The sequence below is a fragment of the Magnolia sinica genome, chromosome 1, assembly GCF_029962835.1.
Source record: "Magnolia sinica isolate HGM2019 chromosome 1, MsV1, whole genome shotgun sequence".
NCBI lineage: Eukaryota > Viridiplantae > Streptophyta > Magnoliopsida > Magnoliales > Magnoliaceae > Magnolia > Magnolia sinica.
In genome coordinates, this window is record NC_080573.1 from 46,499,016 (window position 1) to 46,787,373 (window position 288,358).

The following is a 288,358-nucleotide window of genomic DNA, read 5'->3' on the forward strand; positions in this document are numbered from 1 at the left end:
TTGTAAGAGTCTATTTACAATCATTCCTTGTTAATGATTGAGTGTAAGTGTTTGAATTGCCAAATTCAACTAGGTTCTTCTATAGGACCTAAACTAAAGTCCTTGTGTAGGCCACTGGACACGGGTGTGTACATGTTAGTTTCTGTAAGAGCCTTCGATGAGAGTAAATGTAAGTCATTGGTCTAGGACCGTGGTTATTGGTTAGCCTATAGAAAATTAACTAAAGTTTCTTGCGGGAGCATCCGGAGGGAGTGTACGTCAATAGGTTCTTATGTAGGACCGTGGTTTATGGTGAACCTATAGAAAATCATACAAAGTCTCTTGCAGGGGCCGTTTCTTGTGTAGAATTGTAAAGGTTAGAGGTGAAGCTGATTTAAAACCCCTGATAGTGAAATCTAATACATTATTGGGTTGAGTGCATCTATTGGGAGTAGAGTAGGGAGACCGAACCACTATACATGCTTGTATTTGGGATTGTCTTTAAGCACTTGTTTAATTATACTTATGTGATTCAATGTTTAATTATATATATGCATAATAAGATGAATGATAAGATTAGATAGGTAGCACATGACACACACACATGTACAATATCATTTATAGACCAATTGCTTGAATGACATATCATTTGTAGTATATGTGATTAGACTCACTATTGGCTTGGAAGCCTTAGTGTTATATTGCCTTACTTAGTTTAATTGTATATTAGTTTAAGTAAGCAATTGTGTGTTTGAAAGACATAAATTTTATGTAGTCCTAATCACCTCGTCTAGGACATGACCATCATTCCTTAGCTCCACCAAGCTTCCACACGCATAGCTCGTGGGCCCACCATGCACAATTTCAATTGGTGTTAGAAAGGGCAACTCTTGAAGGGCTTTACCACCTTGAGTTAATCTAAGGGGCTCAAGAATGATGTCAACCCAAGAGGGGTGTGCTGTTACATGATTGTCATATTTTGATGGGTCTAACTACATTTATTGGAAGGCTAGAATGATGGTCTTTGCAAGATCACTTGACCTTATGGTTTGGGCAATTGTCAGATAAAGATGGATGATGCCCATAGAACAAGTCGTGGTAGATGGTATAACTATTAGCGGTCTCCAACATAAATCCAAATGCAGTGCCAATGAGAGAGCGTGGTATACCTATGTTGTTAAAGTTCTTAACACTATTTACTGTGCAGTTTCCCCCGTTGAATTTAAATGTATATGCACATGTGAAACAGAGCAGTAAACATGAGACATATTAGAAGTCTCTCATGAGGAAACTAGCGTAATAAAGAGATTAAAGCTTTAACTCTTAATGACCAATTTTAAAAACATTAAAATGGAAGAGTCTGAAAATTTTATGAAATTCTACTCTAAATCGAATGATATTTGCAATTCCATGTGAGGTTTATGAGAGAGCATTACGGAAGGGTGCATATATAGGAAGATACGTAGATCCCACTCGATAGGTTCATTCATAAGATAACCTCAATAGAAAAGTATATGAATGCATGAAATTAAAGTAGAATAACTCTTATGTTCTATACATACATTCTAACTATACTTTAAGGCCTCCATTTAGCAGAAAGAAATTAGCCATCCTTAAAACATCTCATAGGTATTCATACATCATAAAGTTATTCAATCTAAAAGTGATAGTTATGATGAGGATGAGGATGAGGATAAAGAATTATCTAGAAAATTTAAGAAATTTCTTAAGTTTAGTAGATGAAAGAGTTGTAACAAAAATGACAAGACGGTTGAGAAACATAAAGGTAAATCTATTAAACCACCAAAGCTAGTTCAATGTTACAACTGTGAGGGTTATGGACATCTTGCCCCTGATTTCCCTTCTAAAGTGAGATTTAAAGACAAGGTTATGATAACAATATGAGATTATACGGAGGAGTTCGAATTTGCTTTAGAAGACTCCTCTAGTGTTGAATACCTTAATCACTTACGTATCTTAATGGCCTACAACATAATATTCCTTCCTAGAGACTTGAGAGACTATAACACCTCAAAAGGTGAACTTAGAAAATTTCTTTTGGTTAAATTGTTAAATCAAAGGATTAATCATCATCTTTGAGCTCAATAGATAAATATGAGGATTTCAGCCTCAATTATGAGCCCAATTGAAAATTTGAAGATTCTAGTCTCGTATTGTGCCTAATTGGTAAATCCGAGGATTAAGTTTCATTCATTTAGATAGTTTAAGCTTTAAATTTGCTAATTTTTAGTATCATATGTTTTTAGCTTAGACTATCATTGATCATTCCTAATTTAATTAGTATATTCATTCAATGACCATAATAAACATGCTCCATGTTTTAATGATTTTATGCATCCTTTAATCCCTTTTAGTATGAGCCTTGTAATTAGTAAATATACGACTTATATAGTTACTCCATTCTATGTTTTCATTAGTATATTTATTGGAACTAACTTTTTGTCAAATACTAACAAAATAGGGAGAAAGATCAAGTTTAACTAAAATAATGAATTTTTTTTTGTAGGTTTTGTTTGTTGTTACAAGAATTGATGAGATATGAGGAGCAAGTATGGGAGAGCATTGCTAATGTTACATGTCTCGAGTCCTGTATTTAAATTTGTAAATCATTATAATTTTAGACATGTAATATTTTATACTGTTTTGGTATGGATCATAATAATATCTAGGTTAGATTTTTGTCATGTAATTGACAAAGGGGGAGATTGTTACTGCACTGATTTGTGCATCTTGCTTGTCAATCACGTGAGTTCATGTGTCATATAGTCGGTTGAGCCATTGGAAGCTAAAGATTGAAGACACAAGTGGACATGAGCATCAAGGAACAAAGAATAGGCAAATGAGATGCCTTAGTGATCTTAACCCTAGACCCTATTGGGGTATAAAATTTGGTTAAGGAGAGAAGCTTCAAGGAGAAAAATTGGTGAAAGAAATGAAGGATAGAAGTGAAAGGCAGATGAGTTGCGCGGGAACCACGTTGCATGAGAGTTGAGTTGCATGGGTCTACGCAACTCGTCCATAGTCATGTTAAGCTGTGCAACTCTCACCAGAGAAGAACGGATTGGGAATTTGAAGTAGGGTCCATGGCACAGGATTTGAGGGCTCACATGTGTGAAAGCCTATAAATACCCCCTAACCCCCTCATTTGGGGCATCGGATGTTTAGAAGACCAGTGCCTTTGATAGGAATTAGAGATAGAGAGAAGGAGAGGGAGTGAGGAGTGTTAAAGGCCTAAGCCGCACTACTCTTAGCGAGTTACGCGGGTCCGCGTAACTCCTCGGCCTGCGTAACTTCCATGAGTTGCACGCTTGCTCTTTGAGGCAGTTCTTATGTTGAAAATTTTCAGATCCTCAGGCTATTCCAGATGTGTCAAAGGGATCCAAGCACTCCTTTATCATGCTAATAAAGGACAAAATGCATAAGAAGCCCACATAACTCATCTCCCTTGGAGATATGATCAATATGAGCTGGAATGCTGCCGAAATTCATATTTCAAATTTACTTAGCTTTTGTATTTTTGGCATTTCTAAGAGATTCTATCATAGAATTAAAGGACTAAAAGGATGTAAAAGAACTCAGAATAAATGAAATTGATGATTGTTTTCTTCGTTTTATCTTTCGTTAATATTAAGTGAGATATTTCCCAAATCAAATGCTTTTTGTTTCTGGTCGAAAAAATGACGACTCCACTGGAGAACTTTTATCTTACTAAGTATTAACTTAAGAATGACTTGGAGAATTTCATCATTGTTTGGCATCATATAAGGCGCAAAAATGGTGACTCTTAGTGGGAACATCCTTCCTTTTATCTCCGGGATAGAATATGTTTATGAATAAATACTAACCAATATCGCATATGTTCTCTGACAGAAAAAATTATAAGGGGCGTGCACATTCGAACTCTAGATTTCAGGAGATATGGTGATCTAGCAAAAGAGACGATTTTCTACTTCATACCGATAGGATTTGTAGTCGAATATGCCTCTGACCAGCCTCAGACCGAGCAAGAGCAGCCTGTATTAAGCAGGAAAAGCAGATTCCCAGTTATCGTTGGGGTTGTAACAGTCTCCCCAATAGTGCACGAAAACAAGAACGATTGGATAGTGGTGGCGTGTTGAAAATTGAGAATGGCAGTTAGGATGAGCCTGTCAGTGCCAAGAACTAGGGGACCCGTTATACGAAATGTGGCAAAGAAAAATCTTGAACTCGCTCCCCTAACAATATATCCGGGAAAATCTTCATCTTCGCCCTCCCGCTAATAACTTTTAGCTCTACCTACTACAAATGCTCGATGGACTAGAAAACAAAAAGGTAAGTCACATATGGAGAGTTCACAAATTTATATGTCACCTCGAAGTCTTTCGCCTCACATTATGACACAATTAGTTGAATATTACAAAACCATGGAAGGGTCAAACAAACCTCCTTTTCCAATAAGCCCCACCACGCCAACCTATTCTTGCTCCACCCCGATGACAGCCTTGTTAGGGAATAAAGAAGCTGCAGTATGTATGGCTGGAATGAGTAAAGACCAGGCCTACCACCAAAGATAGACTAGCTGAAATAGCTCAAGCGCAAAAGACGTTAATTGATGAGTGTAAGAATCTTCGGGAAGTTTTGGCTACTCTCACACACAATGTAGTCCAAATGATATCACCCCCAATAGTGGCTACTATGAATGAACGAGAATAACAACCCAAAGGTTCTCAGCCGCCTAGAGTGGGATCTCATGGATCCATTCCTGTGACAAGAATTATAACTCAGGAAGAAGTGCGTCAAGTCATTGCAAAAGCTGTTAGAATAGAAAGGGAACGTGACAGTATAGGAAGGTTCCAGTATCGAACTCTGTATCCAAGGGAAGTAGAATATGTACCTTTCCCTGCTAATTTCAAACACCTTGAGTTTCATAAATTTAGTGGAGACGGATCTCCCGATGAACATCTGATGCATTTCATCACGTCCATGGGGAATTTCTTTACTATTTTCCAATATTGCCTACGACTATTTGGGTCTTCCTTAATGGGCAAAGCGTTCCAGTGGTATTCAAGCCTGGCTCCGAAATTAATAAGACTTGGGGACAGATGTAAGATGCGTATATGTCGAATTTCTTTTCGTCAGACCGTGATGTTAGTATTATGCAATTAGCATCCGTGAGACAGAGGGAAAACGAGTTTATGGAGAAATTCATTAGCAGGTGGAAAACCTTAGGGGCATCATGCTAGCAATTACCTGAAGAGAGGGAGTAAGTAAAAATGTGTCTAAGCTCCATGGACATAGGAATTGCATTTGGACTCACCAGTGCCAACATAAGGACTTTTTGAGATCTGGCGACCAAAGCGCATGTGTTGGAGCTGATGACTAAAAAGATACCAGCCTTTCAAGCTAGAACCGAAAGAAGAGGACCGAACAGGGCAGTAGTAAATGCTGTTGATTAGGAAAAAAGGAAAAAACACCTTCTACGACAAGAGGGAAATGAAAGGAAAAATACCTTCCGTGACCACAACCATATGACTCACACAGAGAGTATGCATTCAAGATAGAGGACGTGTTGCCAATGATGGAGCAATTATTGGCTACCGGAACCATTAGGTTGCCCTCACCAAGATATCCAGAAGAAGCTGCAATGACGAAAGAAAGGAATTACTGTCATTATCATCGCTATTTGAGGCATCAAACGGAAGATTGTTTCACACTGAAAAATATACTGCAAAAAATGATAAGACAAGGAGAAATAGTTCTGAAAAAGGAAGATGAACAATAATGGAAGGCAACAACAAATCTGATGTCCGTAACATTGGCTAGGGAAATTGATTCAGGAGATCTATCTTCTGTTGACCGCTAGAACAATGAACTGGTGGGACAGTTCATCGGTCGAAAGAAAACTCTGGGGGCATTTATGTGAGGCCCATATCCTAGACCATACCATTCTGTAGGTTTCTGCGGTCCTCTTGGTGGAATTTCGATGACTCGCAACGCGTAGATAACATTTACGCGCATCCCTAAGTCGTACCCTGTTAATCTGAGTCAGCTCAACCTGAGACTTGCACCCTTGCGACCGCGCTGTCACCGCAGTTCTGACGCCGCGTCTCCCACACCGATGCGATACCCAAGCCAGGAGATGTGGGCCCGCGTTCAATTCGAGAAAAACACCGCACATTTACAAACCCAAGATAACATGTCCCATCAATCACATCAATCATGCCAAGTACATATCCCATCCCCAAGTACAACACCCATCCCCTAAGTCAACTCTCTCTCTTATACAACCCATACATGTCAAGTACACCCATCACTCACTCACCCATCACTCACCATCCCTCTCCCTCTCTTACATTATCTCTCTTTCTCTCTTTCTCAAACCCATCTCCCAAGCAACACCCATGAGAGAGGTGGACATCCAAGCTTCCATGGAAAAAAGAAGCTTTATGTGGCCCACCTTCCTACCACCCAATTCCACCCTCCAAGCTTCATCTCAACCGTTGAAATTCATCCCTTGGAGCTCTAGAACGCATCGGTGGAAGGAAGAGTCCAAGATCTAATGGAGGGTGATTTTATGATTTTTCAACCGTTGATTATTGTGATTTGAGGGCCCACATATGATGGGACCCATTTTGTTGTATGTGTTGTGATCAAGAGGGGCCCATAGTGGCGGGACCCCTCCCATATCTGTTCCCCGTCTCACGTTTCTCTCTCTATCTCTCTCCCTCTCTCTCTCTCTCTTTGATGTGTGGCCCACCATGTGGTGTGTGAGATCCACACCATCTAGATAAGGTATATGTTATATCCCAGCTATCCATTCATTGGACATGGACCTCACCATAGCAGCGTGTGGGGCCCACCATGATGTAATTTCCAGGCCGTTTAAGGCTTGGACGTTGCTGTCCCTTAAAAATAAAAATAAAAATAATAAAATAAATAAATTATTATTATATAATATGTATATATATTATACATTATGGTGGGCCTTATGTGGGACCCACCCATCGAGGAGTGGAAGTGGATTGGCTGGTGTATCTCACACCATTTATACAACTAGTGTGATTGACGTCAGCAAGTTCTGAGTACCCCATCGTGATGTAAAGGTCTCATCCACACCGTCCAGCACTCTGGATGGGTGGGACTCGCTTTGATGTAAGTGTTTTATATCCACTCCGTCCGCCATCCAGGGTTGGGACGTGGACCCCACTTGCTGCATGTGTGCAGCATCCACACTATCCATGTGTATGGGACGGTGGGCCCTAATGTATGTGGGAACACCTTGATGTATGTTTTCTATACTCACACCATCCGTCCATGGACGGTGCTGATGGACGCACTGCAATGTATGTGCTTTACACACACCCACGCCCATCCATATGGTAGCTCGTGTGGGGCCCACCCAGACGTGCTGCACGTATGGGATGGGACCCACCTTGATGCATATATTCTTTATTCTCATCGTCCATCACTGGACGGTGGGGCCCTATGGGATGATGGGTTTTATTAGACTATCCATCTGTTAGGACGTAAGCAAGTTTTGTGGGTCCACCAGTTGTCTGATGTCAGCAGCTCTGTGGCTCCTGTATGATGTATGTGTTACATCCAAACCGTCCACATGTTTGGGCGTCAACAACTCGTGGGTCTAATCATGAGGTGTGTGTTATCTACACCGTCCAACCATTTGAGAGATCGTTTATGGCATTAGAATGAGGCAGATCTATCAGGTGGACCACACTGCAGAAAATAGTGGAGAGATGAATGCCTACCATTGAAATCCTTTTAGGACCACAGCGGTTTTAGGTCAAAACGATATTTATTTTTCCTCTCAACCAGGTCTTTGTGACCTTATGAACAGATTAGATGTAAATAAATGTTATAGAGGGCCCGGTGAATTGTTTAACAGTGAAAATCATTATCTCCATTGCTATTTATGGTATGGTCCAGATGATTTTCCAATCATCACCTCCGCCGCTACTTAGGGTGTGGTTCAGATGATCTTTCGATATGATTCATTTTTTTTTGGAATATATGAGGCTCATTGGTGTGGCCCATTGATACGACCCACTTGATGTATATGAGGCCTATTGGTTCGGCTCATTGATACAGCCCACTTGATGTATATGAGGCCCATTGGTGCAGCCCATTGATATGGCCTACTTGATGTATATGAGGCCCATTGGTGTGGCCTGTGGATGCGGCCCACTTGATGTGTAAGGCCTAGGTGGTGTGGCCCATTGTGATATATATTTAGCCCATGAGACGGAGCCTATTGCGATGTGTAAGGCCCATGTGTTACGGCCTGTTGTGATGTTTTTCTAGCCCATTTAGTGAGGCCCATTATGATGTGAATTAGGCCCATGGGTTGTGGCCCATGTGATGTATTTGAGGTCCATGTGCAGTGCCCACTTGTTATGTATTTGTGGCCCATTTGGTAAAGCCCATTGTTGTGTGTTTATGGCCCATATGGCAAGGCCTGATGTGATGTATTTGAGGCACATGTGCAGTGCCCACCTGATGTGTATTTGAAGCCCATGTGCAGTACCCACCTGATGTGTATTTGAAGCCCATGTGATGAGGCCTATCATGATGTATTTGAGGCCCATGGGTTGTGGCCTATTGTGATGTATTGAGGCCCATGGGTTATGGCTTATTGTGATTCATTCGAGGCCCAGGTGGTGCGGCCCATTGTGATGTATTCAAGGCCCATGGGACGTGGCCCATTGTGATATATTTCTGACCCATATGATGGGGCCCGACTTGATGTATATTAGGCCCTTGTGTGAGGCCATGGGCCCACGATACGTTTGGCTCTATGTGGGCCACTCCTTGGGAGTAATGATGGTTAAATATCCACATTAATGGGCGATGATGGTTAAATGTCCACATTGTGACCTTCCCTTAGGTCCTTTGTTAGGCCGATTGTCGAGGTCGAATATTGAGGCCGATTATCGTGGTCGCTTGTTGAGGCCCTTTGTTAGGTCAATTATCGATACCGATTATGAGTACGTGATAGTATAGCATCATGACACATGCCCATATGCATCATCTACATGCTTAATATGAGATGTGGTTGACCATTGCATATGCTATTAGGCAGGTTATTTATGGGACTCCCTGATAGGCAGAGTTGCCCCACATGAGCGCGCGGTACGTGTAGGTTTAATGCGTGACTGGATGATATGACTCATGTATTTCGCATTTGTGTGATATGTCTACTATACGCCCTAGTGATATCAGGGTCCTCCATAGGCATATTGTGGATGACAGATGGGACACCGAAAATGTTTGGTTTTAGCATATGGGCAACATAGATGTCCCTGGGTGAAAATCCCTAAACCTCCTTAACCAAGAGATGCCCCAACGTGGTGACCGAGTAGATATATATGAGCGCATGAGGGTCGCATACTAGTAGGCCACGTCTTCCACTGTATCATGGTCGGTTGGGAGGGGGTGTGACCTTACCCGCCTGAGTGAGAGGGCAATATTTAGGTTAAGTTTGACCATCTTGAGGAATGGGTCTACTATCGATGAGCCAGGCCCGATATTGGCAGGTGGATAGTGAGGTCTCTTCCACTTACGCAGTTGTGCTCTCGGATAGGGGCGGCAAGCTAGTGTAGAGTGTAATAGACCGCGATGATGATCCCAAAGATGTACGGTACTGATATGTGGACTTATTGAGCAGGAGTTGTATATTCAACATTTTACTCATTCATTCATTTTTCACTATCTACTTGGGTTGGTGGTGCGTAACTAATTATTGTGTACCTTCACAATGGCTAGGATTTCAGTTGGGGCGTGCGACTAACCTGAGATCAGGAGTTTACCACATTAAGTCTGACTATCCAAATTTAGGTTTGAGATTGGTTTGGATAGAAGTCCCTTGTGGTGGACCTCGTAGCCTACGATACTACGTACTATCATCCCAACTTTACACTCCAGTTTGGTCATTTCATTCGCATCACATATGTTATTGCATCCTCAGCACATAACATTTGGTTTACTGTGCTTCTGTATTACATAACCTAATTAAGGTTGACGGTATTCGTGGACTCGGTATGTGATATTTGGCTTACTATGTTTCTGCATTGCATAGCTGATCTATATTCATTCCTCAGTATATGATATTGGCCTAATATGTTTTTGTATCGCATAGCCTGGATAACGTTGATGGTATTTATGAACTTACCAGCATGTTTCCACATTACTCTGATATTGTACGATTTATGCATTGCCAGTATTTCTGCTTACTCTGATATCTATATGCTTGGCACTTACCTTATACACACACTTTCACCACCCTCTAAGCTTTCTATATGCTTATGCACGATAAATGCGTGCAGGTGGCGTTATGTCGCAACAACGTTGAGCTTGGAGCATGCAGCAGACTCCTGCAACTTTGGTTTTCGATATATGTATTTTCCTTTTAGCACTGTATTTAAATATTTATATTAGTAGATATGTGATGATGATGTTGCCTTTGTGATGGGTAAACCTATGGTTATACTTCTTACTAGATAAATGTACAATGAAAAATCCTCCATTTAGGATCTTAGGATCGGAATATGGCGTATAGGTGTTGGGAGCCGAGAATGGGGTACTACAGAGACTGTTGGCACCGGATTCGGTGATCGAAAATTTTGTAAGCTCGGTTTCCGAGTTTGGGGCATGACAATCTGCATTTGAAGATGCCCGATAATAGAAAAAATTGGGGTATCGCAGCTTAAATACCTTGATAAAAGAGACGAACGAGGTGAAAGATATGGAATTGGAACATGAAGCATTTTTCGCCAACACGTCTATATTTGGTTTATCAACAATAAACCAATCTAAGGAGCGATAATAATTTTGGTTTCAAAAGGTATCGGCACTATACCTTCAAAACCAAAGGGGACAAGATAGGTAATAAGAATAAGAAAAATCATTATAGAATGTATTTCCCTTTCTATATAAATGAAATGCTATAAATAAAATACAGGTTTTTAGACACTCGCCAATGATACTTGCCAATGATTATCGATAGTGATTATCGCCAGAGTTGTAGCAAAAGTTGTCATTACTATTATCATGATATTGATACGAGGCCATTTTATTATTTAAATTTATCGAAATTAATAACATCGCCAAGCTGATATACCATTTTAACCATAAGATTTTATTGATTATTATCAGTAAGAGTGATATATTAATTTTGATTCATTATCCTAGCGAGACCAGCTCATCATTTGCTGCAGCAGAATGAGCTTATAAAGCCAAATGCAAGGGTTGTGATAGTAATGATGATCTATCATGTATAACAGTGAGAAAGACGTCGCTATGAAGCCGAACACATATAAGGCTTATCATTATTGGCGATGGCGACATGACAGAATTATACAGGTAGCAATGTTGCTTATGGCCTTAAAAAGCCCGGAAAGAGCATCACGCGCACTCATGCGGGTAATGACCTATACTATCTATACAGCTTTAGGCAGCATCACATGGGCGGCCAAAGAGCGCCTTCTCATGAATGGGTATGACCTTGCAGATGAAGAAAAAGTGAGTCTCTGAAGCAAGATGACTCCCCAGATCCCTGGTTTAATTTCAGTAGTAACGCATGAGAGAAAGTCTCTAAAGCAAGATGACAAATCTCTGAAGCAAGAGATCCCTCATTAATGGACTGAAGGCCTTGGATTTGGTATCCGATGGTAGCCTTGTGTGCCCCATGAACTGTAGAGAGTTACAGCAGCCATTCGTGTAAGACTAACTCCCACTACTTATGAGTCTAAACTGTGATTGCTCCAACTACTTATGAGCCTAAACTGTGTGTACTACTGACTAAAATCGGAACTTAGCACCGCCCATACGAGATAACACCATATAGGCAACACTATATGTTAATAAGAAAAATGTCAATATGAAAAGTAATGCTAACACAAAAATATAGTTGGAAGAAATGACTGGTCAGGCGTGATATTCATTCATGAGGTTCATTCATTCATAGCATTCATCATTCATGATATTCATTCATTCATAGCATTCATGATTTATTAAAGTTCGTTTATGATATCAAAAGAAAAAGTAACAAGCACGAAAACAAGCCATGATAAATATCAAAAGAAAATTCATGTCCTCTGAAATTCCTAGAGCAAGCATATATCGGAGCAGGTCATCTCTTAGTTGAACCTCAGCGGTCGCATTCTCAACTTCAGCGTCAATAATAAGCCTCGCCTGGTTCAGAGCGTCAATCAGCTCTTGCTCTAAGGAAATTATTGCTTCCTCCCCCTTTGAGACCTCCAGCTGTTCCAGATTGACTATCCACCTATTGACCTCAATATCAGCCACGAGTTAGTTAGTTCTCGAACCAACTTTACGCTGTTGAGCATCTAAGTTCAAAATTTTATGCTTGAGGTGTGCAATCTTCTCTGTTATAGTCACCAAGGAATGCTTAGTAGCCTTTACTTGCTCCTCCAAGGAATGAGATTCCTTATCATAATTAGAAACGGTCATTATTACATTAGAAACTTTCTCTTTAAGCTACAATAATTCTTGTTGTCGAGCAAGAATTTTCAGTATGACGACTATGTTTCAGGCATCTCCTAGTTTGCAGAAAGTCCCATGGAAATCGGATAAAGACTCGCGCAAGGGGAGATATTAATCTTAGCAATTCGAGCTGTATTCTCTAGAGAAGACAACATTATCTCCAAATCGGACCATTGGGATGGGTCTTTAAAGATGTAGATGGCTGCTGATGCTGAACTCTGTAACAGGGATAACACAGGAGGAGAGATCTTTTCCAGGGATATGATATTCGACACTAGCAATAGAATTTGAACTTGTAGAGCCATTAGAGACAACGTAGAGTGTGAAATGCAAATAAAATACATAGGTTAAGGTATGGATTGCAGGTAAATTAGTATGAAGCAAAGAAATAAAGTAAAGTGTACCCGCAACTACCGAAGGTGCCGGAGTAAGAATTGTTGCTTCTGTAGATTGCCTCTCTTCTAAGGGAGTGGATGGTTCGGGTCAATTTGGAACCATATTGGCAAAAGATGGCACTCCAGTCTTAGTGCTTGATGCCACGGTAGTTGGAGTCGCGACATCAGCAGACTCTATTTGGAAAGTTATTCCACGAGTTACTCTGCTAGTCTTGAGAAGAAATCTAAGGGGCTCCCTCACTTTCTTAGCAGAACGCTTACCAGAAGCAGAGGCTGGAAGGGCAGCCTGAATCACATTTGCAGGAGCCGGAAGAGTCTTTGGAGATGTTACAATGTTGGTCGGGGAATTTGGAGGTGCCGCGCACGGGAGAGGAGAATAGTTGGTGCTAAATGATAAAGTCAAGCTGGCCCTAGCTATATCATCATACTCACCATAGTCTAAAGGTTCTTCTTCTTCTTCGTCAGTGTCCATAGCAGTGCCTATGAGGATGTTTTCTTGTAGAATTTCTTCATTGATTTCAGCAGTTACACCAACTCCATCATCTTCGCCTATGTCCACTTCTCCTTCTTTCGTTGTTTCCTTTTCTTCGGCCTCCCCTATGTCTGCATTCGGTTCACCCTCTTCTTGTAAGTCGCTAGAGGATGACTCCTGATTAGTGGAAGAAGAGTCACCAAAAGCGGATTCTCCGTCTTCCCCCTCTGCGGATGATGAAGACGATGATGATTCCAAAGAAGATTTTTCAATAACCACTTGTTTTCCTTTTTGTATTGATTACTGCTTTCCAGTAGAAACGGGGTCTACTGCGGTAGTGGTCATCGGGGATATAGAAGATCTCATCCGCGTCTGTGATCTGGTCACAGGCTATGAAGAATCTCTGCAAGGAGGAGGTGGTGGAACAGATGAAGGCACTTCTTAAGGTTCTGAAGGCCCGATGACCTCTAGAGTGGGGGCAGAGTCTGTAGAAGCAGGAATATGGGGTGTTTCGGTGGTGTCCATGAGAGCAGTTTCTCTGATTGAGGGCTTCCTCTGGGACTTAAAGTGTGTTAATGGAAACTTGTAGGTGATCCAACCTTCAGGAGTGTTGGCGGGTTTGACTTCGTGAATGTGCTCCTCCATAGAAATTCTTATGCAAGCTTTGTTGGGGCAGGAGCGCGGTCGTGTTCGACAGTGTAGCCTATCCATTCTATCATATCGCATTTTCTGATTCGAGGGGCGGGAATCCATATTGGTGAATCTACTGGCAGACATTAGCAGATAAGAAATGCTTGGTGCGCCCACCATCACATCCATGGGTATGTCGTGCGGATAAAACAGTCAAAGCTTGGAATAATGAATTTTAAATTGATTCGGGCCGTAAGTAATTGCCTCCAGATCAAGCCCTAGTTGTAGGGCCCAACACCGTAACTTCACACGCTACGAGTCACTTCTTCAGAATGCTCGGGAATAGTCTGGTCATATCCAAACTATCGCGCAAATCGATTGGGGTAGTATGACTCCCTTCAAAATTCACTACCTTCTCGCAGAGGCAGGCTGTTGGACCATGTTGATTTGAAGAAGGCTCACTCGGCTAGAGGGAGGTTGTGATCATCAATAGCTTCATGATCTATGATGTATTGGGCAAACGAGAACTGGTAGAAGTCAATAGCATTTGTTAACTCAATAGTATCAATCACCCATTCGTACATTCGTTTTGGCATTATCCTTCGCTGGTAGTGACATAAGGGGAGTCGTGAGAGATATAAGTAGGCTTTTTTTGGATCATCATATGTCCATGGGAAGTATACGCCCAGCCATCCCGAAAAGTAATGCCATGGGGTGAATGCTGAACTGGCTTCGACAGATGGATTTTGACAGTGCGTAGCAGCATCTCTAAAGGGCTGATATAATGAACAAAGTACGGGAGGTGCTAGTGAATATTTTCTCCCTTCTGCTAATCCTCCTATAACGACGAATACGGATGGCTTGATAGCATTAGCCCACTAAGAATTGGGTAACATAACTACACTCAGCCAATATGCCAGGTAGGCTGCTAACTCACCTTTGGATGAGAATTCTGATGGGTTCCTTACCCTGCGACAGGCATTTTCCAATTCATCTGAATTGCTATTCTTAAACCTATCATAAGAAGAAGGGTATGAATGAGAACAATGCTAGTAAATGTGCAAAATTATGATGTAAGGAACAAGGATGTACCGTAGCTCTTGAGAGAAATGAGCCAGCCAAAGGAGATGTGGAATCTTTCCGGTATCCGAAAATTTGGACATTTCCGTGAAGAGTTCAACGGAAGCGTCCGACACCAATGCTTTTCTTTTGGAAGAGGAAAAGTGTGAGAATTCCTCGTTGGTGGGAACGTACTCGTCGTAGAAGCGACCTGTTATGGGAAGGCCTTCCATCCTATGAAGGTCCCATAGGGTGATGCTGATTTCACCAAGAGGTAGATGAAAAGAGTTTGTGGTAGGGCATCAGTAACTAAGGAACCCCTTATAGACCATATGATCTTTATAGAAGTATTCAGAAGTAGCTTCAATTGCCCCATAAAGGCCAACCTCCATTAGCGTTGCAGAATGTTTGGTGAGAATGGCCTTGACCCAATTCGTATATTACTTGCGAGGTGTTAAAAAGCCGCGTGTGCGGAATTCTTCAGTCCCCCATAATGACCTTCTCTCTCTGAAGCGTTGACGTATTATCTCGTGGAAAACTGTAGAAAACAGTGCATGAGGACTGCAGCAAGGAATCAAAAATCGTATTCGGTGCACTTCGCTAATTTGCTGCTTTGATCCTCTCTCTGAAAGAATACCCTCCAACATTTTAGGTTCTCGTATTGACCAATTGGGAGTATAAATCATACAGCTTTGTGTTGTTCCATCTGTTGGCTCACTTTGAAGAATAGACTGATGTCGCCGAATGTTCAGTGGGATCGTTATTAATTCATTCCTGAGAGGGCTATTGAATTTTATGTAGCCATCTTGAGCCTTTACAATGTCCCAAGTATTCGGGAGTTTCTCTTCTTATGCTCTTGGATCTTCTCTTGGAGTTCTTGCTTTTTCAATTTCTTCTGCTTCTTTTGCGAAAGTGTTGGTAGCGGTGTATCTTCTCTTGCTGAGTATCAAATGATATCAATACACATATTGGCTGTTAACTTCAGCCAGGCTTCCCAGTCAACCTCCCGACCTTGCTTTGGAGGTCCTATTATTTCGCCAGAAATGATCGCTTGACAAATTGGCCAAGATAATGTTTTGATTCTACTAAAGAAGTCAAGAATAGGTAAGATTGGTTCCTTTATATACGCAGGCTGTTTTTTGGTTGCTTGACTCGTTTTTGTTGAGGCTCTTCATGTCATGGAGGGGGAGAAGTGGCTACTTGGGTTGTAGATGGGTATAGGGGCTGCATGAGCTGGCGAGGGTTCAAGGGCTTGAGAAGAGTCAGGGAGATTTGCATGGGAAGGTTGATCTGTTGACGCTTATATAAGGAGAAAGGTCCTCTTGGTTCAGGGGTTGAAGAATTTAGAGAAATTGTCTAAATCCGAAAAAAGTTAGAAATTTCAACAGGGTTTCAGAACGAGAGTTTTTAGCACTAAGTGCTGAAGACTTGCGCAGGCGAGTTGCTCGGGAAAGGGGTTTCGTTAGGAGAGAAGAAATTTTTTAAGTGTTGAATGATTGGGTGATTTGATATTTATCTATCAGTGGTACCAGCAGTGAGTTGCGTGGGTAGGTGTTGTGCGGACTTGCGCAACTCAAGTTCTACAAGAAGATGTTGATCCTTCAAGTTGACTTAAAAAGAAGTCAAGTTTCAGATCAAGGGGGCATCTGTTGGGGTATAAAATATGGTTAAGGAGAGAAGCTTCAAGGAGGAAAATTGGTGAAAGAAATGAAGGATAGAAGTGAAAGGCAGATGAGTTATGTGGGACCCGAGTTGCGCAGGAAGCATGTTGTGCGAGAGTTGAGTTGCGTGGGTCCACGCAACTCGTCCATAGTCATGTTAGGCCACGCAAATCTCACCAGAGAAGAATTGATTGAGAATGAGAAGTGGGGTCCATGGCACAGGATTCGAGGGCTCACACATGCGAAAGCCTATAAATATCCCCTATCCCCCTCATTTGGGGTATCGAATGTTCAGAAGACCAGTGCCTTTGATAGGTATTGGAGATAGAGAGAAGGAGAGGGAGTGCAGGTATTGAAGGCTCGGACCGCAGTACTCCTAGAGAGTGGCGCAGGTCCGCGCAACTCCTCGACCCACGCAACTTCCATGAGTTGCGTGGGTGCTCTTTGAGGCAGCTACTATGTTGAAATTTTTCAGATCCTTAGGCTATTCCAGATGTGCGAAAGGGATCCAAGCACTCTTTTATTATGCCAATAAGGGACGAAATGCATAAGAAACCCGCACAACTCATCTCCCCTGGAGATATGATCAATATGAGTCGGAATGCTGCCGAAATTCATATTTCGAATTTACTTAGCTTTTGTATTTCTGACATTTCTAAGAGATTCTATCCTAGCATCAAAGGACTAAAAGGATGTAAAAGAACTCAGAATACATGAAATTGATGATTGTTCTCTTCGTTCTATCTTTTGTTAATATTAAGTGAGATATTCCCCAAATCAAATGCTTTTCATTTCTGGTTGAAACAGACCCAAAACAAACCTTGTTATCATCACTTAGCCTTAAAAACCTAATTGGAATATGATAAGTAAGGATAGAAGAGGTGCAAAGCTTTTTTGAAATCGTATACTCAAAATAGACTTTCGAGTGGTGCTCGATCTCATCGAGTAGACTGTGAGGGGTCTTTGATGACATCGAAGACCACTCGATATAATCCTGTAGGTAACTCATATATGTCTAGTGAGTTTTGATACTTTAATATGAGTTTCTCAATAGAATTGAGGAACCTTCGATGTCATTGAAGGATCCCCTTGATCTCATTGAAGACCACTCAATGACATCGAGTAGCAGTGTGTAAATTGTCTAATATTAATTCAACTGAAAACTCGATTTTCTCGATGCCATCCAAGCCACGCTTTGTCCATTTTTTTTTTTTTAAATTTACCATTGGAGCTCGAACTCCATATATAAGGCATTTGGTTCTTGGTCAATTTATGAGTTTTTTGTGCAATAGAAGCTTAGGTGATTCCATGATCTTATCCTTTATCCCAAGCCTCTAAATCAATAATTTCTAAGTCATATTTATAGAGATTAACACTCTAATGAGGATTCTAACCTCCACTTTGAAGATGTGCTTGAACTCCATCATTTTCTAGAGATTAGACTTGAACGTATAGTCAAATCTTTGTCTAAATCCTCTATAAGACCCATATATGTGAATTTCCTAAGATTATAACGTTTTATTAGTTATAAGAGATTCACCCAACATTCTATCACATTCATCACCTTAACGGAGCATCACATACAAGGTGGTTAATCTTGAAGGTTAAGCATTGACAACGCATTAAGATGATGACCGGGGGAGCAATGAGGATTTGATTGAGGCATGAGAGAGCATTGATCAAGTAACCCAAGACAACTCTATAAAAGGGGCTCAATCCGACAAGTTATTATTTGTAAGTCCATATACACTCATTCCTTGTGTAGGATTGAGTGTGAGAGTTTGAGTTTTTAAACTCGACTAGGTTCTTGTGTAAGACCTAAATTAAAGTCCTTATGTAGGCAGACACAGGTGTGTACGTGTTAGTCGCCGTGGGAGGCTCTGGAGGGTATAAACGTAGGTTGTTAGATTGGGATCGAGGTTGTTGGTTAGCCTACAGAAAACTAACTCAAGTCTCTTGTGGGAGCCTTCTGGCGGGAGCGTACGTTAGTAGATTCTTATATAGGACCGAGGTTCATGACAAGCCTGTAGAAAATCACGTAGAGTCTCTTGCGGGAGTCGGTCCTCATATAACCTCCGATAATGAAATCCGGTATACTCATAAGATGAGTGTGTTCACAAAGAGTGGAGTAGGGAAACCAAAACACTATACATGCTTGTGTTTAGTATTGTCTTTGAGCACTTGTTTAATTATGCTTCTGTGATTCAATATTTAATTATATATTTAAATGATTAGATGAATGCTAGTATTAAATAGGTAGCTCATCCCACACACATGCACACTATCATTTATAGACTAGTTGCTTGAATGACATATCATTTATAATCTTTGTAATTGGACCCACTATTGGGTTGGAAGTCTCAATGTTACATTACCTTACTTTAATTGCATATTGGTTTAAGTAAGCAATTGTGTATTTAAAAGGCATACATTTTAATTGTTCGTAATCACTCCCTTTAGGATATAGCCATCATTCCTTAGTTCCGCTAAGCTTTAGCACGCATAGCCCATGTGCCCACCATACACAATTTCAGAAGGGACCCACACTTTAGGATGGCTAAGATGGGTGGGCGTCTCTAGAATGAGCTTCACACACACACACACACACATGCGCACGCGTGCGCGTGCGCACACACACACACACACACTCTCTCTCTCTCTCTATCTGTGGGACCTAGGAGTTTCAGGCACTATTCTGGTATGTTATTGATGATCCGACGCATTACATGTGCTCATTTGAACCCCTTACATATGATCAACAAGTCCTCGCATACGTATCCAATGGTACATGTGCCGATAGCCAAAGAGGAGCACCTTAGCACCGTACACCTTAATGTAGTGTACCATGGTCAAGCATTGACCAAAGACCAAGAGAAGAACTTTGACTTCACCTTTCCACATCACCATGCACTTTTACATGTCATGTGCACATTTACACATCACCATGTCACTCTCCACATCACCCATTTTTCCTATCAAATCTAGGGCTGTACACGAACCAAGTTAACTCGGTTAGCTCGCTTGACTCGACTCGACTTAAAAAAGCTCAATTTGACTTGGTTTGAAACTGAGTTCGAGTTGATTTTTTGAGCTCGAAAAAATTTCGAGCTCAACTCGAATCAGATTGAATCCTAGCTCGAATTGAACTCGTATCGAACTAGTTCGGTGACTCAGTCACTTTGATATTGATGTTGCTCACCAAGTGTTCGATGAAATGACTTAACAAAGTGTCGACTGGTGGCAAGGAAGGTATGTATATGAAACAAATACCTTTTTATTTTATTTTATTTTGATGTTGCCTACAAGGTGTTTGAAGAAATACCTGTAAAACTGCTGCTGCTGTTTTACATACAGTGAGAATATGAAGGTGCAGTTTATGTGTTTGTGAAAATGCTGCATAGGCAAACTCGGCTCGAACTGGCCTGAGCTGCTGACCAAACCGAGCCAAGCTGGCTAGTCAGGCTCGAGGACCGAGCCGAGCCAAGTTCGAGGTTGGGGTCAACTAGTGGACGAGCCGAGTTGAGCTATGCCAAGCTCGACTCGGTTTGACTCATGTACACCTCTAATCACATATACTAATTCTCTCTCCTCACTCTCTTCCATAAAAAATAATTTCATACTCAACTCCTCTTACAAAACATTATTGTATATCCTACTCTTCTTACAACAAATCATGGTCCATCCCACTCCTCTTATACCTCTCTCATCTAGGCCAATGCATGTATAGGATTTAACCACATCACCCATCCACACCATCATCCTTACTCCAATCAAACCTCATCAAAGTGCCACCTAGATATTTCACTTACAAACTCTCTCCCACTCTTACAAGACATCTCAGGTAAGCCAATGCATGTTAGCCCTTTTGTCATGTCACCAATTCACTTACCAATTGTATTCAACCAAAGTTCACCAAGATGTTAACTAAGAATTCCAACCAAATCATCTATATAAGGAGAAATCCAAGCATGAGTTTAGAACTTTTTAAAAATTCTAAGTACTAGAGTGGAGAGAGGGAGTGGAAGGAGTGGAGCTAGGAGAGGAGCAAGGAGAGTGGAAGTCTTGAGGTGGGTGTACCCTCCCCCTTCCTTCCTCTTCTTTTCATTTTCGTTTATTTTATATTGTTTTAGGAGCCCAATCTAAGGGCTTATATTCCATGTGTGGGGTCCACCTTGCTGATCAAAGGAGGGCCCACCATGATGTCAAGCCATGTCCCAAAAATTGGTCTCTCAACTGTCCTTTTAATCCAATTCTAGGACAGTTTTGGGCCTTATTTGGGGACATATTGCTGTCCCATTAATATGATTAAAAGTGTCTTGAAATGTGGTATAAAGTGGGTCCCACGTTGTCTAGAAATGAGACTCACATGGACCATTGATGGTAGTCCAAACATTTACTAAGTACCAGTTTAGAAATTTCTGCATTTCAGGCCAAATCCCATCTTTGAGCCATCGTGGCGTGCCACACAAATGTTTTCTGAGGGATCCACCACTGCGGTTTTGTAGCTCCGATATAGGATAGTGGAAATGACATCTTACATCAACCAAAGTGGGTCCCACGTGGTTGTCACACAACGCCCAAAATGAGGCTGGCAATAGTTGTTCGGAAACTGTATGCAGGAATTTCAAGTACTTTGTATTGGGCCTTGCACAGTTAATTCCACACACGCTTTGGGTGGGGCCCACTTTAAGGGTTTTTAATTCCATATGTAGGACCACCAAGTAGTCACATTCTGCAGCCAAATGTGTGTCCCACTCGACGGAACAACATACTAGAAAATGGGGCTGAGTCGTTCCTGCACACAGAAGAAGGTGCACAGTTTTTGCAAACACCCATATTGGGCATTGCACCAATAATTCTACACACACTTCCAGCAGGACATACCTTAGGGATTTTGAAGCCCACATATAGGGCTATCAGGAGGTACAATCCTCTCGCAAAATGCAGTCCCCATGTGGCTACAATTCAGGGAAAAAAACGAGCCTGACATAATTCTGCACAACTAAAACATGACAAAGATGTTAGAATGGAACTTGTGTGGGCCTATCCCTGTGGGGTCCACCGTCTGTGTATGGGTCCCACCTGACCATCCAGGCCACGTATCTGACCTACTGATTGTCGTGGACATGGAGATCAAGGTGTGACCAGCCATATGGACCACCCAAAACTATGTAGACCATCCAAAAGGGCCACGTTACTGTTTATTTTCCATCTAACCCTTTCTTTTCAAATATATAGATATCATATGTAAAAAAAAAAAAAAAAGAATAATAATAATAACAAAAAAAAACTATATACGTAAACGTCAGGCAACTGCACGCTGATTGCAAGCAGAGTGCGTTGTACGCTGCATGCATCAGCGTGCAGCTGCTGCTGCTGTTGCTTTAGGCCAACGAGTGGGGCCACGTTGTGGGCCCCGCTTGATGTATCTATCTTACACCCACATCGTCCATCATGTTCTCTGGGCCACCCCGGGGTGTGGGCCCAAAAATGAAACAGATCTAAAACTCAGATGGGCTGGACCGGGCATTGGTGCCCACCATTGAAAACTTGGGCCCACCATGATTTTTCCTGTTCATTTTGAAGAATGAGCATATAAAAAAATTGCAATAGATCCAAATCTTAAAGTGGGCCATGTCACGGAACTTGGTGGGATTGGAGCCCACTCTAAACACCTAGACCGGCCGTTAAGGCCCTATATGTGTGTGGGATCTTCATGTTGAACGTATTGCATATTTCAGTAGTCCATTTAGAGCAGTGGCTGGGGCCCCTTGTTGGACGTATTGGATGCCGACAAGAGGGGCTACTTGCCGTGGGATCCACTGTGATGTATGTGTTTCATATACCCTCCGACCATCGATTTTAGGCAGTCCATATGGACACTCTGATGAGTAGAATTTGGCCCATGCTGTAAATTTCCTTGGCAGCGTTATGGGCCAAAATGGTGAGACCTGACCAAGCCCAGAAAGGAGTCGTTTCCAAGGACTAAATCAACCGAAATTGCAGGCTAATAAGTGGGCTATGTGTGGAACCCAAATCGAGGCATGTTTCAAACCGAAATGAGGCCTGATACCTCTAAACTGTCAGCCCATTTGATCATTGTGTGTTGCCAAATAGTTGGGGCCCTTCAGTATGCATGTATTGAGTTGTTTGTATTATGTGGATGTGGTTACATGATGAAATGCGCAGCATAATCTTATGATTCTATTTGTACCATTGGCAATGTATGCTATAATATTATTTCTTTGACGGTCCAAGGGGCTCGTCATTTGTGTATTTGGATGACCATGGTTTGACTCATTATCTTGGACTACACCGATTGTGTGGACTGTTTGGGTGAAGGTTTGGTATGTTATAAATGTTGATGATGATAATGCAACATGATATTATTGTTAGATAAAATGGGGCATGCTTCATGATCCAAAATTCATTGGCCTTGGGCACTTGATGGAGTAGGCCCACATATAGGCTTGGGCCTTAAGTGAGCCCACTAGTGGCAAATGGAGAAATGATGTAGAAAGCAAGCCCAATGGGCAAATAACCAAGCCAAATCATTTGCCTTATAGGCCACCTATGTTAAAAGCCAATTTAGTATATGTCCATCCCTTTAACTGATCTTGTCTATCAGGTTTGACCTCTAGTCTGACGGAAGTGTAGATAGGTTTATTGCTTTTATAGGAATAGGATTAGGATAGCTTGTCTTTAGTTTTGTTTAGTCTTCGTGATAACACATTTACATATTGAAAACTTTGAAAAAGCTTCAATTCTTATTCTTCAGGTACTACCTAACCATCACATCCTATTTCTTTTTGTTGTCTCATATGCATTGCATGCTTATATCTTTTATATTAGGGACAATGTAGATTTTAGATAGGGGGATGTGAATTAGGTAAACAAATCAGTGTTCTCTTAGTCTTTGAGCAAAAATTTCGATTTTTATTTATTTATTTATTTTTTTAATTTTTCAAGCAAAAGAATTATTTGGAAAACAAAAGTTTGTGTAATTAAGAATGTTTTGAGTATGATAATAAAATAAAAGAATTAAACTTTGAATTGTTGGAGTTGATCAAATAAGTAAGCTACTAGTAAATTCTTCCAAAAGGATGGTTGAATATCACTTTTCTGATTCACAATTCACTCTTGACATGTCTTCTACGGAGGATGATAAAACTTCTAATCTCAGCATGCAAATCACTAATAGGTATTGAGGATCAAGTTGGAGAATTTTATTTATCTAAAAAGATAAAAGAACCAGTTCAAAAACAATAATTGGACAAAAAAGGCCACGTACTGTAAAGAAACTCTCATTGGAAAAGGTGTTTAAAAAGAAGATTGAAAGAATGTCAAAAAGGCTGTCGAGATAAAATAAAAAATTGAAAAAGAAGAAAAATAGGATAAATTCGGAATCAATGCTTGAGTAATCTATTTTGCCTTGCCGTGGGATCCACTGTGATGTATGTGTTTCTTGTACCCTCCGATCATCAATTTTAGGCAGTCCATATGGTCACTCTGATGAGTAAAATTTGGCCCATGCTGTAAATTTCCTGGGCAACATTATGGGCCAAAATGGTGATACCTGACCAAGCCCAGAAAGGAGTCGTTTCCAAGGCCTAAATCAACTGAAATTGCGGGCTAATAAGTGGGCTATGTGTGGAACCCAAATTGAGGCATGTTTCCAACCAAAATGAGGCCTAATACCTCTAGAGTGTCAGCCCATTTAATCATTGTGTGTTGCTAAATACTTGGGGCCCTTCAGTATGCATGTATTGTGTTGTTTGTATTATGTGTGGATGTGGTTACATGATGAAGTGCGTAGCATAATCTTATGATTCTATTCGTACCATTGGCAATGTATGCTGTAATATTATTTCTTTGACGGTCCAAGGGGCTCATCACTTGTGTATTTGGATGACCATGGTTTCACTCATTATCTTGGACTACACCGGTTGTGTGGATTGTTTGGGTGAAGGTTTGGTATGTTATAGATGTTGATGATTATAATGCAACATGATATTATTGTTAGATAAAATGGGGCATGCTTCATGATCCAAAATTCATTGGCCTTGGGCACTTGATAGAGTAGGCCCACATATAGGCTTGGGCCTTAAGTGAGCCCACTAGTGGCAAATGGAGAAATGATGTAGAAAGCAAGCCCAATGGGCAAATAACCAAGCCAAATCATTTGCCTTATAGGCCACATATGTTAAAAGCCAATTTAGGATATGTCCATCCCTCTTACTTATCCTGTCTATCAGGTTTGACCTCCTAATCGGACGGAGGTGTAGTTAGGTTTATCGCTTTCATAGGAATATGATTAGGACAACTTGTCTTTAGTTTTGTTTAGTCTTCGTGCTAATGCATTTACATGTTGAGAACTTTGAAAAAGTTCAATTCTCTTTCTTTAGGTACTACCTAACTATTACTTCCTATTTCTTTTCGTTGTCTCCTATACATTACATGCTTATATCTTTTACATTTGGGACAATGTGGATTTTAGGTTGGGGGGTATGGATTAGGTAACCTAATCAGTGTTCTCTTAGTCTTTGAGAAAAAATTTTGAAATTATTTTATTTTTCAAACAAAAGAGCTATTTGTAAAACAAAAGTTTGTATAATTAAGAATGTTTTGAGTATGATGATAAGATGAGAGAATTAAGCTTTGAATTGCTGGAGTTGATCAAATAAGTAAGCTATTAGTAAATTCTTCCAAAAGTATGGTTGAATATCACATTTCTGATTCACAATTCACTCTTGACTTGTCTTCTAAGGAGGATGCTAAAACTTCTAATCTCAGCATGCAAATCACTAATAGGTATTGAGGATCAAGTTAGAGAATTTTATTTACCTAAAAAGATAAAAGAAACCAGTTAAAAAACAATAATTCGACAAAAAGGCCATGTATTGTAAAGAAACTCTCACTGGAAAAGATTGTTTAAAAAGAAGATTGAAAAAATATCAAAAAGGTTGTCGAGATAAAATAAAAAATTGAAAAAGAAGAAAAATGGAATAAATTCGGAATCAATGCTTGAGTAATCTATTTTGCCTTAAAGTGATGAGCATGGCTAACATTATGAAATAATAATTGTTTTTTTTATATGGAAGATAGGTTGAGATTCACTGAGCACACTAGAAATTAGATATGCAAACTTATTCTCTTGGTCATTGATGTTGGAAGACTTAACTCGATCGTTTATCCATGAGATTCAATTCTAGCTTTTCAAATCTTCACTTTCTCATCTTGATTATATTCATTTATACTTGATTTCACAAAAAATTATTTTCTGAAAGTAGTTTGAATATTGAGAATTGAGGATTTATTCAAACATGTTTTGCTTGGGACTAGCAAAATGCTGGTTGGGGTGTGTGTTGAGTGTTAAATATTGCATATTTTCCCCTTTTTATATCTTAGTTTTATAAACATGATAATGCTTAATTGGTAAATTTTAGACATGTTTTATTGCGAGGTGAGTCTGAGAGCTTGGATTAAAAAGAATGCTAAAAACATGAAAATTGATGCTTAAAGATCACCAAGGCAAGGGTTGGATCTTATGAGACCAAGGTTGAAGATTTCAAGGGCCCAAGATTCAAAGAAACCAAGTGGAAGAGGAAGGAAGTTGAAAGTGCGAATTGTATAAATTTTGAAAAGATGAATTTTATTGACGATGCCATCGAATGCCATTCGATGACATCGAAGTAAGTACTTGATGACATCGAAGGCAATTCGATTACATTGAGAATTTGAAGGATTTATGGAGTAACATCAACAACCGGTTCGATTGATTGAAGATCTGTTCGATAACATCGAGATTTTTGGAAATTTTTGAAGAAACTTGGTGGAACATTTTAGACAATTTTTCGATTCATCGAATAGCTTTCGATGACATCAAATACCTGTTCGATGACATCGAAGGTATGTTCGATGACAGCGAAGATTACGCAATGCGAAATTGCATGATTTCTGAATTCGATTCAAACCGAGATTCGACCTTCGATCTCATCAAAAGCTGTCTGATGACATCGAAGGTGTTATGCAAAGTGCATAAATTTGAGGCGGTTTTTAAAGTCAGTCTGGGAAAGCTTATAAATATGGGTTCTTCAAGAAGTTCTAAGGACGAATTAGGGTTCAATGAGCAAAGCAAAAGGGTGGAGCAACCTCCCAAAGATTTTTTCTTCTCCTAAGAGTGGATAAAATGCACGCTTCATAATAGGGCCCATAAAGCTTTTTCAGTGGCACACTAAGCTGGGCTAGGATTAAAATCCCTAATCTTATTTGAAGGTTCACAGTCATCCTCAAAATCTGTTGAAATTCCACTTATCCGGATAGAGGGACTGCTATTTCAGAATCAATTTTTTGAGATGAAGGGCAGAATCCTGAAAGTAGGAAAGGAGCCAGGAGCAGGTGCAGTAAATTTAGGAGATGGAGTGATGGATTGGCTCTGAGAATAAAGATGATCGAGAAGGAGCAAGATAAGGTTTCTCATTTCAAATTGTTGATTCATTGCCAGAGATGACTTAGAACTTAGATTCATTATCTAACGGATCTTTCCTTTCGAATACTCCCAGTGATCTCCCTGAAAATTTTTCCTATCTAACAGAATGCTATTGGATCAAATGACAAAGACTTTGTTGTTTCCTGCCGGCTGGGAGGAATTAGGGTGATGTTGTATTTTAATCCATAAATCATCAATTTAACAGCTTGGGTTCATCGACTAAAATCGAATATAAAAATGTGCTAAAGTCAACGTCATCAACGTTGGGGGCCTTGCACAAAACCTTAGGATCTACCTCTACGAGTATGACCTCCCTTCCACAAGCTTCCTCTCTCTCTTTCTCTCTCTCTCTCTCTCTCTCACACACACACTTTTGATAGCCCTAAATCCTTTAGCAAACCCTTGTAATGCTTTAGGAAACCCTCTTGCATTACCTAAAAAGCCCTAGGTACTTCGTATTTATAGTTTAGGAAACTCCCTTTCACATGGGTGCGAAAACCGCCTCGAAATTCCAAATCCTGCACAAAATCGGACTAGAATCTGTGTAACTTTGACTAGTCGAGCAGTGTCCTCAACCGATCAAGCACCTCCCTCGACTGGTCGAGAACCATGGGAAAAATAAACCCAAAGTTGTTGGACTTTGAGTCGAGTCAAGGCTTTGGTCAAGCACCACCCTCGACCGGTCGAGTGAGGCTTACGACCGGTCGAGCCTGGGAGGAAATCCCATCAAAACTCTCCCTTTCCGACCCAGGAGGGATTCATCTTTTTCAAGCCAGCAAGGTTTTTACAAACCTCAAACTTGCCCTTAAGCAGAGCCTTGGTCATCATGTGTGACCCATTATCGTCCGTGTCGATCTTCTCAAGTTGTAACACCTTCTGTTCTAAAGTATCATTGATCCAGCGATACCAAATCTCTATGTGCTTCAACTTATAGTGCTGACTTGGATTCTTGCTCAAGTGTATAGCACTTTGACTATCGCATTAGACCACGTGCTGCTCCTGCTTCAGGCTAAGTTCTTGTAGGAACCTCTTCATCTAAAGCATCTCTTTACATGCCTCTGTGACTGCAATGTACTCGGCCTCTGTCGTCGACAATGTTACGACCTTCTGTGGCTTGCTCTTCAAAGCCTCCTACAAACGTGAACATGAACCCCAATGTAGACTTCCTGGAGTCTATGTCACCTGTCATATTTGCATCTGTGTAGCCCTCTAACACAGGTTTTTCGTCACCATAACATAGACTCAACCTAGATGAGTCTCTTAGATACCGTAGTATCCATTTCACCATTGCCCAATGCTCTTTGCCAGGATTGGTAAGATACCGGCTAACAACACCAACCGCATATGCTATGTCTGGGCGTGTACACATCATAGTATACATCGCACTTCCTACTGCTGAAGCGTAGGGTATCTTCTGCATCTCATCCACCTCTGCTTTCATCTTGGGACACTGCCTATCGCTCAATCTAAAGTGACTATCCAATGGAGTACTGACCGGCTTCGTTGCATTCATATTGAACCAATCTAGGACTTTCTCAATATACCGCTCTTGTGACAGCCAAAACTTCCTGTTGCTTCTGTCACGAGTTATCTCCATTCCTAGGATCTGTTTAGTTAGAACCAAGTCTTTCATCGTAAATGACTTGCCCAACTCTTGTTTCAGCCTGTTGATCTTTTTGATGTCTTTTTCCATGATGAGCATGTCATCAACGTATAACAGCAGAGTTAAGAAATCATTATCTGAAAACTTGCACGTGAACACACAATGATTTTGACTCCGTTCTGTCATACCTATGCTTCAACATAAACAAGTCAAACTTCTTGTACCATTGCCGTGGAGCTTATATCAGCCCATACAAGCTCTTCCTCAGCTTACACACTATATGCTCTTTGCCCTTGACTTCTAACTCCTCTGGTTAGTGCATCTAGATCTCTTCCTTCAGGTCACCATGGAGGAAGACAGTTTTAACATCTAATTGCTCTATCTCCAGATCCATGCTAGCCGCCAACCCAAGTAACACCCGTATGGATGTCATCTTCACCACTGGTGAGAATATCTCCTCGAAGTCTATGCCTTTCCTCTGACCAAACCCTTTCACCACAAGTCTAGCCTTGAACCTCATATGTGAATTCTTCTACTCAGCCTTTTTAACGAACACTCACTTGTTGCTCAAAGATTTCTTGCCCTTAGACAATTTCACCATATCATAGGTGTGGTTCCTATGTAAGGATTCCATCTCTTCTTGCATAGCTTTCAACCACCCCCCTCTTATGTTTGTCGGCTAGGGCCTCGGAATAATCTTTTGGCTCTCCTTCATCAAACATAATGTACTCATGCGGCGAGTACCTCTTGGACGGCTTTCTGTCCCTAGATGACCTCCTCACCTGTGGCTCAACAGGTGGATCAAGTGGGGGCTGCTCCCCTGGTCCATCTTCTGAAGGAACTCCCTCATCCTCTGTACCTTGCTGTACTCCCCCGTCATCAGGCACCACGGGAGGGATAATCGGATCCATGTCCTCTAGCTCACTTGAACTAGGCTGGTTCTTCTCTGGCTTACCAATGTCTTCTATACACTGATCTTCAAAGAAAACCACATCTCTGCTCCTGACGATCTTCTTATCAGTCAGATCCCACAATCTGTAATCGAACTTTTCATCACCGTACTCCAAGAACACACACTGCCTGATCTTCATATCGAGCTCAGACCTTTCGTCATTTGGTATGTGAATAGATTCCCTGCATCCAAACACCCTGAGATGACTGTATGATGGATCCTGTCTAGTCCACACCTTCTCAGGTACTTCTCCATTCAACGGGGCTGATGGAGACCTGTTTATCAAATACACTGCCGTGTGCATTGCTTCTCCCCAGAACATCTTGGGTAATTTCGTATGGGATAAGATGTATCTGATTCTCTCTACAATGGTGCGATTCATTCACTCAGCCACACCATTATGTTGGGGGGTCTTGGGAATAGTTTGTTCATGTCATATACCCAGAGATGTACAATACTCATGAAAGTCACCGATGTATTTACCACCATTGTCAGTGCGGATGCACTTCAATGATCTACCTGTCTCTCTCTCGACCATAGCATGAAACAATTTAAACACTCCAAAGACCTCGTCCTTAGATTTCAAAGCATAAACCCAAACCCTCCTAGATGCATCATCTATAAAAGTGACAAAATACAATGCCTCACCCAAGGTTTTTGTCCTCATAGGACCACAAACATCAGAATAAACCAAATCTAATGCATGCACTTTATTAACATGAGAAGCAGATTTAACAAATGAAACTCTATGCTGTTTCCCTTATAAACAATTAATACAGGTTTTGAGAGGTATACCTATTGCTTTTATAGCCATCATCATCCAGCTTTCTCGTCGACATCAAGTTGAGGTGAAGATCTGGGATATGTCTCATATCCCTAAGAACCAATGTGCAGCCCACATCGGTCTTCACACAAATATCACCGACTCCTACAATCTTCGATATGCCTGAATTTCCCATCTTCACGGTCCCATAGTCACCTGACTTGTAGCTTATGAAGAAGTCCCTGCGTGGAGTCACATGAAAAGAGGCTCCCGAGTCAATCACCCAGTCGGTGTCCTAACTTGTAGCCATAAGACAAACATCATGATCTGCTGAAAGAATAACTACAACGTTGCCATCTGAAGCTACCGCAGTGGAATCTGATTCATCTTCCTTCTCCTTTCCTTTTCTTTTCTTGTCGTTCTTCTTATTATGACATTCATGCTTGTAGTGACCCTTCTTGCCACAATTCTAGCATTCAACATCCTTCCTGGTACTCGACTTGCCTCATGATTTATCTCGGGCCTTCCCGCCCTTCCTGTTCTTTCCTGTCCCCAATTCTTGTGTCACAAGGGTCTCTTACTGAGTAGACCCCTGAGACTTCCTCCTTGTCTCCTCATTGAAGAGACAACTAGTTACCTGTTCCATGGATACCTTTCTGTCTGACGCGGAGTTACTTAGAGACACCACCAATATCTCCCAACTATCAGGTAATGAGCTAAGTAATAGCAAAGACTGTAAGTCATCATTCAGGACCATCTTTATAGTGGAGAGTTGGTTCACTATATTGCTGACCTCATTCATGTGCTCGGCCACAGAACCACCATCTTTAAACTTGAGATTCACAAGTCGTCATATCTAGAAAATCTTATTGCTGGCTATCTTCCTCTCATACAGCCCTTGTAATTTCAGACATAGGCTAGCGGCTGAGGTCTTCGTAGACACATAGTGGAACACAAAATCATCCAGCCATTGTCTAATAAACCTTACCGCCTTTCGGTCCAATTTTTTCCAATCACCATCTGTCATATCCTTTGTTTTTGCTGATTTGCCTAAGATTGGAGCATACAAGTCCTTGTAATAAAGCAAGTCCTCCATCTTAGCCTTCCATATGGTCCAGTTAGAACCATTGAGGCTGATCATCCTTGATGAGCCACCTTCCATAATTCAAAACCGATCTCACTCCATTCAATGAACTGAGCTTTGATACCACTTTGTTGGGGGCCTTGCACAAAACTTTAGGATCTAGCCTTCCAAATCAAACCAGAATTATGAGATAATAAAGCAATGAAATAAATCAAGGCACAAACCACACCACACGAGATTTTTATGCGAAAACCCTCAAAGAGGTAAAAACTACGGGACCTCATTCAGATCAACAATCCACTATGAAGTAGAACGTTACAACCTTCTTCACTCACGCAGGAGTGGATAAACAGTAAGAGTAAAAGAAAAATAGAGAGATCTCACCGATCACGAGGACGTAGAAGCGCTGAGATGTCGAGTGCACAGTAGATCACCACTAGAGCATAACCTCCCTTCCACAAGCTTCCTCTCTCTCTTTCTCTCTCTCTCACACACCTTTGATAAACCCTTTAGCAAACCCTTGCAAAGCTTTAGGAAATCCTCTTGCATTACCTAGAAAGCCCTAGATACATCCTATTTATAGTTTAGGAAACTCCCTTTCGCATGGGTGCGAAAACCGCCTCAAAATTTCGAATCCCGCACAAAATCCGACTAGAATCTGCGTAACCTCGACTAGTTGAGCAGTGTCCTCGACCGGTCGAGCGGCCCACTCGACCGGTCGAGCACCACGGGAAAAATAAACCTAAAGTCGCTGGACTTTGAGTCGAGTCAGGGCTCGACTGGTCGAGCACCACTCTCGACCAGTCGAGGGAGGCTCATGACCGGTTGAGCCTGGGAGGAAATCCCATCAATCAGGCCATTGAATTAATTCGATGGTTATAGATAATCAAATTTAGTAATTTTCTTTTTTATTTTTTTTGTCAAATTTCGGGTATTTTCACATAGAGGAGGTGGGCCTTACAATCCACGTACTAGCCATGTTCCGGGTGGTAGCCAAGTGGCGTCCGCTGCCATAAGCCTACGGTTTATGCAGTACCACCCGAGCCCGCTCTTCATGCAGCGTGTAAAAGATCCAAGCTCTGTGGCGCCACACTATGGAAAATATGTAAAACTGCTCCTTAAACCTCCAACTTCACATAGTTTTCCCCATAGAGTTCTGGATTAGGTTGAATTTTAAATCTCCCCTTCATTTTGGTGGGTTACACCTGATGAACGGTTTTGATGAAAGATACGCACAATGGTGGCTACACAGACAAAGCTATGATTGGCATCCCATCCCCTTTGTTCATTGGGGTATGGCCCACCTTTAGCTGTGGATCTGGCTGATTTTGGCCCCATCGCCTAGCACTGAGGGGATTGCTGAATGGCAGAGTGCATTTTACATATAAAACATGGTGGGTCTCTTGGAGATTTTGTGTTTTGGGCGCTGGACGAAACATGGGTTACAGAGGACTCCAGTCTCATGTAAAGTCATAACCCCATAGGACTCATGTGCAGGGATGAGTGGAGATTTGAAACCTCATCCTTGGGGCTTTATCACCGCAGATGGGCTGCAGCTAGTAACCCATAACTCTAAGATAACAAATGGATAATTTTGGGAATAGAAATTCACAGGCAATTGTGAATCATTTAAACAGAACGTGTTTAATGGTTCACATTATAACACGCAAAAATAAAATAAAATCAAGAGGCAATTGTGAATCATTTAAACAGAACGTGTTTAATGTCCCACTTGGATGAGGGGTCAAACCAAGTTTCAGGTGGGATCCACCAATTGCTTTTATATATTTTAAGCATGTCTTCACATGATTTTAGATGGTATGTCCTACCTGAGTCCCGTATATAGCTGATTTTTGGGATATCCCATAATTTAAAGGGGACCCATTAAATGCACGGTGTTAAAGTTCAATACATATCATGGTGGGGTCCACACAGCTCGACCTCATGGGAAGTCGCATAAAACCATTTCCCATATATACACACACACCATATCTAATGAATGGCTCATATATCTATATGCCCTGCCCAATGGTGTGAACCGGGTACTGCATGGTAGCTGTTATGCACCCTGCATTCTACAAAATTGGCATTCATTGTTTGCAAGTCACTTGCCGAAGGACAGAGAGATGTACGGATAATTATAGGGGTATTTTTATGCACCCTGCATTCTACAAAATTGGCATTCATTGTTTGCAAGTCACTTGCCGAAGGACAGAGAGATGTACGGATAATTATAGGGGTATTTTAAGTCCTTTAAATAATAATTTTGGTTGATTAAATGAATAGGTAGATAGAAGTAAGCTAAAATATTTGAACTATACCTTTAGTTAGAAGAAAAAGTTTGTATTACTGTATAAATGTGATACTGACATTTTCATTATTATTTTTTTATTATATATGTTTACCAAACATGTTGATTAGGAATCACTTCTACATAAGTAATTGAGAATCAATGCCAATGCCAAACAAGCCCTTAAATATAGCAGCATCCAGTTTTCATGTTCGTTTTGGAGGAGCCCGATTTTTGCGTCCTTGAGATGAACGTACTTTTAACATTGATGAACCTCCCTCTTCATCTCCTTCAGATGACCCAATATTCGGTGTTATGGGGAAAATACGCCGACCTACTATCGACAGGACAGGGAACTCTAAAAACAAGAGGTACGACCCAACGGTCCAACACTCACCTCTTGACTGACCAGAAAGGGAGCTCATCTCTTGGCTTCATGCCAAGTCCGTCCTCAGTGGGACAGGGCCCAATTGAGAAGCTCGATCTCTGCATCAGTCCGAACTTGATTTAGGAGCTCGATCCCCTACTTCGGGCAGAACTCGACCTTAACGAATAAGTTGCGCTCGACCCCAACGTTTGGCCGAGCTCGACCTCAATGAGTAAGTCGCGCTCGACTCCAACGTTTGGCCGAGCTTGACCTCAACAGATAAGCCATGCTCGACCCCAATGTCAGCCTAAGCTTGAACTAAGCGACACACAGTTGGCCCGCGATCCGCGCCAGAGATCACAGAAACTATTTCCAACACGGTTCTCCTTGCCGAAGATCAAGAAGGATCCCTGTTGCGCATAAACTCAAAATCCTACTAGGATTCCGTCCCTGCCAAAACAGGGATGATCGCACCCTATGCCACCACCTCTTCTCACTTATAAATAATATGATCCCCAGAAGGGAGACGTACACACAATCTCTAGCCCTATACGCTCGACACTCAACTAGACCCGTATTCCTGACTTTGGCATTTGAGGGTCGTCCCTGGCACCAGCCAGGGTCCTCTTTGTTCGTTTTTTGTGCAGGTTTACGGGCCCAAGGAGGGCTAATCAAATTTCTGCGTCAACAGCTGTTATTGATGAATTGCCATCTTAATCTCCATCAGATGATCCTACGGCCATAGTTGATGCGCCTCCCTCTCTCTCTCTCTTTCTTTATAATTATATTCATCACAAAGCCGGCAAGGTTAGAGAGGAAAGTGAGTGTTTGTTTGTCTCCGCCATCCAAACTTGTGGAATTATCCTCACGTAATTTTCATGACCATGCCAAGCACCCTGCCATGCATTTTGACGAGTGCCACTGCCTATGTATTAATAAGGAGGCTAACGACCACCTTTGCCATTCTCCTTCGGCAATAAGAATAGAAATCATTAGCGACACGATCTCTATTCCACGTGTGACACATGTATACAACGATTGGAACCGTTGATCTAGTTGACCACGTCGGCTGCCATAGGTGAAAATTACACCAATAGGACAACAATTCAACGGCTATGATTGGGCAATGACAACACTTTGGATTTTGAATGGAAAGCTTGACTCTGTACTCCAAAGATATGCAGTAATAAAGATACCAAATTAAATCGATAGTTTCAACAGTTAAGGTACTAGTCAACGTATGAGGCCAACCTTGCCTTACGTAACAGGGGTTTTTCAGCTGCAATGTAGCTGCCCGTTTTAACTAATATAACGCTTTTCTTGAATTTGCATACATTATTTAGAAATTAAGGATCGTAAAAACCTATAGCAGCTACTGCATGTATACATCTTCTTTTAGGTCTTCACGTAGAAAAGCGTTCTTCCCATCTAGTTGTTCTAAGGGCCATTTTTTACAACATGCGTTTCGGCCAAAAGAGTTCTAATAGTGTGCCTTTACAACTGGACTAAAACAATTATGTCCTTAGCTCCCAAAACTTTGGTGGGCCATGCCATATAAAAAATCATGCCAAAACATCTAAAATCAAGTGTTGTGGTTCCTTGTAATTTTTGAATGGCCTGATTTGTTGGGACTGTTGGAGATCTGCCCTGCAGAAATACCTTAATTGGGATTCAAACAAACAAGAGAATGAAAATCTAAGCAAATCCACGGAGTCACCTTTCTTTCTTCTTCTTCTTCTTCTTCTTCTTTTTTTTTTTTTGTTGTGATTTCTGAGATCTTCTAAGAGAGAAAGGTAGAGTTTTGGCTCATTCATGTAATCTTCTCCGCATAGTAGAATGATCGTCACTTTGTGCCGTGGTTTTTTCCTGCAAGAATTTTCTACCTAAAAATCATGTGTTCTCAGTGTGTTTATTTGGATTTTCATTTTCTCTTATTTGTTTCAATGTAGATTAAGGTGCTTTGGTGGGATTAGATCTCCAACGATGACTCTATGGATCCTTTTCAAATGCATCTTCTCAATTGATTAGATGGAATATAAAATGCACACTTGGCCTCACATATATATAGTCTAGAGTATTTTAATGGCAGACATCTCTGTCCCAACTATTACTGGTGGTGTGCCCACTTGAGTCTTGGATCAGCCTGATTTTTGGGCTCCGAGGATAATATAGGGGGTTGCAAATGATGGAAATATTGGATGTCCTTGAAATATCATGGTGGACCACACATTGATTTGTATATCAAGTAAATATTTGTATTGGATTAGGCCGCAATTGGTTTACACCACTAGCAATAACACAAATTAATGCAATCATGTGCATTTTCTATGCCTATCATAGGAAAATCACTATCGTAGTGCATGCCATCAACAACACTAGTCATGTGATCAATGGCGCAGGAATGAACAAATCAATAGATTAGGCAAGTAGAACTACTTAACTGCAGCGATTTACATGCAGTTGGTCATTGACGAAAGCCTTCCCACTTGTTAACACTTGCACGTCATCTACCAATAAACTTCATTTCTAGTGGTATTTTAAAAGCTTGGATGTTAATCTACTCCTTAACTAAGAAAGAAGAAACAAGCTTATAAAAGTTTAACGAGGTAAAATCTTGGATGAAAAAGCTTAAAATTACCTTAAGGAATATAATTGAGAAAGCAAACGGTAAAATTCAAATGAAGAAGACATTGTTGTACTATATTTCTGATTGTTCCTAAAATAACTAACTAAAAATGGACACGTGTCATTGCATGGGAAAGAAATAATGTGCAAAAAAAATCTTTAGAGATATTTGGAGTGCTTTTCATGAAAGTACAGCTGGCGCTAAGTTGGATGATATATGCCATCTGATGACGATGCATGATTGAGAATTCTAAGAAATGGAAAGTAGTTGAGCGGAAAAGAACGGTTAGAATGACATGAAGAGACAAAATGATCTGGAATACTGACGTGACAACTATTCAATTGCCATAATCATTGAAATAAAGATGAGAAGTGCTTGAAACGAAGCTACAACAGAGATCTATAAATAGCAACAAGTTCGGTGAAGTAAATAATCTCATACCAATTCAAAAAACCAAATCAAATTTATTTTATCAACTTTATCTTTCCTTATTACAGTTTAGCTTTATACTAGGAATAACTGTAATATTTAACTATAATCTAAGTCTATGCTTTTGCATTAGACTGTTTCCGATATCAAAATAATCATTTCAACTTTTAGAAAGGCATTTTATAGTTACTTCCAATGAGTGACCGTAAGTGTGTGCGTGTGTTTATATCAATATATATATTATTGTTTTCACTTATAAAAGCCTTTTTGTGCAAAGGACAAAATGCAACCCATTTCAAAAGAAATACCCTACCCTCCGAACTTTTTAATAACTATTTTGTGAGCGGCTAAATAAGCGAATGATCTTTTCAGGTCTCAGTTATATATGATATCACTCGACGTATCTACCTATCTTGGTGCTTGAAAAAGTTGTTTGGTTTGAATTGAGTGACATAATCGATTTTAACACACCCACACACACCACACGTGACCAACAAACAAACGCAGAGTAAACAGACATGACTCAAAATTTCTAGTCGGAGAGATGCTTGAAATATCATTCCTTACATGACATATCACAAACATCAACTTGCTAAATATTATATGAATATAATATGATACATAGAAGCTGTACTCTTGCATGAGTCCTAGTCAACTGTATTTATTTTTTACCGTGGCAAGTTGGCTCGCGGCTCACAAGGTACGACTTCAAACCTATTTCACACGTGTCAATGGCCGTTCTTCTTAGTAGAATTTACATTTATGCCATTTTGATAAGTATATTTTCTTTTTTAAATATTGGTTTTCACCAAACTCAATACTCTACCGGGTAGTACTTCAAAGAACCAAAAATTCCATCGTTATGCTTTTTAAGGAGAGAATTTCTGTAATTGCCCTTGTTTAAGTCTTCATTAAAAGGTAGAGAATCTAGAGTTATATGTCCATGATACATATGCAAAGGTGCACACTAGGTCTCACTCAAAAACTTGCGAGGGATCATATTATATTTTATATATATATATATATATATATATATATATATATATATATATATATATATATATGGAAATGGTACTAGAGGTCGACCTCATGGGAACTTCCCTTGAGGTCGAGCTGTGTGGCCCCACAATTATGTATGTTGAACATCTACCCCATCGGTCAGATGTAACATTCCATGGTAGGCGACAAGCTTAAAAATCAAGTTAATCCATGACTTGGGTGGGCCACACCATATACAATAGCTGAGTGGGGTTAGCCTCTCATTAAAACATTTGTAATCATTTATTGGGCCCATCGAGATGTGGTTCATAGATCTAGCCCATTCATTATGTGTGTCCCACTTGGATGAGGAGTCAGACCAAGTTTCAACTGCATCCATAACTCAGGTGGCCCCACCAAGTGCTTTTATATGTTTTAAGAATGTCTTCACATAGTTTTAGATGGTATGTGTAAGGCCTGTATCCTAGTTTGCACCGTTCTGCTGATTCCCGCAATCCTCTCATCGAATTTCGGCAACCCATGACCTTTAATCTGTATTTGTGCACGACTCTAAGTCGCATCCTATTAATCTGAGTCGAATCAACTCGAGACTTATACCATTACGACCGCGTTGTCGCTGCGGTTCCAACATCACGTTTTGCACATCGATGCGATACCCAAGCCAAGAGTTATGGGCCTACATATTTTCTAAAGAAACGCCACGCGTTGTGAATTTCGAGAGAATCTCTATAACCCATCACATTAATCAATCAAATCAATTAAGTACTCAACCCATCACTCAACCTATCACACCCATACCTCATATGTCACCTCTCTTACACAACCCATACCCCTCTTACACAAGCTACCCCAAAGTCAACCCTTACATTACTCCATCCATCACTCCACCTATCACCTCTCTCTCTCTCTCTCTCTCTCTCTCTCTCTCTCTCTTTCTCAACCCATTTTCCAAGCAACCCATAGGTGTGGACTTCTAAGGAGAGGAGAATCCCAAGTGTGGCCCACTTCCCCTCCCCCCTCATCTCTCATCCTAACCTTTCAATCCTCACCTTCCATTATTAAAGTTGAAGCCAAGGAGCTATGGAAGCCAAGGGACTAAGAAGATTGAACGGTGGGTGTTCTATAGGCTTAGATTTTAATTTTGATAATGGGTCAAGTGTGGGGCCCACCGATTGATGGTATGGATCTAACCTTGGACCCTAAGTGTGGCCAATGGCCCACCATGATTCATATGATCATCCCATGATGGGGCCATTCTCCATGAACCCCATCATGATGTTTATTTTTCATTTTGAATGGTCATCTAGACCTTGGATTTCTTTAGTGGAAAGGGATCTCCACCATTGAACTTTTATTGTTAGGCCCGCATGTAGTGGGGCCCATTGATGTATGTGTTGTATGATTAAGGGGGAACTCATAGTAGTAGAGCTCCTCCCCGTGTCTCTCTCTCTCTCTCTCTCTCTCTCTCTCCTTTATGATGGAGTGGGCCCCACCAATGTATGTGTTATATCTACTCTGTCCATCCGACGATGTGGCCCACCATACTGCATGTGATGATCCACACCGTTCACTGTTGGGATGGTGGGAATAAAATAAAATAAATAAATAGATAAGTATATATATATATATATATATATATATATATATATATATATATATATATATATATATATATGCACACGCGCACACACACATGTATGTAATATATGTATTGTGGTGGGCTCCACGTGGGACCCACCCAATGTGAGCAGATTGGCTGGCTATCGCACACCAGCTATGTAGCTGCTGTAAGGTGGGATGAATCCACACCGCCCGTCCATCTATGTGGCCCTAGCAGCATATGGCTGTTGGGATAACGTCAGCAAGTTATGTGGTACCCACAGATGAATGCGTCTTATCCACACCGTCCAGGAGGGACGGTGGGACCTACCTTAAATGTATGTATTTTACATCTGCACCGTCCATCTTTAGACGGTGCCACGTGGAGCCTACCATTTGTCATGCCCCGAACTCGGAAACCGGACTCACAAAATTCTCGATTGCCGAATCTGGCTCCGACAGCCTCTGTAGTACCTCATTCTCAGCTCCCGGGACCTATACACTAGGTTTCGATCCTGGGATTCTATAAGGAGGATTTCTAACATGATTTTGATTCGTAATGACATAACCATAAGCATAACCCACGAACAATAATCACAAGAACACCATTACAAAATCCACTCTAATAAAAAACTTTAAAGTACAATGCGTATAAAGGGAAATACAAGATAATAATAACGGAGACTCTTGAAGCTCGACTGCACGCTCCTGCTGCGACTAAGCTACGGCTGCGTCTTGGTGTCACCTGCACGCATCAATCGTGCATAAGCTTATAGAAAGCTTAGAGGGTGGTGTAAGTGTGTGCGCAATATGAGTGTGCTCAGAATGCAATGCCAGAGTAATGTGGAATCATACTGATGAGTACATGAATGCAATCAGTCGTACCAAGGCTATGCAGTGCAAGACATGAATGCAGTCGGCCATATCAAGGCCATGCGATGCGAAATGCAACTCACGCATGCCAATCCTCATCCACATGTCAATGCAACTCCTCACTAGAGCATCAAATATCAATACAGTTCTCACTTTAGATAATTATCGGGGTTTAGTACACTCTAAATGGCACTGCCCCTTTCCCAGGCGCACAGCCTAAGTGAGCATAAGAAACCTCACTATCCGCCTAACCAATAGTCTGCCAATACCTCTTCAGCACGTCGATAGCGGACCCATTCACGAGCTAGTCAAACTCAGCCTAGCAATGCCCCCCACCCTCGGGCGAGTAAGGCTACACCCCTTTCCAACCGACTACAACACAGTGGGAGACGCGGCCTCCTAGTATTCGGCCCTCCTGCGCTCATGTATCCACTCGGTCTCAACGTTAGAGTCATCCTCTGGTACTATCGGGTTTAGAGATTTTCACCCAGAGACATCTATAGCGCCCCGATGCTAGCAATAATATTTTCGGTATCCGATCTTACCATCCATGATGTGCTAGTAGAGGCCATAACCATGATGTCGTGAGGGCGTATAATAATCATGTCATACAAATGCGAAGTGCATGAATCTCACTCGCAATGGGCCTCATATACATTACAGTCGGCGCACACAAAGGCCTCACATATGTCTCATTGGGCCTCATACATTAAGTGGGCCGCATCATGTGAGTCGCTCCAATGGGTCAATCATGCATCAAATGGGCTAAATTAAATGGGTCGAATCAAAGGGGCCGATTCAAATGGGCCGATCGAATGGGCCAAATCAAAGGGGCCGAATCAAATGGGCCGATTCAAATGGGCCGATCAATTGGGCCGAATTAAAGGGGCCGAATCAAATGGGCCGATTCATATTGGCCGATCAAATGGGCCGATTCAAATGGGCCAATCAATTAGGTTGAATCAAATAGGCCGAGTCGAATGGACGAGTCGAATAGATTGTGTCGAATGGGCCGAGTCAAATGACCGAGTCGAATAGACCGAGTCGAATGGGCCGAGTCAAATGGCCGAGTCGAATAGACTATTCATCCATTGTTAGAGATCATTATAGAGCATTAAAAAATGAATCATATCCAAAGGATCATTTGGACCATACCACAAATGACAATGGTGATAATGATTTCCACAGTTAAAAATTTAGAGGGCCCACCATAGCACTTATTTCCTATCCATACTATTCATAAGGTTGTAAATACCTAGATATAGAGGGGAAATAAATATCACATTGGTCCAGGACCAGGACCCTGCATCCTTAAAGGGGTTTTCAATGGTGGACGTTCCCACTATTTTCTGCAATGTGGTCCACTTGATATTAGATCTGCCTTTTTTTTTCCTCAAGCCTGGAGACAAGCTCGCTAAATGGTTAGATGGTAGGGATACAACACATGCATCATGGTGGGGCCGTACCTGGCGTGGCATGCCAGTTGATGGATGGTAGAGGTACAACACATACATCATAGTGGGGCCGTGTGCACATCAAATGGATGGACAACATGGCTAGAACAATACATCCAGTTGGGGCGCATGATGCATGGCAGATGGATGGACAGTTGGGATTTAAGATGGATGGACGGCTTGGATGTGATACACCCATCGGTGGTGGGCCCCATCTGCCACCGTCCAGATGGATGATGGATAAAGCATATACATTTATGGTCGATCCCAATTGTCCAGCGTGCTGGACGGTGGATGAGACCTCACAAAAACGGTGGGTCCCACCACTTGCTGATGTCAAGGGCCCCAGCCACTCCATCCAGGAGGGTGGGTCACACGTGGGGCCCTCCTCTCACACACACACACACACACATATATACATATATATACACAAACATATATATATATATATATATATATATATATGTATATATATATTATATACATTCTTTTTTTTTTTTTTGAAACCGGATAGAGAAATCCCACCATCCCTAATGGATGGTGGGGATAAAACGCATACCTCAAATATGGTGGGGCCCATGTGACAACGGCCACTAGCTCAATTATCAGATGGGTCCCGCATGTGGAACCCACCAGCTCAAGAAGAGCAGATATTTGTATTTTTGTGTCCAACGATCAATTAGGTGGGTCCCACAAGGTAGATGGCATGGATAAAATATATACTTTGTGGTGGGCCACACACACAAACACACCATCATCCATACAAGAGAGAGAGAGAGAAAGAGAGAAATGGTGCAATAAAGGGACCCCGCCACTGTGGGCCCCTCTCTACATTGCATACATCAATGTGGGTCCCATAACAAGTGGGCCCTAGAATTGAAATCAATGGTGGATCACCCACCTATCGGCCTTCTTCTTTAGCTCCTTGGACTCTTATGCTCATTGCCTTCAATTTTGATAGAGGTAGATGATGAATGAATGGTTGAGATGAGAGATGAGTGAGTGAGAAAGTGGGCCACACTTGAATTTTAAAGAGAGCTTGGACGTTTGCAATTTTGTTGCTTGGGAGATTGTTTTGAGAAATGAGGGAGAGAGAGAAGTGATGAGATAATAAGGGATGGAGTGATGGGTGATGGGTGATGGGTGTAGTGATGGAGTTGTAAGAAAGGGATGGGTTGCTTGTACTTGTGGTATGGTGTGTACTTGATTGATTGATTGATTGATGAGACATGTTGTAGGGATTCTCTTGGAATTCGCAATGCGCGGCATTTTTCCTCGAGGTGAATGTGGGCCCACATCTCCTTGCCAGGGTATCGGATCGGTACGTGAGTTGCGGCGTTGGAACCGTGGCGATGGCGCGGTCACAAGGGTACAAGTTTTGAGTCGAGTCGACTCCGATATGCAGGAATCGGCTTAAGATCGCGTGCAAACATCAGATATAGGTCGAGGGTTACCGAAATTCGATAGGGAGGATCGCGGGAGCCTATGAAACGATACGGTCTAGGGTACGGGTCTTACAACTCTCCCCTCTAAATAAAAATTTTGTCCTCAAAATTTACACAATTATCGCACTTAGACATAACTCATAAGGAAGAGGAATATAACATCATCATATAAAATTGAAGACAACATACAAGATACAGCATATAATCAATTATCAAAGAGATGAGGATAGCGCTCTTGAATCTCGACCTCGCGCTCCCAAGTCGCCTCGTCAACAAAATGGTGACCCCACTAAAACTTCACTAAGGGAATGACCTTGGTCAGGAGGACCTGCTCCTTCCGATTGAGGATATGAACTGACTGCTCAATGTAAGAAGCGTCCTCATGAACCTCCAACGGTTACCAATCAATAACAAGAACGATGTCTGACCCACACTTCCTCAGTATAGAGACATGGAAAATGTTGTGGACGCCAGACAACTGAGATGGCAAGGCAAGCCGATAGGCCACTACGCGAATGCCCCTAATGATTTCGAAAGGTCATATAAATCTCGGTGCAAGCTTGTCCTTCGCTCCAAATCGAACCACGCCCTTCATGGGCGAGACCTTGAGATACACTCTATCCCCTACTGCAAACTCTAAGAGATGATGCCGACAGTTAGTAAAACTCTTCTACCGGCTCTGAGCTGTGCGCATCCTCTGCCTGATGATATCGATAGCCTCTGACATCTGCTGCACAAACTTGGGACCCAGAAGATACCGCTCTCCGAACTTGGTCCAACTACTCGGAGATCTATATGATTTGCCATATAATGCCTTAAAAGGAGCCATGCCAATGGTCGCCTGATAGTTGTTGTTGTATGCGAACTTACCCAATCATAGATGCTCATCCCAGCAACCCCCAAAATCAATCGCGTAGGCCCGAAGCATATCCTTAAGGATCTGGTTGACCCTCTCGGTCTAGCCATCGGTCTGTGGATGATACGCGGTGCTGAGCTGTAAATCAGTGCCCATCGCTCTCTGAAAGCTTCTCCAAAACTAAGACGTGAACTTTGGGTCTCGGTCTGAGACGATCGAGACAGGAACACCGTGCAGTCTCATGATCTCATTAACAAACAACTTAGTGAGCTGGTCCGCATGCCAAGTCTCACGAATTGCAAGAAAATGTGCCGACTTCGTCAGACGGTCCATGACAACCCAGATGACGTCATGACTGCGCTGAGTCCTCGGTAAGCTCATAATGAAATCTGTTGATACGTGCTCCCACTTCCACATCGGAAAGCTCAACGACTGTAATGGACCAGGGGGTCTTTGATGATCGGCCTTGACACGCTGTTATGTGTCACACTTGGCCACAAAACTAGCGATCTGACGCTTCATCCCTGCCCAAAAATACTGTCTCCTCATATCACGATACATCTTCATCGAGCCAGGGTGGATAAAAAACTAGAATCGATATGCTTTGGTCATAAGATTTCTGCGCAATTCAGGAATATTCGGGACACACAATCGGCCTCTGAAGCGAAGTTCACCATCAGAACCAATCTGCCAATCTGTTTGACTCTCAGATGCTGCCTCTACTCGGTAATCTTGTAATGACTCGTCTGTCTACTGAGCCTCGATCACCCTTGAGATAAGAGAGGGTTGAATCAACAGGCTCGATAGCTGAACGATAGAAGACTGTAGACCAAAATCGAAGTCAAACTCTTCTATATCCTCCAACATCCTCCACTCCTGAATCATTATCTGTGTCACCAGGCCTCGTGGTTGAAGGCTGAGGGCATCAGCCACCACATTCACCTTACCTGGGTGGTACTGGAGATTAAAATCATAGTCCTTCAGGAGCTTCATTCAACTCCTCTGCCTCATGTTCAACTCAGACTGAGAGAATAGGTACTTCAAGCTCTTGTAGTCGGAGAAGAGCTCGAACTTATCCCCATAGAGATAGTGTCTCCACACCTTCAGTGCGAAGATGACTGCTACTAGATCCAAATCATGTGTGGGGTAGTTCAGCTCATGGACCTTGAGCTGGCGAGACGCATAAGCCACTAGTCTCCAATGCTGCATCAAGATAGCACCCAAGCTAATACGTGAAGCATCGATAAATACAACAAAACCATCACTCCCAAAGGGAAGAGTGATGACAAGAGCGAATGTGAGGCGGTCCTTTAGCTCCATAAATGCTCGCTCACAGGCGTCACTCTAAACAAACTCTATGCCCTTCCGAGTCAACCTGGTTAACGGGGCTGCGATATAGGAGAAGCCCTCAATGAAATGCCGGTAGTAGCCTGCTAAACCAAGAAAATTATGAATTTCGGACGCAGTCGTGGGCTGGTCCCACTGACGCACTGCCTCAACCTTTGAGGGATCTACTGCAATACATTCCCTCTTCACCACGTGACCGAGGAACTTCACCTCCTCCTGCTAGAACTCGCACTTTTCCAGCTTTGCATATAGCTGGTGGGCACAGAGGGTCTGTAGTGCAATCTCCAAATACTGCACATGCTCCTCACGAGTCCTCGAATAGATCAGAATGTTATTGATGAATACCACAACAAACTAATCGAGATACAGACGAAAGACCTCGTTCATCAACTGCATGAATATTGCGGGCGCATTGGTCAGTACGAAAGACATGACCTGAAACTCAAAATGACCATAATGCATCCTAAAAGCCGTCTTCGGGATGTCCTCCTCTTGGACCCGAATCTGATGATAACCGAAACGCATGTCAATCTTTTGAAAAGAACTGTGTACCTTGCAGCTGATCAAATAATTCATCTATCCTCGAGAGCAGGTACTTGTTTTTTATTGTGACTCGGTTGAGCTCGTGATAATCACATAGAGCCTCAACGAGCCATCTTTCTTCCCGACGAAGAGTACCGGCACTCCCCAAGGCGAACTGCTCAAACGAATGAATCCCAACTCACGTAACTCGTCCAACTGACGTTATAGCTTCCTCAACTCCATCGGTGCCATGCGATACGGGGCCTTCGAAATAGGCGCGGTTCCGGGCACGAGATCAATCCGGAACTTAATGTGCCGGTGCGGTGGCAATCCTGAAATCTCCTGAAATATATCGAAAAAATTACAGACCACTGGCAACTGGTCGATACACAAAGCAACGGGCTCCTCAACTGCGCAGGATATGAGATAAGACAATGATTTTCATTTGAGCTCAGTAATGAACTGAAACTGTGGCAAGCCTGGTATGCAGAATATGACTGTCTTCGCGGAACAGTCCAACACAGCGTGATACTCGGCAAGCCAATCCATGCCCAGGATGACGTCGAAATCTGACATTGGCAGTACAAATAAATTGGCGGGCAAAAAGATATCACCGACCAGAATTGGACATGACCAACAGAAATGACCTAACACTATGGTCTTCCCCAAGGGCATCGATACGATTAACCTCTCGCGAGCATAGTCTGTCGGCAATCCAGTTGAATGGTAAAAATTCTCGAACATGAACGAATGTGATACACCAGGCGATGCATGCAGAGACTGAGAGTATACCCTTGATGACTCCTCCAGATGATTGTGGGTCCTGCTGAGCCACGTAGAACCTAGCCTGAGCTGGGTGGGGAGGTGCATGTCCTCTCTGAGATCCCTGCTACTGTTGCTGCCTCTACGGTGGCATGTACTGTTGTCTCTACTACTGTTGGGGCCTCGGTGGCCTCGGTGGCTGCGGTCGCTACGGTCACTGTTGATGGGGTCACCGCTGCGCTGGAGGCTGATGTGGCCCTCTCGGCTGCTACAGATGAGGGCGGGGGCACTCATACACGTGGTGCCCTATCCCACCACATCCAAAACAAGTCCCTATAAACAGTTGCTGGGGTGACACTAGAGGTGCCACTGGTGCTCTGACAGATTGGTGGCTATTGTACCTTTGTAGCCGTCGATGCTGTTGGGAGCTATTGGAGGGGGCCTGCCTCTTTCGACCTCTCCTTTGATCTTGATTGCTGTGTATGTCGGCCTACTTAGTCACATAAATCTGAGCCCTTCGCACTACCGCCTGAAAAGTTGGGAGCTCATGCCCAATAACATGGCCTCGAAGACTGTAACGCAAGCCGTTCTCGAAACAGAGGGCCTTCCACCCCTCATCATCAACCAAATATGGCATGAACTTCGATAGCGTCATGAAATGAGCCACGTATTATGCCACAGACATGTCTCCCTGCACCAAGGTCTCGAACTCTAATGCTTGTTGCCGACGAATGTGGTCAGGGAAGTACCGTTGCTCGAATTGGTCTACAAAATTTTCCCATGTCCAGACGAAATTCGGTCCTACAACAGGAGTAACGGAGGTCCACCAGTGCTCGGCCTCACCTTGGAGAAGAAATACTGCCAACTAGACCTGCTGATGCGTTGTACATGCCATAGTGTCAAAAATCTTCTCCACATCGGAGCGCCATCTCTCGGCTACTGTCGGATCTGGCTCACCCTGGAAATGCAAAGGATCGAGCCATCAGAACTCTTAAAGAAGGGCGCTCGCGCGGTCCTACTCTGCCTGTGCTGGCGAAACAACTGGGCGCCTGCCCTGTCCCTAAAGCATAGCCATCACAGCCTACAACATCTGCTGTAACTGGGAGGCACTCACAGGTACGGTCGGATCCGCACCGGTCTCAGGTTGAGGAACGACATCCTCAGGTTAGGGAGCAGGGATCTCTGGGGGTGGAATGAGAGTCGTAGGTGGTAAAGCGGGAGCCTCAGGTGGTGGAGTAAGAGTCACTCGGGTCGCTCTCCTGGGTGACATGTCCTATAGGAAGGAATAAGGACGCCAACTAACCTTGAGAATCTCTCGAATACATGCATGTTAAGGAACTAAATCGGAAGGCTATGCACTCGGAACCTAATTGTCCTAAACTCATAGCAAACATGTGATATTGTTCTCAGTTATTCCCAAGTTATGCTCTGATACCAACTTCTGTCATGCTCCAAACTCGAAAACCGGGCTCACAAAATTTTCTATTGCCAAATTTGGCTCCGACAACCTCCGTAGTACCCTATTCTCGGCTCCCGGCACTCATACACCAGGTTCCGATCCTGGGATTCTACAAAGAGGATTTCTAATATGATTTTGATTCGTAATGAGCATAACCATAAGCATAACCCACGAATAATAACCATAAGAACACCATCACAAAATTCACTATGATAAAAAACTTTAAAGTATAATGCGTATAAAGGAAAATACAAGATAATAATAACGAAGACTCCTGAAGCTCGACTGCATGCTCCTATTGCGACTAAGCTATGGCTACATCCTAGCGTCACTTGCATGCATCAATCGTGTATAAGATTATAGAAAGCTTAGAGGGTAGTGTAAGTGTGTGCGCAATATGAGCATGCTCAGAATGCAATGCCAGAGTAATGTGGAATCATGCTGATGAGTACATGAATGCAATCAGCCGTACCAAGGCTATGTGGTGCAAGCCATGAATGCTGTCGGCCATATCAAGGCCATCCGATACAAAATGCAACTCATGCATGCCAATCCTCATCCACATGTCAATGCAACTCCTCTTTTGATAATCACCGGGGTTTAGTACATTCCAAATGGAACTGCCCTTTTTCAAGTCCAATTGAGCGTAAGAAACCTCACTATCTGCCTGGCCAATAATTTGCCAATACCTATTCGGCACGTCGATAGCGGATCCATTCATGAGTTGGTCAAACTCAGCCTAGCAATGCCCCCTATCCTCAGGCGAGTAAGGCCACACCCCTTTCCAACTGACCACGACATAATAGGAGACGCGGCCTCCTGGTATTTAGCCCTTGTGCGCTCATATATCCACTCGGTCTCGACGTTGGAGTCATTCTCTGGTATCATCGGGTTTAGGAATTTTCACCCAGGGACATTTATGGCGCCCCGATGCTAGTAACAATATTTTCGGTATCCGATCCTGCCATCCACGATGTGCCTGTGGAGGTTATAGCCCTGATGTCGCTTAGGCGTATAGTAATCATGTCATACAAATATGAAGTGCATGAATCACACTACCAGTCATACAACAATCCTGCGCATACCACGCGCTCATGAAAGGCAACTCCACTTATCAGGGAGTCCATAAATAATTTACCCGAAAGCATATGCTAGGATCAGTCACTTCTCATATCAAGCATAGATATGATGTGTATGAGCATGAATCATTGAACTATACTAAACATGTTATATGGTGATGGATTCTATTCATAACGAAGAGGGGCCTAGACGGCCTACACACTACAAGTATGGGCCTATCAATGGGCCCTAGGGAGAGTTACAATGCGGACATTTAACCATCATTGCTCTTACAATGTGGACGTCAAACCATCATTGCTCCCAAGGCATGGCTGCCAAAACATCATTACATACATCGTGGTGGAATCTCACATCGCAATGGGCCTCATATACATCACAGTTGGCCCACATAAAGGCCTCACATACATCTCATTGGGCCTCATATACCTCAAGTGGGCCGCATCATGTGGGACGCTCCAATGGGTCAATCATGCATCAAATGGGCTGAATCAAAGCGGCCAATTCAAATGGGCCGATCGAATGGGCTGAATCAAAGGGGTCGATTCAAATGGGCCGATCAATTGGGCCAAATTAAAGAGGTCGAATCAAATGAGCCAATTCATATGAGCCGATCAAATGGGCTGATTCAAATGGGCCGATCAATTGGGCTGAATCAAATAGGCTGAGCCGAATGACCAAGTCGAATAGACCGAGTCGAATGGGTCAAGTCAAATGGCCGAGTCGAATAGACTGAGTTGAATGGGCCGAGTCAAATGGCCAAGTCGAATAGACCATTTATCCATTGTTAGAGATCATTATAGAGCATTAAAAAAATGAATCATATCCAAAGGATCATCTGGACCATACCACAAATGACAATGGTGATAATGATTTGCACAGTTAAAAATTTAGAGGGCCCACCATAGCACTTATTTCCCATCCATACTGTTCATAAGGTCGTAAAGACCTGGATATAGAGGGGAAACAAATATCACATTGGTCTAGGACCAAGACCCCGTCACCGAAAAGGGGTTTTCAATGGTGGACGTTCATCTCACTGTTTTCTGCAGTGTCGTCCACTTGATATTAGATCTGCCTTATTTTTTTTATCTCAAGCCTAGAGACAAGCTCGCCAAATGGTTAGATGGTAGGGATACAACACATGCATCATGGTAGGGTCGTACCTGGCGTGGCACGCCAGTTGATGGACGGTCAGGATGGATGGACGGTAGAGGTACAACACATACATCATGGTGGGGCCGTGTGCACATCAAATGGATGGACAACATGGCTAGAACAATACATCAAGGTGGGGCACATTATGCACGACAGATGGATGGACGGTTGGGATTTAAGATGGATGGACGACTTGGATGTGATACACACATCGGTGGTGGGCCCCATCTGCCACCGTCCAGATGGACGATGGATAAAACATATACATTTATGGGGGATCCCAATTGTCCAGCGTGCTAGACGGTGGATGACAGCTCACAAAAAACGGTGGGGTCCACCACTTGCTGATGTCAAGGGCCCCAGCCACTCCATCCAGGAGTGTGGGTCACATGTGGGGCCCTCCTCTCACATATATATATTACACACACACACAAAAACATATATATATATATATATATATATATATATATATTATATTTTATATAAGAGTATATATATATATATATATATATATATATATTATACATTTTTTTTGAAACCAGATAGTCTAGCGTGCTGGACGAATTTCCACCGAGAAATCCCACCATCCCTAATGGATGGTGGGGATAAAACTCATACCTCAAGTGGGCCGCATCATGTGGGCCGCTCCAATGGGTCAATCATACATCAAATGGGCTACATCAAATGGGTCGAATCAAAGGGCCCGATTTAAATGGGGCGATCGAATGGGCCGAATCAAAGGGGCCGATCAATTGGGCCGAATTAAAGGGGCCGAATGAAATGGGCCAACTCATATGGGTCGATCAAATGGGCCGATTTAAATGGGCCGATCAATTGGGCTGAATTAAATAGGCCGAGTCGAATCGGCCGAGTCTAATGACCGAGTCGAATAAACCGAGTCGAATGGGCCGAGTCAAATGGCCGAGTCGAATAAACCATTCATCCATTATTAGAGATCATTATAGAGCATTAAAAAAATGAATCATATCCAAAGGATCATCTGGACTATACCACAAATGACAATGGTGATAATGTTTTCCATAGGTAAAAATTTAGAGGGCCCACCATAGCACTTATTTCCCATCCATACTGTTCATAAGGTTGTAAAGACCTGGATATATAGGGGAAATAAATATCACATTAGTCCAAGACCAGGACCCTGTAATCCAAAAGGGGTTTTCAATGGTGGACTTCATCCCACTATTTTCTGCAGTGTGGTCCACTTGATATTAGATCTGCCTTATTTTTTTGTCTCAAGCCTAGAGACAAGCTTGCCAAATGGTTAGACAGTAGGGATACAACACATGCATCATGGTGGGGCTGTACCTGGCGTGGCATGCCAGTTGATGGACGGTCAAGATGGATGGACGGTAGAGGTATAACACATACATCATGGTGGCGCCGTGTGCACGTCAAATGGATGGATGGCATGGCTAGAACAATACATCAAGGTGGGGAACATGATGCACGATAGATGGATGGATGGCTTGGATGTGATACACCCATCGGTTTTGGGCCCCATCTGCCACCGTCTAGATGGACGATGGATAAAACATATACATTTATGGTGGATCCCACTTGTCCAACGTGCTGGACAGTGGATGACACCTCACAAAAATGGTGGGGTCCACCACTTGCTGATGTCAAGGGCCCCATCCACTCCATCCCGGAGGGTGGGTCACACGTGGGGCCCTCCTCTCAAATATATATATATATTATATATATATATATATATTATATTTTATATAAGTGTGTGTATATATATATATTATACATTCTTTTTTTTTTTTTGAAACCAGATAGTCCAGCGTGTTGGACGAATTTCCACTGAGAAATCACACCATTGATGTATGAGATGTACATCCCAATCATCGTCCAGCAGTATGTCACGCCCCAAACTCGGAAACCGGGATCACAAAATTCTCGATCTCCGAATTCGGTGTCGACAGCCCCCGTAGTACCCCATTCTCGGCTCCCAGCGCGCATATGCCAGATTTCGATCCTGGGATCCTACAAGGATGATTTTTCAACATACATTTATCTTATAAAAAGCATAACCACAAGTTTACCTAGATCACAAAAGCAACATCATCAACACATATCCACTAATATAAACAGTTGATTACAATGATGAAAGGGAAATACATATATCAATAATCAAAGCTTCAGAAGACAGCTGCACGCTCGAATCTCAACGCTGCTGTGACCTAGCGTCACTTGCACTCATTTATCGTGCATAAGCTTATAGAAAGCTTAGAGGGTGGTGAAAGTGTGTGCGATGCACGTGCCAAGCATATAAATATCAGAGTAAGCGGAAATACTACCAATCCATAAATCGTACAATAACAGAGTAATGCAGAAACATGCTGGTAAGTTTATAAATACTATCAGCCTTATCCAGGCTATGTGATGCAGAAATGTATCAACCCAGATTACCATATGCCGCAGATGTAATGCAATATGCGGTGCGAATGAAATGAAAAAGCTGGAGTGTGAAGTTGGGATGATATTACATAATATCGCATGGTACGAGGTCCACCACAAGGGACCTCTATCTAAACTAGTCCCATACCTAAATTTAGATAATCAGACTCAATGTCGTGAACTCCTGATCTCAGGTTGTCGTGCGCCCTAACTGAAGTCCTAACCATTGCGAAGGTATACATATCAATTAGTTGCGAACCACTAGCCCAAGTGGATAGTGAATGAATGAATGAATGAGTTTGCAACTCCTGCTTAATAAGTCCACATATCAGTGCCGTACATCTCTGAGATCATCACCGGGGTCTAGTACACCCTACATGCAATCGCCGCCCATTGGATGTGCAATATCTACCCGACATGTTGATAGCGAACCCAATTACGAGCTAGTCAAACTCAGCCTAGATATGCCCACTACCCTTGGGCGAGTAAGGCCACAACCCCTTCTCAACCGACCGCGACATAATGGGAGATGCAGCCTACTAGTATTTGGCAATCGGGCGCTTATGTATCCACTCGGTCTAAATGTTGGGGCGTCTCCTAGCCACGGATGTTTAGAAATTTTCACCTAAGGGACATCTATGGTGCCCCGATGCTAGTAACAGATTTTTGGTGTCCCATCTCGCCATCTACGACATGCTTGTGGAGGCTACGGCCTTGATGTCGCTAGGACGTACAATAATCACAACACACAATGCAAGATGCATGAGTCATACAATCTAGTCATGCATCAATCCTGTGCATACCGTGCGCTCATGTGAGATAATCTCCACCTATCAGGGAGTCTCATAACAACCTGCCCAATGACATATGCAATGGTCAACCGCATCTCATATCAAACATGCAGATGATGTGTATGGGCATGTATCATAATGCTATGCTATCACATACTAATAATCGGCATCGATAATCAGATTCAACAATTGGCTTCGATAATCGGCCTCGACAATTGGCCTCGACAATCGGAATCGACCTCGATAATCGGCCCCAACAATCGAAATCGACCTCGACAATCGGAATCAGCCTCTATAATTGGAATCGGCCTCAACAATCGAAATTGGCCTCGATGATCGACCTCGACAATCAGAATCGACCTCGATAATCGGAATCAGAGAGAATGAGCCTAACAAGGCTTAAGGGAAGGTCACAATGTGGACATTCAACCATCATTGCCCATCAATGTGGACATTTAACCAACATTGCTCCCAAGGAGTGGCCCATATACGGCCAAACATATAGTGGGCCCATGGCCTTGCATAAGGGCCTAATATAAATCCCATTGGCCACACACAAAGGCCTCATGCACAATATAATGGGCCTCACACAAGAGCTTAATATACATCACATTGGGTCTCACTCATGGGCCACAAATACATTACATTGGGCCTTATCACATGGGCCATATATACATCGCAATGGGCCTCATAACGGGCTCCAATTACATCACAATGGGCCCTATACACGGGTCGCAAATACATCACAATGGGCCACATCCATGGGCCACAAGTACATCACAATATGGTGGGCCCTGCACATTCTAAATGGGCCTCAAATACATCGCAATGGGCCACTTCCATGGGCCTTAAATATATCACAATGGGCCGCACAAGCGGATGGCATAGATGAAACACATACAACATGGTGGGCCCTGCGTTCACACAACAGGTGAGGTGGGCCCTGCACCTAACAGATGGGTCCCTCCAGATGGTCAGCATAGATGTAGAATACGTACATCAAGTGGGTCACACGTCCTACGGACAATGTGGATAAAACATACATCATGGTGGGTCACACGTCCCACGAACGGTGCGAATAAAACATACATCAAGTGGGCCCCATCGATGGACGGACGGTGAAGATATAACAAATACCTCATTGTGGTTGGGAATAAAATACACATATCATGGTGGGTCACACCGTCTCACGTCCAGCAGGACCCTGTTGGACGGTTTAAATACAACACATACCTCATGATCTGTCCATAGAACTTGTTGACGTCATACAGTGGGACCCACTGCTGGACGGTTTGATGTAACACATACATCATGGTGGGTCCCATCCAAATGGACGGACAACATAGGATGAAATGCACGCCTCAAGTGGGACCCACAGAACCTACTGACGTCAATACATCAACTATATGGCTAATGTAAAGTACATTAACTAATAAGCTTTCCATCAGGTGTGTCCCACGTGGGGCTGACCAGATATACAAATATATATATATATATATATATTCTATTTCTCTTTTATATGATTTATTTATTTTATTTTAAAAGGGGGGGGGGGTCCACCATCCAGATATGGACGTTGGCCAGATGGCTAGATTAGAATACATTCATCAAGGTGGGCCCACCCCACGTGTGTGGCACATGTGGGTGGGTCCCACGAATGCCATAAAATGGTCTCTTCAATTGGCTGGAGGAATGGATTTAACACATACCATGAGTGCGTCCCACAGGACCGTCTAGGTATGGACATCCTGGATATACATTACATGATAGGTGGGCCCCACCCCCACACGTATTGCATGTGTGGGATGGACCCCACACGAGCTAAGTGGACGGATGGTGTAACACACCTCTTGCTGGCATTAATCCAGTAGCTCAATAGCTGTTGGACGGTGTGGATCTTCATGGATGGGGTGGGTCCACACATGTGGGACCCATCATAATATCAAGTTGATATCTGTGTTTTCCTTCATGTAGGTCTGTCCATGAGTGGGTGGACAGGAGTCTGCTGGACAGTGAGTGCAGCAACAGGGTGGGCTCGGCTCGCTGGACGGACGGCGTGGATCAAGTGAGCCATGCAATCATCATCATTAAGATAAAAGAGAGAGAGAGAGAGAGAGAGAGAGAGAGAGAGAGAGAGAGAGAGAGAGGAAGAAACGTGTGAAGGGGAGGGACCCCGCCACTATGGGCCCTCCCTATATAATGCATACATTAAGATGGGTCCCACCATATGTGGGCCTTTAAATCATCAAAATCGAGATAATGAACACCCACCGTTAGATCTTCTCTTCCTTCTTCCGCCAATGCATTCTAGAGCTTCAATGGAACATGATTCAATGGTTGAGATTGATCATGGAGGGTGGGATTGAGTGGTAGGAAGGTGGGCCACATTAGCTTCTTTGGGGAGCTTGGATGATTGCTCTCATGGTGGCTTGGAAGATGGGTAGAGAAATGAGAGAGAGAGAGAGAGAGAGGGTTGTAAGGAGAGAGGGATGGGTGATGGAGTGATGGGTGAGTGAGTGATGTGTACTTGACATCTAAGGGATGGGTTGCTTTGACTTTGGGGTTGCTTTGGTAAGGGAGTGATGGGATATGTACTTGACTAGTGATGTGTACTTGATTAATATGATTGATTGAATGATTTGACATGTTCTCTTAGGTTTTGTAAAGCGTGGTATTTTCCTCGAACTGAATGCAGGCCCAAATCTCGTGGCCTTGGTATCCCCTCGGTGCATAGGATGTGGCGTCGGAACCGCAACGATGGCATGGTCTCTGGGGTAAAGTATCAGGTTGAGTGACTTTGGAATATGGGATACGAATCAGGGTCACGTGCAATACATTACATGATAGGTGGGCCCCACCCCCACACGTATTGCATGTGTGGGATGGACCCCACACGAGCTAAGTGGACGGATGGTGTAACACACCTCTTGCTGGCATTAATCCAGTAGCTAAATAGCTGTTGGACGGTGTGGATCTTCATGGATGGGGTGGGTCCACACATGTGGGACCCATCATAATATTGTAACGCCCTGAAATTCGGGGGTCGAGCATAACTCAGCTCCCGAGTTCCAAAACATCACTTATGCAACATATTTAATGATGGATGTATGTTGACTGTATTAGCGCATAAAACATGGAATAGATTAAGCCAAAAACACAGATATGATTCAGGGATAAGTGAATAAAGCAAGCGGAAGACTTATAGTAAAATATGTGCAAGTGTAAACCCCTGAATTACATATACAAGCCAGATCGTGTGAAAGTGTTAATTAACAAAATTATAAGTATCAAGTTACATCATTTAAATTCCCAAAAAATAATCCCAGAGATCCCGCACATCAGACCGAGGCTCGCTAGAACCCGTCTGAAAACTGCATATAGGAGAAGGCAGCCTCGTCATCATCCAGCTCCCGCTCTGCCTCAGAAGTCGCATCCACATCTGCAACATCAGAGCCTAAGACAGAGTCTGGTGGGTGTTTAACACCGCCCCAGAAACGTGGGAGTGAGTGATCAACTCAGTGGAACAATAAGGCATTGGTTAACATGTTATCAGTTCAATCAAACAGTAATGATAAAGCAGAACAATTAAATAAATCCTAAGTACTCTTGTTAATGCAAGGATGAATGCAATATGATGCGTGCCCTCACGCGTACACCCTCAGCGTCTTCATCTTACGTTACGCATGACATCGCCTCAAAGTGCGCCACATCTACAAACCACATGCAAATGCGGTGCATGGATATGATTACCAAGTTGTTATTAGTCTATTTCACACAGCAGGATTGGGAAGCTAAGATACCTTCCTCATGTCACCATCCAAACGGTAATCCATACTAGGGTCGTCAATCCTAGACATCTCATACGATCATACATTTGAGGTCGTAGCAAAGGGCTCGTCACCAATCAATGCACGCCTTTCATGCCCTTACTACCACAGTTCGGCTCGTCACCTCATTGCGGTATCCAGGTATGCTCGAGGTCACTACAAAGGGCTCGTCACCAATCAATGTAGGCCGACAGCACGAATATAGTGTCCCATACCGCCATAATCGGCTCACGAGTTTAGTTGCTCACTGGTCACTACGGGGAGGTTCGTCACCCCAACGTAGGCCGACAGCTCGACCACGGTGTCCCATACCACCATGTCCGGCTCATGAGTCTTGGCGGATCAAGTACCATAGTTAATAGGATTTCACTGGTAAGTTCGGTACCCTAGATTCAGACAGTAGCGTCCAATACAAGGTGAACATATATCGGACAATCGGGTTACTTGACAACTCGACTTACACGAGCGCACTTTGAATTGAACGACATAGAGTGCGCAAACACTCCGCGTGGCCAAACTACTGCCGCCAACTCTAATACGGCTCGGGTTCGTCTAATACGTCCTACGTGGCGAAAGCAATCTCAACCACGAATATAGAGTCGATTACCGATTTCCTGGACTAAGGCATAGTCCCAAACACTTTACACTACTACAGATATTCATATGGATTGTAAAACAGTAATGGAACAACAACTTAAACCATGGTACATAAGCATCTGAAGAAACTCAACTTAACATAAATGTAAGCATAGGAGATGCTTGAATTTAAATAACTTGGAATGTAACTGCATAAAGGAAATCATACGCATCAATAGGAGTGTTGAGAATCACTTCTCAACGCCCACTACTAGTGTAATCAGTTACACTTAGGTCATTCATGCATTTCTACAAACACTTAGCATACATGGAACAACATACATGACGTATGTTGGAATACATGCACTTAGACAATTCCTGTTACCAAGGAGTCGTCATACATGCATCTAGCATACATACATGACAAATAATCATGGCAAACACAAGTGCGTATTTTATACGTATACGGTACTTTATAAATACACTTAGAATACACAAATCTCAATATAGCACATGCATATCAGGAAAGTAATGTAAACACAACATTTGGCATGTGAAATCTCATCCATAACAAGAATAAATCACTAACTGGGATTGAAAGCCTTGAAAACCATAACCTATACACTTAAAGTCCGCACCTTAAGCAAGGAATGAACACTGAACTGATTTAGACGAGTTGTCTTCGTCAACGGCGATAGAATACCCTAAAATAAGGATAGAAATGAGATACAACAACACCAAGTCTAATCTAAGCTCTAACACAGGTTAGGGTTAGGTTAACTTACCCCAAAAGAACTCAGAATCGTCGGAAGAACGATTCAAAGTGAAGGTTCGAAGATGAAGAAGAACAAGGAAGAATCCAAGATGATTCACCAACTTATCTCTCTCACTTCCTCTCTCTTTTCCACTCTCTTTCCAAGCTAGGGTTAGAGAAAATCGTATGGAAAAGAGGGCTAGGGTTTAAGGACTATAAATAGGCCTATTCTTGATGAAAATAACCCTAGGGACAAGGTATACTTAGGTTATAACCAAAGTAAGCCTTACTCGATCCAACGAAGCACTTCTGGTGGGCCTATAACCACGAAAGGTCGGACTTAAGCTCTTTGACCATGGATCTAGGTCAAGCTGAGTTTTCATACCGACCGGCTCTTCAGATCAGCCGTGGCGGACCACACTCAATTCAACGGTCACGGAATCTCGATCAGGTCCACAAGCACTAGGATATGCCTGGGCCAACTATCCTGATCAGAGGGTGAAATTGGGTCAGAATCCAACGGTCAGATAGCTTAAAATCGTCGCGCAAGCGACACGACTCAGATTTCATAAAAAGCTTAATAAATTCCAACCGTTCTCACACTCTTCACTCCAAGCTCAAGCAAATCGACCTAGAACATCACATGGACTTGATTTTTGAGGAGATGGTCAAGCCCAACTCGGTGACCGCAATAGCCTAAGATCATCGCCATCGGACTTTCGACGCGCGGTCCAGGTCCGATCCAGATCTTCCAAAAATTCTCCAGAACAACTGGATTTAGCGATGGATCCCAGATTTCAGAGTAACGTAGCGCTCACTAATCTACACGATTAGAGCCATGCAGATATAATTTAAAGTGATTGATGCGGATTTCACAAGCAATCGAGTAAAGCGCTAATTACCCCAAAACAACTACTTAAGGAAAGATTAGCACAGAAAATTCCAAGGTCGTTAAAAATATCAAGTTGATATCTGTGTTTTCCTTCATGTAGGTCTGTCCATGAGTGGGCGGACAGGGAGTCTGCTGGACAGTGAGTGCAGCAACAGGGTGGGCTCGGCTCGCTGGACGGACGACGTGGATCAAGTGAGAGAGAGAGAGAGAGAGAGAGAGAGAGGAAGAGAGAGGAAGAAACGTGTGAAGGGGAGGGACCCCGCCACTATGGGCCCTCCCTATATAATGCATACATCAAGATGGGTCCCACCATATGTGGGCCTTTAAATCATCAAAATCGAGATAATGAACACCCACCGTTAGATCTTCTCTTCTTTCTTCCGCCAATGCATCCTAGAGCTTCAATGGAACATGATTCAATGGCTGAGATTGATCATGGAGGGTGGGATTGGGTGGTAGGAAGGTTGGCCACACTAGCTTCTTTGGGGAGCTTGGACGATTGCTCTCATGGTGGCTTGGAAGATGGGTAGAGAAATGAGAGAGAGAGAGAGAGAGGGTTGTAAGGAGAGAGAGGGATGGGTGATGGAGTAATGGGTGAGTAAGTGATGTGTACTTGACATGGGTTGCTTTGACTTTGAGGTTGCTTTGGTAAGGGAGTGATGGGATATGTACTTGACTAGTGATGTGTACTCCATTAATATGATTGATTGATTGATTTGACATGTTCTCTTAGGTTTTGTAAAGCGTGGTATTTTCCTCGAACTGAATGCGGGCCCAAATCTCGTGGCCTTGGTATCCCCTCGGCGCATAGGATGTGGCGTCGGAACCGCAGCGATGGCATGGTCTCTGGGGTAAAGTATCAGGTTGAGCCGACTTTGGAATATGGGATACGAATCAGGGTCACGTGCAACTGCTATCTACGCGTTGCATGTCACTGAAATTCGACCGGAAGGACCACGGAAGTCTATGGAATAGTACGGTCTAAGATACGGGCCTGACATAGTGGGTCCCACTGCATGACCTCAGCAAGTTCTGTGGGTCCCACCTGAAAGTTGTATCTATCTCATTCTCCTTATATTGTGTATGTGGGACCCCACAGTGATGTGTGTATTATATCTCCACGCCATCCATCTGCCGGGCCCACCTTGATAAATACATGTCATCCACATCATGCATTTGTTTGGGCAGCAGCAACTGCAGGTCTGATAATGTGGTACTGTGCTAATCCAGACCGTCTGTCCAATTTTTTTAAGTGGGTCACATGTGTGGACCCCACACCAGCAATTACAGTTGCTGTTGCGTCAACAAGTTCTTTGGGTCCCATACAGTGTATGCGTTTCATCTATACCATCCAACCATTTAACATGGACCACCATGACATATGTGTTTTATATCCAGGCTGTCCGTCCAGGGACCTAGACAGTAGCCTGATCATGAGGCATGTGTTAAATCCACACCATTCATCCAATTGGAGAGCTCGTCTCAAGGCCCGAGACTACAAATGAGGCAGATCTATCAGGTGGACCACACTGCAGGAAATAGTGGAGAGTTGAACGCCCACCATTGAAATTCTTTTGGGACCACCGAAGTTCTGGATCAATACGATATTTGTTTTTCCTCTTAATTCAAGTCTTTGTGACCTTATGAAAAGACTAGATGGAAAATAAACGTGATGGTGGGCCTTGTGGAGTTTCAATAGTGGAAATCATTATCACCACTGCTATTTGTGATATGATCCAGATGATCTTCCGATATGATTCATTTTTTGGGTAATGTTCTAAAATGAACTCTAAAAATAGATGTATGGTGTAGATAGTTCACCTAGAATGGTGCGTCTGACTTGATGTATATAATTAAGGCCCATTGGTGCGGCCCATTGATGCGGCCAACTTGATGTATATGAGGCCCATTGGTGCGGTCCATTGATGCGCCCGACTTGATGTATGTGAGGCCTATTGATGCGGCCGATTTGATGTATTTGAGGCCCATTGGTGCGGCCCATTGATGTAGCCGATTTGATGTATATGAGGCCCGTTGGTGCGGCCCATTGATGCAGCCCACTTGATGTATATGAGTCCCATTGTGATGTATATAGGCCCATTGGTGCGGCCCATTGATGCGTCCCACTTGATGTATATGAGGCTCATTGTGACGTATATTGGGCCGGTGTGATGGCCCATTGTGATGTATTTGAGGCCTATGGATATAAGCCATTGTGATGTGTTTGAAGCCCATGGGGTGAGGCCCATTGCGATGTATTTCAGGCCCATGGGATGTGGCCATTATGATGTATTCCAGGCCCATAGGAGAGGCCCAATTGTGATGTATGAGGCCCACCTTGGTGTGTGTATTGTATGCGCACTATCCATCCATCCCTCAAGAGATTTTAAGGGCTGAGGGCCCCATTGTCATTTTAATCCCAATCCTAAATGGACTGCACCTTGGGAGCATGGTGGTTAAATGCCCACGTTGTAAATGGTGGTTAAGTGTCCATGTTGTACATCTTCCTAGGGCCTGTTATTAAGCCCATGACGATTCATCTCACCTTTTTGGGCTACTCCAAACTATTGGGTCCCCATTGATGTTAATAGAAGTACCCAAACCTTGAAGCCTACCTTGTGTTTATGTTTTTCCCACGCATAGTGATCATACCTAAGGCCCATTTAGGGGTTGAACGTGCTACCCAATCTGCTTGGAAGGACACGTAGTCCTAGATGTAGAAATTCCACCAAGCCCACCTTGTGTATGTACCGAGCCCCATAAGGAAGCCCAGTTTGTTCATGATTAGAAAGCCCAATGGTTCACCCTGTTAGCTCACCTTATGAACTCGTCTTGCTGTATACCCATTTGAACCACCATGAGAGGTGTATCCTACCCTTGTACCCCATTTGCTAGGACCTCGTGACATGTACATATCATTTGCATTGTCCGTTTCTTTGTTGGGACAAGTGCAAGGTCCATCTTGGAAATTAGTGTATCATCTAGGCCATTTGTTGCTTCGTACACCATCACCTCTTGCTGTAAATGGAAGAATATGTGGAACCAGATTTAGTGTATCCACTGTGTAGAGCCTATCTCGATGTATGTGTTAGATCCACCATCCCTCTGTGGACCCTGCCTTAGGATATATGATATGTTAGTACCTTGAATAGGTTAGGATAGTTTATCGTGGACCTTTCCATATAGACTTCTACATGTCTAATAGGGCATATCATTCAGCCCCTACTCTCGTAAGTGGCATACCGGTAAAGACCGGTCATCTTCTATTATATCTAATAATCATGCTAGTATACTTAATCTAGTAGGACACACTGAGATTGTGCTTATTATTACATCATAATACATGTCATACACATCATTTCCATGCCTGTTGTGAGGAATGGTTGATCATAGCATTGTCATTGGGCTAAGTTATGTAGGGGATTCCTTAAGAGACACAGTTGTCGCACATGATCGTGCGGTACGCGTAGGTTTGACGCACGAGTGGATGGTATGACTCATGCATCTCACATTTGTGTGACATGATCACTTAGCGCCCTAGCGATATCAGGGTTGTGGCCTCCACAGGTTCGTCGTGAATGGCCAGATGGGATACTAGAAATATTTGGTTCTAGCATTGTGGGCACATAGGATGTCCTTGGGTGAGAGTCCCAAAATTCTCTTAGTACCGGAGGATACTCCAACGTCTAGACCGAGTGGATATATGAGCGCTCGAGTGCCGAATACCAATAGGCGGCGTATCCCACTGTTTCGTGGTCGGTTGGGAGGGGGTGTGGCCTAATTCGTCCGAGTGAGGGGGCCGTAATTTAGGCTGAGTATGACCAGCTTGTAAATGGGTCTGCTATCGATGAGCTGGGTAGGTATTGACAAACTATTGGCTAGGCATATAGTGAGGTCTTTTCCACTCACTGGTTGTGCGGCTAAAGAGGCAGTAATCATTGTGGAGTGTACTAGACCCCGATGATATCCCTAAGATGAGATATACTAATATGTGGACTTGCTGAGTAGGGATTGTGTACTCAGTATTTGACTCATTCATTCGTTCATTCACTTTCCACTCGAGCTGGTGGTGCGTAACTAGATCATTACGTGTACTTTCACAATGGCCATGATTTCGGTTGGGTACGCGACCAACCTGAGATCAGGAGTTTATCACGTTGAGTCTAGCTATCTAAATATAGGTATATGACTGGTTTGGATAAAAGTCCCATGTGATGGACCCCACAACTTGCGATACTACGTACTATTATCCAGACTACACACTCCGGCATCATCATTTCTTTTGCATTTGTATATTACATTGCACCCTTAGCTTATGACATTGGGTTTACTATGATTTTGCACTGTGTGGCCTAGATAGGACATTTGGTTTACTATATCTCCACATTACGTAGTCAATTTATATTGCTTTCTTAGTATATGATAATTCCTTACTATGCTTCTGTATTGCATGGCCTAGATGAGGATGATGGTATTCTTGGTTCGTCAGGTATTGCACATCGTATCGCATACTCATCATTTGATATTTGGTTCACTATGACTTTGCATTGCATAGTCGATTTGCATCGCATACTCTGATATTGAATGGCTTATAGAATTGTCAGTATTCCACTTACTATGATATTATATGTTTGGCACACACGATGCACACACATTCGCCACCCTCTAAGCTTCTTGTAAGCTTATGCATGATTGTTGCGTGCAGGTATCGATAGGCTGCAGAAGTATTGAGGCAGGAGTATGGAGGCCAAGCTTTGTGGAGATTTTATTATATTCATGTATTTCCTTTCAGCATTGTAATCAATTGTTTATATTAGTGGATATATGATGATGATGTAGCTCTTCTGATTTAGGTACACTTGTAGTTATGTTCCTTTAAAAAAAATTCACACTGAAAATCCTCCTTGTAGGATCCTAGGATCGGAATTTGGCGTATGGACACTGGGAGCCGAGAATGGGGTACTACGGAGGCTGTCGGCATCAGATTTGGCGATCGAGAATTTTGTGAGCCCGATTTTTGAGTTTGGGGCGTGACAGTATGGCCCACCTTAGTTTCATATATGGCTAGTTTTTGGGATATACTATAACCTAAAGGGGACCCATCAAATGCACAGTGATGATGTTCGACACACATCATGGTGGGGCCCACACGACTCAACCTTATAGTATCATTTCCCACACACACACAAATATATATATATATATATAGAAATGATCACTCGCGCACTGGTTCGCTCGGCCTTAGGTGCGAACCTTCACGTTAGACACGGATTGCATGTTGATAGTGTTGTTAGCAAGGTGGTTTTGACAGTGCTTTGTGGGCCCCATTATGATGTATGTATCCCATCCACGCCTTCTATCCATTTTCCAGAGTAATTTATGGAATGAGCCCCAAAAATGAGTAAGATCTAAATCTCATATGGACCACACCACAGGAACGGGTGGTGATTGAACACTTACCATTAAAAACTTTATAGGGTTCACAAAAGTTTTAGATTAAGTTGATATTTTCATTTTCTCTTCATCCAGGTATGAGTGACTTAATCAACAACTTGGATGACAAATAAACATTACAGTGAGCCTTAGGAAGTTTTTAATGGTGGACATTTAATCGATACTATTTTCTTGTGGTGTGGTCCACTCGAGATCTGGATCTTCCTCATTTTCGGGCTAGCAATATATAATAATCTTTTTTTTTAAAATGATGGACGACTTTAATAAAAGACATATATATCATGCCGGACCAACACAACACTCTTAGTAGTCTCCTCGCAATAGACGTTGTCAGTGACCAATTCGCCTTGGAAATGGATTGCCACTGGCCAATGGGTAATGGTGGGTGCTCCGTGGGCCCCACCATGATGTATGTGTTTCATCCATGCCGTCCACCCAATATTTCAGATCATTTTATGGTATGAGCCCAAAATAAGTTTGTAACGACTCGGGAAAAATCCGTACAAAGACCCGAGTACTACCTTAGGCAGAAATCACTAAGGGTCGAATTCTATAGAAATTAGACAAAAATTAATTAAGTACTAAACTAAATTAATGGGTAAATTAGCTTGAATTACTTTCTATACGAATTGCAAGACCCAAAACTATTAGAATCACTAACTTAACATTTCCTAAAAAACCTAAGATCAGTCTCAAAATCCAGTTGTTCCCAGGAATACATTGAAACTCCATATCGGACCTGGACCATCCGTCGAAAGTCTGATGACTACGAAACTATAAGGTTATGACCACCTTACTGGGCTTGACAAGCATCGCGAGAATCGAATCCAAATAGTATCCATAAACGCACAACTTGAGCCTGGAGCGAAGTGTGTGAGAAACGCGAATATCTTTAGAAAATGATCTTAAACTTACATAAATTGGGCTGTTCTCTTGTAGGCCAAATTTAAGGTTTCAGATCTTTAGATTTTGACCTAACATACCCTTGGATCAGAGAAATTTCCCTATACATACCGGTACACTTGTGGCCCTGATCGAGTGGTGATGACCGTTGAACTGAAACAGGTCCTCCACGGTCGATCCACAAATTTGATCGGACCAAAATCTTAACTTGGCGTAGATCCATTGTCAAGGAGCTGTCTCCAGACCGTATGCGAGCAATGGACCTCCAGATGAGCTCCGTTGGCTTGAAACAACCACCCTTTGGCTATACCCTAAGTATACCATGGCTCTAGGGCCATTGACATCAGTTCTGGGCCTATATAATGCCCTTAACCCACCCTTCTCTCATTCCATACGAATTTTTCTAACCCTAGGAGAGAGGAGAGAAAAGAGGAGAAGAGAGAGAGTTTAGGAGATCTTTACTGGGATTCATTCTCACTGCTCATCGTATTGAATCACCACCCCACCGTGGCTACATCGTCGATTCTAGCTTCAATTTAGGTAAGGAATCCTAACCCTAATCTCATTTTAGGAATCCAAATAGAGAAACCAGTAGAATAGTTAACCTTCAATGTTTAGGTAGCTGTTGTGCCTTAGACAAAGACGTGGTGTACGAACCGAGTTCGTAACGAGCGTACCGACGAAAGGTGCAGACTATAAATGTTTAGGTTATGGTTTTCAAGGCTTTCAATGTCAACAATGATTTATGTCTGACTTGATTGTTATCATATGATCTTAGTTACGACGTTTTCGATATATCATATATGTGTAAGTATACGAAAATGCATTCTACGTGTTTGTTGAAATGTACGAATGAAAGTGAAATTATGATTTATGCTAGCCATGCCTATTAACCTAGAATACATGTTCGTTGTATGTGTGACAACTCCTTTATGAAAGGATTTGTCATAATATATGCTATAACTAGATTAGTACATGTATGTAGTATTATGTAGTATAAGTGTTTGTTAAAATGTGTGAATGATATTTTTTTGATGGATCGTACTTATTAAATGTATTGAGACAGGATTCTTAGTTTCCTTAGTCATATGATTCGTTTTGCTTCATATATTGCAAAGTGTCACTATATGATTTGTGGATGAAATACATGTATATGTTAACTTGCCAAATGTGTTTGATAAAATGCATCAAATGAGATTCATGTTTGTATTATTTGCTAAATGTAGATATGAGTAACATAGTGATTCCCCATTGCATTTAAGTATGTTTGGGACTACCACTTAGTCAAGGCAATCGGTAATGGCTCCTATTTAAGTGGCCGAACTAGTTTCAACACGTTAGATACGTTCGAGGAATCCAAGTCGTAGGTGATTGTCGACAGTGGTTAGGCCACGCAGAGTGCTTACATGCTTCATGTCGATCAATTTAATGTACGCTCGTACAAACCGAACTTTTCAAATAACTTAATTGACATATTGTGTGTTTACCATGTATGGACGCTACTGTTTGAATTTAAGGTACCACTTACCAATATAAAGCCTGTTTCAACCTTGGTACCACGATCCGTTAAGACTCATGAGTCGGGCATGGTGGTATGGGATATCATGGTCGAGCTGTCGACTTATGTTAAGGTGACGAGCCTCCCCGTAATGACCAATGAGCAACCCAAACTCATGAGCCGAATACGGTGGTATGAGACACTGTATTCGAGCTATCGGCCTACGCTAAGGTGATAAGCCTTCCCGTAGTGACCTCGAGTATAAATTAAGCCTTCGTTGAGGTGATGAGCCTCTCGTAGCGACCTGAACTTGCCTATCCATTGCTTTTCAAATCAAGGGTGATGTTGCCCTATAACTTGCCTATCGTATGTGATTAACTAGGATTGACGACCCTAGATGGCTCATTGTTTGGGTAAATGATATAAAGGGAGGTACCTTAGCTTCCTGAATCTACTGTATGAATAAGCCTAATTAAGAACTTGGCTAATGCGACCATGCACCACATTGCATGTGCCTGTGGTGAGGAAGAGCACAGTGAGAGTTTAGCATGCACGACTGTGAGATGATGTCGCTGAGGGAGTGCAGGTGAGGGCATGCATCATTATAGTATATCATTCCTGCCTTAACAAGAGTACTTAGGATATGATTGTTGTATTGCTTTATTATTACTGCTTAACTGAATTGATAACATGTTAACTTTTACCTTATAGTACCACTGAGTTAATCACCCACTCCCACTCTAGGACGGTTTTTTAAATACCAATTAGACTCTGTTTTAGTTGCAGATGATGACGAGACTTACAAAGCGGAGCCTAACTTCTACGATGATGAGGAGGAATTTCCTATATGCAGCTATCAGGTGGGTCTATATAGATCATGTATTAATCGATGAGATTATAGGGATACGAATTAGTTAGACATTACACTTTGTAATTTTGTATATTTTGGAACAAACATGTATATATTCAACCTGGTGACATAATCATACTCTGGGGGTTTATAATCACTTGCATACTTTATATATCTATCACAGTCTTTTGCTTACTAAATTTAATCATCTCTGGAGTATGATATGTTGTTTTAGTGTAATCCCACTCATGTTTTATACACTAATATGGACAACATTTAAACATCATTATCTATGTTGCATAAGTGATGCGTTGGAACTTGGGAGTTGAGCTTTGCTCGACCCTCGATTTTCAAGGTGTTACAAGTTGGTATCAAAGCATGATTTGAATTAAATTGGACCTGGGTTATGGTAAAATGTTGCACACTGATGTACTTTGACTTAGGAGGGAGTGATAAAGCACAGAAATAATCATAGGATTTCACGTTTCGCTGACGGGCAAACTGACCGTTGAAATATGACTCGTATGCAACTATGATCATGTGAGATGATCTCAGTTCCTTTCTAGACCGTCAATCGATGGGTTTAGACGGTAATTTGGTGCATTCCACACTCAAATAACTTGAAAAGCATGAATATGCGTGAGATGGAACCCGAAACCACCTCAAATGGACTCGGGGGCCCAAACGACACAAAACAGTGGGTCCCAGGGGGTTCCCCATACATTTTTGGCACCCCGAGAGGTGGATGCCATCGCCCCTAAGGCGATGCCATCACCCTAGGTCTAGTGGATCGCGATGGCATCATGCCTACCACGAGGCCTCATGGTCCGGTCCAGCAGGCCGAGTCGGGCTCGTGGGTCCGGCGGTCCGCTGACCCTCCAACACATGTGGGGCCTTACGAATTCATGTGGGACCCTCTATTTTGGCCCCTATGCATCATTTCTCTCCATTTCATCCCTTTCAAGCTCTCCCTTCCCTCAAAACTCTCATTTTTCTTCTCAAAGTCCCCCCTCCATTCTCAAATCTTCTTCTTCTTCATCACTACATACCCACCTCCTACCATTCCTTTCAAACCCATCTCCTATCTCCCTAATTTCCTCCCATTTGAGCACACAAACCCTCCTTTGTGTCTCATAAATTTCAAAATCCACTAACTCATCCTATCCTTCAACCTTACTTCACTCTCATGGCTCTTTTTTGAGCTAGTGGCCACTATCTTTTCCCTTTCCACACTTCTTTCTCTCATGGAAAAGAAGAGGGCACCCGCAAATGAAGCTGGGCCTAGCCGCCTTACTCGTCCAAGGAGGCAGAGAGGCACCGAGGCTATTACTAGCATTGAGTGTGAGTGAAGGACGAAGCGGGACCTCGATCCCCAAATTCCTATCAAGAGAGCTTTACCGATGGGCATCACACATGGTAGGTTTTAAGGCTATAGAGTTATCTTTGAAGCGCATGTGGACGAAAGACTTTTGGGTTTATCTGGTGATGGACTTTCTGTTGGACACCGGGTGGGGTCCCATATTTGAGGGCAAGTCACGTGGGGGTGTGACCACTGTTCGAGGCTTCTACGCCCACATAAGAGATCCACTGTTGGAGCCTCTGTAGTTCACTATCCCCGTGGGAAGGCGGGAAGCCATTGTCGATGTTGGTGTGATATCCTGAATCATAGGGATTCCACGTGGAGAAGTGCATGCTAGCGAGAAGAATCTTAAGAGTATACGAGAAAGAGATCGCCGCACACGGTTTCTTTGTGGCCGACTGGTCCAATGGAAGCAAGGCAATTGCCTCCTAGCGTCTGAGATGACTCCTGACTTTCGCCTACTCTACTACATATTCACCAACAATGTGTATCCTAGGTAGAGCAATCGTAGCGAATGCACGCATTTGATGGTGGAGTTTCTATACAAAACTGGGCAGGGAGACAAGCTGCGTCTGCCTACGTACATACTACTGGAGATAGTCTAGACTGCATGCTCCGTTAGGATTGATATTTCACTCCTATTTGGCCGACTTATATGCAAGATTGCTCATGAGTTCAGCTACAGACTTAACGCGGATGAGCTTGCGCCGATTCATTTCAACAATGACATCACACTCAACAACATGGGCATTGGGTCACGACAATGTCAAGCCTGACTTGATGAGTATGGTGATGAGATAGAGGAAGGGGAAGAAAGTGAAGAGGATGAGGGGAGTAAAGATGAAGAAGGCAAGGAAGGAAGTGACGAGGAGAGAAGTGATGAGGAAGAGCAGGAGGAAGAAGAAGAGGAGACCCAAGACTCTGATGGGGGCTCTCCTCCTACTAAACAAGAGCACCACCGTGATTAAGTTACTTTAGAAGCCTACTTGGTCAGCTTGAGGAGAGCCAAGTCGCCTTGAGACAAGAGGTCAGAGAGACCTGGGCCGAAGTAAAGCAAAATCTTGATGAGAGTCAGGCTTACTTGAAATAAAGGTTTAAGAAGGTGTCTAGCACCTTGAAGGCTCTCATGTGCTGTATGCAGGACAAGGATGCTCCTCCACCTTCTCTAGATTCGGACGACTAGTCAAATGTTGTAGTCGTCTTTGGGTTTTTCTTATTTTTCTTGCTTTCTATGTTACAGCCTTGATAGGCTTAGTAGTAGGGTAGAGTTGTTGGTGTGTTTTAGCATTTAAAGCTTAGTTAAATTAGCTCACATGCATCTTCTGTCATGATCCATGTAAAACCACATCTCATGTATTGTGACAAATTTAGTTAAATGGAATGCATATAGCTACCTTTGTTATGAAATGTGTAGGATGCTTGAGAAATTGAGTGTTGTTATGCTAAATCTTATACATGTTGCACCCTATGTTGTATATAGGGAATGCCACCTAAGGCCACTCGGAGTACGACACATCTTACACTTGGCGAATCGAGTGATGGGGCACCTCCCCTAAGTGATAGCCACATGGACCCTAGTTTAGGGCCAAATCACGAGATTATGCTAGATTCTCTACCGGCCACTGGCCCCACAAATGGGCCAACACCTAGGGCACCACTGGTTTCGGAACAGAACCGTGCGTCTACCTCAACGCCCCACATGCCTCAGACGGCTTCTCCTCCTGATAGGTTGGAGCAGATGATGCTCCTTATGCAGCAACAACAGCAGATTTGGACCACCATTGCGGGGGCCCTTGCCCAGAACATGAACGTGGCCCCACCTGCACCACCTGTGTACCCTGTTGGAAACATAAATGCCAGCGGCTTATTTGAGCGATTCCAACACTTCCGACCTCCCACCTTTATGGGTACTCACAGACCTGAGGAGGCCGAGTACTGGCTTCACCTCATCTCTAAGATGCTGAAGTTGCTGCACTACACTGAGGCAGAGCAGGTCGAGCTAGTTACGTACATGTTCGAGAAGGAGGCTAGTCTATGGTGGGACAACATCCTCTGGACAATGGCTGCTGGGTATGTATGGACATGAAAGCTTTTGAGACCCGCTTCCATGAGAAGTACTTTCCTCTCACGTACCGTAATGAGGAGGGAGAGTTTCTTCGCCTCCAACAGGGAGGGATGACCGTAGCAGAGTATGAGAACCACTTTATGGAGTGGCCAGATACGCTCCTTTGATACTAGTAGACGAGCCGATATGAATGCGACGTTTCTCAGATGGTCTGCGGCTCGACATTCGCACGAAGATGTGTTGCGCTAGCATTTCCAACTATACTGAGCTAGTGAACATGTCTCTGCGAGTTAAGTAGGATAAGGACAGACTATCCTGTACACGTATGCCCATGGGCCCTAGGCCTCGACCTAATTTGCCGAGCAGACCGTTCCTCGGCAAGAGGCCACGTCTAGATTCGCCTCCTAGGCTCTTGGCTCCACCGACACAGCCTAGGCGATCGGATGTGTGGTACACCTACTGTAAGAGGTTGGGCCATACTAACACTTACTGCTTTACCAGGATGAGGGACAATGGCTTCGACCCTCCTCAGAAAATCAACCATCAGATGCCACAGGCTATCTTAGCTCCACCTCTACGATCAGTGCATCCGGCACAGCCATCTTACTAGCCACCTGCACCTCGATTTAGGCTGCCTCAATGACCTATGACACCGCAACTAAACTGTTCTCAGCAGGCGTGAGTGCATGCGCTTGCAGCTGAAGCGTCTGAGTTAGCAGCTACAATGCCTTTATCCTTCAAAGTCACTGCCCACATCCAAGGTACACCCATATTTCTGTTGGTGGACACTTGGTCCACTATTTCGATGATATCATGTTCTACGGTCAAGCGGTTAGGGCTGAATATGACCCTTATGGTTGGGGTGAGAGTTATCGTAGCAGCATAAACTTTTATAGATGCCACTAAGTTGTGTGAGGGTTGCTTGATACATTTGGGGAGCAGAATGATATGCATTGACTTGATTGTCACCACGATATACCATTACGACGTCATCCTTGGTATGGATTGGCTTACTGAAATGAAGGTCAAGATCGACTGTGAGACGAGACTGGTGACGGCACACAGGCCCGAAAACACAACTTTCACTTTCCCCGTTCAGGTCAGTTGCCCCTTTCGGGTTCTTTGTTATGCTTTCCTAATGAAAGATCATAATGGTCCCACACTTAAAAACATGCCTGTGGTCCAGGACTTCTGGGAAGTGTTTAAGACGATCCTTGGATTACCTCCTCGGCGCGAGATCGACTTTACTATCGACCTTGTGCTTGGTGCCACACCCATTTCGCTACCGACGTATCGCATACCTCCATACGAAATGAAGGAATTGAGGAGACAGATCGATGGTCTATTAAAATCAAGTTTCATACGACCGAGTGTATCCCCTTAGGGAGCACCTGTGTTGTTTGTGAAGAAAAAGGATGGATCACTGCGATTGTGTATTGATTATCGTAGGTTGAACTAAGTGACAGTCAAGAACAAGTATCCTTTGCCCAGGATAGATGATCTGTTTGACCAGTGGAAAGGGGCACAATATTTTTTTAAGATCGACTTACAGTCAGGGTATCACCAGTTGTGTGTCAGGGATGAGGACGTATAGAATACAATGTTCAGAACCAGCTTTGGGCATTACGAATTCCTTGTGATGTCGTTTGGACTCATAAATGCACCAGCTGTGTTCATGGATCTTATGAATCGGTTGTTTCGGCCGTATCTATACCGATTCATCATCGTATTTATAGATGACATCCTTATATACTCCAAGAGTTGGAAAGATCATAAGGAGCACCTGCAAGTAGTCTTTGATACCCTCAGGAAGAACCAGTTGTTTGCTCAGTACAAGAAATGCGACTTCTGGAAAGAAGAAGTCAAGTTCCTGGGACATGTTGTGTCCAAGGAAGGTATCGCTATGGACCTTGCCAAGGTGGCCACAATTCAGGATTGGGAGCAGCCTAGTTCGGTTACTGAAGTGAGGAGTTTCCTCAGTCTGGCAGGTTACTATCATCGATTCATTAGAAACTTTTCCAAGATAGCCAGACCATTGTCTCAGCTCACTCGGAAAGATCTTAAGTTTGCCTGGAATGAGAAGGCAGAAGCAGCCTTTCAGGAACTGAAGGACAAGTTAACATCCGCACCTATGCTAGTATTGCTAGAGCAGGGGGTTAGATATACCATTTACACCGATGCCTCTCGTGTTGGTTTGGGTTGTATTCTAATGCAGAAGGACAGGGTGATTGCCTATGCATCGCGACAGTTGAGGAAACACGAAGATAACTACCCTACACACGACCTAGAATTGGTGGCTGTTATCTTTACATTAAAGCTTGGAGACATTATCTCTACGGAGAGGATTTCGAGCTCTTTTGCGACCATAAGAGCCTCAGGTACATATTCACGTAGAGAGACCTGAATATGAGGCAACGACGATGGATGAAAACCTTGAAAGACTTCAAGTTTGAGGTCTCCTACCATACTGGCAAGGCCAACCTTGTGGCAGATGCATTGAGCCGCAAGAAGACGATATCATTTGTAGCTCCGCTGATGATAGAAGAGTGGAACATAGCGGAATTCGTGTGAGACTTTGACTAAAAACTTACAGTAGAGGAGCCGTTCGAGAGCGTCACACACATCCACTTATAGCCACTCATTGATGACCGGATTATTGTGGCTCAGAGAGAAGATGAATGGTTAATGAAGATGAGAGAGCAAGAAATTGACAGTGAAGAGTCCGAATGGAGAGTTGGTTCAGATGGGGGCTTACATTACCGGGGCTGCCTATGCATCCCGAATCTTCATGACTTGAGAAAGGAAGTTCTAGAAGCCGCTCACAATTCGAGGATGACAATGCATCCTGGCAGTACGAAGATGTACCGAGACATGAATCGTTCGTACTGGTGGGACAACATGAAGGCCCACATAGCAGAGTATGTGTCCTGTTGTCTCACGTGCCAGCAGGTAAAGGTCGAGTATCGCCGATCCCCTGGTTTACTTCAGCCCATGCCTATAGCTGAATGGAAATGAGATTTCATCTTTATGGATTTCATTTCAGGGTTGCCAAAGATGAGGAAGGGACATAACTCCATTTGGGTGATTGTGGACCGATTGATGAAAGCGGCTCGTTTCCTCCCGATTAGAGTTTCAAACTCAACAGATGATTCGGTCAAGCTGTACATTAAGGAGATAGTACGTTTGCATGGAGTTCCTATGGAGATTGTGTCGGATCGAGACGCGCGATTCACATCTATCTTTTGGACTCATATCCAGGAAGCAATGGGTGTGAAACTGAAGTTCAGTACCGCATTCCACCCACAGACTAACGGGCAGACGGAACGGGTCAATCAGGTGCTGGAGGATATGTTACAGGCATGTATGCTTGATTTCAAAGATAGTTGGAATGACTGTCTTCCTTATGCTAAGTTCGCTTATAACAACAACTTTCAAGCGAGCATTGGCATGGCTCCTTACGAAGCACTATATGGGTGTCTATGTCGAGCATCGCATTGCTGGGCAAAAGTTGGTGAGAAGAGTTTGATTGGCCTAGAGTTGGTGCAGGCGACCTCAGAGAAGATCGACATTATCAGGCTCGAATCCTTACGACCCAGAGCAGATAGAAGAGTTACGTTGATACAAGACGACGACACCTAGAATTTAAGGTTGGGGACCACATGTCCTTGAAAGTTTTTCCAATGAAGGGAGACCTTCGTTTTGGTAAGAAGGGGAAGCTTACGCCGAGATTCATTAGCCCATTCCAAATACTAGACCAAGTGGGTATGGTGACATACCGTCTCGCCCTGCCCACACCACTCGCAGGCGTGCACAGTGTATTTCATGTATCGATGTTGAAGCAATACATTTCTGATCCTTCCCACATTATCAAATGAGAGCAGGTACAGTTGAGTGAAGATGCGACTTATGTACTGCGATTGACGCGTATCCTAAACAGGAAGAACAGGTGTTGCGCAGTAAAGTAATTCCGGTTGTGAAGGTATTGTGGACTCACCACACTGAGGAGGAGGCCACTTGGGAAACAGAAGCCGAGGTCTTTAAGAACTACCCTCAGATTCTCGAGGAGTACGAAAAGGTACTAATTTTAAGGATGAAATTTTTCTTTAAGGGTCAAATTCTGTAGAAATTAGACGAAAATTAATTAAGTACTAAACTGAATTAATTGGTAAATTAGCTTGAACTACTTTCTGTACGAACTGCAACACCCAAAACTATTAGAATCACTAACTTGAGATTTTCTAAAAAATGTAGGATCAGTCTCAAAACCCAGTTGTTCCTAGGAACACATTGAAACTCCATATCGGACCTGGACTGTGCGTCGAAAGTCCGATTACTATGAAACTATAAGGTTATGACCACCTTACTGGGCTTGACAAACATCACGGGAATCGAATCCAAATAGTATCCAGAAACGCACAACTTGAGCCTGGAGTGGAGTGTGTGAGAAACGCAAATATCTATAGAAAATGAATTTAAGCTTAAGTAAATTGGGCCGTTCGCTTGCAGGCCAAATTTAAGGTTTCAGACTGTCAGATTTTGACCCAACTACACTCTTAGATCAAGAAAATTTCCTTGTACATATCGGTTGTGGCCCTGATCGAGTGACGATGACTGTTGAACTGAAATAGGTCCTCCACGGTCGATCCACAAATCCGATCAGACCGAAATCTTAACCTAGTGTAGATCCATTGTCAAGGAACTTTCTCTAGACCGTATGCGAGCAATGTACCTCTAGATGAGCTTCGTTGGCCCGAAACAGCCACCCTTTGGCTATAGCCTAAGTATACCATGGCCCTAGGGCCATTGACATCAGTTCTGAGCCTATATAATGCCCTTAACCTACCCCTCTCATTCCATACGAATTTTCCTAACCCTAAGAGAGATAAGAGAGAAAAGAGGAGAAAAGTGTGAGGAGAAGAGAGAGAGTTCAAGAGATCGTTACTAGGATTCATTCCGACTGCTCATCGTATTGAATAACCACCCCATCGTCGCTACACCATCGATTTTAGCTTCAATTTGGGTAAGAAATTCTAACCCTAATCTTGTTTTAAGAATCCAAATAGAGAAACCAATAAAATAGCTAACCTATTTCAATGTTTAGCTAGCCGCTGTGCTGTAGACAAAGACGTGGTGTACGAACCGAGTTCGTAACGAGCGTACCGACGAAAGGTGTGGACTATAAATGTTTAGGTTATGCTTTTCAAGGCTTTCAATATCAGCAATGATTTATGTCTGACTTGATTGCTGCCATATGATCCTAGTTACAATGTTTTCGATATATCATGTATGTGTAAACTAGGTTGTATACTAAAATGCATTCTATGTGTTTGTTGAAATGTACGAATGAAAGTGAAATTATGATTTATGCTAGCCATGCCTATTAACCTATAATACATGTTCGTTGTATGTGTGACAACTCCTTTATGAAAGGATTTGTCATAATATATGCTATAACTAGATTAGTACATGTATATAGTATTATTTAGTCTAAGTGTTTGTTAAAATGTCTGAATGATATTTTGTCGATGGATTGTACTTATTAAATGTATTGAGATATGATTTTTAGTTTCCTTAGTCATATGATTTGTTTTGCTTCATGTATTGCAAATTGTCACTATATGATTTGTGGATGAAATGCATGTGTATGTTAACTTGCCAAATGTATTTGATAAAATGCATCAAATGAGATTCATGTTTGTATTATTTGTTAAATGCAGATATGAGTAACATATGTGATTCCTCATTGCATTTAAGTATGTTTGGGACTACCACTTAGTCCAGGCAATCGGTAATGACTCCTATTCGAGTGGCCGAACTAGTTTCATCACGTTAGACACGTTCGAGGAATCCAAGTCGTATTGTGATTGTCGATAGTGGTTAGGCCATGTGGAGTGCATACGTACTTTATGTCGATCAATTTAACGTACACTTGTACAAACCGAACTTGTCAAATAACCCGATTGGCCTATTGTGTGTTTACCATGTATGGACGCTACTGCTTAAATCTAAGGTACCACTTACCAATGTAAAGCCTGTTTCAACCTTGGTACCACAATCCACTAAGACTCATGAGCCAGAGATGGTGGTATGGGGCATCGTGGTCGAGCTGTCGACCTACACTAGGGTGACGAGCCTCCCCGTAGTGACTAGTGAGCAACCCAAAGTCGTGAGCCGAATACAGTGGTATGGGACACTGTATTCGAGCTATCGGTCTATGCTAAGGTGACGAGCCTTCCCGTAGTGACCTTGAGTATAAACTAGGCCTACGCTGAGGTGATGATCCTCTCGTAGCAACCTTAACTTGCCTATCCACTGCTTTTCAAATCAGGGGTGATGTTGCCCTACAACTTACCTATCATATGTGATTAACTAGGATTGACGACCCCAGATGGATCATTGTTTGGGTAAATGATATAAAGAGAGGTACTTTATCTTCTCGAATATGTGTATGAATAAGCCTGATTAAGAACTTGGTTAACACGATCATGCACTGCATTGCCTGTGCCTCTGGCGAGGAAGAGCACGGTGGGAGTTTACCATGCGCGACCGTGAGATGATGTCGTTGAGGGAGTGCAGGCGAGGGCATGCATCATTATAGCATATCATTCCTGCATTAACAAGAGTACTTAGGACATGATTGTTGTACTGCTTTATTATTACTGCTTGACTGAATTGATAACATGTTAACCTTTGCCTTATAGTACCATTGAGTTGATCACTCACTCCCACTCTAGGACGGTGTTTTAAAACACTAACCTGACTCTGTTTTAGCTACAGATGATGATGAGGCTTACGAAGCGGAGCCTGACTTTTACGATGATGAGGAGGAATTCTCCTATATGCAGCTCTCAGGCGGGTTTATGTAGACCATGTACTAATCGACGGGATTACAGGGATACGAATTAGTTGGACATTACACTTTGCCATTTTGTATATTTTGGAACAAACATGTATATATTCAGCCTGGTGACATGATCATACTTTGGGGGTTTATAACCACTTACATACTTTATATATCTATCACAGTCTTTTGTTTGCTAAATTTAATCATCTATGGAGTATGGTATGTTGTTTTAGTGTAATCCCACTCATGTTTAATGCACTAATATGGACAACATTTAAATATCATTATCTAGATTGCATAAGTGATGCGTTGGAACTCGGGAGTTGAGCTTTGCTCGACCCTTAATTTTCAGGGCGTTACAGAGTTGATCCAAAGCTCAAGTGTACCGCATAATCACTACAAGAAATTAGCCTTTTACTGACGAACTTATTTCTGACGAAATCAATTTCGTCGGTAAACATGACGTTCCTTGACGAAATATGGTTTCGTCGGCAAAAGATTCTCGCCACAACCGAATAAGTTCCTGCCACCATTTACAATGACGGCCTGGAAACTTTTCCCGACGAAATTATTTATCGTCGGTGAAAACTCTTTTCCCGACGATCATTTCGTCGACTAATGTAATTTTTCCCGACGAACCAAATAGTTTGTCGGCATAAGATCAGAGAGGCTATTTTTCTGACATTATACAATATCGTCGGTAAATGAACTTTTAACCGATGAAAAAAATCATCGGTAAAGGAGTTTTTACCAACGAAATACATATCTCGTCTGCAAAAATCGGCATTTTGAATTTTTTGATAAAAATAAAATAAAATTTGATAAAATTTTTAAGATTTTGACAATAAAAATTTAGAATTTGTATTTTATTTTTTTTTGAAATATTTGATAATTAATATAATATTTTGTTAAAAGTTTTGAAAGAAAAATTAAGAGTAAAAAAAATATACATTTTATAAAAAAACGTGATTTTTACCCTTAACATACTGAGTAAAATTTGTGGGATCCACCGTTATTTATTTATTTTATCCACTCTGTTCATCCTTGTTAACAGATAATTTGAGGTCTAAAGAACAAAAAGGAAGCATATCCAAAGCTCAAGTGGACCACACCACAGGAAATAGTGTGATTGAACCTCTACCATTGAAAATTTCTTGGAGGCCATAGAAGTTTTGGATCAAGCTGATGTTTGTGTTTTCTCTTCATTCATATCTTTTTGATAATATGAACAACCTTTAACCGTTTTTGCACAATCTGATCAGTCCAGATTGAAGAGTAAATAACTTCATATGTTTACATTAAAATTCACTCAAATTGTTAATCAATCTTGTATGCCCAATATCTTTCTCATATGTAGCATGATCGGGGTGAGTAACTAGTCAAATTGAGGGGGAATGGACCAGACATGTAAAATGGGCCAAATATTTTGGTCAAAATTGTGACCCAACTTATTGACCTCCTGAGAACGTAAGAATTAATGTTAGTAAGTTTTGTGGGGCCCATCATGATGTGTGTCGAACATCAACACCATGCATTTGATGTGTCCCCTATAGGTAATGAGATATCTCAAAAATCATCCATATACGAAACTCAGCTGGGCCATACCATCTAAAACTATATGAAGACACACTAAAATATATAAAAGCACTTGGTGGGGCCCACATAAATTTTGGATGTGGTTGAAAGTTGATCTGACCCCTCATCCAAGTGGGACACACATAATGAATGGGTTGGATATGTGAATCACATCTAGGTGGGCCCAATATATGATTATGAATGAGACAAGTCCAAGGCTTAAGTACTGGAGCACAAAGTGGGGATTAAACGTCCACCATAAAAAACTTCTTGGAGAAGTTTTAGATCAAGCTGATATTTGTGTTTTCACTTCATCCACGTCTACATGACATTATGAATAGGTTGGATGGTAAGAAAACATCACGGTGTCCCTTAGAAAGGTTTCAATGGTGGGTGTCATTATTACTACAGCTTCCTTTGGCGTGGCCCACAGGAGTTGTGAACCTGCTTCATTTTTAGGAGCATACCTTAAAATGATCTGAGAAAAGTGACGAACGGAGTGGATAAAACAGTTACATCACGGTGGGCCCCATAGAGCCCTGCCCGGACAAACGACGAACTTATTTCCGACGATATTGATTTCGTCGGTAAATATTGCTTTTCCCAACGAAATCATATTTCGTCGGCAAAAGATTCCCGCCCATATTAAACATATTCCCATCGAGATGCTATTTTTACCAACGTTATATAATATCGTCGGTAAAGGGGATTTTTATTTCGTTGGTAAAGGCGGACAAAATGAACGGTGGACATATTATTTCACTTTGTGTGGTTGATCATAGATGTTGATTTGTAATTTTTATTTTTGGTGTAGCTAATAAGTATATTTAAAAACATATGTACGGAGTGGATGGGGCTGATAGAGTACGGGTGGGCCCAAATAATTTTACAGCCTTTTGTTGACGAATGGTAACAAGTATTACCGACGAAAATTTTCGTTGGCAATAAGGTTATGTTTTAAGCCGAAATGACTCCAGCACCCATCCATCTCCCTCAATCTCTCTCTCTCTCTCTCTCTCTCTCTCTCTCTCTCTCTCTCTCATTCTTGCTGTCGCTCTTTCTATCTCTCCCCTTTCCCTCTCTGCTCTCTCTCACTCTCGCGTCGCTCTCTCACTCTAGCCCTGTTGCACATCAGGTATCTCTCTCTCTCTCTCTCTCTCTCTCTCTCTCTCTCTCCTTATCTATCCATTTCATTAATTTGGGCATTTTTTTAATCCTCAAGTAGTATTATGTAATGATTTATGTATTGAGATTTTTTGAGTTTTCGAATCCCTAATTAGGGATTTGTAGTGTTGATTCCTTAATTGTGGATTATAGATTAAAAACTGAAAATCCCTAATTAGGGATTCGAAATTCAAAACCTTTAACTACGATTTTTTTTTTTTTTTAACGAATAAACCAAAGAAATATTGGTTAAAATGAAAGTGGATTAACGGCTTATTGGGTGAGACCCTGACTGTGGGGCCCACCATGATTTACGTGGGTATATCCATGCCATCCATCCAATTGTCACCTCATTTTTGGGCACAGTCCGGAAAATGAGGCAGATCCAAACTCGGGTGTACCATATAGAAGGGATTAAATTCCCACCATTAAAAACTTTCTCAGGGGCCATGAAAATTTTGAACCAAAGCTTCTATTTTTGTTTTCCCTTCATCTAGGTTTGTGCAACCTTATCAACAAGTTAGATGGCACTAAATATTATAGTGGGCCTTAGGAAGTTTTTAACGGTAGTCGATCCACCTGAGATTAAATTTGTCTTATTTTTAGACCATGTCCTAAAATGAAATAGAAAAATGGATGGACGGCATCAATATACAACATACATATATCAGGCCTGGCCTGAAGCGGCCAGGCCTGCTAAACAGCTTATGAGGGCTAATCCAACATAATGGTGCCATGTAGTGTGTGTACGACATCCAACCTGGCCACAAGATCAGGCTAAATCCAACATTCTCGTGTCATGTACTGTATGTATGACATCCAACTTGACTACCATGGAATACAACACACCTACAAGCCTCCAAATTTGAGTGCAGCCCAGCTGATAATTGGAACTGCTTGATTTTTTTAGACAATGATCATCATGGGGGGTCCATCCAAACCCAGCTGATAATTGGAACTGCTTGATTTTTTTAGACAATGATCATCATGGGGGGTCCACCTATTGGATGGGTTGGATGTCATTTACCACACCATGTCAGCCCAATATTGCTAGACACCAACACTTAGAAAAAAAAACAAAATTAGATGAAGGCATTTTACCCCCATTGTCTAATTGCAGAATTTTAAAAACTGAATTGTTAACGCCTTTTCTCATTAAACCATGTTTTTGAAAGAAAATCTTTTTCTCATTAAACTATTTCTCATCAAGTAGTTTTTTTTGAACTGCCTGAGGACCTTCCCGTGTTTTTGCATTTCATGTCGACCTTGGAAAATGTATTGCACATCTAAGAAAAGACCTTGAAAAATGTATGGCACAATCAAGAAAACTGAGCCATTTAGAACAAATTCATTTCCCACCATTTCATGTGCAGTGCTTTGGCTCGTGCATATGGATGGTTATTCTCTTTCAGAGCAGCTGCTTTTTATCTGAGAGAAACTTTGAAAGAGCATGAGAGTTGATCTGCATGCACTTGGAAATTACTTGAAATTGCATACATGGCATATAATCACGTCGAACTAAGCTGTCCTAATTATATTTGCTAGTATGGATGTACCACAACAAAAAAAAAAAAAATACATTCCTCAAGAGTAGCCAATTATTGGATTTGCTGACATCCATGGAATGAGTAGATGTGAAAAATAATCCACGCTCTTGTTGCCGAAGCCCTACCCATGCATGCCTTCATGTCTACGCATTATGATTTATTTATTTATTTATTTTTTATTATATATATATTTTTTACAATACTCTGTAGTTCTGTCCCACCGTTGAAACCTTGCTAGAGCCCACCGTAATGGTTATTTTCCATCCTACTTGTTGATACGACGGGAAAACACATATCGGCTTGATCCAAAGCATTTTTGGCCTCCAAGAAGTTTTAATGGTGGCCCTTTAATCACCACTGTTTCCTGTGGTGTGGTCCACTTGAGCTTTTGATCTCCTTCATTATTGGGCACATGCAATAAAATGAGCCAGAAGAATGGATGGACGGTGTGGATAAAACACATACATCACGGTGGGCCCCACAGCGGTGATGGGGTCACCCCACCCAATCTGCTTCCCTCTCAATATGTTTGGAGGTGACGCATCTTACGTATGAGTTCGACTATGTGAACAGATAAGTGGGCCGCACATTTGCCCAGTTTTGCCATAAATCTACAATTTCAACAGTACTGCCATAAGATCCAAGCTCTGTTGGACCTTATCATCAGAATCCTTATGTTCACCAGATCGAAAGGATCAGTCCAATAGAAAAAACTCACATGGACCACTCCAATGAAAACTGTGTAAAACCAATCCTTACACCTCTAACTTCACAGTGTTGACCATCTGAGGATCAGGTTGATTTTTATCTCCCCATCGTCTTGTTGAGTTACACCTGATGAAAAGGTTCGATTGAAAAACGAGCACCATGGTGGCTACAAGAACGAAACTATGGTTGGCATCCCATCCCCATTTTTCCTTATGGTCTGGCCCACTTCAGTTGTGAATCTGGCTGATTTTGGCCCCACTGCCTAGTACCAAGGAGAATTGCTGAATGGCAGAGTGTATTTTACATATAAAACATGGTGGGTCCCACAAAGCTTTGGTGTTTTAGGTGCGGGATGAAACACGGGTTGCAGATGACTCTAGTCTCATGTAAATCACCCCATGGGACTCATGTACAGGTTTGAGTGGACATTTAAAATCATGTCTTTGCTGCTTGGTCGTGGATGGGCCATAGCCGGTATAATCACTAAGTAGACGGTTTGCCATATAATGCCGGACCCTTGAGTCAGTTCCGTTAGGTATAGGATTGGATACCAAACGTGTCAGAGATCCACTCCATTCATTTTTTATTTTATTTTTCTAACGACATTTTGAACATGCAAGTTAGCCACACGTGTACATTAAAAACTAATAATTACTGATTTACCAGAGATTTACATGTATCAAACAGGCCTTAACGACCTTTTTTCTCATATAAGTTTGACCTTCTTAATCAGAGTGCAAACGAAATTTTATTGCAGATCGTGCTCCACTCTACCATATATACGTAATGAATGGACCTGATCTCTCACACATGCCCGGTCCATTAGTGTGTACCAGGTACTGCATGGTAGAACAGTCATGCACCTTGCATTCTATAAAATTCATGTTCATGATTCTGCGCAGATAATTAGAAGAGTATCTTAGTCCTTCAAATAATAATTTTGGTTGACTAATTGAATAGGTCCATAAAAGTAACCTAAAAATTTGGGTTATATGTTCAATTAGAAGATAAAATAGTGTATTAGTGCATGAATTAATGTAAGTGTGAAACTGACAATTTTTCATTATTTTCCTATATATGTTTACAAAACACGTTTACTGGAAATCAATTTTACATAAGCAATCTGAGAAAGTAACTTTGCATTGCTACAATCAATGCCACACGTGCCCTTAAGTATAGAATCCGGCCGGTTTCATGTTCGTTACGGACGAACTGGCTTTTTATTTCCTTGCGACGGCCCCACAGCCATCACTAATGGACCTCCATCTACAACTCCTTCAGATGACCCTACCACCTGTATTGATGAATCTCCATTTACAACTCCTTCAGATGACCCTACAGCCAGTATTGATGAATCTCCATCTCCTTCGGATGACCCTACCGCCGGTATTGATGAATTGACTTTTTTATTTCCTTCAGATGATCTCTGTATCTTTCTAACGATATTCGTCAGTGTTTGTTTGCCTCCACCATCTAAACTTGTGTAATTCTCCTCTCTCCTAATTTTTATGACCATGCCATGCACCCTGTGATGCACTTTCGTGAGTGCCACAGCCCATGTCTGCTTGAGAAGGCTTACAACCACATTCACCATTCTCCTGTGACAATAAGAATGGAAATTGTTAGTAACCCATCACAATCTCTATTTTACATGTGACCCATATACAATGATCAGAACCATTGATCTGACTGACCACACCGCTAGCATTAATGCAAATTCACATGATTACTTGTTTTTTGGCTATTCCTATCAGAGAAAATCGCTATCATAGTGCATGCCATTGATAACATTAGCCATGTGATCAATGACATACGAATGATGATTAGAGCAAATCAACGGTCTACTTTCAATGGACTGGACAATTAGAACTATTTAACCAGGGCCATTTACATGCAGTGGTTCATCAACGAAAACCTTCCCACTTGTTAACAGTTGCATGCATCTCATCTATGAATAAGTTCATTTCTACTAGTATCTCTGAAGGTTCGATGTTAATATATTCTTAACTAAGAAAAAAGAAACAAGCTTTGAAAAGATTAATGAGGTAAAATCAAGGAAGGAAAAGCTTAGAATTACCTTAAGGATTGGGATTGAGAAAGCAAATAATGAGATCTGAATGAAGAAGACGCGACTCAAAATGCTTGGTTTGGAGAGATGCTTGAAATATCATCTCCTTATATAACATAGTCCACATATCAACTTGATATTTGTTATATAGTATCTTCTTATATGACATAGTCCAAACATCAACTTGGTAAATGTTATATAAATGTAATATAATAGATAGAAGGAAGAGTCTTACATGAGTCCTATTCAACGTACGAGCCTTTGTTTAGTGGGGCAAGTACGTACGCGGCTCACAACTCTGACTTGAAACCTGCGCTCACAGCTGTGATAGTAACCCTCTTGTCACCAGAAACTACAATTATGCCATTTTTATATTTAATTTTCCTTTTCAAATGTTGATAAATGCTCTAGTTTATTTATTTATTATTTTATTAAAAAGTGGATAATCGAGAATTGTGTGCCCACATAAGGCGTGTCTAACATCCAACCCATCCAAGAGAGGCACCTGACCAGTACTATCTGATGAGCTGCAAATATTAATGTACGTACAAATATCATAAGGTTGGCCAAGCAATAAAAAAATAACGTACGCTTGGAAACATCCAAATTCAAGTGTGACACATCTGATTACTTGATATGCCATTTTTTTTTTTGTTCATGTGATCGTCATTATGGGCTGCATATGTATGTTAGACACTACTATTGAAAAATCCATTAAAATTTTTGCCATCAAATTCTTCAGAATTCGACGGTCAGAATACGTCAATTAATATTCCGTCATCACCAAGTAGTTGTTGAATGTGGGGGTCAATTTTTTATTATTATTATTTATTTTTCATGAAAATTTCGACAACCGTGGACTGCCATTCAAATATATATTCGATGGTCCACAACTATTGTTCTAGGTATAAATTTTGATAGATATGAGCCATCATTTAAAATTCAACGGCTTTAAGTCATCGTTCTATATATTCATAAAAAACACATCAAATTTATACTTCTACATTGACAAAACAACATCCAATCCACACTTCTATATCTACAAAATATCCATCCAATAGAAGCACCCATCCAACATAAATGCCAATCTAAACCTGTAAGTACTCATTAAATACAAACATTCATTCAAATCACTTATATAATCGTTGTCATAGACTTAGGCCATCTAATCAACATTCATATATCTACATCTACAAACATCACCCCCCTCAAGAAAATCCATGTCCTGCATCTCCTTAGTGACATCGAAGATCTCCTCAATACAAACCTCGTAGTACTCTGAATTCGGGTCCTTTGTCTGAGCTAACAATGCACTCGCATGTCTTATTCAGCCAGTAATTCTTTAAGTAGCAGAGTACAATAACTGGGATTTCTACCGGCGCTCAAAAGCGCGGCTAAAAACCCATAAAAGCGCCGGCTATGCCATTACCAGCGCTACTCAAGCGCCACTCAATGGGTATGTCGGCAAAAGAATTGCTGGCCCTAGGTAACTTTTCCCGGCACTTGTTTGAGCGCCGGTAATTGTACTTTTTATGCAAATACGCGCCGGTAAAAGTCACTCTGAGCACCAGTAAAAGTGGTTTCTGGACACTTTTTCTCACAGAAAAGCTCCGTAAGATTTCTACACAAGCGCCAGTAAAATCCTTTGTATGGATTTGAGAGGCCCTAGCATGCTAGTAATTTTTTATTATTATATATAATTCAATCGAAGCCTGTATTTTTAAAATATTTGAAACATAAAAATGATGCAATACAAATAAAACTAAATATTAAACAAAATTTATATTACTACACAATAAAAAAATATATAATATTTATTACAATAAATTGAAAATGGTCTTGAATATAAATAAATAAATAAAAACAAATCCTCTATATGGTCTACTCCTAGCACGAGTGGCATCAAAAGGCTGAAGTGCTTGTAGGCCTAAATTTAGGCACAATTGATTAAAAATCCTGCACACAAGGGAAAAAAAAAGTCACTGAATGGCCCAGATGTCAAAAAAAAAAAAAAACATACCGTAGCTCAGTTACCCAGCCATATAATTACTATATCAGGAAACATGCAAGCAATTATATATATATATATATATATATATATATATAAACAAGTCATCACAATTTGAAACATGCAAGCAATTATATTTCAAAACTTTAGAATAAAAGAAATCACCTAGACCATTCCAAATCCTGTAGCTCAATAACCCAGCCATTGTATCTAAGTTGAACAGTGATGACTGGCACGCCAACTAGTTTATAGATAAACATTAAACAGATATCAACTACACTAGAGAAGGAAAAAGAATATCCATGATATAATGCATACATTTCAGTGACGTAAAATTTCAAAAGTTGAAAGGATCAGGCAACCTTGAAATATAGCAGGTTTCTTTAATGGTGTTCCTATTGCTGACTGTGTCTAGTATCAAAATCTTGGAGCTGAGACAAAACATATGGCAGATGCGTCTTAGAGAAAATTAAATCGAGCTCAAAGGCAAAAAGAACAAAAGCAAGAGCTCCTAGTCTACCTCCACCAATAGCTGCTTCAGGCAAGCACTCGATCGAATACTTATGTTGAGTGATATACATAATAGGCACACCCGGGATCTGTTCGCAATCAAGCAATTTCATGAGTTGGATGCATTCAGTGAAATCAGATAAAATGTACTACATTACCACATCTCTTATACCTTGCGAATCCTTTGCTTCAAGTCTCTATCACATGTAGCGACTAGATAACACTTATGCTGTCCACAAAATGAGTTGGTTAAATTTCTCAGAAAATCACAAATGAATAGTTCATCAATCCTTTATGATGATGTGAGTGAATCCTTTATGATGATGTGAGTGAGGGAGTCCAATTTTCTAAAGGGGTGCTGTAATATCTCGAAAAAATTCGTACAAAGGCCCGAGTACCACCTTAGACAGAAATACCTAAGGACCATATTCTGTAGAAATTAGACAAAAATTAATTAAGTACTAAACTGAATTAATCGGTGGATTAGCTTGAACCACTATCTATACAAATGGCAAGACCCAAACCCGTCAAAATCACTAACTCAATGCTACTTAAAAATCTACGAGAAATCTCAAAAGCCAGTTGCTCTCGAGATTGTGTTGAAATTCCGTTTCAGACCTGGACCGCATGTCGAAAGTTCGATGACCACAAAACTATAAGGTTATGACCGTCTTATTAGGCTTGACAACCATCACAGGAATCGACCCCAGATAGCATCCAGAAATGCACAACTTGAGCCCTGAGCAAAGTGTGTGAGAAACACGAATACCTTTGAAAAATGCATTGAAACTTAAGTAAATTGGGCCATTGGCTTGCAGGCAAAATTGAAGATTTTAGACCATCAGTTTCTAACCGAACTTCACCCATGAATCAAGGAAATTTTTCTGCACATATCTGTATGCTTATGGCCTTAATCGAGCGACAATGACTGTTGATCTGACACGGGTCCTCCACGGTCGATCCGCTAATCCAATTATACCAAAATCATAACCTGGCTTAGATCCATGGTCAGAGAACTTGCTCCATATCGTAGTTGAGTAATGGACCTTTAGATGAGTCCCGTTTGCCCGAAACAGGTACCCTTTGGCTGTAACCTAAGTATACCATGGCCCTGGGGCCATTTACACCAGTTCTGGGCTTATATAATGCCCCTAAACCACCCCATTCCCATTTCATACGAATTTCTCTAACCCGAGGAGAGAGAAGATAGAAAAGAGGAGAAAAGAGTAAGGAGAAGAGAGTGAGATAGGGAGATCATTGCTGGGATTCACTCCCACCACTCCACAGGCTGAATCACCTCTCCCGTTTCGCTACACCATCATTTTCAACTACGATTTCGGTAAGAAATCCTAACCCTAATCTTGATTTAGGAATCCAAATAGAGTACTCGATGAAATAGCTAACCTATTTCAATGTTTAAGTAACCGTTGTTCTGTATTCGGGAACGTAGGATTCGAATCGAGTTCGAAGCGAGTACTCCGACGAAAGGTGCAGACTATAAACATTTAGGTTATGGTTTTCAAGGCTTTCAATGTCAACAATGATTTATGTCTAACTTGATTGCTGCCATACGATCTTAGTTACAACGTTTTTGATAAATTATACATGTGTGAACTATGTTGAATATAAGATGCATTCCATATGTTTGTTGAAATGTTTGAATGAGTGTGAAATCTTGATTTGTGCTTGTCATGATTTCTAATATAAGATCCATGTAAGTTATATGCTTTATAACCGATGTTGTATAATGAATTGCTATAGTGCATGTTGTAACTAATTTAGTCTATGTATTTAGTAAGGTGTAGTTTAAGTGTTTGATAAAATGTCTGAATGAGAAGTTATTGATGAATTGTATTTAATAAGGGTATTGAGATAGAATTCTCAATTTACCTTATCCATATGTGTAGTTTTCTTCACGTACTCTTAATCTTGCTACGCAATTTATGAATAAAATGCAAGTGCTTGGTGATATGTTCAATGTGTTGATAAAATGCTCAAATGAATGTTGTATTTGGATTGTTCCTTAAATGCTTATATGATTATCACATGTATTCATGTGCTACATCTGAGTAAGATTAGGACTACAACGTGGTCCAGGCAATCGATAATGATTCCTGTTTGAGTGGCCGAACTAGCTTCGTCACAGTAGATACGTTCGATGAATCCGGGTCGTATGATGATTATCGACAGTGGTTAGGCCACGTGGAGTGCTTGTGCGCTCCATGTCGATTAAGTCGATGTGCACCCGTACCAGTTGAACTTGTCAAATAGCCCGATTGTCATATTGTGTGTTTACCATGTATGGACATCACTTCTTGAATCTATGGTACCACTTACCAATGTAAAGACCCATTTCAATTATGGTACCATGATTCGATAAGACTCATGAGCCGAGCATGGTGCTATGGGACACCGTGGTCGAGCTGTCAGCCTACGCTGGGGTGACGAGCCTCCCCGTACTGACCAATGAGCAACCCAGACTCGTGAGCCAAATATGGTGGTATGGGACACTGTATTCGAGCTGTCGGCCTACGCTAAGGTGACGAGCCTTCCTGTAGTGACCTCGAGTATAAACTCTCGAATTTACCTATCCACTGCTTTCATTAAGGGTGATTCCCTACAACTTGCCTATCGTATGTGATTAACTAAGATTGAGGACCCTAGATGGATCCCCGTTTGGGTCAATGATGTAAAGGGACGTACCTTAGCTTCCCGAATCTACTGTATGAATAAACCTAATTAAGTACTTGGCTAACATGACTATACACCGCATTGCATGTGCTTTGGCGTAGAAGGGAACGTTTAGGTAGTTTGTCATGTGCGAATGGTTGACGGAGTCGCTTGTGAGGGAGCTTCATGCAAGGGCATGCAACATTACAGCATACCATCCTTACATTAACAAGAGTACTTAAGATGATTGTTGTTCTACTTTATCATTACTGCTTAAGTAAATTGATAACATGTTAACCTTTGCCTTATAGTACCACTGAGTTGATCACTCACTCCCACTCTGGGATGGTGTTTTAAAACACCAACCAGACTCTGTTGTAGATGCAGGTGACGACAAAGTCTATGCTACTGATTTGGATTTCATAGACGAGGAGGAATTCTCCTACGTTCAGCTGTCATGCGGGTCTAAGTAGACCTCGTGCTGATTTGAAGGGATCACAAGGTTATATGGATTAGTCGGACACTTATATTTTGGCAGTGTGTATATTTTGAAACAACCTTTGTATATATTAAACTTTGTTACATTATCATACTCTGGAGGTTGTATAACATTTACCGTTCTGAGATACCTATATTTTAGTTTTCCACTGCTTAATTTAATTACATCTGGAGTATGATATGTTGTTTTAGTATAATCTCACTCATGTTTAAGACGTTAATGTGGACAACATTTAAATATCATTATCCATGTTACATAAGTGATGCATTAGATCCTGGGAGTTGAGCTTTGTTCGGCCCTCGAAATCTGGAGCGTTATAAGTTGGTACCAGAGCATGATTTGGATTAAACTGGACCTGGGTTATAGGTAACATGATACACTCTGACGCACTTTGACTTAGGTGGGGGCGATTAAATGTAGAAATGATCGTAAGATCCAAAGGTTTTGCCGACGGGCGAAATTGACCGTTGTAATGTAGCCCATACCTGTCCGAGATCTTGTGATCAGTCCCTTTTAGGCTGTCAATTGACGTGTTTAAGCTATAAGTTGGTGTATCCCAAAATCGAAACACACCAAAAGGCGCGAATATGTGTGTGTTGAACCGAAAAAGTGCATCTCACAGGCATAGGAGCCTAAACCATAAAATACGATAGGACCCATGGGGTCCCCCACACATGTATGACACCCCGGCAGGGGGTGGCCACCGCCCTAAGGCGGAGCCACATCTAGCCTCCCCAGTAGGCTACAGTGGCCCCACGGCAGCGGCGGTGCACCGCCCACCACCCGGCCATGTGGGCCATGGTTCACATGTGGGACCACCCCACCACCCCTCTAAATCCCCTTTTAGGTTGTTTAAACCCATTTCGCACCCCTCCAACTCTATTTTCACTCCCAAACCCTCCAAAACTTTCTTTCTCTCAAATCCTTTCTTCCATACATTCAAAACCTTCAAATCTTCTATTTATTCATCCTGACCTCACTATTCCTCATTTTCATCTCTCTACCTTCTCTATTTCCATCTATTTGAGCACAAAAGCCCTCTTTTGTGTCTTATAACCTTCCAAACCCACAAGCCCATCTCACCCTTCAAGCTTTTTCAACCCAATGGCTCCTTTTAAGCTAGTCACCGGTATCTTCTCCCTCTCCACACTCCCTTCCCTTATGGGAAAGAAGAGGGTGGCCTCGGATGAAGCCAGGCCTAGCTGCCCAACCCGTTCAAGGAAGAAGACGAGCGCCGAGGTCAGCGTAAGTATCGAGCAAGAGAGAAGATCAAAAAGGGATCTCGACCCTCGGATCCCCATCGAAAGATCCCTACCGCCGAGCGCCGTACTTGGTAAGTTCTGTGACCATAAATTTGTATTTGAGGCTCATGTTGATGAAAAGCTCTTCGGGTTGTATCCAGTAATTGACATGCTCCTGGAAAATGGATGGGGTCCTATGTTTAAGGAAATACTCATGCTAGTGAAGGCACCGTACGGGCTTTCTATGCCCCTATATGGAACCCACTATTGGAGCCTCTTCAGTTTACTATCCCTTTGGGTAGGCAGGAAGCCATAGTCAATGTGGATCTATAGCTGGTATCATGGGAGTTGAACATGGACTTATACACGCCAGCGAGAAAAACCTTACTAGTGAACGAGAAAGAAATCGCCGCACACATTTCCTTTACAGCCAGCTTGAGTGGTGGAGGCGAGAAAATAGCCTTGCATCGACTAAAATGACAAATGATTTCCATCTACTCCAGCACATATGTACGTATAACATATATCCTAGGTGGAGTAACCGCACGAAATGTACTCGATTCATGGTGAATTTCTTGTATAGAGCTGGTCAAGGAGACAAGTTGTGCCTGCCTACTCTTGTCTTGTCTTAGATGATCGGTACTGCACAATCAATGCGGGGAGATGCCTCACTTTTGTTCGGTTGACTTATTTGTAAGATCGCATGAAATTTTAACTTCCGACTCCATATGGATAACCATGCCTCGATCCATATCATTAGCGACACGACACTCAACAACATGGGCATAGGCCCTAGGCAATGACAAGCAAGGCTGGATGAGTTCGGGGATGAAATAGAAGAAGAGAGTGAAGAGGAAGAAGGTAGTGAGGGTGAGGAAGGTAATGATAAGGAAGGCAATGGAGAGGAAAGTTGTGAGGAAGAAGAACAGGAAGAAGAGGAGTACCAAGATATAGATGAGGGACCGCTTGCTATGTATGAAGACCGCCATGATCGGGCCGCCTTAGAAACTCGTATGGCCAAGATAGAAGAAAACTAAGCTGAATTGAAGCAAAAGCTTGAAGAGAATTAGGCTTATCTGAAACAGAAATTCAAGAAGATGTCTCGCACCTTGAAGGCCCTCCTATGTTGTATGTAGGATAAGGGGGCGCCTCCGCCTTCACCAGAGTCAGCGGATAGGGATATGTAGTAGTCATCTATTATTTTGCTTTGTTTCTTACTTTTTATTTAATAGCCCTTGTCGGCTTAGTGGGATGCTAGAATAGTCGGTGTTAAAACTTTTACTAGATTAGCTCACATGCATCTTATGTCATGATTCATGTAATACTACACCTCATGTATTGTGACAAATTTTAGTTCAATGAAATGCAAGAAGCTTCTTTTGACTTGAGATGTGTGGAATGTTTGGAAAGGTAGATGATATTATCCTAATCTCACACATGTTGCACCCTATGTTGTATATAAGGAATGCCTCCTAAAAACACTCAGAACATAGCACATCTCACACTTGGCGGATTGACTGACGGGGCACCTCCCCTGAGCGATATCCATACAGACCCCAGTTTGGGCCCGGATATTAAGACTATGCCAGATTCACAGCTGGCCACTGGCCCCACCAATGGGCCAACACCTTATGCACCACCGGTTCCAGAACAGAACCGTGCATTTTCGTCGACGCCACACATGCCTCAGGCAGCTCCTCCCCCTGATAGGTTGGAGCAAATGATGCTCCTAATGCAGCAACAGAAGCAAGTTTGGGCCACTATTGTGGGGGTCATTGCCCAAAACATGAACGTAGTCCCTCCTGCACCACCAGTGCAGCCCACTGGAACCATGAATACGAGCGGTTTATTTGAATGCTTTCAACGCTTCCGTCCTCCTACTTTCCTAGGAACTCACCGACCCGAGGAGGCTGAGTATTGGTTAGACCGCATTTCCAAGATGTTGAAGCCGTTGCACTGTACTGAGGTAGAGCAAGTTGAGCTGGTTACTTATATGTTAGAGAAGGAGGCTAGTCTTTGGTGAGACAGCATCCTACGGACCATCCTCGCAGGATACGTGTGGACATGGGACACATTTGAAACTCGCTTCCACGGAAAGTACTTTCCCCTCACTTACCGTAATGAAAAGGAGGGTGAATTTCTCTACCTCTGTCAGGGAGGAATGACAGTGGATGAATACGAGAACTGATTCACGAAGTTGGCCAGATATGCTCCACTGATCCTAGTAGATGAGTCGATGAGAATGCAGTGATTTTCTGAGGATTTGCGGCCCGATATCCGTATGAAGATGTATTGCGCTAGTATTTCGAACTATGCTTAGCTAGTGAACATGTCCCTGCGAGCTGAGCAGGATGGAGACAGATTGTCTCGCACACGTTTACCAATGGGCCCAAGGCCTCGACCTGAATTGCTGAACCGACCATTTCTCGGCAAGAGGCCACTTGTGAATTCGTCTCCTAGGCTTATGGCTCCACCGACTCAGTAGAGGCGATCAGATCTTTAGTGTACTGTAAGAAGATGGGCCATAACGAGCCCTTTTGCTTTACTAAGATGAGGGACAACGGCTTTATGCCGCCTCAGAAGATCAATCGTCAGTTGCCACAAGTTATTTCGGCTCCACCTCTACAATCTGCACCACCAGCACAGCCGTACAACCGACCTCCCTTATCCCGAAATAGGCCGACTCAACGACTTATGGTAGGGCAACCCAATCATTCTCAATAAGTGCTTATAGCTGAAGCATCCGAGTCAGTAATTGCAGTGCCTTTAGCCTTTGAAGTCACAGCCCACATTCAAGGTACACCTGTATTTTTGTTGGTGGATACTGGGTCCACTATTTCGATGATATCATACTCTACGGTCAAGCATTTGGGGTTGAATACCACCCCTGTGGTTGGGGTGAGAGTTATCACAGCAGCAGGAACATTTATTGATGCCACTAAGCTGTGTAGGAATTTCTTAGTAGACTTAGGAAGCAGGGTGGTGTACATTGACCTGATTGTCACCACGATATACCATTACGACATCATCCTCGGCATGGATTAGCTCACTGAAATGAAGGCAGAGATCGATTGTGAAACCAGATTAGTGACAACACATGTGCCTGAGGGCATAGCCTTCACTTTCCCTGTTCAAGTCAGTTGCCTTTTCCTCGTCCGTTGTTACGTTTCCTTATTGAAAAATCTTGGGGGTCCAACACTTGGGAACACGCCAGTAGTCCAAGACTTCATGGACGTGTTTAGAAAGATCCCTGGGCTACCTCCTCAGTGCGAGATCGATTTTACCATCGACCTAGTGTCGGGTGCGACACCTATCTCTTTACCGACGTATCACATGCCTCCATGTGAAATGGAGGAGTTGAGGACATAAATTGATGATCTGTTGAATTCAGGTTTAATACAACCGAGCGTATCTCTTTGGGGAGCCCCTGTGTTGTTTATAAAGAAGAAGGATGAATTGCTGCAGTTGTGCATTGATTATAGCAGATTGAATCACATCACGGTCAAGAACAAGTATCCTTTGCCCAAGATAGATGACCTATTTGTCCAGTTGAAGGGAGCACAGTATTTCTCTAAAATTGACCTACAGTCTGGGTACCATCAGTTGCGCGTTAGAAATAAAGACGTGTAGAAAACAGCATTTAGAACCAGTTTTAGGCACTACAAGTTCCTTATGATGCCGTTCAGACTTACAAATGCACCGGCCGTGTTCATAGACCTCATGAACCGGGTGTTTCGGCCATATCTGTACCGATTTGTCATCGTATTTATAGCTGATGTCACGCCCCAAACTCGGAGAACGGGCTCATAGAATTCTCAATCGTTGAATCCAGTACCGACAGCTTCCGTAGTGCCCCATTCTCGGATCCCGGCACTCACATGTCAGATTCCGATCCTAGGATCCTATAAGGAGGATTTTCAGTATGATTTTTTTTATAATGGAGCATAACCACAAGCATAATCAAGTCACAAAACAACATCACCACATATCCACTATATCAAAAACTTTAAGTACAATGCGGAAAGGGAAATACAAGATGATCAAAAGGCTTCAAAATAAAATGATGCACGCTCCTGCCTTAGCGCTGCTGCGATCCAACGACACCTATACACAACAGTCGTGCATAAGCTTACAAAAGCTTCGAGGGTGGTGTAAGTGTGTGCACATGGCAAGTGTCAATTATATAATATCAGAGTAATGTGGAAATATGCGGGTAAGTCCATTAATGCTACCAATTGTACCAAAGCTATGTGATGCAAGGCATGAATGCTATCGACTAATTGTACCAAATGTCATATGCGAAATGCAAAGCAAGCATGCCAGTCCTCATCAAGTACACATATCAATATAGTTCCTCTCTGGGATATCACCGGGGTCTAGTACACTCCATACTGACTATCGCCTCCTTAGTCGCACAGCCCAACGAGTGGAAGAGACCTCACTATCTACCTGACCAGTAGTCTGTCAATACCTACCCGGCTCATCGATAGCGGACTCATTTGCAAGTTGGTCAAACTCATCCTATCTTATAGCCCCCTCACTCGGGCGGATAAGGCCACACCCCCTTCCAACCGACCATAACACAGTGGGAGACGTGGCCTACTGGTATTCGGCACTCGGGCGCTCGTGTATCCACTCGGTCTTGATGTTGGAGCATCTCCTGCTACCAAAAAGGTTCTGAGACTCTCACCCAAGGACATCCTAAGTGCCCACAGTGTTAAAACCAATTATTTTCGGTATCCGATACGGCCATCCACGATGTGCCTGTGGAGCCACGACCCTGATGTCGCTAGGGCATACAATGAGCAAGTCATACAAATACAAGATGCATGAAACACACTGTCCATTCATGCAACAATCTTGTGCATACCACGTGCTCATGTAGGGCACTCCGTCTCATAAGGAGTCCCGTAAATGTCTCAGCCCAACGGCCTATGCTATGATCAAACATTCCTCATATCAAGCATACATATGATGCGTATGGACATGAATCATGGAGTTATACTAAGCATGTTATATGGTGATGAACTATCCTTCCAATGAGGATGGGCCTAGATGGCCTACATACAACAAGTATGGGCCTATCAACAGTCTTTAGGGAGAATTACAATGTGAAGATTTAACCAACATTAATCTTACAATGTGGACGTCAAACCATCATTGCTCCTAAGGCACGGTTTGTTATAAACATCATTATATACACCACGATGAAATTACACATTGCAATGGACCTATATACATCCCATTGGGCCTTAAATACATCAAATGGGCCGTATCACATGGGCCTTATATTCATCAAGTGGGCTGCACCAATGGGCCTTATGTACATTGCAGTGGGCCATAACCCAAGGGCCTTGAATACATCACAATGGGCCCTCATATAGTAAATAGGCCACACCACCTTGGCCATATGTACATTAAATGGGCCACACCAATGGGCCCCATATGTACATCAAATGGGCCACACCCAAATATAAGTGGTGATAATGATTTCCACCATTAAAATTCCTAAGGCCCACCATAACATATATTTCCCATCCAACCTGTTCATAAATTAACATAATGATAGATGAAGTGGAAACAAATATCAGCTTAATAGGAAACTACTATGGCCCCTTAGAAATTTTGAACGGTGGACGTCATTGTCCACTACTTTAAATGGTGGGGTCCACTTGAACTTTAGATCTGACTTATTTTTGTACTCAAGCCTTAAAATGAGCTTTCCAAAATGGTTGGACGGTTTGGATGCAACACATGCATCATGGTGGGTCCCATAAGGATGGACGGTGTGGAGAGAACACATACATCATTGGGGGTCCCACCGTCCAGTGGTGTGGACAGTGTGGAAAGAACACGTACACCATTGGGGTCCCACCGTCCAGTGGGGTGGACAGTGTGGGAAGAACACATACATCATTGGGTCCCACGTGGGGCCCACCACAATGTTTATCTGCCATCCAAACTGTTGATACGGTCACACGTACCTGGATGAAAAGAAAAAAACAAATATCATAATGCTCCAAAACTTCTGTGATACCCAAAAGGGTTTCAATGGCAGACGTTCAATCAACGTTGTTCCCTGTGTTGTGGGCCACCTAGGCACCACATGGGGCTGATTTTTAGGGGGGGCCACTGTCTAAATGGGGCCCACCAAATACACAGTGTTGATGTTCCCACACATCACGATGGGGCCCATGGCTGGGACCCATGGTTGGGACCCATGGTCCCTACCTTTTTCATGTCCAGCGCAGTAGGACACTACTGCGCATCCTCTGGACATTGCACCAGCACCTGCTGCTTATATATATATATATATATATATATATATATATATATATATATATATATATATATATATATATATATATTTATATATTTAAAACCATTTTCTCGTGGTTTTTTGCATGTGGGGCCCGCATCGGTAAAATTCAACCCAACCATTGGTGTCTATGGCCCAAGACAGACCCATCAAGCCTAATATTCGATATATTTTGGGGTACAGAAATATCAGGGTGGATTTCAACTGTAGAAAATATTGTTTTCTAAACTATAGCCCGCCAGAAAGTCGTATTGACTTCATTTTTCGGCTCAACACCTAAAATGATCTAAGAAATAGGATGGACGGCGTGGATCAGATCAATACATCAAGGTGGGGCCTACATGAGCGTCTCACATAACCCAAGCTAATATTTATATTTTTTGTCTTTCTGTTGTCGTCAATACACCCCTGCTCAGTCTTCACTGGACCACGTCTAGCGTCCCTGGACGCTGGATGGTTTGAATATAACACATTTAAGGTGGGCCCCACCCACAGTCGTGCTACCAGGGTGGGCCACCAAATGGTTGGATGGTGTGGATAAGGTACACATTAAGGTGGGGTTGATCCGGGTGGGCCACATGGCCACATCATCACATATAATAAAAAAATGAAAGGGAGAGGGAGAGTGAGAGAGAGAGAGAGACACGTGTGATGGAGGGACCCCGACACTATGGGCCCTCTTTTTTCATGCATTCAATCATACATCAAGTGGGTCCCAAGACATGTGGGCCCACCAAATCAGAAATCAACGGTGGAGATTCCTTCGCCACCAAAATGAAAGGTCTAGATGACCCTATTCATGCAAGGAAATAAACATCATGATGGGATCCATGGAAAATGGCCCTATCATGGAATGATCATGAGGATCAAGGTGGGCCATCTGCCACATCTAGGGTCTAAAGCGAGATCCATACCATCAATAGTAGGCCTTACTTGGCCCATCATCAAAACATGAAAATCTAGCCTATAGAAGCACCCATCGTTCGATCTTCTTGGTCCGATGGAACGCCGATCTCCTTGTGTCTCACTTTGATGGAAGATGATGAGAGATGCAGGGCTAGGATGAAAGATTTTGGAAGAGGAGGTGGGCTACACACAACACTTTTCTCTCTTGGGAAAGCTTGGACGTCCACCACTTTTCCTTGCTTGAAAAATGTATTTGATAAATGAGAGAGAGAGGGTTGTAAGGAGAGAGAGTGATGGGTGATGGATGTGAGTTGAGTGATGGATGTGAGGTGATGGTGTACTTGACAAGTATGGGTGTGTAAGAGAGAGGGTGAGAAAGAGTTGACTTTGGAATTACTTGAATTGAGGAGAAAGAAAGCATTGATTGATTGATTGATAGGACATGATGTAGAGATTCTCTTGGGATTGCAAATGCGTGGTGTTTTTTCTTGAACTGACGCGGGCCCACATCTTCTGACCTGGGTATCCGATCGGTATGCAAGACGTGGTGTTGGAACCGCGGTGATGGTGGGGTCACAATAGTACGAGTCTCAGATTAAGCTGACTCAAATCTACAGGATATAACTTAGGGTCATGCGCAAACGTCGATTATAGGTCGCGGGTTGCGGAATTCGATAGGAAAGATCGCGGGAGTTGACAAAACGGTATGGACTAGGATACGGGTCTTACAGATGATATCTTAATATACTCTGTAAGTCAGAAGGATCACAAAGAACACCTGCGAGTAGTCTTCGATACTTTTAAGAATAATTAATTGTTCGTACAATACCAAAAATGCGACTTCTGAAAAGAAGAAGTCAAGTTTCTAAGGCACGTGGTTTCCAAGGAAGGAATAACCATGGACCTTGCCAAGGTGGCCGCGGTTCAGGACTGGAAGCAGCCCAGTTCAGTTACAGAAGTAAGAAATTTCCTTGGACTTGCAGGTTACTATCGTTGATTCGTTAAAGACTTTTCCAAGATAGCCAGGCTATTGTCTCAACTCACTCGGAAGGATCTTAAGTTTGTTTGGAATGAGAAAGCAAAAGCAACCATTCAGGAATTAAAGGACAAGCTGACGTCCGCACCCGTGCTAGTATTGACAGAGTAAGGGGTCAGATATACTATATACACCAACGCATCTCGTGTTGGTTTGAGTTGTGTACTTATGCAAAAGGATAGAGTGATTGCCTATACATCGCGACAGTTGAGGAAACACGAAGAAAACTACCCTATGCACGACCTGGAATTAGCGGCGGTCATTTTTGCATTAAAGCTCTGGAGACATTACCTCTAAGGGGAGGAGTTTGAGCTCTTTTACGATCACAAAAGCCTCAAGTATATCTTTACTCAGAGAGACCTGAACATGAGGCAACAACGATGGATGGAGACTTTGAAAGACTTCAAGTTTGAGGTCTCCTACCATCCTGGTAAGGAAAACCTTGTGGCCGATGCATTGAGCCGCAAGAAGACAATAGAATTTGTAACTCCGCTGATGATAGAGGAGTGGAATATGGTAGAGTTTGTGCGAGACTTCGAACAGAACCTTATAGTAGAGGATCCATTCGAGAGTGTCACACATATCCATGTATAGCCACTTATTGATGATCGAATCATTGTGGCTCAGAAAGAAAATGAACGGTTGGTAAAGATAAGAGAACTAGCAAGTGACAGTGAGGAATCTGAATGGCAGATTGACTTATATGGAGGTTTGAGATATCGTGACCGTCTATGCGTCCGGAATCTCCATGACTTGAGAGGGGAAGTCCTAGAAGCCACTCACAATTCAAAGATGGCAATGCATCTTGGCAGTACGAAGATGTATCGAGACATGAAGTGTTTGTACTGGTGGGAAAACATGAAGGCCCACATAGCAAATTATGTATCCCATTGTCTCACGTGCCAGTAGGTTAAGGCCGAACATTGCCGACCTCCTGGTTTACTTCAACCCATGCCTATAGCTGAATGAAAATGGGATTTCATATCTATGGATTTCATTTCTGGGTTACTGAAGATGAGAAAGGGGCATGACTCCATTTGGATGATTGTGGACCGATTGACGAAATCAGCCCATTTCCTCCCGATCAGAATTTCTAACTTTGCAGATGATTTAGTCAAGCTGTACATCAAGGAGATTGTACGGCTGCATGGAGTGCCTATGGAGATTGTATCGGATCGAGAACGTGATTCACGTCATTTTCTAGACTCGAATTCAAGAAGCAATGAGAGTGAAACTGAAGTTCAGTACTAAGTTCCACCCACAAACTGATGGGCAGATGAAACGGGTAAATCAGGTATTAAAAGAAATATTGCGACGCGTGTGCTTAATTTCAAGGACAGTTGGGATGACTATCTCCCATAGCTGAGTTTGCTTATAACAACAGCTTCCAAGCAAGCATTGGCATGGCTCCCTACGAAGCTTTGTACGGGCGCCAATGTCGAGCACCACATTATTGGGTAGAAGTTGACGAGAAGAGTTTGATTGGCCCATATTTAGTATAAGCGACCTCAGAGAAGATTGTCATTATTTAACGTCGACTTCTTGCAGCACAGAGTAGAAAGAAGAGTTACGCCGATACAAGACGGCGACAGCTGGAATTTGAAGTTGGAGACCATGTATTCCTTAAGGTTTTCCCAATGAAGGAAGTCCTTCGATTTGGCAAGAAAGGAAAACTCATGCCGAGATTCATTGGTCCATTCCAGATTCTAGACCGAGTGGGTGTGGTAGCATACCGCCTCGCTTTGTCCACACCACTCGCAGGCGTGCACAACGTATTCTACGTATCAATGTTGAAGAAATATGTTCCTGACCCTTCCCATATTATCAAATGGGAGCAAGTATAGTTGAGTGAAGATGCTACCTATGTACTACGACCAACACGTATTCCTGATAAGAAGGAACAAGTGCTACGCAGCAAGGGTATCCCGCTTGTGAAGGTACTGTGGACGCACCATACTGAGGAAGAGGCTACTTGGGAAACAGAAGCCGATGTCTATAAGAACTACCCTCAAATCCTCGAGGAGTACGAAAAGCTATTAATTTCGAGGATGAAATTTTTCTTTAAGGGGGGTAGATTATAATGTCTCGAAAAAATCCGTACAAAGGCCCGAGTATCACCTCAGGCAGAAATCCCTAAGGACCGTATTCTTTAGAAATTAGATGAAAATTAATTAAGTACTAAACTAAATTAATCGATAGATTAGCTTGAACCACTATCTATACAAATGGCAAGACCCAAACCTATCAAAATCACTAACTCAACGCTACTTAAAAACCTAGGAGAAATCTCAAAAGTTGGTTGCTCTCGGGAGTGCGTTGAAACTATGTATCGGACATGGACCGCATGTTAAAAGTCCGATGTCCATGAAACTATAAGGTTATGACTGTCTATTAGGCTTGACAACCATTACGGGAATCGATCCTAGATAGTATCCAAAAATGCACAATTTGAGCCCTGAGCAAAGTGTGTGAGAAACACGAATACCTTTGAAAAATGCATTAAAACTTAAGTAAATTGGGTCATTGGCTTACGGGTAAAATTGAAGATTTCAGACCGTCAGTTTCTGACCGAACATCACCCATGGATCATGAAAATTTTCTTGCACATATCTGTATACTTGTGGCCGTGATCAGGAGACAACGACCGTTGATCTGACACGGGTCTTCCATGGTTGATCTGCTAATCCGATCATACTAAAATCATAACTTGGCTTAGATCCATGGTCAGAGAACTTTCTCCATGCTATAGTTGAGTAATGGACCTCCAGATGAGTCCCGTTTGCCAGAAACAGGCACCCTTTGGCTGTAACCTAAGTATACCATGGCCCTGGGGCCATTTACACCAGTTCTGGGCCTATATAATGCCCTTAAACCACCCCATTCCCATTTTATACGAATTTCTCTAACATTAGGAGAGAGAATAGAGAAAAGAGGAGAAAAGAGTGAGGAGAAGAGAGTGAGATAGGGAGATCGTTGCTGGAATTCACTCCCACTACTCCACGGGCTGAATCAAACTGATCAAGCATAGCAACCATCCAATTAGTTTAATTTTGCTTGTATCTGTTCTCACCTGCACTTATCCCTCCTTTCTACTTTCTATATTTGCCTTTTGGTTCAGATTTCGCTGCAGTGGTCATGTTTGGTATAACTAAATCACCAGTCTTAGGTCATGTTTGGTAGACATCTAAAAATGATTTCGTCTCATTTTAGTTAACAGTAACTATGTATTTGATATCTTAATCTCTGATATATATAGTGAGTTCATGTTAACAATAATTATATATTAAATATTAAAACCTCTAATAAATCATTTCTACCTCAACAACTCTATTTCCGTTTTCAACTTGAATAAAGAAGCTAAAATCTGATTTACAGATTGAAAAATAGAAGAAAGGAAAAAAGGTGTTTCCATCATCGACAAACTCGGCATTTCATGAAAATTGCAATGAACAAACTCTTACCGAGATTGTCGTAGAAGAAATCCCTCAAACCGGAAGGTTGCTTGCGTGGAGAAATCCGTTAGAGATGAAGAGGATGCAACGTTTTGTAAGATGGAGTTGAAAGAAATCGGGGTATGGAGGGTAATAAAGGATGGTTGGCGAAAGCAGTTAATGCAGTTTGAACGTGTCATCGATGTTATCGACAACTTGTCGATATATCGATGTTTGGTTTGACGATATATCGACAAGTTGTAGATATATCGAGAATGAATTTGAACCGTTGGTGGACAGTTATGGTGTCTATAGTATCGAGATAGTGTTGATATATCAACAAAATATTAAATTTTAGACGTTCGTTGCTGGACACTAACAACCTTAATTCGATATTATCCACAAGCTATCGATATATTGATATATCGATATTATATGAAAATGCATCGATGCTTGCTGGATAATTGTCAACCGGTTTCGATATTATCGACACATTGTAGATATGATCGATGAATTACATCGATTATATCGACGATATATCGATCGGATCTATAACTTACGTCTATTATATCGATGATATGTCGATATAATCGACTTTACATACATGATTGCTTTATATGTATATATCATCGACATATCGTCAATGTATCCATCGTCATCATCGATGTGATTGATAACGTGTCGATATATCGATAAAATATGGATTTTGTGGCATTGGTTGCTGGACACTAACAGCAATAATTCGATATTATCCACAATCTGTCGATATATCGATATATCGATGAAGTCTCGATATATCGACATTATATGAAAATCCATCAATGCTTGCTGGACAATTGTCATCCAATTTCGATATTATCAACATGATCTATGACTTATGTCGATTATATCGATAACTTCTGTTGATAATATCGATGATATGTCGATGTAATCGACTTTACGTATATATTTTTAATTTTATTTTATGTTCTCTTTTTTTGTTTTTTGTTTCGGTTGGCTTGTTGTACACACCCATGTTAGTACACACCCTCCATGTTAGCCATCCTCACTAGGGATCGATACGAAGATGAATAAATTCCATCCTTGTTAGGAGTATTTGAAATTTTATTAGGATGAAAAAGTTGGGGTTGTATTGTATCACTAGGGATCGTTATGAGGGTGAATAAATTCCATTCTTACTTTTAGTGCTTGTATTTTTTAGCAACCAGCTAAGGAAAATGTACCTAAATAAGAATTTAATTTCACTACTAAACTATGATTGTGTCCCAAAAGAATAATTTATGGATCTTCTGAGGAATGCTTTGAATGATACTCAAAATGTTTGTTCCAATAAGCACATTGCATTGAGAGGTATGTTTTGTACTTAAGACCTATTAGATGTGTTGTTGAAAGTGATTTAAATGCACATGCAATTGCCATAAGTTTCTATCATCATAGATTTCTTAAAATTTTAGATGTTCTGTATAAATCTGATGTAGTTTTTCCATATTGCTTCAACATGTTGTCATCCACTTGTTCCAGGTGAATAACCTAAAAAGTGTTCCTTGGGCAATTTGTTCTTTTAAAACATATTTGTTCCATGCATTATTTCTCACTAAAATACAGAGAGAATGAGCAAATCTCGGGAGATATCCACGTTGTCACTGCGACTTACATCAGGGATTAAGAGAATGTTGTTGGAAATTATAAATATGTTATTTTCTTTCAAAATCGATCTAGTTCTTATTGCAGTGCACTAGTTATTGTTGTTAGTGGCTGCAAGGGAAGTGCTTCTTAGGCACTCCATTGAATCTGCAGTAGGCCTGAATCAAGACCGCACATTTCCACCGTTCACAAATCCATGTCGACACATAAGCAGAATATGAAAAAAGTAAAGAAAATCTTTAAAGTATCTATGCAGTATGAAAATAATCATGTAAGGATCAGATGCTATGTGCTCTTTGCTTATTCATATTATTTAACTGGTTTGCGTAATCCTTCATAGTTGACATATGCTGCATAAGGTATAGATTTTTTTATTGGTAATGCCATATACATTTTCTTGGTATAGTTGTATTACCTTTCAATTTGGCTCTTGTTGCTTTCATTTTGATATATTTAATGTTGTGTGTCTGTGTTCATTTAAGTTTCAAGTGAGACTGTAAGAACTTCTGTAGATAGAGCCATTAGAGCATTTATTGGTAAACAAGAAGGGCATCATGTGGTTCAGGACTATCTCTAACATAGCAACCATCCAATTATTGGTAAACATAGATAATGATGATTAAATGGTGTCCATATTAGTGTATTAAACATGAATAAGATTACACTAAATCAGCATATCATACTCCAGAGAGACAAATTAAGCAAGCGGAAGACTGTGATAGATATATAAAGCATATGCGTGTTTCACAACCTCTAGACTATGAGTGTGTTACTGGGATGAATATATACATATTTTGTTCCAAAATATACAAAATGACAAAATATGAGTGTTCGACTAAATCATATAATCCCCGTAATCCTTTCTTCTAGATTCTTCGTTGAGAATTAGACCGGCTACATCATCAAATTTCAGCTTTGTCGACCCTGAAGAATTGCTCACAGCAATCACCAAACCATCTTAAAAAATAATGCCAATGGATTTCAACAGGCTCGTGACTGTTTTGAACTAGTTTAAATGTTCAGCCACGCTCCCACCATCTGACATCTTCATGTTGAATAGCTATTTCATAAGATGAACCTTGTTGGACACTGAGGGTTTTTCATACATGGTGGCTAGGGCTTCCATTAATTCTTTTATGGTTTTCACCTTGAATATATTGAAAGCGACGCTCTTAGACAAAGAGAGTCAGATCATTCCTAAAGCCTTCCGATCTAATAAAAACTATTCATCATCTATTATCTTTTATGGTTTCTTCTCTTTTCCTCCTACAAGAATATAGAGGTCCTTCTGATATAGATAATCCTCTATCTGTATCTTCTAGAAGGCAAAGTTTGAACCACTAAACTTCTCAATTCTAATATTCTCTTCTTCTGTCATCGCTTCCAATACTAAACCAATAGCTCTGATACCAGTTGTTACGCAGCACGCCAACAACGCAGTGAACCGAGATTTAATCTCTGGTCTCACCCACAAACAATAAACAGAAAGAAATATAGACTAGAAAAAGGATCAAAGCATTCCAAACAAACTACAATACAAGATATACGTGAAAAAACCCCAATAATGGTAAAAAACCACGGATGTAAACTTCCACTATGAAGAAAAACAAAGATTACAAGGTAATATACTAACCTCTCCCTTGGAAGTATAGAGAAAACCCTTTACCCACACCTTAGAATTATTTTCTATACCCTAGAAAATCCTTAGGGACACCTATTTATAGTTTAGGCAACTTCCCTTTCATACCTCTGTGAAAAACCTACTCAAAAATCCGCAGTCCGCATCAAATCCGAAAACGAATCTATGTAACCTCAACTGGTCGAGCAGGCTGCTTGACCGATCGAGCGGACCCTCGACCGGTCGAGCATGGGCCACGACTGGTCGAGCACCTCAAAACCCAAAACCTGATGCTTGATGGACTTTGAGTCGAGGCAGTCCTCGACTGGTCGAGTGGCCCCCAGATGTGGCTCCACATCTCAACAAGCCCAATGTATGATATGTCGAGTAACTCATTTTGATTGCGAGGTATGCCTGTTTTATGGTTATGATGGTCTTGATGACTTTCGCCTCTGGTCAGGCCTTTCGATCTATCTTGGACATGAAAGTGTCTGTGACCCTCTCTACATCAGATGGCCCGAATATAAATACATTTACACCATGCAGACAGTGAATTCTGGCCTCACTGGAGTTTGTTAATGGGACATGTATACCCGTGCTACATACATGCCTTGACATTTGGAAAACCTTAATAATCCATTCTATGGATCCGAACATGAAGATAGATTGACCTAGGTGCTGTTCATCTCTGTGGAGCCCACCTTAATGTATGCATTTTATATCCACACCGTTCATCGGTTTTGCCGGATCATTTTATGGCAGGAGCCAAATAACGAAGCATATCCGAAATTCAAGTGGACCACACCATAGGAAACAGTGGGGATAATGACACCCACCGTTGAAACCTTCCTAGAGCCCACCGTAATGGTTGTTTTCCATCCTACTTGTTGATACGACGGGAAAACACATATCAGCTTGATCCAAAGCATTTTTGGCCTCCAAGAAGTTTTAATGATGGCTCTTTAATCACCACTGTTTCCTGTGGTGTGGTCCAATTGAGCTTTTGATCTCCTTCATTATTGAGCACATGCAATAAAATGAGCCAGAAGAATGGATGGACGGTGTGGATAAAACACATACATCACGGTGGGCCCCACATAGGTGATGGGGTCACCCCACCCAATGTGCTTCCCTCTCAATATGTTTGGAGGTGACACATCTTACGGATGAGTTCGACTATGTGAACAGATAAGTGGGCCGCACATTTGCCCAGTTCTGCCATAAATATACAATTTCAACAGTACTGCCATAAGATCCAAGCTCTGTTGGACCTTATCATCAGAATCCTTATGTTCACCAGATCGAAAGGATCAGTCCAATAGAAAAAAACTCACATCGGCCACACCAATGAAAACTGTGTAAAACCACTCCTTACACCTCTAACTTCACAGTGTTGATCATCTGAGGATCAGGTTGATTTTTATCTCCCCATCGTCTTGTTGAGTTACACATGATGAACAGGTTCTATTGAAAAACGAGCACCATGGTGGCTACAAGAACGAAGCTATGGTTGGCATCCCATCCCCATTTTTCGTTATGGTCTAGCCCACTTCAGTTGTGAATCTGGTTGATTTTGGCCCCACTGCCTAGTACCAACGAGAATTGCTGAATGGGAGAGTGTATTTTACATATAAAACATGGTGGGTCCCACAGAGCTTTGGTGTTTTAGGTGCGGGATGAAAGACGGGTTGCAGATGAGTCTAGTCTCATGTAAATCACCCCATGGGACTCATGTACAGGTTTGAGTGGACATTTAAAATCATGTCTTTGCTGCTTGGTCGTGGATGGGCCATAGCCGGTATAATCAGTAAGTAGAGGGTTTGCCATATAATGCCGGACCCTTGAGTCAGTTCCGTTAGGTATAGGATTGGATACCAAACGTGTCAGAGATCCACTCCATTCATTTTTTTTTTTTTTTTCTATCCACGCTGTGAACATGCAAGTTAGCCACAAGTGTACATTAAAAACTAATAATTACTGATTTACCAGAGATTTACATGTATCAAACAGGCCTTAACGACCTTTTTTCTCATATAAGTTTGACCTTCTTAATCAGAGTGCAAACGAAATTTTATTGCAGATCGTGCTCCACTCTACCATACCTAATGAATGGACCAGATCTCTCGCACATGCCCGGTCCATTAGTGTGTACCAGGTACTGCATGGTAGAACAGTTATGCACCTTGCATTCTATAAAATTCATGTTCATGATCCTGCGCAGATAATTAGAAGAGTATCTTAGTCCATCAAATAATAATTTTGGTTACTAATTGAATAGGTCCATAAAAGTAACCTAAAAATTTGGGTTATATGTTCAATTAGAAGATAAAATAGTGTATTAGTGGATGAATTAATGTAAGTGTGAAACCGACAATTTTTTATTATTTTTCCTATATATGTTTACAAAACATGTTTACTGGAAATCAATTTTACATACGCAATCTGGGAAAGTAACTTTGCATTGCTACAATCAATGCCACACGCGCCTTTAAGTATAGAATCTGGCCGGTTTCATGTTTGTCCCGGACGAACTGGCTTTTTATTTCCTTGCGACGGCCCCACAGCCATCACTAATGGACCTCCATCTACAACTCCTTCAGATGACCCTACCACCTGTATTGATGAATCTCCATTTACAACTCCTTCAGATGACCCTACAGCCAGTATTGATGAATCTCCATCTCCTTCAGATGACCCTACCGCCGGTATTGATGAATTGACTTTTTCATTTCCTTCAGATGATCTCTGTATCTTTCTAACGATATTCGTCAGTGTTTGTTTGCCTCCACCATCTAAACTTGTGTAATTCTCCTCTCTCCTAATTTGTATGCCCATGCCATGCACCCTGTGATGCACTTTCGTGAGTGCCACAGCGCATGTCTGCTTGAGAAGACTTACAACCACATTCACCATTCTCCTGTGACAATAAGAATGGAAATTGTTAGTAACTCATCACAATCTCTATTTTACATGTGACCTATATACAATGATCGGAGCCATTGATCTGACTGACCACACCGCTAGCATTAATGCAAATTCACATGATTACTTGCTTTTTGACTATTCCTATCAGAGAAAATCGCTATCATAGTGCATGCCATCGATAACATTAGCCATGTGATCAATGACATACGAATGATGATTAGAGCAAATAAACGGTCTACTTTCAATGGACTGGACAATTAGAACTATTTAACCAGGGCCATTTACATGCAGTGGTTCATCAACGAAAACCTTCCCACTTGTTAACAGCTGCATGCATCTCATCTATGAATAAGTTCATATTCTACTAGTATCTCTGAAGGTCCGATGTTAATATATTCTTAACTAATAAAAAAGAAACAACCTTTGAAAAGATTAATGAGGTAAAATCAAGGAAGGAAAAGCTTAGAATTACCTTAAGGATTGGGATTGAGAAAGCAAATAATGAGATCTGAATGAAGAAGACGCCACTCAAAATTCTTGGTTTGGAGAGATGCCTGAAATATCATCTCCTTATATAACATAGTCCACATATCAACTTGATATTTGTTATATAATATCTTCTTATATGACATAGTCCAAACATCAATTTGGTAAATGTGATATAAATGTAATATAATAGATAGAAGGAAGAGTCTTACATGAGTCCTATTCAACGTACGAGCCTTTGTTTAGTGGGGCAAGTACGTACGCGGTTCACAAGTCTGACTTCAAACCTGCGCTCACAGCTGTGATAGTAACCCTCTTGTTTCTAGAAACTACAATTATGCCATTTTTATATTTAATTTTCCTTTTCAAATATTGATAAATGCTCTAGTTTATTTTTTATTTTTATATTAAAAAGTGGATAATCGAGAATTGTGTGCCCACATAAGGCGTGTCTAACATCCAACCCATCCAATAGATGCACCTGACCAGTACTATTTGATGAGCTGCAAATATTAATGTACAAATATCATAAGGTTGGCCAAGCAAAAAAAAATAACGTACGCTTGGAAACATCCAAATTCAAGTGTGACACATCTGATTACTCGATTTGCCATATTTTTTTGGTTCATGTGTGATCGTCATTATGGGCTCCATATATATGTTAGACGGTTGATGTTATAGACATACCACATGGAGCCCATAATTCTTAACTTCACTACTTTTAAAGGAAAAAAATAAAAAAGAAAGATGAGCTCATTTTAGTAATTCTCTTCCTCAAAAAGCATCTAGGTAGATTTTTCAATTGTCCAACCATTTATTTATTTATTTTTTAATGTAGAATCCTGGGGAATCTTGTAGTTCTGTTCACTCAGAGAAAAGAGATATTATTATTATTATTATTATTTAAAAATTTTTGAATTTAATTTTATTTTTTAAAATTTTTTACCGTCCAAAGCTGTCAAATTAAGTAAATTCAATAGACACTACTATTGAAAAATTCATTAAAATTTTTGCCATCAAATTCAGAATTCGACGGTCAGAATACGTCAGTTAATATTCCGTGATCACCAAGTAGTTGTTGAATGTGGGAGTCAATTTCTTTTTTTTATTATTTATTTTTCATGAAAATTTCGACAATCGTGGACTGCCATTCAAATATTCGATGGTCCACAACTATTGTTCTAGGTATAAATTTTGATAGATATGAGCCATCATTTAAAATTCAACGGCTTTAAGTCATCGTTCTATATATTCATAAAAAAACACATCAAATTTATACTTCTACATCGACAAAACAACATCCAATCCACACTTCTATATGTACAAAATATCCATCCAATAGAAGCACCCATCCAACATAAATGCCAATCTAAACCAGTAAGTACTCATTAAATACAAACACCCATTGAAATCACTTATATAATCATTGTCATAGACTTAGGCCATCTAATCAACATTCATATATCTACATCTACAAACATCAAGAAAATCCATGTCTTCATTTCCTTAGTGATATCGAAGATCTCCTTGACATAAACCTCGTAGTACTCTGAATCTGGGTCTTCTGTCTGAGCTAACAATACACTCACATGTCTTATTCAGCCAGTAATTCTTTAAGTAGCACCTTGTACACACTACAACAATTGGGACTTTTACCAGCGAGCAAAAGCGCGCCGGTACAAGCCCCTAAAAGCGCCGGCGATGCCATTACCGGCGCTAGTCAAGCGCCACTAAATGGGTATGTTGGCAAAAGAACTGCTGGCCCTAGGTAAGTTTTCGCGGCGCTTGTCTGAGTGCCGGCAATTGTGCTTTCTTGACGCGAATAAGCGCCGGCAAAAATCATTCCGAGCACCGGTAAAAGTAGTTTTTGGACACTTTTTCTCATGGAAAAGCGCCATAAGATTCTACACAAGTGCCGGTAAAAGCCTTTGTATAGATTTGAAAGGCCCTAGCATGCCAGTAATTTTTTTTATTATATATAATTCAATCGAAACCTGTATTTTTTAAATATTTGAAACCCAAAAATGATGCAATACAAATAAAATTGAAAATTAATCAAAATTTAGATTACTACACAAAAAAATATATATATAATATTTATTACAATAAATTAAAAATGGTCTTAAATATAAATAAATAAATAAAAACAAATCCTCTATATGGTCTACTCCTAGTACGAGTGGTGTCAAAAGGCTGAAGTGCTTGTAGGCCTAAATTTAGGCACAATTGATTAAAAATCCTATGCACAAGGGAGAAAAAAAAAGTCATTGAATGGCCCAGATGTCAAAAAAAAAAAAAAAAAAAAACTTGTAGCTCAATAACCTAGAAACTGAAAGATGCAAATCTAAAAAGATCCAGAAACTGAAAACGCATATAAAGAAGGGTCTTATGATCTCTTTGTAAAACCTTTGTACAATGCAATCACAAAATGATCACCAAATAACCAAAATACATAAAAATGCAACAGCAAGGTGCCGATTCTAAAGATACTTAAATGTGAAAACACAAAGTATGAAATTGTACTTGTTCTCTTGCGTTTTAAGCTTTACTTGTCTTTGCGACACTCAAGCCTTTCTCCCTCCTTTACCCGGGCTTGGGACCGGCAATGCAAGTAGTTGCATTAGCGGAGTTAAAAAAGGGGCTTAAGATCCATTTGCCTTATGGTCCTCCATGCTCATCTAGACAGAGAAAGATAACTCTGTCTTTGTTTCCATGATGATGTTGGTGGGCCATCGTTGGCAATCAGCCTTTGTTCTTCCATTATTGGAATATGGATAAGCTAAATTGGCCAGAAATTGAAATGTTCACTCAAACTTTCAGCAGAAGAAAACATTTTAAAACAGACCAGAAGTTCGAAATGAACCAAAGCACAACTGAAATTTTGGTACGTGTATACTTTACTAATTTCCTTACCTATGCAAATATTTTCACCCAGCAAAAAATAGGATAGAATTGGAAACTATTTGAGGAAAAAAATTTATCGAACTTAAGTAGGCACAGAAAATGCTTAAAAGCCAAGAAAATCATGCAAGAAAGAGGGCAACCTGACAACATCAATTTCTACGTCTCCTTTGCTTCAAATTAATTTGCAGTTTCCGTGCAGCATTTGCATCATCCTCTTCTTTGACCTGCCAAGATAGATATTATGAACTGAAGAAATCACAAAGAACATATGCAGAACTCTTGATGGGACTTGTTAATAATTTTTTTAAGATAAAAGTAATCGCTAGATATTCTAGTGGAATGCACCAACATCTTTATTTTGGGGAAAGCATTGAAAATGCATAAAACTAAAAAAAGTATTTTTCAATAAACTTTTGGTGATTTTGTAAAGTATCAGTGATATGCTTGAACAAGATTTCAAACAACCTTTTTTTTACTTTTTATTTTATGAAAGATACGTAAAAAACAACCTTCTTTTATTAAATAAAATACAAATCATGCATATCACCAAACATAGCTTTTATTTAGCAAACATAGCTTTTCTTAACAAGCTAAAAAAACAGCAGATTGGACCCAATATGTTAGGTTTTGAGAGAGCTTAGATCCATCATATTTATGTACACAGATTTAGGTGGCATTTGGGGTTGTCTTGCATGGTTGGGCACAAATTGTTCAGGCAATGAACCATAAAACCACACAGCATCACTAATCAAGGAAAACCAAGCGTTCCTTCTCAAAGCTCCGTCACTAATTTCCCCATGAAAAATGCACATCTAGAAGTTCCTTACAGTTGTTAAACACCCTGCCAATATTTCTGAAGTCCTCAACAAAAAAGACATTACCCTTTTGAACCAAGGGCCCACCTCTCCTATATGCTCAGAGGACAAGAACTGTATTCCCATTCCAATCATTAAGAATGGTTCCAGATCTAGAAAGGCCAATCATTGTGGAGGAAAATAAACTATAATTCAGTTCCCACATTCCCTTCATAGGACGTTTGCACACTAGTCTACAAGAGGTCATGTTAGAGACCGTGGTAGAAAATATCACACAATTTCAATTGGAGGGAATATCCAAAACTGAATGCTGCCTTACCAAAGCGACTCAAACTCTTCACTGGTTTCAATTATTTTTTGTGTTCTGATTTTGTTCATTATCCTCTCATCCCAAATCAACATTGAACATTTCTTCTGAAATTTCACATTAGCATGCTATGAAGGAACACCAGCTGGTGGTATGTTGGGAATCAGTTTTGGAGATAGGAAATAGTCATGCCCAACCAATTGGATGATAAGCTACCATCCAACAAGTTGATATGTTCCCTAATTAGGGATTCAACATAGTAAATCCCTAATTAGGGTTTCAACATTGTAAATCCCTAATTCGGAATTCACCATTGTAAAATCCTAATTAGGGTTTCAACATTGAATATACTCAATCTCAAGAGAGATTGAGCACGAGATTGTGTGTGTGTGTGTGTGTGTGTGTGTGTGAGAGAGAGAGAGAGAGAGAGAGAGAGAGAGAGAGAGAGAGACCTGAGAGGGAGATCGAGAGTGATTGTACCACGTGCAAAGGTTGCTTCGCCGCTCGATTGAGAGAGAGCTCTCGTTCTCCCAAGAAGAACAGAGAGAGAGAGAGAGGGCTGCGGTGGGTATCTGCTAGAGTTGCAGAGAGAGAGAGAGAGAGAGAGAGAGAGAGTCGCGGTCGATAGTTGCCGAAGTTGCAGCATAAGGTGGAGCTGCAAAGAGAGAGAGAGTCGGGGTAGGAAGAAACTAAGAGTCGCGCGGTGTCTGGGAGCGAAATGAGGGTAGGGTCTATATATATATAGTAAAACATCCATGGGCCCCTGTTTTACATAGCGTCGGTGCAAGAAGCACCCAAAGTGCCGGTTCAACTCTTTTTTGTTGTAGTGACAATCAGACATATGTGGGAAGAGAGATGATTCTGATGTCAGTGATGGATCTCTTCACCTCTCGTGATTTAGAGATCCGCATCTTCCCTGTTAACAATTAAAGGAATTAAGACTCAATCTAACTATTAAATATGTAATTTCATAATTCAATGCTAGAAGTAAAAATATCACATTAAGTACAAGATAAAAGTGCCTAAAATTCATATTCTAGAAAAACTTCCATCTTTGTTTTGGGAGGAAGACCTTGCAGATGACCATTTCATTGCATTCATATTTTTCATCATTGTCCGCATTTGTCGAGTTACATTGTATAACTAACACTCCACAACATCTTGTCGACTCCAAAAAAGAGCTGAATAATGCAAAGCGGTTTTCGTGATCCCTCCCTTTCACACGACCTTTCCTATCTTTTCCATAAACATGTGTAATAAATAATATTTTTATTAGAAAAAGTATTTATATGAAAATGGATGTTAAAAAAACTAATCTAAAATAACATGTATCTATTACCATTGTTACCAAATCATGCTCTATATCACTCTGTCCAAATGTGGGATTTGCCACAATGATATTTCTTATTTGTGCTTGCAAAATTATAAAAAGAAAATTATTTAAAATATTAATTTATATTAATAAAAATATAAATTAAATAAATCTATAATCATTCACAATGGTTGTGGCCACTTCAAGTGTTAGAGTATTACCATCAGCCCCAATATGGTTACTAATGTATAGTCCATCTTTTGTTTATTCTGTAAAATTAAAAACTAATATATAAGCATAACTTTCACTTTCAAGAAAAGAAAGAAACTAAATACTATCCGGGCCAAAATCTTTACCATTTCTTTACCTCTATTTGCCTCTTGTTGCAAATTTCCCTGAACTCGTACTCTTCTCCTACTCCGTCGGTATCAACTTCAAGTTGAACTTTTTTCACTCTTCTATTTTGATGTACTTGTTGTGCTTATTAATTTTACGCTTCACGTCCTTATCAACAGACTCGTAATAGTCCCTTCCTTATCTGGATTTCTAATCTTTCTAGGATTTACTCATTTTCTTCAAGCAAAAGTCATGGTAATCATCGATGATATTGAAGTGGCTCTGTGAATAATTTAAATAAATAAGTCAAATTATTACATAATATAATTAGACAATTTGAATTAAATGTATAAATTGAGTCTTCAAACATTACTTGAATAAGACGACAAAGTAAATCGAGCATCTAGGCTAGAAACTAATCCCATGAAGGGTATAGGGGCAACATGTTGCTCATTGCAAAGTAACTTATTTACGTTGCTAATTAAATTTATCCCTCCCCAACCCACTACCCTACTAAGTTGAAGTCCAAATGGCAACGTGGACCAAAATATGAAGGTTGGTCTGTATCTAGGGTCATCGATCGAGATGAAGACACTCTACGTCTCGACTGGCTATAGATGCTCTAGGAGGTGAATCCTCCCATCCTGGATCCATTGTCTATGAAATCTTTAGTGTATTTTCTTTATTCACCGAATAAAATGCATATGTAAGATAATGAACGAAAAGAAAAAGAAAGAGATAAAGATGAAATCATTTAGCTGATAAGACAATCAGACGACAAAAAAGAGAGTTTCTATAAACATATATATATATATATATATAAAGAGTTTCTATATACATATATATATATATATATATATATATATATATATATATATATATATATATATATAAAGAAACTCTATTTTTTGTTGTTTGATTGTCTTATCAGCTAAATGATTTCATCTTTATGTCTCTTTCTGTTTCTTTTCTTTCGTTATCTTGTATATGTATTTTATTTAGTGAATACAAACAATAGATTAGAGATTCATAAATAATAGAAAAAAAAAGAAGAAGAAATGAAAGAGACATAAAGATGAAATCCTTTAGCTGATAAGACAATCAAACAATAAAAAAGAGAGATGACTCTCTATAACGAACGAGAGAGTTGCCTACATGCTTATTATCAATATAAGATTAAATCACATGTAACTTGGATTTTAATTGATTATGTTTTATTCCTTTTTAGATTAATGAGAATAGGAAGGAGAAACAAGGAATCTAGATGAGTTTCATAAGGAAATAAAATATTCATTGATGTAGATCAACTGATAGAGTTTCTAACTACATAGTGAAGAACGTCTATTGTGGGTTGGGCTCTCCATAGAGTTGGGCTCTCAACCTATGGAGAGCTCAACCCATTAATAAATGTTCTCCACCACACAGTCATGAACTTTATCAATTGAGCACTCATTCCATGTTTCTCTTTCATATTCTCATTCATCCAAAATATAAAGAAAAAAATAAAATGGAATCCAAGTTATATGATGAATTTTTATTTACTGGACTTTCCATAACTAATGAGAGAGCTGCTTACATATGCCTTTTATTATATCTTCTTGTAGGGTTGATGCTAAAGCATATGCATTCATCAATTCCATGAAAACTACAGAATCCTCATAAGCATCCACATCCCGATTTTATCTCTTAGGAGCATTTAAGACAATGTGTCAATCTTTCGTAGGCCTATTATGGTCCTTGCAATAAAAGATTTGATTTTCTTACGATGCAAGAATTAAAGGCTTGTCATATTCTTTTGAGTTACTCATTAACCTCCCCAGATTAGCATATATCAAATTCATCTTTAGATAAATAAAGTAACCATTTGAGTCTCCTATATGCACCTAATCATAATAGAAGACCATTTCTTTAAAGTCAATGTAGTCTAACTAAAGTTTTTTTATTTTTTTTTATTTTTTACAATGTCATAATAAGTGACTTCTTCATCTATAAGATTTGTATCCCTAAAACTTACCCTGAAACTAGTTATTGCCTTTATTAAAAACCCCAAAGTTCGATATAGACGAGTTCATTTCATGTTTTTCTTTATCGAAAATTATCAATTTACAACATATGCGTTGTATAAAATGGAATTAATGTGCAAGCCATTGGTAAGCTTCTTCATGATAGAGGAACCAAATTATTCTTATAATTGTTGTCTAACCCAATGGACGTAAACCACTGTCTTTTTGGATCATGAACTACCCTTCCAATTTTGAACCCTTGAAGCGTGGTTTTGAAATCTATGGATTTGAAGGTATTTTGATACTTCCTATGTAAGGTAGTGTGATGTACATTAGAGTCTAAGTATATACAAGTGTACATGTAAATTTAATCCGATAATCAAGAATAGATTGTATATATATATATATTTCTCCCACATGAAATTTTCAACAGACTGCTAGAGTACCTATTTGTGCACGTGCCGATACTGCACATGAGTTGGAATGTAGGGTTTTCCTTCTTTTATCAATAGGGTGGGCACGTTCACCATCATCATCCATAAACATTTCACATCCTCATTTATGACCTCCTAATCTATGTAAACTATCCGTCATGTAATTAATACAGGGGCATTTTCACATCGGGCTCGAGTGAGGTTGCTTGTGGGATGTAGGGGCACACTCGGGGTGGGTGGCCCATGTGAGGCAGGCCCCACCCGTGTGAGGCGGTACCCATGTGATTTGGGGCCCATGAGGGGGGTTTCGGCCGATGTCCTAACCCATGAGATGTGGGGCCTGGGCTATGAGATAAAGGGATTGATTCACCATGCTCTAATAGTTCGACCTTTTAGAGCAAGCAGTTAATTGTCTTGCATCAAATTGGTATCAGAGCGGGAGGTCTCATGTTCGAGACTCCTCACCAAGGGTGATTAATGCAGGGACATTTTCACAGCAGGCTCGAGTGGGGTTCCCTATGGGATGCAGGGGCACACTCAGGGCACAAGGACGTGTATTATAGAAATAAAAAATGTAGGGGAAAGTCTTTTTTCGGGCTCACAAAATTCCCGATCGCCGAATCCGGCGCCGACAGCCTCCGTAGAACCCCATTCTCGGATCCCGGCACCCATTCACCAGGTTTCGATCCTCGGATACTACAAGGAGGGTTTCAAATCATTAGTATGATTCATAATGAGCATAACAAAAGCATAACCCACAAACAATAAGCACAAGAACACCACCACAAAATCCACTATGATCAAAAACTTTTTAGTACAATGCGACTGAAAGGGGAAAATACAATGTAATAAAAGAAACAAAACTCCAGAAGCTCGGCTGCACGCTCCAACTACAGCGAGACTATGGCTGCGACTGCGTCCTGGCGTCACCTGCACGCATCAATCGTGCATAAGCTTATGGAAAGCTTAGAGGGTGGTGTAAGTGTGTGCGTAATATAAACGTGCTCAAAATGCAAGGTCAGTGTGATGCGGAATCATGGTGATGAGCACATGAATGCAAACAGCCGTATCAAGGCTATGCGGTGCAAGATATGAATGCTATCGGCCATAACACGGGCATGCGATACAAGATGCAACTCAAGCATGTCAATCCTCAACATGTATCAGTACAGTTCTCATTCTGGATAATCACCGGGGTTTAATACACCCCAAATGGCACTGTCGCTCTCCTAGCCGCACAGTCCAAGTGAGTGTAAGAAACCTCACTATCCGCCTGACCAATAGTCTGCCAATACCTATCCGGCACGTCGATAGCGGACCCATTCGCGAGCTGGTCAAACTCAGCCTAGTATTGCCCCCTACCCTCGGGCGAGTAAGGCCACACTCCTTTCCAACCGACCACGACACAGTGGGAGACGCGGCCTCCTGGTATTCGGCCCTCATGCGCTCGTATATCCACTCGGTCTCGACGTTAGAGTCATCCTCCGGTACCATCGGGTTTAGGAATTTTCACCCAGGGACATCTATGGTGCCCGTATGCTGGACAAATATTTCCGGTCTCCAATCCTGCCATCCACGATGTATCTGTGGAGGCTATGGCCCTGATGTCGCTAGGGCATATAGTAACTATAATCACACAAATGCAAATGCATGAGTCACATTATCAGTCATGCAACAGTCCTGTATGTACCATGCACTTATATGGGGCAACTCCGCCTATCAGGGAGCCCATAAACAGTCTGCCCAAAAGGCATATGCTATGATCGGTCACTCCTCACATCAGGCATACATATGATGCGAATGATCATGAACCATGGATCTATACTAAACATGTTATGTGGTGATGGGCTCTGATTAAAATGAAGATGGGCCTAGACGGCCTATATACTACAGGTATGGGCCTATTAATGGGCCTTAGGGAGAATCATAATGCGGACATTTAACCGACATTATCCTCAGAATGTGGACATCAAACCAACATTGCTCCCAAAGGATGGCCTTCCACGAATCACTCATTTCAATGGGCCTTTTATACATCTTATTGGGCCTCAACCCATGGGCCTCTAATACATCAAATGGCCTCATACATGGGTCTCACAGATACATATCAAGGTGGGCCTCAATGACGGGCCAAAATTGCATCAACATGGGCCTAGTCACACGGGCCTTGCATACATCACAGTGGGCCTCAGGATATGGGCCCTAATACAAATCAAGGTGGGCCTTGACAAGGACCACCAATGCATGAATATGGGCCTTCATAGTGGGCCTTAATTTATCTCCAAACGGTTGGACTGTTGGATGAAACACATGCATCATGATAGAGCCCACACTAATGGAGGGTGTGGTTTACAATACATACATAAGCGGGGCCCACCATAATGCTTGTTTTCCACCCTGCCTAAGGCCCGATATAATGTTTATTTTCCAACCACTGATCATAAGGTCGTGTGGACCAGGGTAGGGCCCACCAAAATATTTATTATCATCCAATCTATTCAAAAAGTCACGTGGGCCTGGATAGGGCCCATTGCAATATTTACTTCCATACTACCTGTTGATGGGGCCGTGTGGACCAAGGGCCCACTGAAATGTTTAATTTTCATACAACCTGTTTACAGGGCCACGTGGTGAAGGGGCCCACCGTAATGCTTATTTTTCATCTGACCTGCTAGGCCGGTCACGTGGGCGGGGAGCCCACTGTAATGTTTATTTGACGTCCAACCTGTTGAAGAGGTCATTGGACCTTGGGGCAGATGTGGGGTCCACCGAAATGTGGTTCACAAATCCAGCCCATTCATTGTGTGTCCCACAATTTTAAGGGTCCAAATCAAGTTTCACTTGCATCCAAAACTCAGGTAGGCCCCACCAACGATTTTATATGTTTTAGGCATGTCTTCACATGATTTTAGATGGTATGGCCCGCCTGAGTTCCGTTTATGGCTGATTTTTGGGGTGAACGGGTGGTCCATGGGACCCATCAAATGCACGGTGTTGATCAACGAAACACATCAAAGTGGGGCCCACAGCTGGGGCCGTGAGCCCTAGCTCGTCCGTCCGTCAGCAGCCGTACGGCATGGCAGCAGCAGCGTCAGCGCTGCTGCCTCCCTTCTATTCATTTTTTTTTGAAAATCCAGTTTTTTTTACGGATTTTCTATGGTAGGGCCCACATTAGCAACATCCACTCCAGCCATGGGTCCCTGTGGCTCGATACAAACCCATAGAGTCCAATATTGGGCTATTTTTGATATATAGGAGCGTCAGGGAGTAAACCGAAGGTAGGAACACTGTTTCCTATGGTATGGCCCGCCAAGGAAGGGGATCAACTTCATTTTTCGGCTCAACGCCTAAAATGAGATGGGGAACAACATGGACGGCTTGGATTCTACATATACATCAAGGTGGGGCCTGCATGTGTGGCCCACCATTTGGCTAGCTCATTAGTACCTCCCACGCCGTTTTACATTACCCTGCTTGCCAACGTCCAGCGTCCAGGGACGCTGGACGGCATGCATGAACACATTATCATGGTGGGTCCCACGTGGACGTGGCCCACCATCATATATGTATATACATATACATAATATATATATATATATATATATATATATATACATACATAATATATATTATATACATATTATATAAAATAAAACCTGTATAAAATGCCTTGGGCCCATCCAAATAGTGGATGGTGTGGATCATCACCTGTAATAGAGTGGGCCACACCGTATGATGTAGATGGATGGGTAGATGTAACACATATTGGTGGGATCTACACCATCACAAAGGAAGAGAGAGATAGAAAGAGAGATATACGGTGAGATAGAGGAACCCCGCCACTATGGGCCCTCTTGATTAAATCACATACATTCAAATGGGTCCCACCAACAAGTGGGCCCAAAAATTTAAAATAATGGAAAATCACCCACCTTATCTTCCTTTTCCTTGCTCCCTTGGACTCCTTAGCTCCTTACCTTCACTTTTAATGGAGGTTGATGAAAGATGAATGGTTGAGATTGGAGATGAGAGGGTATAGATGGAAGATGGAAGGTGGACCACACTTGAGAGGGAGAGAAAGCTTGGACGTGTGGGGGGCTGAGTTGCTTGGGAGAGATATGAGAAATGAGAGAGAGAAAGAAGATATGGATGGGTGAGGTGAGGTGATGGAGTGATGGGTTGGGTTGAAAAAATTGTAAAGGTGTATGGTTGTTGTTGAAATTTAGAAAAGAGGAGTGGTGAGGTGGAAAGAATGGTGGACTTTTGGAAAAAGAGGGAATGGGTGTAGTACTTGATGTATGGGATGCATTAAATGTTGATTGATGGGGCTTATTGTGTATAGATTCTCTCGAAATCCGCAACGCGCGGTGTTTCTTCGGAATAAACGCTGATCGGAATCTTCTTACCTGGGTATCGGTTCGGTGCGCAAGTCACGGCGTTGGAACCGCAGCGACGACGCGATCGCCAAGACATAAGTTTCGGATCGAGCCGACGTCGGTGTGCGGGACCTAGCTTAGGATAGTGCGCAAACACCGGATATGGTGCGAAGGTTGCCGGAATTTGACCGAAAGGACCGCGGAAGCCAACGGAACAGTACGGATTAGGACACGGGAAATAAAAAATGTAGGGGAAAGTCTTTTTTAAAGATATGGTGTATCTACAATGCGTTATTTAATACTCTGCAGATCTTTATGGTTCACATTATTTGTTCCACTTTGAATTATAGCCAACAGGAACTTTCAAATTATACAACATTTTACAAATTAATTATTTCTCCTCCCAAGATCATTTACAAGGAACTTTGGGTAAAACTCCATTATCATTAATGTTCACCGGTCACAATTTTTCTTTATCTTTATCTCTTTCATATCTAATCAGGGTTTACGACCATCATTGGTCTTATCCTTCATGTTTATGATTGTTGCAATGAGGTTTTCTACTAGAATGTTTTCAATGCACATCACATATAGATTATGCCAAATGAGTAGGTCCTGTATGATATGATTGATATATACTTGTCAGTTTGTAAGATAAGTATACTTGCTTACATTAAAAGGAATCATTTGCAATAAGTAAATTATTGACTTAAATACCTTTTAGTATAGTAAGTCAAAGAAGATCGATTCGCAAACCTCTTCCTCTACTTGCCTGTCACTTTTCGAAGCTTGATCTTAATATTTTCCATTTTGGTTAATAATCCAATACCTCTTAACCGACGACTTGCCTTTTCATGTTCTTCATTCCCATTAAATTGTGATTTCTAGCTCCTGAAGAGATGGAATGGATCTTGCAGGAATTTTCTATGGCCCACATAAGCAAACTCTCATCCATGTTTTAGCTACATTAATTTTCCCTTCATTACAGATAGGAAACCATACTTTCCTGTTATCCTACAACCCAACAGATGGTCGTATGTAAGAAAATTATGTATAACACATAAAAAGTTGTTTTCATGTTAAACTTATACTTGGTGGTAGAGTCTTATGTTTCGGTTCTAATAGACCATAGGGCATTCAACTCTGCAATAAATGGCTACAAGTGGACGTCAATGCTATGTTCTAGAACATTTCTCCTAGGAATCAATATTGTTAAACTCATTCTAGATGCATAAAGACAGTGGTAGATTGCACAAAATAATTATAATAGGCCAACAATTGTATGAATTATTCTTGTTTCCAAAAGGATTGAATCCATCTATTGCAAGTTCTAACTGAATATTACATGGCTTAAAAAAAAAAATAATCTTTCCATTTATGATCCACTCCTCTTCAACATGTGGAATCTATCAAATGATGCATGAACCTCTCACTTCCATATTAACTCGCATTAACATGGAATTTCATATTCTCTGCAATCAATGGTACATTATATATTCATTTCAGTCTCAGAGTCAATAGAAAGTATCTTAACATTTTATGTGGTAAACATTTGCTCATCGACTTCCTTTCATTAATTGATTTTCATATGTTTTCACCACACTTAGGATAATTTTTTCTCAATATGTTCTCTCCAGTACAGTATGCAATCATTAAGGCATGCATGAATAATTTCACACTCCATTCACAAAGACTTGATCATCTTCTTCACAATGTAGGTGCTCTCTAGTAAAGTGTTGTCATTTAGCAGTATCATTTTGATCATCTTCAATAACTCATCAAAGCTCTTGTGGGACAGTCTTCCTGCTAAGCAACTCAACTAAAATCGATATTTTATGTTCCGTGCTTGACACGATGGATATAGGGGTTGAATCACATCTTCCATCATCTTCTTGTACTGAATATCGTTTGTTGAATCATCATGATCTTAGACATCATTTCTATCATGACATTCATCCATGCATGTAACATTAGAATCTTCTTCATCAATAAAATATCCAAGTGTGACATTCACCATATTGGCCATCCTTGGAAACACATCTTTGTTGTGATTACTAGCAGATGTGCTAGCCCTAACGGCTATCTGACTTTCATCCCACTATTCTCTATGTAAGATGTATATATACCATCACAGATTAAATGATCCAAAATTTGGTCTTTTTTTTTCCTCCATCTTTCCGCATTATAGAATTTGACACATGGACAATAATAATGGTCATCACTCCCAAGCTTTGCGTACTTTGTCTCAAGTACTTAAATGAATGTTAGAATACATTTTAGGTATTCTTCCGATATCCTAAGTTTCAACATCCACTCTTTACTTGGAATCACAAATGTCAAAGACATCATGTACATACATGTAAAGGAATCAATTACTCAGAACTGAATTTATCCTTCATAAACCATTTCTTGATTTCCACAAGTATAAAGAAAATAACCTACTAATATCTAATACCAACTATTAACATACAAGCAATATTAGGACACCATACCATCAAGAATATTATGTTCCCCTAAAAAATGAATCCTCCGAGGATAACACACACATATGTATGTGTATTAGTTGTTTATTTTCCATGCTCAATTATAACTACCATTCATCATCCAACCAACTATTAACAGCATGTATACAAATGGAAAATATTCAATCAATTCTCAACAACATGCAAGACATTAACTGCTCATTAGATATCTAATCTAGAGGAATAAAATCATCGGTTTACAACAATGTGCCCACATGTACATCATAGGTTAAAAATTAATCTAAAATACGGATGAAAAAGGTGGATAAAAGACATACATCAAGGAGGACCCACATTCATGGATTCACCTACTTCGATGGATCCGGGATCCACTAAAGCCATGCCATTGTCCTAAAAACCATAGGCACGGCTTCAGTGGATCCCGAACACACCAAGGTGGGTGGATCCTTGACTGTAGGGCCCACCTTGATGTATATGCTTTACATCCACATTTTCCATTTGTTTTTACAATTCATTTTAGGGCATGATCTTAAAATAGAAGTAGATCCAAATCTCAGGTATACCTCACCACAAGAAACAGTGATGATTGACCATTAAAACTTATGGTGGGTTACAATAGTTTTGGATAAAGTTAATATTTGCGTGGTCCCACCATGTGTATGGGAAATCCACTCCACCCATTTGTTTGAGGTGGGACTCACCATAATCTATTTGTTTTATCCACCCATCCAATGGACCCCACCTCAGTGAACAGTGGAGATAATGATGACCATCAATGAACTTTTTGGGGGGCATCATGATGCATGCATTTCATCCCCATTGTTCAACCCATTTTAGGGTATGATAAAAAAATTCGAAGAAAATCTAAAATCTCAAGTGGAACCCACTATAGGAAGTAGTGGTGATAAAGATGCCCACTATTAAAACCGTTCAAGGGCCCACCACTGTGGAACCCATCTAATGTATGTGTTGTATATGCAAGTTGTCCTTCTTAACAGTGTGCTCAAGCCCACATTATGGGACCCTACTATGATGATGTAATGTATATCCATGCCGTGCATGGCCCACAAATTCAATAGATCCCAATCTTAGCTAGATAACATGGATGAAATAGAGAGAGAGAGAGAGAGAGAGTACTTGATAGAGGGAGAGGTGACGCTGGAGGGAGATATTGAGGGGGACTCTAGGGAGAGGCCTTACCAATGAGAGAGAGAGAGGGCCAGTGTTGAGAGATGAATTCTCTTATGCTGAATTTTATATCCTTAAATTTTAAAATTTTGATAGCCACTGTCTGTAAGACCCGTGTCCTAATCCGTACCGTTCCGTTAGCTTCTGCAGTCCTCTCGGTCAAATTCCGGCAACCTTCGCACCGTATTCGACGTTTGCGCATGATTCTAAACCAGGTCCCGCATACCAAAGTCGGTTCGAACCAAAACCTATATCTTAGCGACCGTGTCGTCGCCGCGGTTCCAACGCCGCGACTCACGCACCGACCCGATTCCCAGGCTAGAAGATGTCAGTCTGTGTTTATTTCAAAGAAATGTCGCGCGTTGCAAATCTCGAGGGAATCTCTACAATAAGTCCCATCAATCAACCATAAATGTATCCTTTATCTAAGTACAACCACCCCACTCCTCTTTTTCCCATAAGTCAAACCTCTCTCTCCCTCACCATCCCTCTTTTACCCATTTTTCAAACCAACCCATACTTCATTAATTACACCCACCACTTCATCCATCACTCTTAATATTCTCTTTCCCTCATTTACTCAAACACTCTCCCAAGCAACAATTCCATACGTCCAAGCTTCTCTCTCCCAAGCCAAGTGTGGCCCACTTTCCCCACCCCTCTCATCTCTCATCTCCACCATCCAAACCCCATCATCCACTGTCCAAGGCGAAGGCAAGGAGCTTAAGAGGCTAAGGAAGCAAGGAGGAGGCCTAGAGGTGGGTGATCTACCGTTAATTTTAAATTTTAGGGTCCACTTGTTGTGGGACCTACTTGATGTATGTGTTGTATCAATGGAGGGCCCATAGTGGCGGGGTCCCTCCTCTCCATCACCATCTCTCTTGTCTCTTCCTCTCTCTTTTTCCATTGTGATGGTGTGGATCCCACCAAAATATGTTATATCTACTCCATCTATCAACATCAGATGGTGTGGCCCACCCTATTATAGGTGAAGATCCACACCATCCACTGTTGAAATGGATCCAATGCCCTTCTTGTTATATGTTATATTTAATATAATATATATGATATATAATATAATATATTATATACATAATATAAGATATATAAATATTATATATGTATATAGGTGTAGGTGGGCCACATGCATGTGGAGCCCCACCATGACGCCTGTGTTTGCACCGTCCAGCGTCCCTGGACGCTGGACATGGGTTGGCTAACATGGAGTGTATATACTGACATGGGTGGGTACTAATAAAGTTAAAAAAAAAAAGAGTTGCTTTTGGGATAGGCTACCTATGTAGGCTCCACCTTGATGTATGGGGTCGATCCATGTCGTCCATTCCATTCTTCAGCTCATTTTAGGCGTTGAGCCGAAAAATGAATCTGATCCCATTTTCTGACGGGCCATACCATGGGAAATAGCGGTGTTACCATTGAAACGCACTTGATCCTTGTATTCGCCAAAAATAGGCCGCATATTGGACTCATTGGTCGGTCTTAGACCGTGGAATCCAATGGCTAGAGTGGATTCATCTGATGTGGGCCTTGCAGGGGAAAAACCACAGAATTTCATTTTTTTCAAAAAAAAAACCAAAACAGCAGTAGCAGCAGCAACTACTGCCGCTGACAGAAGGCGCAGGCAGCGCCTGCGCTGGCTGCTTGACGGACAGACCGGCTGGGCCTCACGGCTCCCCTATGATGCAAAATCCCAAAAATCAGCCGTAAACGGAACTCAGGTGGGCCATACCATCTAAAATCATGTGAAGACATGCCTAAACATATAAAATCATTTGGTGGGGCCTACCTGAGTTTTGGATGTTGCTGAAACTTGGTCTGGACCGTCAGCCAGGTGGGACACACATAATGGGTGGGCTGGATTTGTGAACCACATTTCGGTGGGCCCCACGCCCACCCCCAGGTCCAAGTGACCTTATAAACAAGTTGGACGATAGATAAATATCACGGTGGGCTCCCTGCCCACGTGACCTAGTCAACAGATTGGGTGAAAAATAAATGTTATGGTGGGCCCCTCCCTGACCGTGTGACCTTATGAGCCGTATGGATGGCAATAAACGTTCCAGTGGGCCCCGGTCCATGTGACCTTATCAACTGGTTGAATGGGAATAAACATTACAGTGGCCCCAGGGTCTGTATGACCTTATCCACATATTGGATGGAAAAATAAATGTTTATGGTGGGCCCACACGGGACCCACTAATGTATGTTTTGTATCCACACTATTCATTTATTTTGTGGGGTCCACCCTATTTATGTGCTCCAAATTTGGGCCACCCTAGGCAAGCCCACCGTGATGAGTGTGTCGGACCCTTTGTCCTTCTAATTTTGCCAATCATGGGCTGCCATATGAGGCCCATGTGACTAGGCCTATTTTGATGTATTTATGGGCCGTCCATTAAAGCCCACTTTGATTTGTATAAAGCCATTAGTTGAGGCCCATCTTAATGTATTGAAGGCTCATGGGTTGAGGCCTAATGGGATGTAAATGAGGCCCATTACAACGTGATTCTACCATGGTTCGTGTGTTGACTATTGTAGTGGGTTATGCCTTGGGAACAATGTTGGTTTGACGTCCACATTGTAAGGATGATGTTGGTTAGATGTCTGCATCATCACTCTCCCTAAGACCCACTGATAGGCTCATACTGGTAGTAAGTAGGCCGTCTAGGCCCATCTCCATTATACACAGAGGCCATCTCTTTATACATGTTTAGTATAGATCCATGATCATACGCATCATATGTATGCCTGATATGAGGAGTAACCGATCATAGCATATGCCTTCGGGCAGACTGTTTATAGGCTCCTTGATAGGCGAAGTTGCCCCATATAAGTGCATGGTACACGCAGGACTGTTGCATGACTGGTAGTGTGACTCATACACTTGCATTTGTGTGATTGTAGTTACTGTATGCCCTAGTGATATCAGGGTCATAGCCTCCACAGACACATTGTGGATGGCAGGATTGGATACCAGAAATATTTGGTTCTAGCATACGAGCACCACAGATGTCCCTGGGTGAAAATCCCTAAACCCGATAGTACCAGAGGATGACTCCAACGTCGAGACCGAGTGGATACACGAGCGTGCGAGGTCCGTATACCAGTAGGCCGCGTCTCTCACTGTGTCATGGTCGGTTAGAAAGGGGTGTAACCTTACCCGCCCGAGGGTAAGGGGCATTAGTAGGCTGATTTTGACCAGTTCGTGAATGGGTCTATTATCGACGTGCCAGATAGATATTGGCAGACTATTGGTCAGGCAAATAGTGAGGTTTCTTACGCTCACTTGGACTGCCCGCCTGGGAAAGGGGTTGTGCCATTTGGAGGGTACTAAACTCCGATGATTTTCCAGACTGAGAACCTTACTGATATTTGATGCTCTAGTGAGGAGCTGCATTGATATGTGGATGAGGATTAGCATGCTTGAGTTGCATCTCGCATCGCATGGTCTTGACATGGTCGATAACATTCATATTTTGCACCGCATAGCCTTAGTACGGCTGATTGCATACATGTGTTCATCAGCATGATTTCACATTTCTCTGACCTTGCATCCTGAGCACGCTCATATTGCGCACACACTTACACCACCCTCTAAGCTTTCTATAAGTTTATGCACGATTGATGCGTGTAGGTGACGTTAGGACGCAACGGTAGCTTCGCCGCCGTTGGAGTGTGTAGTCGAGCTTCTGGAGTTTTTGTTACTTTCAGTATATTGTATTTCCCTTACATACGCCTTGTACTCAAAAGTTTTTTATCATAGTGAATTTTGTGATGGTGTTCTTGTGGTTATTGTTCGTGGGTTATGCTTTTGGTTATGCTCATTATGAATCAAATTGATATTATAAATCCTCCTTGTAGGATCCCAGGATCGGAACCTGGTAAATGGGTGCCGGGAGCCGAGAATGGGGTTCTACGGAGGCTGTCGGCGCAGGATTGGGCGATCGAGAATTTTGTGAGCCCGGTTTTCGAGTTCGGGGCGTGACACTGCCCCTTAAATAATTGAGCCAAAAAAAATGATGTATACCAACAGTTAAATAAGTAAATAAAAAGATCAACGCTTACCGGTCATTAAACAATTAAAAAAATTTGACCGACCTTGGTCGTAAAATTTATTGGTCAATTTTATAGCATTTTCACATAGTATTTGGTTGTATTTACTAGGTTATCTCTCTTAATTGTCGATATAGAGAGATGGACCCAGGTGGCGTAATGTAAACATTGAATGTGGACCATTCTCCAACATCTTTTTTGTTGTTTATTAACTTGCGCTTCACTAAAGAGTGGACTGACAATATTTCTTTGGACCATTGCATCTCCATTATTGGAGCTCACCTGATGGATGATTAGGTCATGAAAATTGATGGATCTAGTCATGTGCATTGTTGTAGCAAGGACACAAGTGAGGTTCTCTGACTTACACGTGCCATGTAACCTACTATCTAATAACCACATGACACTTGTGGAGATCTTTAAGATGCAATTGGTGGGCCCATGGTAAGATCAGGGGTCGAGTTTGTCCATAATCTCCAATTTTATGGGTATCTCCTTTAATCTGGAAGCCTAGTTTAATGGCACGATCAAATGGCATCAATATAGTTAAGAAGAATTAAACCAAACAGTTAATATATATATAGTCTGAAAGTAAAGCAGTGTCATACAAACATAGTCATGTCCATACAGTCATTCCAAAAATCACTCGGAGTCCACTCATCTGGGGACTCGATATATATATGTCTAAAAATTTACTACAATTTGTCAACACTGAAATTATGGGGTGAGGTCCATGCCGGACTACACCTGCTAGCCAGAAAAGTGAAAGTATGACACTTCTTCCATCGGGTCCACGTAAGTCTTATCTAGGACAGTGGTCTCTAAGGTACTTGTGTCAACAATAACTGGTTGGTGTTTTAAAACATCATCCCATATGGGAGTGAGTAATCAACTCAGTATTACCATTTCCTAAGTTACACATGTTATCAATATCAAGTACAGGTAATAAAACATAACATAACAAATAGTTTCCTAAACTAGTTAATTAGTGCATGCATGTTATGATATACAAATGCAAGCCCTATGAGTAACATAGGAGGCTCAAACAACATATTCATCTTTAGCATAAATAGTAAACCAAGGAGTACACTAGTCTTTAACATAAATAGTCAACCAGGCACCCAACGACACACATGTAATGTATGCATGATTGTCAAGTTATAATACCTCAATTGTAACAAGAGTCAAATAGATAGGATCTTATGACTCGTTACCAGTGTCTCAAAATCCTAATTTGGGTTCATCATTAAATATAACTGAATAGGAGATCAAATGGTAAGGATTTCAATGTCCAATAATAAAATCAAAACAATTGTGGGTTGTCACCCAATGTTAATAATGGTATGCTCGTCACCTCCATTAGTGCTCAAGACTCACTGTAAGATTATCAAATCAATACAGGCCAAAGACAGCACATGACACAGTGTCCCATATCACCGTGCACAGCTCATGAGCTACAGTATAGAGGATTTAGTGCTAAAGGCTCTTAGTGGGACTCGTCACCAGCAAAGGTCAACAGCTTAGACATAGTATCCTATACCAACGTGCCTGACTCATGAGACTTAATATGTACGATTGTAAGTTACTACACAATAATTGTAATCAAAATATTCTAAATTCCATAAGATGTTTGGGAACGTTCAACACAACTATAATCATTTCTGAATTAGACTGATCTGGTGGATCGAGCGAACTTCGATGAGACCGGTCGGGCCAGTATTAATTAGTCATGTTCCACCCAAATCGACCGAGTAAATTTGTGACGACCAAACTCTAGGTAGGTAGTCCACACATTTACAGTTTTTCAAATACAAATCTAAAGTAATATGGGTATATAATCTGCTAAATATGTTAAGAAGTACAAATTTATAATATAACATCAATTTCATCACTTAGGCATTTAACCACACACTTGGCGTGCGAAACACACAACTTCAAATATTCACAATATCAAGCCTAAACGAAATCCAATTTCACACATTTTAACAAACATGTTATCAACGTAGCACATATAGCATATGAATCATAATAATAGAATAATCTTAACATTTAAATATAAATAATTTTAATTAAAATACAAAATTTACTAACTAAAACCATCAGGGGCTGATAAAAGCTAACTTAGAAGAATAGTCCCCACCCACTAGGGTGAATTCACGTGCTAACGATGCCTAGGATTGAAAGATTCAAAAAAATCATACCTTTCTTACCTAATTCCAACAAAAACCTAAATAATTCCCAAGAAAACCTAAATTAAATCCTAATTTTTGCAATAGAATATTACTCTACCTTCGATTACTGCTAAGTTTCAATTAACCGAAGGAAATGGTAGCATAATGGATGAAATCCGACAAGACCTTCTCCAAAACCCATATATATATGTGTGTGTGTGTGTGTGTGTGTGTGTGTGTGTGTGTGTGTGTGGGAAAAGGTATTATGCGCTCGACCTCACAAGTTTGTCCCATGAGGTCGAGTTGTGTGGGCACCGTCGTGATGCATTTCGAACATCTACCCCATCAGTCAGATGCACCATTCCATCGTGGGCCTAGGTCTCAAAAATCAAGTCAATCCGTGACTTGTGTGGGCCACACCACATACAAAAGTGGGGAGGGGCCGTGCACCATTAAAACATTCATAATCATTTTTTGGGCCCACCGAGATGTGGTTTGCAAATCCAGCCCATCCATTATGTGTGTCCCACTTGGATGAGGGTTCAGACCAAGTTTCAATAGCATTCAAAACTCAGGTGAGCCCCACCAAATGCTTTTATATGTTTTTGGCATGTCTTCACATGATTTTAGATGGTATGGTCCACCTAAGTTCCGTATACGGATGATTTTTGGGATATCCCATAATTTAGAGGGGACCCATCAAATGCACGATGTTGATGGTCGACACGCATCACGGTGGGGCCCACATAGCTCGACCTCACGAGAGCTTATCGTGAGGTCGAGCGCATAATACCTTTTCCCTATATATGTGTGTGTGTGTGTGTGTGTGTGTGTGTGTGCATGTATTTCTAACCCTTTAGAAATAGAATTACTATTTATAGTTTTTCTAAGAACCAATCGAGGTGAGTCACGCAACGCACACTCCTAGGTCTCCATCCAAGTTGTGTGATTCAGCATATGGTCTTAGATATCCGATTCAGGAAAAATGTCAAGTCCACTAAGATGAACATAGTCCTATAGTTTCATGATTGATGGCCCGCCAATGAATGGTCTAAAGCTCTTTTGCATATTTCGAGTGCTTCTACGGTCATTTTGGGAATAGAAGTTTCTAGGTCTCTATAATAAGTTTGTATCGGCCATTGTTAGGTATAAGATACTATTTACAAAGTGCATTTATTTATAGTTTAAGGGCATTTAATCATTTTTTTTGGTTCTCTAGTAGCAACACCCGCGAATTTACTTGGGTAGAATACGGTCAAATCGTGGGTTGTTACAATCTACCCCCCCTTAAAATAATTTTATCCCCAAAATTTCTTATGCTTCTAGTGTAAATGTAAGCGGTACCTTCCCATGATCGTGGGACGAGGTTGGATGTATTTGGTTCGTCGGTCCTCAATGCATGGAACTGGGCCTATTATACTTTGTTAGTTGCAGGGGCAAGTGGTCTCTGTGGAGGATGACCTGTACATGTTGGAGTTGTGATTGCACGCTATGGAGGGTAATTTCTTGACTAAGAAGGTGTGATGTTGTTATCCCTCATCTTTTGGTAACAAAACTGACAAACATGACCCGACTTTTCACAGTAATGTCAGGCTCTATCATGTACATTATATGTCCTTGGTGCAGGTGATAGCTATGGAGAGAGTCAAGGTCTCTTGTTGATAGGATGTAGAGGAGGATCCAGCTTGATTTTGTTATTCATCTAAACGCAGTCCTTTGAAATATGTTCTTTGTCATGTTCTGATCTTAATGCCATGTCTACCATGGCAATATGAATTGGCACATGAGCAACACATCTTAGTAAGGATACTTGGTCGTAACATGTCTTCTAATCGTTTCATCTTAGATATGTCATCGGCTACATTGGTCAGTATAAACTGGGATAGTTTAGTAAATTAATTCTCGTATTTAGCTACAGACATACTTCCCTGTCACAGTCGATTATGCTTACTTTCCTTCTCCCTCCGATAGGTGAGGGGAAAGCATTGTTAAAAATTTTTTGCTTCAAATTCATCCCAAGTCCATACATACGTAATCGAAATAGATCGCAATACACTGTACCACCACAAGTCTACCTCTTTTTGCAAAGTCATAGCTTATGAGTTCGACTTATTCAGTCTTTGTGCATCACATGGGTTTAATCATCTTAGATATTCTATGATGCCACTGTTTAACCTCTATTAGGTCACGCATGCCAGTGAATGTATGTGTCGTAATCGCTAAAATTGATCGAATATACGATCATCATGAACTAGAGGGTGACTAGGGGTTGGTACAAGTGGTGGGATTTGCACAATTGATGGGGCATGCCCCACAGATGGGGTTGGAATGATGGATGGGGTTACTTGAGTGTTCTGGACCATAGCTCCTACGAGCATTGCTAGAACTTGAATCTAACATTGCATTAGGAACAATGTATGTTCAAAATTTTCCTCGGTCGGTGCTGTTTGGGTAGTAAATGGCGCGGTTAGAGTAGTAGGGTTTTGCCTTGAGGCAGGAACCTCACGATTATCAAGTGAAACAAGATGATCCGAATGTGGTACACTCTTCTGGGATCGTGTAACGGGAGGGTGACCCTTCTTAGGTGTCATGACCTGAATTCGTTCACATTCACTCATCAGAAATAGGATAAAGGCATTCCACTCTAATTCATTATATCACACTTGAATGTGTAAGCATGCTAAGAAAGAAACAATTGTATTCATTATTGTCATTCTAGGATTTTATCATTCCTAGTACAAAACATTTGCCTTCCCATATTGCCTAAGTTCTATTCCTCAAGGCCAGGTAGTGTACTCCAAATCATATTCATCCGGTCATATTTATATCAGTTCTCTTATCTGATGGGGGTTTGGTATTGCTTGTATTTATCACGGTGTTGGTACTTAGGATGAGGTAAAGATGTTAGGAAGATGCAAATGTGGCGTTAGGGTGTGGAAAATGGAAGAGGACGAGCGATATCTCCTCTATGTGATATGATCCATGAATCCATAAAGCGTAATGGCTCTTGAATCCATAAGAAATAAGAGAATTCAAAATATTTTATTTAAAGTCTATCTCTAAAATGAAATTAATAGGCTTTAAATAACAAGACAAAATCCTAACTAAGAGTCCTGAATCAACTCAACCAAAACTTACCCGAAATAGAAAAGTTTACTAAAAATAGTAAGTGTTAATCTAACTTGGTTGGATGATTCCTGATATGATATGAAACAAATCCTAATAAGACATCATGTACTAGAACTCTAAGGTTAAAGAGGCATGGTTGATCTAAAATAAATCCTAAGAAGACATCATGTCATTCTACCCAAGGCAGAAGGCCTTCTATTGAGGCATGAGCCGATCTGGAAGATACCCGACCACCATCAGTTTGACCTTTGACTCGAGGTGAAGCCTCGACCTCTGCAACACCTTATACCGTAAAAGGCTGACCCTCAGAAACAAGGGTTACCCCTACCATAATTCCGATTGCCTAGGAAACGGCAACGGAAGAAGCTAAGGTCGAAACCTCATTCGGGCCTTCTTGACCCATGGAAGATGATGAACCAGTCACTCCCTTCTTGGAGGTCACCTTCTGCTTCTTCTACGTGACCTCAGCCAGGGAGGGAGCCTTGCGCTTGTGACTCTTCTACTCAAGCATCCCTACACAACAAAAAAGAAACAATTAGCCAGCATACAAGAATGAAATGGTCCATCGACTACTCGTTGACATTATACCTGATATCGATGAAGCAAGCCCAGATTGATAGAGCAACTCAGGTATGATCAACTTCCTTCAGGACCTCACCCTAACACTCAACAATCTCATGTTAGCAATTCGGCTGCGCGTCGACTCATTCGCCTCGGGAGGATGCTTGGGTAGATCTGTCAAAGACAAACATACTTATAAATAGAGAGAGAAAAAATGAGCTAAGGAAAAGCAATTTTAGACATATAGACCTAGTTCAGTAAAGTGGTTCGGAACCCAAAGATGCAGTTCGGAACTCGCCGGAGCTTCCCAATTTCCCGATGCCCAAAACCATTTACTTTTCCAGTTCTTGTTCGAGGTCGGGGCATCTATGATAAGGGCCCTGCCAGTCTTCACCCAAGAAGAAAAATAATACCAACCCTCATGGTGAGGGTTGGACTTCACTTGGTAGAGGTGTAGGAATTCGTCCACAGTCAATTTGGGCTCGAGCTGGAACCACAAGACGAACGACCCCACCAGAGCCCTCCAAGCATTAGGAATTATCTGCCCTGGGGCCAATCCCAGGTGCAGGAGGACACTCCTATTCACAGGATGGAGAGGAAGTGTCGGGCACACTGAAGGGCAACCAAAAACATAACTACCACCCCATCCCTAGGTTCACTAAGAATTTCGCTAAGTGCGTGAACTTGGAGCACCACTGAATCTAGAACGTGGTACTCCAACCTGATCTTCACGAGAGTGGATTCCTTCAAAGTTGACCTGATGGACCCACTTGCCTCCGACCCTAACGAAAACTGCTTGGCCTCCTCCTCGGCTGAAGGGGCCCCCTTAGTGTCTACCGATCACTCGGCCAAGAATTGGGCAACCATCCTCGACCCATGGGCTGCTTGGAGTCCTTATCACTCATCATTATCAACGGAGAGGGCGGATTCTCTAAAAGATCAAACTGTCTAACCCACCATCACATTGAGATGATCCCCCTAAATAATCCGACGATCTGGGCATTTTCCCTTTTCGAACGGAGAGAATGGCAGATATCATGACCCCAGAAGAAAGAGAAAAGAGGGGAGAGAGGAAGGAAAATAACAAAGCTCACCGGAGAAGGGGAAGAAGCTTGTGTTAGTGCACTCATTTTTGCATCCTAATTTGTCAATCACGTGAGTCGTTGTGTCGTAAAGTCAGTTGAGCCTTTGGAAAGTAAAGACCAAAGACACAGCGGAGCAGAAACATCAAGGTGGCAAGAACAGGTAAATAGGTGGCCTTAGTGACCCTAACCCTTAACCCAAAACAACCATATAGCCTCTATATGATCTTGACCCAATAGGAATATTAATTTGATCATCCCTTAGCCTTAGGAGACCAAGAAAAACATGATAAAGAAGGCTAGATGATGTACATATCTGTTGTGTAAAAGATAGCCCCAAAATAGTAGATTCGAGGGCATGTTCGATGACATCGATAAGATCTTCGATGGAATCGAAGGGGAATTAGGGAAGTCTAGCAACCAATCTGAAAATTTGACTGGAATTCTTCGATGACATCGACGGGACTCTTCGATAGAATCAATAGGACCATTTTCTGTCCATTTTTTTTGCCATTGGAGCTTGAACTTTTTAAATAAGACAGTTGGTTCTTGGGCATCTTCATAGGTTTTTAGAGCAACTAGAGGTAGGGAGATTCCATATGCATATCCATCATCCTAACCTCTACTCCATTGAGTTTCAACCTATCTCCTTTCATATTACAACTCTAATGAGGATTCCAACCTCAACATTGAGATGCTCTTGAACTCCTCCATTTCCTAGAGATTGGACTTAAGCATTCTTGATAAATCATTGTCTAACTCTTTTAGGAGACCCATCTAGTTGAATCCCCTAAGATAAACAACTACCCATTAGTTGTAGGAGATTCAACCCACTCCCATCACCTTGGTCATCTTGAAGACACATCAAATGCAAGGAGATAGATCGTAGAGCTGAAGCCTTGGCAAAGCAACGATAACATGATCGGGAGAGCATCGGGGAGCTGATTGAAGCACGGGAGAGAGGAGATCAAACAACCCAAGAGGAGCTATAAAAAGAGACTCAATCCGACAAGTAAGTGTCATTGTTAGGAGTCCATAGGTTAGCCTCCTTCTTTGTGAAGGAGTGAGGCTAAGAGTTTGCTATCCATAAACTCATCTAGGTTCTTGTGTAGGACCTTGGCCTATGTGGCCTAAATCCGTGGTTCTTGTGTAGGACCTAGGTTGTTGGTTAGCCAAAGGAAAAACCAACTCAAGTCCTTACGTAGGCCTCCGATAGGAAAATACATGTCGGGTTCTTGTGTAAGACCTTTGTCCTTGTGTAGGACATAAACTTAGGTTCGGAATTAGGACCTTGGCCTATGTGGCCTAAACCTAAGTTCTTGTATAGGACCTTTGTCCTTGAGTGGGACATAAAATGTCAGGTTCTTGTGTAGAACATTGGCCTATGTGGCCTAAATTGTTAGGTTCTTGTGTAGGACCTTTGTTCTTGTGTTGGACATAAATTGTCAGGTTCTTGTGTAGAACCTTGGTCTGTGTGGCCTAAATTATTGGGTTCGGGATTAGGACCCTTATCCTTGTGTAAGACATAAAATTTAGGTTCTTGTGTAGGACCTTTGCTCTTGTGTAGGGCATAAATTGTAGAGTCCTTATGTAGGGCTATAAAGGTTTGAGGTAAACCTTATTTAAAACCTCTCATAGTGAAATCCGGTATACTCTAGGAGAGTGTGAGTCCGCCAGGAGTGGAGTAGGCACGTAGCCGAACCACTATACATGCTTGTGTTTAAGATTGTCATTTGCGCATCTGTTTAATTATGCTTATGTGTTTGAATGCTTACTTATGTATGCATGATTAGATGAATGTCTAGAATTGATAGGTAAAATATTCCATACTTACGTGTTCACTATGTTATAGGCTAGTTGCTTAATTTGCATATCTTGAGTAGCCTATGTGATTGGACCCTATATTGGCTTGGAAGCCTTTCGAGTTGAATTACCTTTCTTAGTTTAATTGCAAATTAGTTTAAGTTGAGCAATTGGGATTTTAAATTGGTATAATTTTTAATTGGTCAAAATCACCCCCCCTCTAGGACTTAGTCTACATTCTAATAGTTCCGCCAAGCTTCCGCACTTAGACTCATTGCGGCCCATTACTGCAATTTTGACTTGAAAGCTACTGAAAATCGCCCCAGTCCGAGAGGAGAGAGAGAGAGAGAGAGAGAGAGAGAGAGAGTGACAATAGAGCAAATAATCTCTGCTCGATGAGGGTTTCCCCCCTTTATCGAAAACTTAACAGTACAGGCACTTAATGTGCGCATTCAATGCGGTAGCCAGAGTGGCTCGTTGACTCCCTCGCTTGGATGGTGGAGCTCTCCTACTCGTTAGGCGACCCAGCTCTCGAGGAAACACCACACGTTAGCTCCCCATAAACCATGACCCAAACAAGCGTCGTGCCAACACACATGGCCTTGAAGCAACACATGCCACCTCGAGCGTGTCATACCATGATTGTCAAGCTGCCTTGATCCTCGTGTCAGCTACCCTATTTAGCATTAATGCCCAACAGGCTCGACACCCCTGCACAAGATGATCTGACCTCACCAATATCGACCTACTTCACGGGCTCGCTGCACAAGCTCGGAAGTTTGGGGGGGGGGGGGGGGGCTTACTGTTATGGGTAAAAATGGATTGGTCAATCAGATAAGGTTAGGTTGGACATCCGTGTGCACTACAAGGTCAGTTAATAACCGATGCGGCGAAGAGCTAGACCCCATCCTCAATCTGAGCAGAAAAGGAGATCGGCCTCAGTCTCCCGACACATTCTCCAAAAGCCAATTGGCTGACCACTATTCTGCTCGACGCCAGAAGGAGCTTAGTAACGACCCGACAGAGGAACCTAGGTCAGCTGAACCCCTCCTCAGAACAATTATCCACCTCTACCTCCCAATGCGCACTATTACTAGTTCCAACCTGGGACCGACTATCTGGATCTTACCAAACTTTCTCGTCCGAGATCCTAGCCGAGGATCTAGGGAGACGACCACAACGTGGGTCTGTTCGAGATCTCCGTCGAAGATCTCGGAAGATAAGTGCCATACATTAGGGATCCGAATCCCTCTACAATACGTCCCTGCTAAATAGGCAAAACTCCTTTCACATCACTGCCCTCTTCTCAACTATAAATAGGACCACCCCTAACAGTGAAAGGTACGCACAATCTTTAGCCTAAAACCCAATTTGCAACCAGACCCAAACTCTCTATCTGACCTAAGCATCGGAGAGTCCCCTGAGAAAACCAAGGTCTCCTTTGTCCGTCCCTTGTGCAGGTACACAGAGGTAAGCGGAAGGCTAACTAGAATTTTGCATCAACAATACCTATTACCTTATATCCAAGATGACATTCATTTAAAACTTAGTCATCGTTGCTTCCAAATATAACTTTTTAATTGACTGAATGGATATTAAAACTGCTTTTTAAATAATGTACCACAAGAAGAAATGTACATACCTCAACCAGAAGGGTTTGTAGAATAAAGTCAATAACATAAGGTGTGTAGCCTTTTAAGGTATTTGTATAGACTAAAACAAACTTTTAGGTAGGGGTAGAAAAAGTTTCACCAAATTATGATATCTAATGGGTTTAAGTTTAATGGAGGTGAAAAGATGCATTTTTTCTAAAATGTTTGAAAATGTTGGAGTTTTAGTTTATCCGTATGTAGATGATTTTCTGATCTCTGTTACAAATTTAGAAGTTTTTATTGAGACAAAATAAATATCTTCTCAATTTGACATAAAAGACTTTGAAGAGGTTATCACCATTTTAAGGATTAAAATTATTTGAAATAAAACTAGAATAATATTAACTCAATCCCATTAACAAGAAAATATTAAGAAAATATAATAATTTTGAATATAAACGTGCATGTACACCTTATGACCCTAGTAATAAACTTGAACAAAATATTAGTGATTGTATATCTATTTTAAAATATTCTAGTGTTGTTGGTACTTTTGCTTATACTATGAATTACGTTAGGCCTAATATCTTATTTGCTATGAGAAAACTAAGTATATATTCAAATAGCTTGATTAATAAACATTGGAATGTTGTTCAAGAAGTCTTAAGGTATCTTGTAATAAGGCTCGGAACTTTGGTCATCATTACTAGATGTACCCTACTATCAGTGAAGGTTATAATAATGTTGATTGAAATTTAGGGTAAGATAATTCTAAATCTACTAGTGGTTAATTATATTTTCATCATGAAAAATAGAATTATCTCATGGAAATTTATAAAACCAACTTGTGTAGATCTTTCTACCATAAAATAAAAATTTGTTTCTTTGGGAACAGTTGTTGAAGAGGTATAATGGATTAATAAATATGCCTCTGTTTTTTTTATGAAACTAATACAACCTATATTCGTTCATGATGATAATATGGTTGTCATTGGAAGAGTTAATACCATGTGCTATAATGAAAAATCTTAATAAATATATGAGACAACTACTGAAGAATGGTGTAATAACTCTTGAATTTATAAGATGCATTGATAATATAGTAAATCTTTTAACCAATGGCCTATTGGGATTTGCGCTGCGGAATCACATAGAGTTGGATCTAGGATAGCAATCCAAGAGCACCAAGCAATCACAAGAGAACACAAAGATTTAACATGGAAAACCCTTGCGGGAAAAAACTATGGCACAAAGTGACAGAATTCTACTATGAAAGCATAAATTACAAAGAGAGAGGACTTACCCGATTCGAACAACCTCGAATCTCACCCTTGCTACACCCTTTAGAAACCTTAAAAACCCTTTTACAAACCCTTAAAACCCCTTTAGAAAGCCTTAGCATTGCTTAGAAAAACCCTAGGGACTCCTATTTATAGTTTAGAAAACTCCACTTACGCACCTCTCTGAAACCGCTTCAAATTTACGCAATTCATGCAGAATCTGCATAACCCTCGACTAGTCGAAGGAGGGCTTTGATTGGTCGAAGGACCCCTTCGACCAGTCGAACCTGACCCTTGACTGGTCGAGCACCACGAAACTCCAAAAAAACATCGCTGCTAAACTTCGAGTCGAGTGGGCCTCGACTAGTTGAGCAGTGCGGTGAATACAAGATTTAAGACATCCTTTTGCAACAATCTCCACCATGTCTTTAATATTTAACCGTGTAGCTTCTTGACTTATTCTCTTATCTCTACATCACATTATCGCTTCTCGCACACACTCTGTCCTTCTTTTTACACCATCGCCAAGTCCAGAGAAGTTGTACAGAACTTGAACTTCTCTGGAGGAACAACCTTGGTGATCATGTCTTCCGGATTCACGCTAGTGTGAATCTTCTCCAATATTACACCTCCTTCCTCAAGCACCTGTCAAATAACATGAACATCCAACTAATTGCTCCACCCACTAGTACAAACGAGTAACCTGAAGTCGACCTTCTGGAATCCACACTACTTACGTAATCTGAATCCACATACCTGACCAACTTTATCCCTGTTTTTCCAAAAGTAAAGACGTAGTCTTCTTACCATCTCACCGCTACCCAATATTACTTGACGGGGTACTTGCTCACAACACTGATAGCCTGTGAAATAACTAGTCTAATATAGATAATGGCATGCACTGCCAACCACATTCGAATAAGGCTCATGAGATATATCCTGCTTTGCCTCATCTATTTTGGGACATGTCCTGAGGAAAACTTAAGGAGAGACGCGTTGGGAACGCTCGCCAGCTTTGCCTGGTCCATCACATACTTGATCAATACCTACCCAAGGTATTCTACCTGTGAATACCAAAACCTGCTCCTCTTCCAGTCTCAATGCCAAGAACCATCTTTACAACCCCTCGATCCTTCATCCTGAATGTCCCACTTAACCAAGTCTTCAATATATTAATTTCAAACATGTCATAATTGGCGATCTACATGTCATCAACATATAATTCCTGACTCACCATGAAGGAATCAAACCACTGCCTAGGTGACAAGTCATACCAAGACCTCCTGCAAACTCTTTTTCTCAGCCCCTTTAACTTCGAATCGCTCTGGTTGCTCCATATAGATTTGCTCTTCCAATTTTTCTTGTAAAAGTGCAGACTCCACATCCATCCTTTCCAGCTTAAGATTGCATTGGCCAACCAGTGTCAATCATGAACTAATAGACACCTGTTATATTGTTAGCGTGAATATCTCTGAGAAGCCGATCCCTTCTCTCTGAGCATTACCCTTCGCTACCAATTCCACTCGGTATCTATATTGTAGCCTCCTGAAGATCCACCTGCATCCAACCGCTTTTCGACCCACTAGAAGCTCCACCAGCTCCCATGTGTCGGTCTAGTACAACGAGTCCATCACATCGTCCATAATCACCTTTCACTTTTCAGCACCAGGCTCTCTTAAAGCCATCTGAATAGAAGACAGATCCCCTACGATATTGGAGTCATTCATGTACCTCGCCGATATCATGTGATTATGCTATGTGATTCTTCTCACAAATGGCTGCTCCACCTGCTCTGTATCCCTGCCTGTGCATCTCAGCCTTCATGCCCTACCCGCTCATGTGGTCATGCCCAACATGCCATACACATAAAGAGGTGGAATCCGCTACAGCCACTGCAGCTCCACCTTTTGAAGTGCTACCGATCAACCTGTAAACATTATCGAGTCGTTGCGCTTTCATGATTACTCGTGCCCCCTTAGATACTTTAAGGACACTATCAATACTTGTGAACATGTACCCTATAGCCTTGAGTGTACCGAGAGAAATCAAGGTCTTTTTCATGTTAGGAACGTGCCTTACCCCAGTCAGGGTACGCTCTATTCCATCAAACATCTTGATACGCACCGTACCAACAGTCACAACATTACAGGCACTATCATTGCCCATAAATACCTGTCCACCATCGCACTCCCTGTAGTTGGTGAACCAACTCCGATGAGGAGTAATGAAAGGATGCCCCTGTGTCTAGAATCCACTCGCCTTTAGGATCATTGTATGGCCATTTGATCGTAAACACAGACAAAATATCACCATCACATCCACTCGATCCATCTGACATGGTAGCATTAGCCTCCTCATACGAAGCCTCAGATTCTTCTCTTTTAGATTTAGGATTTGTACAATCATTCTTCACATGTCCTTTCATCCCACAATTCCAGCACTTTACCTTTCCTTTGCCTTTGCCCTTAGATTTAGATTTAGAACCTAAAGAACCTTTACCTTGTTTAGAATTCCTATCCCTTGTAAACAGTGCATTAGAAGATATCCTCATATCGACATTAAGCTTTCTTATAGCTTTCCCTTGAAGAGTTGAGATAACGGTGTTAACACTTAGGGTTTTATTTGTGGTGCACATAGTGTCCTTGAATGACTCATACGATGTCGGAAGAGAATTCACAACATACATGTTTATTCTTCATCTTTCATCACTTCCTTCATATCTAGCAATTTGTAAACCAATTTATTAAATTTGCTGATGTGAGTCTCCAGCTCTTCATCCTCTGCCATCTTGAAGTTATACCACTACTGCTTCAAGTGTAGGTAATTTTCAGAAGATTTTTTCGTATAGACATCCTCTAACTTCACCCATAACTTAGCCGCAGTTTTCTCCCTCATGACATCGTAGAAAACCTCATTTGTGAGACATAAACGGATCGATGATAAAGCTTTCTTACAAAGAGTATTTCAATAATCATCAGTCATAGTAAACTTTCACTCCTCAAGAGCACCATCTTCGCCTTGCTTGATTAAGGAACTGATCATCTTGATCTTCCATAACTCAAAATTATTTTCCCTGGGTACTTCTCAATATCACACCTAGTGCTTACCATTATTGCCTATCCTTCAAATTTCGATCTGTGCCCTAACGATTGCTTTGATACCACTTGTTAGGATTTGCACTGCGAAATCACACAGATTTGGATCTAGGATAACGATCCAAGAGCACGAAGCGAACACAAAGATTTAACGTGAAAAACCCTTGCGGGAAAAAACCACGGCATAAAGTGACAGAATTCTACTATGAAAGCATAAATTACAAAGAGAGAGGACTTACCCGATTCAAACAACCTCGAATATCACCCTTTAGAAACCCTAAAACCCTTTTAGGAACCCTTGGAACTCCTTTAGAAAGCCTTAGTATTGCTTAGAAAAACCCTAGGGACTCCTATTTATAGTTTAGGAAACTCCACTTACGCACCTCTCTGAAACCGCCTTAAATTTACGCAATCCGCATAGAATCTGCGAAACCCTTGACTTGTCAAAGGAGGGCTTCGACCAGTCGAGCCTGACCCTCAACTGGTCGAGCACCACGGAACTCTAAAAAAACATCGCTGCTGGACTTCAAGTCGAGCAGGCCTCGACTGGTCGAGCAACCCCCTCGACCGGTCGAGCAGCACGGTGAATACAAGATTTAAGACATCCTTTTGTAACAAGGCCTGGCTATAGTGAAAATATTTGGAGAACATCAAGGAAAATGGAATTTAAACCTTATAGAAAAATGAATAACCCAAAATTATAACCCATCCTAAGAATTAGAGACTCCAAGAATTAAGTTTAATGGTTTAAATGAGTTCCCATGTGATTCTTGGTTGAGATGTATTATATAGGAGACAAGTCTCTCTCTCTCTCTCTCTCTCTCTCTCTCTCTCTCTCTCTCTCTCTCTCTCTCTTTCTATCTTTATGATGTAAATAATTGTAATGGATTGAGCTTGAGTATATCCCTCAATGAATTTATAGCCTTTAAGGTGGTTTGATAGTAATCATAGAAAGACCCATGATAAACTCACCTATATGAGTGTAGAAGTGGGGGTTGCTCCCTATAAAAAAAATAGACTAATTCTATAGAGCACTCATGAAATTAGGATATTGCACATTAAAATAATGTACAACTCTAAATAGCTTCTGGACCCTTAAACTACTATGTGTGTCTTGTATATAGTCAATATTAAAGAAATTTATTTCATAATTTAATGCACTAATTTTCTTGTAATTCAAACATGTTTCACTAAGTGAGGTTCAATAAAACTTATCACTATTATTTATATACAATGGCCTTTTACTATACTTATTTTTTGTTTTGAAAATAAGTGGTAGATTATTAAAGTATTTAAAAAAATAAAAATAAATAAAAAAATAAAAAAAGAAGAAAAGAAAAGACAAGGAGCAAAAACAAAGTGTACTTCACATTTTTCAAGTTCAAAAAGATAGTCTACGTCGGATAAAGAGAAGGGATGTGAAGGGTTTATAAGACTTTCCTTTCCATAGTCCTTTGAGAAGCCACTACGTGCATACGAGGCGGGTTCGAAGGAAAAAGACACACATGCGCACATAGGGGTTGCAGATTGTGGCCCGGTAGGCTTAAGTAGGTCTCTTTCTTTTAAGTCTTGATGGGCATGGTTTTGTTAGGGCTTTACGTAAACAAAATTTCTCTCTCTCTCTCTCTCTCTCTCTCTCTCTCTCTCATTTTTTTTTTTCTCTCTAGCTGTGCAAAGAAAGTATGGTGATGGTATGGGTGTTGAGTTTTATGCAGCCTGTGCTTGCTGACGAAACTGTACGCTAGGTGACTATATCTTAGAAGCTTGCTTGATCAAAATATTCTACCATGGGCCGGGGTACGAACTATCTCAAATAGTGCGACTAAGTCTATACCTTATTCTAACATAAACTAGCATAAATTAGATTTGTGTATGGTGATGTTATTGCATTTGCAATCATCTAAGCAAGTGTTTCTCATACCATCGCTTATAACATGTGAACCCACACTAATAAGTACATGTTCAATGGAGGGCCCGATGGGCCAGGCATCACTCACCTTCTCATTGGCATCATCCACAAGATGGATAACTTACACATAATGCATTAACATAGATTATCATTATTTAAGCAGACCCAACTATTCTAGGCGGAGCCACAACATATGATGGCTCATTTACTGCAAAGTAGAGCTATTCACATGGTGTATCTCAGTGGTTTCAAGACCATGTGTTATTCAATTCATAAATCCTATAAAGGTGGGCCCTACATAATTACTTTCAATCAAAGTGGACCCACAAACTCTACGAGGACCTATAAGGTGCATATGGTCATGCACTTATTATTGGACCGGTTGGACTGTGATCTTGAAAAGGCATAATGTGATGAGAGCTCCACTGCATTCTACATACCTCAAAACCATTGCAATATTAAGATGCATGTGCTTGCAGATTAAAAATGTACCTAATAAAATCTGACTTGTGGGGCCCACAGGATGCTCTTCGGTTGTTATATCTCATATATTAGAAGAGCCAAGATATCAGACAGATCTAAAACTCAAGTGGGCCACACAATCGGATATAGTGGGGATGAGGACGCCAACCATTGAAACCTTCCCGGGCCCACCGAAGTTTTGGATCAGGCTAATATTTGTGTTTTCCCTTAGTCCTGGTGTGAGGATTGGATGGCAAATCAACACAAGGGTGGCCCAACGAAAGTTTCGATAGTGGGCATCTCATTCCTGCTTGGACTTGTCTTTTATTTGAGCTCACCCCTAACATTGAGATGGATTGGATGTCACGCAGATGCCCTGGTGGATACCACGTAACTTTTTATTGCGCTGCTTTTCAGGAAGGTATTGTGACGCACCAAAGCTTTGTGTGTCGTGATGCACCGAACTAAGGTTTTGAGTCTTGAGTCTAGAACAGCACTGGATCTACCAGAAGTCTAGTTAGGGGACTTCAGTACCTCACATTCACTAGACTTTGTTATACTATTTGATTCTCGGCAATGAATCCAATTTGATAGATTAGATATTGTTATTCATGATCCGATTCGGTATCATTAGAATGCCATGGTGGGTGAAAAGTACAAGTAGAGGGATGGCTGTGAAATGGCGATTCCCCATGATATGATTTCTTGGAACTGAAGTTTATTTGTTTTTAAGTAGGTACATAATTGAATGAGAAATTTCTTTACCTGCCAAATTTCTAACGGATCAAGACACCCATTCGCTAGATAATCAGGCTTGGATTGGACTAAGCCCACCATCTACATAAGTGAATCATGATGGGTTGACTTGTTGGATCTGTAGGTGGACGGAAACCTAGTTCTGGCTTAGCCAAACCTTAAGACTACATCCAACACATGGGCCTTTCCATGGGTTGGCCCAAATAGATACTGGGCCTGAAACTTAAGTCTAGATCCAATCTAGAAATAGCCCAAGCAGATCTTATTTAGGCTGGACCTAGCCAACCAGTCCGTTTACATACTTAGGCCCATTAGACCAACGCTCCGATAACTGGTCAGCGGGCCTCACTCCTCCAAACTCTATTCCTAAAAATTCTCTAGCAACACCTTAAGGACGCTTAACCATCTCCATACCATGATTAAAAGACTCCACGACTGGACCAACCCATCTTGCCTTGAGTTGCAGTACGTTCAGGTTTTGTAGTTCATGCAGGTGGGACCCATTTTTTGGTGATCCACAACATTGCAACAAAATTCTGTTCATCTGGAAGACCCTTACAGTAAAATATTTTGCCTTTTTCCAATGAAACGTAAACCATTGTTGTATTTGATTTCTCAGACATTGGTTCGGCCACCAATTGATTTAATAGTACATTAAACAAGTACTACAAATATAACATAAGCAATTTTTGATAATGCAGGCTGACAACAGCCCATCAGGCCTGGTCCCTGTCGTCCAAGTTGTACAAGACTCGCCCAAGTCTTAAAATCAGCAGACAAGCCTTTCGCAAGGTGGCCCATTTTATAGGCTCACGTTGTGTAACTTAGTTGCTTGATTGCTGGAGAGCTAAGTACGTAGTTTATCATTGGCTATATTACCAGCCTCACGATTGCTTGGGTCACATCACCAGCCCACAGGTTCTAGTTATCTCTGCTTGGGTCACATCACCAGCGCCCACAGGTTCTACTTATCTCTGCTTGGGCCACATCACTAACCCCCGGGCTCTAGTTGCCTGGGTGATGTGACCCCAAGTAAACATAACTCCTGACCTATTTTCCCTTGAGCCATGGAGCTGCTGAGTTACATAAGTCTAGCTCGTAAATGGGTTACCATGGAAAAGGTCTTCAATAGAAAGAACGTGGAATATACTAGCATAGGCGAGATTTAGACCATTCATCAAGTAAAGCCACTTCCAGCTAGCCTTGAAACCTGAAAGTTATTCAGTCAAAGACTTCTTGTATGCCTCTATTCTGAGGCTAAGGGGGGTCAATTTTACTATCTTTTCATCATTGTAGCTAAAAATTAGTGGAGTCTATTTGATTATTCACCAAGGACAACACTTAGATTATTTGTAATTTACTCGTTGACCAACTTCCTAGTAGTAGAATGTAATTGCATCTTGGATATATGAAATCTTTGTGAAAACGGGAATTGTTTTCCATCCAGGAGACGTGGATTTTACATAGTAATTATTACTTATATTCTTAGTAGGAATTTTCTTTCAACAGAAATAAGGTGACTGGTGTCTAATAAATTTGAAGACTCCACACACTACCAAACAAACGAAAACACCATTTTTAAAATCCTATTTTTTAAAGTAACCATAAAAATTATCATTAAGTAATCATTACGTTACCCCATGCCGTAAGAATGGACTTAGTGTTATGCATGATTAGAATAAAGCTCCAAACGATGATGATATTATCCATGAGATAGTCATTTGTGATATTTTGGATCCTAGTTCAAAAGATTTGACAATTACTTCAGTTTGGATCTTAGTTCAAAATATTTGACAAGTGCGTTGATTTGTGCGTGCATAGAATGCGAGGGGAGTGATACTGCTTATACACTGAGGATAAAAATGGAGGCGCTTATTATAAGGTTTAATCATACCTTTTAAGTTCCACTTAACAAGAATTATATAAAAGAAGTCGTTACAGATTCCATAACCAAATTAACTACCAAATCTTTTTTTTTAAAATTATATATAGGACAACCTTAAGAAACCCAATTCTAATCAACCATGAATTTAGTGCAAAGCCCTATCATTTAAATGGCTTTGCTCTCTTATTTCCAACCATTGCCCTATCATTATCTAGGTTACTGTCTCATTCTAATACTTTATGAGAGAGAGAGTAAAAAAATACTAATTGGTCACGTAATGCTGGATGGAGTTGTCTGGAAAAACTCCGCCCTTGTCTAGATCATGATTAGACTTATTACGACCATGTGAAATGAATAAGACAAATAAAGTCGTGGAGAGAGGAAATGAAAGGAAACAAACACAAGTTGAATGTGGACACTCATATTTGTTCTCGCATACAAACAAATTACCACAAATCAAATGCAATCTAGTCTAGATATTCAAATAGAAGCTTTAGAGAAGGAATCCATTTTGGGTGCATTTTAATATGTTAGGCGCATAGATATAAAGGAATTTTTCTCTTCCTTGTTGAACTCTCGTGTTTTCACACCGAATAGTGCCCAATCAACTACATTTTAAGATTGTTTGGCCGCACCAAATAGGGGAAAATACAAAAATTGATAGGTAGACATATAAAAGATCCAAAAGGATAGTGACAATGCATGTGAGTTTGCTTTCCATGGAAACGAGGGGAGGAAAGTCATGGAAATTAAAATGTTGTGAAAGCACACAATGACGTTACTAGTGTTTCAGTTGTATTCATGGTAGCAATTTCTTGTAGCCGTATTTATGTTAGCAATCTCTTGTAGTATGATAGGATACTGATGATCCCTTAGGGGTGTTGTTTGAGATTATATTAGATGTCATTAGTTGTACATTTTCCATGTATAATATTAGCGTTATTCGTCATATCTATAATTAGCCATGTATAGAAATACTTTAATTAGGATTTATTATAATTAGATTTCCTTGTATACACATGTAAGTTATTTCTTTAAACCTGATTTAGGGTAAAGAATAATACAGAAAAAGCAAATAGAATTTCTCCGATTCTAGACATTATCATGGTATCAGAGCCATTGATCTGAAATCTTCAGACGGTCCAGATTTCTCTTGGTGCATTGTTGCACAACAGTCAATTCCTCTTATGCATGACCAACAGAACCAGCAGACGATGCTGGTCCTTTACCATTCCCATCTTGTTGCAATCAAGGTTTTTCTTCTTTTTTTTTTCTCTTCTCAGTTTGGGGCCACTTTGCTCAATTCACACAGCAGTATATTTTTCACATTTCATCTCTACGATTAGTTTTCTATGGCATCAATGAATTCTTCAGATAAGATTGAGACAATCCATGTTAAGTTCGATGGGAAGAATTTTTTCTTGTGGCAATTTCATTTCAAACATTTTTTTAGTAGGAAAGAGTCTTTATGACTATGTGGATGGTTTTGTGGGAAAACCAACTGATGAAAATGAACTCATAACTTGGGCCACCAATAATTTGAAGGTGATCATAGAGATCTTTAATAGTGTTGGGAGCAACATTGCAATTAATCTCACATCTTTCGAGATAGCACCAGAAATATGAGCTTACTTGAAAATGTGTTATCAGCAATCAAATCGTACTCGTAGATATCGAGTACGAGCTGTCAAAATTGGAACAAGGATCTCTAAGTGTCCAGGACTTTTATTATGAACTTACATCTCTTTCATATGAGATTCAACTTATGGATCCAGTGATCCCTGCCGTAGCAGTAGAGTTAGTGAAGACACTTCGAGAAACAAGTAAATTAATGCAATTCCTATATAAACTTCGTCCGGAGTTTGAGCCAACCTAGGCCGCACTGATGATTCGACCTCAAGGCAGCCCTATCAGATTTAATGGCAGAAGAGACATATTTGAAAACCCTTACTTCCTTGAAAGAAACTATTCCTGATGCTGCCCTCATTACTCACAATGTTATGCGAAGGTCGCATGACATGTCAAAAGTTAAGTGTTATAATTGTAATGAATTTGGTCATATAGCTACTCGTTGTACCAACAAGAAAAAGCCTTTGAAATCACTGATCCAAGCACTCTATTTTGTTGATACTACAAACAAGAAGGACATGACATAGCAAACTGCACGATTCGACCTCCTTTACCCCCTCAGTACCAGCGACGTGGACGTGCATTTGTGGCATCTCCTTCTGAGAATACTGATTCTTACTCTTTCGTCTCACCCTCATCAATGCAGCCAAATCTGCCTTCTTCAGAACAAATTTAACAGATTCTCCAAGCTATGGGTTCCTCAAGTTTTATAGGTAATATTGACTCTACCAAAATTGATTCGGGGGCTTCCAATCACATGACTGGTGACATTTCTTGTTTAACTAACTTTGTTCCATATAGAGGTGTGGGTTCCATCTCTGCTTAACTAACTTTGTTCCATATAGAGGTGTGGGTTCCATCTCTGCTGCAGATGACAACCAGTTATCTATATCACCTATTGGTTCCTTGAAAGTTTCACTTTTATCATCTCATAATTTCTTCCTTCAAAAAGTATTTTATGTTCCCAAGTTGTTTGCTAACTTGGTTTATATTACCCAACTCTTTGAGAATAACTGTTTAGTATAGTTTTCTCGATTTGGTTGTTTCATACAGGGTCTGGAAACAGGGAGGCTGATTGGGAATGGCCATAATAGAGGCCGGTTGTTCATCCTATAGTTTGATCCTATTGTTCTCTCATCCAAATATTTTTTTTACCATCTTTTAGTGACATTTCTTTTGCTAATAAGTGTTGAATATTATGGCATACTCACTTAAGCCATCTTAATTCCAAGAATTTATTATTCTTGTTTAAGTCTGGTCTGTTGAATAATGATATAAATATTAGTCCTAATTCTATTGATATGACTTGTGTTAGTTGTAGACTGTGTAAATCTATTGCATTATCGTTTCCATTAAGCAACTCTCATGCTACCACTCTATTTGATTTTGTCCATACTGATGTCTGGGGTCCATCTCCTATTATGGCTCCTGGGGGTTTTCTGTATTATATTATCTTTGTGGATGAATTTTCAAGGTATATGTAGATATATTTCATGAAACACAAGTCAGAAGCCTTTTCTTGCTACAGAAAATTTTCAACATATATAGAGACCTAATTTTCAAAGAAAATTAAGATTCTACAATCAGATTCTGGTGGTGAGTATATCTCTTTAGAATTTCAGAACTTTTTTAGTTCAAATGGTATTATACATCAATGGTCTTACCCTCACATACCGAAGCAAAATGTCATAGCAGAATGCAAAAGTAGGCACATAATTGAGATGGCTACCACAATCTTGAACTATGCAAATATTCGTAAATCTTTATGGGTTAAGGAAAAATCAACAGCGGTATATTTGATCAATCAATTACCATTAAGTGTCTTAATAAATAGAAAGTCACCATCATTCCTCTATAGTAAAGATCCTAATTATATACGGCTATGGGTGTTTGGTTGCATTGCCTTTGTCCATCTTCTAGAGCAAGAATGAGATAAATTTAGCTCTCGAGCAATTAAATGTGTATTTCTTGGATATGGTGAAAATCAGAAGGGGTATCATTGTTATGATCCGTATGCTCGTCGTGTCCGGGTATCTCATCATGTTACTTTCTTTGATCATTTACTGTATTATAAAACTTTCCATGAATCCCAATCTATTCCTCTTGTGCCTTCTTCAATTTCTCAGATGACCTCCTTTGATGAATCTCAATCTATTCCTCTTGTGCACTCTTCTTCTCCATCTTTTCAGGTTTATCAACACCAGATGCAACCTACAACTCTTGTGACACCTGTTCACAATACTAAGTGTAGGTTCATGATGTAGCAATAACTCGATGAGAACGAGGTCAAATCCACAGGGAATGGGAAACACGGTCTAGAACTAATATAAATCTAACTTAGTTTGTCTGGCTTTTTAATCCAGTGATTTAGAAAAATATTTTGAAATAATAAAGATAAAATACTAAGGATCCAGGAATCTACCTATAACAATCACAATATTAATCTACTTGATTCAATGATAACTCGATTGAAATCGAAGTCCTATCCTATCCAATTGAATGATGGAGTGGTTAAAATAGAATCTGAACTTTCATTGGATTAATTCACACATGAAGATCCATTACATTGATTGGAAGGGATTCCATCATCCTACCATTCCCAGGAGACAATGGTGAACAACAGAATTTATCAATCTCCACAACTCCAAATAGATTAAAAAGATATCAAAATCCTCCACAGAATCTACTGTAATTAATGTCACAATAAATAATAGAAAACTGAAAATATTCCTCAAATCAAACTAGAAACCAATGAAGTTCAACATAAACTTGAATCAAAGTAAGATAAACATCAAAATAAACTATAGGTTTCATCCCTTAGCCTTAACTAAGAGATTAACCTAAGTGGACTAACATCCTAAAAGAAAAACAAAATGATTTACTAGAACCCATAAAGAAATTGAAGTGAAAGAATGTTGTCAGCGCTCCGTCTTTTCCTTCTCTCCCTTTCCAAGCCTTGAAAGATACTTTGGGACGTCCTAGGGACTCTTATTTATAGTTGTGAAACACCATATTTCACACCGCCTTGGAATTTCCACAAAATGACCTTGAAACTGCCTCAAATTGGACCGAATTAAAGCTGAAAATCTCACTCTCTTGCAAGACAATTCTGCTCAATTTTGGTCAGACCGAAGTTGGCTTTGATCGTACAGAATTAAGGCTAAAAATTTTGCTTCTCGCTGGACTATTTTACCTGATTTCGGTCTGACCAAAATTGAATTTCAGTTAGACTAAAGGTGATTCAGGACATTTCTGTTTTAGACTCAGAATTCTAGAATATGTTTTTTCAGGACAATTTTCAGGAATATGTTTTCTTCAGGACAATTTCAAGATTCCTTTTCTTCACTTCAAATCTTTGATTCTTTTCATTCCTCACTTGGTTTCTTTGGATCTTTGGCATGTGAATTCTTCATTAATGACTTCTAAATCTCCAATTCTTCATTATCTTCTTTTGAGCTCTAAATTCATCCTCTCAAGCGTATATTTATCATAAGCTTCTGAATCACCTCGTATGACAAAAACATATACAATTAAATCAAATTATCAATTAAATATTAAGAAAACTAATATAATTGAAGGGTTAAATATGCAATATTTGAATCTCAACACCATCTCTAACAATGATACCTTCTTCAGATCCAGTGCCTTCTCCTCTTATTGAGCCAGTGAGTATTCCTCATTCCAATAATGTTCCATTACGTCGTTCTAGTCATCCATCCATTCCTCCTACTCGATTAAATCTCCTTGCCTCTCATCATTCCTAATTTTCTCGATTATATTATTTGGTTGCTACTACATCTTTTTCTCAGGCATCTGCACAAAAATGTTGGGTAAAGGCTATGGATGACGAAATTCAGGCTCTCGAAGAAAATGGTACTTGGACTCTGGTTCGTTTACCTAAGGGGAAGCAAGTTATCGGCATCAAATGGCTCTATACTGTGAAATTAAAAACAGATGGAAGCGTGAATCGATATAAAGCTCGTCTCATGGCTCAAGGGTATAAACAAGAGTATGGTGTAGATTATGATGAAACTTTTTCTCTTGTTGAAATAATGAAAACAGTCCAGTCGTTGATTGCTATCTATTCTTCCAAAGGTTGGCAACTTAATCAGCTTGATGTTAAGAATGCCTTCCTCTATGAGGATCTCAAAGAGGAGGTCTATATAAAAGAATCACCTGGCTATAAATCAAAGAATCCTAAACTAGTTTGCAAATTATCTAAAGCTTTATATAGGCTCAAACAAGCATCATGGGCATGGTTTGAAAAGTTCTATGGAGTGTTAACCTAGGCTGACTATTCCCTAAGTCAATATGACTCATCACTATTTATTCTCAAGAATGGTTTTTATTGGTCTATGTTGATGATGTTCTCATAATCGACAGTGACGTGCAAAGCATTGACAATCTCAAATCATTACTCCACACCTCATTTTATATGAAGAATTTGGGGCCATTAACATATTTTTTATGACTTGAAATATCTCATACATCTCAAGGATATTTCCTTAGTCAACAGAAGTATCAACAGAAGTATACTATGATCTGATCAAGAAAGCAAACCTTACAGATTTCAAGTTTTATGAAACTCCTCTATAATTAAATGTCAAGTATAGGAAAGATGATGGAGATTCTCTCTCAGATGTTACAACCTATAGGCAGTTAGTGAGAAGCTTGGTCTATCTCACTATGACTCGTCCTGATATCGCACATGCAGTTCACGTTGTTAGCCAGTTTGTTACAACACCTTGTACATTGCATATGACAGCAGTTCATCGCATAATTTAATATCTTCGAGGTACCTTCGATGAGGCACTTCTCTTTCCATCCTCAAATAATTTGCAGTTATCTTCTTATTTTGATGCTAACTGGGCAAGATGTCCAACTTTATGATGATCTACTACTAGCTATTTTGTTTTCTTGGGACAATCATTGGTTAGCTGGAAATGTAAGAAGCAAACCATGATATATCAATTTAGCACAGAAGACGAATACCGTGCGATGGCAAAAACTTGTAGTGAAATTACTTGGTTTAGGGGATTGTTAACAAATCTTTGGATTTATTCATTTTTGCCAACTCCATTATATGTTAACAACATGAGTTGTTATTCAGTTGGCTTCCAATCCAATATTTCATGAGCGCACTAAGCATATTGAAGTTGACTTCCACTTTGTGTGAGAAAAATACACGGCTGGAATCATTTCTCTCCCTCATGTGATATTAGAACTACAACTTACTGATTTATTTAAAAAATTCATGACATCATCTTGGTTCATTCTACCACATTAGTTTGAGGGGGTATGATATTATATTAGATGTCATTAGTTATACATTTGTCATGTATAGTATTAGCTTTATTCGTCATATCTATAATTAGCCATGTATATAATTACTTTAATTAGGATTGGTTCTAATTAGATTTCATTGTAAGATTTCTTTGTATACACATGTAAGTTCTTTATTGAAACCTGATTTGGGGAGAAGAATAATACAAATAAAGTGATTGGAATTTCTCTTATTGCAGACATTATCAAGTTGGTCACCTTGAGCCCCACCCCTATTCAAACTGTAGCACCTCGAATTTTCGCTACCTGATTACATACTCGTGCCCGAAAATTCTAGGTGTTAATAACGTAAAAATTGGATGCTTCAAAATCGCACTTTTTTTTTAATCACGTCCAATTACATTCACGAAGGTAACCCTTCACGAGAGTAATCAACTGTATTTATCATTCCATCAGAGTAAAAAAATTCAACAAATTATCAAATGCTCTCTCAATGAGAGCTTATTACATTTTCAGAGTTTGCAGTGGAAAATTAAAAAAACTAATCATGTACTACTCTTCCTCTCTATTCAAACCCATCTTCCATGGAATGGTCGCCGTCCATTACATCAACCTGTAATTCACCTACAACATCTGTATGGTTAGAGAGGGTTAATGCACTGCTCAAAATGATGGTTATCCTTCAAGATTAACAATAATTTAAGATATTCATAAGAATAATGTGAGGGTTCTGATACATCTCATACTCCACCACTATGAGTAGTATCAGTATGTGCAACATATATATATATATAAATGCATGCCTAGTAAAGTGTGTGCGGTCCATCATACGTAATGATCATAACAATGTGGAATATAATTTATAGAAAACCCGGCTCGCCCAGCATTCTCATATTATGGAGATTCGTCGGCATGTCTAACGCTACCGTGGATTTATGCAAACACCTCGAGGTGATACAACAGATGAATCAGATGAATTACGGACACAATTTGTTCATAGAGTGACTATTTGTAACATCCAATCTTATAAGTGATGTAACACGCATTGTGGATTACTTACATCGATTTATGCACCACTACTTAAAATCCATGGAATTACAAGTCAATCAAGAGAGTCACTACACAAAGCGCATTACGTCCATGATAAAAATATATGAATCAATAGATGTGAGACCTCTAACACATCACTTGCACCAAAGGGAAAATAAATTGAACTATGGAAGTTTTAGAATTCCAAGACATATGCCCAAGCCATAAAGGGAGGTAACACAAGGCTAACCTAATAAAAGAAAAAAGTAATATTAAGCTATCTCAATAAAAGAGAAGAGTAACAATTAGGCTAACTCAACAAGAATAAGGAGAGAGGAGTAAAAGGCCAACTCAATATAAAGTGGAAGTTCACGTCGATCTCAAAATTGGCAAAGAGCAAGGCTTGTATCCATCACCCCACATAATGTAAGCCTCGTATCCTAGACCGTACCGTTCCATAGGCTTCCGCGGTCTTTCCGGTCGAATTTCGGCAACCTTCGACCCTTAACCGGTATTTACGCGCGACCTAGATTCTCGTGCCGTCAACCCGAGTCGACTCAACCCAGGGCTTGTACCCTAGTGACCGCGTTGTCGCCGCGGTTCCGATGCCGCGACTCGCGCTCTGATGCGATGCTCTGGTTGGGAGATGTGGGCCAGCGTTCGGTGCGAGGAAACGCCGCACGTGTAAATTTTGAGGAAATCTCTACGAGGTGTCACATCAATCAATCAATCCCATCAATCCCATCATGTCAAGTACACATCACCTTTCACCCTTTCCCAAGCAAGCCCCAAAAGTCAAAAAGTTTCTTACAACCCATAACTCTCTCTCTTATTCATTTTTTTCAAATCCAATCCAAGCAACAAAAATCACATACGTATGAACCTCTCCAAGCCCTCCCATGGTGAGAAAAATGCTCATGTGTGGCCCACCTTTCCATCCCTAGATCTCTTATCTCAACCACCCATTTCTCATCTTCCTCCATCAAAGAGAAGCACAAGGAGCTAAGGAAGCCAAGGGAGCAAGAAGATCAAGTGGTGGGTGCCTTGATAGGGTAGATTTTGATATTTTTAAGATGGGCCAAGTGAGGCCAACCGATCAATGGTTTGGATCTCACTTTGGACCCTAAGATGTGGCCGATGGCCCACTTGGATCATCATGCTCATTCCATGATGGGGCCATTCTCCATGGACCCCATCATGATGTTTATTTTCTTGCATATTTAGGGTCATCTAGACCGTCTAATTTAGTGGAGAAGGGATCTCCACCGTTGGATTTAATTTTGATGGGCCCACATGTAATGGGACTCACTTAATGTATGATTTAGTGCAAGGGAGGGCCCATAGTGCCGGGGTCCCTCCATCACGCGGGTCCCACTCTCTCTCTCTCTATCTCTCTCTCCCTCTCTATTTCTTTTTTTTATGTGTGATCATAACATGCTTGTATGGCCCACTTGGATGGATCCCACCCTGAAGCATACATCCTACCCAAGCCATCTACAAGTGGGGCCCACTTTGGGCATAGTATCCACACCATCCTCCATGAGGTGGCCCACCTAAGCAGGGCCCACCTCTAATGTGTTTACAAAGGTCCAGCGTCCAGGGACGCTGGACGTTTTGTTGAAAGAAAAAAAATGCAAATATTAGCTTAGTTTCAAGTGAAAGGGGGTGGTCCACTTGTGTAGGCTCTATCTTGATGCATGTCTTCAATCCACGCCGCCCATTCCGTTCCCAACATTCTTTTAGGCGTTGAACCAAAAGATGGTGTCAACCCGAGGTCTTGGCGGGCCATACCATACCAAATGGCAGTTTTCACCATTGAAACCTCCCCTGATTTCCTATACGCCAAAATATGTCCGATATTGGACTTATTTTGCTCGTGCTGAGCCATGGGATGCCAGTGGACGGTGTGGATTGTCAAAATATGGACCCCACCTGCAAAATCCTCAAAAAAACAGAAAAAAAAAGAAACACAGCAGCTGCTGCTGCTGTGTCAGACGCAGCAGCGCTGCCTGTGCACGCCAGCGCCCGGACGGACGTACGTACAGCCACCCACGGCTGTAGCCGTGGGCCCCACCTTGATGTTTATTTACCATCTAATCCGTTCATAGGGTGGGCCACTACCTGACGTGGGCCCACCCCAAAAATCAGCCTGATCCAAGACTCAGGTGGCCCACACCGTAGGGAACAGTGGGATTGAACCTCTATCATTGAAATCCCATTTTTGGGCCCACAAAAGTTTAGGATCAGCATGAAATTTGTTTTTGCCCTTCACCTAGGTCCAAGCGACCTTATCAACGGTCTGGATGGAAAATAAATGTTATGGTGGGCCCCACATGGAGCCCACAGTGATGTAAGTATTTTATTTCCACCGTCCGCCTGGACGGTGGAGCCCACTGTGATGTGTGTGCGTGCGTGTGTGGGTGGGTGCGTGCGTGTGTGGGTGTGTGCGTGTGTGTATATTTATATATATATAATATTATATTATATATAATATCATATGCATTATATATATATTATATATTATACCATATTTAATATAATATTGGTGGGAGGCCCACCTCAGTTTGCTTGTGGCCTGTGATTGAGGCCCACCTTGATATATATGTAAGGCCCATGGGTCGAGGCCCATAGATGTATTAGGGGCCCATGGGTTATGGCCCATTAAAAATGTTTTGGGGCCTATGGGTTTAGGCCCATTTGATGTACATATGGGGCCCAATTGGCGAGGCCCATTTGATACACATACGGCCCATAAGATTAGGCCCATTTGATGCATTCTAAGGCCCACGGGTTATAGCCCATTGTGATGTACATAAGGCCCATTGGTGCGGCCCATTGATGTGGCCCACTTAATGAATATAAGGCCCATGTGATTTGGCCCATTTGATGTATTTATGGCCCAATGGGATATACCAAAGGTCCATTGCAATGTGTGATCCCAACATAATTTATGTAATGATATTTGTAACAGTCGTGCCTTGGGAGCAATGTTGGTTTGACGTCCACATTGCAAGTATAGTGTTGGTTAAATGTCCGCATTATGTCTTTCTCGAGGGCCCATTGTTAGGCTCGTACGTGTAATGTGTAGGCCGTCTAGGCCCATCTTTGTTATGATTATCATCCATCCTATTTAGCATGTTTAGTTCCATGATTCATGACCACATGCATCATACGTATGCTTGATATGAGGAATGACTGATCATCGCATATGCCTTTGGGGAGATTGTTTAGGGGCTCCCGTACAGGGGGTGTTGCCCTACATGAGCGCACGATACGCGCAGGATTGTTGTATGACTGGATAGTGTGATTCATGCATTCGCATTATGTGATATGGTTACTGTACGCCCTAGCGACATCAGGGCCGTAGCCTCCATAGACGTATCGTGGTTGGCAGGATTGGATACCGAAAATACTGTTCTACATGGGGTGCGATAGATATCCCTGGGTGAAAGTCCCTAAACCCTTATGGTACCAGGAGGTTGCTCCAACGTCTAGACCGAGTGGGTGCATGAGGCTTGAGTGCCGAATACCAAGAGGTTCCGCTTTCCAGCGTGTCGTGGTCGGTTGGAAGGGGGTGCGGCCTTACACGTAGAGTAGGGGGCAATGCTAGTGTAAGACCAATTCGAGGAATGGGTCCGCTATTGACGAGCCGAGCCCAATATTGGCAGGCGGATAGTGAGGTCTTTTCCACTCACCTTATTACGCGTGATGGGGCGGCAATCTGGCTTGGAGTGTACTAGACCTCGGTGATATTCCAGATTTTGAGCTGTATTGATGTGGACTTAGATGAGGATTTATATGCTTGAGTTGCATTTCGCATTGCATGGCCTTGGTATGGCCGACATCATTCTTTGCACCGCATGGCCTTGGTACGGCTAATGGTATTCTTGGCATTCATCAGCATGTTCCGCATTACTCTGATACTGCATAGCTACTTTACCACCTTGAGCATTCACTTTCACCACCCTCTAAGCTTTCTATAAGCTTATGCACGACCGTTGCGTGCAGGTGACGTTGGATCGCAGTAGCGCTGAGGCTTGGACGCGTGGCAAATCTTTTTGGAGCTTTTGGTCTATCACCATTGTATTTCCCTTTATGCTCATTGTACTTGTAAAGTTTTTGATCATAGTGAAAATGTGATGGAGTTTTTGGTTGTTGTTTGTGGGTTATGCCTTTGGTTATGCTTATTACGAATTAAACTGATGTTGAAAATCCTCCTTGTATCATCCCAGGATCGGAACCTGGCGAATGGGCGCTGGGAGCCGAGAATGGGGTTCTACGAAGGCTGTCGGCGCCGGATTCGGCGATCGGGAATTTTGTGAGCCCGGTTTCCTAGTTTGGGGCGTGACACATAAATTCATGAAAAGTCATACATAATTAAAATCATACCTTAACCATAATTTTCAAAAGGATAAATAATTGATAATGGTAAATCAATCAATTGTAGGAAAAAAAATAGTAATATGAAAGTATATCGAAACAAGATAAATTATATCAACTCAAATTAGTGTAAGCTGAAAGGAATCTCTCACCTTAGCCTTAGATCTAAACCCTAAATCTCGATGTAAGAAAGCTTTTACATGAACCACGACATCGCTTGAGTAAGAGGGAGACACCATCCAGCTCTCTCTCTCTCTCTCTCTCTCTCTCTCTCTCTCTCTCTCTCTCTTCCTTGGCCGTTGGGAAATTGGGCATGTGAGTGGAGAAGGGATACACATCCCTTTTATAAAGGAGTGGACGTGTGAGAGGGGGTGTGCTTCACATCCGACTTAGATTGAGTTTCTCCAATTTGACATTTTCTAGTGATCTTTCTTTAAATCTAATTCATCTGATATGTTGAGGTAGTCGAATAGAGCTGTGGTATATGATTTTATTGATGATCCGAAAATTAGATTGGCCTATCTTGAAAATTCTCTTAACGGGTGCCGAAACAAAGTTAATCACAATTAACGGTCTACACTTAATGATCAGGGCACAATTTTGGGAGAAATGTGTAGTCGGGATAGGGAAACAATTGAACAAAAGTTGGTAGTTAATCAATGGTGGAAAAAGTTTAAATCTGAAATTTCACCTTTTGCACTAAAAGGAAGGACTTCGAGTCAAGGCAATCATCATTCAATGGTGTGGGATCATAGATCGGAGTTTAAATTTTTTATAATATCGTAGTCATATGAAGCCAAAGTGTGGTCCAAATTTAAGTTATAATCTAGGAATTAAAACTTTATACAGGTACAAGGCTCAAAGGGGAAATACATAAGCAGAATAAGGGAAACTCCAACAGGTCATCGGCACGCTCCGAAAGCTCCTCAGCTACTGCGGCTACCTAGAATCACCTGCATGTATCAATCGTGTATAAGCTTATAGAAAGCTTAGAGGGTGGTGTAAGTGTGTGACAATACCAATGCCAGGAAAGCAATATCAGAAATGCAAAAATGCGGCATGGACCATGAATGCCACCAATGGCAACAGCCATACCAAGGCTATGCTATACCAAACATGAATGCAGTAAGCCATCATAAGGCTATGCGATGCAACATATGAGTACTGGACGTCATACCAAGGCGATGCACAAGAGGCCTACATAGCTAATGTCATATGCAAGGTGCAAATGCGATCATGCCAGTCCTCATATCCAGTCCATGTATCCATACAGTTCCACCCTAGGGAAACCACCGGGGTCAAATACACTGTCAGCCGACTGTCGCTCTCCTAACCATACAGTCTAACGAGCATAAGAGACCACACTACCCACCTGTATACAGAAAATTACTAGCAAGGCTTGACGTTAGCAGACCCATTCACAAGCTGGTCAAACTTAGCCTAGCTATTGCCCCCTCAGTCAGGCGGGTAAGGCCACACCCCATCTCAACCGACCACGCAACAGTGGGAGACGTTGCCTAATGATATAAGGCACTCTGACACTCATATTTTCCACTCGGTTTGGGCATTGAGGCATCTTCTGGTACATGAAGGTTTAGGGGCTTTCACCCAAGGACATCTTAAGTGCCTTACATGCTCAAGAGATATTTCCGTGTCCAATACGGCCATCCACAACACTCTTGTAGAGGCTACGGTCCTGATGAAGCAAGAGTGAATATAAATCATGTAATGAAATGCCAGATGCATAAATTATGCATACCAGTCATGCATCAGCTCCAAGCATCCTATGTGCTCAAGAGGGGAACTCCATCCCTTTAGGAAGCCATAATATCTTACCCAATGGCACAACCATGACCTCACACACACAATGCCAACCAAGTACACAATGATGTACATGGGTCATAAAGATGAATAAGATGTGTCATGCGGCGATGTACGATGTCCGCCTTTCCAAGAAGGGACTAGGTCTAGGTACTTAGATGAATTTTCATAAGAAATCAACCTCTAGTAGGGGCCCAATAGTCTGGGGTAGCCCACAAGGCTAAGGAAGGAAAATGACATGGGCCTAAATAAATGAAACAGTCCTAGCTAGGGTCTATCGTGGACCTTTAACCACACATAGAAGCAAGTGGGACTACCTTGGGGCCACCAATGTGGACATTCAACCACTATTGTCCCAAAAAGGTAGCTCATCACTAATCGATCATATATTAAGGCCTAAGGCCCAAACATCACCATGAATAAGAAATGGATAGTCATAACATTCCACATACATTCATATTGGGCCTCAAATAAATGGCCAAAGCCTTTTCAATACATAGGTCCAAAGGGCAACATACATGGCCCAACCCATATGCAATACTACGGGCCCATAAGGGAGGTTAGGGCCCAGCATAAGGGTCACCAAATCTATATATTGTGGTGGGCCTAGTGAGCAACCCATTACCCCAACCACATGGGCAATAATCATGTTCTAGCCAAGCAAGTTGGGCCTTCATTCTAGCCCATGGATATAGTTGTTTTGGTGGGCAGCCAAGGGCCCAACCACTCGTATAATCCAGCCCACTAACCCAACACAATATCATGGGGAATATAGCCCAAGACTCCACTGGGCCTATCTAGAAAGTTCCAACCCATTTGGGCCTAAAGAGTCCAAAAATCTGATTACATGCATGGACCCAAATAACTCAACTATGGTGAGCTTCAAGAGTGCATTAATTAAGCCCAAAATTTGGGGATTAAAGGCATGAATTTATCCCTCCAAAGTCCTCACAATATGGTAGGCTCCACTCCTTAAAACTTCAGCCCAAAATCCATGTACATTTAGGGCTTGTTTGGCCGGTCGGATTGGAAGGGATTAGATGGTATTGGAAGGGATTGGAAGTTAAATCTCGGGATTGGCCAGGCGTGCCAAACAAAGTCGGTGATCGGATCTCAATCCCATGGGTCTTAAGACAATCCACTGACAACACCATCATTACCTTTAAATCCCATCCAATCCACCTTAATCCATTCAAATTTTCCTGAGGGATTGGAAGGGATGGGAAGGTTTAATCCCGGGATTGGCCGGGCGTGCCAAACAGATTGGATATAGCAATCCCATAGATCTCAAGACAATCCACTGACAACACCATCATTACCTACAAATCCATGCCATCCACCCTAATACCATTCAATCCCTTTCAATCCACCCAGCCAAACGGGCCCTTATAACATCTTGCTGGATTTTTTGTTCCACCAGCTTTATGGGCCTACTAGAGCCCAGAAAATGTTCATCTGATTGGGACATGAATCTAGGTGGTCCAGCAATAAGGTCAGAGGGTCCCACCACATATGAGTATACCAAGGGACACAAAGAATTAGGTGGGCCTTACTGCTGGACTAGGGTCCAGCATGCAGCCCACATGGGGCGTCCCACAATGGGCTGGGCGGTCCAATGGGCTGGACGTCCAGCCCTATGCAATGCACATGGTGGGCCCCCACCTTGGATGTTCCACACCAAGGTGGGCCACGTCCAAATGGGTCCCACAATGGATGGAGAAGTGGATAAAACACACATCATGGTGGGCCACAAATAGGTGGGGACGGCCAGCCTTGCTGGACGTCACCACCATGGACATCCAGCCAGATGGGCCAGTCCAGCCACCACACTCTGATTTCCAGTGGCCCAAATGGCTCCAAATCTTGTAGGTGGGTCCTAGAAAGGGTGGCCCACCTCAAGAATAAATTTCATATTTTTATAAGCATGTTAAATATTTTAAAATAAAATGGCAATCATACATGTTACAAAAATCTGGTTGTTGCAGAAATCTTACTGTCCCTATGTTTGGGACCACATGCAGTGGGCCTAAACCTACCCAAACCCTTGGAAAATTTATGGGAATGGTGGTCCTACTCATGGACAACAGGGGGGGTCCACTGGGGTGGCCTTCTTATTCCAAAAAATTAGGTAAACATGCACATTTCCACCTTGTTGTGTTCCTGAACTGTCCAGAAATTTCTGGCAGTTAGCCTACTTTGACCCATCCCATGGGCCTCAATCATGGGAGATAGGGTGTGGGCCCCATTCCACATCAAAGTGGGATCCACACAAAAAAAAACCCATAAATAAATTTAAGATAGAAAGGCCTGCAAATGGGTCTAAACAATAGCTCAAAAGTCATGCTCTAACTGGGCCCGAAATCTGGACAGCAACATAGGCTGTCCATATTTCTGCCCATAAAAATTAATCAAATGGTTTATGGCCCTGATTCAACATGTGGAGTCCACCTTAATAGGTTAAAAAAAATTTCAGACCCATGAGTTCACTCAGACCTCCATGAAAAAACCATTTTGGAAGCCACCCAAACCATGCATGCATGGTGGGCTTGGATATCCAATCAAGGTGGGCTTGGACGTCCCATCTAGCTAAGGGTTTGAGACGTTACTGACCTCTCCTTGGTGGGCCACACATCATCAGAATACACAGGAGAAAAATAGAGAGAAAGGGAGAGAGAAGAAGCAAATCGGCCATTGGTGGAAGGTCCTGCCACTAATGGACCTCCCACACCCAAATCCACACCGTCCACTACGTTGTATGATACATGCATGCTATAATACATCAAAGGAACTTGCTAGAGGGTAGTGATCCTTTTTTCTCACATGCATGCAAGGCCTAGATGGCCCATGGGGTGCAAGAAATGAAAGGGAGAAAGTATCATGGTGGGTCCATGGAGAATGGCCCACCATGGATGGAAATATGGAGGATCTAGGCCCATGGCCTCATCCTAGGAGCCATGTAGGATCTCCATCATGGATTTGTGGGTCCTACATGCCTCCATGCATGTAGAAAAAAAGAAAAGAAGAAAGGGAAGAAGAAGAAGATATGAAAAAGCTTGATGGGGCACCCACCTTGAAGAAGGCCTTCAAAACTCCAAGATCCAAGTTCTAGACTTCAAGAGGAAGGTGATTGAAGGGTGTAGATGGGTTACTAATGGCTAGATGGAGGGGAGATTGGGGAAGAAGGGGCTGGAGGAGAGGAGAATGCTTGGTCTTTTTTTCTTGCAAGGAGGAGAGGAAGAATGGAAGAATGAGAAGGAGAGAGAGGGAAGGGAGGGTATATCCATGTCATGATTTCTCTCCTTGCTAGGGAAGAGAAACCTCATGATGTACCATTAGGAGTGGAGATCAAGGCAAATGATTACTCTTTAAAAAAGTAAACCTAAGCTAGGCTATGATGGGTGTAGCTAAGTTAGGTAGAGGCTAGGTATAGGCTTTCTAGGAAATTGCAACTAGGTGGGCCCACCTTGAAAAATGTGCAGGGCTAAGAAGTGGGCCCCACCACATGATGAATGGCCAAGAAATGCTCAGGTTGAAATCACAAGATGTATATCTCAGATTTATGCATGAGACGAGGCGGTGGAACCGCAGCACCGATGCGGACGCAATGGCATAGGTTTCGAGTCGATCCGGGTCGAGTCTACATAACGCGAGTCAATGATGACCGCAAACACTATCCACAGGTTGTGAGTCGCCAGAATTCGACCGGTAGGACCGCTAGACCTAAGGGAACAAAATGGATACTCGGGGTAGGGTCTTACACACTAGGGGCCCTTATAACCATCATCCAGTTTAAGTTCTTGATCTAGCTGGCCATCTACCTATTAAAGGTTTTTGCTTGAATTCTCGATTATTCTGCCTAAGCTCGTGCTTGCTTAGCTTGAGCCCTCCCTTGTTCCACAATATTCTAGATTCCCAACTGCATATCGTGCAGCCCAACCAATATCGTCTTAATAGGGTCGCTCTGAGACGATGATGCCCCATCTTGGGTTGGAGGATTGGGCATTGGGTTTGATGGTGAACCTAAGAGTTCAGGTGCTGGTTACACTTACATCTCCTTGAGTGGAGGTAACGCAGAAGGTGTTACAGCATCGTTAACCCCATAGGAGCTTTGGATATCCCTTCGACTCATATTTCTAAAATTGGATTAATTAATCACACTTCTGTCACACCGGTATGTTTACCAAATCAGGTGTCCCACTGGGCATGCCAAAAGTTATTGCCTCTTAGTTTCATATTCAATCATGTGTAATATTTGTAGGCATGATAGAATCGATTATGTGGCTCAATTCCAATCGAAAAACTTTGACCCCAAGTGCCAAGATAGGTAGATACATCATAATTGACAATATATGACCAAGATCTTAGATGACCAATCATCTATTCAGCTACTCATAAGATGTTGTTTAAAATGATTAGGAGATTATGAGAGGGTAGGGTTTGTCCTTCGAGAATAGGTTGCACCTTGCCTTATGTACGAAAGGACTTTCAGATATAAAAGTTAAACCACAAAAAAAGGAAATACTTACAATCATTCATAGATAGTAACTTTAAAACACCTTTCTGAAAGAAGAACTCTGTGTTTCGATGAAAATCAACCAGCGTATGAGCATAGACTTGGATTATAACTAAGGATTACAACTACTCTTAATGTAAGATTAGGGTACTAATTATGTTAAGGAACGTAAAGGATAGATTATGCTAAGGAACATAAAAGATAATTAATAGATAGATTTGATTTGTTTGATTGGGTTGGTATAAGACATCTTGCTTGTTGAAATCCTCTGTTATTTATAGATCTTCTTGAGATAGCAATGTAAATGCTTCTTCCCACGTCCGACAGTTATAGCAACCATTTCGGCACCACTCTTATCTTTTGGATTCTTCTTGGACACGTGTCCTAGTAAATGCTTTAGCACCACTTTTCTCTTGACCACGTCCTTCTTTTGAGTTTCTGTGTCGCGTTCCGTCTATAGATAATGTGTAACACCCTAATTAGTGCCAGTTATAATTTCGTAACATGTGCTTGAAATATCCTCAAAGATCTTAAGCCTATTATATACTTCTCATGAAAATGACATGTGTCGACCTTCCCTAATTGGTTCTCCCAAGAACAGTAAAAAATAGGGTACAATAGCATCAACCAGTCATATATGGGAAACACACGTTTTGATGCAAAACTCCTTATGCGACTTTGATTCCAAAACCATTATCTTTATAAAACCCTCCTACTATGATGTGAAAAATGGTAAGCATCAGAGACATCAAATCTACATAGAGAAAAAGGAAATAAAATGAAAAAGGAAAGAGAGAGCATTTGAGAGAGAAATATCAAAATAAAAATCATGTTGTGAGATGGATAGATTCTAGTTTCACCACTAGATTTGTTCTAAAAGGCAAGAATGGAAGGAAAGAAGAAGATCAAAAAAAGAAATTCGAGAGAGAAATCATCTCGAGGAAGAGTAATCAAGAGAAACCGGGAGGATATTTAACAAGTTATGACTTTCTGAGTTTCCATTCCCATGCTCTTAGCAGAATGAGATTTATAGGCTGAGAAACAGAGAAGAAACCAAGGGAGAAAGAGGGGAATAATCAGAAGAAAATCAAAACAAGAGAAAGAGAAGAAAGAGAAAGAAAATGAAGTAGTTAGACCAACTTGACTCACCGAACTGCCTGCTGAATTTTGAGATCAGACCTAGTCCAGGGCTAGATCAGACCCTATGTGCACACCATTCGTCAGATAAGTTCCCCTCTTTCAGTTCTTTGACTTAAATAATACATTAGTTATAGTTTTAAGTCTAGTGACTCACCGAGTCAACCGACTAAGTCAATGTATCGATTTATTATATTTAGTTCAAAAAACTCGAAAACTCTAGAAAAGAACTTAAATAACCAGTGCATACGATTTCATGTTGAGATCTTTACCGATTCTCGTAGAAATCTTACCGAGTCGGCTCTAGTCTAACTGTGTAGAACTGCATATAAATGGAACCAAACCCCGATTGAATGCACATATTTCCAGCATCATCTTAAACCCTTACGCATGGGTGATCTTTTTCTACTTTGTAAATTGTATATTTATACATCTACGTTGAACTTGGTTTATTGTTGTTTCCCATATGATGTTTAAAGTCGCATTGTTTTCAATTTATGTTTAACTTGCTAATTTAATTTTGAGTTCCTATCCTTGAACATGTAGTTAATATATATGGAATGAATGTGGATGTAAGCTTATTCTTATTTACATGCTGAACTTGTGAAATATAAATTATGGACTACTATGATTGTCAGAATGTGTTACTCATTCATATATTGTTCTTGAATGAAAAATAAAATTGAATCATGGGTGCTCTGGCTAGGATCATTCCTGAAATGATCATCACTGCATGGGTGCTTTACCCAGAGTCATTCCCAAATGGATGTTCACGGGTGCTCCGCCCTAGGTTATTCCTTAAAATGGCCAGTACATGTGTTCTGCCTAGGGTTGTTCTCAAAAGGATATTCATGTGTGTTCTGCCTTGGGTTATTTCCTAGAATGATTAGCACAAATGCTCTTCCCTTGGTCACTCCCTAGCTAAAATGGTTAACACAGGTGTTGTGTCCTGCGTTATCCCCTAAAAGGATCAGCACATGTGTTTTGCCTTAGGTCATTCCCTAAAAGATCAGGACAGGTGCTCTGCCTTGGGTCATTCCCTAAAACATTAGCATGGGTGCCCTGCCATGAATTTCTTCAAAAAAAAAGATCGTACCAAATGTTATTATTGATTTGATTTGTCATTCTTGTGAAATTTCAAATAGTACGTATCTATGTGATTTAATATCTCATTATATATTCTTTGATTTTGGTTACCGATTTAACATATTGAACACATATTTGTACGAACTTTAAATTTTCAAAATTTTGGGTGCGACATGATCCCACGGAGCTGTTATGCTCACCCCCACTTAGACAGTTTTACAGGGTGTAGGATTTAGTCAAGGAGCATAGTGAAGAAAAGATCTAGGCATCTATCTAGCCATATCTTTCCTCTTTTATATGGTATGAAAAAATGTATGGTGGATAGTGGGAATTTGGAAGTGAGACCAGACTACTGTAATATAACTTTATTAGATTTATGGAATTTATTTGTTGTAATGTGATGCTTATTAAATTGTGGTTGTGATTGCTTAAAAATTCAATTTATGACTTGGAATTTAGAGTCGAGTCTGGCCACCTCGGTTATCAAATTTCGCGGCGTGACATCCGTTAGTCTCCATGAAAGCATTGTCCGTCTTTGGGAAACTTCCATTTTCGACATGATTGTGCAAGACGACCTTGCCATGTGTATCTTGGATAACAAGATTTTTGACATTGGCAGGTTTATATTACTCGCTGCATGCATTGATTGAGCACACGTGTTACTCATGCCATGATCATGTGTCCTTCTTTAAGTGTCTCACTTTTCTCGATCGCAGAAGTCCATAAGGCTTTGAGGTATTTTGGTTTTGGCAGGCTACATGTTACCAAAGAAAGTGGATTGGGAGATATTCTTAGAGCGCGAGTGAGATTGTGTCCGTCGTTTGTACATAATATTGGCACGTGACAATATTTCATTGGGCTACGTATAGATATAAACGTTATCATCTAACCCTACCTATAGTGCATACTCATTAAATTCATTATCTCCTCTTCAAACATAAGTTTCACTAATAAAATCTTATCATTTACTCTCCTAACATCTATAACTTCATCCTTCAAATCTCCATCTACCATTATTCCCAATCACATTGCTATTATTGTCCCTTTCTGTATGCAAAAATTTATATCCATAAATTTATCTACCAGTGGCTTCTTCCACTTGAACTCCTTCACATAAGTAAAATAACTCTTCTATACTTCATCATATCTACTAAATTCATACTTGTCAATTTTCCTATATTTTATGTGACAATCCAACCCTATTTGGCTAGACTAGTTACTTATGTGCATTTAGAATGGCACGGGAACGTTTGCCTACTTCTCACTGCAATTAGCCATTGTTATTGGATGTCATTTCCGGGGATGCTCCAACAAAACATTTGTCCATTTCTCACTGCACCCATGCAGCGTCGTTGTTGACAGGGAATGCCCTAACATTAGTTTGGAATGATATATATTGTTTAGATTCATATAAAAGTTATTACATAATTAGTTTGACACGACTGTCAACAGGATGCAACCTCTGGCTACAAAACTCCCACAAGTATAATGTAATGGACTATAATACAGGTTTATTACAATCAAGCATTATCTAATAATCAATCCCATAGGTTGGTTACGGTCAATGAGTCAATTGCTCCATCGTATGCAACAATCGAAATCCCATAAGATTACACTGGTCCAACCATCAAGTGCCCAACATGTAAATTTGGAGGTTTTAGGGTGGGTGTGGCCCACCTGATAACTAAATTAGCCTGATCTTTTAATGTCCAATATTTACTGCGGAGGTACCTTGCTGCACGGGATGGACACCACCTATACATACCGGTGGGCCCTACAGGCGTAAAAAACGAATTCCTAAAAACAAGAGTGTTTGATTATTTTGTATAGACTTATTTAACGGTCTTGTTCTTCTCCTTGCGGTCCCAAATAGTTTACTTCCAATCAATTCGCATTCTTCGCTGACCTCGTTCATCTCCTCTGTGATCACAATGTTTTCATTCCAATCCTTGGTGATCTAGACGGTTCTGATCAGAAAAGGATGGTGTCCTACGGGCCATAATCGTGGCCGTCTGATTTGAAAATTTAAACTGGTCATGTGTTTTTTTTTTTCCTTTGGAATTGAACGGTCAAAGAAAATTGTGAGACTGAAGTAGTTAGCTTCTGATATCATTTGACGATCAACTTCAAGGGAGTTTCTTCGATGCTTCTTTCGAAATGGGGCTAAGTGGGCCCACCCAAATGAACAAGCATGGGAGGGGATTGCCTGTAAGCCCGGGCACAGAGATATCTCTATGCCCGGGGCTGTGTGGGGTCCATAGAGATGTCTGTGACAAATCCACTCCGTTTTTTGAAAAGCTATAGTAGGACAGTATTTTAAAAATCAGGAGATCCACAGCTCATGTGGACCAGACCAACAAGACAGTGAGAACAGCAAACTCCGCCGTTGAAACTTTTCTGAAGCTGACCATGATGTTTATATGTCATCCAAACCGTTCATATAATTATTACCACTCAGATAAACAGTAGGAACAAATATAATCCTAACTGAAAACTTCTTTCACTGTCAGGCGTTCAATCACCACTGTTTCTTGTGGAATGGACCACATAAGTATTGGTTCTGCCTCATTTTAAAAAAATCCTGTTCTACTGTGGTATTTAAAAACAGATGGACGGAGTGGACCCCACACAGCTCCTGGCAAAGAGATATCTCTGTGCTCGGCGTCACAGGCAATCCGCTCCCAGCACGCATGTTCTACAGGTGGTCACCGCCTTGCACCATTGCGGGGGATAAAAAAATGCAATTTCTTTCGATTGTTGCATAGAAAATGTGGATGGATAGAAAAATGACGGCCAGCTTTCAAATATGACTATTGAATGGTAGCTCACTAAGTATGGGCTGGACATAATGGACGGTCCAGATGGATTGATTTTATTCCACCGATCACTGATTGTTAGACGCGGATTGCCTACTGATTAACTCGCTAGTAACTCCGTGGCGGCCAAGGTGATGTATTTGTCTTATCCACGCCGTCCATCCATTTTAGCAGATCTTTTTGGCCATGAGCCCAAAATTTAAGTTCATCCAAAGCTCATGTGGACCACACACAGGAAACAGTTGGATAATGCGTCGGCCGCTGAAATATTTCTAGGCCCACCAGTGATGTTTATTTGTCATCCAACCTATTCATAGTATCATAAATACATGAATGAAGGGAAAACACAAATATAGCTTTATACAAACCTCTGTGGTTGGATGACAAATAAACAGGTTGTAGTCCGCTTAAGCTTTGATATGCTTCAATTTTGGGATCATGACCTGAAATGATATAGATGAACCGGTTGTTCAATTTTGAGATCATGACCTAAAATGACATGGGTAAACGATTGGACGGCGTGGATAAAACACGTACATCACGGTGCACCTCACGGAGTCTACTCAGCATGCTAACGCACTGAGTTACGTTAGGCAATAATCCGCGTCCTTGATTATTGCTCCTGTACGTACACTCAGTACGGTGTAATTCACTGGTGCAATCCAGTGTCTTTAGACATCTGTACGGTCCATCATTGATCTGGACCGTCCATTAGGTTTAGCCCACTGTGTATAGGTCCTGCAAAAAAGAGGCACCAGTTGGTGGATCCTTTCTATCCAAAATTATAATATGGACCAGTCGTGGAAAAAGGTCCAGTCATCAACCATTCATTCAGCAGGGTCCAAATGGAGCAGCCTATCTATCTGAATAATTTCGGACAATCATAAATAGCCATACATTCATGCATGCTTCCAGACGGACGGTGAATACTTATGTGGTTACTCGTGGATGGACTAGCTACTGAGGTTGAGTAGCGAGACTCCTACTGAAGTTACGTCACCAAGTTCTGTGGGCCCCACTATGATGTATGTGTTCTATCCACACTGTCCATCCATTTGGAAATATCATTTTAGTGCATGAGCCAAAGAATGAGGCAGATCCAAAGCTTTAGCAAGCCCCACCACAGAAAACAATGGGGAGAGTGATTCCCACCGTTGAAACCTTCCTAAGGCCCACCATGATGTTTATTTGAAATCCAAACTGTTCACAGGTTAACGCAGACATGAAAGAAGGGAAAACGTAAGTACCAGCTTGATCGAAAACTTATATGGGCTTTAGAAGATTTTCATGGGGAGCGTCACTCTCCACACCGTTTTCTGTGGTGTGGTCCACTGGAGATTTGGATTTGACTCATTTTGGCTTTTGATCTAAAACAATTTCTAAAAATGGATGGACGGCGTGGATACACACTACATTAAAAATGGAAAAAAATGACGGATTTAGAGACGGTTCTGGACCGTCTCTAAAATTGCTTGGTTTCAAGACACTTTAGAGACGGCCGTAAACCGTCTCTAAACTTTTATATGGCCCTTCGTCAGTCTTCAAAATTTGAACGTCTACAAATCATTTAAGATGGTAAAAAACCGTCGTTAACTGCAGCTAAAAGACGGCCATTGACCGTCTGGAACAAGAGACGGTCTCTGACCGTCTTATATGCCGGCATTTGAGACGGTCAAAGACTGTCCGTATTAGAGATGGTCATTAGCCGTCTCTTACTGGTAATTTGAGACTGTCAAGGACCGTCTCAATTAGAGACGGTCGTTGGCCGTCTTTTCCTGTAATCTGAGATTGAAAAATAGTTTGTATTAGGGACGGTTCACAGTTGTCTCCCTTTGGAGATTGTCAATGACCGTCTCATATGCGGTCATTGAGATGGTCAAAGACCGTCCGTATTAGAGATGGTCATTGGCCATCTTGTATTGGTAATCTGACATTGTCATGGATCGTCTCAATTATAGACGGTCATCTGTAAGACCCGTGTCTTAGCTCGTACCGTTCCGTAGGCTTTCGCGATCCTCCCGGTCGAATTTCGACGACCTACGACGCGTAAATAGCAGTGGCGCACGATCCTGAGTTGTACCCTGTATTTTAGAGTCGGTTCGACCCGAGACTTATACCCTAGCGACCGCACCGTCGCCGCGGTTCCGATGCCGCGTCTCGCACACTGAGGTGATACCCAGGCTAGAAGATGTGGGCCCGCGGTCAGTTCGAGGAAAACACCGCGCTGTTGCAAAACCCAAGAGAACATCACATCAAATCCCATCAATCTCATCAATCAATCACACATCACCTCTCTTGTCAAGTACACATCACCCCATCCCCAAGCAACCCCTAAAGTCAACACTCTCTTACACAAAGTACACCCATCACTCACCTTTTCACCTATCACCCCCATCTCTCTCTCTCTCTTACACCTCTCTCTCTCATTTCTCTCTCTCATTTTTTCCTCCCAAGAGCAACCCACGTCCATGGCTCTCCATGGGAGAAGCTTTGTGTGGCCCACTTCTATCTCCCATCTCCACCATCCAAGTTTAATCCCAACCGTAGAAATTGTTCATTTGGAGCCTTAGCATGCATTGGCGGAAGAAGGAAGAAGAGATCTAAGGTGGGTGATCGTGGATGTTTGTCTTTTATCTTTTTTCTATTTAATGGTCCACATATGTGGGCCCCATCTTGATGTATGCTTATATTCAAGAGGGGCCCATAGTGGCGGGGCCCCTCCGATATTGCCGATGTCTCTCTCTATATCTCTCTCTCTCTTATATTTGATGGCTTGTGGCCCGCCTTGATGCATGATGTCATCCACCCCATCCACCCATCCAAAATGGTGTGATCCCCCTGATCATGCCCCTTTCAACCGGCGCCATCCATCTATTTTATCCAAGCCATCTAGTGGGCTTGAATGATGAAAAACACTTATCAGCTTGATCCAAAATCAGGTGGGCCACGACCATGTGGGACCCACCATGAGACTTGTGTTATATCCACACCGTCCCGCGTCCAGGGACGCTGGACGTCTGTGACAGTGGAGTGTGAACAGCAGTGGGTGTACTGTCAGGGGGTCAGCTAATGGTGGAGTCCATGGGACCCGCCCCCGTCCTCCACCCTTTCAAATGTACCACACCATGATGTATGTGTTTTATCCAAACCGTCCACCGTTCTGGGCGGTGGACCATGTCCGTGTGGGGCCCACTTACACTCCCAAATCCATAGCTCACTGGCAGAACGAGTGAAAGATACCTCGTTTCACGCTGAGGTCTTGGCATCTGTCCCTAATGCGGACTGACAGGGGGTGGCTAACAGTGATGTGAGTGACGATGGGGTCCATGGGACCCATCACCGTCCATCACCCATTTAGTGGGCCACACCTTGATGTGTGTTTCATCCAAACCGTCCACCACCTCTAACAGTGGGGCCACATCCAGGTGGGGCCCTCCTCCCAATTCCATAGCTCACTGGCAGATTGAGTGGAGGTACCTCGTTTCAACGGAGGGCCCATAGCTAACGTGGTAGACTGTGTGAAAGATACCTCTTTTCAACACTGGAGGTCTGGTATCGATCCTTGTGGTGGTGGCTGACATGGAGTGTGTACTGACGGTGGGGTTTAAGTGATCCATCCACGCCGTCCAGCCATTTGGAGTGGGCCACACCATCACATACGTGTGGTGTCCACCGTCCTTGGACGGTAGGACCCACTTCACGAGTGGGGCCCTCCTTGTTGTATGTAACCGTCCAGGCCATGGCCTGGACGTCACTTTTATATAATATTATATATACATATATATTATATCATGTATAACATATATATCCATGAAGGTGGGCCCTGCGTGGGACCTACCTCAGTCTTTAAATGCTTGAAGCTGTACTAGTAGCTACTGTGTTCTAAAATATATTATATATTTTATATACGTGCCTTTTAATGCTTAAAGCCGCACCGCAGCAGGTATCTTAATAAAATATATTATATATTATATTTGTACATGAGGGTGAGCCCTACATGTGACCCACCTCTGCTTTTATTTAAGCTGCATTTGCTGCATGTACGGCAGCAATATAACTGTCATGCGACGTGTAGACCTGCTACTATAAGCCTCACTTATTCCATCCACGCGGTCTATCTATGAGGCCCACCATGAGGCATGTGTTGTATACAAACCATCTAACCATTGAGGTATCATTTTATGATGTGAGCAAAAGAATGGGTCAGATCTAAAATTTAGTGGACCCGTCATTTAAATAGTGTACAGTGATGTCCACCGTTCAACACTTCTACGGGCCACCGTAGTTCCCAATATTGTTTCCACTTCAATTATCTCTATGTTAACTTGTGAATAGGTCGAGTCTCAAATACATACAAGGGTGGGCCCAATTTGATATACATGAGGCCCATTGGTGCAACCTAATTAATGTATATGAAGCCATTGGTGTGGCCCATATAATGTGGCCCATGTGATGTGGCCGCTTGACATAAGAGGCCCATTGAGATGTATGCGAGGTTTTGGTGCGAGGCCCACCTATTGTGTATATTCGAGGCCCGATGCGATGTATGTTGGCCTGTGTGACGAGGCACATGTGAAGTAAATGAGGCCTATCATGATTGTACGTGAGGCCATGGGCCCACTATATGTTTAGCCGTATGTAGGCCACCCCCTTGGGAGCAATGTCGGTTTGACGTCCACATTGATGGGCAATGATGGTTAGATGTCCTCATTGTGACCTTCCCTTAGGCTTGGTTAGGCCCATTGTCTTGTGAGTTAATCCAAATAAGTGGGCCCCATTCACCATAGACGGATGACTCCGTGCTATCAGATTTAATATAACCACGGTTGAGTGTCGATCTTTATATTATGGTTGATCGACTGATCATTTATGGACCCCGCTTTGTTTATCTACAGATTACCGATGCCAGTTATCGAGGCTGACGCCGATTATCGACCCTGATTATTGGTGCCGATTATCGATGCCGATTTACCGATTCTGATTATTAATTGATTCCGATTGTCGTAATCGATTGCCGACTCTGATTGACATGATCGATTTGCCAATTCTGATTATCGATCGATTTCGATTGCTGTGACCGATTGCCGATTGTCATGACCGATCTGCCGATTCTGATTATCGATCAATTTCGAGTATCGTGACCGATTTTTCGATTCTGATTATCGATCGATCCATATTGTCGTGACCGATTTGCCGACTCTGATTATCGATCGATCCCGATTGTCATGACCGATTTTTCGATTCTGATTATTGATCGATCCCGATTGTCATGACCGATTTGCCGATTCTGATTATCGATTGATTCCGATTGTCGTGGCCGATTGTCGATTTCGAGTATCGTGACCGATTTGCCGACTCTGATTACCGATCGATCCCGATTGTCATGACTGATTTTTCGATTCTGATTATTAATCGATCCCGATTGTCATGACCGATTTGTCGATTCTGATTATCGATTGATTCCGATTGTCGTGGCCGATTGTCGATTTCGAGTATCGTTACCGATTTGTCGACTCTGATTATCGATCGATCCCGATTGTCATGACTGATTTTTCGATTCTGATTATTAATCGATCCCGATTGTCATGACCGATTTGTTGATTCTGATTATCGATTGATTCCGATTGTCGTGGCCGATTGTCGATTTCGAGTATCGTGACCGATTTGCCGACTCTGATTATCGATCGATCCCGATTGCCGTGGCTGATTGTTGATTTCGAGTGTAGTGACAGATTTGCCGACTCTGGTTTTCGATCGATCCCGATTGTCGTGACCAATTTGCCGATTCTGATTGACGAGACCGATTTGTCGGTTCTGATTATCGATCGATTTCGGTCATGACCGATTGCCGATTGGCGTGACCGATTTGCTTATTCCGATTGTATAAGCCGATTCCGATTGTCGAGGCCAAGTATCGAGGCTTATGTGATGAGGCCCATTGTGATGCATTTGAGGGTCAGGCGATGAAGCCCATTGTGATGTATGTTAGGCCCATGTGAAAGGCTTATCGCGATGTGTATTAAACTCTTGAGCGAGGCCCATGGTGTTGTATATTAGGTCCTTGTATAAGGCCATGGGTCCACTATATGTTAAGCCCTATGTGGGCCATTCCTTGGGGGCAATGTTGGTTAAATGTCCACATTGTAGAGGTCGATTGTCAATGCCGGTTATTGATATCGATTATGAGTATTTGACAGCATAGCATCATGATACTTACCCATACGCATCATCTGCATGTTTGTTATGAGATGTGGTTGACCATTGCATATGTCATTGGACAGGTTGTTATGAGACTCCCTGATAGGCAGAGATTGTCTCACCTGACTGCATGGTATGCGTAGGAGTGATGCATGATTGGATTGTATGACTCATGCATCTTGCATTGTGATCACTGTACGCCCTAGAGATATCAAGGTCGTAGCCTCCACAGGTATTTTGTGGATGGCCAGATGGGACACCGGAAATCTGTTCTACATGGGGTGCTATAGATATCCCTGGGTGAAAGTCCCTAAACCCTCTTGGTTCCAGAGGTTGCTTCAACGTCTAGACCGAGTGAATGCATGAGCGCATGAGGGCCGTATACCGTTAGGCCGCGTCTCCCACTGTGTCGTGGTCGGTTGGAAGGGGGTGCGGCCTTACCTGCCCAAGAGGAGGGGGCAATGCTAGGCTGAGTCTGACCAGCTCGAGGAATGGGTCCGCTATCGACGAGCCGGGCCTGATATTGGCAGGTGGATAGTGAGGTCTCTTCCACTCACCTTGTTGCGCGCGATGGGGCGGCAATCTGGTTTGGAGTGTAATAGACCCTGGTGATTTCCCAGAGAGTAACCGTACTGATATGTGGACTTATTGAGCAGGAATTGCATATTTATTTATTCATTCATTCATTCACTATCCACTCGGGCTGGTGGTGCGTAACTATTTATTACGTGTACTTTCGCATGGCGATGATTTCTGTTGGGCGCGCGACTAACCTGAGATCAGGAGTTTACCACATTGAGTCTGGCTATCCAAATTTAGGTATGGGACTGGTTTGGATAGGAGTCCCTTGCGGTGGACCCTGTAGCCTGCGATACTACGTACTATCATCCCGACTTCACACTCCAGCATGGTCATTCCATTTACACCGCATATCATATTGCATTCGCAGTACTTAGCATTTTGGGTTACTATGTTTCTGCACTTATATGGCCTAGACGGACTTAGCGGGATTTACATATTGCATTATACTCTTGGCGCCTGATAGACCCATGTTGCATTACATCCACGGTATATGGTATGACTGACGCTGTTTATTTTACTCATCAGGATTTGTATATTGTATTGCATCAGCGACATCTGATTTTTGGTTTGTTGTCTCCGCATTGCATAGTTGATATACATTGCTTCATCAGTATATGATATTGTTTTTATTATATTTCTGCATCGCATAGCCTGGATAAGACTGGTGGTAGTTATGGGCCTATCAGTATGTTTTCGCTTATTCTGATAATGTATGATTCATGACCTTGCGCTTATTTCGACATTATATGATTATGTAATTGCGTTGAATACTTGACACTTATCTTGTGCACAAACTTACACCACCCTCTAAGCTTTCTATAAGCTTATGCACGATAGATGCGTGCAGGTGATGTTAGGTTGCAGCGACATTGAGCCTGGAGCGTGCAGCAGTCTTCTGGAGCTTTGATTTATTTTATATATGTATTTCCCTTTCAGTATTGTATTCAAACAATTATATTAGTGGATATGTGATGATGATGTTGCCTTTGTGGTTTGGGTAATCTTGTGGTTATGCTTATTACGAGATAAATGTACATTGGAAAATCCTTCTTGTAGGATCCCAGGATCGGAATCTGGCGTATATACGCTGGGAGCCGAGAATGGGGTACTACGGAGGCTGTCAGCACCGGATTCGGCGATCAGGAATTTTGTGAGCCCGGTTTCCGAGTTTGGGGCGTGACATCATCGGCCGTCTTTTATTGGTTTTCTAAGGCAGTCAAAAATAGCCTATATTAGGGACGGTCCTTAGCAGTCTCTATTTGAGACTTTCAAAGACGGTCTCTATTAGAGACGGTCCTTAGCCGTCTTCTTGTGGGTATTTGAGACTGTCAAAGACTGTCTGCATTAGAGACGGTCTCAAGTCAAAAATTAAGAACAACAAAAATTATGAATTTCGAAAAAAAAAGTTAAAAAGCTTAGAAAAATAACTAACAATGTTTAAGAAAAAAATTTAGATTTTGAAAAAAAAATGTAATTTTATAAAAATCTAGATTTTGAAATAAAAATTAAGAACTTTTAATAATGTTGATAATTTTGAAAAAAAAAAAATCGATAAGAAAATGATATTTTGAAAACGAAAATTTTAAAAATTAAACAAAATTGTAAAAAAATTGACAAATTGTAAAAAAAAAATATATATTTTAAAAAAGAAAATTAGATTTTGTATTTTGAAAATAAAAATTAAAAAGTTGTATAACAAAAGTGATATTTAAAAAATGATATTTTGAAAAAGAAAATTTTAAAAATTAAACAAAATTGTGAAAAAATTGACAAATTGTAAAAAAATATATATTTTAAAAAAGAAAAGTAGATTTTGTATTTTGAAAAGAAAAATTTAAAAGTTATATAACAAAAATGATATTTAAAAAATGATATTTTGAAAAAGAAAATTTTAAAAATAAAAAAAAAATTGTGAAAAAATTGACAAATTGTAAAAAAATATATTTTTTAAAAAAGAAAAGTAGATTTTGTATTTTGACAAGAAAAATTAAAAAGTTATATAACAAAAGTGATATTTAAAAAATGATATTTTGAAAAAGAAAATTTAAAAAATTAAATAAATTTGTGAAAAAATTGACAAATTGTAAATAATATATATATATATATATATATATATATATATATATATATATATATATAAAGAAAACTAGATTTTGTATTTTGAAAAGAAAAATTAAAAAGTTATATAACAAGATTTCGATAAAAAAAAATAATATTTTGAAAAAGAAAATTTAAAAAATCAAACAAAATTGTGAAGAAATTAACAAATTGTAAAAATATATATATTTTTTTAAAAAAAGAAAACTAGATTTTGTATTTTGACAACAAAAATTAAAAAGTTATATAACAAAAGTGAGATTAAAAAATGATATTTTGAAAAAAAAAAAAAAGAAATTAAACAAAATTGTGAAAAAATTGAAAAAATGTAAAAAAAAAATATATTTTAAAAAAGAAAACTAGATTTTGTATTTTGACAAGAAAAATTGAAAAAAAAAAAAGGATCTATACCAAATTGAATGGATGTGGCCTACAATACACAAGGTGGGATTAAAAACATGTAAACGTGAAAAGAAAAAAGAAAAAGAAGAAGAAGAAGAAGAGTGTTAACTAGAGGTTAAGAAAAAATATACACGTTTAAGAAAGAGGAGTGCAAATCAAAGTTCCTCAATACCTTGGTAAAAAAGAAAATGGTCTAAATTCAACGGTAATATCAAATGGTTGACATTATCCAATCATTGTGATATTAAAATAAGTGTTCTACCCAACAGAATAGATGTGCCCTTCAACACAATAGGAGTGCAGACCAAAGGAGATTAAAGCATATAGATGTTTAAAAAGAATAGTACAAATCAATGTTCCTCAGGATAGTCAAAAAGAAAATGGTCCAAATTAATCCAACGACAATTTCAGACAGTTAAGATCATCCAATCAGTGCGACCTTTGGAGAGGTACAGGTATGCCAGGTGCAGGGTGGGTGAGTTGCCAACATTAAGAATTGGTATCAAATGCATACATTAGTATAGGCCATTCTCATGTTATCATTTTTCGGCTATTAACTTGTCTCCAAAGCAATGAGATGTAACCTTGCATAGCTTAGATATAGTTTAAGCTGCTTGTTAATTAAAAAGGAACTGGAATATAGTTTAAGCCAAATGGAATCTCAAAAAAAAAAAAAAAAAACAGACGACCGACATCCATCCAATCGTACCAAGTCCACCAATCAGGTGGCAGAGATTGTTCCATGAAAGGCATTCCCAGCTCTCCACCCATCCACAGTCGGCCCCCACATATTAGCTCCAAGGACTCCAAAACAGTAAAACACAACACATAAGTCTCACTAGAAACCCTAGAACTTGCAGAAACACAAGACATTGACACAGATAGAATTTTTCCCAAATGGAATCAAATTAATATCAGAGGTTAGTTTCCAAACACCACTAGTAGAATCGAACAATCTTTAACAAGAAAACAAAATCAAACCCTACAACCCCTAGAATTCAACATACAGCCTCATCAAAACAGCAAAATCCAAAGGTGAAAAAATCATCATAAGAGCGATTTCATGACCCACCTGAGATTATTGAGTTCTTATGATTCGAAATCACATCCTAAATATATGATGGAAAAATACATGGACGATGTCGATATACATAAAATATATCAAGGTGGGACATACACAGTTAGAGTAACACCCATGAAGGAGTTATCTAAATAATGAAATGGTACTATAAGGTCACCTCATGGGAACTTTCCATGAGCTTAATCTGTGTGCGCCCCACCATGATGTATGTAGAACATCAACACCATGCATTTGATGTGTCCCATTTAAGTCCAAAAATCAGTCATATACAAAACTCAGGTGAGCCATAACATCTAAAACTATGTGAAGACATCCCTAAAACATATAAAAGCATTTAATTGGTGGGGCCCACATGAGTTTGGGATGTGTGTGAAACTTAGGCTGACTCCTCATCCAAGTGGGACACACGTATATAATGAATGGGCTGGATCTATGAACCACATCTTGGTGGGCCCAATAAATGATTATGAATGTTTTAATGGGAGGGTAACCCTCTCAACTATAGTATGTGGTGTGGCCCACCCAAGTCATGGATTGACTTTATTTTTAAGCTCGTGGCCCAAAGTCACGATTTATGATATCCACATCGTCAATCCATTTTTCCAGATCATTTTAGGGCCCATTTGGACAGGTAGATTGGAAGGGATTGGAAGTTAAATCCCTAGATTGGCCAGGCGTGCCAAACAAACTGGGTGATCTGATCCTGGGATATATAGCAATCCCATGGATCTTAAGACAATCTACTGACAACACCATCATTACCTTTAAATCCCATCCAATCCACCCTAATCAGGTCAAATTTGCCTGGGACATGTTTGGTTCGAGGGATTGGAAGGGATGGGAAGGTTTAATCCCGAGATTGGCCGAGTGTGCCAAACAGACTTGATATAGCAATCCGGGGGAATATAGCAATTCCATGAATCTTAAGACAATCCATTGACAACGCCATCATTACCTTGAAATCCATGCCATCCACCCTAAAACCATTCAATCCCTTCCAATCCACCCATCCAAACAGGCCCTTAGTGGTTGAGTCCACAATTAAAGTATATCTAAAGCTCAAGTGGACCATACCACATAAATAGTGGGAATAATGATTTCCACCGTTGAAATCTTCCTATGGCCTACAGTGATTTTGATTTATCATCCAACCAATTCAATAGATCACAAATACATGGATGAAGGGAAAACAAAAATATCAACTTGATCCAAAACTTCAGTGGCCTCCCAAAAAATTTCAATGGTAGACGATTTATACTGTTTCCTATGATGTGGTCCACTTCAAATTTTTATAGGCTTCAATTTTGACCTTACGTGATAAAATTATATGTTAAAATGGATGGATGGAGTGGATAAATTGAATAAATCATAGTGGGCCCCACAGGATGCTTAGGGTATAAGGGGCCTTATAGGGCCTAAAAATATGTCTTATCTAAGCCGTCTATATATTTTAAAATATTATTATAGGGCATGAAACCAAAAATCATCTAGATCGAAGGCTAAAGTGGACCATACGGTAGGAAACATGGAGATTAAATCACATGTATTTGCTATGGTGGGGAACAGATTGGCTACTCCCTCTGACACCAGCCAATGGCTAGTGGTCGGTGCTCTGTGGGGCCCACCATGATGTATGTTTATCATCCATGCCGTCCATTTATTTTTATATATCATTTTATGAGATGATAAAAAATATGAGTTATATCTCAATCTCAAGTGGACCACATTACAGGAAATAGTGTTGAATGAATTTTTACCATTAAAAATGTTTTGGGGGCCATAACAGTTTTGGATCAAGATGATATATTTTTTTTTCCCTTCATCTGGGTCTTATAGCCCTGTCATTTGATGTGTCCCCCTTTAAGTCTAAAAGTCAGTCGTATACGAAACTCAGGTGGGCCGTAGCATCTAAAACTATGTGAAGGCATCCCTAAAACATATAAAAGCATTTGGTGGGGCCCACATGAGTTTTGGATGTGTATGAAACTTGGTCTAACTCCTCATCCAAGTGGGACACACATAATGAATGGGCTGGATCTATGAACCACATCTAGGTGGGCCCAATAAATGATTATGAAGGTTTTAATGGGAGGGTAACCCTCTCAACTATAGTATGTGGTGTGGCCCACCCAAGTCATGGATTGACTTTATTTTTAAGCTTGTGGCCCATCATGGAATGGTGCATGTGACTGATAGGGCAGATCCAAAGTTCAAGTGGACCCACCATAGAAAAGAGTGGGATAGTGACACCCACTACTGAAACCTTCTTAGGGCCCGCCGTGATGTTTATTTGAGATCCAACCTATTTATAAGTTAATACAGACATGGAATAAGGGAAAACATATATATTAGCTTGGTTGAAAACTACATAACATATTAACGATAGAAATTTATTTTTTATTATTTCTTATGGTGTGGTCTACTTCGACCTTTAATCTATATAATTTTTTGGCTCATCCACTGAAATTATATATCAGAATTGATGGGTGGTTTAGATCAAACACAAATATTTCAATGGGCCTCATGAAGCCCCTCAAGGTGGACCATACCATCTAAAATCATGTGAATAAATGCCTAAAACATATAAAATCACTTGGTGGGGCCCACCTAAAATTTTAATGCATATGAAACTTGGTCTGACTCCTCATCCAAGTGGGACACACAAAATGGATATATAATATGTAAATCAAAGTAGGCCCAAGGTCAAGTCTGGCATAAGGATGGTTGAGGTTAGGCTAAAGGAGCTGGGCAACAAAGAGCTCTGTTGGGGCCTGTATGACCTAATAAACAAATTGGATGTCAAATAAACAGTAAAGTGGGCCTTAGGAGGATTTTAATGATGGATATCCAATCACTATTGTTTTCATGTGGTGTGGTCCACTTGAGATCTATATACCTCTCATTTTTGGGCCCGACCATGATGTATGTTTTGTATCCACACCCTCCATCCATTTGGAGAGATCATTTTATGGCAATGTCCAAAGAACAAGTTAAATCCAAAGTTCTAGTGGACCCCAGCACAGAAAACAGTGGGACAGTAATGCTAGTGTGGTCCATTTAATAATTGTAAATTACTCATGTTTGAGATCACGATCTAAAATGATCTCTCCAAAGTGATGAATGGTGTAGATATGATAAATACATCATTGTGAGGCCCATTTAACTTTGATCTCCTTTAAACTGTTCGTGCAAGTTAGAGCTCGAGGAGCGTCAGCTCTCTTTCACCCTCTCGGAAACGGATTGGCTACTCCCCCACCACTAGCCATATGTGGCCCCATCATGATGTATGTATTTCATCCATTCCGTTCATCCATTTTTACTGATAATTAAGGTCTTGATCCAAAAAATTAGAGGGATAGAAATCTTAGGTGGACCACACCACATGAAAACAATAGTGATTGGATATCCACCATTAAAATCCTCCTAAGGCGCAATGTACTGTTTATTTGACATCCATCTGTTGATTAGGTCATAGAGGCCTAGATTAAGGGAAAAAACAAAAATCAGCTTGATCTAAAACTTCTATGGCCCCCAAAATGTTTTTAATGGTTGACGCTCAATAGTGTTTTCTGATTGTGTGGTCCACCCAAGATTTATTTCAGTCTCATTTTTTGTGATCGTACACAAAATGATGTTATGAAATGTATGGATGGCGTGGATGAAACAAATCGATCACGGTGGGGCCCATAGAGATTCCAGGTCCAAAGTTCAAGTTAACGTTTTCAGTCTATTGTTTTTCATTGTGAGTCTTGCATTTTATGTAAAATGGTGTTGACTCATCCATAACAATAGTGGCTAAGATATAGAGTTATCCAGACCATAGAAATAACCGGTCTAGTTGTAAATAGTAAATATTTATAATTTTAATTATTTTGTAAAACGATCTTAACCATCCAGAAAATGGTCCCATGCATGTATGACCGTTAATAGAGTTGGTGTTATAAATAATGGTAAACTCACAATATACGAATTTGAAATTTTTATCTTCTTCAAAAGACGAAAACCATCAAACGCCTGCTCCTCATTTCCTATTTTCCCTCTTTTCCTCATCTTCCATTGACGAGAAACCCTCTCTCTTTCTCTCTCTGTTGTGAAAAGCCATGGCGGCAGCAGCAGCAACAACAGCTACAGCAGAAGCTTCTTCAGGATCTAGCGGTGGAGGAGGATCCGCAGATTCCTACATCGGCAGTGTGATTAGCTTGACATCCAAATGCGAAATCAGATACGAAGGCGTCCTCTACAAAATCAACACCGATGAATCCAGTATCGGTTTGCAGAACAGTACTCTCTCTCCCTCCCCATTTTTTCTCCAGATTGGTTTTTTTAGGGTCTGGAATGATTTTTGTGGGATTTTAGTATATAGGTTTTGATTTTTGTTGGATTTGGGGATATGGGTATTGTTAAATCTGACGTGAGATTTGTTGGGTTTTTAGGAAATTTTTTTTCTTTTCATTTTATACGGGTTTTGAGTGTATTTTTTAGTTTTTAATATATATAATTTTATAACCAGGAAGTTTTTATTTATTTATAGAAGATTCTGTACGGTCGGTGGAATGAAAATGCTAGATGTGTATAACCAGGTTTGTCTCATCTCATCTCATGTCATTTAAGTGTATCCAACATCAATAGAATGCTAATTCTAACATATCGACCTTTGGAACCTTTCCAAAATTATTAGAAATGACATAGGTGATTATCAAGCAAATGTTAGATGTGTATGCATAGATGAGGGCTTCGATTAGTGAGGCATGCATTTCGTGAAATTATATTCACATTGTGATTAGGACTTCAGCCTCAGTGTTGTTGTGATATTCATGATGAAGCGATATATTCCATGCAGAAATTGCTGTTGTCATTGCCTCCTTAATATTATTTCATTTACTTGTCCCATTCTCTCTACCATGTCCTTCAATTACAACTTCTCTTGATATGTGAGAAGGGTGTATTCTATTTGCATTTTTTGCATAGACCTGCTATTAATGTTAATTAACAGTTCCACATTCATCAGCATCTTTCCCATCTAATTATTTTGGAAGAAGATTTGCACTTATATTTCATTTTGCCAGTTCTAATAACTTTTTTTTGCTCAGAACCCTGTAAGGCCTTCTCCTCTTTCTGGCGATTATAGCCAGCAAACCTATCGTCCACACAGACCACCTGGTCCACCTACTGAAGAGGTACGTCTTACAGTGTGAAAGAAACAGAGATTTTGATTAAAATGTTGCAGTAGTTCCTTAAATCAATCCGAACCCTTTGTCAATTTCCATATGGGATATTGATAAGAAATTTGGGTCTTTGTTAAAGTGAGAAAGTAGTTAAATTGCTTCCTAAACTGCATTTCTATAAGAAATGTCTTGCCTTGCTAGGAACTAGTCTTCCCTAAATCCATTTAGTAGGATTCCATATGGGATACTTTTATTGGTTGGCTTTTATTATTATATTTTGAATCATAAACTAATATCTATCAGTTGTGTGGCCCACTGTCTAATCTTCAGCACATGAATTAGTTGTGATTGTTTGTAGTACATGACCCCACTAGATGAACATGTGCTCAATGTACAGTGGGAGACTACAACTTAATGTGTTTTACGAATCCTAACTTAATGTATTTCAATGGAGGATTCTGTGTATCGTACTTTGGCTGCAAAAGCTGGTGGAGAATTGTCCTTGAAGTATATATTTTCTTTTGGAACATTTGCACAGCAACCCCTTCTGCACATGTATGTATTTGCTATTGTGTTTCGAACTGTCTATAAAGAATGGAAATTCTTCCTTAACTCTTGTTAAAAATGCCATGTTTTCCTTTGTTTCCGATGTCATGGGATGAAATAGTCTAGTATGTTTCCCCAATAAATTCAATTTATACTGTTTTCAATTGTCCCTTTGCATGTCTATTTGGTTAGTGTGATTTTTGCAAATTGTCTTGTCCTTAGTGGAGTACATGGCAGGGCCTATTGAATGGATGTTAGAATAGTATCATATGTAACTATTTTGTTTATTTGCTCGATCTAGATTATCCATTTTTCATGCGATTGATCTGATGTCTATTTGGTTAGTGTGATTTTTGCACATTGGCTTGTCCTTAGTGGAGTAAGTGAATGGATTGTCTAGATCATTAATTAGCTATGCCACTTCTCAATTGAAGCTTTGTGCATGTTGGGCTCTCTCCCTGTGTGTGTGTGTGTGTGTCTTATTGACATAATTGGGCCATATCCCTTGGTCCATGGGCCTCTTATTTTCCTTCTATTAGTTGTCTTTTATTTCCTTTTCTTTTGTTCATTTTTTACCATTTTTTTAAGGTTAGTTTATGTTATTCACTTAATATAGAAAGAGAGAGGGCTAGACATTCAGGCCTCTCTAAGTTTCTTTTCTTCCCAAGTTCGTTCTTTCCTAAACATGGTATCAGAGGAAGAAGGTCCGTAGGGTTTCTTATATCTTAAATCTTATATTTTAATCTCTTCTAATCTCCTCTTATTTTCTTTTCATATAATCTTTCTTGGTTTGAGAGTCTTAACCTTTCAATCACTGATTGTATGTCATTTGTGAGGGGTGGTCCTGCGGTTGTGGTGTCTTAGAGATCTTGTTGAAGTTTTTGTTGGAAGTCTTTAAATATTTAAGGCTGTTGTGTTTTATCAGAAATAATAGTAGGGTCTTATTGGGAATTCTAAACTGATTTGTTCCCTTTGGTTGGATTAAAAACAGGTTTACTAATTTTGATTTGCTGAACTTTCATATTCTTCAGATTTTTTTGGATTGTTTTTCTTTTAGATTTATTGAATCTGGATGTAGCAATAAGGTTTTGCTGGTCATTATCATTTGGACCAATTTTTGGGCATCTTTCTTCCAAATTTATAATAATCTCTTTGTGGTAACATTAGATTTTCCTAGATTTGTTTTCTTTAGTAATTTAGCCATAAGAACTCCCCTCTTTTTTAGTTTCTAGGTAATTTGTTGATTTGAAGTAAAGAAAAGGTGTTCACCTAAAAAAATGGTTCTTATTAACTAATTTTATAAGACAAATATTGACTCGGCTAAGTTTTCATGGCCCGGTGGATTGGCCAAGTCAATGCAAAACTTGGCTGATTTTTGTATAGGACTGATGCATAGTATGAATCAGCGGAGTGGTTGCAGGTTTACATATCTGGGACTAGTGCTTTTTCAGGATGAGGAGTGGCTCGAGCTGTTAGTGAGGTTGTAGTTGGCAATCTGGTCAAGTGAGATCTTACACATTTCATTCCATGTTAGCATTTGGTGGTCCCTATTCCATGTTAATTTAAATGGTTCTCTTGAAAGCACCTTTATTTCTTTCTTTGTTTTAGAGTGCATCCTAGAGACATTTGTATCAGACTGAATTGATGGAAGGATTGAATGTCATTAAAACATCTCAATAGGCCCTGCATGTCAATTTGTATGTTCAGCTTATCCTAGGGACATTTTTATCAGACTATGAATTGAATTGGCAAAATTTAATCAAGTGAAAACAAGTACTTATGTTTGAGAGATTTGCTTTGTGGTTCTCATTTCCATCCGTGGCTTGGTTTTATCTTCACTTCTCATTGGGTAATATGCAGGTACCACATGCCTTTAACCATTTGTGTGTCAATGATCTGATTCTTATATATTCATGTGATAGATTTATGTGGATTATGTATTTTTTGGCCTCTCATTTGGTTATTCTTTAAAAGATTCTATTTTTTCCTTCATGGTTAGTATTTTTTTTGTGCCATACATTGATTGTGTAACAAGAATATGCATTGATTGTGTATTTGAATTTTTTTAAATGCACCAACCAGAAACGATTTGAGACGACGTTCAATGATACTTTGTTAAATATGAAATTTATGATCTTTAGTAACTTGGTTAATTAAAAAGAACTACGTAGTGGCTCTCTCATCTACCTGGCATTGGAATTGGCCATGGGAGAGGTGCATGCCCATAACACTGACAGCGTTATAGATTGAGCTGGGCGCTAGGGCTGCAGTTAAGACAGACTTGACCCAACCGGACTTAAAGCCTGAACACTAATGACATGGACTCTGCTGAGCATGACCACTAATGGGAATATCAGATTTTTAGATCCTCCCAAGACAGAAGAACAACGGGCCAATGAACCCACCTACGCTTAGGAGATTCGACAGTTTGGACCTAATTCAACAAAAGGGTTCAAGAATCAAAGTATAAATCTATTAGACAAGTCTTATTTTTGGGATACCACCTATATACATTTGAATTCATAACATGGATGGTTTAGTTTGAGTTTACCAAGTGCAAACCAGGAAATGCATATGCAAGCATATGTTACCAAGTGCGAACCATGAAAAGCAATGCATTTTTCATTTCCTGTACATGAAGCTGATAGCTTGATATCCAATGGGCTTGAGGCAGCCCCTTTGTGTTAGGTACTTGACATGTGCCTCCTTGGTTGCACCTGCATTGTTAATAATTTTTAGGCTGACCCAGATAATAGAAAGTAACAAGGTGATTTTCACTTTAGCATATGAATATCTGGAAATCAAGTAAGTTGGAGTCATATAAATCTAACACTTGACTTTCTTGTGCAATATCTGGAAATCAAGTCAGTTGGAGTCACATAAATTTGGCCTAAAGAGTTGGGGCTAATACATCTTGACTAACTATGACTGAGTGAAGTATGCTTTGAACTCCCATAATCACAGTAATTTTTTTTTTCCTGTATATTGGTGACCTTAAGGGATTGTTTGGACTTTTTATGGTTAACATGCAAATTCTTCGAGCAAAACTGAAAGTTCTGGATGTCTCGTAAGGAAGAGGGACAGGTAAGCCAGTTAAGTGTGTCCATTATGATAGTTTATCACTTGTTTTCTCTTTCAATGCAGCAACATCCTAGTATACCTATTACATACCTATTAAAATTTCAAAGCATTCTTCCATCCATAATCTTCTTTCAAACTTTAGAATGACACATTCTGGAAATGAACCGATTGTTATAACCCTATGCCAGGTAATACAACTCCCATTCTTTTGTTAGCCTTTGCAGCATGCTCCCATTCTTCAATCTTGATCAGTAGTGGGAAGACTTTGCTTTTTCACTCAGTTACCTTTGGTATTTTTTTGTATCTTGCCAGAGTCAAGATCTATTTGTTGTGTGTCTGTGATTTGAATTTAACACTTTAATTGATTTACTCTACTCATCATTTTCAAAAGTTATGTTCACCATAATCTAATGAGAAAATTTAAACATTTTAGCATAGCAAGTATGATGTTTTATACACATTCTTCTGAATTCACGAGCATATCAAATAACTCACTACTTCAACAGAATTGCAAAAGAAAGCCTATCCAAAATAGCTACCTAAGACTGTATTTACCACCTTATAAACCCAAAACAATTCCAAACTTTTCAAAAATCCACTTCTTGATTTGACTTAAGGGCCTCTTTGGCTTCTAGGAAATGAGAATAGGATTTAGCAAATTCACAAGGCCTTTAGATATTGCAAGGAGATATTTTATAGCTTTTATGAGTTTCTCTTTTTGCTGATTTGAAAATTAATAAATTTTGAATTTGACAAACCTATGGATTTCAGGAATTTAGTATTTTCCCAAATCTGTTATGTATGGTTGTCAATCAACAGATTTTTTCTCACTCACTATTGTTGAAGGGGCCAGCAGAATCTTTCCTCATCACATATATTTTAATGAGAGATGCTCCTTTGCTTTCATAGCACTTATAAGTTATAGTGCTCCTTATTCCCTTTAATTAATTGATCTAGACTGTCCATTAGGTCAAACACACATTCTTGGGCTAACAAGTCAATATCAAATTGGTTTAATATTGCTCTGGTGCCTTTTTTTCTCTAAGCACCACGATGCTTCTCATCTTGTCTTTGTTTTTTTCTGGTGTCCTTTTTTTTTTTGATAATCAGATCAGTTTTTGCTTTGACAAGACATGTCTGGTTTTTGCCCGGCATCAGCTGAACTTCTATGGATAGAGAATTAAGAAAGATCCAATTATTAAATCATAATTCTTGCAGTCCAATCTTATTTCATATCAGTTACCATGTAAGATGTGCAATGTGAGGTTAAAATCATAATTCTTTATTTTTTTTTTTGTGATTGGTGACAACATGTGTGGCATGTTGTGACAAATCTTTTTTCTCCTTTAAATTGTAACAGACCGTATCGGTTGCATTTTTCTCTATCATACAGGTTGTGGCTATCAAAGATATAATATCACCTCCTTATAGGGAAACATTTAATGATGTGTACAAGTAAATTTATTTTTTCTTATTCCTTATATTGTTTTCCAGTTATATTTGTGTTGGTTTCAGAGCAAAGGTAGCAATAGAAAGTGTTGGTCGATTGTAGCTTATAGACAAAGGGATGAGTAACCAACAATACGAATATGGGAGGCCTTCCCCAGGTATCCAGATACTTTTAGATATAATTATGTTGTTTTTAAATGTATTAGCTCGAAATTGATGGAGCAAACCCGCATGTGCGTCGCAGCTATCTGGATGTTAAGTGGGGGTCCCTGAAAGGTGGGAACCACTTTTATGACCATGATAAAGCTGTCCATTTCCTATGGACAGCATTGGAGTGGCCTGGCCATTTGGACAGGCCATGTTTATGTATTTACTCAAAATTGATGGAGCAGACCCGGATGTGCGTCGGAGCTATCCGGATGTTGAGCGGGGGTCCTTGGAAGATAGGAACCGCTGTTATGACTATGATGAAGCTGTCCATTTACTATGGACAACATTGGAAGGGCCTGACCAATTGGAGCAGGCCGTGTTTATATCTGTATTTGCAGGGACCACACCCTTAACCTATAACCTAAACCTATTCTCAAATTCCAAAACCTATAACTACAACTTAAACCTATAACCTAAACTCAATTCCCTAAACTTTAACCTACAACCTAACCCAAACCAATACTTATAACCTAAACCTATTCTCAAATCTCAAAACCTATAACCTAAACCATAACCTAAACCTATAACCTATAACCTATAACCTGAACCTATAATGTAAACTCAATTCCCTAAACCTTAACCTATAACCTAACCTAAACCTATACTTATAACCTAAACCTATTCTCAAATCCCAAAACCTATAACCTAAACCTATAACCTATAACCTATCACCTAAACTCAATTCCCTAAACCTTAACCTATAACCTAACCTAAACCTATACTTATAACCTAAACCTATTCTCAAATTCCAAAACCTATAACTATAACCTAAACCTTAACCAAAAGCCTATAACCTAACCTAAACTTAAACTTATAACCTTAACCTAAACCTAAAACCTTAACCTTAACATATAACCTTAACCTAAACCTAAACCTAAACCTAAACCTACAACCTAAACCTATTCTCAAATCCCTAAACCTAAACCTAAACTTATAACCTAAACCTATTCTCAAATCCCTAAACCTTTAACCTATAACCTAAACCTATAACCTATAACCTAAACCTAAACCTAAACCTATAACCTAAACATACACTTATAACCTATAACCTAAACCTATAACCTAAACCTAAACCTACACCTATAACCTATAACCTAAACGTATAACCTAAAACTAAAACGTAAACCCGATCTCGAACCCGAACCCAATTTCCTAAACCTAAACCTTAATGTATTCTCAAATCCCTAAACCTAAACCTACACCTAATCCTAATCTCAACTCCCTAACCTAAACCTAAACCTAAACTTGAAAATCCAAACCTAAACCCGATCCCGAACCCGAACCCGATTTCCTAAACCTAAACCTTAACCTATTCTCAATTCCCTAAACCTATTGCTTATAACCTAAACCGAAACCTAAACCTATACCTTAACCTAAACCTAAACTTAAACCTATAACCTATAACCTAAACCTAAACCTAAAACCTAAATGTATTCTCAAATCCCTAAACCTAAACCTACACCTAATGCTAATCTCAACTCCCTAGCCTAAACCTAAACCTAAACTTGAAAACCAAAACTTAAACCCGATCCCAAACCTGAACCCAATTTCCTAAACCTAAACCTTAACCTATTCTCAATTCCCTAAACCTATAGCATATAACCTAAACCTAAGCCTAAACCTAAACCTTAACCTAAACCTAAACCTAAACCTAAACCTGTAACCTATAACGTAAACCTAAACATAAAACCTAAATGTATTCTCAAATCCCTAAACCTAAACCTACACCTAATCCTAATCTCAACTCCCTAACCCAAACCTAAACCTAAACTTGAAAACCAAAACCAAAACACGATCCCGAACCCGAACCCGATTTCCTAAACCTAAACCTTAACCTATTCTCAATTCCCTAAACCTATTGCTTATAACCTAAAGCGAAACCTAAACCTATACCTTAACCTAAACCTATAACCTATAACCTAAACATAAACCTAAAACCTAAATGTATTCTCAAATCCCCAAACCTAAACCCACACCTAATCCTAATCTCAACTCCCTAACCTAAACCTAAACCTGATCTCGAACCCGAACCTGATTTCCTAATCCTAAACCTTAACCTATTCTCAATTCCCTAAACCTATAGCTTATAACCTAAACCTAAACCTAAACCTAAACCTAAACCAATAACCTATAACCTAAACCTAAACCTAAAACCTAAATGTATTCTCAAATCCCTAAACCTAAACCTACACCTAATCCTAATCTCAACTCCCTAACCTAAACCTAAACATAAACCCGAAAACCCAAACCTAAACCCGATCACGAACCCAAACCCGATTTCCTAAACTAAACATTAACCTATTCTCAATTCCCTAAACCTATATCTTATAACCTAAACCTAAACCTAAACCTTAACCTAAACCTATAACCTATAACCTTAACCTAGACCTAAACCTAAACCTGTAACCTGTAACCTGTAACCTATAACCTAAACCTAAACCTAAAACCTAAATGTATTATCAAATCCTTAAACCTAAACCTACACCTAATCCTAATCTCAACTCCCTAACCTAAACCTAAACTTAAACTTGAAAACCCAAACTTAAACCCAATCCCGAACCCGAACCCGATTTCCTAAACCTAAACCTTAACCTATTCTCAATTCCCTAAAACTATATCTTATAACCTAAACCTAAGCCTAAACCTAAACCTAAAACTGTAACCTATAACCTAAACCTAAACCTAAAACCTAAATGTATTCTCAAATCCCTAAACCTAAACCTAGACCTAATCCTAATCTCAACTCCCTAACCTAAACCTAAACCTAAACTTGAAAATAAAACCTAAACCCGATCCTGAACCCAAACCCGATTTCCTAAACCTAAACCTTAACCTATTCTCAATTCCCTACACCTATAGCTTATAACCTAAACTTAAACCTAAACCTAAACTTAAACCTATAACATATAACCTAAACCTAAACCTAAAACCTAATGTATTCTCAAATCCCTAAACCTAAACCTACACCTAATCCTAATCTCAACTCCCTAACCTAAACCTAAACCTAAACTTGAAAACTAAAACCTAAACCCGATCCCGAACCCAAACCTGATTTTCTAAACCTAAACCTTAACCTATTCTCAATTCCCTAAACCTATAGCTTATAACCTAAACCTAAGCCTAAACCTAAACCTTAACCTAAACCTAAACCTGTAACCTAAAACCTAAAACCTAAATGTATTCTTAAATCCCTAAACCTAAACCTACACCTAATCCTAATCTCAACTCCTTAACCTAAACCTAAACTTAAACTTGAAAACCAAAACCTAAACCCGATCCCGAACCTAAACACATAGTCAACATGGATGGTTAGACTAAGCAATTCATGGAGGAAATAGTACACATAAGTAAGGTAATTGGGATTTCATACCTCAACTGCCTCAAAACTCACACCTTACTAAATACGAACTCATTCAAACATTTCCACAAACACTTAGACTACACTTGGCAACATACATCACATATGTCGGCCATAGTACATATTAGGGCAAATCCTTTTGACAAGGAGTTGTCGCATAAATAACAATCATATTCCTACGACAATTTATCATGGCAATCACAACGCCAAATTTCAAATGCATACAAACATTTCAACAAACATATGAATCACACTACTTACACCATAGACTATCTATATATGTAAAACGAAACAGATATCGCATTTGGCATGTGAAATGGCACCCACGTTAGTAATAAATCATTAAGTGACATTGGAAGCTTTGAAAACCATAACCTATACGAATATAGTCCGCACCTTAAACCAGAAAGTGCGCAACAGATCAAATTTAGACGATAAATCTTCGTCAATGGTTACTAGATAACCTAAGGTATGAATTAAATTAGCTACATCAACACTTAGACTATTCTAAGCTCCAAAACAAGTTAGGGTTTGATTGACTTACCCAAGAATGAGCTTAGAATCGCTGGAATAACAATTCAGATGCGATGGATTAGGTACACAGAGTAAATGGGAAGAATCACAAGGCGATTCACCAACTTCTCTCTCACTTTTCCTAAACCTAAACCTTAACCTATTCTCAATTCCCTAAACCTATTGCTTATAACCTAAACCTATACCTTAACCAAAACCTATACCTAAACTTATAACCTATAACCTAAACCTATACCTTAACCTAAACCTAAACCTAAACTTATAACCTATAACCTAAACATAAACCTATAACCTAAATTTATTCTCAAATCTCTAAACCTAAACCTACACCTAATCCTAATCTCAACTCCCTAACTAAAACCTAAACCTAAACTTGAAAACTCAAACCTAAACCTGATCCCGAACCCGAACCCGATTTCCTAAACCTAAACCTTAATGTATTCTCAATTCCCTAAACCTAAACCTACACCTAATCCTAATCTCAACTCCCTAACCTAAACCTAAACCTAAACTTGAAAATCTTAACCTAAACCCAATCCCGAACCCAAACCCGATTTCTTAAACCTAAACCTTAACCTATTCTCAATTCCCTAAACCTATTCCTTATAACCTAAACTGAAACCTAAACCTATACCTTAACCTAAACCTATAACCTATATCCTAAACGTAAACCTAAAACCTAAATGTATTCTCAAATCCCTAAACCTAATCCTAATCTCAACTCCCTAACCTAAACCTAAACTTGAAAACCAAAAACTAAACCCGATCTCGAACTCGAACCCGATTTCCTAAACCTAAACCTTAACCTATTCTCAATTCCCTAAACCTATAGCTTATAACCTAAACCTAAGCCTAAACCTAAACCTAAACCTAAACCTAAACCTAAACGTAAACCTATAACCTATAACATAAACCTAAACCTAAAACCTAAATGTATTCTCAAATCTCTAAACCTAAACCTACACCTAATCCTAATCTCAACTCCCTAACCTAAACCTAAACCTAAACTTGAAAACCAAAACCTAAACCCGATCCCGAACCTGAACCGGATTTCCTAAGCCTAAACCTTAACCTATTCTCAATTCCCTAAACCTATTGCTTATACCTAAACCGAAACCTAAACCTATACCTTAACCTAAACCTAAAACCTATAACCTAAACATAAACCTAAAACCTAAATGTATTCTCAAATCCCTAAACCTAAACCTACACCTAATCCTAATCTCAACTCCCTAACCTAAACCTAAACTTGAAAACTCAAACCTAAACCCGATCCCGAACCCGAACCCGATTTTCTAAACCTAAACCCTAATGTATTCTCAAATCCCTAAACCTAAACCTACACCTAATCCTAATCTCAACTCCCTAACCTAAACCTAAACCTAAACTTGAAAACCCAAACCTAAACCCGATCTCAAACCCGAACCCGATTTCCTAAACCTAAACCTTAACCTATTCCCAATTCCCTAAACCTATAGCTTATAACCTAAACCTAAACCTAAACCTTAACCTAAACCTAAACCTAAACCAATAACCTATAACCAATCCCTAAACCTAAAACCTAAATGTATTCTCAAATCCCTAAACCTAAACCTACACCTAATCCTAATCTCAACTCCCTAACTTAAACCTAAACTTGAAAACCCAAACCTAAACCCGATCTCAAACCCGAACCCAATTTCCTAAACCTAAACCTTAACCTATTCTTAATTCCCTAAACCTATAGCTTATAACCTAAACCTAAACCTAAACCTATATAACATATAACCTAAACCTAAACCTAAAACCTAATGTATTCTCAAATCCCTAAACCTAAACCTATACCTAATCCTAATCTCAACTCCCTAACCTAAACCTAAACCTAAACTTGAAAACCCAAACCTAAACCCGATCTCGAACCTGAACCCGAGTTCCTAAACCTAAACCTTAACCTATTCTCAATTCCCTAAACCTATAGCTTATAACCTAAACCTAAACCTTAACCTAAACCAATAACCTATAACCTAAACCTAAACCTAAAACCTAAATGTATTCTCGAATCCCTAAACTTAAACCTATACCTAATCCTAATCTCAACTCCCTAACCTAAATCTAAACCTAAACTTGAAAACCCAAACCTAAACCCGATCCGGAACCCGAACCCGATTTCCTTAACCTAAACATTGACCTATTCTCAATTCCCTAAACCTATAGCTTATAAGCTAAACCTAAACCTAAACCTAAACCTTAACCTAAACCTAAACCTAAACCTAAACCTATAACCTAAATGTATTCTCAAATCTCTAAACCTAAACCTACACCTAATCCTAATCTCAACTCCATAACCTAAACCTAAACCTAAACTTGAAAACCCAAACCTAAACCCAATGCCGAACCCGAACCCGATTTCTTAAACCTGATCCTAAACCTAAACTTGAAAACCCAAACCTAAACCCGATGCCAAACCCGAACCCGATTTCCTAAACCTAAACCTTAACCTATAACCTAACCTAAACTTAACCTATTACCTGCACTTATAACCTAAACCTATAACATAAACCTAAGCCTAAAACTTAAACCTAAACCTAAAATCGAAATGTATTCTCAAATCCTTAAACCTAAACCTACACCTAATCCTAATCTCAACTTCCTAACCTAAACTTAAACCTAAACTTGAAAACCCAAACCTAAACCCTATCCCGAACCCGGACCTGATTTCCTAAACCTAGACCTTAACCTTAACCTATTCTCAATTCCCTAAAGATATAACCTATATACTATAACCTATAACTAAAACCTAAACCTTAACCTAAACCTCTAACCTAAACCTAAACCTTAACCTAAACCTAAACCAAAACCTATAACCTAAACCCTAACCTATAACCTATAACCTAAACTTATAACCTATAACCTAAAACCTAATCCTAAACCTAAACCTATAACCTAAAACCTAAAACCTAAAACCTAAACCTAAACCTATAACCTAAATGTATTATCAAATCCTTAAACCTAGACCTACACCTAATCCTAATCTCAACTCCCTAACCTAAACCTAAACCTAAACTTGAAAACCCAAACCTAAACCCGATCTCGAACCCAAACCCAATTGCTGTAATAATGTAGCCCAATCACATGGCAAGAGACAAGAATATATCCCTTTTAACACATGCCCCTTTTTACAAAGCTTTAATTTTTGTTGTTGTTTCTATTAACTTGAATTGAAACATTTTTTTGCATTATTTGCTTACATTAGTTTTATTTTAATGATCAGTTTTATTTTTAAAAAGTGCCCACTTTTTTGGAAGAAGTTTATGCAATTCTTCATGATTCTAAATTATAATGTTTTATTGGTTTAATATTTTTTTCAGATGAAAGACACAGAAAATTGTTACTGATTTTTTTCCTTTTTTTATTTATGATGTTAAACTTATATGTATTTATGCATGGATGAATGTAATGTGGATAAGATTGTTTGTGTTTAGATGGATGTAGTTTATGTTTGGATGAATGTAGTATATGTTGGATTTACGTAGTTTGGGTTTAGATGGATATGAATAGGATGAAATATATTGTATAACAGGTGTATATCAGGAAGAATACGATGAAATATATTGTAACAGGTATATATTGATCCTCTTAAATTTGAAAATGTGCTTTGAAGGCTCATAAGGGACGGTCCATGACAGTCCTTTTTAAGGACGGTTTGTGGCCGTCCTTTGAAGGCTCATAAGAGACGGTCCATAGCCGTCCTTTGAATGACCATAAGAGATGGTCCATGACAGTCCTTTTTAAGGACGGTCCATGTCCTTTGAAGGCTCATCAGAGACGGTCTATGACAGTCCTTTTTAAGGACGGTCCATGACTATTCTTAAAAAGGACTGTCGATGGCTGTCCTTTAAAGGCTCGTAAGAGACGGTCCATGACCGTCCTTTTTTCGTCAATAAGAATGACGGTTTCCGACCGTCCTTTAAGTAATACGACACGTCAAAATTTGATGGCCCTTACGACGGTCCATGACCATCCTTTTTGGTCATTTGAGACGATTTTGGACCGTCCTTTTTTCACAGTTTGGTGTAGTGACAAGACATGCATCATGTCCTTTTTTCACAGTTTGGCGTAGTGACAAGACATACATCATGTGCCCACAAAACTTGGTGACATCACTTAGTAGCGATTCTCGCCGTAAGTAGCTATTCCGCATCCCTTGTGGAGTGGTTTTAACCAAACGAAGGGTCGGGATCGATGATTGGGCTATCCACCTGTAATAACTCGTTTATTTTTTTACACAGTGGTAACAAAATCTCACTCTTTCCATTTGTGTGGCCCACTTAAGCCTTAAATCTATCTCATTTCTTGGCCCATGTCCCAACATCATCCAATAAGATAGATGAACGGCGTAGATTTTTCTTGAACATATCGGTGGGGCCCATTGTCTCATTAATAATAAATTTATTTTTTTACAAAAAACTTCTTTTGCGGTACCTCTCTCACTCTCTGCTGGACTCTCTCTCTTCCTTCTCCTTCCACAGACATGGTGGGTCCTGCACCCACCTCGATCCAAACTGCCCACTTCTTTCTCTATCATTCTCACATTACAACATCTAGGCTGTTCAAAATTCATTGAGATTATCCTCAACACCATAAAATGCTCTAAGAAGATCACGTCGACAGCCTTTAATGTGTGGAACTTTTAAACCATGAACCCACTAGCAAAAACCCACTGGACCTTCATTGTCATGCACTTACAAGCTTTCACACACCAATCTACATCATCCATCAACCTCGGAACAAAAGAAAATTCACTGGTTGCAAATCCGCCATTAACGACCCTTGTCTTCTTTACGATGCCAAAAATCGGTCATTCCATCAACAAGAGAGAGGATCGAAAGAGTAACATTGAGAGAGATCAGAGAAGAAAAGAATAGAGTTATAAAAGGAAGAAAAGAGAATGTCACGCCCCGAACTCGAAAATCGGGCTCACATAAAATTTCTGATCGCCGAATCCGGGCTAACAGCCTCCGTAGAACCCCATTCTTGGCTCCCGGTACCCATTTACCAGGTTTCGATCCTGGGATCCCACAAGGAGGATTTCTAATATCATTTGATTCGTAATGAGCATAACAAAAGCATAACCCACGAACAATAACCACAAGAACGTCATCACAAAATCCACTATGATCAAAACTTTGAGTACAAGGCGTATGTAAGGGAAATACAATATACTGAAAGTAACAAAAACTCCAGAAGCTCGACTGTACACTCCAATAGTGGCGAAGCTACGGCTACGTCCTGGCGTCACCTGCACGCATCAATCGTGCATAAGCTTATAGAAAGCTTAGAGGGTGGGTAAGTGTGTGCGCAATATAAGCGTGCTCAGAATGCAAGGTCAAAGTAATGCGGAATCATGGTGATGAGTACATGAATGCAATCAGCTGTACCAAGGCTATGCGGTGCAAGATATGAATGCGATCAGCCACATCAAGGCCATGCAATGCGCAATGTAAGTCAAGCATGTCAATCCTCATCCACATATCAATGCAGCTCCTCATTAGAGCATCAAATCAGTGCGGTTCTCAGTCTAGATAATCACTGGGGTCAAGTACACTCTATGCCAGCTTGCCGCCCCTATCCGGACGCACAACTGGGAGGGTGTAGGAGACCTCACTATCCGCCTGCCAATATCGGGCCCAGCTCGTCGATAGCGGACCGATTCCTCAAGCTGGTCAAACTCAACTTAGAAATTGCCCCCTCACTCAGGCGGGTAAGGTCACACCCCTTTCCAACCGACCATGATAGAGTGGGAGATGCGGCCTACTAGTATACGGCCCTCGCGCGCTCGTGTATCCACTCGGTCTTGACGTTGGAGTCATCCTCTGGTACCATCGGGTTTAGAGATTTTCACCCAGGGACATCTATGGCGCCCGTATGCTAGAACCAAATATTTTTTATATCCAATCCTGCCATCCATGATGTGTCTGTGGAGGCTATGGCCCTGATGTCACTAGGGCATACAGTAACTACAATCACACAAATGCAAGTGCATGAGTCACACTACCAGTCATGCAACAGTCCTGCGTGTACCATGCACTTATATGGGGCAACTCCGCTTATCAGGGAGCCCATAAACAGTCTGCCCAAAGGCATATGCTATGATCGGTCACTCCTCATATCAGGCATACATATGATGCCTATGATCAAGAATCATGGATCTATATTAAACATATATAAAGAGATGGTCTCTGTGTATAATGGAGATGGGCTTAGACGGCCTACTTACTACAAGTATGGGCCTATTAGTAGGCCTTAGGGAGAGTTATAATACGGACATTCAACCAACATTATCCATTCAATGTGGACGTCAAACCATCATTACTCTCGAGGCGTAGCCCATTACAATAGTCAACACATGAACCATGGTAGAATCACGTTGTAATGGACCTCATGTACAACCCATTGGGCCTCAACCCATGGGCCTTCAATACATCAAATGGGCCTCAAACCATGGTCTCATATATATCAAAGTGGGCCTTAGTGGGCGACCATGAATACATTAAGATGGGCCTCAACTAATGGCCTTATACAAATCAAAGTGGGCCTCAATGGACGGCCCATAAATACATCAAAATAGGCCTAGTCACATGGGCCTCATATGGCAGCCCATGATTGGCAAAATTAGAAGGACAGAGGGTCCGACACACTCATCACGGTGGACTTGCCTTGGGTGGCCCATATTTGGGGCACATAAATAGGGTGGACCCCACAAAATAAATGAACAATGTGGATACAAAACATACATCAGTGGGTCCCGTGTGGGCCCACCATAAACGTTTATTTTCCATCCAATATGTGTATAAGGTCACACAGACCTTGGGGCCACTGTAATGTTTGTTTTCCAACCAAACTGTTCATAGGATCACATGGGCCTAGGGCCCACTATAATATTTATTTATCATCTGACCTGTTGGTAAGGTCACGTGGACCAGGGGGCCCACCTTAATGTTTATTTTCATCCAATCTATTCATAAGGTCCCGTGGTCCAAGGGAGCCCACCGTATTGCTTATTTTCCATACAACCTATTCGTAAGGTCATGCGGACCAAGGGACCCACTGTAATATTTATTTGTCATCCAGTCGATTCATAGGGTCACGGTCAGGGGGGCCACCGTGATGTGGTCCACAGATCCAGCCCACCCATTATGTGTGTCCCACCTGGCTGAGGGTCCAGACCAAGTTTCAGTCACATCCAAAACTCAGGTAGGCCCCACTAAATGATTTTATATGTTTTAGGCATGCCTTCACATGATTTTAGATGGTTTGGCCCACCTGAGTTCCGTTTACAGCTGATTTTTGGGGACATCCCATGGACAAAGGGGACCCATCAAATGCAAGGTGTTGATGTTCGAAACGCATCACGATGGGGGCCCACAACTGGAGCCATGAGGCCCAGCCGGTCATCCGCCAGGCAGCCAGCGCAAGCACTGCCTGCGCCTTCTGTCAGTAGCAGCAACAACGCTGCTGCTTATTTTATTTATTTATAAAAAAAATCTATTTTTCTACAGATTTTCCTAGGTGGGGCCCATAACAACGAAATCCACCCCACCCATTGAATTCCACAGCCCGAGACGGACCAAACAAGTCTAATATTCAAGGTATTTCATTGCATACAACCATCAGGGGTGGGTTTCAACGGTAAAAACCACCTTTTGCTAAACTATGGCCCGCCAGAACCCTAGATTGGGTTTGACTTTCGGCTCAACGCCTAAAATGATCGGAGGAAAGGGATGGACGGCTTGGATTAACTAGATGCATCAAGATGGGGCCTGCATGAGTGGCCCACCATTTGGTTAGCTCGTTAGTACACCCCCATATCAGCGCACACACTCCATGTTAGCTGCCCCTACCTCACGTCCAGTGTCCAGAGACGTTGGACTACTGGGACAAACACGGCATCATGGTGGGTCCCACATGAACGTGGCCCACCTGATTTGAATCGACCTGATACTTATGTTTTCCCTTCCATTCGAGCCCGCTAATGGGCTGGATGACGTAGATCCAACACATTCATCCAATGGGTCCTACATGAATATGTGATTCAAGGTGGACCACACTCACCCCTTCATCATCAAATATCATATAAAGAAAGAAAGGGAGAGAGAGAGAGAGAGAGAGAGAGAGACGTGAAAGGGGAGGGACCCCGCCACTAATGGGCCCTCCCTTAAACAGTGCATACATCGTGTGGGTCCCACAACAAGTGGCCCCAAAATTTGAGATCAACGGTAGATCACCCACCTCTTTGCCTTCTCCTTGATCCCTTGGGCTCCTAAGCTCCTTGCCTTCACCTTGGACGGTGGATGATGGGGTTTGGATGATGGAGATGAGAGATGAGAGGGGTGGGGAAAGTGGGTCACACTTGGCTTGGGAGAGAGAGGAGCTTAGACGTGTGAGAGTTTGGGTTGCTTGGGAGATTGTTTGAGTAAATGAGAGAAAAAGAATATTAAGAGTGATGGATGGAGTGGTAAGTGTAATTAATGAGGTATGGGTTGGTTTAAAAAATGGGTAAAAGAGGGATGGTTTAGTTTGAAATTTTTTAAAGAAGGAATGGTGAGGGAGAGAGAGGTTTGACTTGTGAGAAAAGGAGGAGTGGGGTGGTTGTACTTGGATAAGGGATGCATTTATGGTTGATTGATGGGACTTATTGTAGAGATTCCCTCGAGATTCGCAACGCGCGGTGTTTCTTCGAATAAACGCAAACCAACATCTTCTAGCCTGGGTATTGGGTCGGTGCGTGAGTTGAGGCGTTGGAACCGCGGCAACAGCGCGGTCGCCAAGATATAGGTCTCGGTTCGAGCTGACTTTGGCATACAGGTCTCAGCTTAGGATTACACGAAAATATCGGTTACAAGTCAAGGATTGCCGGAATTTGACCGGTAGGGTCACGGAAGCATACGGAACGGTACGGCTTAGGATACGGGTCTTACAGAGAAAGATAAAAGGAAGAAAGAGAAGCAGGTAGTTCATCGAGTTAACTCGGCGAGTCAACCCGATGACCCACTGGTCCGATCATCCGAACTGATTCCAGATTCTGACTTAGAGTCATTTATGAGCTAAGTTTCTATTCTCCATCCATTGACCTCGTATGTTAGAGTAGCCTTGATTCGAGTCGACTCACTGACTCACTGAGTCAACTTAGTGATTTAACGTATTATTTTCTTATATTTTAATATTAAAGAATTAGAAACCTTAGTGTAGGTCTTAATAAAGCAGCATGTATGATTTGTGTAAGGATGACATCGTTTACATTGAAAATATTTACCGAGTGCTACTAGTCCAAATGGTGTTGTGTTGAATTGAGTTAAACTTGATCTAATTGGGCCAAATGGACTGCATTTGTATCGATCTTAGATCTTCTCGCCTAGTCCAGACATACATGTAATATGTCACACTAAATCAGGTAGGTGATCTTCCCGGTTGAAAAGCCTACATTAGTATGTACTTTAATTTCCATTGATTATTATTTCATATTATTGATTCAAGTTATTTGATTTTGAGTGCACGTAAAATAAAATGCATTTATTTGATTATTAATATGTGAAATTAATTCAATTGATTATTGCTATCTTCTTTTAAATATGAGTAAGTTATGGGTGCTCTACCCTAGAAATGATCAAGTTGTTATGGGTGTTATGCCCAGGGTCATTCCCAAAAGGATTGGCATGGGTATTCTGCTCTAGGTGATTTCCTAAAAAATATGCACACATGGGTACTCTGCCCTGGGTATTTATCCTAAAAGTCTATTTACCAGGTGCTTTGCCAAGGGTCATTCCCTAAAAGGATCAACACCAGTGTTTTGTCGAAGGTCATTCCTTAAAAGGATCAATACACATGAGTGTTCTGCCCTGGATTAAACCAAAAAGGATTTTAGATGACTGTATTATCTTATTTTGATATTATGAAAAATAAATTGTTATTGTTGTCATGTAACATGCCGATTCAATACTCATAATTGATCATATTTATTTTATTGAGTTGTATTAATGTTAAAGTAGAATTTTCAATTTTAGGAATGATGTGACCCTATGAGCCGTCACACTCACACTCTTATATATTATTTTGTAGGGTCTATGTATGAAGAGCCAATTGGACAAGATTGAAAACTTTTTCTTTTGTTTATTTGAAGATTTCTTAAAATTTAATGCATTTTGTTATTATTATTAGTTTTTATCAATGTAATTAAAGATTCAAGGATTGATTAGTGAACATTATTTAATGACAATGATTATTATCCTTTTACTTGCTCTGATTGCTTTGAAAATGCATGAAAATAATGTGAGTTGCGATGTATATTTTGTTTAAATACAACTCACAGTTCTGGAATTCGGGTTCGGGCCTAGCCAACTCGGGTACCAAATTTCGGGGTGGACAGATTGGTATCAGAGCTTAGGTTATAGATTCTCATGAGGACCTTTGATATATGTTACACTAATTGTTAGATTAAGCCTAGGCAAGAATCAATTTGAGGGCCTATGATAGATATTGAATTAGAGATCCAAATATAGGATTCTTTGCTTTTATGATGAAAAGAAATATATATATGAACTTAGGAAACCCTTTGTATCTGTATGACATCAAATATGATATTATTTAGGTTTGGAATTGAACTAACAGCTCAAAATTGGATCCTAAGGAATTTTTAAGAATTTTTAGCCTACTACGATAAGTTGGATAGCAATAGTAAGTAGAAAATACTTAAATTATAAAAATCATAACTAATTAATTATAACTCCATTTAAGGCGATTCAAAATTTTAGTAGTATATTAACAAGTATAGTTTTATAGAAAAATAATACAAAATTATAATTCTAGGTTTCTCTTATACCGATTTTAATGTATGTGTATACTAGTTAGAAATCGTCTTCTTCTGGGCAGACCTAATTTATCGATTTAAAGAGTTATAATAAACTAATAGATGCATCGTTATAAAAAGTTTTAAACCAATCTGATATCTAAAAATACCAGCAACATTGGCATGAACAATATCCTCAGAATCTGAAATTTTTTGCACTACAACCTCGGTACATATCACAACTCTTATTCTCTTAACCTTCATGTGTAAGTCTTTTAGACCATCTAATCTTCCTTGCAATTCTATAAAATCTTCAACGTACTAAAAAAATAAAAAACAATTCATTGTCCAATCAATAGTAGACTATATCTGAGCAATACAAGTCACAACACTCCATCATAAACACCTGTACCCGATGCCCTTGGGAACAGATTAATTGCGAGTAAGTAACTAAGTCTTAGGAGATCTTTAAGCCTTGGTAAGTTATTAAGTATGACATAATTAGTAAAAGAGTTAGACCCGACCGAGATCATGCGTTAGCCTATTACAACTAAGGATATGAAGATCACATTGCACATCTATGTCGAGCGCCTCAACTCCATTATGGTTTTCATTTTCACCTCGACAACTGCTATATTTATGGACTCAAGGAGCATCAGTGCTTCAACATCAACAATCGCCTCGTCTCTGCCAACCACAGATTCAAGGACCCACACCTCAGCGAGTCTACTGGCCACCTACATAGCATGTGCCGCCATCCATGCACCGAGAATCTCCATTGTACTCTTCAACATAAATATTCATTGAGCTCATCTTCGTCGTATCCACAAGGATCGCCATGAAAATTTTGACAACTGTATCAACGACCTCCACCATAGTCCCAATAGCAAGGGTCATCCACAAGACATTTTAGGGCCACCTCAGCAGCCACATCGACAAGTTAGACCACCCGACATCAACAGACATGCCCAAGGAGTCATGCGCCACGACCTCAAGCGCATGGATTGTAATATCCTGGATTTTCACTGTCTTGGATTTCCAAAAAAATCTTTGAAATTCTTTTTTATTAATTAACTTATAATATCACTTAATGACTATTAGCACTCAATGTTAGATTATACAGGGGTGGTACTAGTAAAGAACCGCACCAGTCTGATTGATCAACCGTAGGAAGCCAACGAATTCACCCGATCACTTGAACGTCAGGTGTAGCCCCATGATTTACTCACATAGGACCTAAAATCTAATTGACCCATTGCTAAACTAATTAAGACAATCATGACTAAATTAAAGATCTAACCAGGGCCGAGTCAGATAAGGCCCGTATCTTGAATAATAGACCAAATCAACCCCGTTACTCTTTTAGCTTAAAACCTACGGTTTAGAGTAATCATGACCAAATCTCCACCTTCACTAGTTATAAATAAGCCACACTATGAACATAGTTAATCTGAACCCTAATCATGGCCCACGAGAAATCTCACTACCAGATTCATTCCAAAAATGCCCCGATTTTCCAAACAAGCTCTAGACTGCTCGTTAGTGGGCCACTAGTTCCAAAACTATAGAATAATATCCATCTTATTGGGCTTGACGTCCATCACGGGAGTCGGACGTAGGTGGTATCCAGAACCGCTCAACTTAAGCTAAAGGACGAGTGCATGAGAAGTGCAAATACCCTAAAAGAATGAACTGAAACTTAAGTGAATTGGGTTGTCCACTCTTATACAAAGTTAAGAATTTCGGACCGTCGATTTATGACCAAACTTTACTCGTGGATTAAGGATATTTTCCTACTCATATCCATATAGCCACGGCCCCGATCGACTATCGGTGACCGTTGAACAGACTTCTAATCATATCTGTCGATCGGTGCATCCAAATGGCAGGCCGATCATATACATACACTACCAGAAAAAGGGGCAAAGGATACAGAAAATGTTTATTTTTTGCTACAGATATAAACCTTAGCTGTATTTGCTACAGACTTAATCCGTAGCTAAAAGTTAATTATCTGTAGCTAAAACCTACCTCTCACCATAACCTTATTAGATATCGATGGTGCTTAAGGGACTCCATGGGGCCCATTGGAATATATGTGTTTGATCTAAACCTCCCATCAATTCTGATATATAATTTCAGTGGATGAGCTAAAAAATTATGTAGATTAAAGGTCTAAGTGGACCACACCATAAGAAATAATAAAAAATAAATTTCTATCGTTAATATCTTATGTAGTAGGCATTATGTAGTTTAGAGGAGTCTTGGGTCCAATATACATATGATTTTATCATTTTTAAAGTGTTTTTATTGTTTCATAATACTAATGATTTAGCGCAGAGGTGAAATATTTCAGATTGTTGGTGGATCTGAACATACTATACGTGCAAAACTCACATTCTCACAAGACTTATATGGTATGACCGAGATTCTAACCTATGAATTTGAAAGAAAATGTATGAGCTGCAAGCTTGCATAACACATCTTGTTTATTTTTCTATTTAGTGTAAACATTGGCTTGATTTGTTGATTTTTTTTTTAAATGTCTCTTTTGGTGGAAATGGATTCCAACAGGAAACCAATTCCAAGTATTTACGTGGGCCCAAATGTAAGAATTTGCATCTACCTCCACTTCTTTTTTTGGTACATTGGCATATATGATGTGTTACCCATACAAGCTTTCGTCATTTTTTGTCATTTCATTCGTATAATTTTTTTTGTTATGTCAATGCAGCTAGGTACAACATTGGTGCAGTTATCTTACTCTGGGCACCTGTAGTCTTGGTATGTCTCATTGTCCTTCAATAATTTAATATATCGAGATTTCTTTCCCATCATCATTTACATTTTTCTTCTTAATTGATACTTGGAAGTTAATAAAATCATTTACTCTGTTTTACAATCTTTAAAATCTTTATATGTAAATCTGTGCCCATATGCATTGTCGGAGAAACTAAAAAACTTACTCATTCTTAGATTGCATTGTGGAATATGCATCCATTATTAAAAGAAATGGCGACATTCCAAGCACTCACACTTTCTCTCCTTGCTAGCTAAATTGGTGAGTCTTCTTTCCTTCATACTAAATGATTTATTGACATGTTTATAAATTATCTCGAAATTGATGAAGTAGATCCGGATGTGTGTCGGAGCTATCCAGATGTTAAGCGGGGGTCCCTGAAAGGTGGGAACCGCTGTTATGACCATGATGAAGCTGTCCATTTTCTATGCACAGCAATATGGGTGGCCTGGCCATTTGGACAGGCTCATGTTTATATATTATCTTGAAATTGATGAAGCAGATCCGGATGTACGTCAGAGCTATCCGAATGTTGAGCGGGAGTCCGTGGGAGGTGGGAACCGCTGTTATGACCATGATGGCCATTTGGACAGGCCGTGTTTATATCTGTATTTGCAGGGACCACACCCTTAAACTAAACCACACCCTAAACCTATAACCTAAAGCTAAACCTTAACCTATAACCTAAACTTGAACCTATAACCTATAACCAATAACCTAAACCTAAACCTAAAACCTATAACCTAACCTAAACCTACACCTAATCCTAATCTCAACTCCCTAACCTAAACCAAAACCTTCACCTAATCCTAATCTCAACTCCCTAACCTAAACCTAAACCTAAACTTGAAAACCCAAACCTAAACCCGATCCCAAACCCGATTTCCTAAACCTTAACCTATTCTCAATTCCCTAAAGCTATAGCTTATAACCTAAACCTTAACCTAAACCTAAACCTAAACCTATAGCCTAAACCAAAATCTACAACCTTAACCTAAACCAAAACCTAGGACCTAAACCTTAACCTATAACCTATAACCTGAACTTATAACCTAAAACCTAACCTTAACCTTAACTTAAACCTATAACCTAAACCTAAACCTAAAACCTAAATGTATTCTCAAATCCCTAAACCTAAACCTACACCTAATCCTAATCTCAACTCCCTAACCTAAACCTAAATCTAAACTTGAAAACCCAAACCTAAACCCGATCCCGAACCCGAACCCAATTTCCTAAACCTAAACCTTAACCTATTCTCATTTCCCTAAAGCTATAACCTATGACTTAAACCTAAACCTAAACCTAAAACGTGAACCTTAAACCTAAATGTATTCTCAAATCCCTAAACCTAAACCTACACCTAATCCTAATCACAACTCCTTAACCTAAACCTAAACTTGAAAACCCAAACCTAAACCTGAACCCGAACCCGAACCTGATTTCCTAAACCTAAACCTTAACCTATTCTCAATTCCCTAAACCTTAACCTAAACCTATAACATAAACCTATAACCTAAACCTAAGCTTAAAACCTAAACTTAAACCTAAAACCTAAATGTATTCTTAAATCCCTAAACCTAAACCTACACCTAATCCTAATCTCAACTCCCTAACCTAAACCTAAACCTAAACTTGAAAACCAAAACCTAAACCAGATCCTGAACCCGAACCCGATTTCCTAAACCTAAACCTTAACCTATTCTCAATTCCCTAAAGCTATAACCTATAACCTAAACCTAAACCTTAAGCTAAAACTTAACTTAAACCTATAACCTAAACCTAAACCTATAACCTAAACCAAAACCAAAACCTAGGACCTAAACCTTAACCTATAACCTATAACCTGAACTTATAACCTATAACCCAACCTTAACCTTAACCTAAACCTATAACCTAAACCTAAACCTAAAACCTAAATGTATTCTCAAATCTCTAAACCTAAACCTACACCTAATCCTAATCTTAACTCCCTAACCTAAACCTAAACTTGAAAACCCAAACCTAAACCCGATCCTGAACCCGAACCAGATTTCCTAAACCTAAACCTTAACCTATTCTCATTTCCCTAAAGCTATAACCTATGAATTAAACCTAAACCTAAACTTATAACCTTAACCTAAACCTAAAACCTAAATGTATTCTCAAATCCCTAAACCTAAACCTACACCTAATCCTAATCACAACTCCTTAACCTAAACCTAAACTTGAAAACCCAAACATAAACCCGAACTTGATTTCCTAAACCTAAACCTTAACCTATAACCTAACCTAAACCTAAGCCTAAAACTTAAACCTAAACCTAAAACCTAAATGTATTCTCAAATCCCTAAACCTAAACCTACACCTAATCCTAATCTCAACTCCATAACCTAAACTTAAACCAAAACTTGAAAACCCAATCCCGAACCTGAACCCGATTTCCTAAACCTAAACCTTAACCTATTCTCAATTCCCTAAAGCTATAACCTATATACTATAACCTATAACCTAAACCTAAACCTTAACCTAAACCTATAACCTAAACCTAAACCTTAACCTAAACCTAAACCTATAACCTTAACCTAAACCAAAACCTATAACCTAAACCTTAACCTATAACCTATAACCAAAACTTATAACCTATAACCTAACCTTAACCTAAACCTAAAACCTAAACCTAAACCTATAACCAAAATTTATAACCTAAAATCTAAATGTATTCTCATATCCTTAAACCTAGACCTACGCCTAATCCTAATCTCAACTCCCTAACCTAAACTTGAAAACCTAAACCTAAACCCAATCCCGAACCCGAACCCGATTAATGTAATAATGTAGCCCAATCACATAGCAACGAAAAAGAAAATCTTGCTTTGTTGGCAAGCATACTTGAACTCAAGTATCACAATGCATCTATTTCCATCTCCACTATCTCTTATAGCATAGATTATTTGAGATTTGGATTTATCTCATTTTTACAGTCATGTCCTAACACAATATGATAATATTAATATACAAGGTGGATTTGTCACCAACATTATTCCAAGACCCATATAACCAAATTGGGCTATTACTACTTTTGGCAGAAAACCACAAAGTCTTGTAGGAATGGATATCGTCTATAAATAGTAAGTTTACTTTTTATTGTAAGTCACGTATTTTAGTATTTTGAGTTGGAGTTTTGAGTTTAAAAGTCCATTCTAGGTTTAAACACATTACTCATGTTGGATTTTGCCATAGTTTAGAAGATTTGTAGGTACATTTTTTATTTTTTCATATATAAGTTTTTTTTTTGTCTTTCTTCCTTTTGAGATGTGTACAAAGGCATGCTTATTTGATTGTGTCTACAAATGCTGTTTTATACAGACTGACAAGCTAAAGAAGTCAGTGAAGGATGAAATTCATTTTCTCAAGGGAAGGTTTTCAAAACTTGAAAGTGATCTTGTGTCGAAGTCCACAGAAGTTACATCTGCAGTTTTAAGGAAAGAAGAAGCTCTATCTTCTGCATTTGCTGAAATTGACCATCTAAAGGAAGAAAATTCTATAAAAATGTGAGCATTATTGAATGCATATGGAGGGTGTTTACTGTGTTGGAGTGTATTTGTTTCTTACACATGAGGGCACGCCTTAGTTGTAATTCTTATGATAGGTTGAGCAAAGTGAAGTATTGTTTATTTAGAAATGTGAATGTAGGATGTATGATTTGATTGCTATTTGTAATAAATGCATCATTTTTTTTTCTGATTGCATTTTATGTACTATTTTTATCAGCATTAAGCTTAGATGAGTTATCAATCACAGCAGGTTCTTGCAATGGAAACAGGTCGTATTATTACAATTTTTTAAAAAATAGCTACGAATATAATCCATAGCTATAGCTACGGCTTTTGTCCGTAGCTATTGTCTATTGCTACGGATATTGTCCGTAGCTATTGATATATATTGCTATGCATATAATCCGTAGCTATAGGTATCTTTTGCTACAGATATAATCCGTAGCACGTCCATCGCTATTGGTGGGGTAGCTAAAGGTATTGTTATGGATATAATTCGTAGCTATTGGTATCTATTGCTACGGATATGATCCGTACCTATTGGTATCAATTGCTATGGATATAATCCGTAGCAATACCTTTAGCTACCTCACCAATAGCGACGGACGTGCTCCAGATTATATCCGTAGCAAAAGGCCTTTTGCTACAATTTTTGGCCGTAGCCTTTGCCCATTTTTCTTGTAGTGATACGTAGATCACCATTAGGGCTAACTATCCTATGGTGTATATCAATATGTACACCCCATAGTGGGCCCTAAAGCTTAGAAAGACTCTCCCATAGGTGTAGTATAGTAAAAACCTAGCCCTTGGGACTATTTACACCAAATCTAGCATTATAAAAGGGCCTCATTTGGGCACCCACTTCTCCCATACGAATTTCATGCCCTACTTTCGGTGGAGGAGAAGAGAAAGAGAAAGAGAGATGGAGAGAAGATGAAGAGAAAGATAAGGGAGAGAGTGTATGTGTGGGTGAGGGAAATCTTGATGCTTGAAGGGTTGGTATTTCCTCATCAAACCGGTGGCTACTACAAAACCTCTACCAAACCCACCCATGCCAAGAAGCGGAGGTAAGAATGGTATATTTTTCCTTTAATAGAGCAACCTAGTATAGATTTCTAGGCATTAATATTATCTTTCTTGATTTTGATTTAGGAATTGGCGGTTTTACCCAAATTCCTAAAACTGAAGATCTCAAAGAATGGAAATCTCCTCTTAAGGTGCGGACTATTATCCTTAGGTGGCCTAGCACCAATTTTAGTATGAGTCTAATGATTTTAATTGCTTGTACGATGTATTTGGAGGACCTAAAGAGAACCTAGGAAAGACCTTACCTTGATCCCTTTCAATCGACATGGAATAGTTATGGAATGTTTATTGTTGCTCACATGATTGGGTATAAATTGTATGTTTGCATGTTCATGACTGGTTGATTCATGTATGATGTCACATTATAGCATGTATGATTCATTAACCCTTGTGCATTTTGCTCCTATGACATATGTATGAAATGCTTAGCTTTCTCACTAACCACACAAACCACAGGCACTTTTATTTCACAACCTTGTTAACTTTGTTGTTGAAAAATTTGAATTTTCTGTTGGGACGTATGGATGCATGATTTTGCTTACGCTAGACGATAACTCTGATTGTTAGCATGTTATAGATTACCCTCAAAACCCTTGGGTTGGTCAGGAATCTGAGGAGAGAGACGGTGGTCCCGTTGGTAGGACTACCCTGAGGCTAAACCCATGAATTTGGGCAGGTGCGTATAGACGATAGTAGTTAGACTACATAGGTCGCTTGTACCTGATGTCGTTTGTCACGTACTCGCCTAGACTCATGCAGTCTAGTCTACTTACTGATCAACCATGTATGTTAGCCATGTCTACTCATGCCTGAATGAAACCTAGGACACCCTTCGCCCACCGAAGCCCATTGATAACCATTGAAAACTGATCCACTATCTCGAGATCCGTGCATGGTGGAATGGGACACTGTATCTGAGCTGTCGGCCTATGCTGGAGTGACGAGTCTCCCTATAGTGATTGCGAGCGATCCCTTTCCTAGCACTCCCCATGTGCTTGAAATCGGGGATGGGGAACCCAATGGGATCAAGGATCGCGGGATCTTGGCCTCGCGCATTGAGGGGCCTTGGCCTAGCAACTAGTTAAGGGCATTGATATCGTGGGGTGTACCAGATTCCCTAATCTGCTGGATGAACGGAATTAACTAAATACTCGGTTAACATTATTCATGCATTGCATTAGCTAGGATTTGGCGACTCGGCAGTTGAGATCGCAATGAGGGAGTGCTAGTCATGTGCGAACGTTAGATAGAGTCGCTCGAGGGAGTGTTGTGGTGAGATCATGCATCATATCATTTATCATGCATATGCATTAAGAAGATTAGTTAAGGATTTATGAATGTCTGCCTTTCATTAAATTTATAATATGATTGATGCCTGATGTAACTTAAGATTAATAGCACCCACTAAGTTGATCACTCACTCCCACTCTGGGACGGTATTTTAACACACTAACCAGACTATTTAGTAGATGTAGGTGACGCTAAGTACGAGGAGCCTTTCGGCGCGAGCCTAGATGAGGAGGACGAGCTGTCTTATTTCCAGTTGATGGGCGGTTCGTCGTAAATTTCGCAAGCTGACTTGAGTTGCTGAGTAGTGGACTTAGCCCCATTCTTTTGGACATGACATTCTCTTTGTGATTTTTCTGGGCAACGCCCTGTGCGACCCATTATATATTCTTTTGGACTTGTATAATTATATTTAACCCCTTTCATTTCAGTAGACCAGTTGTGATTATATTTCATGTTCCAAGAAATTTTATACTGCGCATTTAAACCTGATTAAACGCAAATTAGTAAAAATTAGCATAAGTGATACCCGGGAACTTGGGAACGAGTGTATGCATGACCTCCAATTTCTAGGGCGTTACAAGTTGGTATTAAAGCAATAGTTTCGAATCAATTAGGCCATGGGTCATGAACTCACTAACGCATCTGCTAACTTGAGAGGAAACATAATAGAAAATACAAAAATATTAAGAACCATCCTAGTCCCTGAGCTGACGCTCTTAGACGGAAGGTGAGACTTCCAGAGTGTTCGGGTTGGGTAGCGAGAGTAAGTAGTGACACTAGGAAATAAGTCTGAGAGTCTTACGAAGGGCTTAGACTGAGGAGAGAGACCATAACAATATTAGAATTCGACTTGGGAGCCTTACAACACGTTTCAGCCCCTTCTCGGGCAAGAACTCGGGAACTTAACGGTAAGACTTGATTCGACTAACTAGGAAATTTAGGTAGTCCAGTCCACCTAATCCCTAAGGGCTTGTTTGGCCAACTGTGTTAGGTGGGATTAAGGTGAATGGAATTGTAAAAGTATCAATAAATGCATGTGTAAGGTATTGTCTCGAGATTGTATCCTATGTTTTCCAATACCATGTTTGGATTGCATGCAATTAAAGGTAAATCCCAAAATTTCCTTTCAAATTACACTTGGAAATTCATCATCATGGGATTTGGAAATCCCATATTACACCTTCCAACACAAGGCTCATTTTGCAAAGCCTATGAAATTAATTTTAAATCCCATCCCACACTCATTACAGACATGGCATTCCTAATCTTGAGTTGGGATTAGCATTGAAATCCCATTTAGTACAGCTTAATGCCACTAGCCAAACAGGCCTAAGTCTAAACTCCTCCTTTCAACCTATCTTCTTTAAATCCTCACCTTCCACCTCTTTATTCTTCTAATTTTTCTATGTACCTTCATTTTAGACACAAATCCTAAAGTTCAAGGATAAAGAACTATAATTAAATAAAAATTTACTATTAATAGTGAAAAACATAAGTGAAATGGACTTTTGACCATTAACCTAACGGAATCTTATGAAATAACCATGTTATTTGGATAGAGCAGCTTCTACTACCCCAAATTCATATATGGCACGTCGAATAACTCATTCTAGTTTATGAGATACATGCGTTGAAAGATCGACGGTCCAGGAACCAGTGCCATGGCGCCTAGCGGGCGCAGCCAGCGCTCAACCGTCTAACGAGCCGGCGCCACAACGCCCAGCGGGCGCAGCCAGCGCCCGACCCTCCAGCGGGCTGCAATTTTTGTCCGACTAAAAAATTCATATTTCTTTCGTTACAATTCCGATTTAGGTGATTCAAAAGTCAAATTGAAGCTTGATGAGTCTAGTTTTATATAAAAATAAGAAAAAAATAAAATAAAAACTATAATATAGTTAAAATTAAGATGATCTTTCAACTGTCCAAAAATTATTAATTTCAGACAGCTGTTACTCCTAGAATTTTAATAATTTATTTACAACTCCAAATGATATGAAATTTTGTGGGATGACTTAAAAAAAATAATTCAAGTGCTAAAAGTATAAAAAGTGTTACAATAAATATAGACAATTTTAAACTTAATGATGAATCATTAGTTTAGACAACTGTCACCTCTAGAATTTTAATAATTTTTCTAGTAATCGTGATGACTTTCCTTCATCTTACTACCTGTTGGTGCTACTCATAAGTTTGACAAATTCATTCATTCTGAATTATACCCTACCTCATCTTGCCACTCATCCGCTTTCACATCCACATTTAGCTACACTCATTCTTGTTTCTTGATTGCCGAACATACTATACATAAAGCATCCATTTCTAAATCTATCCTTCCTTAGCTTGCCACGCATCCAATTCAACATCCTCATTTCCACTACACATCCTATGAATATATTGCTTCTTGACTGCCTAACATTCTATTTATAAAGCGTAGCTGGTCTTATAGCCAATCACATGAAAACTCTAAATGCAAATCTGCACTGTAGCTACCCAATTCAAATTCAATGAACAACATCCTTCTCAATATCTAGTTTTCATAAATTATAGGCCAACATATCAAATAGTCGCTATGGGGTAGTTGTCCATCAATCTTAACTAATTTCCCATTTCCACTCCTATTATCATCAAAATTGCATTCAATATACTATGTTTACTACAGTTAACACACAGTAAGCACATGTAAGCGAGGAGAGGTGACTTTTCTCAAAATTAGTCATAGACAATATTTCATTCTCTATGACACTCCACATTAAGGTACTAACTAACCTAGGCTGAGACAAGTATCCACACTTCTACTCATGGAGAGGAGGAGTCATACTTCTAATCAGACTCATAAACATCCACCTCAACTCCATTCAAGAAGCCTGTCATTTAAGAAGGGAAGAATACTTTTGATGAAATTGTGAACCATATCCATAGCTTCCAATGAAACTCAAAGACATCCCCATCAACCCCATTCAGGATGCTCATTAGATTCTCAAGGCTACTTATCTTGTGGTGCCTTTGGTTTCAACAACCTGTAGTGCTTCCAAACCACAATTCCCATGATGAGTACATGATGTGGGCGCATCCTCTCATGAAATGAGATCATCCTCAGCCCAAATATCATTCTAAAATTGTAACCAAGATATGAATACCCCCACTCATTAGTACTTCCACCCTTTCAAAATCCCATAATGAGGAACTTAACTTGCTTATATCCAAATGATAAACCCTCTGCCTTGAGAATCTATTTACAAAAACCAATCCCTATCTGCTTAGACATATTTTCCAACATTAGCTGATGAGGAGTTTATTTCTCTTTATTGAACCTATGCCACCATTTGCTTAGAAGTGCCCAATCCTTTCCTTCCAATTACGATCCCCAATTTCCTTCCTCTTTGGTTTTCAATCATCAATGATTTAATAATCAAATTGCATGAGTTACTTACTCTATGGTCTACAGGAAAGGGAATGACAGAAATTAACATCTATGATTGGGTTACTATAGAGAAATATATGGACAGAGTAGGTAGGCTAGAGGAAATATCATTGCATACAATGGTAATTCATATAAAATTTTGTGCCTATAAAAACTTTTTAGGGTGATCTTTGACCATAAGCATATTGAGAGATTTATTAAAATAAGGACTCTCGTAGACTAAGACCCAAAGGACAACCTTCTAAATGGGAGATTTAAACTTTCCAATAATGGTCGTTTCCTAAACATTTAGATTGATCAGACTACGGAATTACGGAAGTATACACCTACGAAGCATTCGCGGCTTGACCCGATTCTCAATCCTTGGTGATTACCAAAGGACTCAATGTTTTGACTAATCAGAAGACCAAGATTATCAGGATTAGGAAGGGATCACTACCAAAAAATTAAGCAAAGGCTATAGAAGTTGAAAGCATTTAGCTACGGATTTAATCCTTAGCAAATTTAGCTACGGATTTAATCCGTAGCTAAATCCTAGCTGATCTGTAGCTAAAGCGTAACTCCTCTCCTAAACGGTATTAAACATAGATGGTGCTTATGGGGCTCCATGGGGTCATTTAAGCCGCCCATTAATTCTGATATATAATTTTAGTAGATGAGCTCAAAAATTATATAAATTAAATGTCTAAGTGGACCACACCATAAGAAATAATAAAAATTAAATATCTACTGTTAATATGTTGTGTGGTTTCCTTACAGATTCGATCTGACTCATTTTTTATATCAGTATTTAAAATAATAATTTAAAATTAATGGATGGAGTGGATATATAAAATACATATCCAGTGGGCCCCACGGTCCTAAAACTCAACTTGCAAAGGGGCCGTCCGTCACGCGCCCCTTCAGAAACTCCCTAAAAGGAGTTGCGTGCTGAGCTGTACTCTCTTATCATACTGAGTAAACTCAATTGGGCCCACCGTGAATGCAATTGTCATATCCACTCCGTTCATCCATTTTTTTAGATCATTTTAGTGGTTAATACCAAAATTGAGGTATATCTAAAACTCAAGTGGATATATACCATAGGAAACCGTGGGAATAATGATTTCCACTGTTGAAACATTTCTATGGCCCGCAATGATGTTCATTTTTCATCCAACCTGTTCATAATATCACAAAGACATGGAAGAAGTGAAAGCACAAAAATCATATTGATCTAAAACTTCTATGGCCCCCACAAAATTTTCAATGGTAGATGTTGAATTCACACTGTTTCCGGTGGTGTGGTCCATTTGAGCTTTGGATATGCTTCATTTTTAGGCTAAAGACCTAAAATTATCTTCTAAAATGTATGGACGGAGTGGATAAAATTCACGAATGACTGTGGGACCAACAGAGTTTAGTCAGTACACTAAGCGTACTGAGTTACTCAGTACACAATCCGCTTCCAAAACGCCCTCAAAACCTTTCCGTCCGCCATTTTCTCCCATGCACAGGCAGACGAAAACCCATCTCTCCATCTCTCTCCATCTCTCTCTCGCACTCAGCCTCTCTCTTTCCCTTGCCCTCTCTCGATCTCCTGCTCTCCCTCACCCTCTCTCCCTGTCTATTGGCCGCATTCTCGTATCTCTGTTGTCAAAACCCCCTTTCACCGCAAGAAGGAGAAGAAGGAAAAGGAGAAGAAAAGGAAAGACGGTAAGTTTCTCTCTCTCTCTCTCTCTCTCTCTCTCTCTGTTTCTAAAATCTATGGTGATTTTTTTTTACACATGCACACGCACCCCCACACACTCACGCCACACGCACACACACCCTACACACACACGCCGTGGGATTTCACCATTGTGGTGATTGAATGCCCACCATTAAAGCTGAATACAAACTACTGCTGTAATGGGAGGACTTGTATTGAGGGAATTTTTGGGTATGGCCTATCTGATGGGTTGATGGTTACTGCTGAGGGCCAATGCGAACCGTATTGGCCTGTCTAGTATGGTTTATATTGGCCAATGCGAAACCGTATCAACCTAATACAATGCCAAAAATGCATTGCAAATAGGACGCCCTGAAAACTGATTATTAAACACTGGTGTAAATCTCAAGTGACCCATATGACATGAAACAATGTTAATTGAATGCCCACCATTATAGTTAAACTTTGCTGCCTTGAAAGTTTTGGATCAAATTAATATTTGTGTTTTCCCTTCATTAAGTCCTTATGACCTAATCAACAAGTCAGATGTCAACCAAACATTACAATGGGCTAGAGGTTTTTAATGATGGACATTCAATTACTAATGTTTCCCTATGGTGTGGTCCAAAACACCTACAAAATGGTCTGCCTCACAGGGCACTAACCAGTAGCCGCCATGTGGCTATACCAGTGCCATCTAAAGCCTTGCCAGATATAAAATACATTATATATATATATATATATATATATATATATATATATATATATATATAATGATGAAGAGAGGGTTTTAAGGCATCCCTTTAGTGTAGCTGGAGAACTTATTGGTTGTTGCATCATCCTAACTCACTTTCTTGTAACTAGGGCTGAAAGTCCTAACATTAGGTTGGGCTTGGGCAAGATGTATTGGGTTTGGTCTCAAGCTTGGGTATATAAACACCAACTCGATAAAACTTGGGTCTGGCTCAGGTTGAGGTATCAGGTTGCCCGAACCTGATCGATATATAAATTATAATTGAGTGCGGATTGTCTTTCTTGAAGGCACATGAAATTCTTATGTCTCAATATTGATATTCTTAATAGGAAAGAATTTTTATTTTTATTTTTTAGATAATTCTCCACTCTAAATATTTTCTATCCGGATTTCTTCCTTGTATCCCCAGCTATATAAAATGATCTGACTTCAGGCGTGTTGTAATTATATTGAATCTCTCTGTCTCCCAATTACTTGTAATAGCGATCTATAAATATATGAGCCCTTCCTGACCTCATAGGGTCTCATTGGTCCATGCCATTTCAGATGACTTGAGCTAACAAAGTATGTCAGATTTCTCTCTCCCAAATAAATTGCATGCTACACAACATAACTTCTAAAGGAGTAGTTGTCCTATATTTTACCTTGTTTGTTTAGAAAAAATGAAGCTTTTTTACTGTAAATAAATGAATATATAATTAATAAAATCATAAGTATAAAAAATAAGATGGGTATTGAAATATAACGGATTAATTTAATAACAAAAATATTAGCATGTATCCACCTGACCAATCTAACCCGACTTTCAACCCTACTTTGACTTTTTTACATTTTATAGAAGTAAAAGGCATCCAAACGGCCCCTACAGAGTTATAAACCTTTTAAATGAAAATCCTCAAAAGAAATCTCTCTCAGTGTCTATAACTGCGGATGATTTATTTTTTGTTCACGCTAGATGGTAAGACTATTGGCCTGTTATAATAAGTCTTGATAGAAAAAAGAAAAAGAAAAGAAGGGTGTGATGATGCAAGAGAAAGGAAGAAGAGAGAAAATTGGAACATGCCTAGGTACTCCGCTGGGTACCTTAGGTTTCTTTTACTAGCTTGGGGGTAAACATTTTTGGCTTTTATTCAAAAAATCAGGCTGTTTCAACTCCTAGACTGGCCACTTATAAAATCGGAACATGCCTAGATACCACGCCTGGGTACCTTGGTTTTCTTTTACTAGCTTGGGGGTAAACATTTTTGGCTTTTATTCGAAAAATCAAGCTGTTTCAACTCTTAGTCTGGCCACTTATAAAATTATACCTAAAAATTCTAAATATACATCGTATGGTCCACTTCAGTCTCGGAATAATACAATTTTTGGGTAGTTTTTATCGTCATGATGAGTCAATACTATATGAATGGATTGGATGCACAGGAAACAGTGGTAATTCACCATTAAAACTTAATGTGGGCTGAAGAAATTTTGGATAGAGCTGATATTTGTGTGGTTTCTTCATCCTAGGTCTTTGTAAGCATTCCATTGCCCTTGTATGGTGAAGTCTTTAACTGGTACGATCCATCATTTAGCTTGATATATTAGAATTGCATGTGAGACTTTTCATCTATGGAAGTGGTTTAAGATTTTACTTATAAATTACATTATTAACTTATTGTAAAAATACAATGATTGCAAACTCCTTAATACATTGTATTTGGTAGACAATATCTGTATGGGTCCAATCATCTGATAGCACTTCCTTCATTTCCAACTTTTGAGGAGGATGGTGCATTAGGCTAATTTGCAACTTTAATTTTTAGTAAGGTGCAGGTTGAAAATGGACCCGTTAGTTAATCGAGATTTGGCTATAATGAATAGGGAGTGGATGACACTAAGTTTCCCAGACCCACGTTTTCTTTCTGGAATCAGAAGCTTTTCAAAGTTTGCACAAGAAAACCTTCCTAGTAGAGAATTCGTTCCTTGTCCATGCAACACTTGCACATGTGCACGTTTTCCGGTTTCTTATGATGATATGGAAATACATCTAATGAAAAATGGATTCGACCCAAGCTATAGGGTTTGGAACATGCATGGGAGCATGTATCAACTAAGTGTACTGTACGTGAATCAAGTTCCCAACAATACCATAGTGTCCCGAACTTAAATGAGGTTCACAACGCGATCGTTCAAGAACTTGGTGGTAATAACTAGATGAAGTTGTACAGGATGAGCCCAATGTGACCCCTATAGTTGAAGGCGTCTTTGGAGAAAATGAAACTAATGAGTTTGAAGCAAATCTACGAGACGCAATGGCTGAGCTATACCCTGGGGCCTAAGATTTCACCGTTGTACAGCTTTTCAAATTAAAGGTGAATCATGGATGGAGTGAAAAAAGCTTTACAGAGCTCCTTCAACTACTAAAGAAGGTGTTACCTTCCGGTAACAAGGCCCCAACTAATACCTACCAAGTGAAGAAGATCATTACAAATTTAGGCCTTGATTATGTGAAAATCCATGCTTGTCCAAATGACTGCATCTTATACTGGAGAGAGAACGAGATGAAAACCATTTGTCCAAATTGTAAAACTTCTAGGTACAAGACTGAAATGGATTCTGAGAAAAAATAATCTACAATACCTAGGAAGGTGTTAAGGTATTTTCCATTAACACCAAGGCTACAAAGAATGTTTAGTGTGCCATGGTTGGTGAAAGAAATGTCTTGGCACTCAACCAGGAAATTTCAACATAAAAAGATGGAGCATCCGGCTGATTCTATTGCATGGAAGAATCTTGATGAGAAGTATACAGATTTTTTAGCTGAGCCTCACAATGTTCGATTGGGTTTAGCTACAGATGGGTTTAACCCATTCGACACTTTCAATATGTCGCATGGTTCATGGCCCTTTATGTGTGTGACGTACAACCTTCCACCAAAGCTTTGCATGAAACCTCAGTTTACTATGTTGACTTTGCTCATTGAGGGACCACGACAACTGGGAAAGGATATTGACATTTATTTACAACCATTGATTGATGAACTGCAAAAGTTATGGTGAGAAGGGGTCACGACGTTCGATGCATACCATGAAGACAAATTCAGCATGCGTGTCGTTCTGCTTTGGACAATCCATGACTTTCCAGCATATGGTAACGTTTCTAGTTGTAGGACAAAGGGTAAGTATGGTTGTCCTGTATATGGTCCTAACACAGATTCTTTGCGACTCTAATATGGAAATAAACATATTTATATGGGCCATAGACGATGGTTGTCAATGTCAGAACAGGCTAGGAAGGACACAAGTGCTAGCATGTTCAACAAGAAGGTGGAGATAGAACGTCAACCGATCCGTCTGAATGGGATTGAGGTCAAAAGACAAATCGTAAACATGAATATGCAGTGGGGGAAGACTGGGAAGAGTAATATAAGGGGTATTGATGAAGGCCGACAAGAGCTAGCGGATGATGTGAATCACCGTGGTTCTTCAAACGGTCTATATTATTTGATCTGGAGTATTGGAAAGATATTCCCGTGCATCACAACCTTGATGTCATGCATATTGAGAAAAATATATGTGAAATCCTTGTTGCCTTGATGTTGAATACGCCTGGCAAAACCAAGGATGATGTTAATGCACATAGGGACCTGAAACAATTGGGAATTAAGAAGCGTCTATAGCTGAAAAAGAACAATGGCAAGGTGATTCAGAAACAAGGTCCTTTCTGTCTAAGAAAAGAAGAGAAAAAACTTTTCATCCAGACTTTGCATGAGCTGCGGTTCCAATCGGTTTTAGTGCGAATTGGAGGACCATCGTAAAGGAAGATTACGTGGATTTAAAGGGAATGAAGTCTCATTCTTACCATGTGTTGATGCAACATCTGCTCCCAGTTCTCATCCAGCATGCATTCAGGGATAGAAAGGTCATTCGTTCTATAATTACAAGCTTTTGCACCTTCTTTAATGCCTCATGCTCGACAACCGTAAACCTTCAAACACTCCTTACTCTCGAGAGGGTCATGGCTAGGACATTATGTCAGCTTGAGACTATATGCCCACCATCGATATTTGTCATTATGATGCATTTGTCGATCCATTTGGCTTACGAGGCTCGCATATGTGGTCCTGTATACTATCGATGGATGTATCCATTCGAAAGGTATGCTATGAGCTTAATAAGAATAAATTAGCTTAACATCTACATTTACATGTATATATAATGTATCATTAACTTTGTCAGGTTCATGAAGACATTCAAGGCCTATGTCCGTAACAAGACACGACCTATTACAAAGCAGTACATCCAAGAGGAGATAGTTATATTCTGCAACTAATATAAAGGAAAACAGAAAACAAGCCTACTGGAAAAGCTGAAAAAATGGTTTAGCAGAGTCATTCTAGGACTACATAAGTTGGAAGATATCGTTGATGATGACCCTAATGATGACGATGTTGATCCAGTAGGTTCGGGTCAAAGTGTTATCCTAGTGGGTATCGAATACGAACAAGCTCGTAGATGGGTATTGAAGAGTCATCTCAGCTACGACGAGTGGAAAGGGTATGTACAATAAGCTCATATATATATATGTGTGTATATATATATATATATCTTCCTTACTTTATGCAATTTTAATATAACAATGTTATCGAATATCGTGCAAGAAGCACAGATTTCTTGCAGCGATGCTATAAGAGGACCAACAGGGTGCCTAGCGAGGATGAATTCATATCTTGGTTGAAGAGGCAACCAGAGTTCATTGAATCTGACAATAATGAATTTAAAGATGTTGTGAGAGGACCTCTAGCTTTTTTTATGCAATATAATAAATATTGTATTAATGGTTTCTTCTTTATCACTAAGGACTATGAGGAGAATAAAACGAACCAAAACAGTGGGGTTAAGACAGAGGGTATGATAACCTTTCGATCAAGTGCTAAGGATATCAATACAATAAATGAAAATCAACCTTACTACGGAGTCCTTCATAGAATTATCCAATTGGAGTACCGAACAGGGTACAAGCCCGTCCTATTTAAGTGTGATTGGGTAAAAGTGACACATCATGGTGTTTCTTTTGATGAAGAAGTAAATTTAAGATTAATAAATTTGTCTAGTCTTTACAGTTCAGACAAAGTCGGTGACGAGCCCTTTATTCTTGCAGAGCATGCCACGCAAGTTTTCTACTTCAGAGATCCAAAAAATCTTGACTGGCATGTGGTCTTGGAGGTTCCAAAAAAAAATTTGTCGAAAAAGAGACGTGCGTTCTATTGGAACGATTAAAGGTTGTAAGTAATGCCGATGCAGGACCTGATCTCACCTCATTAGTAATGGTTGATGAGTTGATATTTAATGAATCTGAAGATGTCAGTGTTGTGGTCGAGAAAATAAAGAAAAGAAAATGATTGAAGAGAATCTACTGATTTGTTTGTATTTTCTAAGCATGTAACAAAATGATATTTATTGGAGGAAATCTAATCAAGGTTTGGATAATATAGTGAATTTTTTGTACTTTATCTGTGATCTAAATTATTTCTTAACCATTAGCTTTTTTTCTTTTCTTTTTATATTAGGGAAGAAATAGGCACATGGATTCACAACCAGAGGTATTGGGTGTGCAGGTGCTTGGGAGTAAAGATTCAAGCAACACCAAAGGTAATAAGATACTTCTCCTTAATTATATATGTAAATTTCTTTTTTCTTATATATTGGCAGTAATCAATGATGTGTATATATAACTGTTATTCTTTTTATGTAATTATGTCAGGTTCTTCTTCATCTAAAAAAAGAGGCATTACTAGGGGGTCTCTTTGCTTTTGCCACCTGATAGGAAAAAAGTTCTAAAGACGAATAAATTCGGGCAACCGAATAAGGACTGTTCCGATCACAGAGACTTTGCATCGCATGTCGGTGTCCTTACCCATTCTCATATCCTGATCATATACCTGGACTTTCACCAGGTGCCTCATGAACAAATTCATATGGTCACAGAAAGATTGTCACAGTTTTATGAGTTTGAGGGTCAAAGTTGGGCTGCAAGTCTTGATTACGTTACAAAATGCATCAATGAAGCGTGGAGGAATTACAAGAGAAGATTGACTACAAAATATATTACAAACAAGGATCTTATTGCTGTGAGAGATGGTCCTGCCCCCCCAGGTATCCCTATGGAGGATTGGATGGCCTTCATGGATCAACGTACCACCGAGGAATTCAAGAGGGTAAGCGCAAGGAATAAAGTCAATCGGGCCAAGCTAGAAGGACCTGCGTGTCTTGGGAGGCACAGCATGGCTGTTACTCGCCATAAGATGGTATGTATTTAAAAATAGATATTATAGTTTAAAATTGAATTTAAATTTAAATTATCATGCATCTAAATCTATTAATGATGTGTATTTGAATGATATGTAATGTGCCAAAGGCGATGGAGAAGAATCTTACCTCTGGTGTCGAGATAGGTAGATGTAAAGTCTTCTTAAGAGCCCATATAAGAAAGGACAAAGTTGTCCAATATCCTGACCTTGCTGTAAGTTCATCCCTCGTACCACTAACTAGTACCCTTATGAAAAGCCTATGTATAACTTTGAATTATATTGCATTCATTTGTATTTTTTTCACAGGAAAAACTAGATGAGCTCTATAGTAGCAATCCTTCTTCTAGGATGACCAACATAGATGATGCCCTTACAAAGGTACTAATAAAATTTAAAAATTATTTAAGTTTTATGGTAATTATGAATATCCTAATAACTTGATTTACAATGTTTTACAGTTGGTTGGTTCTGACAATAGAGGGCGAAAGTGGAGTCTAGGTTGCTCAATAAGCAAGGTAGGACTGAAGAAGTTAGCCCCTGCTCATTCAAAGGTAGAGAATGTGACAAAAAAAAAAAGAGAGCTTAACTCAAGAGTTATCACAGGTGAAGAAAAAATTAGATGGTATGACTCAAGATATAGTTGAGATGAAGAAAACATTGGTGGATATGCAGAAAGAGAGACAGTATACTTAAAATCTCTCATCACCAATAGTCGTTAAATCTACTCAGGCATCGTTGGTATGCAAGTATAATTTTTTTATTGTATTAAGCTTACAATTATATTATAAACGCTAACAATACCAATGTCATTTTATGTGTAAATGTAGCCAGATATTATATATATCAGTAAGAGATGCGACTTGCTTGGTTTTGGAAAACGTGGTGTAGTTGCTGGTGGTGAAGTACACAAAGTTAATCCAAATGCAACTGTCCATTGCGAGCTGTTGGAGGATGGAGCTTTTGTTGTTGTCCTAACTGAGGTTGTATAACCTCATGCTCCTTTATGGAAAGAAGATGGGTTCGCATCTACACTTGAAGAGGCTGGTCCAGGATCATTTGTGCAAGGGGGGAAGAGGCTTTGAGAATTCAATAATTTGAACAAATTTGATACTGTATAATTGAACATGTGTTGTGTGCATTTTAAACTAATTCTGAACTTGTTGTGTGCATTTTGAACTAATTTTGAACTAATTTGCAATTATTTTTTTTAATATTGAATGAATTTTGTACTCTATATTTGAACGTATTTATAGTCTTAGGCTCCATTTAGTCATCACATTAGTATCTATGAAAACATTTTTTTTTTGAAAATCAAATGGAGCCTAAGCCCTTTTTTAACTCCGCCAATGCAACTCCTTGCATTGCAGGTCCCAAGCCCGGGTAAAGGAGGAGGGAGAAGGGCTTTAGAATGAATCGTCAACTATGGAGGAGATCCTGAAAATGTAGTAAGTATCTCTAGTTTTATGGTTTTACTTGTACATTCCCATATTGATTACTCAAGCATGACGGTTATGCGCATTCTTTCAGGTGGATGTTGCATATAGGAGGGTTGGAGCTGCATATTTCAGATTTAAGCATCTGGTACGTCTCTTGTCAAGAATGCACATGTGTAGTTCATCAAACAATACATTATGTGATATCGTGTGCATGATATCTATGTTGTAATTTCCCTCATGCATTTTGCTTAAAATCCACGTTTATGCATGATTCACATGCATTGACATGGATTTAGGCCAAAAAAGATTGAAATGGAAATTTTGAGAAAACAGAGGAAATTTCTTTTATAAAGTAAGTATTTAGGGCCAAGTGGTTATGTATTTGCTCCATTAAATTTGCTCGAAATTAATTATGCAGACCCGGATGTGCGTCGGAGCTATCCGGATGAGCGGGGGTCCCTGAAAGGTGAGAACCGCTATTATGACCATGATCAAGCTGTCCATTTCCTATGGACAATATTGGAGGAGTCTGGCCATTTCAATAGGCCGTGTTTATGTATTTGTTCGAAATTAATGGAGTAGACCCAGATATGCGTCGGAGCTATCCAGATGAGCGGGGGTCCGTGGAAGGTGGGAACCGCTGTTATGACCATGATGAAGCTGTCCATTTCCTATAGACAGTATTGGAAGGGCCTGGCCATTTGCGCTGATGGTCGTGTTTATATTTGTATTTACAGGGACCATACCCTTAACCTAAACCACACCTTTAACCTATAACCTAAACCTATTCTCAATTACCTAAACTTATAACCTATAACCTAAACCTAAACCTTAACCTATTCACAATTCCCTAAACCTATAGCTTATAACCTAAATCGAAACCTTAACATAAACCTAAACCTAAACCTTAACCTAAACCTATAACCTTAACCTAAACCAAAACCTATGACCTAAAACCTTAACCTATAACCTAAACCTCAACCTTAACCTATAACCTAAACCTAAATCTCGACCTCAACCTTAACCTAAACCTATAACCTTAACCTATAACCTAAAACCTAATCCTAAACCTGAAACCTAAATGTATTCTCAAATGCCTAAACCTAAACCTATATCTTATAACCTAAACCAAAACCTAAACCTAAACCTAAACCTATAACTTTAACCTAAAACAAAACCTATGACCTAAAACCTTAACCTATAACCTAAACCTCAACCTTAACCTAAACCTAAACCTAAACCTATAACCTTAACCTAAAACCTAAAACCTAAACCTAAACCTAAAACCTAAATGTATTCTCAAATCCCAAAACCTAAACCTACATCTAATCCTAATCTTAACTCTCTAACCTAAATCTAAACCTAAACTTGAAAACTCAAACCTAAACCCGATCCCGAACCCGAACCCAATTTTCTAAACCTAAACCTTAACCTATTCTCAATTCCCTAAACCTATAGCTTATAACCTAAATCTAAACCTTAACCTAAACCTAAACCTAAACCTTAACCTATACCTATAAACTTAACCTAAACCAAAACCTATGACCTAAAACCTTAACCGATAACCTAAACCTAAACCTAAACCTTAACCTAAACCTAAACCTTAACCTAAACCTATAACCTTAACCGAAAACCTAAAACCTAAAACCTAAACCTAAACCTAAAACCTAAATGTATTCTAAAATCCCTAAACTTAAACCTACACCTAATCCTAATCCTAATCTCAACTCCCTAACCTAAACCCATACCTAAACTTGAAAACCCAAACATAAACCTGATCCCGAACCCGAACCCGATTTCCTAAACCTAAACCTTAAACTATTCTCAAATCCCTAAACCTAAACCTAAACATAAACCTTAACCTAAACCTAAACCTAACCCTATAAACTTAACCTAAACCAAAACCTATAACCTAAAACCTTAACCTATAACCTAAACCTCAACCTTAACCTAAACCTAAACCTAAACCAAAACCTAAACCTATAACCTTAACCTAAAACCTAAAACCTAAATGTATTCTCAAATCCCTAAACCTAAACCTACATCTAATCATAATCTCAACTCTCTAACCTAACCCTAAACCTAAACTTGAAAACCCAAACTTAAACCCGATCCTAAACCCGAACCCGATTTCCTAAACCTAAACCTTAACCTATTCTCAATTCCCTAAACCTATAGCTTATAACCTAAAACTAAACCTTAACCTAAACCTTAACCTATACCTATAACATAAACCTAAACCTAAACCTATGACCTAAAACCTTAACCTATAACCTAAACCTAAACCTAAGCCTAAACCTTAACCTAAACCTATAACCTTAACCTAAAACCAAAACCTAAACCTAAAACCTAAATGTATTCTCAAATCCCTAAACCTAAACCTACATCTAATCCTAATCTCAACTCCCTAACCTAAACTCATACCTAAACTTGAAAACCCAAACATAAACCCGATATCGAACCCGAACCCGATTTCCTAAACCTAAACCTACATCTATTCCTAATCTCAACTCTCTAACCTAAACCTAAACCTAAACTTGAAAACCCAAACCTAAACCCGATCCCGAACCCGAACCCGATTTCCTAAACCTAAACCTTAACCTATTCTCAATTCCCTAAACCCATAGCTTATAACCAAAACCTAAACCTTAACCTAAACGTAAACCTAAACCTTAACCGATACCTATAACCTTAACCTAAACCAAAACCTATGACCTAAAACCTTAACCTATAACCTAAACCTAAACCTAAACCTAAACCTAAACCTAAACCTTAACCTAAACCTATAACCTTAACCTAAAACCTAAAACCAAAACCTAAACCTAAAACCTAAATGTATTCTCAAATCCCTAAACCTAAATCTACACCTAATCCTAATCTCAACTCCCTAACCTAAACCCATACCTAAACTTGAAAACCCAAACATAAACCCAATCTCGAATCCAAACTCGATTTCCTAAACCTAAACCTTAACCTATTCTCAAATTCCTACACCCAAAACCTATATCTTATAACCTAAACCTAAACCTAAACCTTAACCTAAACCTATAACCTTAACCAAAACCAAAACCTATGACATAAAACCTTAACCTATAACCTAAACCTATAACCTAAACCTATAACTTAAAACCTAAAACCTAAACTTAAACCTAAAACTTAAATGTATTCTCAAATCCCTAAACCTAAACCTACATCTAATCCTAATCTTAACTCTCTAACCTAAACCTAAACCTAAACTTGAAAACCCAAACCTAAACCAGATCCAGAACCTGAACCCGATTTCCTAAACCTAAACCTTAACCTATTCTCAATTCCCTAAACCTATAACTTATAACCTAAACCTAAACTTTAACCTTAACCTAAACCTACACCTTAACCTATACCTATAACCTTAACCAAAACCAAAACCTATGACCTAAAACCTTAACCTATAACCTAAACCTAAACCTTAACCTAAACCTATAACCTTAAACCTAAAAATTAAAATCAAAACCTAAACCTAAAACCTAAATGTATTCTCAAATCCCTAAACCTAAACCTACACCTAATCCTAATCTCAACTCCCTAACCTAAACCCATACCTAAACTTGAAAACCCAAACATAAACCCGATCCCGAACCCGAACCCGATTTCCTAAACTTAAACCTTAACCTATTCTCAAATCCCTAAACCTAAACCTATATCTTATAACCTAAACCTAAACCTAAACCTTAACCTAAACCTAAACCTAAACCTATAACCTTAACCTAAACCAAAACCTATGACCTAAAACCTTAACCTATAACCTAAACCTCAATCTTAACCTAAACCTAAACCTAAACCTAAAACTTAATCCTATAACCTTAACCTAAAACCTAAAACCTAAACCTAAACCTAAAACTTAAATGTATTCTCAAATCCCTAAACCTAAACCTACACCTAATCCTAATCTCAACTCTCTAACCTAAACCTAAACCTAAACTTGAAAACCCAAACCTAAACCCGATCCCAAACCCGAACCCGATTTCCTAAACCTAAACCTTAACCTATTCTCAATTCCCTAAACTTATAGCTTATAACCTAAACCTTAACCTTAACCTAAACCTAAACCTAAACCTTAACCTATACCTATAACCTTAACCTAAACCTAAACCTATGACCTAAAACCTTAACCTATAACCTAAACCTAAACCTAAGCCTAAACCTTAACCTAAACCTATAACCTTAACCTAAAACCTAAATGTATTCTTAAATCCCTAAACCTAAACCTACACCTAATCCTAATCTCAACTCCCTAACCTAAACCCATACCTAAACTTGAAAACACAAACATAAACCCGATACCGAACCCGAACCCGATTTCCTAAACCTAAACCTTAACCTATTATCAAATCTCTAAACCTAAACCTATATCTTATAACCTAAACCTAAACCTAAACCTTAACCTAAACCTAAACCTAAACCTATAACCTTAACCTAAACCAAAACCTATGACCTAAAACCTTAATCTATAACCTAAACCTCAACCTTAACCTAAACCTATAACCTTAACCTAAAACCTAAATGTATTCTCAAATCCCTAAACCTAAACCTACATCTAATCCTAATCTCAACTCTCTAACCTAAACCTAAACCTAAACCTAAACTTGAAAACCCAAACCTAAACCCGATCCCAAACCCGAACCCGATTTCCTAAACCTAAACCTTAACCTATTCTCAATTCCTTAAACCTATAGCTTATAACGTAAACCTAAACCTAAACCTTAACATATACCTATAACCTTAACCTTAACCAAAACCTATGACCTAAAACCTTAACCTATAACCTAAACCTAAACCTAAGCCTAAACCTTAACCTAAACCTATAACCTTAACCTAAAACCTAAAACCTAAACCTAAACCTAAAACCTAAATGTATTCTCAAATCTCTAAACTTAAACCTACACATAATCCTAATCTCAACTCCCTAACCTAAACCTAAACCTAAACTTGAAAACCCAAACATAAACCCGATCCCGATCCTGAACCCGATTTCCTAAACCTAAACCTTAACCTATAGCCTAAACCTTAACCTATAACTTATAACCTATAACCTATAACGTAAACTCAATTCCCTAAACCTTAACCTATAACCTATAACCTAAACTCAATTCCCTAAACCTTAACCTATAACCTAACCTAAACCTAAACCTATAACCTAAACCTAAACCTAAACGTAAAACTTAAACCTAAACCTAAAACGTAAAACCTAAATCTAAACCTAAAACGTAAATGTATTCTCAAATCCCTAAACCTACAACTGGAGTCGCAAACGCCAACAGGGAGAATCTTTCGACGATTTTACAACCCGCCTGGTGAGTACCCAAGTTTGTATTTGGGTCATGTTATTTACAACATCTGAATTTCTTCCAGCCATACTTGTAACTTGAATTATTTCATGGGTTTTGGGATCTGAAATTTAGCAAATGTCTAACTATTTTTAAAAGAACACTACCATAGAAAATTTCTATATCAGCAGTGTCTTAATGCTTGGTTTTGCCCCATTTTCATCTACATATCATTCATGGGGCAACTAATAGAAAATTCGAACGGTTCTATACTAGCAAAGTAAGCATACATCAAGTTTCTTCCTGTCCTATGTAGGGCTTTAACAAACTGAAAGACACAGTTGAGAAGTGGGAGGGCATAACAAAGGCACCAGCACGATTTAATCTAAAGCTTTTTGCTGACAAAGATACGTATGAAGCCATGGATGAACTTGCAAAGTTGCAGAACAAGACTGCTCACCAGCTGGCCATGGAAGTCATCCGCAACTGAAATGAAAGTGTTTCTCTTGCCTTGCTTCAATCTGAGGCAGCTCATATGAGGCCAGAGAATGGTTCTTGGTTCACCATTGCTGAATGGTCTTGTAACTCTTCACCATTAGTAATTACTTCAATCTGAAGCAGCTCATATGTGATTGTAATTAAATGAATGAATGATTATGCAGGTGATAATTGAATGAATGAATGATTGTAATTGAATGAATGAATGATTATGCAAGTGGTAATTGAATGAATGAATGATTGTAATTGAATGAATGAATGATTATGAAGGTGGTAATTGAATGAATGAATGATTATGCAGGTGGTAATTGAATGAATGAATGAATGATTACAAAAAAAAATTTAATGTAAGCTATAGCTACGGATATTAACCGTAGCTGTTATAAAATTTAGGATATTGCTATGGATCCAACACTACTTTTAGCTACCCATAATATCCGTAGCTGTAGGTTTTTTTGGCTACCGAAAATTTTGCTACGAATTATATCCGTAGCTATTTAACCTATGGCTACGGATTAGATCCGTAGCCATAGGTTTTAGATCTATTGTTTTGGGACCTACGACGACGGTCATGCCACGGACGTGCTACGGAATTAATCCGTAGCTATAGGTTTATGGCTACGGATTAAATCTGTAGCCTTTGTCCATTTTTCTGGTAGTGGATACAACAAGTTGTTTGACATAGTCAGGCGAACAATCTACGTATCGGATTTGAGCCTACCACAACTATTTTTCCATATTAGCCCAATCATAAAAGAGTAGAATATACCACCCTTAGGTAAACTTTATCATCAAACACTTATCACAATAATGATGATTTTGACATTTGTTTTCAAACCTCAACTGGTGAAAACTTTTAAGGGGGGTAAATCACAATGAGCTAGGCTAGTGTATTTATTATATACCCTGAAACGTATATAAACCCGAAACCAACAAAACTTAAGCAAATGAAATGATAATATCTTTACTTATTACCCTTAGGCAATTTCGAGGATGAAATTATTTTTAAGGGGGGTAGATTGTAACATCCTGGATTTTTACTATCTTGGATTTCTAAAAAAAAATCCTTGAAATTCTTTTTTTATTAATTAACTTATAATATCACTTAATGACCATTAGCACTCAATGTTAGATTATACAGGGGTGGTACTAGTAAAGAACTGCACCAATCCGATTGATCAACCGTAGGAAGCCAACGAATCCGCCCAATCACTTGAACGTCAGGTATAGCCCCATGATTTACTCACATAGGACCCAAATCTAATCGACCCATCGCTTACTAATCAAGACAATCATGACTAAATTAAAGATCTAACCGGGGCCGAGTTAGATAAGGCCCGGATCTTGAATAATAGACTAAATCAACCCTGTTACTCTTTTAGCCTAAAACCGACGGTTTAGAGTAATCATGACCAAATCTCTACCTTCACTAGTTATAAATAGGCCACATTATGAACATAGTTAATCAGAACCCTAATCATAGCCCACGAAAAATCTCATTACCAGATTCATTTCAGAAATGCCTCAATTTTTTGAACAAGTTATATACCGCTCGTTAGTGGGCTATTAATTCCAAAACTATAGAATAATATCCGTCTTACTGGGCTTGACATCCATCGCGGGAGTCGGAGCTTTGTGCTGTCTAGAACCGCTCAACTTGAGCTAAAGGATGAGTGCATGAGAAGTGCAAATACCCTAGAAGAATGAACTGAAACTTAAGTGAATTGGGTCGTCCACTCTTATGCAAAGTTAAGGATTTCGGACCGTCGGTTTACGACCAAACTTTACCCCTAGAGTAAGGATATTTCCATGCTCATATCCGTATAGCCGCGACCCCGATCGACTATTGATGATCATTGAACAGACTTCTAATCATATCTGTCAATCGACGAATCCAAATGGCGAGCCGATCATATACATACGTAGATCATCATTATGGCTAACTATCCTATGGTGTATATCAATATGTACACCCTATAGTGGGCTCTAGAGCTTAGAAAGACCCTACTATAAGTCTAGTATAGTAAAAACCTAGCCCTTGGGGCCATTTACACCAAATCTAGCATTATAAAAGGGCCTCATTTGGGCACCCCCTTCTCCCATACGAATTTCATGCCCTACTTTCGGTGGAGGAGAAGAGAAAGAGAAAGAGAGATGGAGAGAAGATGAAAAGAAAGACAAGGGAGAGAGTGTTTGTGCGAGTGAGGGAAATCTTGATGCTTGTAGGGTTGGTACTTCCTCAACCAAACCGGTGGCTACTACAAAACCTCCACCAAACCCACCCATGCCAAGAAGCGGAGATAAGAATGGTATATTTTTCCTTCAATAGAGTAACCTAGTGTAGATTTCTAGGCATTAATGTTGTCTTTCTTGATTTTCATTTAGGAATTGGCGGTTTTACCCAAACCTTAAGATCTTAAAGAATGGAAATCTCCTCTTAAGGTGCAGACTATTATCCTTAGGTGGCCTAGCACCAATTTTAGTATGAGTCTAATGATTTTGATTACTTAGATGATGTATTTGGAGGATTTGGAGAGAACCTAGGAAAGACCTTACCTTGATCCCTTTCAATCGACATGGAATAGTTATGGAATGTTTATTGTTGCTCACATGATTGGGTATAAATTGTATGTTTGCATGTTCATGACTGTGTATGATGTTACATTATAGCATGTATGATTCATTAACCATTATCCATTTCGCTCCTATGACATATGTATGAAATGCTTAGCTTTCTCACTAACCACACAAACCACTTGCAGTTTTATTTCACAACCTTGTTATCTTTGTTGATGAAAAATCTGAATTTTCTGTTGGGACGTATGGATGCACAATATTGCTTATGCTAGATGATAACTCTGATTGTTGGCATGTTATGGATTACCCTCAAAACCCTTGGGTTGGTCCAGAATCTGAGGAGAGAGACGGTGGTCCCATTGGTAGGACTACCCTAAGGCTAAACCCATGAATTTGGGCGGGTGCTTATGGGCGACAGTAGTTAGACTACATAGGTCGCTTGTACCCGATATCATCTGTCACATACTCACCTGAACTCATGCGGTCTAGTCTACTTACTGACCAACCATGTTTATTAACCATGTCTACTCACGCCTGAATGAAACCTACGACACCCTTCGCCCACTAAAGCTCATTGATAACCATTGAAAACTGATCCACTGTCTCAAGAGTCATGCATGGTGGAATGGGACACTGTGTCTGAGCAGTCGGCCTACGTTGGGGTGACGAGCTTCCCCATAGTGACCGCGAGCGATCCCTTTCCCAGCACTCCCCATGTGTTTGAAATCGGGGATGGGGAACCCGATGGGATCAAGGATCGCAGGGTCTTGGCCTCATGCATTGAGGGGCCTTGGTCTCGTAACTAGTTAAGGGCGTTGATATCTTGGAGTATACCAAATTCCCCAATCTGCTGGATGAATGGAATTGACAAAATACTCTGTTAACATTATTCATAAATTGCATTAGCTAGGATTTGGTGACTCGGCAGTTGAGGTCGCAATGATGGAGTGCTGGCCATGTGCGATCGTTAGACGGAGTCGCTTGAGGGAGTGTTGTGGCGAGGTCATGCATCATATCATTTATCATGCATATGCATTAATAAGATTAGTTAAGGATTTATGAATGTCTGCCTTTCATTAAATTCATAATATGATTGATGCCTGATGTAACTTAATATTAATAGCACCCACTGAGTTGATCACTCACTCCCACTCTGGGACGGTGTTTTAAAACACCAATTAGACTCTTTAGTAGATGCAAGTGGCACTATGTACAAGGAGCCTTTCAGCGCGAGCCTGGATGAGGAGGACGAGCTATCCTATTTCCGGTTGATGGGCGATTCGACGTAGATTTTGTAGGTGGACTTGAGTCGCTGAGTAGTGGACTCAGCCTCATTCTTTTGAACATGGCATTCTCTTTGTGATTTTACTGGGCAACGCCTTGTGCGACCCATTATATATTCTTTTGGACTTATATATATATATATATATATATATATATATATATATATATATATTTGATCCCTTTCATTTCAGTAGACTAGTTGTGATTATGTGTCATGTTCTAAGAAATTCCATACTACTCATTTAAACCTGTTTAAACACAAATTAGTAAAAATTAGCATAAGTGATACCCGGGAACTTGAAAGTCGAGCGTATGCACAACCTCCAATTTTCAGGGCATTACATGGATACACCTTGCCACAACACTACTCTCAAATAATATAATTCAACCTTACGGGTACACACCTTAACAATACAAAGATGCATCTTGAGGTTATGGTGACTTAACACCACCACCGAACGACGTGATGCATGAGTGCAATGTCACTATAGTATAATGCAAGGACTCAACACACAAATGAAAAGATTTTGATAACTAGGCGCCGAGATTCAATCCGAAGCAAGATCACACTAACCATCCCACAACAAATCAAGTGAAGAGGGAGCAGATATTACCGACCCCCACACTGGTAACCACAAAATTCGAAGTTAGCCACAACATTTGGAATCGTAACAACAACACTTAAAGACTCAACTGCAATGCGAGGTTTCTCTATAGCCATACCAAGTATCTTAGAAATAACATTCACTGCACCTGTCACATTGTAGCCATGTCGAGGACCATTTCGACAATCTAAACAACTACCTCTACCACATCAATGACGACAACAAAATCAAAGACCTCCATGACATTGACGTCAGCCCTTGGTTGTGTTGCCGCACTACCAGAAGAGAGTGAGTTTCTACCAATAATTTCATAACACCATTACCTCAAGAGGCACCATAACTGAAGTAAACGTCAACGCAAACTATGCCATTCGCAGACCCACCATATGATTTTAGTTTAGGCAGTAGCATAATAAATTTTCGGGATGAAATTTTTGTTAAGAAGGGTAGAATGTAACAACCCATTTATTTTTTTTTATGGTAAGAACAAAATCTCACTCTTTCGTTTGGTGTGGCCCACTTAAGCCTTAAATCTACCTCATTTCTTGGCCCATGTCCCAACATCGTCCAATAAGATAGATGGACGGCGTGGATTTTTCTTGAACATATTGGTGGGGCCCATTGCCTCATTAATAATAAATTTAAAAGAAAAAAAGAAAAAGAAAAGCATCTTTTGCAGTGATGTGCAAAAGCATGTCACCTCTCCCCACTCCCTGTTGGACTCTCTCTCTCTTCTTTCTCCTTCGGCAGACGTGGTGGGTCCTACACCCACCTCGATCCAAACTGCCCACTTCTTTCTCCATCATTCTCACATTACAACATCCAGGCTGTTCAAAATTCATTGGGATTATCCTCAACACCATAAAATACTCCAAGAAGATCACGTCGACAACTTGTGATGTGTGGAACTTTTAAACCAAGAATTCACTAACAAAAACTCACTGGACCTCCATTGCCATGCACTTACAAGCTTTCATAAACCAATCTACATCGTCCATCAATCTCAGAACAAAGGAAAACTCATTGATTGCAAATCCGTTATTGACGACCCTTGTCTTCTTTACGGTATCAAAAATCCGTTATTCCATCAACAAGAGAAAGAGGATCGAAAAAGTAATATTAAGAGAGATCAAAAAAGAGAAGAAAAGAGTTATAAAAGGAAGAAAAAAGAAAGATAAAAGGAAGAAAGAGAAGCAGGCAGTTCATCGAATTAACTCAGCGAGTCAACCCGATGACCCATAGGTGGTGAAATTCCACTACTGAATGCATGGGTGTGTGGTGGGTGCATGTGTAAATTAAAAATTAAAAACAAAAATAAAAAAACCAATGACCCGCTGATCCGATCATCCGAACTGATTCCAGATTCTGACTTAAAGTCATTTTTGAGTTAAGTTTCTATTCTCCATCATTTGACCTCATACGTTAGAGTAGCCTTGATTCGAGTCGACTCACTGAGTCAACTCAGTGATTTAACGTATTATTTTTTTATATTTTAATATTAAAGAATTAGAAACCTTAGTGTAGGTCTTAATAAATCAGCATGTATGATTTGTGTAGGGATGACATCGTTTACATTGAAAATATTTACCACTAGTCCAAGTAGCGTTGTGTTGAATTGAGTTGAACTTTATCTAACTGGGTCAAATGAACCACATTTGTATCGATCTTAGATCTTCTCGCCTAGTCCAGCCATACATGGGATATGTCACACTAAATCAGGTAGGTGATCTTCCCGGTTAAAAAGCCTACATTAGTATGTACTTTGATTTCCATTGATTATTATTTCATATTATTGATTCAAGTTATTTGATTTTGGGTGCACGTAAAATAAAATGCGTTTATTTGATTATTAATATGTGAAATTAATTCAATTGATTATTTCTACCCTCTTTTAAATATGAGTAAGTTATGAGTGCTCTGCCCTAAAAATGATCAAGTTGTTATGGGTGCTCTGCCCAGGGTCATTCCCGAAAGGATCGGCATGGTACGGGTCTTTGCCCAGGGTCATTCTCGAAAGGATCGGCACAGGTGTTCTGCCCTAGGTGATTTCCTAAAAGATATGTACACATGGGTGCTCTGCCCTTGGTATTTACCCTAAAAGTCTATTCACCAATAGGGTTGTTCACGAGTGGAGCTAGCTCGAAAAACTCGCTCGACTCGGCTCGAGTCAGCTCGGATTAACTCAGTTTGAATGGCCGATTCGGGCCGAGTCAAGCTAATTATTTGAAGCTTGAGTTAAGTTCGAGCCGAGTTCGACCAAGGGGCATTTCAACTCGACTCGACTTGAACTTGACTCGACTCGGCTCAATTAATAAATATATTAAATATTAAATATTATATTATATTATATATATATATATATATATATATATATATTATTAATATAAGTTTTAACTTTTAACTTTTTTTTAAAGAAAAAAGGAAAAAAGAAAACAAACCCTAGAGTCTCTACCCAACCAACCGCACACACCCTCTTTCCCTTTCCCTTTTTTTTCTTTCTCTACCTTCTGCTAGCTGCACGCCCGCCAAGACCACCACCACCAGTTTTCATTTCAGCTTCACAATATTATGATTTCAATCTCTTGAGATGTACTTCTTGGGCGAGAAACCCAAGAAATCCGAGATGGGTTCTTCTCAGATTTGTTAGAGCTTCAAGGAAATCCAATGATCTGATTGGCTAGAGCTCTTTACTTGGATTTCTGATGTGTTCTGCTCTATTTCTTTTTTAGTACTTGGATTTCTCTTGGTGGAAGAAGATCAAGAATAGATCGGTTCTTACAGGTTTCCTCATCCGATTCGAAGCTTTGTCTGGTTTTTCATTGGGTTTTGCTTTGATTCTCCTAAGATTTTTGAATTTTTCATCAATAGAGGTGGATCAAGAACAGAATCCATTACTCTCTCACCCAACAAGCTCGAGCTCGACTCGAGGTAAACTCGACTTGACTCGAACCACTAGCTCGACTCGACAGCTTTGGCAAACAAGCCAAGCTTCAATGTTAAGGTCGAGGCCGAGCTCGAGCTCGAACTCGAGTACAGCATGGACAAGCCGAGCCGAGCTTGGCCCACCTCGACTCGACTCAGCTCGATACCCACCTCTATTCACCAGGTGCTCTGCCGAGGGTCATTCCTTAAATGGATTAACATCGGTACTCTGCCGAGGGTCATTCCCTAAAAGGATCAACACCGGTGATCTGTCGAGGGTCAAGGATCAACACACACGAGTGCTCTGCCATGGATTAAACCAAAAATGATTTTAAATGATTGTATTATCTTATTTTGATATTTTGAAAAACAAATTGTTATTGCTGTCATGTAACATGTCAATTCAATACTCGTAATTGATCATATTTATTTTATTAAGTTGTATTGGTGTTGAAGTAGAATTTTTAATTTTGGGAATACTATGACCCTACGAGTCGTCGTGCTTACACCCTTATATATTGTTTTGTAGGGTCTGTGTATGAAGAGCCAACTGGACAAGATCGAAGACTTTTCCTTTTGTTTATTTGAAGATTTCTTAAAATTTAATGCATTTTGTTATTATTATTAGTTTTATCAATGTAATTAAAGATTCAAAGATTGATTAGTGGACATTATTTAATGATAATAATTATTATCCTTTTACTGGCTCTGATTGCTTTGAAAATGTATGAAAATAGTGTAGGTTGCGATGTATATTTTGTTTAAATACAACTCACGGTCCTGGAATTCGAGTTCGGGTCTGGCCAACTCGGGTACCGAATTTCGGGGCGTGAGCCCACCTATTCACTATGCGAAGAGAAGTACTCTGAGAGAGTCCAATAGTTGATACACATGCACTTAGAAATTGCAAACATGGCATAAACTTTGTTTAAATCAAAGCGTCTAAATCCTGAGGCCCAATTCGGATGGATTATAAATGGAATTTGTTTTTTTATTTCATTTTTTTTTTATCAGCTAACTATCTGATTGGTGGATATTTAATGGACGGTTGAAGCCGGAAAGATCGACTAACCATCCATTCATGCATGCTTTATCGTACCGTGTAAATTCGTACGTAGATTATCCACGCGGTCTATCCATTTTTTTAGCTCATTTTAGGGTTTAGCAAAAAATGGAAGAAAATCCAAATATCAACCACAGGAAAGAGTGGGGATAATGATGTCCATCCAAAGGCCCACAATAATATTTTTTTTATCATCAAACCTGGTCATAATCCAAAACCTTTTCACCCGTTGTAAGATTTCAATGGTAAGTATTCAATTCACAGAATATTCGATGGTGCGATTCACTTTAGCTTTAAATATACTTTAATTTTAAGTTCCTAGCTAAAAGAAGTTGGTAAAACGGATGAAGTGAGTTATTGGGCATGCAACCTCTTCATGACGTCACACGGATACGGATAAAAGGAAAAACTTAGCTTGATCCAAAATACCAAAACCTTTGTGGTCTCATTAATGTTTTAATGGTAGGTGTTCAATTCACGCAAACTCCTGTGGTGTGGTCCACTCGAGCTTTGGATATTCTTTAATTTTATGCTCATAAGTTTAAATAAGTTGGTAAAACAAATGGACGGGTGGATAAGACACATAACTAATGGTGGGCCCCACAGAGTGTAACTAATACGCCTGAGTTACACAGTACACAATCCGAATTAGCAACGAGGTTCCACGAATATTAAGGGTTTGGATTGTTCGATAGATCTTATTGTGGGATGATGACCTATTCGCCATGGTCCCACAGCGGATCGGTTAGGTAGAGTTCGGTCAGGCCGTAACGGGCCCATCTCGATATATGTGTCATATATCCACGCCGTCCATCCGTTTTTCCAGCTTATTTTAGTATCTGGACCAAAAATCGAAGCACATCCAAATGTCGAATGGAACACGCCATATGAAACAATGGTGATTGACCACTAAAAACTTCTTATGATCCACAAAAGTTTTGGATCAAGCTGATATTTTCGTTTTCCCTTCATCCAGATATATGCCACCGTATCAACAGTTTGGATGGCAAATAAACATTACGATAGGACCAATGAAGGTTTTAATTGTGGGCTTTCAATCATCATTATTTCCTCTTGTGTGGTTCACCTAATACTTTCTTCAGCTTTATTTTACCTGCCCTGAAAGTATCTTTCAAAATGGATGGACGGAGTGGATATAAAACACGTGCATCAATATGGCCCCAACGGTCGTTACCCCGACTGACCGAATATGCTCCCTTGTATGGCGCGTACATTTCTAGAGTGCCACACCCGCAATTACAAAATGGGGGTAGTTTGGTCATTTAAATAAAACCCAAGGAGAAAAGGACAGGTACAGATGGTCCGTGGAGTGGTGACATTTTGGGAGCTTCTGGAACCGTTGTTGGTAGAACCGCTATAAATGCAATTCCAAAAGATGAGTTATTTGATACTCCGGCAGAGTAGTTGGAAGATACACAGGTAGTTAGAATTATACACGTGGCAGATATTCATTTCAAACTGACCAAATCAAGGAAACCATACTAGATAGAAATAACCTTCAAATAATATTATTTGGATGATTGCAAGATCTGATTCTTTCTCTTGGTGAATTGAAACCATTGATTTTGTTTTTCATCTTAACCGTCGCTTAGATCTCAAATAATCAACCAGTTAAGGAAAGTCTTATAAACCATCTAAAGTTGGCCTACTATATGGACGGCTTAGTTCGAGTTAACCATATTGCACGTGTGCAATTAGCAAGTGCCTGAGTATTATCCATCATGCTCTACTCTGGAGGAGTATCAGCGTCTTTTTCTTTGTAAACAATGGATGTAGTCAAAATAGTTTTTAGGGTATGGATAGAAAAGTCCATGTTGGAGGTGAGGTCTTAAAATTCCTGTTGGTTGGTAGAGGGAAATTCATTCCAGTAGTCTGCAGGAGTACGTAATTCTGAACTCAACCGAGGTATTTTTAATGGCTACACACGTTATCCAAGCCGTTCAATAGTGGACTTCGTTGTAGCATCTTAGATTAAAGATAATCATAACAATTAGACGATCTTGAACATCCAGTGAAGTGAATTATTGACCCTCTGTTTGCAAATGACGGATTGAAGGGTTAGGGTGATCCCGCTGTGGAGATTTGCTGGGTTGTTGGCAACAGTATGTTCATCAGATCAACGGTTTGGATCATCCGATTTTGGGGCTAAGCATGCAATGCTGAAGATATGATATGTCTGAAATTTGTGATCCTGATGCATAAGGACCCGGGCAATGTCTACTTGTGCGTGTTCCATGCAAGTGAACGGGGATTAGGTGGTGGTGCCAACACCACCTCAAGGGTTTTTGGTCCACGTGGCATTAAGGTGATGTAGTTGTTGCAATAGCCTGTGGTCACTGGAATAAGAAATTTTAACCTTGAATACACTTTTCCATTTTCCAGATGAAAATATTTCTCTATACCATAGTTGCACATGGTATGGCACGTTATTGCCTTGGTAACGGAAGAAAACAGCGTGGGCTCCCCTCAAAATTGAAAGTCAGTCCATTCCTTAGTTGATCCAATCGGTTCATTTTAATTAGATAATTGTAAAGTGATGGAATGATCTTTTCAATTTTATGTTTGAAGTTACGTGACCCACGATTATATTAATGTCATGCATTAATTTTAAAATGTTTTCTCATACGTGGTTCATTTGTAATGAGTTTTACCCTCAAACTTGGCAGAGGACATGAAATAAAAACCTCATATAGGCGAATGTGATGGATTTGCTTCCAAACAACTCAGTAGATCCCATATAAGGTGCGAATGGATTCAAAATGTGAAGCCTTTCCACACAAGGCCATTTGATTGTTTCCTTCTTCCTTAGGTTTTTTTCCACGGGAGGGAAGGATGCTGTTTTTTTGCTCCCTTCCTTCTTCCTTTTTCTTTCTTCATTCGTCCTTACTTGGTTTACTTTATAATTATTTTTTTTAATTTTTTTAATTTTGATATGAATGCTGGGAGTTTGTGAATGAGAATAGGGTGTGGAAGAATATTGTAATGGATGATTTTTTATTTTTTTTATAATGAAAGAATTTTGTAATGGATAAATTTTATAATAGAAGAATGTTATAATACATAAATTTTTGTAATGGATGAATGTTATAATACATGAATTTTTGTAATGGATAAATGTGATGAATGTTGGGGTAGATGACTATTATAATTTCTGAATTTTTGTAATGGAAGAATACTAAGATGAAAGTATGTTGCAATAGATTAATGTTATATGGTGGATCATCAATATTTATTATGAATCACCTATATTCACCATGGATTGCCGGTATTTTTATTGTGGATCGCCAATATTCAATGTAGATCGTTGATATTCAATGGGGATCGTTGATATTAAGAGCGGACCGTTGATATTCACCATGTACCGATGATATTTTCACTATGATTGCAGATATTCACTGTAGGGTACACATCCAACGAAAATAACCGTAACTCCCTTGTTATATGTTCGATTTATGTGATCTTGTGCTCGTTGGAAGAGGTGATTTTAAACTTTCAAATGGATTTAGAATTATCTCTTTTTTTACACCATTTGATTGTCAAAAAATGGGCCCAAAGTTCATCTAGATCATTATGAATCATTAATATTACAATAAGGGATATCAGTTTGACAAAAACAATCATAACTCCCTCAATATATGTCTGATTTGGATGATCTTATATTCATTGAAAATGCAATTTGATGAAATGTCAAATGGCTTTAGAATCATTTCATTTGGATATCATTTGACCATCCAAAAGTGAACCCACAAGTGGGTCTAAGTAAATATCAAAGATCCATAGTGAATGATTAGCTTTTAGGCCTACTTTTCAGCTATCAAATGGTTTCCAAATAAGATGAAAGTCATTGGAAATTCATCAAATTAATTTTCCAATGAGTACAGGATCACACAAATCAGACATGTAATGATAGAGTTATGGTCATTTTCATCGAACGTGTGTTCCATAGTGAATATCTGCGATCACAGTAGAAATATTAACAACCTACAGTGAATATCAGCAGTCCACTCTTAATATCTGAGGTCCACAGTGAATATTAGTAATCCACTCTTAATATCAGTGGTCCACAGTAAATATCAATGATCTATACTAAATATCGACGATCTGCAGCGCATATAGACAATTCACCATAAATATCAATAATGCATCATACAACATACTTCAATTCTAGCATTTTTTCATTACAAAAATTCATCCATTACAAAAGTCATTTATTTCAATATTCATCACATTAATCTATTACAATAATTTTCGATTATAGAACTCAAGCATTACAACATTTTTATATTACAAAATTTATCCATTACACCATCCTTCCATTATAAAAAGTCATCTATTACAATATTCTTCCACATCCTACCGTTCATACCAAATTATATATATATATATATATATATATATATATATATATATATATATATATATGGGAAAAGGTACTTATGCTCGACCGTATAGAACCATCCCATAAGGTCCAGTGCTGTCACCTCCTAATCCGTTGGATGGAAGATCAATTTTCTACGGTGAGAGATGAAGGTACATATTAACCGAGTCAATCCATGACTTAGGTGGGCCACACCATATAGAAGTGGGGAGGGGCCGTGCACCATTAAAACATTCATAATCATTTTTTGGGCCCATCGAGATGTGGTTTGCAAATCCAGCCCATCCATTATGTGTGTCCCACTTGGATGAGGGTTCAGACCAAGTTTCAGCAGCATTCAAAACTCAGGTGGGCCCCACCAAGTGCTTTTATATGTTTTAACAGTGTCTTCACATGATTTTAGATGGTATGGCCCACCGAGTTCCGTATATGGGTGATTTTGGGATATCCCATAATTAGAGGGGACCCATCAAATGCACGTGTTGATGATCGACACGCATCACGGTGGGGCCACGGCTCGACCTCACGGGAGCTTATCGTGAGGTCGAGCCATAGTACCTTTTCCATACGCGCGCACACACACACACACACACACACACTATATATATATATATGGGAAAAGGTACTATGCGCTCGAGCTGAGGAACTTCCCAAGAGGTCGAGCTATGTGGACCTCACCGTGATGCGTGTCGAAAGTTCTGTGTGAACCGGTGGTCCACCTACTATATATATGGGAAAAGGTACTACGCCTCGAGCTCATGGGAACTTCCCATGAGGTTGAGCCGTGTGGGCCTCACCGTGATGTCTGTGTTTCATCCATTCCATCGTGGGCCTAGGTCTCAAAATCAAGTCAATTCATGACTTTTGTGGGCCACACCACATACGTAAGTGGGGAGGGGGTAGATGGTAACGACCTTGGAATTTTTGTCTAATCTTTCCTTAAGTAGTTGTTTGGGGTAATTAGTGCTAAATTCGATTGAATTTGTGAATTAAAGGAAACCTCATGGTGAATAAATTGGAATGACGGCTAAAAACATATCCTCCCCTTGGAAAATACCACGTTAAGGAAAAACAAATGGATCCATCGTAAGGTCCCAATGTTTTGACCCAGTGAGATTTTGGAACATCGGTTGGAACAAATTAGCTTCCCATGAAAGTTAATTGCGTTGTCTCACCAGTTTGAAGAAAAATCATCATTGGATCTCAACCCAAAATCAATGATCGATGTTACATTAGGTCGATTTGGCAAAGATTAAAGATTAGATAGAAAAATTAATAAGTTTAGTTGGCAAGAAGCAAATCAGCCCAGAGGCAAGCCAAATTTTAATTTTAAATGGGCCCTACGTTCCTTTTAAAAGGACCCTTCAATTCTGATGGTTGGCCAGGCACATCCAAGTGCTTGTGGATCTGATCGAAGAAAAATCGTTTGACGTTGATTGAGTGTGGTCCTGCCACGGCTTACTCTCAAGTCACTACAGGTCTGTAGACAAAACTCGGCTGACCCTAGATCCATGGTCGGTGAGCTTAAGTCCGACCTTTCGTGGTTATAGGCCCACCGGTGCTTCGTTGGATCGAGAAAGGCGTACTTTGGTTATTACCTAAGTATACCTTGACCCCGGAGTTATTTCCATCATTTTAAGGTCTATATATAGTCCTTAAACCCTAGCTCTACATTTCCATACGAATTTCTCTAGAGAAAAGAAGAGAAGAGAGAGTGGAAAGGGAGAGAGTTAGTGAGAGAAATTGGTTGGTGATTCATCTTGATTCTTCCTTATTTTTCTTCTTCTACATCTTTGAATCTTCGCTTTGAATCGTTCCTTTGGCGATTTTGAGTTCTTTTGGGGTAAGCTTAACCTAACCCTAACCTGCGTTAGAGCTTAGATTAGACTTGGTGTTGTTGTATCACATTCTTTCATATCCTTATTTTTAGGGTATTCTAGTCTACGAAGACAACTCGTCTAAATCGGTTGGCGGTTCTTTCTTTGCTTAAGGTGCGGACTTTAAGTGTATAGGTTATGGTTTTCAAGGCTTTCAATCCCGTTAGTGATTTATTCTTGTTATGGATGAGATTTCACATGTCAAATGTCATGTTTACATTGCTTTTCCTGTTATGCATATGCTATATTGAGATTTGTGTATTCTAAGTGTATTTATAAAGTACCGTATACGTATAAAATACGCACTTGTGTTTGCCATGATTATTTGTCATGTATGTATGCTAGATGCATGTATGACAGCTCCTTGATAAAAGGAATTGTCTAAGTGCATGTATTTCAACATGCGTCATGTATGTTGTTCCATGAATGCTAAGTGTTTGTAGAAATGCATGAATGATCTAAGTGTAACTGATTACACTAAATGTGGGCGTTGAGGAGTGATTCTCAATACTCCTATGGGTGCGCATGATTTCCTTTATGCAGTTACATTCCAAGTTATTTAAATTCAAGCATCTCCTATGCTTACATTTATGTTAAGTTGATCTTCTTCAACCATTAAAATATTTGTAATCATTTGTTGGGCCCAATGCATCTAGGATACATACATGGGCCACACTACATACAGAAGTTGAGAGAAGCTACCCACCATTAAAACATTCATAATCATTTGTTGGGCCTACAGAGATGTGGTTTGCAAATCCAGCCCATCCATTATGTGTGTCCCACTTGGATGAGGGTTCAGACCAAGTTTTAGATGCATCCAAATTTCAGGTGGGCCCCACCAAGTGCTTTTATATGTTTTAGGCATGTCTTCACATGATTTTAGATGGTATGGCCCACCTAAGTTCCGTATAGGGCTGATTTTTGGGATATCCCATAATTTAAAAGGATACCCATCAAATGCACGATGTTGATGGTTGACACTCATCATGGTGGGGTCCACGCAGCTAGACCTCATGGGAAGTTCCCATGAGCTCGAGCGCATAGTACCTTTTCCCTACATATATATATATATAGCGGAACGCTCACCTGCGAACCAGTTCGTACAGACTACATATGAACTTTTTTGAGAACTCATCATATCTGATGAGTCTCGAAAATCTGAACGGACCACATGAAGCAGAACCTCGTGAAACCTCCTGGTACCAATTTTTACTTTGAACCAAAACTTCAGTGAGCCATGAAAAATGCAAACAGTTTCTTCCATTGATTTGAATTTCTCTTTGCTATGGCCTAGCAGAATCTTAGATCAGGGTGAAATTTCACCCCCTGAGGTTTGATGGGATTCCGCATCTTATGGACCGTTCGGATTTGACACCCATGACACGTGTGCAAAGGTGCGCACGTGCGTAGGTGAGCATGCCTCTCTCTCTCTCTCTCTCTCTCTCTCTCTCTCTCTCTCTCGATATATATATATATATATAAAGGAAACCAAATAAGGAAGAATGAAGAAGGAAGACGGCTAAAAAACACTATCCTCCCCTTGGTGAAAAAAACCACGAAGGGAAGAATGAAACTGCCAAATGGTCCTCTTGCGGAAGGGCCCAATGTTTTGAACCCATTTACATCTTATGCAGGGCCTACTAGGTTGTTTAGAAGCAAATTTATCTCATCCACATGTATAAGGTTTTAATTTCTTGTCATCAGCCTAAGTTTGAAGAAAAAACTCATCATATATGGATCACACAAAAGAAAATAACTTAGAATTAACGTACAACATTAGTGTAGCTATTGGCCACAAATATCTTCAAACATATATATAGAAAAACTCTTCCATAGATTCATAGTTGTGCAAGAAGCAAATCAGCCCAGAGGCAAGCCAAATTTTAATTTTAAATGGGCCCTACGTTCCTTTTAAAAGGACCCTTCAATTCTGAATGTGAGAGCTTGATGTACTAGGGACAACTCTACCAAAGGGCATTTTCTTCATATGAAAAATGAAAAAATGAATTTAGAGTTAGAATTTTTTATTCTCGTATGTACGGTACTCCTGCTACAACTAAGTCACCTTACAGGGCCATGTAGACCAAAAATCCCCCACCCCAGGAAAGCAGACGCAGTGATGAGTAATTCTGTATAGTTTACTGGGTAAACTCTATGGGGTCGACCATATTTATGTATTTTTTCCACTCTGCTCATCCATTTTACCAAATAATTTAAGGGCTTGCATTCAAAAATAAAATATATCCAAAGTTCAAGTGGGCCACACCACATAAATGAGTGTGAATTGAATGTTTTGTGTAGAAATTTTCTCGAGGGCCACATAAATTATTGATCAAGCAGGTATTTGTGTTTTCCCTTCGCCCATGTCCATGTGATCTTATGAATAGGTTGGATGACAAACATCACTGTGGCCCCTAGCAAAGGTTTCAAATGTAGAAATCATTATTCCCACTATTTCCTGTGGTGTGGTCCATCTGAACTTTGGACATGCTTTAATTTTGGGCTCAACCCCTTAAATTAGCTGGAAAAATGGATGAACGGTGTGGATATGCTACATGCATTCACAGTGGGCCAACAGAGTTTATTCAGTACCCTAAAAGGGTTGAGTAATTTTTAAATTTTTTTTACACACGCACACACCCCACACACTCACGCTAATGGAATTTCACCACCTATGGGTACTCGAACCCTTGACCGGGTGTTGAAACTCCTGAGAGTCTACCACATGAGCAAGAGTAAGGGCCAGCGTTGAGTAATTCGTTACGCAATCCCCTTTCCCAACGTAATGTTTATCATTATTTAACCTGTTGGTAAGGTCACCCAAGACAAAAGGAAAGTACAAATATCAGCTTGATACAAAAACTTTTGTAGCATCCAAGAAGCTTTGAATGGTGAGCATTGAATCACCATTGATTCCTGTGATGTGGTCCACTTGAGCTTTGGATCTACTTCCGTTTTGGATTCATGCACTAAAATGAAGGAGCGAAATGGATGGACGGGGTAGATATAAAACACAATCATCACGTTGGGTCCTACAGCGCCCAACACATCGAGACACCACCTGATGTGCGTCCATGCACGTGGGGCCGTGGTTCGGTGGATCTAGCTCATTGATCTGATGGACCATATAGTGGATTGGATATCCATCGACTCATCGGCACGTTTTGAGTTTTAGCTCAACTATCCCTTTCCAGGTCCCTAGTTTAAAGTTAAGATTCATTTAAACTAGAATTTTGTTTTTCTTATTGGGGCACCTCCAAACGACAATGGGTTGCACTGGATCAACGGTCCGGATCACTGAATCATGAGTTGTATGGACCAATGCATCAGGACCATTAAGGTGGTGCATCAAGATGGAAGATTCTTCGTTGCATAATGCTTGTATATTCAGGGCTCGCCAAAAGCTAGGACGCAATCGTGGCTAGATATCTCTTCCATGAGGCATTTGGGCCATTCATAAGGTGGACCACATGGTGAATGCATCTCGGCCTAAAATATTGAGCCCATCATCCCGTCAAGTGACTTGAAGTGAAAGAATAAACGTGCAACTAAGAAAGGATAACCAGGAACACCCGGATCCATAACTCAGCTGGCAGACTGAGCGTATGACAATTCCTTGATAAAAGGAATTGTCTAAGTGCATGTATTTCAACATGCGTCATGTATGTTGTTCCATGAATGCTAAGTGTTTGTAGAAATGCATGAATGATCTAAGTGTAACTGATTACACTAAATGTGGGCGTTGAGGAGTGATTCTCAATACTCCTATTGATGCGCATGATTTCCTTTATGCAATTACATTCCAAGTTATTTAAATTCAAGCATCTCCTATGCTTACATTTATGTTAAGTTGATCTTCCTCCATTAAAATATTTGTAATCATTTGTTGGGCCCAATGCATCTAGGATACATACAGGCCACACCACATACAGAAGTTGAGAGGGGCTACCCACCATTAAAATATATATTCATAATCATTTGTTAGGCCCATAGAGATGTGGTTTGCAAATCCAGCCCATCCATTATGTGTGTCCCACTTGGATGAGGGTTCAGACCAAGTTTCAAACGCATCCAAATTTCAAGTGGGCCCCACCAAGTGCTTTTATATGTTTTAGGCATGTCTTCACATGATTTTAGATGATATGGCCCACCTAAGTTCTGTATAGGGTTGATTTTTGGGATATCCCATAATTTAAAGGGTACCCATCAAATGCACGGTGTTGATGGTTGACACTCATCATGGTGGGGTCCACACAGCCGACTTCATGGGAAGTTCCCATGAGCTCGAGCGCATAGTACCTTTTCCCTATATATATATATATATATAGCGGAACGCTCACTTGCGAACCAATTCGTACAAACTACATATGAACTTTTTTGAGAACTCATCATATCTAATGAATCTCGAAAATCTGAACAGTCCACATGAAGCAGAACCTCGTGAAACCTCCTGGTACCAATTTTTACTATGAACCAAAACTTCAGTAGGCCATGAAAAATGCAAATAGTTTCTTCCCTTGATTTGAATTTCTCTTTGCTATGACCCACCAGAATCTTAGATCAGGGTGAAAATTCACCCCCTGAGATTTCATGGGATTCCGCATCTTATGGACCGTTCGGATTCGACACCTATGACACGTGTGCAAAGGTGTGCACGTGCGTAGGTGCGTAGGTGCGTAGGTGAAGATGTCTCTCTCTCTCTCTCTCTCTCTCTCTCTCTCTCTCTCTATATATATATATATATAAAGGAAACCAAGTAAGGAAGAATGAAGAAGGAAGACGACTAAAAAACACTATCCTCCCCTGGGTAAAAAAAAAACCACAAAGGGAAGAATGAAACTGCCAAATGGCCCTCTTGTGGAAGGGCCCAATGTTTTGAACTCATTTACATCTTATGTAGGGCCTACTAGGTTGTCTAGAAGCAAATTTATCTCATCCACATGTATAAGGTTTTAATTTCTTGTCATCAGCCTAAGTTTGAAGAAAAAACTCATCACATATGAACCACACAAAAGAAAATAGCTTAGAATTAACGTACAACATTAGTGTAGTTGTGGGCTACAGATATCTTTAAACATGGATATTAAAAAACTCTTCCATAGATTCATAGTTGTGCAATTACAATGAATGGATAAAATCAGCAAAAAGGCAAGCTGAATTTTAATTTTAAATGGGGCCTACGTTCCTTTTAAAAGGACCCTTCAATTCCGAATGCCAGAGCTTGAGGTACTAGGGACAACTCTAGCAAAAGGGCATTTTCTTCATATGAAAAATGAAAAAATGAATTTAGAGTTAGAATTTTTCATTCTCGTATGTACGGTACTCCTGCTACAACTAAGTCACCTTACAGGGTCATGTAGAACAAAAATCCCCCACCCCAGGACCCAACTTAAGAAAGCAAACGCAGTGATGAGTAACTCTGTATAGCTTACTAAGTAAACTCTATGGGGTCGACCATATTTTATGTACTTTTTCCACTCTGTTCATCCATTTTACCAAATAATTTAAGGGCTTGAGTTCAAAAATAAAATATATCCAAAGTTCAAGTGGGCCACACCACAAAAATGAGTGTGAATTGAATGTTTTGTGTAGAAATTTTCTCGAGGGCAACATAAATTCTTGATCAAGCAGGTATTTGTGTTTTCCCGTCGCCCATGTCCATGTGATCTTATGAATAGGTTGGATGACAAACATCACTGTGGCCCCTAGCAAAGGTTTCAAATGTAGAAATCATTATTCCCACTATTTCTTGTGGTGTGGTCCATATGAACTTTGGACATGCTTTAATTTTGGGCTCAACCCCTTAAATTAGTTGGAAAAATGGATGGACGGCGTGGATACACTACATGCATTCACGGTGGGCCAACAGAGTTTATTCAGTACCCTAAAAGGGTTGAGTAATTTTTTAATTTTTTTTACACACGCACATACCCCCAAACACTCACGCTAGTGAAATTTCACCACCTATGGGTACTCGAACCCTTGACCGGTTGTTGAAACTCCTGAGATTCTACCACATGAGCATGAGTAAGGACCAGCGTTGAGTAATTCGTTACGCCATCCCCTTTCCCAACGTAATGTTTATTATTATTTAACCTGTTGGTAAGGTCACCCAAGACAAAAAGGAAAATACGAATATCAGCTTATACAAAAACTTTTGTAGCATCCAAGAAGCTTTGAATGGTGAGCATTGAATCACCATTGATTCCTGTGATGTGGTCCACTTGAGCTTTGACCTACTTCCGTTTTAGATACATGCACTAAAATGAAGGAGCGAAATGGATGGGCGGAGTAGATATAAAACACATACATGACGTTGGGTCCTACAGCGCCCAACACATCGAGACACCACCTGATGTGCGTCCATGCACGTGGGGCCGTGGTTCGGTGGATCTAGCTCATTGATCTGATGGACCATATAGTGGATTGGATATCCATCGACTCATCGGCACGTTTTGAGTTTTAGCTCAACTGTCCCTTTCCAGGTCCGTAGTTTAAAGTTAAGATTCATTTAAACTAGAATTTTGTTTTTCTTATTGGGGCACCTCCAAACGACAATGGGTTACACTGGATCAACGGTCCGGATCACTGAATCATGAGTTATATGGACCAATGCATCAGGACCATTAAGGTGGTGCATCAAGATGGAAGATTCTTCGTTGCATAATGCATGTATCTTCAGGCCTCTCCAAAAGCTAGGACGCAGTCGTGGCTAGATATCTCTTCCATGAGGCATTTGGGCCATTCATAAGGTGGAACACATGGTGGATGCATCTCGGCCTAAAATATTGAGCCCATCATCCCGTCAAGTGATTTGAAGTGAAAGAATAAACGTGCAACTGAGAAAGAATAACCAGGAACACCCGGATCCATAACTCAGCTGGCAGACTGAGCGGATATACCTGGTTTCAACACTTGGGGCGTGTTTGGCGCGTGGTATTAGATGGGCTTAGGTGGGATGGAATTGCCAATTCAGCTTGGAATCAGATCAGTTGGAATTGAATTGGGTTCTGTGCCAATTTCACTCAATGTTAGCAAGTTGTGTAGGTCTCACTGTGATGTGTGGGCTATATCCACCCTCCACTCATTTTTTGAGACAATTTTAGAGTATGGGCCAAAAAATCAAGCAGATCTAAAGCTCAAGTAAACCCTACCATAGAAAACAACGGGGATTGAATACTTACCGTTGAAAACTTCTTTGGGGCCACATAAGTTTTGGATTTGCCTCATTTTTAAGCTTATGCCATAAAATGAGGTTACAAAATAAATGAACAGTTTAGATATAACACGTGTGTTGTTTTCTATAGTTTCAAATGATGGTGGGTATATCCATTCAATGTACCACTATATTACAAACAAAGCATGGAATTAAGCTTATCAGGGACCATCCCTGCGTGGGTAATAATTATGTTTTTTGAATCTCATCATCCCACCTAATCCTTGCCAATGCCATGCCCCAAACACCCACTCGAGGTCTTGGTATCGATCCCTATTAGGGTGGCTAACATGGAGTGTGAGTACAGACATGGGTGTCTACAAACAAGGCCACGGATTGGGTCCTCGCCCCGCACGTCTCTAACCACAAATGGACAGCTCTTTGAGTGGGCTCACTGTGATGTATCTGTTTATCTACTCCATTCATCCCTTCCCCCATATCATTTTAAGACATGAGCACAAAATGGAGGCAGAACCAACGCTCAGGTGGCCACACCAAATAATAAGCTTAGCTGCATTAAATGCACAAAAGCATGAAATGCAAGAGTCATCTGTGGTGTGGTCCACTTGAATGTTGGATCTACTTCACTTTTATGCTCGTGTTAAAATGATCTGAGAAAAGAGATGGACAGCATGGATAAACAGATACATAATCGTGGGCCCGCACACAGAAGCCGTTCGTTCGTGGCTAGAGATGGGCAGGGGTAGGACGCAATCCGCATCGGAATAACCAATGCTTCACATTCAATGCACCTCCGTTACCCGCCCTTTTACGGGAACGGATCGGCTACTCCCGCTGCCACCGGCCCGGTGGCTGATGGTCAGTGCTTTATAAGGCCCCACCATAATGTATGTGTTTCATCCATTCCATTTATCCATTTTTAAAGATCATTTTAAGGCTTGAACCCAAAAATGAGAGGGATATAAATCTCAGGTGGACCACACTATAGGAAAACAATAGTGATTGGATATCCACCATTAAAATCCTCCTAAGGCCCAATGTACTATTTATTTGATATCCAATCTGTTGATTAGGTCATAAAGACCCAGATGAAGGGGAAAAACAAAGTTAAGCTTGATCCAAAACTTTTACGGCCCCAAAATGTTTTTACTGGTCTACGTTCATTCAACACTGTCTCTTTTAATGTGGTCCAATGCGATTGATATATACCTCATTTTTGGTCTTATCCAATAAAATGACCTAGAAAAATAGATGGACAGCATGGATGAAACACATACATCATGGTGGGGCCCACGAAGCACCGACAACCAGCAATTGGTTGGTGGCCGGGCGAGTAGCCAATCCGTTTCCCAATCGAAATTATCTATGTGGTAGGCCCCATTAGAGATGGCAAATGGATCCCGACATGGAGATGAGATGATCCTATCTGAACAGTGGCCATAAAGCGACGGTGGCGGAGAGTAGTTATTAGTCAATACCATATGGCAGAAAGTGCAAAGCAAAATGATGGACGTAATCATCTGGTAAATGTAATTTTTGAAAAGTAAGCCACCCACCGTGAGGCAGGTAGATGTACAGTTCCAATTAACACGTCACCATGCCACGTGTACTGATGCAAGATGAGTCCACCGTATTTCGGTTCCTCTAGCTGGGAGTGAATTAGGAGAGGCCCCGATCTCACCCAACACCATGGGACATAACCATGGGCCATCTTGATCATGTATTGTATATCTATACTCTTCAGATATTATAGGACACCTGACACATAGCTCAAGTGGTAGATTGAGTGAAAGATACCTCGTTTGAACACTTGAAGTCTTGGCAACGATGGGGTTGGATAACAGTGAAGTGTCAATTGACGGGGGGTGTAACTAACATGATAACAAAAAATAAAAAATAAAAATAGACCCTCCTGCTAATATATTTATTTTCCACCCAACATGTTAAAGGGGTCTCTTGGCCTTGAACGAAGGTAAAAAAAACCATCTTAATAAAAAAGATTTATAATTCATTTGCGTACTGTATTTTTGACTGTTATTGGGAAAGTCAGTCAATTAGAAAAGAAACATATTATAGCAAATGGAAAGATATTATAGGTTAAAGATCTTTAGAAATATTTAGAGTGTTTTTTACGGAATCATAGTTGACAGGATGACAAGATATGAAGCAGTTGGAAGAAATTCAAAAGCAAACCAAGCGATCAACCAAACGGCCAATAGCCATCCAGGAGGTCGAGCTAATACCCGATATTCATACAGAAGGTCGATTAAGCAGCCGATGATCATCCAAGAGCACGACTAAGCAGCCGATGATCATTCAAGAGCACGACTAAGCAGCCGATAACCATCCAAGAGGTCGATCAAATAGCCGATAATCATCCAAAAGGCAAACCAAGTGGCCGATGGTCATCCAAGAACTCGATCAAGTAGCAGATGATCATCCAAGAGCTCGATTAAGCGGCCAAGCGGAATGAGGTCAAGTCAGTAAGGAGGCCTGAAGTGGTTACTAGGACAAGTAATAAGGAATTCTTCAGAAGGTTGTGTAATACTGAATGATTATAGCAACTATTAGAACGTAGGAAGCATCTAGGAAGCCAAGTAGTGGTGACGGTTATGACAACCGTCAGAACGTGGAAAGGATCTAAAGGGACCAGGGTAAAGCTATAAATAGAAGGGGAATGTAAGAGAAAGATTTGGTCTCATACCAATCCAATCAAATCAAACATCAGTCAATTTACATTTCATAGTGCAATCCTTTACTTTTCCTGTCAAGTAACTTATATTTCTTAGTATAATCATTTACTTTCAGCTTGCTGTTTACATTTTATAGTTTAATCCACGGCGATAATCAAGTAACTGGTAATCTTAGCTGTAATTTGAGTCTACGCTCACACACTGGATTTAATTCTTTTGCTTGGAGAGGTGCTTTGCAACTGTTCTCTACGACCGACTATAAGAATTTATTTCCTGTTTAACTTTATCTGTATTGAAAAATCCTTTCGTACAGAAGGTAAATGTGTAACCCATCATCAGATGACAAACTCCATCCTTTGAATATCGCCTGATATTGTTTACACATTGAGTGAGTGGCTGAATAGGCGACCGATCTCATCAGATCTCGGTCATACACTATATGTATGCCTATCTTGGCACTTGGGGTCATAGTTGTTCGATTTGAATTGAGTCGTAATTTCAATTCTGGCATACCTGTACACATACAGTCGAAAACCAATCACTAACAATTTTTGGTACGCCCGGCGGGACCCTACAACTACTTGGCTATTAGAAATATACACTGTGCACTGGTCGTACCAAGCACCAATAGTTTTTGGCATGCTTGGTGGGACCTTGTATCTAATTTATCAGCGTAATATTCCCAATCAGAATTATGAACAAAAGAAGTACTCGAATTGCTAGGATCGATCCCTCTACTCGCATCACCTTTAGTCAAGGATTTGCCGGTTCAAGCAGTCCCCGAAGTGTTGAATTTGAACAATAGTCCAACGCTCGATACCGGAGACCAGGAAGGAGCATCAACCTCTCAGAACATTCCTTCAGACGAGATAGCGGTGGTACTTCGAGATGTACAACTTAGTATTCAGTACATACAAGAATATAGAAGAGCTCAAGTTGAGCAATTCGGTATTTAAATAGAGAATACTAACAGATACATAGCCAGACAGATTGAGGTAATGTATCGATTAATGGCTATGATGGCCGAGCAAATGCTATTGGTGATGCAATATAATGCCAAAGGAAGTTCTATTGAAAATGCAGCTCAACTGCCACCTATGCCTCCAACATAGACGAACCCACCACCGGTCCCAATTCAGGAGATGCGAAATACTCTGCATCCCATTGAACTTAAACGACCAGAGCGACTAAAATTTGGAATCAGGGCTTACTGGGAGGATATAATCCCCAACAATTCCCTAAGAATCCATTGTTCCAGGAGGAACCAAACCAATTAGGTCCCGATCTACCACCGATAGTTGAACCTCAGCGAGTAGATCGCGATCAAATCATGCAAATGGTCTAAAAAGTTGCAGGCCAAGTACCCGGTCGCAATAGTATTTCGCTCTACCATAAGCCATATCATGAATGGATTAACCGATAACACCCATTAGATTGGAACACCCTTCCCGTTCCGATCTAAGATGGGTGGAACACTCCACCGTCCACTGAATTTAGATGACTAGAGCAGGAGGTCAAGAATTTTATCCCTGAAGAAGGAAACCAGGATACACCTGGCGGGTAGCCATTCCTTGTAAATCCACCGTATCATGGAAGATAAAACCAGGTATACCTTGAGCCACCTCTAATGGCCAAATCACACCGTTTAAATTGTGACCAAGTTATTCAAATGATTTAGGAAAAAACAGGCCAAGTTCGCAGCCATATCACTAGATCGGTCAACTATAAGCTCTATTTGGAATGGATTGACTGATAATCTTCATAGTCACGATCGATTTTGTCGTTTTTCGATTAGGACAGCAGAGTTTGACCAGGATGACCGAATTTGTTATTTTTCAATCATGATGGTCAATTTTGACCAAAATAGTCAAATTTACTGTTTTTCGATCACCATGGTCGAGTTCGACCAAAATGGCTGAATTTGTTATCTTTCGATTAAGACAAGTGAGTTTAACCATAATGACCAAATTTACTTTAAAAAAAAAATCAAGATGGTCGAGTTCAGTCAAGTCGGCTGACTTTCATATTTTTTTATCAATATAGTTGAGTTCGACCAAGATAGCTAAAATTAATGTTAACAATTAAATTTATTGCACCAAACAATGAATTAACATCGCATTCACTTTTTACCAAAGATAAGACGATGTGGGGGGCAATGTTGTACTATATTCCTGATCGTTCTTGGAAAACCCAATTGGAAATGACACGTGTTATAGCAAGGGAAAGATATTGCTCGCTAAAGATCTCTAAGGATGCTTGAAGTGCTTTTTACGGAATCATAATTGACAGGATAATAAGACATGAAACAATTGAGAGGAATTCAAAAGAAAACCAAGAAGTCGACCAAGTGGCCAATATTCATCTAGGAGGTAGATTAAGTGGCTGATGGTTATCCAGGAGGTCGATCAAGTGGCCGATAGTCATCCAAAAGGCAAACCAAGTGGTCGATTGTCATCTAAGAGCTCGATCAAGCAGCAGATGGTCATTGAGGAGCTCGATAGAGCGGCCGAGTGGAATGCAGTTGAGTCAGCAAGGAGGCCTGGAGTGGTTATTGGGACAGGTGGTAAGAAATTCTCTAAATGGTTGTGTAGTGTTAAACGGTTATAACAACAATTAAAATGTGGGAAACATCCAGAAAGCCAAGTAGTGTTGAGCGGTTATGACAACCGTCAAAACATGTGAAGGATCCAGATGGTTGGTGTTATGGGGAAAATATGTTGACTTACCGTCAACAGGCCAAGTCAAGTGTTCTAACGGCAACAAGTTTGACCCGACGACCCAGCACTCACCTCTCAACCAACCAGGAAGAAAACTTCATCTCTTAACATCAAGTCGAGCTCGATCCCAACGTTAGGCCAAGTTCAATCTCAGAAAGTATGTCGAGCCTGACCTTTATGAATACGCCGAGTCCGACCTTAGCAGACCAGAGCCCAACTAAGAAGAGCTTGACCTCTCAGCATTAGGTCGAGCTCGACCCCAACGTTAGGCCGAGCTCGACTTGACCGACATTGTTGTCCTCTCACGATCCGCGCTAGAGATCACAGAAACCATCTCCAACACGGTTCTCCTCGCCGAAGATTTAGAAGGATCTCTGTCGCACGTAAACTTAGAATCCTACCTCGCCAAAACAGGGATGATTGGCCTCTATGCCTCCGCCTCTTCTCTCCTGTAAATAAGAAGATCCCCAGGGGGAGAGGTACGCACAATCTCTAGCCCTAACCCTTCTACACTCAACTAGACCCAGATTCCTGACTTTGGCATCAGAGGGTCCCTGGCACACAAGCTAGTGTCTTCTTTGTTTGTTCTTTATGCAGGTTCGTGATCCAAGGAGGGCTGACTAGATTTCAGCATCAGCAGTTTGGCATCATTTGTGGGAATGACATTTGAAAGTTGTTCTTACTTCATCACGAATCCAGCAATGGTGAGAGGAAAGAAATAAGCCCCGGCCTCCCGAGCTGCACTCGACCACGAAGGTTCCTCTTCACAGATGCAAGTTGATTCCACACCCGTGGGTCTGGAGCAACAATCCTACAGCCGTGGAGGTCGACTTATGTCCCTCGACTGCCAAGTAGAGGCACTAAACAACAATATGAGCTCTAGGAAGTGGTTACTGGAGCAATTACAACCCCGCCCGACACAGGGGGCTGAGCATGCTTCAGGACAGATGGTCCCAAAGACTCGCGGTGAATCTAAGGAGCCTGCCAGCTCTTAAAGTAGGTGGGACAATGCCTCCAAGCCTGTGCCTTCCCATGTCTATGGCACCACCGCTCTGGCAAAGACCGACCTACGTCATGAGTTAGATAAAAAGAAGTGCGGTAAGACCTCTAGGGCGGCAGACGAAGTCGTGGTCGAGAGCGAGAGCCCATGGGAAGCCGAGCTCAAAGACCTGCGAGGCCAAATCGGCGATATGTGGCAATCCTACTGACCGAGCGCCCCAACCCTAGTAGAGCCGATGTTGTAAGAAACCGAGTCTCCTTTCACAGCCGACATCATGATCACGCAGGTCCCACCAATGTTTTGAATGTCGTAGATCGTCCAGTACACAGGGACTACTGATCTCGCCGAACACTCGAGTCGTTCAAAGCCTGGATGGAACTACACTGCGCGCTAGCCGCGGTCATGTGCCGAGCATTCTTGATAACCATGACCAGGCCAGCTCGAAAGTGGTTTCAACAATTGAAGCCACAATCGATCAGTTCCTTTGCTTAGCTCAGCAAAGCCTTCATTGCCAACTTCATTGGAGGAAAATAGAGCATCACACCAACATCCCACCTTCTCCATATCATCCAAAATGATGGAGAACCACTGAAAGATTACATCAAGCATTTCAAGCTGGAAGCGTTACAAGTGCAAGCACACTCAGAGGAGATCGCCCTAATCGCGATGATGAGAGGTCTGCTAGAGGGAAGATTTCTCTTTTCACTCAATAAAAACCCCCTACGACTGTGGCTGACCTCTTCAATAGAGCATAGAAGTACTTGAACGCCGAGGAGACTGTCAACCTACGAAGGGCTACTCGGAAGAAGGTAAGCTCCAACCCCAACCGACAGCAACAAAAGGAGGAAAGAGAGCGAACACCCAAGAGGGAAATGCCCGAGTAGACGACCCGACAGCAGGTTCAGCTCATATACCCTTCTCAATGCGATGCCCGAGCAGGTCTTCATGAAAGTTCAAGACAAGCGAATTCTGAAGTGACCGAACAACATGAAAGCTGATGTCGGCCAGTGAGATAAGAGAAAATATTGCACTTTCCATCATGACCACGACCACTCGACGAGCGACTGCTTCGATTTGAAGGAAGAGATCGAAGCCCTTATCTGTAACAGACACTTATGTGAATACATCACTAAGAGGGAAGAACGTGTGGACTCCAAGAATGAGCGACCAATTAACAACGAACACCATGGAAAAATCCGCACGATCTTCGGCGAACCTGCCGGGGGTGCAACTCCAACAAAGCTTGAAGGGCCCATGCTCAAAGTATCAGCCAGAGTGTTCCAGAGCACCAAGTACACATCTCCAACATAACTCTAAAAGAGCAGAGCATTACTCCCTGTGACCTGACCTTTACCGAGGAGGATGCCAGAGCTATCCACCACCCCCATGATGACACACCAGTGGTAACTATGACCATAACCAACCGCAAAGTGTTTTGAATCTTGGTGGACACCGTTAGCTCGACAGAAATCCCCTTCACCGAAACGTTTGACAAGATGTTGGTTGGGAGAGACTGACTCCAATAGGTCAAGACACATCTGCTCAAGTTCGTAGGAGACAAGGTCACCTCAGAAGGATCAATCCAGCTCCCAGTCAAGGCTGGGGAAGGACAGAACCAAGCGACAATAATGATATATTTCCTGGTAGTCGATTGCCCCTCTGTCTACAATGTGATCCTCAAACAACCCTCACTCAACAGCCTACGGGCAGTCGTATCAACGTATCATCTGGCAATGAAGTCCCAACCGAGCATGTCACTGAGTTAGTTAAAGGCGATCAACAGGAAGCGTGACAATGTTATTCCTTAGCATTAAGGAAACACCAGGCGATGAACCTCACTTCTCTCAACCCCCGAGAAGAGTCTGACTAAAGAGGACGCCCGATGGAAGACCTCATGTCCATCCCCCTCGATGAGTCCGACCCTGTTCGTACGGTTCAGGTCCGATCATCCCTGGCCCTAGCACTGCGAGATGAAATCATAAATCTCTTTCGATGACATTCTGATATATTTGCCTGGTCGTACCAGGACATGCTTGGCATCGACCCGAAGGTGATGGTACACAAACTTAACATCGATCCCAACCACAGGTCAGTCAGGCAAAAGAGGAGAGCATTCAAAGCAGAGAGATATGTAGTAATTAGAGAGGATGTCTAAAAGCTCATCGAGGAAGGTTTTGTGGAAGAGATATACTATCCGGACTGGCTAGCTAATGTCGTCCTAGTGAGAAAATCCAATGGGAAGTGGCAGGTCTGCGTTGATTGCACTGACCTGAACAAAGCCTGCCCCAAGGACAATTTTCATCTCTCTCGAATTGACTAGCTCATTGATAGTACAACTGAGCACAAGCTCCTGAGCTTCATGGATGCATATTCAGGCTACAATCAAATTGCGATGCACCCTCACGACAAGAAGAAGATGAGCTTCATCACCAACAAAAGTCTCTACTGCTAAAAGGTCATGCCCTTCGAGTTGAAGAATATTGGTGCTATGTATCAGAGACTTGTGAACAAGATGTTCACCTAGCAGATTGGGTGATCCATGAGGTCTACATCGACGATATGCTGGTCAAAAGCGTTAAAGCCGCAAACCATCCTTCCGACCTCGAGGAAATGTTCGCGATTTTAAGAAAATATCAGATGAAACTGAACCCGAGCAAATGCGCTTTCGGCCTTGGGTCGGGAAAGTTCCTTGGATTCCTAGTGAGCCAAAGAGGGATAGAAGTGAACTCTGACAAGATCCAAGCCCTGCTCAACATGAGTTTGCCAAAGACAACAAAGGAGATCCAATGCCTTACAAGAAGGGTATCTGCGCTCAGCCGATTTGTCTCTTGAGCTATGGATAAATGTCTACCCTTCTTTTAACAACTGAAAGTAAACCAAAAAGCAGAGTGGATAGAAGAGTATGAGCTCGCCTTTGAGAAGCTCAAGCGATACATGGGGTCCCCGCCATTACTCTCAAAGCCTGAACAAGGGGAATCGCTCTTATTATATCTAACAGTATCACTAGCTGTGGTCAGTTCGGTCCTTATCAGAGAACAAGGGGGAAAGAAATTTCCCGTGTACTACATCAGCAAGGTCTTAGTCCCAGCAGAGACCAGGTATCCGAGCATCGAGAAGCTCGCCCTAGCCCTAATCATTTCATCATGGTGTCTCTGACCTTACTTCCAAGCCCAGACTACCTGGTAATGATAGACCAACCCCTTCGACAAATACTTTAAAAGTCGGAGTTACCAGGAAGATTCACGAAGTGGGCAGTTGAGCTCAATGAGTTCGATATTATCAAGGGATAGGCAATAGCCGACTTCCTCGTCGAACTCATGCCCGGGGATGACTCGGTAGCCCCCAACGTCCAAGCTGAGCAGCCTGGAGACTAAACAACCAAACTAGAGCTAAAAACATGGACACTGTATGTAGATGGCTTATGCAATTCTAAAGGCAGCAGGACTAGAATAATCTTGGAAGCACCAGACTAGACCTGCATGCAATATGCCTTAAGATTCAGATTCCAAGCGTCGAACAATGCAGTAAAATACAAGGTCCTCTTAGCCAGGCTAAGGCTGGCATCAGCAATGAGAGCTCAACATCTAAAAGTTTGCAATGATTCGCAGTTGGTTGTCAGCCAAATAGTTAGAGAATACCAAGAGAAAGGAGAAAGAATGAAGACCTACTTACAAAAAGCCTAAGAACTAATTAGCAAGTTCTCAAGATGTAACATTAGCCTCATTCCCAGGTCAGAAAATTTCAAGGTGGACATGCTAGTAAAGTTGGCCATAGTGGTCGAAGATGATATCCCAAAACCAATCCCAATCGAGTTTCTGACAGAGCTGAGCATCAATGAACCTAATCTAGGCATAGTACTTCTTGTAAATCCGAGTCCGACCTGGATGGATCCGATACTTGATTACCTCAAGGAAGGTAAACTACCCAAAGACTGGCTGGAAGCACGCAAATTTCAATCTAAAGAAGCTCGCTATACCATACTCGGGGACATCCTATACAAAAAAGGATTCTCCCTTCCTTACATTCAGGCGGTCGAGCCCTCGCTCATAAAGTCCTCCGGCAGGGCTATTTCTGGCCAACAATCCAAGTAAATGCAGAACAATATACTCGAAAATGCGAAAAGTGCTAGCGATTCAGGACAATACCTCATCCATGACTAGACCATGACCGTTCATCTAATGGGGGATAAACATCATCGACCCCCTTCTAACTAGCAAAGGACAGACCAAGTTCATAGTCGTTGTTGTTGACTACTTCACCAAATGGGCAGAGGCTGAGCCCCTAGCCGTGATCATCGAACAAAACATCACACACATGTCGACCAAGAGGGTATCTACCCAGAGCGCATTACATCTATGATATAATAATTGAATCACTAGTTGTAATACCTTCAATGCATCACTTGCATTAAGATAATGTAAACTGAATTATGGGAGTTCTGGAATATCAAGACACATGCCCAAGCCTTAAAGGTAAATAGCACCAGGCTTTAAAAAAAAGAGGAGAGTAGCAATGGCTAACTCAATATAGAGGAGAATGGCAATGGCCAACTCAATAATAAGGAGAGTAGCAATGGCTAACTCAACAAAGAGGAGAGTGGCAATGGCAAAATCAATAATAAGGAGAGTGGCAATGGCCAACTCAATAGAGAAGAGTAGCAAGGCTTGTATCCATCGCCCCATATAAATTCATAATTTCCAAAGGATGGACAATTGACAGTGGTAAAATTATATGATCGCAGGGAGAGAATCATAATAACATAAAAATATGTAAAAAGGTGATTAAATCATACCGACTTAAATTAAGATAAGCTTAAAGGATAAAACCCTCACCTCTAATGTCGGATTGCCCTCAAGTGTTGTTATAGCTTTATGTATACACCATATGATTGAATTCTAATGTTATTTTAAACAATTAATGAGATTATATTGCCACCTTAGATGACTCTATTAGGTAAGATCCAGGGCTAGGATTTTGCCTAAGATCTAAGTTTAGGTTTAGAGTGGTGATGGTTTTATACATGAACCTAGTATAGGGTTATTAGCAGATAGGTGATTTACCCTAACCTCAGTTAGTAAAACTTGAAATTAAGCAAAACTCACCTCTTGGGTCGACTTAGTACATTAGTTACATTGGCCCGACTCTCCTTCTTTTCTTTCTTCTTCTTCTCCCTTCTTTCTTCTCTTATTTTCTTCCTTTCTTTCTCTCTTCTTTCCTACTTCAGAATACGTCCAGCAAGGGACTGAAACTCGGTACAACTTGGTTTGACCCAGTGAGTCACACCATCCTCTCATCTTTCTTCTCTCTCTCTCTCTCTCTCTCTCTTCTTTCTTTCTCTTTTCTCCTTTCTTTCTCTCTCAATTTCTTTTCTCTCGTTTCTTTCTTCTCCTTTCTCCGAAGCCTTTACCTTACGGTGGTAGAGGCGGGGTTTTATAAGGATTTTTGTGTGTCTAGAGAATTCTTTACGCAATGTTGGAATGGATGCGTATGCAAATGAGCGGTGACGGTTTGCTCGCTCTATTATTACGCTGTTTCAGATTCTTCTTTCCTTCTTTCAAGGCTTGAGTCGGATCCGGATGATTCCCCATTTGATCTGATGATCTGTTACTTAATGTTACAGCCTGTGCGTTGGAATTTCTTTCTTGGACGAGGGAGCTGACTGATCCAATGGTGGATCCCCAATCGGGACTCCTTCTGTTGATCGAGGTTTATTTGAATGGGTCCAAGGGAGTTTGTGGGCCCCAGCGATTAGAGTTTCAGATGTCTCACATTGATGGATTTTGCGAGACTTCGTTCTGCAATTTCCGCGGATATCCGGAAGTCCGAAGTTTTCCATTGTAATGGGATTTCCTTCCAATCCTTCTGGAATCTCTGTTGTAGGAATCTCTGTTGTAGTCAAAATTTCCTCCTCTCTTGATTGAATGGTTCAGATCTGTGGATGGGTTAAGGTGGAGTCTGGGTGAGAGAAATCCTCGTGCGCCGTTTTCTTTGGATGCTGTAACAATGCGGAGGGGCATCGGTCTCTCTTGCTTGCTAAATTGGTGGAGTCCACTTGTGGCAGCCCTTCTAAAGATTTGTTTTGATCATTTTATTTGTCGAGGGTGGGGTCTGTATGTGATGAATGGCCCCGATCATTCCATAGCTTTGATGGTGGGTCCCATTTTAGACGACAACAGTGGTTTCGTTTGAAACCACGACTGGCGGGAAAGGAATGGAAGAGGGGACAGTCAATTTTGGATGGCTCGAGAGATGGACGGTTTAGATCATCTATATGGGCCACGATGGTGAGCCACGAGTGGTGTCAGTGGACGGTTGTTCGTTCGGATGTCTTACGGCGGGAAAACAAGGAACAGAGAGAGAGGATTCTCTCTTTCTTTTGAAAAGCACGGGTCAAACTCAGTTTAACCGTGCCAGTGGTTTTGATGCATTGCGGGTGCACCATTCCTGGTGCACATATAACCCTCGTGTGGGGCCCACAGTGATATTTAATGAGATCCGCTCTGAAATTCATCTTAGATTGTGAGGTTGGACCCTCCCACCAAAGATGAGGTGGATCCAATCATTCATGTGAGTCTTAATGTTTGGTTATGGTCTTTAAATTGTAGATTTTGTTGATTTGATGGTTAGATTGCATTCAACCTGATCATCCATGGTTATAAGGATCCTAAGGTCAGCCTAGATGAGATGTAATAGATGGGGCAGTATTCTGATGGTCTAGGTGTGATGATCAAGTGGTGGATTGGTAAATCGAGTGTTTTGGACTTGAAGGGTAGTGAATTTAATGCTGGGTCCCAATGTATGGTAGACTTGATGATCTGATGGTCTAGCTTGAAAATTAATGGACAGATGGATTGACTTATGAATGAAGATTATTTCCAACGGTCAGATTCGTGTTGGAGAGTGAATATAAGGTTAGGATAGCTAGATTGGTATCGTACTCATGTACATAATAAGTTAAATTTCATGGTAACACTCGAGAACTTTCAATACTCAGGTATTGAAAAGTTCGGGGTGTTACAAGGCCCTTACACAGTAACTAGCACAAGTCAACAAGGAGCGTATCGACTCGTGGAGATGAAAGGGCGATCTCTGCCTCACCCATGGTACGCCGAGCACCTGAAGATCTATCATGCCTAAGTCTGTCGAATACAATCTCAAATCCTACTTTTCTGCTACATTGTCTTCAATTTACATACTTGAAAAAAAGTTATAATAATAATCCCAGTTCAAGGGAATTCGTTTTATCTATATTTTTGAATCTTGATTCTCGACTTGCAAAATCTACTAAGGGCCCCCCTCACGAGGGAGAAAAATGCCCTTATTAAAGCAACTCAATCTCTAAACGAAAGAGCTAGAGCATATGGCCAAGACGACTAACGTAGGAATTCTTGAAACAAAGAAGTCTGCAGCTAAAACGCCCGTCCCTTAGAATGGAGGTTGGGCCATTAATCGAACAACGCATTCCCACACAAATAGGCTAACAAAATGTTCTTTCCATTAACAAAATTAAAAGATCACAAGTCTTAAGTCACAAAAAGAACAGGAAAAAGGAAAGATAGAGCCCTTAAGGAGCATCCGGAGGAGCCTTGGCAGGAGTGGGGGCCACAACAGGAGAAGATGCCTCGATAGAGGCAGGAGCGTCGGTGGCAGGGGCGTCAGTAGCAGGGTGGTTGGTAGCATCCTCGCCCAAGTTATCTAAGTCCAAGCCTGGATTCTTCGACTTGACGAACTCCTTGCACCGAGCAAAGCTAAAGTTATAGTAATCTTCGAGCCTTTCCGCGTGCTCCTCGAAAGCCTTGAAAGCTTCCACCACAGTCAGCTTCAACTCAGGGACAGAGGCCTCGACCTCAGTCAATCGAGCTGAAGTCTCTGATAACTTGGAGACCGCCTCCATAAGAGCATCTTGCAGCCTCTTCCTCTCTGCCTCCGAAGCAGCTTCCTTCGAGGCATTCTCCGTAAGGACCTTGTCGAGCCGAACCTCTGCCACGCGTAAGGCCTCCTAGAGATCTGCCGACTAGGCCACAACAGTGTTCTGAGCCCCAACAGATGCATCTCGAGCTTCGGCTACGGCCTGAAGCTTAGAAGTTGCCCTTAGAAGGTTAGCCTTAAGCTTCTCATAACCAAGGCCAACCTCCTTGAAAATAAGTCGAGTTGCTAGGAAAGTAGGAGCCACCTAGAGCAGAAAGAAAGGTCAAAACACCGGAAGTAAAGGCACAAATACTATTCTTAAAAAGACAAGTACCCTCTGAAGGTAGATCGCTGAATCACGAAGCATGTCCATCGGGTCCTGATCAGCCAATGCAGCAACGTCCTACTCTTCCACGTGGCAAGAGGTCCACGCAGCCAGCTTCGTCAAGTAGCCCAACTCAGAAGTTGAACCACTGCCTTCCGCCCCATGAGCAGAACTCCCTGCAGTAGGAATTGAATGAGCTCCCCCTGCCTCAGGAGAAGCAGGGGCAGCCTCCTCAGGTTCCCGATCAGGAACTTCCTCCTCAAGCGCTTGCACCACCTCAGGAGTTGCAGAAAAGGTGGAGGAAGCAACCTCCTCCCTAGGGGGATCAATTGGCCATGGAATCCCAAGAGGGGGCTGAACTGCTAGCATAGCCTGCCTCACAATTCAGTAAGGAGCTCCCTCATTCATCTGCTTCCTAAATCGGTCCACCTCAGCCTAGGAAGGGAGTTTCTGCCTCTTCGAAGGACGAGGAAGGCCCGACATACCTATAGGTGCAGAAATGTCAGTAAGAAGGTATTGGGACTCAACAAAACTTTAAAACACATTGATACCTGCTGGCTTAAGGGCGACTTGGGAGATCTTGGCCTGGAAAAGGGACTAAGGGGTGATCAACACTTTCTAGTTCCTTCAGGCAGGGTCCAACAACCGCACATGAGCTATGCGTTAAAGTTGAGTAAAAGAGAGCTCAGGTTGAACGCACGAAGAAGCCACTGCGAACAAAAATAGAAGGTTAGCGCAAATCATGAACTACTTTAAACCAAGATGCAACTCGATAAAGCCCGACCTGGAGTTGAGAACTCGACAAGAATGCCAATTGCTAGGTTTAACCACTCCTTAGACATTAAAAACCATTTGTCCTGCCATCTCTTATTAGAAGAGGGATTGCCAGTGATAAGTCCCCAACCTTGATTAGCCCAGGTAGAGAGATAGTACCACCCCAGATGAGCGTGGTTAAGCTTGACTTTATACAAATATAAGAATTCTGCCATGGACAACTCGGGAAAACCAAGCTGCTGCCAGAGGATGCACGTCCTGACCAGAGCCCTCCAGGCGTTTGGGATCAGGTGGCCCGGGGCCAACTTAACCGCCATAAGAAATCTTCGTAAAGTTGCATACAAAGGCAGGAGGAGGCCACACTAGAGAGCCACAACATAAATGGCCAGCTCCCACGCGCGAGACTGACCAAGGACCTCCCCTAACTCCGGAGCTCGAAGACTCATAGACTCAGGGATTTAGTAATCTACCCTTACCCTGAGGAGATCGGCTTCCATCATGATAGAGCCGAAAGTACCAATCTCCTTGGCTACGGCAGCTAGACCACCTGACCCCGACCGAGCCCCTTCATCACTTAGGCCTTAAAACCTCACCTCTTCGTCCCCCATGTCTGAAGGGGCGTTGAGACATTTGCCTGTGCATCCTGGAAGGTATAATAGGAGTCATTGTGGAAAACTCCTAACATTTCTCTGACCATTGAACAATCTGACATCTTGGTCGAGCTAGAGGAAGGAAAGAGAAGACTGCGCCGGAAAGGGAAAAAACTAGTCAGAAAATAGAAAAATCGCTGGAAAGAAGAAAAAAAGAGGAATTTCCGACTTACCAGGAATCACCTGCTCCGAAGGAAGGCAAAGGAAAATGGGAAGAAGTGGAGGGCTCTGAGCGCCCTCTCCCCCTTCTATACACATCGTGCTTAGCGCATTGATGGTGCCCTATCAGTGCCCGAGCATGCGAAGTTGTAACGTCACACACTAGCGCTCCCCCTGTGGGACACGTGGCGTATGGCTACATCAAGCCCCGTTCCGAGGACAACTAGCACATGCCAAGTACCCACAGGTTGAGTGTTGTCGTCTCACTGCCATCATCGGACTCCTACCTCGAGCTCTGTAATGGCCGACTCCCCATTGCTCATAACGACATGCAGGCGGTTTACCTTTTTCAACCTCTCGACTTATCACTACCCCAAGTCCCAGCTCGACCTGATGTTAGGCATGACCTGGGCAGAGCACATACTACTTATCCAGTCCACTATGTGGACTAGTAAGTAGGGGGGACTTACTATTATGGAGAAAATATACCTACCGTCAACAAGCCAGGTCAAGTGTTCTAACAGTAACAAGTGCGACCCGACGACCCAACACTCACCTCTCGACCAACCAGGAAGAAAACTCCATCTCTCAGCATTAGGTCGAGCTCGACCCCAACGTTAAGCCGAGCTCGACCTCTGCGAATATGCCGAGTTTGACCTCAATAGACCAGAGCCCAACCAAGACAAGTTCAGCCTCTCAGCATTAGGTTGAGCTCGACCCCAATGTTAGTTCGAGCCCTACCTGACCGACATTGCTATCTGCCTGCGATACTCGCCGGAGATCGCAGAAACCTTCTCCAACACTGTTCTCCTCGCTGAAGATCCAGAAGGATCTCTACCGCGCATAAACTCAGAATCTTACGAGGATTCTATCCCCACCAAAATGGGGACGATTGCCCCCTATGCCACTGCCTCTTCCCACCTATAAATAAGAAGATCCCCAAGGGGAGAGGTATGCACAATCTCTAGCCTTAACCCTTCTACACTTAACTAGACCCAGACTCCTGACTTTGGCATTGGAGGGTCCCCAACATAGAAGCCAGGGCCTTCTTTTTTTGTCCTTTGTGTAGGTTCAGGAGCCAAGGAGGGCTGACTAGATTTCTGCATCAATAGCCGAATTAAGGTTATAAATAACAAAGGAACCAAGTGAAAAGAATGGATCTCATACCAACTAAATCAAACCAAACATTATCTTTCAATTATCATTTTAATTACCAGTCAATTTACATTCAATAGTGGAATCCTTTACCTTTCATGTCAAGAAAATTACATTTCTTAATGTAATCCTTTACTTTCAGCTTACTGTTTACATTCCATAGTGTAATCCATAACGCTAATCAAATAGTTGGTAATTTTAGCTGTAATTTGAGTCTATGCTAGCAAATTAGATTCAGTTCTTCACTTGAAAAGGTGTTTTGCAAATGTTCCTCGTAACTGACTGTAAGAATCCCTTTCTCATTTCACTTTGTCTATATTGAAAAGTATTTTTGCATGGAAGACGAAGATATAACCCATCATCAGGAACCCCACCTTTTAAATATCACCTGTCTTATTTACACATTAAGCAGGTGGATGAATAGGCAACCGATCTCATCAAGTCTCAGTCATATACTATGGGCCTGTTTGTTAAATCTGAAATCTAAAGTCTGAATTGAAATCTGAATCTGAAGTCCAAAAACAAATAGTGAATCTAGAATAACTTGTTTGTTAACTAACGTCTGAAATGTTTGAAATATATTAATTTGACACATTTACCCATATGTTTATTTGTCATCCAACGTATTGAAAAGGTCACAAATAGCTAGATGAAGAGATGACACAAATGTTGATCTAAAGCTTTTGTGGCCTAAAAGAATTTTTAAATGGTCAATCACCACTGTTTCCTATACAAAGGTCCATATAAGATTTGAAGCTAATTTATTTTTAATAACCTAAAATAAGCTTTCAATATAGATGGACAGTATGGATATAGTCACATATATCACAGTAGGCCCCAAGTGTGAGCTGGATTTCATGGGAAAGTCTTTCTTAGGAAGTCCACCGCTGGAAATCTAGTGGGACCCATTGTATTGTTTGTGTGAAATCCACTCCATCCATCCATTTTATGATCATTTTAGGATATAGTGCTAAAAATGAGTTGTATCCAATACTCAAATGGGCCGAAAATGTGAGGATTGGATGCCTATGATTAAAATATTCGCGGGGCCACATAAGTTTTAAATCATGCTAACATTAGTGGTTTGAGTTCATCTCACTAGGACTGACTATATGAATAGTATTGATGGCATGTAAACATCACTGTTAATCCCGGGAGGTTTCAATGATAGGAATTTTCCTACCCACCTTTTCCTTTAGTGCGGCCCACTTAAGTCTTGTATCCTCCTCATTTTTTGTCTCGAGCCCTAAAATGATCTTAAAACACGGATGTACAGATTAGATTTATCACAAACATAATGGTGGGCTCTACATAAGATTCTAGGGCAAGAACTTTCTGCGAAAGGCATTTGCACATAATTCACACACCAAATCTGGGAGGAGATTTCATTCTACCCCACTAAGATCTACCTAAATATGGACAATTAAGGGCTTTGTGGGGCCTACCATGATATATATGTTTTATCCATACCGTCCATTTATTTTTTTCATATTATTTTAGAGATTAATTGAGACAAAAAAGAAGGCAATTATAAGGCTTAAGTAGGCCACACTACAAGAAACTGTGGGAATTAGGTGCCTATCATTGAAAACTTCTCGGGGCCACATAAGGCTCTGATTAAGTCGATTTTTGTGTTTTTCCTTCATCCAGGTCTGTGAAGCCTTATAAAGAGATTTGATGGCAAATAAGCTTTACGATGGACATCAGGAAGGTTTTAATGGTAGTCGTTCCTATCCCACTACTTGATGTGGTGTGGTTGACTTGAGCTTTCGATGTGCATCTTTTTTCGGATCATGCTTTCGAATGATATAGAAAAGTTGATAGACGGTGTGGATCTAATACATAAATCATGGTGGGCTCAAAGAAGTGCCCTATGTTAAAAGTCAGGATGTGTATAACGCAAGGGAGAAAATCTTTGTCGCAAAGGACAATTTTGGATTTGAAAAAATAATCACAGAGTGCATTCTTGAATCCCCATAAAGCTAGATTCCTATCACGAAAAAATTTCGGCATAAAATGGTGAAGCGCTTTCCTTCTTCCACGTTAACAAACACCACTAAATATAGAACATTTTCCAAATTCCGCGTTAAGTGCAAAAATTCAGCGTTAACAAACAGGCCCTATGTGTCTGCCTATCTTGGCACTTGGGGTCATAGTTGTTCAGTTTAAATTGAGTTGCAATTTCAATTATGGCATGCTCACACACATACAACTAAAGATCGATCACCAATAACTTCATTATTTGTTCGTGCTTTAAAATAATTTGTCAAAACATATGGATAATAGGAATATACAATGCGTACATCAAGGTGGGCTCCACCATCAGGTCTGCACTATGTGGGGCTGAGATTGATGTTGCATCCAATTTGTTCCTATGATTGGGTTGTAGAAATGTTCACAATAAATCCATTCCATCTATTTGTTTTGAAAGGTCACTGTTGATGCAAAAATTTGGTCGATCCTACCTCACTTCTTGCTAGCCGGAGTACCTGCGATTTATTAGAAAATGAGAGAAGACACTAGGGGTGCCGGTTAAGGCTGGGGACCCTCCGATGCCCAAGTCATGATATGGACTTTTAGGAGGAGTAGAAGAATCTGTATATTTATTGTGTACCTTTACTCACAACAGCAGGTGTATTTATAGGCTTTCGGGGGCGGTGGCGTATATGGCAATGCCTCTCTATTGTGGATGCGTATTGCGAAAGGGATCTTCTTCCGAATACGTGGTTATCTCCCTGAGATCCACGACGAAATCTTGGGAAGATCCTTTTTAGATAAGATCTCCGAGTAGTCGGGATTCGAGGATGTCTGGGTAGGTGGCTGAGGCTGACCTTCAGGACTGAACTGAACCATTAGCTGTGGTCGAGAATGGTACAAACCTAGCTGAAGTGTTAACCATGATCGAGGCTCTTCTTCGAGACCGAGGTCGTATCCGAGGGTCCTTACTCTTACTCGGGTGGTAGACTCTCAGGAGTTTCAACACCGGGTCAAGGGTTCGGGTACCCATAGGTGGTGAAATTCCACTACTACATGCGTGTGTGGGGTGTGTGTGCGTGTGAAAAAAAAAGGTTGGTATCCGAGGCCGAAGTTGGCACCCGAGGTCGAGGTCGGTATCCGAGGTCGAAGTTGGTAACTGAGGCCGAGTTCAATATCCGAGGTCGACTTCCAAGGTTGGTAACTGAGGTCGGAGTTGATATCCAAGGTCGACATCCAAGGTTGGTAACCGAGGCCGAGTTCGGTATCCGAGGCTCATCATTGAGGCCGAGGTAGAAAATAGCCTACACCAAAGGTTGGAGTAATTTTCCAGCTCTCAAGCAATCCATAGTCATCCAATCTGAATGCTTGGCTCATCTCCTGTGCATTTGTACATTTTTATCCATAACAGTCACAAATGTAAATGATTTTAAAAATAGACATATTCATGATTCACTCGTACTATACCGTATGAAACTGTGAGGATTGAAACAAAGGCTTTGCATCGATATGATATTTATCCCTACAGTGATTTGTAATAACCTTGTGAATGGTTTGGATGTCATATAAACATCATGGTCAGCTTAAGGAAGGCTGGCCATACCATACTAAACAGCGAGGATTGAAACAAAAGTTGTATCGAAATGACATTTCTTCCAACAGTTTATCTGATTGGTAATAATCTTGTGAATGGTTTGGATGTCGTATAAACATCATGGTCAGCTTCAGGAAGGCTTCAACGGTGGACCTTGCTGTTCCCTCTGTTTCTTTGATGTGGCCCACCTGGGTTTTAGATATGCCTGAATTTTAGAATCCTATCCTATTGTGGTCTTGATGGATGGAGTAGATTTGTCGTATACATATATGTGGCCCCACAAAGCCCCAGTTCACGTGTATATCGCTGTATCCCCAGCTAACCCGCGTCATCTATTATTTTGGGAGAAATTTACGACTGTGGACCCCACCTTTTATCCATTGGATATTCTTGAAACAATACAAACTTAGAATACGCAGTTGGACCTCCTCATACGGACAACAAATTCCAGGACGAAAATACCCCTCCTTTTCACGGAAACCTCCTTTTCACGGAAGCGGATTGGGTACGCCTCCTGCCACCCGCCCAAGACGGATAGTCAGTGGGACGTGGGCCTCACCATGATGTTTGCTTTTCATCCATGCCGTCCATATATTTTTTGAGATCATTTTATGGTATGAGACCAAAAATGAGGTATATCCAAGTCTCAAGTGTACCACATTACGAAACACGATGTTGAATGAGCGTCGACCATTGAAAACCTGCTGGAGGCCATTGTGATGTTTGCGAGAAATCCTCCCCATCTAAGTTCATTCATAGGGTCTCAAAGACCTGGATGAAGAGGAAAAACAAATTTAGAATGATCAAAAACTTTTGTAACCCCGAAAGGGTTTTGATAGTAGGCGTTCAATCCTCCACTGCCTTTACGGTGTGGTCCACTTGATAGCTAGATCTATTTTATTTTTGTCTCAAGCCTTAATATGAGCTCGCAAATAGATGAGCGGTTTGGATATAACACAAACCTCATGATTGGACCCACACAGGCAACACAGAAATAAAAAATTAAAAAAAAAAAACCAGCAAAGGATGGATAAAAAAAAATCTTTGAGAACTTTTTCTCCCTTACATTTTTCTCTAATACATAATTATATAAATATGTATATATAAGTAAATAAAAATATTTTTTTATCTTTTAATTCATTTCTTTGTCCATGTATTCAACAAGCATATCTCCTAAATTAAAATGATTTTTTTTTTTTTTACACACGCACACACACCCTTACACACTCACACTAGTGGAATTTTACCACCTATGGATACTCAAACGCTTGACCGGGTGTTGAAACTCCTAAGGGCCCGTTTGGCCGGGTGGATTGGGAGGGATTGAATGGTATTAGGGTGGATGGCATGGATTTCTAGGTAATAATGGTGTTGTCAGTGGATTGTCTGGAGATCCATGGGATTGCTATATCCCTGGATTGCTATTTCCAATCTGTTTGGTGCGCCCGGCCAATCCTGGGATTAAACCTTCTCATCCCTTCCAATCCCTCAAACCAAACACGTCCCATGCAATTTTGAAAGGATTAGGTTGGATTGGATGGGATTTAGAGGTAATGATGGTGTTGTCAGTGGATTGTCTTAAGATCCATGGGATTGGGATCAGATCACCGACTCTGTTTGGCACGCCAGGCCAATCCCAGGATTTGACTTTCAATCCCTTCCAATACCATCCAAGCCCTTCCAATCCGACCGGCCAAACGGGCCCTAAGAGTCTACCACCCGAGGGAGAGTAAGGATCCAAACTAGAATGATATACTTAACGTACTATATATGATTTTGGGGTAGGAGAAGTTAATTAGCGGGGCAAGCATGAAATTCAGTGGGGCAAACATGAAATTCAACGGGGCAAACATGAAAATGAGAGGGCAAGCATGAAAATTAGCGAGGCAAACATGAAAATGAGAGGGCCAAACATGAAAATGAGCAAGGCAAGCATGAAAAAGAGCAGGGCAAACATGAAAAAGAGCGGGGTAAACTAAAAAATCAGCAGAGGAAACATGAAAAGCAGCGGGGCAAACTAAAAAAACAGCGGGGCAAACTAAAATATGAGCGGGGTAAACTAGAAAATCAGCGGGGGAAACATGAAAATCAACGGGGGAAACATGAAATGCAGTGGGGCAAACTAAAAAATCAGTGTGGGAAACATGAAAATCTGCAACGTGCAATGGCTCTTGAATCCATAGGAAATAAAGAAAAATTCGAAGTATTTTATTAAACACGAACTCTAATTAAGAATCTCTTTAGCATTCCTAATAGTCTACCACCCAAGCGTAGCAAACTAGAAAATCAGCGGGGCAAACTAGAAAATCAGCAGGGGAAACATGAAAAGCAGCGGGGCAAACTAGAAAATCAGCGGGGCAAACTAGAGAAACAGTGGGGCAAACTGAATTATGAGCGGGGCAAACTAGAAAATCAGCGGAGGAAACATGAAAAGCAGCGGGGCAAATAGATTGAGTGTGGATTGTTTGTGTAGAACGTACACTAGTGACGTTGGGTCTCATTTGTCCATGTCATTTTCAAGGACTCAAGCTAACAAGATATGTCGGATTTCTCTCTCCCAAATAGATTACGTTCTATGCTACATGACTTTTTAAAGGGGTAGTCCTATATTTTAGCTTGGTTTTTTAAAGAAAAAAAATGAAGTTCTTTATGATGAATAATCACGTATATAATTAATAAAATCATAGATACAAAAAATAAATCCTATATTGAAATATAATAAACTAATATAATAATGAAAATATTAGCATGCATACACCCGACCAACCCAATCAACCCATCGAGCCCTCTTGTGTTGGGCTTGGGTTGAGAATTCCCAACCCAAGATTGGGTTGGGTTAGGTCAAGGTTTAGGTATAGGAACCTTGGGTTGGGTTAGGGTTGAGCACCAACCCGAACCAACCGGCCCGACTTTCAGCCCTAATTTCATGTTTGCCTTACTCAATTTCATGTTTTACCCGCTAAATTTCTAGTTTTCCCCACTCAATTTCATGTTTGCCTCACTTAATTTCATGTTTGCCCCGTTGAATATTCAGTTTGACCACGAAGTGATTGAAATTGACCACAAACTGAATGAAATGGATTTTTGACCATCGACGATGGAATCTTGGAAAATAACTAGGTTGGTTGGCTAAATTAGCTTCTCCTACTCCAAAATCATATGTGGTATGTTAAGTAAATCATTTAGTTTAGGAGATATGCTTGTTAAATAAATAGACAAAGAAATGAATTGAAAGATAGAAAAATATTTTTATATACTTATATATACATATTTACTTAATTATATAGCCCACTATGCAGTATGTGTGAAACCACCTCCATCTATTAGGTCAAAACACTTACTTTCACCATTAGCTATAGGGTCCCACTGACCCTAATTCACTAGCTTCTTTTTCTTTTTCTTTTTTCGTTATAATTCCTACGGCATTTTGTGGGTCCCATTATAAGGTACGTGTTATATCCAAACCGTCCATCTATTTGACGAGCTCGTATTAAGGCTTGAGACGAAAAATAAGACAGATCTAGCTATCACCTAGATCCATAGCTCAACTGGCAGACTGAGTGAAAATACCTCGTTTCAACACTTGAGGTCTTGGTATCGATCCTAAGAGCGGGGCAAGCATGAAAAAGAGTGGGGCAAACATAAAAATGAGCAAGGTAAGCATGAAATATGAGCGGGGCAAACTAGAAAAACAGCGGAGCAAACTGAAGTATGAGCGGGGCAAACTAAAAAAACAGCGGGGCAAACTAGAAAAGCAGTGAGAGAAACATGAAAAACAGCGGGGCAAACTAGAAAAACAGCGGGGAAAACATGAAAAACAACGGGGGAAACTAGAAAAATAGCGGGGGAAACATGAAAAACAGTGGGGCAAACTAGAAAAACAGCGGGGGAAACATGAAAAATAACGAGGAAAACATGAAAAACAGTGGGGGAAACATGAAAAACAGCGGGGCAAACTAGAAAAACAGCGGGGGAAACATGAAAAACAGCGGGGCATGTTTTTCATGTTTTCCCTCCTCATTACTTTACCCCTTAAGATGAGAGTTACATAACATATGTTTACCACTGTTTTTCACATTTTTCCCGCTGTTTTTCATGTTTCCCCCGCTGTTTTTCTAGTTTGCCCCGCTGTTTTTCATGTTTCTCCCGCTGTTTTTCATGTTTCCCCCGCTGTTTTTCTAGTTTGCCCCGCTGTTTTTCATGTTTCCCCCGCTACTTTTCTAGTTTGCCCCACTGTTTTTCTAGTTTACCCCGCTCATACTTCAGTTTGCCCTGCTGTTTTTCTATCTTGCCCCACTCATATTTCAGTTTGCCTCGCCATTTTTCTAGTTTGCTCCGCTATTTTTCACGGAAATACCCCTCCTTTTCACAGAAACGGATTGGGTACTCCTCCTGCCACCCGCCAATGGCGGATCGCACTGGTCTGTGAGCCCATCATGATGTATGATTTTCATCCATGCCGTCCATATATTTTTCCAGATCATTTTATGGTATGATACCAAAAATGAGGTATATCCAAATCTCAACTATACCACATTACAGGAAACAGTGTTGAATGAGCGTCAACCATTAGAAACTCAGGTGGGGCCAACTGTGATGTTTGTGAGAAACCCGATAAAACTTAGGTTGGGCTTGGGTTGAGGTCTCAGGTTATCCGACCTAACCCGAACTCGATCAATATATTAGTTACTTATAAATTATAATTGAGTGTGGATTGTTTGTGTAGAAGGTACACTAGTGATGTCGGGTCTCATTTGTCCACGTCATTTCCAAGGGATCACACCACGGGAAACAATGGGCATAATGATTTCCACCGTTGAAACCATAATGGGCCCAATAGTGATGTTTGTTTGTTATCAAACATATTCATAAGATCATATAGACATGGATTAATAGAAAAAACAATTATAAGCTTGATCCAAAACTTCTATAGCCCCCAAGAAATGATCAACAATAGAAGTTCAATTAAAAATTTCATTTCGTGTGGTCCATTTGAACATTGAATAAGTTTAGATTTATCGGCTTAAGCAATGAAAAAATCTGTTAAGTTCGCCATGCTGATTGTCTAGTTTGCCCCCTTGAATTTCATGCTTGCCTGCTCAATTTCATGTTTGGATTTTCTCTTTCCAACTATCCTTATAAACTTCGTGTGTTGGATAGGTTCTGACGACCCTTGACCCAAACCCTAGGTTGAAGCATTTAATCGGGTTTTCTCTTTCCAAATATCCGTAAAAATGCTATACATATGTTATATTTGAGGATTATATAAATATGCAAACCCACTGATGTGTATTGTGTTCGACGAAATGCCTGTGTGGGCCTGATAATAACATTACTTGCTAAGTATGGTTGACAAAATGAGTTCAAACTTGGTTTTGCTAAGTGAGGTTGACAAAAAAGAAAAATGCCATCAGGATTATTGTGAAGGAAAAAAACTAAAAACACATTATAAACTTCTTGTTGTGACTTGACCGGTCGGCCAGGTGACGTCGACCCCATCTGTAATGGCCATTGACGATCGGTGGGTCTACCCGTCGACCCCAACTCTTTGTTTGACGACCGGGTGACCGGGTAGACCCGGTCGACCCCATCTGGCTGTAATGGCCATTGACCCGGTCGACCGGGTCAGAGCTTGGCCTATCGCTACGGATTATAACCGTAGCCATAACTATAGTGCTATGCACTTTTTTTCTATTTTCTCTTTTTATTTTTATTTTTTTATTTTTTACATGGAGAACATTTTCCCCCTTACATTTTTCTATAATACATAATTATGTAAATATGTATATATAAGTACATAAAAATATTTTTCTATCTTTTAATTTATTTCTTTGTCTATTTATTTAACAAGCATATCTCCTAAACTAGAGTGATTTACTTAACTTACCGCATATGATTTTGGGGTAGGAGAAGCTAATTTAGCCAACCAACCTAGTTATTTTCCAAGATTCCATTGGGTCGATGGTCGAAAATCTATTTCATTCATTTCGTGGTCAATTTCAATCACTTCGCGGTCGGGTTGGATCGAGTTGAAAGTCGAGTGGGTTGGTTCGGGTTAGTGCTCAACCCTAACCCAACCCAACCCAATCTTGGGTTGGAAATTCTCAACCCAAGCCCAACCCAAGAGGGCTCGACAAGTTGATTGGGTTGGTCGGGTGTATATATGCTAATATTTTTGTTATTACATTAGTTTATTATATTTCAATATAGGACTTATTTTTTGTATCTATGATTTTATTAATTATATACGTTATTATTCATCATAAAGAACTTCATTTTTTTCTTTTAAAAACCAAGCTAAAATATAGGACTACTCCTTTAAAAAGTCATGTAGCATAGCACGCAATTTATTTGGGAGAGAGAAATCCGGCATATATTGTTAGTGTGAGTCCTTGGAAATGACTTAGACAAATGAGACCCGACATCACTAGCGTACCTTCTACACAAACAATCCACACTCAATTATAATTTATAAGTAACTAATATATTGATCGGGTTCGGGTTGGGTCGGGCAACCTGAGACCTCAGCCCAAACTAGAAAAACAGTGGTGCAAACTAGAAAAATAGCAAGGCAAACTAGAGAAACAGTGGAGCAAACTGAATTATGTGCGGGGCAAACTAGAAAAACAGCGTGGTAAACTTCATTATGAGCGGGGCAAACTGAATTATGAGCGGGGCAAACTACATTATGAGCGGGGCAAACTACTGGACCCTGTCATTAAAGGATTCTGGTTAAAAAAATAACACAAATAGTT

The 288,358-nt window shown here is 40.6% G+C and overlaps 3 long non-coding RNA genes across 3 annotated transcripts; 1 reads left to right on the forward strand and 2 right to left on the reverse strand.

Moving 5' to 3' along the window:
• Positions 1–85,145: 85,145 nt before the first annotated feature.
• On the reverse strand, positions 85,146–86,266 carry LOC131241995 (uncharacterized). Its single transcript, XR_009169493.1, has 2 exons — positions 86,179–86,266; positions 85,146–85,699 (listed from the first exon to the last, which is right to left on the reverse strand). It is a non-coding gene; the product is annotated as an uncharacterized LOC131241995 (long non-coding RNA).
• A 2,164-nt stretch (positions 86,267–88,430) lies between these two features.
• On the reverse strand, positions 88,431–88,949 carry LOC131242052 (uncharacterized). The gene is made up of 3 exons (XR_009169502.1): positions 88,860–88,949; positions 88,698–88,776; positions 88,431–88,608 (listed from the first exon to the last, which is right to left on the reverse strand). It is a non-coding gene; the product is annotated as an uncharacterized LOC131242052 (long non-coding RNA).
• A 124,384-nt stretch (positions 88,950–213,333) lies between these two features.
• LOC131248046 (uncharacterized) lies at positions 213,334–217,218 on the forward strand. The gene is made up of 3 exons (XR_009172125.1): positions 213,334–213,422; positions 213,615–213,699; positions 216,787–217,218. It is a non-coding gene; the product is annotated as an uncharacterized LOC131248046 (long non-coding RNA).
• Positions 217,219–288,358: the final 71,140 nt, after the last annotated feature.